At 46.2% G+C, this 231,356-nt stretch overlaps 1 protein-coding gene across 12 annotated transcripts; it reads left to right on the top strand.

Annotated features, from left to right (window-relative positions):
• The first annotated feature begins 59,182 nt into the window (after positions 1-59,182).
• MAPK4 (mitogen-activated protein kinase 4) lies at positions 59,183-205,808 on the top strand. 12 transcript variants are annotated; one of them, XM_059725284.1, is made up of 8 exons: positions 59,200-59,278; positions 87,660-87,735; positions 89,339-89,400; positions 128,403-129,881; positions 179,090-179,234; positions 194,890-195,051; positions 197,543-197,744; positions 201,930-205,808. In XM_059725284.1, exons 4-8 carry the CDS (start codon positions 129,336-129,338, stop codon positions 202,615-202,617), a joined length of 1,743 nt encoding a protein of 580 aa, XP_059581267.1. In that variant the 5' UTR covers positions 59,200-59,278; positions 87,660-87,735; positions 89,339-89,400; positions 128,403-129,335; the 3' UTR covers positions 202,618-205,808. The 12 variants fall into 12 exon arrangements, with proteins under 12 accessions (XP_019351589.2, XP_019351588.2, XP_059581267.1 ...); XM_059725282.1 differs by lacking the exon at positions 89,339-89,400; XM_059725285.1 differs by lacking the exon at positions 89,339-89,400 and having other exon boundaries at positions 87,660-87,768.
• Positions 205,809-231,356: the final 25,548 nt, after the last annotated feature.

Genomic DNA, 231,356 nt, shown 5'->3' with positions numbered 1-231,356 from the left:
TCATATTCCTTTTCTCCTCCCAGCTGCTTTGTAATCAAGACTGGACTGCAGCTTAGGATATAAATCCTCAGCCCCATTCTTTCTCATTTCAGTTGCTTTCCCCAAATATCCATCAAATCCAGCCCTGTGTGAGGTATTAACAATGGCAGGCCAGTGGCTAACTTATTTTGCTTGCTGTGATGTTGGACTGTCAATGGCTGATATTAGGACTCAGCTTAGTTTCTAGAGATCAGAAAGGCTGCCACAACCTTTTAAAATCAGAATCCTTAATAGCATTGTCAGTGTGGACACCACAGTCAGCACCTGGAGCAAGCCTTGAGTAGGTTGGATAGCTTCAGCAGTCATCTTCTTCCCACTCTGCTGGTGGTCACTCCAGGTCAGCGCTGAAGTACCTTGATGAGAAAAGTTTGCACTGCACTTACTGCACTGTATCACTTTCTGCATCATGCTAGTTTCTTGGAAAGGAAACCTTTCCTCCCTTTGTACCCTACTAAATAGAGCATCACTAGATAACGGCACAAGAGAGAGAATTACTGTTCGGGCAATAGATTTCCAAATCTCTTTGAAATTCATCCCCCAAATAACCTCAAAGTGAACTACAGACTTGCATCATTTGCAATTGCCACCTTCTGGAAAAGAGCAACAATAATTTGCACTCATGACATTTCAATTCCTGGATCTTAAAGAGCAAGCAAAGTTAATGAGCATTTGGACTATTATGCAGTGGGATTAACTGAGACACAGCGAGGCTAAATAGCTTTTCCAGGTCTCATAGTGAATCATTAGCAAAACTGAATATAAGCCAGATCTCCCGACTCTTAGCTGTTCTTCAGAAAATCTGTTCCAATTACAGGTGAATAAATTCCACCAGAGGCAGTGTATGTTCACCCAGGAATAGTTAAGCCTCAGATATATGCCATGCTATTGAGGCATTTCTTTGAGATAAGAAAGAAAGGTTGTGAAAGTACCAGGAGAGGAAAGTAATAGAATTTGTCTTTTTCCGCACAAACCGTGAGGTCCAACTTGAGAAGCTGCTGTGCTTGTCATAGCTTTTTGTAAACTTGTCCCATGCATTGTTGAGAAATAAAGTGAAGAAGCATTGGCATTCAATTTAACCATAGATACAAAACGGCATGTACATCTGTGTTTTAAATTCTAGCATTGCACAGCATCAGGCATGATTTAAATCAAATTGCTTTTGTAATTTGCCAGCTCAGGTTTCAGGATGTGCAGTGCTGCATTTTGCATTGTATTAGTTCAGTGAGAGGGTTTTTAAAGGAACAAGACAAAACCAGTAAATGCATTGTCTGGGCTAGTTGTTTACATGCTTCTGAATAAGTAATCAGTAAATTGTGACATTGTTGATCCTGCTAGGATAATTAAGCGATGTGAATGTGATTCAGGTTGTTTGGCGGATCTGTAATCTGGCTTCACGTGAGGAGTATCATAAAGAAATATTAATCCTACCATTACTCTCAATTGATCTCGGTGTCTGGGACAGTGCTGGCTTGTCGGAATATAATAGCTGCAGCAAGCATAAGCTGCTTAAGCAGTTTAAATATTTTTCCCTCTGGGAGACTTTAGTAATCTTAATAGCTTTTTAAATTAAATAATATGCCGACTATTACAAGTTGGAAGTTAATTTATTTTGGTATGTTTGTTCTCTTTCTCTCTTGCATAGTTCTCTTCCTTTTGTCCGTCTTGCTTTGGCCTACAATTGCTACAGGGGCACATAGGTTTAAGGAATAAACTTCCCACCACTTTCATGACTGTAATCGCATGATACTTGGGCGCAGTCAATAACCTTTAAAAAAGTGCTAAAACCCAAGAGGGTGATAATGGTTTTAATGGCTTTGCAGAATGTGTTAAGCCTTAGGAACCTGCTGCCTGTTGAACAGGGGCATCTGATTCCTTGGGTGAACTGTGGGTACAAACCATTGCTGTAACACCAGGAGTGTGGAAGCAGTAGCAACATTGTGTGTGGATGCACTGAGTCTCGTACCTGGTGGAATACTTATATAAAGCAGTTGTCGACCAAATGAGACACAACTTCCTTAAGGAAGTGACAATAATTGATCTGCATTTAACTGCATTTAAACTGTTCAAAATGGTATTTGTGTTCATGCCTGGTGTTCCTCTAGTCATGAAATGATCTTAGAGAGAGTGTGCCCCATACGTAGTGAGGAATGACCATGCAGGGGCACATGAGAACAACAGTCTCTCACAAAACCACAGGATGACCTCAACCATGGCCAGGGCAGGCGTCATGAAGTGTCACACCAGTGATGGATGTTCAAGGGCTGACATTTTGTGGCCCTTTGCTGTCAGATATAGAAGATTTATTCTCTTGTAAAGGGAAGATAAGGGGAGACTCCTAGCTGAATGGTGGGACAGTGCACTCTTGCTTCTAGCCCCGGACAGCCTTATTTCTATTTTAAACCTATTTTAATTATAGAATAATTAATGTTAAATATTTTATAGACAATCTTGCTTCTGATTTTTTTTCTGTCTTTCTGTACCAATGGACTCAAGTTAATTAGCAGCTTTGTGAGTTGAAAGATACAAAAAATAGTCCCATTTTAAATAGTTTTAGATTTCTAATCCTGACATGGTCATGGGGCAGTGTGGGATGACAATTTGATTGGTGCTCTGGCAGGCCAATATGAGTATCTCAGTATTTTATTGATCGGTAGGATTGGTATGGCTATCCATGGGCAGATCTAGGATTTTGAAAAGTGGGTGCAGATTTAGTGGGACATCAACACACATAAAATATAACACAACACATATTTTCCTGCAGTTAAAGGGAAACTAGAAGCCTTACTAAGATGGCAGGGAGGTAACACAGTATTATTCAGTTTAAAAACAAAGCAATAAACAAATGTAACTTTTGGAATGTGCATTCCTTTGTTAATTATACATTGTTGAAAAAAACACAATAAACTAGGCAAAAAATAGTCAAAATATATTGTTTTATTAGTCCTGTAGTCATTTATTTAATTGTGTATCTCTTATTCAGATTCATAAAACAAAATCTATCCTTCTTGGGCATTTTGACAGTGCCTCCAATACTTCACTGTCAGTCATTTCTGTCAAGTCCTGAGGCCACACCAACAGTTGGGGCACCTTTGATGTAGCAATAACTTTCCCCTATTCTTCCTGGTATTTTGCAATCCTTGTAACATCAGTCAGTTTTAATCCCATCCAGTCTTTGATGCTGGTGGTCCAGCTTGTCCTAGGTCTTCCTTTTCTTCGTCTGTCTACAGCACCCTGCAGTATGGTGTTGGTCAAGGTGCCGGGCCTTCTTGTTACATGTCCAAACCACTGCAACTTTTTTCTTTTTATGATTTTGAGTAGGGGTTCGTATTTGTCAACTTCTTGTCTGATTTGATCTTTCACAGCTTTATTTCTTCTGTGTGTAGTGTAGGTATACATTAAAATGCAGTGTTTTAGAAGGCTTCTAAGGTAATGATTTGCTTTTCCAGTGCCTTAGTGAATGTCCTGGTCTCGGAGCCATGAGGAGTTGTTGAAATGACAACAGCATATAATAAGTGGAGTTTCATATTCATTGTGATGTTGCTGCTAGTCCGGATTTTCTTCAGCTTTGCTAGTTATCTATTGGTGATGGCTATTCTTGTTTTTACTTTTTTTTTCTGATGTAGCATCTTCTGTGATTGTTGCTCCAAGGTATTTAAAGCATGTTACTTTTTCCAGCTTCTCATTACCAATTTTACTGTTGTATCATCATTATGTTGGCTGATGTTATCATTACTTTACCATTAATAGAGAATGTACTATAATAAAAATGCTAGTATGTTGCACAGAAGCATTATTGCAAGGGGCCAAATCTGCTAGCAATTTAAGGTCGTTTTATCACCCCACATGACCCCAAGCAAATCTGATTCAGCATAGTGCCATGTTCTTCCTCCAAAAGGAGAAAGTGTGAAGTACAGCATGTGTGTAACATGCATGCATTGCTCTCCTTGTCTTTCAGCTAATCAGTGCTCTGCAGAGGTTTCTTTTTGTGGTGATGGAAAATTCAGGAACCGCTGGAAATATTTTAGCATTCCTTCTCCTGAAGGCATAGGAAGGAATAGCATTCTTTCTCCTGCTAAGTTTGAAAAAGGGATGTGTGTTTCCATTCATTTTATTTTAATGAATCAGTGAAATTGTCACGGTTTCCCTTTGATGAATTGGGATTATTACCTGGTGGTTTTCTTCAGTTATGTCAAATGAGAATAATATGGTAGTTTAATGTGGGTGCTCTTAACCTGACATGTAAACAGACCTGTCAGCGGCAGCTGCATTGCTGATGGAACAATTACGTTTGGAGGGGAGTCCACCTTATTATGGAAAAGAAACCATGGCAACACCACAGACTGGAGCTCTGTGTGTCTAAATGTATATATACACTCCAATTAAAATTTAAACAGTCTCTTGTGCTAGGAGCAGCAGCAGTGAGCTGGGGCAGCCAAGCTGATGCTGAAGACCACAGAGAGACCTATAGCCTATTAGTAAAGGATAAGAAAGAGCTGTTCTTGACTTAGAGAACGCAAGGGCTCCGCTGACCTTGCAGGGCTTAGGGGGGGACAGTGGCAGCAATTCTTTGAACGAACAGGGGCAGCTCGTGGAAATTGGCTCAAACGCTTTGGAAGGCTGGATGAAATGCAAATCCATGTATTGGTTACAGAGCTGAATAGATCATGCTGAGAACTGAGAGAAGCAGAAATAAAGGCAGTTGCTGCTCATGCTGTTTAGCACATCAGCAAAACAGTGGGCAGGTTTGCATGCCTTTTGCTTGTAGCTCTACATATAACTCAGCAATTCTCAACCGGGCTTCCATGAGATCCTTTTAAGGGTGCTGTGGGGTGCCGTGCTAGCAACGTTCATGTTGTTAGGTGTGCAAACACCTATACATGATTCACAAGACTAGAGATTTTATCTAGGAATCCAGTGTCAGAAATGTTCTGCTTTGTTGCAGTCTTCCTGAGTTCTTTGTAACAGAAGAATTGCTCTATTTGTCTGTAGTCAAAAAATGAGTGAAAGCTCAGAGCTGGCACTTTCTGAGGTGGGCCTTGAGGCTAATGAGGTTGACAACCACTGCTATGCCTACATCATATGAAGTTTCTTGCACACGCACACATGCACACACCAGTTTGCATCATCCATCTTGTGGTATGGAAGTGACCCTTGTCTTGGCGCAGACTACTGAGAAGTTATTAATTCCCTAGCAGGAATCACAGCTTGCAAGCCTGGGGGCAGTAGTCACTGATCCAGTCCTGTCTGTTTACATGGAATGACAGATCCCTGCAGCCAGAGGCCCTTACATTACCGGTGCATGGGGTTTGTGGAAGAGAAGAAACACATAGGAAAGTTAATAGGGCTGGTATAAGGGGCTATAGAGATATACCACATCCCCATTTCCTGGTGACCTTGTCATGTATTGCAAACACTGGTTTTACACACTAACTCTGTCTGATGAACTTTTCATAAGCCTTACGAGCTCCACTTTAAGAGTGGTTAGGTTTTTTGTCCCCCTTGCTCTTACTGGGCAACTCTTCCAAACCTTGCTGCTCTAATGGTTAGGACTCTCCTGCTTTGCACTTTTCCAACATCTTCCATTCAGAGATCTCAAGGATCTTGTTAAACAATAACTAAGCCTTACAATATCCCGTGGGAGCCTGAATTTTGTTGTATGCTACAAGAAGGATGTTAGCCCTCTCTCCGGCCTAGCGGAAGAATGGTTAGGACACTAATTGTACTCTTGAGAGATGGGGGCACACCCTTGCTAAATGTGCTACAAACTTCCTGCGCGACCTTAGAAAAGTTACTTAGCCTCTGTGTCTTGGTGCCTCACTTTTAACCAGGCAGGTAACAGTACTTCCCTACTTCACAGGGTGTCATGAGGATGAATCACCAATAAAGTCTGGTAATGGGGCCAAATAAATACTGGAGATGGGCTGTAAAATAAGCTTCTCATGATAAGGATGAACTCTTCCTTTGTTTTATAGAGGGCTGAGCAGAGCTTGATTGAAACTTGCCAGTTGTAGCCCAGAAAAAATTACACGTGATCACAAACAACCCTGGCACATATTAAATAATGCTTCACACTTCTATAGAAACTATTGGTGCTAGCTGCGGCTATTTTCAGGGAGGCTAGGCCAAGCTGCGGACATGTGACTAATGCAGAAAGCCTCCCAAAGCTCCTTTTTGAGTGACCTGAGAGTGAGCCTTTACAGATGGTACAAATGGCACCTTCAGTGGAATGTGCAAAGTAATGAACACATCCAACTAAAGAAGTAGTGGAGTCTACAATTTAGATCAACCAACAGGCCTTGAGATAAATAACCCAAGCATTGTATATTATAGTTTTAGGATGAGAATGGGAGCCTAAGTAGTCACTGATGCAACCAAATGTATCCAAAGTAGTTTGAGGTATAATATGTATATTTTGTTATTAGGTGAGTTAGAAAAACAAAAAACCAACAAAAAAGCCCCCAGCCTTGAAGAAGACACTAAATCTGGAGAAGGAAAACAAGACGGTAATAAGAAATCCAACTACACTAAAATCCTGGCGAAGTGATAGCTGGAAGTACCATGGCAGAACTGGATCCTTCTGGGTCCCAGGGGCTTATCAAGAAAAATAATTTGAATTGGTCAATCAGAAGATTCTTGTTAGTAGTACATTTATATACATAGGCATGGGCAGTAAAAGACCGGAAGTTCCAGCAAGGATGTCCCATTTGCCCTCTTGCAGTGAGCAGGAAGATATAGGCTTGTGCTTTGCTATATAGGCAGCTAGGTAGACTGTGGTTTAAAAATGCATTGCGCTTTGGTTGTAAACAAGAAAAAATTGAGCTGTATTTCTGTCTCCTGTCAATCTCTCAGTATACCTGTAATTCAGGTAATGTTACCTAATCCAAGTTTTTATAAGTAATCCTGTACTGTGTAGACTGTCAGACTGTTATATAATCTATTTTACAGGTGGTACATTGAGTCCTAAGATGTTTAAAGGATTTGCCTAAGGCCCCAGGCTGGGTTAAAGACAGAGTGGTAGGTAGGCTGACTTGGAGTTGTGCTGGATCCATTGCCTCCAAACAACCTCCAGACCCATGTGTACTCATAAGCCGATTGCTTGTATGAGCTGTTGCCTTCTGAATAAGTTTTGGGGGAATAGCACTGGGAAGTACGTTGGGTCTACCTGAGGCACAACATCACATCAAGGTGATGTGATAAACTTTCCAGGTTCTATCTTACAGAATTAGGGTTGTGGTTCTTGTCTCTGCTATTCCTATTGCAAGTGTGTTGAGTACCTCTGCTCTAATGATTAGGAATCTTTAACTTCCATCAGATTTTCATGCACAGCTTTTATACCCGTTTGTTCTTGTGTCCAGTTTTGGCAGCTGCTTTGACATTTGGCTCTACATATCCCATCAGATTTCTTCTTTTCTTCTTGAGTTTGTTTTTAAAGTAATGTAAAGGGGGTCCTTTCTCTTTGCCTTCCAGTGCTGACATTACATGTTTTCAAGCGTTCCTTCGCCTGAAAATGTCTTTTAATTATCTTATTTGCATACTGTACGCAACTTCCTCCCCCCAATCTGCCTTCCAAAATTGGGGTGTGTGTCTAAGCAGGAAGGCTGATTTTTTTCTTTGCTGGAATAGAAGCATGTAGACACTGCTCTAATGGTTGCCAAGATGGCTACTGCTATTCTCTGGCCCCAGACTGGTGCAGCTGTCACAGCTGCAGTAGTTATTGGCTGAGCACCATAGCTTGTGCCTAAAGTAGCAATTGAGCTGGCTCAGAAAAAGAGCTGCTGCATGCAGTCTACAGTATCTTGTGGTGTAGAAACAACACTTTATTACATACAGGGACTTACATAAAGAATTACTTGCCAGGGCAATAGCAAGACTTACTTCTGTACTGTAAGGGTTGGAGGCTTGCTAATCTTCCATACCCAGACTGTCTCCCGGGATGGCACGCTTCCTGCACACTATGTTTCCAGGAGGGTTTACTCTGTGACAGTCAGCCATGGCTTTGGAAAAAATCTTTCTTTTTTCTAATTTCTGCCTTCTAAAAACAAGGTTTGCATCTTATTTGTGTGGTATGTGAGACTATACAGTAAAAGCTGGAGCTTTCAGAAACTTCCTAAATTAGGAGAGTTGCCAATGCTGCTCCAGGAAGGCTCAGCGGTTGATGGCATTGTAATAACCTATATTGAACAGGCTGCACTTACGGCATGAGGTAACTTGCCTTTAAAAACTGTGAATCGCAACTTTAGCTGGAAAAAATTGACTTTTCAGTCCTCACATCAGCTCCCCAGTGCCTTTGAGTCATTGGCATACTGCAAGAGCTGTCTCTTTTCTTTCCGCACTGCCACAAATGTGTCCTGCTGCACCTCTTAAATTTTCCCTGTCCCTTTTCTTTCATTTGTTCTTTATTTCAGCTCTCTGTGTTATTTATTAACTCTATAAATCACATTCTGGGAGACAAGATAGGAAAGATGCTGTGCCAAATGAAGCCATGTTTACTAGGGGAAGTATAAAAGCTTTTATGACTTACCAATGAGCAGAGCCAATAAAGCAAGGGAGGAGTGAACTAAATTCAACTCTGCCTTGTGCATCATCAACAGACCATGTCAACTGACATCGGGATTGTGGGATCTTTATGGAGCAAGAAGAACTCTGCTAGATTAATCCTAGGTGGTATTTTCAGACCTAGGATTTAGGAATAAATTCTCCTTCTGTCTTATGAGCAGACAAAATTGGATGTGGAACTGTTGTAAGATTCCAGATATATCGTCATGTCTAAAGAGCCACTTTTTGGAGCAGATCGGCATAAAATGTCACAGGTGACAGACGTGTTGGTGGGATGGCCAAGACTATTGACATCCAGTAGTCTTGTTCATGCTACAAACCCAGGCATGAAAGATTTCTTGGTCGGAGGCAGATTCTGTATGCTGGTCTCCACTCTGACTTGGGATCTTTGCTTGTAGTTGTGACAGTTTTGACTCATTTTGGTTAGTTTCCTTAGCTTCAATCAAAGCTGACTCCTTTTTGGCATACTGGTGCAGAAAGGAAAGGGAAACCCTCCTTCTCAAGGGGAAGGGTTTGGTTGAATGGGTCAAAAAGAGAAGTTGGAACAGGGAGAGAGGAAAATTCACTCATTATGTCTTTGGTTTGTGAGAATCTTTTTTCTCCCTTATTTTAAAAATATCACTGAAATGCATAAGCAGGGGGGGGAGAGGAAAGTGAGGTGAGAAACTGAGGGGCAGTAGCAAAATGCATCTCATTTGTATGCCTTTTCTTTTATCTTGGGAAACCGAGTGCTCAGATCATTCAAAACTATTACAAATTATACTAATTAGTCACCTTTTATCTCTACAGGCTCTGGGGCATAAGATGGGCCAAAATTACTCTGTTCCCTCTTTTAATTTGGATTCTTTGATCTTGGAAAGGTACCATGTGGTCAGCACTTCAGTGGACATTGTCTTAATGAAGGCCAACCATTTAATTTGAAAAAATAAAGGATAGAGCTACCGACCTGTGAGACTAGGTTGATAAAGCTGCAGCCTTTACACAGCCCAAAGAAGCTGCCATAATTTAGAAAATAGGCCCTTGGGTTGGGGGCTGTGTGCGTCTCACTAGTCCATGGAGCAATCCACATACAAGTAGATGCACAAGCCCCAGCAACTGTGGCTGGCGCATGAGTTCTGTGCTGCACAAAATACATGGTCTTACCCAAAGCGGTTTAATAAATATGTAATGTCACAGGAATGACACCGGTTTTTGCACCGCCTGAGGATCAGGCCTGCAGGTTTTCCACCAGTAAGAGCAATCCCAGAGTCAGGGCTTTACACTTTGGCTCAGGCCAGGGCTTTTCAGCCCAGACCTATCTGAATACTGAATTCATTTAATATGTGCAGGGAGAAAGAGAGAATGTCACCAACAAAAGCTGAACTAATTGCGGTCTCACTTCTCCCATGCTATCTATTTTTAAGCACTAATATCCACAGACTAACCTTTGAGTTAACCTGAAATAAAAGCAGTCTGTTTCTGAAAGAGAGGAGCTACCACATGCATTGACAAAGTGTTCATAGCTCTGGAGGGGAATTCGGTTTGTTGGTCTGATGCTACTGCTACAGTGACAATGCTGGCTGGGAGCGCGTAGCACAGAGGGGTTTCTTTCAAAGGAACCTCTTAGATGGTGAGTCATAACTTATTCATTTTTTTCTTCATGGAGAGACAGACAAGCGAGTCCCAAAAGGCCAGAGTGCAGGAGCTTAAAAGTCTGTCCTTCAATTAACAGGAAGGCACTTTCATTTGCAGCTTGATTCTGAAAACTGCTCTCGGCAGGGAAGCTCTTGGATTTTGGCATCTGTTCGGCATCGTGCCAGGGAGTTTGTTTAGAAATTCAGAAGCAAAACTCCTCGGTTGCAAGTTGATTTAATGCTGCAAACTTTTGGCACTGGAGTTGTGGTTGAAGTTGCAAGCGGAGGTGAGTTTGGTTCTAGCCCAGTGCACATTTATCTGTATCACCAAGCCATTGTGCCCAGCTGGCAGTGTGGCCCAGTAGAGAGGGCACTAGCCTAGGGTTTTGCTGGCCTGAGGTCTGGATAATACTGATATAAAAGGCAGGGTGACCAGGGCAGCTAGCTGCTCTGGTTGCCTACTTTGGAGGAAGGGGGAAAGGTGAGGAAAAAAAAATCATTAAGTCTCTGGTGGACAAGACTCTTTGCCTGTATTTCCCTTTTCTTCCTTGTGTCTCTCCTACTGTAGGTTTCTTGGGGCTTCAAGGCACGTGTGTAATATAAGTGCAATTTAGCACCAGGCAGTATCTGTTCAAGAGGTAATAAAGTACAATCAACTGAAAAGGCAAGAGCACAACCCATCTGCTTGTTCTGTGCCCTTTCGCTAAGGGCAGTGCTAAGCTACCGTGCTGATTGGTTTTCTCTACAGATAAGTCTATAAAAGCTGAAGGCTTCAGTGGTAGAAGCTTTGTCTACAAGACTGGATACAGGTCAGAGAGCCTTCAACATGCAGGGTGCCAACTAATCCAGTGCATTAGTTACATGAATTGTTGTTATCCGATGAGCTGGTGCCTCCAGTCTGTCTTCCTGCAGATAAGTGCTTGCATAAGGCCAAAAAGCACCATCCTGCTTGGCACCATCACTTCAGATAAAACACAGCCTTCATCCAAACTGTTCTTGGCTTCAAGTTTGCAAAGCCTTAACCCCAGCATTTTCTTCTCTCCTGACTAGCTGCGCTTGCTCCCTAGATTTACACCATAGAAGATAGATGGAGGGAAAATATCCATGGGTAAGATATGCAGAATGGCTTTAACTGAGATCACAGAATCATAGAAAATGAGGGTGGGAGGGGACCACAGGGGGTCATCTACTCCAACCCTCTGCTCAAAGCAGGACCATCCCCAACTAGATCATCCCAGCCAAGGCTTTGTCTAGCCGGTTCTTAAAAACCTCCAAGGATGGAGATTGCACCACCTCTCTGGGTAACCTGTTCCAGTGTTTTACTACCCTCCTAGTGAGAAAATTTTTCCTAATATCTAACCTAAACTTCCCTTGCTGCAACTTGAGCCCCTTGCTCCTTGTTCTGTCATCTGCCACCACTGAGAACAATCCAGCTCCATCCTCTTTTGAACCGCCCTTCAGGTAGTTGAAGACTGCTATTAAATCCCCTCTCAGTCTTCTCTTCGCCACACTAAATAAGCCCAGTTCCCTCAGCCTCTCCTCACAAGTCATTTGCCCCAGCCCCCTCATCATTTGTGTTGCCCTTCACTTGACTCTCTCCAGTCTTCTTGAAGAGATCTGGGACTCTTCAAGAAGCCCAGCTGAGCTGGTGACAGACTTGGAGATCTGGAAAGCCTGTCGGTCCTCAGCTTTTGGAGCAGGATTTTCTCATAGGTGCTGCTCATAGACCACAGATGTGTCATTTTAAAGTCTCGCCTTCTCCATCAGCACAGCCAAAACTTATATGATACTTGCTGCTGTGTGTTATTAATATCTTGGGGGAATAGAAATTGGCCTATAAGATTGTCTCTTTTATGATAAGCAATACTGCTGGTTTCTTTTGCCTGCACTAATAAACAAGGATGCTGGTTTCTCTCTGGCTGTGAGTCTGTTAGGGAATTGATCTTCAATGGAGCAAAATGATTTAGCTGAAGGGTTTTCCATCACCAACAGCAAGCACCGAGGACTGTAATGTAGTCAGCCCCTCTGTCTCCCTTTGAAGCTACGCTGCTGTTACGGGCTCAGCCCTCCGGTTGCAGGACAGAGTGTGGAATGAATGTTTTCCAGCTCCTCCAGCTAAGATTCGCTCTTTGGCTAGACCTGGCACAAGGTCAGTTGACTGAAATGTTTATGGGTCAGGAGTCACAAAGTCTGAACTCTCCAGCCAGGAGAGAAGAGCAGAAGTGGCTGCAATATTGGTCCCTTTTATTATAAATGGATATTTTTCTGTCACACTGTCCTCCCCTTGGCACTTCACTGATTTATCTTTGGGCCTGGCTGGGTCATGAAAGACTTCAGAAAGAGAGGTGAAGGTTTACTTGGGACTCTAGATGTGATGAGGTGCACAAAGCACTTGCTGTTCAGGAAGGTGATAAGGGTTTGCTCTGGGCCTGGTTAGCCTAACCCTGCCAATTGGGAGCAAGGGTTCAAAAGGGAACAAGCCCAGCTGAGCTGGTGATGGACCTGGAGTCTGCCCGGTGCAGCCTTGGAGCAAAAGCTTGGCTAAGAGCAGATGTTACTTGAAGGACCCTGCTTGTCATAGCCCTTTCCTAATGCAGATTATTTTGGGACTGTTCTCTCCTGCTTGCCTGTGGGTGCTTTGCATGGCTGAGGCTTGCTGGTGGCTCATGAAGGAAGTGAGACATTCATTTGTGTACGTTGGACGTTTGGTTTTTCTCTGTTGGATCTTTAATAGCCCTGGATGGTGTGGACCCTCTAAAACTCCCAATCAGACACTCCCCCATTTGGACAGGTACCATCCACTGGCTGGATACCAAGTATCAAGGGCTGGGTGGGCTCAGGGGCCTGCCAGACCCCATGCAGGCACCATAGCAGACCTATCCTGGGACTCCAAGGCTAAAAACATTGATGCATTACTTTCTGCTAACTCTACTGCCTCCTTATAGGCAGAGCCCAGCACTGAAACATCAAGGACTAAGTACTGGGAACAAGTCTGTGTGTCATGCCAGCCTACTCTTACGTGACTCCCAGCCAAGAAATTTAGTATTTCTACAAAGAAGTGAGTAAGAGTGTTGTGGTGTTGGTTAGACAGAGGTGTCCCTGTTGAGAGAAAGGGGCCCAGTACATGTTTGAGGTCCTGATCCCTTTCCATTGAGGGTTGGATTAGATGACCCTTAGTGTTGCTTGCAAACCCTCTGATTCTACTAATGGAGGGGCCCCTGTTCTCCATGGCAGACTTGTTTTAGTGTGTGTGAGATGAACATGCTGTTGTCTTTGAAAAGTCTTTACCCTGGCAGCTATAGTGAGTCCTTTCTGGCACTGATGGGACAGGCCTCTACTTCTGGAGTGAAAGAACCTGTTCTGCCTTGTAAGTGGGGTGTAGCTGGTGACCCTCTTGTTCAATATAATTGCTGCTACAGCTGGCAGATAGCAATGCAGCAGCCCAAGGTGCCCATGTGCCCTGTTACACCTCTATGGAGGAGGCAGATCCATGGTGAGTTCTAACCAGCTATTTCCCTTCTGCTCCCTGGCTGAAAACTTCATCCCCATTTTGCAGACTCAAGAGGGTCCGGTCCTTCAAGTCAGCTTCAGAGTCCTGGCTTGTGACTATTCATTTGAACGTGTTCAAGCTGGACCATTATTTTATTTTGATTCAAACAAAAATGCCTACTGAGTGCCCTGTGCTCTCTCAGCGATTAAACCCACATTATGCCAATTATAGATATCTGAACTGTAGCCTGATATCATGGATGCTCTCCAGTAAAAACGCCCACCAGCTAATCATCGTTACGATCAAATCTCACTGTTCTCAGTGGTTACAGTAAAGCAAAGTGTGTGTGATAGGGGTAAAAGCATAAGAGGTGTTACTTTGCTTCCCATCATTTAGGAAGTGCTTTCTGTATGTACAATTGGCTGCTGCTGGAAAGATGTCCGTTTCTAGCCTCTGGCAGAGTCATTGGCCATTGATGGAAAGGGCCCCACCAGCTGATCCTTCGCACATTAGCCAGGGAAACTGTAGACTATCCTCTGCAGTGGTGGGATGTCCCGTGGGGAGAAAGGCAGGTACCCATTGCTAGCCCCAAAGCAGTCATTCTGCTTGTTCTTGGGAACATTCATGCACCGTGTGGCTTGAAAAGGCAGATGTAGGAGTATGATGTGGCCAGTCAGTCACTAAACTTGCACCAAAGGCAAAGGTTGGTTTATTGAATAGGGAGACTTGAGCCTTTCAAGACTGCTCCCTTCTGTAGCTTCTGCATTTAATGGTCTGTGCAGGCTGGTGCTGTAAGAATACAGTAAATTACAGTAGCTGTGCTCTGAGGTTGCATTGCCATTTAGAGATCAGCAAGCAGCATATGCCCGCGATTCTCTAAGGCAGTTTAAACTTAAGGCACAGTGGATCTTATTTCTCTTGATTAAATTTATAGTCCATGCCCAAAGCAAGCGTCCGGTTCTTGTGAGTTATCCAGCTGCAATCCGAAAACTGTATGAGCAGAGCCAGGCTCTGCCAATTCATCTTCCTGATCCTGTGAGGTCCTGAGAGCCCACAACATTTGTTGGCTTTATTAGGAATGGAGGGTACCTCAGAGGAGAGTTTTGAACTTGAATTCCTTTATACAGTCCTTAGGAATCAGGACTCATGGTAGAGGTGAGATCTTTTATTAGACCAGAGATTTTTGCAAAAAAAAAATTCTTTAATTGCAAGTTGTCAGACACAAGCACCCTTCTTAGGCATAGGAGTGGGAATCTCATAACCAGGAGTGATTGATAGGCATTAATATATTATTTGTTGTTAGAAATGGTGAAAAGGATTGATTCAGGGTGTGATTAACTTGCCCCCCAAGCTTGCAAATGTAAATACTGGCTAATTTTATGCTTAAATAGCTTCATTAAAGACAATGGGGCAACTCACATTTCCAATGAAGCATAGGAGTGACTCTTCCCAGAATCACAATTCTGTTTGGTCTCCCTTAACCTCAGGATACAGAAAAATGGTTCAGCTCATAGTAGTTTGATTCTCTAGGATTTTTATCTCTTCTCTTGACCTTTCTTCTGCTGCCACTGGCCAGGTAAATTATTTTTGAAGCTTGTAGATAATTCATGTAATATGAACTGAAATTATTAATGTTATATTAATATCAATTAATTTTAATGGCAGCATTAATGATGTAATGCCTATATCCCAGCATACGTTATTATTCTCTATATTATAAATCATATCGAAAACATGCCAATGATATATTATTAACATTAATGGATATGAATATGTAATTAATAACCTTAGATAAACACACAAAATCCTGAATGTAGGGGCCGAGTTTGGTGGGAGACCTGTGTGCGTGATCGTAGGGCAAATCTGTGGTGAGATGTGCATTTCTGGGCGGTTTGGAGAATGGGCCTGTTGGTCTCTTGCACCAGGCTTACACTGCTGGCGCACAGGGGATGCGATGTCTGTCCCTGGCTCTGCCATTGACTTGCTGTGTGACCTTGGTCAAGTCACTCTTTCTCTTTCTTTCTGTCTGTCAGTATGGCAAGTTTTCCAGGGCAAGGGACTGTTTTCTGCATTTGTCAGGCATCTAGTACAGTAGGGTCCCAATCAACCATCAGCTTTAGCATGACGGGCAAAATTACTGTTGATTTACTGTAGATTGAGATGTGCACTCTGTCCATTGTTAGGAGTTTGGGCTTGAACTCTCAAAGATACTTTAGCGGGAGTTGTTTCCATTGAGGGTCTGGACCTTGGGCTATGGAAGGACAGGGAGGATGGCCTGGGGACTAGGCATCTAACTGGGAGCCCAAAGAGCTGGGTTCAACTCCAGCCTCTTCCATGAGTTCTGTGGCTTGGGCCCATCACTTCTCTTCACCATTATTTCCTGCTAGAGAGAAGGAAATAGTCCCATCATCTGATTCAAAGAGACACACACACAAGACTAAGCCCTGTTAGGTCACCCAAAAGCATCCTGAATTAAAGGAAACTGGTGCCTTTTATAGTTCCATTGAAGTGTTAAATTGAGGTTGGCCATATGGCTGAATTCAGATGGGGCAGCTCCTAACTGGCTCGGACCAGCCCATCTCCTTCACAGGTTCTGCAGAAACTGTCCTGACCCTTCTCAGGGTTTCCATTTTAAACATTTCCTCCAGACAGGAAAAAACCCACTCCACCAAGCATGCCTGTTGTTTCTCTGGACTGAATTAGGGGCATTGACTCTGAATGCCTCACAGATATTTGCTTTCCCAAGTCCTGGGATTGGAGATAGCTCCAGGACATTGCTCTGTCCCTTCCTGCTTTACTGAGGGAAGGAGGACTCTTGCTTTGTTGTCCACGCATCCTTTGGAAGATGCTAATGGCCAAGTGGGCAGTAACCCTGCCTACATGCAGTGCATGGATGGTAATAGCCCAATAGCAAGCTGATCAGTCCACCTGTTTTCACTGTCCTATGAAGGACCTGAGCCAGAGGGCTATAGGGGTGATGCTGGGAGGTACTGGGTGTGGTGAAGGCATGCTGCATGAGAGAAACCATGAAGGGACTAAGAGCCAGAGGGACTGATAGGGAAGTCTGTGTGCTGCATTGTATGCTTATCTGAGTGCTGGTCCAAAATATTATTTTGTGGGCTATATTTTGACAACAAAATGTCCTGGCTGGTGCCAAAGCCAGGACTTTTTTTGTTCTGTATCTCTGTAAAGAGCCGGGTGGGTAAAGCTCTGGACATGCAGCAAACACTGGTGCAATTAAACTAGGATCCAAAACAGAGAAGAATGCAGCTATCTTGGGCAGCTCTATGCATTCGGCAAGTACCGTATTTACTGAAATACAAGATGAGGATTTTTCCCCCTTGACTTACATTTTTATAGAAGGAAACTTCATTCAATATACTGTCTGTCACTAAACTGCTGCCAAAAGCAGCACATGCTCAGTAATGGAAACCACCCATGAAGCTGATTAAGTGCAGTCAACACCAAACATGACTATAAAATACACGGTCCCCATTAGGCAAATAGTTTTCCTTGTTCCTAGCCAAAAGGCTGAGGAGCCGCTAGGGGGAAAGCATGAAAGCAGTCCCCCATTTCTAGAAAATTGATGGGAACTTGTTTTTTTTTTTTGTGTGCCTGTGTAGCCCTTAAAAAAAGGGCAGATGATCCTTCTGTGGGGAACTGGCACTAGGCTTGGAGGTACTGCAATACCAAGCTGGCGCTGGAAGGGCCAGAGCTAGCTGCAACACCCTCCCCTTGATGCTACATTTGATCTTAGCCACAAGGATAGGTTAATGCCCCTCTTCTGAATAAGACATATGTAGTACCACTTATGCACAGTCCCCCTCAGTGCCAACTCTTTTATAAGTCATAGTGAGCCACTACACTGCATACATGATGACTTTCTCTTCACTCCCACAGCTGAGCTGTGCCTTTCTTTCCCATTTCCAATGATTCCTGTTTATTCACTAGCCTTAAATGCCTGGCAAACACCACCAAGTGGGCCGCAAACAGTTCACCCAGTGTCTCTCGGTCACCCTCTCTCTTAGCCTGTTGCATGTGATTTGTGTGGCCCTGTCCTTCATGAGGTGAAGCCAGACCAAGTTGCCCTGTACCTCATCTACATATATATTTTGGAGGATCCCAGGACTCAGAACAAGAACACCCAGTTCCAGTCATGAGTAGGGGGTCTAATTAGCACATGGATCCTTTGTAAGTTGGGGGAGGTGGTATCTGGAGTATACACACATACTGAGCTGTGCTGAGCTGTGGGGTCACCATGGCTTGCAATCCTGTTGACTCTGCTGGGGCCTAGCCCTGTGAACTATATGGTAAAACATGAGCCTTTCGGCTTTGGATTTATATCATGCACACTTGGTACTATATATAAGTAGGTACCAAAGTGCTGCTCAAAAGTGTGTTTATGGAGCATCCGTGCAACAACTTGCAGCAGTTTCTCAAAATGGTAACATGCATCAATTCTGGATGAACTAAGTCTATAAACACTACATAGAAATTATTATAGCTATGTTTAATTTGAACTTCAGTGTTTTCAAATTTGCTTCTCATTTCCATGTACTCATAGAGAGGTAGGGTCTGCCAGTAAGGAAAGGGGAGAGGAGCTGCATAGGGAGTAATTTGTTGGTGGGGGGGAAAGGGGGAAACAAGGAATGGAGGCTACCTGACCCCCAAGATTTATTTTCCCTACTGTAGCAGTGGGAAGGGGACAAATTCAAGGCAAGCCTCCAATAATCAGATTTTATACCTAGAAAATTATAAGAAATCTAGAAATTTTCCATATATAAAATCTAATTTTGGGAGGTTTTTATAATTAGAATAATCTTGTATTCAATTAAATACAGTACTACAGTTCCTAACAGCTAGCTGGAAGGGAAGCCAATAATAGCTTTCTTGCCTTGAAGAAATAGCTACCCTTGCATAAGCTATGGACAGATGATGCTTACCCCTGTTTAGCTTTACCCCTGATTTTTTTCCCATGGGAATTCTACCCTTGACTCAGTAAGTTGCACCAGTGCAGAACTGTGTGTTGTATCATCGCCATTTTTAACAGTGGTGCACAGGTCAGTTGTATGTGTGTCATGTACCCGGGCCCAAAGATGTGTCCCTTAGGATGGGGCTTATCATGTGCCATGTGCAAAGCAAACTTCACAGAAAGGGAGGGGACAGATACTGGTGCTGTATACCCTCATGGTTTGTGAGGAGAAGGGGTGTGCAAGGCAATGCTCTCCACTTGGGGCTCATAAGAAGCAGTCTCCTGTCCTGAGCTGTGTTTTCCTCTGGTTTATAGCCTGAGCCATTGAGCAACAAGGCTGCAATTCATTTTTGTGTCCTGCCATAAAAGCTCTTAATTTCTTGCAAGTCCAGTTGTTTGAGTCCCAGTCACCTCCCACCAATGTTGTTACTATCACGCCAGGCAGAAGCAGTGTACTCAGTCCCTCCCACACAGGGAGATGGTACAGGGCAATGCATAGCCTCCTGCCTGCAAAACTGAGCATCCTCATGTATTATTAACACCAGGAAGAGGGGAAACTGGGAATCAATCCAAGCCTTGCCTTGACTGTCTTCAGGGCTTTTTGCTAAATGAAGATAGACTGGCTTCCCCTTTTTTCATTCCTTAAATAAATAAAAAAGCCCTGCTCTGACTGAGGCCTGTGTATCGTTTCTGTCATGTATGATGCCTGAAAACCTGTAATTGCCACAAGGTTTCCAGGTACGAGCATGGCTTTTTATTTCCTTTCATCCATCAGCCCGTGCCCTGTGCATGAAGCTGAGATTTCTGAGAGACAGCAGCTGCCAGCAGCAGTGAGATGCCACGCAGGCATCCTGGAGGCACTTGTGTGGGATGAGAAAAAGTGATGGCCAGTTGGTGAAAGAAGACAGGGTGATGAAAGATGCATGAAGCGAACCCATTGCTGTCACCAGAGCCATGCAGGCCCCATCCTTTTGAGTAGGTTTTTGATCTCTCTATCCCAGAGACAGACTAAGCACAAATCCTCTGTAATCTACAGCATACACAGCCCCTCTTCTCTCAAGGGTTCCCTCCTTTCTTCTTGTAAATTTTAATAGCCACATTTCTTTTTCTTTCAGATGGATCATTTGCAGGCATCTAGTAGGAAAAGGATTCAGAGAGTAAGGCAGCTTAGAACTGAGCCTTAGTGGAGGAGAGTGCAGTGTTGTGGATCCTGGCTGAAGCAATAGCATTTTGCATGGATCTTGAACCACATGCTAGAGGTAGGTAGCTATCATTATGTTTAATGTGGCTCTCAAACTACCTCGTATGAATTCTTTGTTGTAGCCGAAGCAGGTTTCTGGGAGTCTTGCTGGTGACTTCAGTGGAAAGGGGTTTGGACACCCAAGGTTTGGAGTTCCAGGTAGGATTGGACCCTGGTGAGCTCAACCCGGCGAACCTCTCTAGCATTACAATGACTGTGGGAAGTTCCTCCCTTCTTCCACACCCCAATAGTCCATGAATGCACCCCCTCATATATATTTAGCTGTCTGTGGAATGGAGGGGGCAGTGATATTCCCTTCCAGAAAGCTTCAGGGGAAGTGAAGGTTCAGCTTCCTGGCTCTGCTGGAGGCTTGCTGAAATCTTTGCGGCTGGCTGGCCAGTCTGATTATGAACCTCTTATTGAGTTTTGTTACTATTGCTGTTTTGCTAGCTCTTGCTGTCTCTGGTGCTGGGAGGCTTCCAGGTCCATTATAGCATAACTCCCTGCTTTCTGGTCCTCACATTTCAGGAAGCATCTGGTAGGCTTGGAGCCTCCAGCATTTTCATAAAGGTCTTTGGAGGAACCTGCAAAACCCCTTTCTACACCAATGGGACTGAAAACCCTGGGGCTTTTGAATACTCAGGTATGGACTAGGGCATTGGGGCATCAGGGTGGGGCAGGGGAGCTTGGCTCTCCTCTTGTGCTGCAGCCCATGTAGAATTTGAGATGATGGTCATGGGGGCCAGTATTCCCTCAAGTGCCCTTTCATACAGCCTGAAAGCGTGCTGGGTCTGGAGAGCAAGGTAGGTCAAGAAGATTGTAGATGCTCTGAAGGCATCTTGTGTGCAGGGATGTGCAGCTTGGAGGCCAGCAGACCTTCAGAGAAGACAGCAGTTTTCACAAAAGAGTTCTTGGGGTGAGTGGTGTCTTCAACCTCGCATGTCATAGCCAAAGATCCATTCCAGGTTTGTTTTTTTGGGTAAAAGTCTCCTTTTCACTTCCCTAGTTACAGCCCCTGTCATAAATCGCATACATGTGTGCAATGCCGTATGGTCAGAGACAGCTTATCCAGCTGGTATTCCTTCATCATATTGTCAGCAGCAAAATGTTTAGAGCTGCCAGTGAACCAAAGCCCTCTCCTATGTGTATAACAGAGCACAGACTCCACTGCATTACAGGTGAGTGGAAATAAATACTGCTGAGAAAAGGAAGGTACAAACCAGCAGTGATCAAAGCACGTGGAACCTGGGAGCAGTTCAGTATATGTGGGGAGGAGGGACAGCCAGATAACCAGAAGAATAAGGTGGCAGCCTCAAGAAGAATGCTACCCTGCCTGACGCTGATGGTAGCTGAAGGCAGAACTGGCAACATGAGAATATTGACTTTCTGTGAAATTAAAATACCAAATAATGCCCAGAGCTTTGTTCCACCAGATCCCACAAACTACAGCTGTTATAGTGGAACTTAACAATCAATGGGTTGCTGTCTAGTTGGCAGGCAGTATCAAGTGGAGTGCCCCAGGGTTCGATCCTGGGGCTGGTTTTGTTCAATATCTTCATAAGTGACCTGGAAGACGGGATGGAGTGCACCCTCAGCAAGTTTGTAGATGACGCCAAGCTGTGGGGAGTAATAGGTATGCTGGAGAGAAAGGCTAGGATTCAGAGAGACCTTGATAAATTGGAGGATTGAACTAAAAGAAATCTCATAAGGTTCAATAAGGACAAGTGCAAAATCCTGCACTTAGGACAAAATAATTCAATGTACCAGTACAGGTTGGGGATCAACTGGCTAAGCAGCAGCTCTGCAGAAAAGGACGTAGGGGTTACAGTGGACAGTAAGCTGAATATGAGCCAACAGTGTGTCCTTGTTACCAAGAAGTCTAACGGTATACTGCATTAGTTGGAGCATTGCCAGCAGATCCAGGGAAGTGATTATTCCCCTTTTCAGCACTGGTGAGGCCACATCTGGAGTCCTGTGTCCAATTTTGAGCCCCCACTACAGAAAGGATGTGGATAAATTGGAGAGAATCCACCAAACATTGTTCAGGGACTGAGGGACATGACTTGTGAGGAGAGGCTGAGGGCACTGGGCTTATTTAGTCTGGAGAAGAGAAGACTGAGAGGGGATTTAATAGCAGCCTTCAACTACCTGAAGCGGGGTCCCAAAGAGGACGGAGCTGGGCTGTTCTCAGTGGTAGCAGATGACCGAACAAGGAGCAAGGGGCTCAAGTTGCAGCAAGGGAAGTTTAGGTCTGATATTAGGAAAAACCTTCTCACTAGGAGGGTGGTAAAGCAGTGGAACAGGCAGGGCTGGATTAACCCTTTAGTGGGCCCTAGGCAAACAAACTCATGGGCCCCAGGCCAGTCGAGATCCCGTCCTCACCCCAGCACTGCTGCCCACAGGGAGCTGGGCTCAGAGCAGTGTTGCCAAGTCTCGCAAGAAAACAAAAGCAGCACTGCCTTTAAAAACGAGCCCAACACATTTCAAAGAGAGGGGAGTAGGGGTGGGAGGGGGGAGTGGACTGTGTGTGTGTGGGGGAATAGGGTATGTCGAGGTATATATGTGGGAGGGGGGTTGTGGGGCCAGAGTGTGGGTGTGAGGGAGGGTGGGGGTGTGTGGAGCACCCTCCCCATGGCAGGCAGCCCCCGCCACCAGCAGCAACTGCCCTAGGGGCCCATGCAGGCACCAGTGCCCTGTGACACACAGCTCTGGCCAAAGCTGCACGGTGGTGGCAAACCACACAGCCCTGCTGGCTGGCTGTTTCGCACTGGGCTCCACGCAGCCCATGTGCAACTCTGCCGCTTCCAGGGGGAAGCGGTTTGGGCTGGAGCCGGCCCCACCCCCTGCTTCCTGCAACCTGCCCGGCACTGGGCAGGGAAGGCAGCCAGCTCCGGGCTTTCCCTGGTACTGCAGTGTTGGGTGCACAGGGCGTACAGTGTGAATTAAAAACAAGCTGGAATCTTATCAGGGGATAAGGCACAATGCTGCATTTATTGGAACATAAAACATAAAACATGCAACATGAAAAGAATAAAAACCAGTAAGGTTATTTGCTTTACTCATTCCCATGCATACTCATTCATCCATTCATTCACAAGAGACACACACACACACACAGAAGTTAGACAGTCCTGCAAAGGTTAAGGTGTTACCAAGTTCTAAAGTTGCTCAGGTCAGTCCGGTGGCCAGCCAGACTGACCATGAGAGTTGGAGTCAGGTCTTGTTGGACACGCCCAAAACTCCTTCTTGCAGGTGGAAAAGACCGAAAGCCTTGTCTTTGTGTTTATTCTTTATAGTGATAGCTGTCCATGCAAGCGGGTCTCCACACTCCTCACACCCACACTCTGCCCACCCGAGCTCCATGCTCCTGCCCAGTTGCAGGCCCTCTGCCTGGGGCAGCAGAAGCCTCACCTGGAAGCTGCATGCTGGCTGGGCTGGGCCCTTCCACAACCTATCTTGTTTCTCCAACCAGAACGTACAGTTTGGGAACCACTGTATTACAGAAAAGCCCCAAATAAGCAATTTCTAAATAAAAAAGGCCCAAAAAACTGCAACCTGTGACTCTCTATAAAATCAAAGCAACTTTTAAAAAAAACAAGCCCAATTCTGCTTATTAGAAGAGGACTTGGCAACACTAGCTCAGAGCCGCCACTAAGAAGCAGCCACTGCGGTGGTGAGGCCAGCAAAGAGGAAGGGAAGGGAAGGGAGGTGGATGAGGCCATTCACGCTGCCACTGTGGAGGGAAGGATGGGGCCACTCCACAGCTGAGGGCCCTAGGCATGTGCCTAGTTTGCCTATGTATTAATCTGGCCCTGGGAACAGGCTACCCAGAAAAGTTGTGGCCTCTTCATCCTTGGAGGTTTTTGAGACCCGGCTAGATGAAGCCATGACTGGGTTGAAGAAGTTGGGAGTGGTTCTGCTTTGAGCAGGGGGTTAGACTAGATGACCTCTTGAGGTCCCTTCCAACCCGAATTTTTTATGCTTCTATGACTTCACCAGCTTCAAGAAGCTACAGCTTTTATTCAGGACTCAGCTAAATGCCAGGTGGGCTCTGTGCCTCCACGTGGGGCTTCCAGCACTTCACCGGGAAGCTGCATGTGGCAGCATGGATCCTGCCCAGCCTGATAGTGTGTGACTCCCTCCTGCAGTGCCAGCAGCTCCATGTGCTGGCATGGAGTCAGGCTGGTCTGGCTTGAAGGCGTGTGCCAGCAGGCTGGGCCAGCTCCATGCTGCCATGTGCAGCCTCTGGGGACTCAGCTGGAGCCGTGCACTGCCGGGGGGCTCTGCCTGCCATGGGCCATGTGTGCGTGGGGGACATTTTCTTGTGCTCAGTGTACTTTCTGCGGTGTCTAAAACTCCTTTGAGATGCTGCAGTGCACATGTGCACGCTCGTGTGGATGAGGCCCTAGTGTTCAAAGCCACAAATCAGGCTTCAAGAAAGCTCATGTGTATGTGTATATATATGTACATGTGTATATGTATATATATATGTATATGTACATTATATAGATATATCTAGATCTAAATCTAGATATACATATAGATATATAATATATTTACTGTTAAGTTCTTTTCCTCTGCCTTCTGGTTTCTGAGCCTTTAAGGATGCTGTACTGCAGCCAAATTTCCCTACTTCTTCTGCTGGATGTTTGCAAACCTAACCACATACCTGCTAGGTCTTCTTCTGAACCAGAAGCATTGGCCTGGGGAGGCAACTCATTCTACTACCAGCAATGACTGAAAAAGCAAATATGCACCAGATCTTCTACCAGGATCATTGTAGAGTTCATGTAAGAACTCGTGCATCATATGCTATAGTGATTTCTAGAGAAGCTTGTGTGTAACACCTGTTGTGTGTCTGTCCTTTTCTCTCCAAATGTCTATGCCACTGCTTTAGAGGGTGTGAGCACAGGATCTCAAGAAAGCTGAGGAAAGAGAGAGGCATCTTCTCAGCTTGGAAAGAGCCCAGCAGAGAGCAACGGAAATGGTTTGGGGGCTGGAGGAAATGACTTATGAGGAGAGGCTGAAGGAATTGGGTTTATTTAATTTGGAGAAGAGAAAACTGAGAAGGGATTTAATAGCAGCCTTTAACTACCCAAAGGGGAGTTTGAAAGAGGATGGAACTGGACTGTTGTCAGTGATGACAGATGACAGAACAAGCATCAATGGTCTCAAATTGCAGCAAGGGAGGTTGAGATTGGATATTAGGAATATTTTTGTCACTAGGAGGGTGGTGAAGCACTGGAACAAGTTACCTAGAGAAGTAGAGGAATCTCTCTCCGTAGAGGTTTTTAAGGCCTGGCTTGACAAAGCCCTGGCTGGAGTTATCTAGTAGGGGATGGACCTGCTTTGAGCAGGGGGTTAGACTAGATGTGACCTCCTGAGGTCCCTCCCAACCCTCATTTTATATAATTCTGTGATTCTGTGAAACACATTGTTCATTTACCAAGAAAGGGAGACTTCACTGGCATTGCCCAATGCCCTGCTGAGCTCCAAAATAAGCAGTACCAGAAATACACAGCAGTGCCAGCAAAAGGCTTGTATAAAGGAAGAGAGATTACTCTGGATCAGGAACGCTATCTGAACTCTTGGAGCTCTGGATTTGCTGTCTGCCAGCATCAACACTCCACACTTCGGAGTGCGCAGGAGAAATTTGGCACCTTTAAATAGTTGTGGCACTGGCTGAATTTTCTTTTGGTAGCTAATGACTGCAAGGGATTATAAAGGTAGCAAACAAAATCTGTCGAGACTTTGAGTCTGCCAAGCCCTGCAGAAACCATGCTCCAGCCATTACAAGTAAGCCAGCTCCCAGACATCTCCTTGGTAGAAATATTTCCCAAACTGGAACTCAAATCAGAGGCTTGAGAGTACAAAACACTCTGTAGGTTGACACAAGTAGGTGGTGGAAGAGTACTATGAGCAGCAAGACTGGATTCCAAACGGGACTTCTAACAGGAGATCGCATTGCTGTGAATGTATGGTGACTTTATGGGAGTTGATGTAAAAAGCACTTTGTGGTCCAGATTTTGTACCAAGGACACCCCAGATCAGTCCTGGGAGCTGGCTGGCTTGGGGGCCTGGCAGCCATTGGGCTTCTGTTCTCAGGGAAGTCTGCATGGCAAGATGGCCACAGATCTTGAGAGCCCTAGTGACTGCCAGCGAAACAGACTCTTGTCAGCATCGCTGCTAACAGCTACAGTGATAGCATCATTGATTTTCTTCATCACTGCTATTAGCTGACAAGAATTTCAGAATCCCTGAGCAACTGCCAGTGGCACTGGGAAAAATATAGATGTCATTTTGTGAACCCCACATTGGTGTTTCCCAAGGAAATTTTTTGGGCAATTTCAGTTTTGAAGGAAATTTCAAATAATTTCATTCCCCCTCAATCAAAATGAAAGCAAATGACAAAATATTAAAATTTTCATCAACCCCAAATACTGAAGTTTGGCCATCTATAGCTTCCAAACAAATATTTTTTTCTCCGCTCTTTGATAACCTTATGTATCGTAAAGGGACTCGGAAGCTGTTTTATACTGTTCTGTATAAAAATACAAAAACGAAACCTCAGAATATTGGTTTTTGACAGAACCAGAAGCAACTGGGATCCCAAGTAACCCAGACTTCAGCAGCCCAGGATTCAGTTATCCAGTCTCTGCCTGCGATCAGCACCAATGTGCAGAAACTCTTCAGGCAAAGTTTCTTCCTAACCCCTGTTAGTCAGAAGTCATCTGTTGCCTGGAGCATGACAGTTTGCATCCCATACAAAGTTTTTGCCTCCTTAATCTTAAAATCAAAATTAAAAGATAAAGCATGTGAATATTCAGTCTTTTACAAAAAGAATCCAGCTAAGCATTTGGTTTCACTGCTACTGTGCAGCAACATGGTACATGCAGTGTGTACAGAAAGCGAAGGGCTGGTTAAGACTTCAGTTTTACATCTCCACTGAGAGTAACTATCTTCCAAATCCAGTATAACAGCATGTCAAAACCACAGTCCTGAGTGCTAAGTACTTTAGCTGCAGCGTGCCTCTCCTACAGTGTCAAGGCACTGGTTACAGTAAGAAGAAAGAGTCATCTATGGTGCAAGCATCATATCCTGCAAAACCTGCACATTCCTTAGTGGTCTCCCAGCCTCCCTGATGCTACCCTTACAGGTCTGAAAGCATCAGAGTTCAAAATGGCAAGGAAACATGATGTGAATTTGACTGTCCAAAGGGCTGCCTTATTATTCACAAGTGCCTTTGGTCTTCACAAGCTCTTTTCAAATGTGCATTAATCTGGGCACAAAAGCACTGAAAACTGGGTCTGGAAAGAATCTTCCAGGTCAAGTTGGAGCCTTTGGAAAACAACCAGTTCTGAAGCAGCTCAGGGTATGAAAAGCTTCAATTAACTGTCTATCAATTAAGTATGTCTTGACAATTTCTCTTTTTCATCCTCTGTCCCTTCCATGTTTCTCCTGTGCTATTTAAAGCAACTTTTTCTGCCTGACCAGAGATAAGTCAGCCCTTTGTTTCTAATTTCTGTCACTTTGATCCAGCAAATAACTAAGTATTTGTTTAAGCATGGGAGTAGTCCAGGTGGCTTCGCTGGGACAGCTTGCATGCTTAAAACTAAGCATGTGCTTCCGTGCTGTAGTGAATCAGATCCACAACACTCAACAGGGCAGGAGTAGGCCTTACATCATTTGCTCAGTTGTCTTTTTGATGCCAGATGTGTAAGGGACTGTTGCAAAAGAAAATTATTTTTTTTCCAACGTAACATCAGTTCAGACTGTGGAAAATCAGTTTTAGAAGAATCATATTGATTTGTCTTTTTATAACTGGAATTTGTATTATTGATGCAAATGTTTAGAATAATCCATAACATGTGACAGTGGGGACTGGCTTCAGAAATCCTCTTTTTTGAACTATGTTATCCCCTAAGCTTTTCTCACATTCGTTTTGTGCTCCTTTCTCTCAAGTTCCTTGCATGGTTAATGAAACAGGCCACTGTGACGGTGCTTGTACTGAAAGTTTGGCTTCGGGAATAGCAAACAAAGGATAATTTTAAAATAATATTATTGTGGGCTGAGGGGTGGTAGGCAGCAAAATATAAGAAATTGGTGCTTAGGCTTGGTTTTATTTAATACCTTGAGTGATCAGGAGAGAGGAATAAGTAACCCATCTGGTACAGTAGTAGCTAAGGGTAAATTGGAACATGCTGTGGGTAGCATACTAATCTCAAGGAAATTTGAAAGGGTCTGGATGCTTACAGGAAATCAAATAAGCTTTAGCTTAGCCAGTGATTTTCAACCAGGGTGTCACTCAGTTTAGCTCTGCAAACACCTACACATGATTCACAAAATAAACCCAGAGATGTCGAATAAGAATGCATAATGTCAAAAATATTCTGACCTGTTGTGATCTTTGTGGGTTCTTTGCAACACAAGAATTGCTATTTCCATAATCAAGAAAGAGCAATAGCTAAGCGCTGGGATTTTCTGTGCGGTGCCTTGAATCTAATGAGGTGTGCCTTGAGTTTTAAAAGATTGAGAACCATTGGCTTAGACAAATGAAGCCGGGTGGGAAGCGGAAGCCTGCAAACCAACAATGCAGAGAGGCCCTTAGATGAAAATAGACATCACATATGCAAAGTGCTATGAGAACATTACCGTCCTAATGCTTAGGCTACTACACAGAAGCTCTGTGATATGGGTCAAGCTGGGGATAGTCCAAAGTGAAGCCACACTTCGAATGCTCTGTTTTGTTCTGTGCCCCATGCCCGGGGTTGCCAGCCTGGATGACGTATGGCGTGACGCACCGTTATGTGCAGTGGATTCTGCTTTATAGAATCGCTGGTTAATAGAATCAGCCACTTATTTCAATCAATATGGGAAAACCAAAGCCACTTGTATATTATTACATGTAAAAATCACTCATATTGGAATCAGTTTTTGGAATTAAAATTCCAGAAAATATATACAGCAAATATTTATTAGCAGGGATCCAGGTTTTCTGTTTCCTAAGGAAAAACGGGGTAAACCGCAGATTTTACCTTTTACCAGAGAAAAATGGGCTCAAGTCACATTAAACGTGTTTTTCAAGAGGGATTAATCTCTTGTTTTTGTTTTCATTAATGATTGTATTTTCCTTGATTTTTATTTTCTATTCTGTTTTCCTTGTTTTTATTAATTTTACATAACTTGTGCCTATGTACCTTTTTATGTTCACTTAACATGTTGTGAATTTACACATTCATAAAATAAATTACATTTACCATAAGTATCTGTGCTCTTTGTTTAAAAAAGCGGGTCTCCCTTTAATGGGATCAACTGGTTAATAGAATCAAATCACCATTTCCCAAAGTGATTCCAATAAGAGGAATCCACTGTATATGTGTTACATACTACTGCCAGGAGGTGGGCTTATTTTATATTGTGTTAATCTTCTGTTGTTGCTTGCTTTATGCTTGAGAGTATTCAGTTTAGCCTTTAATATTTGTACAATAAAGATTGTTGCCCTGTTGCTCCCTGTCTGATCTCATTAGGAGGACAAACCTCGGCAATACACCAAACAGACAAGACTTCCCAAACCCTTGAGAAGCTGCGAGATTACTCTGTGAGGAAATGTTATTACAACAACACACACCTTCCCAAAACAACAAGTAAAGGAGTCCATGGCAATTGTGCACGAGTGCTTGAATGTGTCCGAATTCGTTGCAATGATCTTTTGTGTATTCGTGGAGTACTTTAGGCAAGAAAAACACAACTCCGCAAATCGGTCTGAACGCAGGCCGTCTGTGTACACTGTACGGGAGGTAAACTTTTATTATTGGATTAACTGACTTTTAAAAGTGCATATTTAATATTAGTTTCTCTAGCTGGTAGGACGTAGTAGGTGCAGAGTACCTCAGATTCTGCCCCTTCTAGATGGTGAAGCAATTGGCTTTTTGTTCGTGCAGTGACAATGAAGAGCCCTCTCAGGAATCAAGACCCTGCTGTGTTAGGGGTTATATAAACACGGACCAGAGTGGGTCCTGGCCCCAAGGAGCTTGCAGTTGAAGAAGCTGTTCTCTGAGCCTGCGGGCGATCTGCGGCGAGTCCTGTGTAGCTGTGCTCAATGTGCATCGGTGCAAGAAGCAAGCCGTGGTCTTGAATGTTCCTGTCGTGTTTTCCTTCTTGCCTTCCCTGCAGCCTCGGAGGTTGCAGCTGTTGTTTGTTTTGGTTTCTGCCGTTGATTTCTATCATTCCCCAAAGCAGTTCATTTAGCTTCATAAATACATTTAATGTGTAATGCCACCCATTCGCCTCCTTGCCGTCTCTCTCGAGGACTCTATACCTCAGCCCTCATGCAAGTGGTCCCATCAATGGCTGTGAGACCGTTCATGAGATGAGGGGCTGCAGAGAGACAGACTGTGTAATAATTTTAACAAAGGGGACACTTCAGTTGTGAGAATATCTGGTTCCCACCAAGATTCAGGCACGATCATCCTCCACCTGTTGGTACCACTTCTCACTCATGCTGATTACTCACGGTACAGCCCCTCTTCAGAAAAGGACTTAAGCATATGCATAATTATTAACATCCCATTGACTTCACTGGCACTTAAGCTCTGTACATACAAAGCACTGTACAAAGACATCACCTGTACAAACTGTACAGGTTATGCCTCTGCCCCCTAGCTGCCTGAGCTGGCTGTCCCAGCTGCCTGCCTTCTGCTCTTGTTAACTCGGGGGGCGGCATTCATTATGGGAGGGCCTAAAGCTCCCTCCTCTTTACTTCGGGGGTAGGGGAGAAGCGGACAGATACAATCATCACAGCCCTAGATCTCTGCCCATCTTCATCCCAGTGGTAGGGAGGACCTAAAGGCCTGCCTATCCATCCCATCTCTTGCTACAATGACTGTCCCTTGTCCAGCTACTTGATGGGCTCCTCGTCCTCAGTTCCTGTCCTCGGCACACCTTCCAGCCTTGTCTCCTGCTCCCATCCTGATTTCTGGTATCTGCTTCCTGGTTTCCTGGGCCATGGTTCTTGCCTCCTGGTCCCTTATTCCAGCTTCCTGTCTCCATGACTCTTCACACTGGACTGCTTTCTGGCTTTTGACCCTTGACTCCTGACCGCTTGGTTTGACATCTCAGGTGAAAAACTTCGGCACCTGCTCTCATCCCAGTAGACTGGATCTGCTTCTTGTTCTTGCCCCTGGATTTGGCTTGACCCATCAGGCATCTGACCAGCGCTCCAGCCACATCCAGCTGTGCCAGGATTTGTGTAACTGTACCCATGCCACATGACCACCAGCAAAAACGTAGGTGATAAAAAAATAAAAAGTTGGAAAAAACAAGTCAGGGTGATGCACAAAATGGTTCTGATGTGGAACAAAGCAATCTTTCTTTCAGGGTTTAAGCCTCTTTATTATTTGGTGGAAAACAAGGCAATTTAGTCATCGTACATTGTTTTGAACCAAAGAGCAGAAGAATGGTGAAAATATGAAAATGAGATATTTCACTGGGGAAGAGAGGGGGTGGAGGGAGGGGAGGTGGAACCAATAATTTTGATTCAGCGCAAACTGCATTTTTGAATTAACATATATTTATCCATCAAATTTTGCCCAGCTCTATCCAGGAGATCCAGGTCCACAGACTTCCTGGGTGACCTTGGAGAAGTCATTTAGGGCAAGAGCTGCAAAAGATACTTTGTTCCTTAGTTTAATATTTCCATGCCACATCAAACCCCTTTTCAGCTGCCACCTGACACCAGAGGTGATGAGACTTTTGGGGGCTGGCTGTGGGCATGTGGCCTGGTGAATGGGGTAGACTTCTTATCAAGTCCCCATTCTGAGTAGCTCGCTCTAGCCCGGTGATTCTGGAAGTTTTCCATTCAAGTACTCTGAATATTTCAGTCAAACACCTTGATCAGTTCAGAATGAGAGACCTACCCCCAAACACCCTGCAGCTCCACCCCTGGGAGGTGGGAGATGTGGGTACATATCAGGCAGAGAAAGGATTTGAATATGTGTGTCCCCTATCTCAGGTGTGTGCTCTGAGCAATGGAGTATTGTGGACTAGGAGTGACCATCATCTCCTCCTCCTTGTCTTCACTAGAAAGGAGTGACCAAGTGGAGGGAGAGGGTTCATAGCTGGGATCCTGAGTGGAACCTCATCCCTGAGCTGGGTGGGCTTGAAGCCCCTTTCCTGGCATTTTGTGCCGTCTCTGGCATTTTCTAGTAGTTAGTTGAGATGGTGGCCCACGAGCCTTTCCATTCTGAGGTGCCCAAATCTCTCCTCTCACTTTTTCCTTGCTTTATGTGGGTTCTGTATGTGTGAATTCGCTCTTATGTGATGAACCTTTTTATATCAAACATTTGTTATATGCCAGGTAAATTCACTCTTATGCGATCGGTGCGGTGGAAGCCCGCAGTCAGCTGCTTTGTGCAGTACATTGTGGGAGTGATGCCATAGGCAGAGGAAGAAAAAAATTATTGGTGGGGGGGCTGAGCCAGGCTGCAGCGCCGGCCCCTGCAGCCCAGCCCGGTCCGGCCCCGTCAGTGCAGCGCCCTGGCAGCCAGGAGCCATGAAACCTCCCAGCATCAGCGCCCATGACCACCGCTCAGGGCAGCTGGTGCCCGTGCTTCTGGAGCTGCAGCTGCCCCGGGAGCGGCACGATGCCACGTCATTACAGTCGAGGTCTTGGAACGTATCCCTATTTGTTACATTGTAAAGTGAGTTCCTTTTATGCGAATTCGAGTTACGCACCATTTTCCAGGAACGCATGTACAGCATAAAGCAGTGGAAACCTGTATAAAGGACTCAGACACCAAACTCAGGGCTGTGGAGTCCACTAGGAGGCAGCTGTCTGAGAGCTGGTGTTTCAACACTAAGCCTATACCTCCTTTGTGGATTTAGTTTGAAAATAATCTGGTGGAAAGAAAAAAAAAGCAAACCTTCTTCCACCCTGTCCCTCTGTGTTTCTACTTATTCAAAGTTGGGGGCTTGAAGGGATGCCAAAAGCCTGCTAGTACCTGACAATGGCCAAATAACCCTTTTTGTCATGATCTATGCTCGCTTAATGGAGCTGTTAATTTCTCATAATAACCAGATTCTGTAACTGTGGCTGAGAAAACTGTGAAGCATCACAGCAAAAACTCCTGCATAGTAAGATGCTCTCTTGCATTATCTGCAGGAGAGGTGGAAAGCAGAGATTGGAGTCAGCTGATTTAGTTTTTCCCCCTCACTCTCCCACAAAGACACATAAATCCATACTAATTATGTGTATGATTCAGGATCTTAAAAAGCTGGTTACAGTATCTTCAAATACATTACTGTTAGAGTCTAGAAAATTATGACTGTCTAATCATACAAACAGTGATTGCTTTAGAGTTGTCCAACTCCCTCTGGGCAATTTGTGATAAGTTGCTTCTCACGGATGTACAAAGATGGCTGAATAAGACACAAGGTTTTGAGATATCTCTGAAAATGGCATCTCCTAGACAGAATTACATAGAAGACTTCTCTTTGCGTTGGCAGTTTTAGGTCATTTTAATAAGGGGGGGGAAGTCTTACGAGGAGTTGATGTAAAACTGTTGGCAGGTTTGGAAATCAAAACCTCGTCAGAACGCTGTTCTTTCACATTCATTTTTACTTTGAATGGTGGGGAGGGGTGGGGAAGAGAGAGAGAATCTTTAACAGTCACCCCACTCTGCAAATGTCACAGAACTTGTGCTGTTTGCTTCCTTTTAGGTGTCTGCTGGTTATTTTAGCATCAGTGTTAAGTTAAATGCAAAATGAAATGGGAGGAAAGAAGAAAAGGACAAGAATTAGCAAAAAGCAACATCTGTGCCTGCATGCTGGTCTCCAGGATACTGGTAAGGATATTATTATTAATCCAATTTCTATTGGGGCAGCATTCAGGATCCTCAGTCACAGTCCTGGAACCCATTGTGTTAAGTGCTACTACATCACTTACCATCTGGGCATATGACAAGTGGTTGCAGAATATAGCTGGGCAAATTGATGCTTCAGTTCAGTGGCCAAACCAGAGAAGCGGGGAAAAATTGGGGTGACCTGAAACAAAGTTGTCGTGCTTTTCTGCACAATGAAAACAACAATTATATATATATATATAATTTAGCTAAAGTGCATAAAACATTGTGTCAAAATGTAAAGCCAACTTGTTTACTTAAAAAAAATCAAAATGAAAAAATTCAAATTTCTTATGTTTTTCAGGTATATTTTGGACAATCCAAATATGCATTTTTAGTGAATGATGAAATATTTATCTGAAAAAGGTTTGCTGAGCTCTAATGCAAGGAACAGAAGAGCAAGAGGGACTAATGAGGTAATATATTGGCTTTGAATGGGCTTCCAGGAGAGGTGGTGCTGTCGCCTAGCTTGGAGGTCTTCAAGAGGAGGCTTGATAGCCACCTGGCTGGGGTCATCTGACCTCGGTCCTCTTTCCTGCCGGGGCAGGGGGTCGGACACGATGATCCATTGTGGTCCCTTCTGACACTACAATCTATGAATCTATATTGGTTAGAACGAGTGCCAGTAATTTCAACATACCTGCTGTTTGACCATTGTCAAAATGATAGGCATCACAATAATATGCACTGGGCATTCTTAGTAGTAACATTGTCATATTTGTTGCTTTAGGTACAACAGTATTTTCATTAGATTGCATGGGAAGGTGAGAAAGCATAACTCAAATGCATCCTTCAGCTCTTCGTAGCAAAAGTAGGGCTTTGACTGAACAAGGAGTAATCTGCTTGTCTTGTGATGCCACTGTCTTTTTATTTAATTTATTTTTTCAGATCAATAGCTCAAGTTTTCTTCTTTTTTGATTGACCTAGTGGAGTCACTGGATTAAAATCCTCCCTCTCTTATTGTTGACTTCATGTGTAAAAATGAAGTGAGATAACTGAATATTTATGCCCGTTTCCAAGCTCATGAGCAGCTGAGTTGCTTTCCCCCAGCAAAATGTACCATCTTTGCACAGTTCCAGGTTTCCTGCTATTCCTGTAATTGTGGTCTCTTTTAGAGATTGTGGAGTGAGTGGTTTTATTATTTTTTTTTTTGCCATAACTTAAATGAGTCCCCAGGATACACTGAGGACTTCTTTAGCCCGCAGCAGCTCAATATCAGAGAGGCAGAAAGGTAGTTTAAAGCAGCCCTGCAGCACCTTTTCCCTCTAAGCTGCAAGTCATATCTTTCTCTTACGAGAACTATTCAGAATTACTGAAATTGCAGTTATTTGTGTGTCCATGTGTATGAAGAGTGGTTTCCTGGTGCCTCCTCCAAACCCTTTGCTCCTGCTGTCAGTGCTCTTCTTTCCAGGTTTCAAGGTTATTAGACTGCACTTCATGGCTTGGAAGCACGACACACATTTTCTCTTAGGTGTCTCCCTTTGTCCCTTGCAGAGGGTGTCACTGACTAATAGTAACTGTAGAGTAGAGTAGTAAGTCTTCATTGTCCAGTAGGGAAGGCGCATCCTTTGTGCAAATCCCACTTATTCAGGCTTTGTGTGGGGGATGAGCCTGTGCCCCTTTATTTGCAGCACGTGAAAAGCAGATAGATGGTGCTGCTGACACCAATTTCATTGAATTACTCATCCTCCTGAGCTTGATTTCCAGGCGTCACATCTGTTTAGATACTCAATTATTCTTTGAATCAATTGTCCTTATTGTCTTCTACTGCAATCTTGAGCACTTGATGCACTGCAACTCCTAAATACCTCAGACCCTTCTCTATCCATTTAATTTTCCATTCTTCACAAAGCACCGAGGGATATAGCATGGGTGGAGGTAATACTTCACTTGTGCCTAATAGATTTTATATCCTGACACTTTCCTTCTTGAAACCTTTCTATTTGGAAGAGACAGAATATGGGAGAGCAGGGCAGGATTTCCACACAATCAGTTTTGATGGGCTTTCTCACCCCTTTGTTCTTTCTCATGTCCTCTCTCCTATTATTATAGCTGGATGAGATACTGCAATTGTGATGGAAAATAAATGTTGACACTGGCAACTTCATACAGATCTCGTGACATAGATAGCTGCATATTAATGAAGATAATGCAAGATCCTCAAAATGATTGCACAAGGGGACTGCAGTCACCTAACACAAGGACACAGCTATCCTTGCTTATCCTTGTTTGCTGTCTTAGAGCACCCAACAGCACAGGAAAAACGGAACGGCATGGTCCTTACTCCAAAACGCTTTCACTGAAGTTTTATGTAACACCCATACACACACTCGGGGTTGTGGATGGTAAAGGGAGGCATGTCTCCCTTCCCCTCCACTCCTCATTGGAGAGGCAAGCAAAAGCTATGTGATGGGAAAGCCTCAGGTACAGGGAGAGAAAGTCTCTTGTTTGAGACTTGTATTTCCTCCCTCTTTCCCCATTTTTTCTTGAGTGGGATAATACCATGGGGTGTTAATCCCTGCAGTAGACTGATCAGAAATGGGTCCTGGCAGTTACTGGCCACGTGGGCCTGGCCCCCTCTGTTTTGTAATTGTAATGTCTCAGCATTATGGTATAGCTGAGACTGGATGTCCAAGCTGTAGCCAAAGGTCTGGGCCCCTTTTCCTGTTTCACAGCTATTGCATTTCAGCCTAGCTGTGTGGCTGAACCCCAGCCATATATTTAGCTGGCAGATTTGGGCCAGGGTTAAGCCTGGCACTATTTGCTGTTTATCCAGGCCTCAGTGCAGTATAGGTCTGGCCAACTTTTTGCTGCCCCATGCAGGCCCAGTGAGATAGGCCTGGGCCTCCTTTTGTCCCTTTTGTAGTTTCTGTCCCAACTAAGTGGTATGGTTGGGCATTAGTTATAATTCAGGCCCAAGCTGAGTTAGGCTTAACCTTTCCTTCAAGTTCTTTTGCAGTTTTCTGCCCATCAGAGCTGGGATTAGGACTAGGATTTTTGGGGTCTGGTATGCTGATGAAAACTGCAGTTAACCCCTCAAAGCCACCAGAAGTGGAGGTCAGCACTCTACCAGGAGCAATAAAGCTCCTTGCATTGCAAAAGGACCCACGCTCTCGAGCAATTCCCCGCAGCACCAAGGAGCAGCTCACAGGACTCTCTGCTGTAGTCCCCCGTCTCCAGCCTGTTGCTAAAGGGCAGGTATAGGGGTGCAGGGCCCCAGAACGAACCACTGGACCACCTGTAAGTGGGTATCTAATGAACTCAGACTGGGGAGTCCAAAGGCTGCCAGATGTGTGTTGTGTTCTGTGCTGTTGGCAGCAGAAATTGGTGTTCTCCAATTACACTAGCAACCTGCAGGCCAGATCTGGGCTGCTAAACAGTCTCATCCAGCCCATGAAGCCAGGACATTGCCAGCAAGTTGGGGGCAGGAAGAATTAGATGGCAGAAGCTGGGTCATAGGCAGCAGTCTGCCTTCAAACTGAGCTGAGTTACTCAGTCCACCGCTCTTAAAATGTTGCCAACCCCTGCACTAGTGCTAGAAGGTGCTAGGCTCTGAAGGGGCTTTGATCTTGACTTTCTGATGTTATCACGACTTAACAATTTTTGTCTGGATGAGGCAGACACACCACTTGAGCTGAATGGTGGCTGCTTGAGCACCATGACACTAAACAGCAGGTTAGGACAGAGCATGGACAAACAGTCCAAAAACTAGTGAAATGCCGGAGGGGTGCTAGGTGGACAGAACATAATTATCATACTGGAATTTGGCCAGGGCAGTGGGGCAGGGGCACAGCTGCACTTCCCCCCACGCCCCGCTTTTAGGAACCTTCAGGGACTTTTTCTTCTTCTCTCACTTGTCCCGTCTAAACAGGGTCGCTGTTGCAGATCCTGACTCTCCACTGGCTTTGGTCATATGTATCTTCTTCTTCCAATTCCTTCTCTCTCACATCCCTCTCCACTATATCTCTCTGTGACAGGGGGCCATCTCAAGGCCAGTCACGACATTGGCCTACCCACCTGTCTAAGGCAATACGCTCAGCTTCTTCTGCCATGCCTTAATGTATTAAAATATATGGAAAATGTGGGAGGCTGCCCATTTTATTGCCCCAATGCCAAAGGCCAAATACATGGCTCTGAACCTCTCCTTACATTGTGTCCCATGCCTTCCAGATGGCATCTAAAATCACTTCCAGCTCTCCTGGCCCTTTATCTGGGCCACACTTGGACTCTTGCCCAAACTTGGCCTCAGGTGTCCTCAGATGTACCTGGGCCTCTCTGCCTCCCTCACTGGGGCCACTGTTCCACCCCCTTCATTGGGGCCACTTGGGCCTCCAGCCCCACTCAGTGGGCCTAGGCCCTGTGCTTTTCGGTTGGGGTGTGCTCCCCTAGCCTTTCCCCTCCATGGGATAGCCCCTGCTGTCTTGTGGGTTTCTGGCACCCCATACTTGCCTTTCACTGGCGAGGCACAGGTGTGGCATTTCCTGGGACTGCCCCACCACACCGTCCTCCCCAGCACGATGTAGTTTCAAGTCTTACCCAGGACCAGGACCAGGACCAGGACCAGGACCAGGACCAGGAACCTCCCCCCCCCTCTTATTTCCTACCCTGACCTCCAGGTGCTCTGGGAGCTGCAGTCTGCAGGCTGAGTGGTGTTGTTCCTCTGGCTCCCTAGATGTAACTGCCAGCTCAGCTCCTAGGGTCTCGGTTTATACTGAAGCTGTCCAGCCCTCCTCCAATCCAGGGCCCTCTTGTGGTCATGTTACCGCCTAATTGGGCCTAATCACACCTGTTGGCTGCTCCACAGCCTGCTCAAGCCCCTTAAAGTGGCAGGCAACCTCACCACATTCTCCATCTCATCTTCGGTCTTCCTCTTCCCCTTCTCCCCGGTAACGCCATTCTGGTAACTTCTTTTCTCACGTATTCTTCTGGACTCCTTTGAACATGCCCATACCATGCCAGTCTTGTCCCTTGTACTTTCTTAGATGCCTTTGCTACCTTCACCACTTCTCTGATGCAAGTATTGCTCACTTTATCCATCTTCATCACTCCACACATCCATCAGAGCATTCTCATCTGTCATGTTTAGTCTCTTTTCTTGAGTTTTCTGCAGGGGCCATGTATCCACTCCAAGAGTGCTGGATGCACACATCTGGTAGACTTTCCCCATCAGATTCACTAATACTCTCCTCTCACGTAACAGTCTTGTCACCAATTTCCAGTTTGTCCACCCTCCTGTTATTTGATGGTTCAACTCTCCATCTCACTCTGCATTCTGCTGAACAGTTGACTCCAAATACTTGAACTTGTCAACTGTATGAACATGTTTCTCACCAGTCATCACATTTCCAACATCAGGTACCTCAGAGAAATCACAGTTCATATATTCTGTTTTGTATTGACTAATCTTCATTCCTCTTCATTGGTCCAATCCAGCTTGCACTACCTCTAGACTCTCAGTGTGAATGACCACATTGTCTGCAAGCATCACATTCCAGGGTGGTTTCCTTCTTACATTTTTAGTAATCACATTCATCATGACCACAAACAGAATTGGGTTCAAAGCTGACCCTTGATGTATGCTCCCTTTCACCTCAAAACTCTTTGTTTCTGCTGAACTGCTCCTCACTTTCCCTGAAGCAGGTGCAAATCTTCCCTTCACTGCTCATAGGCACGCCCACTCCCCTGCCTGCCTTTCCCCACTGTTGTGGGGTGGGGGCACAGAGAAGTACCAGAGCTGATCTTGTCGCTGTGCAGGGTCTGGGCTCAGCCAGGGATTGGGACAGCAGCAGATTGCCTGCTCCAGGACTGGGCAGGGTGGGGAGAACTACTCTCCAGCTGTCCTGTTGCTGCTATCCTCTCCCCACTCAGTCCCACTGGCTCTGGAGCTTCCCCATCCCTGAACAGTGGAGAAATCGGCAGGGACAAGCAGGGGAGTGGTGGTGGGGGAGCATGGGGGGCAGAGGAAGGAAGGGGACCTACCTCTGAGCAGGAAGGGGAAGGGAGGGGGAATTTTCATTTGCTTTAGGGACTTTAAGAAGTTCCCAGAGGCTCCCATCTGCCTGCACTGATGGGGGTGGAAGAGGCTGGGAGCGGGGAGAGCAGCCACCTGTGCAACAAGGGTTGTGGCTTCTGAACCACCCTTTGGAAAATCCTGGATCCACCTCTGCAATGGTATTGCCTTATGTGTAACCACAAATGATCAGGACCTGAGTGACACTTTTCATTCATCAGACACCTATGGAAAGAACATAGTAGCCCCTGTCACCATACTGGGGCCCTGGATATGCACTGTCTTGGAAAAAAGTTTGTCATCTACTGAATCACTGGAGATACTTTTTGAAGGACAGGGCACAAGTCCAGATCTGCTGTTCATAGCACAAGATGACAGGCATGTATAAACAGAAAAGGTTTTTGCAGTCATGTTAAAAATCTGTAAGGAGACACTATTTTACTCTCAACTCCTGGGAACCCAGGACCAAGACATGGCAATCAGTAGAAGGCAGATGATTTTGAAGGGCTTTCCTGATAAAAACCATTTCCTCATTTGAGAGTCTTCTCTCTGGTAGATGCCTTGATGCTCCACTAGATTTACAGCTGCTTTAGGCAGCAATTTATATACACTATATTCAGTATATTATTATTTATTGTTTCACATTGTGTGTAGCTCCACACCAGATTAGCTCACAAACTAAAAGACTGATAAATAGAACATCAGTTGCATTGGGAATTCAGGACTGGGAATAGTTTATAGGCAACAATTTTTCCTTCCCATCTAAATTTTAATCATCTCTCTGTAGGAGTTGGTGGAAGTAGTGAGTTTTGTGTGAAGAGAGGTTGGGGGTTTGAACAATGACTGAGAGATCATTTCACACATGGGGGCAATGTAGAAGCAGAAATGTGAGGGGGAATAAATAGTGTACTGAGACTAATGATAGCGGAGGTGATGCAAAAGGGGATTGGTAGGAGACAAGGTCCAAGAGGTAACTGAGGCAGGGTAGCTCTTGGAAGCCACGTGTACTTCTGTGAATTGTCTTTTCTATTTAAGGTGAGTTCTGGAAAGTCTCAATATGATACATATGCCTGTTGGTATATGTGCCTGTACAATTGCATGCTCTTTAACTGGTACTTTACATACTCTTGTTTTACTGAACATGTCTAAGAGTGGTGGTATATGAGTACCTTTGCTTCTAAATAGAAAATCCATGGTTTTGGTTTCCAGGGTCTTGTGTGGACCTTTTGTGAAGGGATGGAATCTATACCATTGGCAGTGGTGACAGTAATGTATTAATTCGCAGATGATCTCTACCGTGGCTCCTTGTTGGGTCTTCAGGTGACTTAAGAGTCCAATCCTTGAGCCACAGATCTATTCGCAGAAGTCTCTCCACAGGGGAGAGTAGGCTGGGAATCCTTTCCTTTTCCTTCTGTGCTCTGTCTCCTGCTTTGAGGGCCAGATGCTTTATCTTGAAACAGGCTGTCACTTGGTTGAGGTGGTAGTGACATTGGAGTCAGTTAGTAGCCAGCTCCTCCTGGCTCTTGATGCCAGCATCTATTTTCCTGAGGTATGCCTTCAACATGTCCTTGTAGCTTTTCCTCTGGCCACTCTGAGATCTCAGGCTGCAACTAAGCTGGAGGTAGAGCACTTGTTTTGGGTGTCAAAAGTTGGGCACCTGCACACAATGTCTGGTCCTGTGAAGTTGGTGCTTGAGGATCACTTGATGCTGGTAACACTGGCTTCAGCAATGGTGCTGGTGTGATCGTCCCATTTGATGTGGAGGATTTTCCAGAGGCATCATTGGTAATACCTTTCCAGGTCACTCATGTTTCACATGGAGGTGGGGGTGATAACTACATTGTAGAGCTAGGTCCTGGTGTCTTTCCAGAGACAATAAAAATATGCTGATGCAGTTTCCTGAAGGAGGCACGTGTGAACTGGATCCTGTGCTGGATCTCCTCACCAATGTTCACTCCCCCAGAGAGGTGGCTACTGAGGTAAGGGAAGCACTCAACTACCTACAGGGTCTTTCCCTCAATGGTAATTTGAAGACAGGAGTCACATTCATAGCCTGGAGCAGGCTGATAGAGCACTTTAGTCTTCTCAATGTTGAGAGAGTGGCCCAGAGTTTGGTAGGCTTTGGTAGGTGTGGTTTGGAGGTTTTCGTCAGTGTGTGCAAGGATGGCACAGTCAGTGCTTAGAGGATCAAGGATGGATATTTTGAATACTTTGGTCTTCAAGTGAAAATGTCTCAAGGCATCCAAATCTGGCCAGTACTTCGATGAGGTTCACAACTGATGGAGTCAAAGGCCCTAGTAAGGTCACCATAGGCCATATATAGGTCCTGATGCTGTTTTCCATACTTTTCTTAGGCTGGGAGGGCAACAAAAATCATGTCCATTGCCCCGCGGGATAGTCTGAAACCACACTGAGATTCTGGCAGAACTTTCTCAGCAAGACAGTTCAGGAAAATGTAGGCAAGGATTTCCCCTGGTGTAGAAAGGAAGGCAATACCTTGATTGTTCCCACGTACAGATTTATCTCCTTTCTTGAAGATAGGCACATGCTGGCATTTCGCAGATCCCCAGGGATCTCCTTGTTGTTCCATAGTCAAAGCAAATCCATGGCTTTGGTTTCCAGGGCCTTGTGAGAACCTTTTATGTAGAGATGGACTCACTGTAGCACAAAATTTATATCAGGAGCTTGAATGTCTCTTGGATCAAGGGAATGTGCAGTTTTGGTCAGGGTCCCATCTACTTTTCTTTATGTGCCCACCCTGAGTTTGGGGTTCAGATACCTAGTTCCTCATTGGACACCCAGTTGTGTCATCTTTTTGACTCATAACCATAAATAGACCTAGGTTCTCACAAAAGGTTTTCAGACCTTGGAAAATGTCTTGCTGGCCCTGGGCTGAGCATTGAGTTTGCAATAGAAGTCTGAAACCAGGGTCAAATACAGCCTGTTGTTAGCTGCAACAACTTCTATCAGAGGATTGAACCCCAATCAGAGTGGCATAAATGGTGGTGTAAGATATATATGTTTGATTTTAGGTCCATCACAAAGTGAGTGCCTGTGTCAACACCCATGTAGCTTTAATTACACCAGTTAATTACAGCTTGGTACTCAGTGGGGGTTGCTTTTCTTGTTACACCTCCTTCCCTTCTGTTAGGTAAGTAACCTACTCTATTTGTACACCTGCTTAATATCATGTTTGGGCAAGTTATTATTCTGCCACCTACCCTCTAGGCCTTAGTCATGACTGAGTGCTGCAAAATCAAGGGTAACTCCATTGAAGTCATGGAATGGCATTGGTTTAATAACAGCGTAAATGCAACCACACTGAGGGTTTTGGTGGTGAGATGCATCATGGTTTATGTCACCACTAGATTTGGTTCAGAGAACTGCATGGAAGTCAGGATCACTTAACTCTGGCCTGAATTTTGGTCTTATCCTCTACTCTGAGCCACAATTAGTCAGACTGGGGACTTTGCACCAGACCATTTGATGGAATGGAGGTCGTTCTTGTGATCAGTGTTTTGTGATCAAAATTGCTTCATACTAGGGGGCACCCTACCACTGAGTGATAAAAAATGTCCAGGATTCCTGCAGTTGTTCCACTGGACTTCCACTTATTGGAGAAACTAATCTTTTCTTTTAAAAAAATGACATTGTGGAAGCGTACAGTAACCTCACTAGGTAATGTTGGAGTGCACTTCTCAGTAAAAGGAGAATAAAAGAAAAAGCACATACATTATTAAACAGCATGTTTTTTTTCCCAGCTAAACTAATGTGTGCTCTACCAAGTCTAGAACTATAAATTGACCTTTACAAAGGCACATTTAGTTAGAATGGAAAACATGGACTTGTGGGAATAGTCCTGGATTATCAGTAATCAGTTTCTCTGGTTAAAAAGAGTAGTTCCTTTTCCTTTTAAGAAAGATTTAAAAGTCAAAGTGATCCTTTAAATATTTTATGTTGTTTATTTCTTTTTAAGCCTTGATTTAGACATCCATTCACTTGGCATATTAAAATCAAATGGATGATTGTTGTAATTTTAATAGAGTAATCAAAGCTGCTGTGGACCACTGTGCAGCTCTCTGCATGGGTTGTCATGGTGGTCAGTGCCTTCAATCACACTTGAGTTCAAGTAATATCTCATTTAGCTCGTGACAGTAGTAGGGTGTTATTTTATGACCATCCCTCATTAGTGGTTGCTGCCATATATGCTTTTATAGGGGTGATACACAGGCAGTTTGAGCCATGCTCCTTCTTAGACATTACTTCCGCTTAGCACAGATGACACTGCCAAGAACTCGTGCTCTCACTTTTTTGGCCAAATGCAATTCCTGCAGTTCCCTTTATCCCACTTCAGAGCAACAGCAGTTCATTGTCTCTTGCTCTTGTGTTGTGACTGTACAGTAACATGTCACTCAGACAGATTGCTTTTATCTGTGTTTAGCAATGGAGATTACAGCACAATCAGCTACCAAGAAAATACTGTATGCATTGTAACAGCTCAGTTCCTTACACCAGAGCTCTATGGTTCAGCTCTATGGTTCATAGAGTCAGGTGGGAGAGGTGGTTAAGGAGTGGATGGGAGTGATGGTTTAGGAGTGGTTACACAGAGGGACTTTGCTGAGCCTGTGAAGGATGGATCTTGGCTCTGCATGGAGCAGGGCTTTGGGGGTGACCTACAGGCAACAGGTAAATTTATACTGTGTCTATGATTAAACAGATCCTTGCAAAATGCAACCCTTGCAATAGGAACTGCAGAACTTAGAGGCTACAGTTGACCCTGTGGGGTGTCCCAAGCTCTATCTGCAGTCTTCAGGGCTTTACCCCTTTTCTCCACTCCTACAGGCTTCATTGCACTATGGCTGTTTATGCAGGTTTTGTTAACAGTTCATACATACAAATTTCACCCTTGCAAAATTGATAGCACCAATTAAAATACTGAATAAGTGATTCTGTGGTCCAGGCACTGGGGTTGTGAGTGCTCATGGTTGGGGCGGCAGAGCAGATCTCTCTGCAGCAAAGCTAAATTCTCTTTCCTAAACTCAGCAAGCAGCTTCACGCTGTTTACAAATGCACGCTCATAGATGGCACCCTTTTCTCTGCCACAGGTTACTTCTTATGAACATAATGACCAGGTAACTAAATCCTTCGATGATGGTGTCACCATGGATGTAGTCTTTCTAGACTTTAAGAAGGCCTTTGACACTGTCTTTCATCTCATTCTCATTAATAAATTAAGCGACTGTGGCACTGATGCCTACACAGTTGGATGGGTAAAAAACTGGCTGATGGAGTGCACCCAGAGAGTAGTGGTAGACGGGTGGTACTCAACCTGGCGAGATGTGAGCAGTGGGGTCCCCCAGGGCTCAGTCCTCGGGCCCGCACTGTTTAACATCTTCATCAGCGACTTGGATGAGGGGGTTGAAAGCACATTGTCCAAATTTGCTGATGACACAAGATGTGGGGCGAGGTGGGCACACTTGAAGGGAGAGAGAGGCTGCAACTAGATTTAGACAGACTACAAAAGTGGGCAGATGATAATACGATGGAGTTCAACGTAGACAAATGCAGGGTGCTGCACCTTGGGAGAAGGAATCCACAGCACACATACAGGCTGGGGAGTTTCCCTCTTGAAAGCGCAGAGGTAGAAAGGGATCTTGGAGTGATTATTGACTCCAAGATGAACATGAGCCGCCAATGCCAGAATGCAGCCAGCAAGGCCAGCCATACCTTGTCATGCATCCAAAGATGCATCTCAAGTCGGTCCAGAGAGGTGATCCTCCCCCTCTTTGCAACATTGGTCAGACCGCAGTTGCAGTACTGTGTCCAGTACTGGGCGCCGCACTTTAAAAAGGATGTGGCCAGCCTGGAGAGGGTTCAGAGGAGGGCCACCCGCTTGGTGAGGGGGCAGCAGGGCAGGCCCTACGAGGAGAGACTGAGAGACCTGAACCTGTTTAGCCTCAGCAAGAGGAGGCTGAGGGGGGACCTGGTGGCTGCCTACAAACTCATCGGGGAGACCAACAGCAATTAGGTAGAGCCCTTTTCTCCCCAGCACCACCTGGGGTGACAAGGAACAATGGTCATAAGCTGATGGAGAATAGGTTTAGGTTGGAGATCAGAAGGCAATATTTTACAGTTAGGGTGGCCAGAATCTGGAACCAACTTCTCAGGGAAGTGGTCCTCACCTCTACCTTGGGTAAATTCAAGAGGAGGTCGGATGATCACCTGTCTGTGGTCTTGTGAACCCAGCATTCATTCCTGCCTGTGGCAGGGGGTCAGGCTAGATGATCTGTTCAGGTCCCTCCTGACCCTAGCTACTATGAAACTATAACTTCCCTTAAATGCCAAAGAAGGAGAATGGACTATGGAGGGGAGCGAAAGGGACTATAACTAAGAGTGACAGGTGAAGTTAGGAGAGGGAAAACTGCAGGTGATTATCTAGGCAATCTTCCTAAGTGACGTCACTGGGCTGCCCGCAGGCAGCTCCAGATTTGGAACATCTAAACCTAGATTTTATGACACTCAGAAATGCTCGTTAGGAAGCAAACCTGCGTTGGTAGGAGAGCTGAACTGAGGCTCAAGGGTTCTTAGACTTTGGAGAGCCACTTCCGCGTCGGCTGGTGAACTCCTGGACCAATTTCCTGCCTCCCCTGTGGTTACCTAACATCCCTGTGGCAGCTGCAGCAGATACTTGACTAGGAAAGACATAGCAGGAAGGTGCATATACGTCCTTTCTGGGAAAAGTTAATCAGACAAAATCCTTTCATCCTCTGTCTTTCCTTTTTGTTTTTTTTAATATCCTCCTTTCATTTCTTTGTTCCTCTTTCCTAGTTTCTGTCACGTGGATGATTTCTCTACTCCCTCATGAGTTTCCACATGGCCTGATTCCCATCTCCCCTTGTACATGCTGCTTGCTATAAAGTTTCTTTCTTCCCTGATCATCTGGACATGCTATCTCACCAGCAGGTTGCCTTAGCTTTGCTCTGCCCAGGCAGAACATATTCTGGGCTAACTGCAAGATCAGAATCCAAGTGTGTATAAACTGGCCAAGTTTTTTGGAAGTGGTGACAATGAGACCTTTTAAAAGTTTTCAGAGGACACATGTTCAGCACTGCCTGAAAATTACAACTCTTCCGATGCCCCCCAAAAACCGGGCACCTCGGATCACTGATCACTCCTGAAAAACCTTGCATCTGTGTCTGCCGGTTTGCATGTTTTGACAGAAAACTAACATTAGATGTGAGTCATTCTCGTTCCACTTCTCCACTTCCCATATAAAGTCCTCAGGGGTCAAAAGATTACAGATTGATTGTGTATTTTTGATTGTTACTGATTCCCATATTTTTTTTCTCAGCAAAATGTGTTTAGTTGCATTTTATACAGGGATACTAACTTATTGATTTCCTGAGTCCCATAATTGGAGTCAGTGGCAAATCAATGCTCCAGGAGCCTGTGTGATTAAACATGGAAGGCAAATGTCACAAATCCAGACTCGGAAAGTCCATTATGAAGTTAAAGTTGGTAGAGATATGGGATTAACCTGTCACATTTTAGTTATGGTCTTGGAAACTCTTGAAAAGTCCCCTAGGGTCCACCTATACTAGTGGTTCTCAACCTTTTTAGACTCAGGGCACTGCTCCTTAGACTCAAGGCATGCTTTGGAAAATGCCAGCTCTTAGTTTTCACTGATTTTTGACTACAGAAAAATATCCATAATAGAGCAATTCTCCTGTTGCAAAGAACTAAGAAAGACCACAACAGGTGAGAATGGTTTTGACACTGTGGATTCCTATTTGCAATCTCTGGGTTTATCTTGTGAATCATGTTTGCACACCTAATAGTGCTACTATCAGGAGGCACCCTGAGAAACCCTGAAAGGATCTCAAGGCCTCCAGGGCACTGTGGCACCTTGGTTGAAAACCACTGGTCTACATGGTGGCATGGGTACATCCTGGGTGGGGCGGACCTAAGCATGCCTGGCCCACCAACACCCAGCTGCATGTCCCAAATGTAGGAATAGGCCAGTGAGGCTGTGGAGGGGTGTCTCTCTGTGGCTATTCTTGAGATCTCCGTCTCCATTGTGCTTGAGAGTTGGGGTAACCCGAGAGAGGCCTTTTGGGTGTATTTCTGGGTTTGAAGTGTGGGTGGCTGGTACGTGCTTGGGGCCGGGGTATAGGCATGCCCTTAGTAAGGTCCTGATTCAGCAAAGCACAAAAACAAAGGGATGTCATCTCCATTGCTAAGCCCAGTTGAAAACAACATTCTTGTCTGTAGCACGCTACTGTCCAGTCACAATATAAGAGCACGTGCTTATGTGCTTTACTGAATCCAGGCCTAAAATGTCAGGCCGAATTATCAGACCTGAAGGAAAAACTATATCAAACTCTTGTGAGAATCCCTGGGCTTATGAACTGCTATAGATGAGGAAGAAGAGGCCTTCTCCTTCTCTTCTTCTATGATTCGATGGCCCATGGAGAAGCCTTAATGGAAAAATGTACAATATGGTGTATTTACAATGTGAAAGAATAATTAATGAAAGCGGCTTCAGTCCAACAGCATAAGTGAAAGAAGCAGGATAGTTCAATAGTTATTGATCCCTCTCAGACAATTGTGCAGCTTTTTAGAGGCTAAATGGAGCCTGTCTAGCCTTCTAAAAGGAAAGCAGTGACAAAAATAAAAGGCAAAATGGTCCAATAAATTTAAACTCACAGGGAAATGCACCGAAGGAAATGAACAGTTTTTGAGATATAGTAACTCGCGATGTACTGCTCTCCTGGTTCACTCTTCTGAGGCTAAAATTATTGTCTCCATCCTGCTTTCTTGGTGCCTTTTCCCATGCACAAAATTGCTCTGCTTGCGGGGAGGAATTAGAAGTAATAATAGCATGTAACAAGGGTATTACAAACAATGAATAAAATGCCCCCAGACAATTCTGTTTTCATACACACCATATTATAACCAGCCAAGGCATGGCTTAATTACTGCTGTGGTCATGGAAGGCAAAATATGGTTTGGGACTCATTTTTTGATCCCATTCATGCTACTAAAAAGACTATAGTGGTAATAAGTTAACATGCAACTGAGTATTTGGTAAACGTCCAGCAGATCAAGGAGCATCCTGTGATGTAGTGTAACCAAGGAATGAAATGAACATCTTTGATCAAAACTGTTTTCTGGTCTGATTGGTTTCCCTTGATTAATGCCTCACTGAACATGAGGCCATTAGGCTCGTAAGTGAAGATATCACTGAGTTGTCACCACCTGGTGGGAAGAACTTTTAAAAATCTTTATTCATCTCTAGATACCCTGGACAAAATGCATCCTTGGTATAATTCTGCTGACACCAATGGGGTTATATTTGGGATAAACGTGATCTCACATTGCCAGCCCTGAGTGGGCTTCAGAGCAAAGGAATATGCAAGTGAGGGGATGGCTGGCTCACCAGGTCATTGTGGAATGGTCGATCCCCATCATTTCGGTTTTGACTCTGCCCCTCCCTGGTCACGACCAACATTTTTTTACCATGGGGTTTTGTGTTTCAATAGGGTGCAAATCTTAGATTGCATCAGTTTGAATTCCACTTGTCTAGGAAATTCACTTGATGAGTTTTGAAAGACACCATGACTGGCTAGGAAAAGATTAATACAAAAATGTAACCAGACAGGAGGAAAAGGATCCCACACTTTAATAAACAAAGTTAATTTTCTGATTTTTCCAGCAGTAGTGTGTAGCTTTACTTAAAGCACTATTTTTGCCTTTTTTCGCCTATACCTATGGAGTCTCATATGCATGATGGAAAGTGCAGTGACTTGATGGTCTCAGGCCAACATCTGGTGGACAGGTATCCACCAACAAAATGGACATAAATTGTGCTCTCAGCTGAAATGTCAAGGATGGATGGTCCCTTCTTTGCCAAAGAGGTGGTAACTATGGACAAGAAGGAAGTCTGCTTTGTTCTTGGCGATGTTTTCTTTGTGGGTGTTTAGAGAGTTTCAGGTGTTTACGACGTGTCACAGATCTTTGAGATCATATCAATTCCTTAGGCACAGCAGTTAATTAAAGATGTAGTATGATTAATTTTCTTTCAGTTATCCTTGATTTGGTTTCATAATTCAGGGTTTTTTTTAGCTTTTATGCTAAACTATTTGACAGGAGAAGACTCTGTGGGGCATTATGGCTTGTTTTTGGGGTCCGGAGTCTGATTATTTTTAAATCTTCCGTGGTGTTGTTTGAATAAAAATTAATCAAAAGATGATCGTAAACATACAAGCCACTCAGACAGGACAGTGTGTGTGAGGAGGTTGAGTGGTATAAAACATGGCTTTGTTATCCTGTGGGAATCATAGCTCAGCTCCAACCCAAAGCATCAACTATTAGGGGGTTTATTTATCTTGATTTTTGGTTATCCTGGCAAAGCACTTTTTAAAATTATAAAAACTATTGTAGGGAGACAAAACACTAACTCAGCTCCTGTGTGATGCAGAATGTCCTTAATACACCTTAGCATCTGGCAGGATCCAGCCCATTATCAGCAGATCCCTGCAGACACTTATCATCATGTGTAGTGCTTACAAGCCAGTCCTGTTGGTCCCAGCACATGATGTTTGCAGGATTGGGCCTAATGTTATCAAGATGATCAGATGTCCTTTAAACGCTGTTGTTAAATGGTAGAAGCTTAAAACCACGGTAATCAGCAAGCTGTAGTCATTAAACCGCCAGGTGTAATAAATGAATGTACAGTATTTACAGTGCAGTCTGCTGATGGGTCTCAAATGATGAACCAGAGATTGCTGCATATCTTGGCTTTAGTACCTGCAACAAGCAGTGGTGCCATTAGAGAGACGCACATTGCTCATATGTACTTCAGCTGGCAATCTGAGAGCCTTAGTGGGACCTACAACAAATACTGCAGGGAACAGGGACGTCACCAGGGATCTTCAGCTCATAGAATAATACTGAGGGAGCATGTTACAAAACAAGAGGAGGAGAGGAGGGGTGATGGCATCATTAGTGACTTAATTAAATACTATCTAGTCTGAATAGATAATCACTGGTCTGTGCTGCATATTAATGGCAGAGGAATTGTGCCTCTGTTAAACCAGAGAGAAACACAGCTCTTGAAACAGGCCTAAGTGTTTACGTAGAATTTGTGGTGATTGTCAAGGAGGGACCCAGAGCACTTGATCAAAGCACCTACATTAAAGCATCACGGCCTGGAGCAGATGCCAATAACAGCGGCTGTAAAGATCCATTTTTTTAATTCTGCTATAAATGTGTCTCTTCCTTCAATCTCCCTTCATTTTGCAAGGGAGCTGGAAGCTACAGAAATACAGGGAAGGCAGAGACAAAAGGGCTTCCACAGCTTTGCTTTATACACAGTATGTGAGCATTTTTTTGGCCAGTGATGTAGGTTATTACTGAATTTTGGAAAGAGAAGCTGCCTGCTTGGGGGCTTCCCTTTGTTGGTGGAGGTTTTATTTTTTGACTCTCCTACAGACTGTTCCAAGGTGTGTTGTTTTCAGTGAGGCTCTGACATTTTTCACTGTCCAACAGCCGTGCTTTTATTTAGAAGATGAAAAAATCACCCATCTGCAGAGGGTCAAGTCCTATGCATCACTTCAGCTCTGTTCACACATTATCTGCAGGACTTAAGTCTTGAGCTGGCCCCTTTGCACTAGATCAGACTTCACCCCAGTTGCCTTGTACTACAAAACACGTATTGGCCCACAAAACCCCGAGACTGCGGTGAATCGGCACAGGCTGATCCAATGTGGCACTAAGCTGTCAGAGCCGGACACAGGCATGGGCAAACCAGGCCACCCAGGGCTTGGACAAAAAGAGGGCCTGAAAATGGTAATTTTTTCCCTGTTGTCTGATTATTATTATCATTATGTCTGGCGAAGGGGGGCCTGATACTAAAAGTTTGTTCGGGGCCACCAGGAGTCTAGGTACGGTACCGTACGCAGTCTTATTTCCCATTGACCACAACAGGCAGTACTTAGCCCACGGTGTTTTGATATGAATGATTAAAGTACTTTCTCCATTCAGACAAAGCCCAGTCATTGTAACAAGCTACAGCAAATAAGAAATACTACCCTGCATGACTGAATTGGTTTTCCCTGTGGTGAATCATCAGCTCTTTTACAGACCCCATCAACAGGATGCGGCAGACAAGGAATGAAGACTGTTAACCTACTTCACACATTAGAGACAATTGACAATTTTCATGCCACATTATCTAAGGTTAAGCACCTAAAAAGTAAGAGTCTGATTTCAGAGGTGCTAAATACACACAGTGGATTCAACTGGGGCTCAGCTCCTGTGAAAGTCTAACATTTGTTCAGGTGCCTAATTTAAGACACAGAGCTTGAAAATCTGTGCTGCCATTTCACTTAGAGCTTGCTTCTGTGATGCAGCAACTTCTTTCTCTCTTCTATACCAATCTAAAATATGGATCACTCTGGAAAAGGTTCCCAATGTTGTAATTAGATGAACATGGGTCTTTCTTTAAGCTTCTGTGCGCTCCTGGGATTGGCGAAGTAGTCTGGCAAAATGGATTTAATTGCAAGGTTGCGACATAAGTTTAAGGGGGGAAATGGACTCTTGTCTAGTCCCAGACCAGCTTGCCTTGAATAGACTCCTTACTCCACACATATACCAAAAACTAAAAATAAAAGTAAATGGGCGAGTCTACACATTCATTAATGTGCTTTTGCTACTGTACATTAAGTTAGTACCTCTAATACAGGGGTGGGCAATTATTTTGGGCGGAGGGCCGCTTACTGAGTTTTGGCAAGCCATTGAGGGCTACATGACAGGCAGTCAGGGGCAAATACATATTAATTTTCTAAATTCTTAGGGGCCCCACGGGCGAGATAGAATGGCCTGGTGGGCCACATCTGGTCCGCGGGCCGCATTTTGCCCACCCCTGCTCTAATATGAGGTACTAGATAAAGGTGCAGTAGCTGTGCTGATGCGCAGTAGCAAAGGCAAATTTTGTTGTAATGCTTAATGCACAGTAGACTAATTCTATTGTGCATTAGCACATTAGCATGGGTTTTGCTACGATGCGCTAATACACAGTAGAACAGTCCACTGCACAGTAAGGCGTCTTGTGTAGACATGTCCACCGGATCACATTAAAAAGCTTCTGAGAACAAATCATGGCCCCTGCTCTAGCCAAATCCTCTGAGCTCTCTGTGGATGGGATTGTCACTGAGAGGAGTAGTGACATGATCTGCATGCTCAGCGCTTCTGTTGTCCAGTGACTTCCATAGGGCAGCCTTGTCTGGCTGGAGGCAATACGTGTGGAATTTACAGGTGAAATTCCTAAGGGAAGACGAGGTAGTAATCAAAATTATCTAAGCAAAAGCAGCACTTGTGTGTGTATGTGTAGCAAATAGACCCCAGATATATAGAATCTGTATTTAGAAACTGACTTGCAAATGCTTACCCACGTATGAAACTTGATGGACCACAGGTCCCACTGAGCTCAACGTGATCATCTGAGGGTAAAGTTACTCCTCTGCATAAAGTGTTTGCAGAATTGAGGTGAAAGTAACTGCATCTTGTTTGTACACCACAGGTGAAATGCTGTGCTGCACCCCTTAGATGTTTTCAGCACTCTTTAACTATATTTGTTGTTGTTCTTTAAGCAGCTGGCTGCTGGAATTTAGAGATTGTGTGAGGCTTTCAGCTTTTATTTAAAAAGCAGTTTTTAGCCCCCAGCATTGCAGAGAAAAGCTTAAAACACGATCAGAATGTACCCCCTCCAGGAACAGAGAGCACGGCACAAAAATCCCCAATTTATTACCTTTTTTATTAAAAAAAACAACTCATGATTTTTGAGCCGGTCTTATGATGCTGGGTCCTGACACCTGGTGTTTGAACACCTGGCATTGGCAATGCTGAGTCAGAAAAGGTCACAACCTCATGACCAGATGCAGCAGGTACTTGATCATCTAAAGATATATGGTTTTCTAACTATCCAGTCTGTGAAGTCAAGGGCATGTTTCTTTGGCTGAAGGAGCTGATATATCCTGTACCACGTCCTTTGTTTTTCCATACCTTGAATATCATCAGCACCCTGGTCGGGATCCTCTGTGACTGGAGAAGATGGGGTTAGAAAGCTGGGTGCTATCGACACAGTGGAATTGTTCGATCTGTATCTCCTTGCCTTTCCTTTCAGCCTCATACACACTCCACACCATTGCCCAACCCCACCATTCGAAAAAGCAAGGTTGCCATAAAAATCATGAAATTAAAAAATAATATAGGGCCTTATCTTGTTTGCTCTTGATTGGGGGGCCCTATGGCTTCATGTCTTCAAGCTATACCCCCTAATGGCATGGCTTAGAAGCTTATCTGTAAAACAAATGTCAAGCTTCTGACGTAAATCACATGATTCCAGGAGCTGGGGCTTATAAAAAATACCAAATCTTGCAAAAATTGTTATTAGAAGCATTGGCAACACTGGGTTGGTTGAATGCAGAATGGACAGCAGAGCAAAACGCTGCTCTGCCTATGAGGGAGCTTCCTTGGGTTGCTTCTTACTGCTCTCCCAGAAGGAGGAACAAGCCAGAGAGCACCTGCTTTGCTGCTTCCACCATCTGCTGCTGACTCAGCAACGCCTCATGATGCCCAGTATCAAACATAAATCTAATCATATGAGCCTGGGTCTTTATTTCTTGCCTGGAGCAGTTCCTGGACCAGTATGGCCAGAGTGGTCTCTGTGATGCAACCTAAACAGAATCCAGATTGATGGGTTATGGAAAGTGATTGTGAGAGCTGTCTCCCCATAACGTCTTTTAAAATTGCAACCACTGCAGTGGCCTCATCTTGCCCTGGACAAGCTCATCTCTGTGCTTTATAACTATATTAGGACTGGCTGCTGCGCAGTGCACTATCACTGTTTCCCCAGTGGATGTATAATGAAGTGTGGGCAGCTTCTGAGATGGGGGAGAAGGAAGTCACCAGCAGGGTCTGACCCAATGACTGAACTTCTACAGCACCTGATGAAGTGAGCTTCAGGCCATGAAATCTTGTGCTTTCTATATATCTTATTTAGTTATATACAGAGAGAATCATGTTCCCTGCTCTAGCCTGATCCTCTTTAAGCATGTTGTGCATGGGATTCCCTCTGAGACGAGTAGTGACATCACATGCATACCGACCCTGCCTTCTGCCTGAACACCTACAGCCGCGCAGCAGAGACTGGAGGGGCTCGAACCTCCCTGGTTCCCTGCCCCTCGCCGAACAGAAACAGGACCGGGAGTCAGGAGAGCAGAGGTCTCTTCCTCACTGTGCCAGACTTCCTGAGAAACAAGGTTCTTTGGGTAAATCTGATACCTTTTATTAGACCTACTCAAATAGTTGGAAAAATTCTTCTTAGCAAGTTTTCAGGTTTAAATACTTCCATCAGGTTGAAGAAGGGTATTTAAACCCAAAAGATTGCTAAGAAGACTTTTTCCAGCTATTTGAGATGGTCTAATAAAAGAGATCAGATTTACCCAAAGAACCTGACATAAATCACATGATTCCAGGAGCTGGGGCCTTATAAAAAATACCAAATCTTGCAACAACTGTTATTAGAAGCATTGGCAACACTGTGTTGGTCGAATGCAGAATGGACAGCAGAGCAAAACGCTGCTCTGCCTATGAGGTAGCTTCCTTGGGTTGCTTCTCACTGCCCTCTCAGAAGGAGGAACAAGCCAGAGAGCACCTGCACAAGATTTCATGGGCTGAAGCTCGTTTCATCAGGTGCTGTAGGTGTTCAGTCACTGGGTCAGACCCTGCTAGTGACCTCCTTCTCCCCCATCTCAGAAGCTGCCCACGCTTTATTATACATCCACTGGGGAAACAGTGATAGTGTACTGTGCAGCAGCTAGTCCTAATATAAAGCACAGAGATGAGCTTGTCCAGGGCAAGGTGAGGCCACTGCAGTGGTTGCAGCATGGAAGTGGAAAGGGATCTTGGAGTCCTAGTGGACTCCAAGATGAACATGAGTCGTCAATGTGATAAAGTCATCTGCAAAGCTAACTGCACTGACAAACAGAACCAAGGAGGTGATACTTCCCCTCTATCGGGCACTGGTCAGACCGCAGTTGGAGTACTGCGTGCAGTTTTGGGCGCCACACTTCAAGAGGGATGCGGATAACCTGGAGAGGGTCCAGAGAAGGGCCACTCGTATGGTTAAGGGCTTGCAGGCCAAGCCCTACAAGGAGAGACTAGGGTACATGGACCTCTTCAGCCTCCGCAAGAGAAGGTTGAGAGGAGACCTTGTGGCTGCCTATAAATTTATCATGGGGGCGCAGAAGGGAATTGTTGAGGCTTTACTCGCCAAGGCACTCCTGGGGGTTACAAGAAATAATGGCCATAAGCTACCAGAGAGCAGATTTAGACTGGACATTAGGAAGAACTTCTTCACAGTTCGAGTGGCCAAGGTCTGGAACGGGCTCCCAAGGGAGGTGGTGTTCTCCTCTACCCTAGGGGTTTTCAAGAGGAGGGTAGATACGCATCTGGCTGGGGTCATCTGAACCCAGCACACTTTCCTGCCTATGCAGGGGGTTGGACTCAATGACCTATTGAGGTCCCTTCCGACCCTAACATCTATGAACCTTGTCTGCCTATGTCCTTTGATCAACATGGCTACGACCTATACTTGCTGAGAGACCTCTGGCATGATACCTAGACCCTCAGCTCCATTTCCTCTGCATTCACCATTGTGCCTAGGTTGGCCTCTCTTTGCACCCATCTGCTGGGCTCATCCCTAGACTGTCAGGGTGTGTCCTGCATGCTTCAAATGGGACTAATATTGCTTCCCTCTCTGGACAGACACTTTATCTGCTGTTTGCCTAGAACACTGGTTCTCAATCTTTTGAGCACAAGGGACCCCTTGATTGACTTACAGCGCCCCTAATAGCCTTGCAGCACCCCTGTGTAGTCTTATGGTACCCGATAGCCTTGTTGTACTCCTGAATAGTCCTGTGATACCCCAAGTAGCCTAGGGCACCCCCAATAGCCTCACAGCACCCCTGAATAGTCCTGCAGTATCCCCAGTAGCCCTGTAGCACCTTGAAATACACTTGCAGCACCCCAATAGCCTTGTGGGCTCTCTGAATAGACTCATGGCCCCCCCGGATAGCTTCATGACCCCCAGTAGATTCATGGCACCCACCAATAGATTCATGATACCCCCAGGAGCCTCGTGGCTCCCCCTGAATAGTTCATGACTCCCTACAAATATATGGTTGTCCCTCAATATGAGGAAAATGTCTGCTAGGGGGAATTACTGGTCAGTTTTAAGGTGTCTGAGGAGTCCAATCTGTGCTCTGCAAGTTTTTCCATGGATATGACAGGTGGTGCCTTGAGGGGGCACAGCTGTTGGCCAGGAAGTTGGGCACTTTCCATCATACTTCTGCTGTTTCTTGGTTTCCTGAGCAAGAGGGCTCTCTTTAAAATAGGCTGTAGTTTGATGTACGATGCAGAGCCATTGATACCTGTTAGCAGCAAGCACTTCCCAATTTGTAGGGTTGATGCCACCCTTCTTAAGGTGTGCTTTCAGAGTGTCCTTGTGGAACTTCCTCTGTCCTCCATGTCCCCTTACCATGACTAAGGTGCGAGAAGAGGACTTGCTTCAGGAGATGAGTGTGAGCCCTCCACACACAGTGAGCATCCCAGCAGAGCTGATGTTTCATGATCTCTGCCTCCCTGCTGGTTATGTTAGCTGCAGAGATCAGGATGCTGGTCTTGGGCATTGGTCTTTCCATCTACTGTGCAGGCTCTACCTGAGGCATCACTGATGGGACCATTCCAGGCTTTGATATGTCACCTACATCTCCCACCTGTAGAAGAGGGGAGGATAATCATGTGACCTCCCCTTGGACTGTAATAAACCTCCAAAGTGACTCATGACACCCCTGACAGACTCATGCCCAGCCCTGTATAGTCTTGCAGCCCCCCTCCCACAGACTCATGGGACCCTTGGATAGACTCGTAACCCTCCTGAATGCATTAGTGGCCCCTCAGGTAGCCTTGCTCCCCCCAGACAGACTCATGACACCTCCAGACAAACTCGTCCCCCTGAACACATTGGTAGCCCCTGGGTAGCCTGTGGCACCCCCAGATAGACTTGCAACAGCCCCGGATAGGCTTGTGACATCCCCGGATAGACTTGCGGTACCCTGGGATAGTCTCATGACACCCTGGATAGACTTGTGGCACCCTCAGATAGACTCATAACACCCCAGGATAGACTTACAGCACCCTGGGATAGATTCATGACACCCCGGATAGACTTGTGACACCCCTAGATAGACTCACATCATCCCTGGATGGACTTGCGATACCCTTGGATAGACTTGTGACACCCTGGGATAGACTCATGACACTCCTGGATAGACTCATGACACCCCAGATAGACTCGCAACACCCTGGATACACATGTGGCACCCTGGGATAGAATTGCAACACCCCCTGATAGACTTGTGACACCCCAGATAGACTCGCGACACCCTGGGTAGACTCGTGACACCCCAGGATAGACTTGCGACCCCCCTGATAGACTTGTGACACCCTGGATAGACTTGCGACCCCCCCCCCCCCCCAGATAGACTTGTAACACCCTGGATAGACTCGTGACCTCCCCAGATAGACTCATGGCACCCTTTAGACTCACAACACCCCCAGATAGATTTGTGACACCCCAGGATAGACTTGCCACCCCCCCCCCCCGATAGACTTGTGACCCCCTGGATAGACTTGTGACCCCCTGGATAGACTCGTGACCCCCCAGATAGACTCATTGCACCCTTTAGACTCACAACACCCCCAGATAGACTCGTGACACCCCAGGATAGACTTGCGACTCCCCCAGATAGACTTGTGACCCCCTGGATAGACTTGTGACCCCCCCCAGATAGACTCGTGACCTCCCCAGATAGACTCATTGCACCCTTTAGACTCACAACACCCCAGATAGACTTGTGACACCCCAGGATAGACTTGTGACCCCCCCAGATAGACTTGTGACACCCTGGATAGACTCGTGACCCCCCCAGATAGACTCATTGCACCCTTTAGACTCACAACACCCCCAGATAGACTCGTGACACCCCAGGATAGACTTGCGACTCCCCCAGATAGACTTGTGACCCCCCCAGATAGACTTGTGACCCCCCAGATAGACTTATGGCACCCTTTAGACTCACAACACCCCCAGATAGACCCGTGACACCCCGGGATAGAGTCCCGACACGCCCACACAGCCTGGCCCCCCGGCTGGGCGCGCCGCCCCCGGCACCCCGCGCCCCCCCGCACCTGGACCCGCCCGCGGCGGTGACAGGCAGCGGCCGCGTGACGTCAGGGGCGGCGCGGGGAGGATGCTCGGGCTCGGGCTCGGGCTCCGCTGCGCTGCGGCCGCTGCCCCGCGCTCCCGCCGGGCGGTAAGTGCCTCCCGCCGGGCGGTAAGTGCCTCCCGCCGCTTCTTTGTCCGCGCGGCCGCTGCTGCCCGGGCATCCCCGGCCCCGGGGCGGGCTGCGCTGCGCTGCGCTGCGCGCGGGGAGCGGGACGGAGGCCCCCGCCCAGATGTTGCCCAGCTGTGGGGCGGGCGCGGGCAGGGACCTGCTGGGGCTCGCCCCGCTCTGGTGCTCTCGGGGGCGGCGGATCCGGACCCCGGGGGGCTCCAGCGGTGCCTCCGGGCCAGCGGCGGGCACCTCTGGGCATCGGCAGTCCGGACACGCGCCCCGATCCGAGGGTCCCCAGTCCTGCCTTCGCCTTTCTTCCCATTCCTGCGCTAAGGGGCAGCTCCTCTGAAACCAATCCCCCCTGCCCCTGGTTTTGCGGGTGTCGGGGAAGGGGCCAGGCGGCTTGTTCGTGTTTGGCAGCACTTCTTTTTTCCCAAGCGGGGGACAGCGGTCGGTCACCGAGACGGGGTCGAGCTGCGCCTTACGGAGCCGTCTTAACCCAGGGGGAAGCTGTGGCTTTGGGGGGGACGGAAAACGGTTAGTTTGGGGCTATGCACCTGGTCCCTTAAGGATTAGCCCCACCTAGGACTCCTGATGTCCAGTCCTACACTTCTTCCTCTAGACAAGACATTTCCTCTGGTGTCGTTGAACCAAGTTTGGGAGTCTCCGCGCTATACGCATGCCTTGTGCAGTGAGAAGCGTTTCATTAGATGGGTGTGAAATGCCTGTTCTGAGTAAAGCGGGGAGATTTCAGATAGCAGGGATTTCAGCAAACCTCCCCTTGGTTTCCGTGCGGTGGTATTTGTTGTGTCTGAATTCACTTCAGTTTTCTGCGTGTTGAAACTCTGAGGAGAGCTTGATTCTGAATGCCTAGTTTTCAGTGAGTTTTGCATGGTTTCTAGCTGAAAAGCACACGCCAACGCTGACATCCAGGTTTGCTTCCAACGCAGATGAAGATTGTTTGACAAGTCTGAGTGTGCTTGATAAGCCTGGGCTCAGTGCTGAGTTTGCAGGAAACCCAGCTGAATTTGGTCTTTTTCAGGTTTTGGACAGTTCTCATTTTGAAATATCCGCTGTACCCAAACACCCACAAGCACAGTTCCCTGCAATAATATTGCATTGATAACAGCCGGTACTGTGCAAGTTTTGCCGAAGGGAAATAAAGAGGCAGGGCCCTCGGATATATCAGGAATAGGCACAGGACTTCCCATGGGGCCTGAGGCTGTGTTACCTGTGTCAGTTTGTCACAGTCCAACCCTGACGAGCTGGCAGATTGCTCCATAGCCTGACACTTTTCTTGTCCTATTTCCCTGTTCCCAGGGCTGTACACGCAGCATCACTCAGCTCCTTTATGAGCTCTAAGCATTTTGAGAGGATGACGTCGGTCTTGCATGTTCTTGCAAGGGGATAGCTAACTTCTCTCGAACAGAAAACTCTTCAGTGTTGCAGGCTTACACTTGCTTCTTGTCTTTCCGACCATGTAGCAACAGATAAAATATTTGTGCTGAGCCAGGCCATGGTTTCTATCATTTATTTCTGATTTTTATATGCCACCCTCCCCAAAAGAGACTCAGGGTGATTTCCAGTAAAAAAAACAGATAAATTTTAAAGACCAGATAAATATAGTAAATAAAATAATATAGATCAGAAAAACATTTCCCAGAAAATGCCCCCAAACAACCCCATCTGCTAAAAGCCTGTCCAGATAAAAAAAGATGTTGCAGTGCTTCTGGAGGATGGCCAGACTCAGCTCTAATGGATCACAAAGGGGAAGGAGATCCAGAGCTGAGGAGTGGCTACAGAAAATAGGCTTCCAAATGTTTTTGCCAAACAAACTTGGCACATAGGTGGTACTTGCAGGAGGGTGGCTTTGGCTGACCTTAGAGAGCATGATGGAGATGCAGTCCCTATTACTTGAGCATCCAAGTGCTTCAGTCATTAAAGGATTTAGCTTTAAAACACCCAATGAGGAAACATCCTGAGCATGGTTTTACAGATGGGGAACTCGAGTATAGTGTGGGTCACCTGAGGTCAGGCAGGAGCTGCTGTGCGTGAGCTGTGAATTCAGCCCAGATCTGCAGAGTCCCTTTTTAGTGCATTCACAACATGATTTTTTCTCTGGGAAGCCAGTCAATTGGCAGAGTAGCCCATTATTCCTATAGATGCTGTGTTTTAATCATAACTCTGCTGTTTTTTTTTTTTTAAATTGCATGAATGTGTTCCCTAAAAGTTGCAGGTGGAAATTATGCTGTGAAAATCTAATTGCTCCCCCCTGCTGCCAATTGTGATGCACCTGGCTGCATAAGATACCGGTAGAGGCTGAGCTCAGCAGAAGTGCACAAAAGCTACAGATGGGAACGAAATGAGCTTTGCTACATGCAGGATGACAATGCTCATGGTGGGATATTGTTTAGAGCTCGGTGTCATGAAGGCAGCCGCTGCCTCATCGTGTTGACATATGAAGCGGCAGCATATGGGACAATGCTACGTCAGTCAGAACTCCCTTGCTGTTCCTCGGCTTCCTAGCTATTCTTTGCATCTCATCCGCTGCCAACTTCTCATTAGTTTTAAAGATTTGCCTGGGGGAAATGGTGCCATTCCAAAGATGCCACGAGACCGTACATGTAACAGTTTGAAGGAAAGACATCTTGGTCAGGTTGATGGGTTTTAGGGTGGCTGGGGATTTCCACCATCCAGCCACCATTCATACCTGCCCCATTCATTTCCAGTAAGGACTTGGGAGATCCCTATTAAATCATGAGTAACAACAACAATCCCCTCTAGCTTTTCCTGTGCACCTGCTGAAGAAATCGGCTGTTCCAGAAAAGGCTCCTAATATTCCTTGGCTCCTGGTAGAGGATGACGTGATGTATTTCCATTTCCCATAAATCTTTTCAATGTAAGTGCTGTTTAGGTCATCTCTCAGGTTTTTACAGTACATTCTACCAGGCTTTTCTAGTCTAGCCTTAAGGGTCCCAGTGTAGGGGCTTTTCCACTGTTTTCCCAGCAAGATCGTTGCATGGAGTAATAGGCTGTGTTCACCCTACAGTCTTACCTCTTCAAATTGTCCCTACTGGCGTTCTCTGGGACTCAGTGAAATGATTCCTCTCCCACCATCATCCTCTTGGTGGTTATGCTGTTTAGAAATGCATGCGGAGATAGCAGCTTTCATTAGTCTCTTATGTCTGTATCGCATGAACGGCCGTGTTAATATTCAGGAAGGTTGGTATCCTCTGAGGTGGTGGTAGACCGACGTCGGCTGGATTCAGCTCAGGTTTGTGGCAGCTGCTGCTATTGTTTTAAGCCCACGTGCAAGGCTTTTCACGGAGAAAGGCCACTGTGCAGGGGCTGTGGAGGGGTCAGCACAGCCTTAAAATCTGTGGGAAAGTAGAATGGGCAGTGGTTAGGAAGTGAGCTGCTCCAGTGTGTTTGCTCACCTGACGGGGGTCTTGTGACGTTTTGGAAGCAAATACAATGTTCTGTCTAGAAAATCTTGACCGAGGCTAGAGGTATCAGCACTACCTGCTGCTCCTCATGGCCAGCCTGCACTCCTCAGGCACCAGCAGCGTGCATGGCATTGCACAGACCTGCCCCTTTCCTGGGGGTTGCGTTTGGGTCCACTGCGAGTGTCAAGAATGACAAACTTGGATTTCATGACAGCTGCCTCTGGAAAGGAGAGGCAGTGTTCCTTCTCTCTCCTTCATTGCTGAGGGTTTGTAGTAGATTGCCGGGTTGGTTTCTCTGTTGTAATGCATGGTGTTTTATCTAATAATGTCATTATTTTCATTCCTCTATAATGCTGCTAAATTCATTTGTTTCTTCTGGGGGCTTCTGGGAAAAGGGTGCCTTGACAGCTGGCTGGTAGGCCCTCTGACGGCATAGCTGGAAGCCTGGTAAATTAGCTTTGATTTTCTTGTGGGCAGTTCAATAACTGGAGAATGGTGTGGGTGGGTATCTGGAGGCCTGAATTGCTTTACTAGAGAGTTTAATTTTTGTAATTACGTTTTCAAAAGATATGAGATACCCAGAGAAGCCACAGTAAACAGACTTGCACTGTCACATTGCATCTCTCCCATGTCTTAAGTACTTTTGACATAAAAGGCTAGGTCTATGTAGACCTCAATTGACTTTAGTTTGTCTCACTCTGTCAACACAATCTTGTTCTTGTTGTTGATCTATCCATGTCTCTGACACATGCACACACCTCAGTTTATACCTAGATCTATACTGGCATTGGGATTTTGGTTATTCAGGTTATTTCACCATGTTTCCCTCATACTTCGTTCTTTGGGATCGCTGACCATTTGGGTTCCATTTTCCCTTAAGCTACTAATGCACTTCTGAGTGCTACAGCATAATAGTTACCTTACTTCTTTCCCATAAACCTGACTTAGATGCATAGACACAGAAGTATTTTAATTCTTTTGTATTATTACGCCTCTCCTGGGAGGTGTAATAATACTGTCTTTGCTGAGTGCCTGTAATTTGAGCCTTGACCTCTGTTTTTAATGTAAAACACCTGTAGGGTCGGGAGCCTGTGAAGTTGTTGGTTTTGTGGTACTTCCTCGAAAGTTCTTGGTACTAAATATATTGTCCAAAAACATTGATTTTTTTAAAAATGGGACATAGGCTTAATACAGTAAAATAGTGTCATTCAGTGTGCTATGTTCCAGTAAATGGCACTTAACATAAATTGTTATTTATTCCACTGTGTGTGTAGGTTTTTTTTTCCTTTTGCTGTAGTATCTCTCATAGTTAGAATGAAATATTGCAAACTGCCCTGTAGACTGAGTTACTATGGGATGCATTTGCAGCTAGGTGTATGCATGGCTCGTTCTTCGATTCTGTCTTTTCTGTACTGCACAAGAAGTCACCTGCTCTGTCCATCTGCTGTGGGGCAGTGCAGGGAGTGAGTCCAGAGGGCTGTTCACAGGGGACTTGTCTCTTCTTGAGACATCTGTATTTGTTCTTGGTTTATTTATTTATTTGTTTTTCAGTCTGAAATAAATCATCCATCCTTTTGAAAGTATGTTTTACTCTGCGGTAACGCGGCAGGTGGCAAACGTCCAGCTTGTAATGGCATTGACTATACTTAATGTGATGTAAACACATGATGTAGGTTAAGTCAGCTCTTAGCACACCAGTAGGCACCTCAGAAAGATTTAAGCTAGACAGATGTAGCTTAGATAAATAGAAATCATCGAAAGCACACGTTTCGCTGTCTGCTTGCCAGATTGTATATGGGTGATTAACCCTTCAGCTTGTTGGATCTTCTAGTTCAAAGAACACACTATATTCTGTCCTTCCACCTACCTTTTGTTCCTGCTTATCAGTCTCTCTGCATGCACTCTCAAAGCCTTCATGCTATGTGGTTGTGCTAACATTGCCAGTCGCACTGGACCTCACTAGGAACAGCATCCTTACTCAATACCTGGGCAGCGGGGATGGTAAATACAGCCTTCTGTCAACTTGAAACAAGGTCCATTTTCAGGAACAAACTTCCTCTGAGACTCTGAAAGTCTTGGGTACCTCTGTCACCTATCCTTCTAGTCTGTCTTGTGACTGGGTTCTCCTGGGACAAGACACCAGAAATACTAAGAACCTCATTAAAAAGCCTGTCTCATGGAGCATTTGTTTAGGTTTTGGAGGCAGGAGATTTGGACACTTCTGAGAAGACTCCAAACCCAAACTCTCAATGATGTGGTTTCCTCATCACTACTAATGTTGGCCGAGTCCTGCCTGATAGCGAGAGAGACTTCATTTCAACATTTTATTTCTCACTTCCATGTTCTTCTTGAACTCTGGGCACCAAAACTGAGTGTGGTAGGCTAGCACCAGTGCGGTGTACAGAGGCAAGATCATTTCCCTGCTTCTGTGTAGCATTCCCTTTTTTATTCATCCAACAGTCATATTAACTCTTTTTACCCCAGGAGTGCCCTGAGGTTCATTATCTAAGGTGGGGAGGCAAAATATGACCTGCAGTGCAGGCAGATCCGGCCCACCAAGTGATTTCATCTGGCCCATGGCCGAGTGCCTAAAAATTCACTGTATCCAGCCTGGCCCCGGGCTGCCCGTGCTATGCTTGCATGGGGCTGAACGCCGCTCACTCTGCGGAGGCAGTGAGTGCTGCACTCCCACCCCTGCCCGTAGGACAGCCCTGACCCCGGCCCTGCAGGTAGGGAAGTGGCGGTGGGGAACGGAAGGGAGGTGGGCAGGAGCGAAGCAGGGGTGCAGGGCCCATGCTGGTGCCTTGGGGCTGGGGCTGGTGGGGGCCCAGGGTGAGGCAACAGAAGCGTGGAGCCTGAGCCAGCAGGGTCCACCTGGCTCCCTTGTGCAGGGCTCCCTGGGGCTTGCATGCAGTTTCCAGGTTCTATGCCTGAGCTGTGCACCTCTGGGGGGAGCCCTGTGCAATAGAGCTGGTGGCCTGGCCCCGCTCACTGCCATATGCAGATCATGGGGAAAGGTGGGGAGCTCTGTGCTGCCCTTTCCCTGCTGCCCTGGCCGAGCCCCACGGCCTGCACTGCCAGCTTCATCGCATGGGGCTTGGGCTCGGGTGGAGAACCCGGGAACTGCATGTGAGCTCCACACGATGGAGTTGGTGGCCCAGCCACGTGCAGTCCCACACGCACAGCCCCTCAGCCACACCTCACACACACCCTCCCTCTCCATGCACCTCACAACCCCCCCACACCCCCACAAACCCCATACCTACCCACACACATGCCCACACATCCCTAAAACGCATTGCCCACACTTCTCCCACACACCCACAGGCCCCCACAAACCCCACACACCCTCCCCCACACCTTACATACACACACATACACACACACACACACACACAGACCCCCCACAAACCCCATACCTACTCCCACCCACACCCGGCCACAAACCCCACACATCCACACCCCCCTGCTCCCTCCCCCGCACCCCACATATACACACACAACCCCCTACAAACCCCATACGCACCCATATGCACACCCAAACATCCCCTCAAACATACTCCCCATAAACCCCATACCCAACCCCCCACAAACCCCACATATCCACATACCCCTCCCCTGGACTCTCCCCACACAGCCTGCCCACAAACCCCATACCCACCCACCCACACACCCATGTCCCCACCCCCCCACAAATACATCCACATCCCCAACAACCCCCACACATCCACACACACACCCACTCCCTCCCCCCCACACACAGTCCCCCACAACCCCCCCAATATACAAAAGGAAAACTTCATTTGAAGCTGTATGCAATCACCATTATGTACATTATGCAAACACACACAAATCAGAATATCTCCTGACCCACTGTACCCTGCTCCCCAGATCCTGCTGGTGCACCTCACTCCTGACCTGCAGCCCCCTGCCCCCCATGCAGGTCACCCTCCACTCTTATTTGCCTGCATCTGTGCTCCTGCACGCTGAGCATGTGATCCCCTTGCATCCAATCACCTTCCCCCACTGCCTCCAGCCCCAAGCAGCCATGCCAGAAGTGCTGGGGAAAAAGCAGAGGCAGAGCAAAGACCTGGACATTTGCTTGTATTTCAAAAACTCGCCCAGATGAAGGACAGAGGACCAAAAAACAGGACGTGTCCAGGAAAACCCAGATATCTGGTAACACTTAGTAGTAGCCTGCTCTGGCCAGGTCATCCTTGAGCAGGCCCCACTTACCTCTGCCTGTAGACATACTTCAAACTTGGAAGTGTACCAGTGGAGATGCTCTAGGGCAGTGGTTCCCAAACTGTTGGTTGTGACCCCAAATGGGGTCACAACATCAGTGGATGGGGTTGTGGGGGTGGGGGGCTGTGGGTTGGGAGTGAGGGGCCATGCCGAGGAAATGGGACCATAAATGGGGTCATGCTGAGGAAGAGTTTGGGAAGCACAGCTCTAGGGCATTCCCCCCTGGCTTCTCTGAGACCTCAGTCTCTAGTGACTCTGAGAGATGAACCTGGGCTGGCCTCACTGCCGTGTTTCTGGGCTTGGGGCAGGTGGCAGGGCACTGTCCTAGCTGGGGCAGACTATTGCTTCTGTGCAGACACATGTCCATCCTGCAGGTAAAACTTGTGTTCTTGGTTCACAGACGTTTTCCCTTGCTGTATTGAGACACACTTTTCTTTTAATGATGACCGTTTTAAGCCGGTGATTCAGACCGCTTTGTAACAAAAACCTGTCCTACTCACTATTTTCCACCCCCTCAGCTGATGAGTGATTTGCAGACTTTTCCAGCAAAGGTTTTATGTCATCACTTAGATCATTGATAATGCTGCTGACTATTATACCCAGAGCCAGTCCTTGAGAGAAACCCTGTTGGAAATGGCCTTGCTCATTGATATTTCCCCATTAACAACTGCACTTTGAGATCTGTCAGGAAGCCGATTCTAATCCATCTGTGTGGTCTGATAATTCCACTGAAGGGAAGATTTCAGGTCAACGTGTCAAGTTCTGTATCAGCATAGCTGCATTTCTAAACCAGAACTTTTTTTTATGATAAGTTTTATTTGACAAGACCTACATCTCAGGGAACCAGCCTGACTGGCGTTGGTGATATTTTTTTTTGGATGATAGTCTGACATCAGTCCCAGATCAGTTAATGGACTGGTTAATTTGAGAATACTTGGCCTACAGCTCCATGGACCATGCCTTTTATCCTTCCCCCTCCTACACTGGACTTTCATTGGCAGTCCCCTCAGCTTATGGAAAACTGTGGAAATGCCTAAATTGTTAAATGTTGAGATTGGTGGTTCAGAGAGTTTATCAGCTTGTTTTTTAAAACTCTTAGATATAAGTTGTCCAAGCCTATTAATTTGAAAATGTTTAACTAAAAGCTGTTGCCTCATAGCCTACCTGCTACAGATAATAAACTCCTTATTCCATTCATATTGTCTATAAATGGATATACCATTGTGATTTCTTCCAAAGGCAAAGCAAAAATATATTTTTTATGTCCCCACTTACAATTTTATCCTTTTCAGGCAACAATGGAACAATGCTTGACCTAGGCTTTTATTTTTGTCCATATTATGTTTTAAAAATACCTTCTTCCTATCTTTAATTTTGTTGGCCATTGATACTTCATTTATTCTTTTATAGTCCCTTTACTAGTCGCTTATATTTTTAAACATTTTTTGTCATATATTTCCCTTTCCCCTATCCTTTATATATAGACTTGTTTTCTGTTTTGTTGCTACTTGCACATCTTCTAATCAGGATGGCTTCTTGCCCAGTTTAGCTTCTTTCATATGGAAATGTAGCTTTTGAGGCATCCAGTGGGACACCCTTAAGTAACTCCCAATATTTGTTAACACTTCCCACTTTAATTTTATGTTCTCAGTTAGTTGTGCCAACAATTACTTTAAGCTTTGAAAAATTGGATCTTTTTAAACCTATAAAATATACATATCACTGGATGATAATATCATTTTGGATGCGTTAGTTCTATAGCATACGAAGGAGATAAATTCTATATTTTTTCCTATCATTACTATAGGACTGTTCTTATAAAGAAAGAAAACCTTCCAGGGACTGTTCAAAATGGAAGCCCATTCTCCATGCCACCATAACTATATCCCAGCCATGTGAACTTGCTGATACTGTTGCATCCTCCTGACACTACTGAAACATGAGGTTCTGTGTGAAGTCTTGGAAATGGCATTGGCTCTTCTGTTGAAAGATGTATCTGATTGTCGGTTTTGTTACAGATTATTTGTTGTTTGTTACCACTGGGGTATTTGCCTCTCCTGTTGTGTGTGTGATGAATGAAGGTAAATAGCTCTACTTTGGCTACTACTATAAGAAGGGGATAAATTCTGTATTTTTGCTATCATTATTATGAAACAGTTCTTAAAAAGAAAGAAAACCTTCCAGGGACTGTTCAAAATGGAAGTCTATTCTGTGTAATTTAATGTCATAAAGTAAAATTGAAACCCCACAGTTACGGCTTAGGACTACACAGCAAATTGTGCTTTGATTTAAGTAAATCTTCATGCCACTGCTGACAAAATTAAATAATTTTGTTTTATCCATATTTCTTCACTTACATGAGGTCATTTTCCTTCTGCCATGTTACATCTTCCTCCTAGCCCATCACGTTGTCTTTCAGGACCCGGAGAATTCCCTAAGCAGGTGGAATTCGAACCAACTCAGCCCAGAGTCGGACACTGTGAGTTTCCTTTGATCAGTAGGAAAGCAAGGTTAAACAGCATTGTGTCGTCCTGAGACCTCCATTCACAGAATTTTATGCAACTATTTATATTAATGGATTTAATTCTGGCAAAATGTTCCACAGTGACCTTATTAGGAGCTGAAGTTCTCTATGCACAGAACAAATTAGGAAACTTGCAAGCTTCCCTTCATTTGTTTCCCAACAGCCTTCCCCAATCCGTACCTGCAAGTTCTAAGGGAATAAAGTCTTCATGCTCATGCACTCTTTTAAATTGCAACTGAGAAAGTCTCTAAATGGCAACCAGGTATAATTGTGATTTGCGTGATGAGGAAATGGGATGAGACGCCTAGTCTGCATAAGCCATCAAGGAATTATTGGCCAGTTTCTATTCCACCTACTGGGCATCTAAGTGGATTTAGGTGCCTAAGTGTGATTTTGTTTTACCCTGTTCAAGTCCTTGAAAATCCATTAATTGATCTACTTTTGTTGCACATCACCATCTGACCCTTAAACTGAGTCATGGAGCAAGGAAGAAGAGGACACCCACTCAGCTTTGGTATTAATATTAACCATTTTTAGGGACTTAAGAAGAGTGTAATAATAAAACCACACTTCAGGGCTTAAGTCTGCTTGCCTCTCAAATAGGTGGAGTAGACTTTAGCCCTATGTAGCTAGCTACTTAGGTAGCTCCCATCATTACAGTATCTGAGTACCACATGGTGACTCCCTTCCTGTGAGGAATGAAAGCTCATCCTCATTTTACAGAACATAAACTGAGGTATTGAGGGGCCAAAAGGTAATGTTTTCAAAGGCACCTAAGTGACTTGGGAGCCTCAGTTTCATTTTCAAAAGGGACCCAAGTACTTAGGAACCTGGGTTTCTCTGAAAGGCAATGAGACTCTGACTCCCAAGTGTTTTGAAAATGACAGGCTCACATGATGAACTTTTGAAAATTTTATCTCAAGTGAAATGTCCCAGGCCCCTAGGCATTCCTTCTGTGACAGATGTGGAGCTCAGCCCAGATGTCCAAATCCTGATTCAGTGCCTTAATCATAAACTCATCTGTACCATCAGATTATATCATTTCAGTCACTTCCCTCCTGTGTCCCACTGAAAGTGGCAACCTAAATATTAAAGGATTCTATCTTCTAAGTCATGGATGCTCAATGCTCAGCCGTTGGGCCAGATCTGGCCTGTGGACCTGTGTCACCTGGCCTGTGGGGACCTCCCCCCCTCCCAAGGGTCCAGAAAATTGGTGGTGGGGGAACAGTGGCAGTGATCATTGCTGCTCCCTCACTGCTAAATTTCTGGACCTGTGTTGAGCCCTGTTTGCTGGATAATGTGGCCCTGCATCACTGGAATGGAGAAACATGCAGGTGGGTCTGTGAACCAACCCCATGTGTTGATCCCACACTGGATCTGACCTGGGGGCTGACCCTGTATCACTCATCCAGCCCACGGGGCCAGAAGGTTGGGTACCAGTGCCCTGAGCTCTCCACCCTAACATTTATTTAATAGATTTTATAGATTTCATAGACATTAGGGCCAGAAGGGACCTGGGAAGATCATCAAGTCCAGCCAGGGGCAGGAATTCAGCTGGGGTCACAGGATCCCAGCAAGATAAATGTCCAATTGACTCTTAAAGGAGTCCAGAGTGGGTGCTTGCACCACCTCTGGTGGCGATCTGTTCCAGGTCTTGGGGGCTTGGGCTGTAAAGATGTTCTTCCTTATGTCCAGCCTGAAACGGTCTTGGAGAAGTTTGTGACCGTTTGACCTTGTCATCCCATGGGGCGCTCTGGTGAACAGCTGTTCCCTCAGATCCTGATGTACACCCCTTATGTACTTGTAGGCAGCCACCAGGTCCCCCTGAGCCTGCGCTTTTCCAGACCGAAGAGTCCCATAGCTCTCAGCCTCTCATCATAAGGCCTGTTTTCCTCCCCTCTGATCATGTCTGTGGCTCTCCTCTGGACTCTCTCAAGTTTCTCCACATCCTTTTAAAATTGTGGAGCCCAGAATTGGATGTGGTACTCCAGCTGTGGCCTCACTAAGGCCGAGTACAGCAGGAGGAGGATGTCCTGGGATTTGCTAAAGAAGCATCTGTGGATGCAAGCCAGAGTTTTGCTCACTTTGCCGGCTGCAACATCACATTGGTGGCTCATATTCATCTTGTGGTCAATCATGACCTCAAGTCCCTTTTGGCCATGGTGCTAGCAAACGTAGCACTGCCGAGCCTATAAGCATGCTGCAAGTTTTTTTTCCCAAGGTGGAGAACCTTGCATTTTTCAGAGTTGAAGGCCATCAGGTTTTCGTCCGCCTGTTTTCCGAGCCTGTCAAGGTCGGCCTGGATCACCATCCTGTCCTCGGGTGTGGACGCTTTACCTCAAAGTTTGGTGTCATCAGTGAAGTTAGCTAGTCTACTCCTGACACCAATGTCCACATCATTAATGAAGATGTTGAAAAGGATAGGCCCGAGGAAAGAGCCTTGAGAGACCCCACTGGTCACGGTGTACCACGATGATTGACTTCCATCAACTACCACTCTCTGGGTCCGACCTCGAAGCCAATTCCCCAGCCAGCGGACCGTGATGTAGCCAAAGCCGCAATTGACCAGTTTTTCTATAAGACAATCATGGGATACCAGATCGAAAGCTTTTTTAAAATCAAGATATATGGCGTCAATCTCTTCTCTCTTGTCCAGGTGATATGTCACCTGCTCGTAGAAGGAGATGAGATTGGTCAGGCAAGACCTACCTGCAACAGACCCGATCTGGCTATCCCTCAAGAAGTTGCCTTCAGCCAGTTTGTCAAGAATGGTCTCTTTGATGATTTTCTCCAAGATCTTCCCAGGGATGGGGGTCAGGCTGATGGACCTGTAGTTTCCTGGATCTACTTTCCTCCCTTTCTTGAAGATAGGCACCACACAGGCCTTCTTCCAATCTTCAGGCACTTTGCCTGAGCACCAGTTCTCGAAGATCCATGTCAGGGTCTGGGCTATGATGCCTGCTAACACCTTAAGTACCCTGGGGTGTAAGCTGTCTGGGCCAGCTGACTTGAAGGTGTCCAGCCTCTGAAGGTGTTCCTTCACATGGTCAACTCTGATAAAGGGTAACAGTTCTCCCTCGCCGTGGCTGTCCCATACTGTATTAAGCAGGGCCATCCCTTGGGGCTGGTGAAAAACCGATGAAAAATACCCATTGAGCAGGCTGGCTTTTTCCTGAGGGTCAGTTGTCAGTTGACCCATATGGTTTAGCAGGGGTTCAATGTTACCCTTGCTTTTCCTCTGGCTCCCCACATATTTAAAAAAGGACTTTTTATTGTCCTTGATACGTGTAGTTCAGTTGCAGCCTTGGCTTTCCTGATTTGCTCCCTACAGGTCCAGACCAGTGCAGAATACTCCTCCTTTGAGGTGGATAAAGTGCTCCATACTTTATAGGTCTTTCTTTTTAGACGCAGAAGGTCCACTAGTTCCCTGCAGGGCCAAGGGGGTTGCTGTGCCCTTTTGCTGCCTTTCCTCTGAGATGGGATAGACTTTGCTTGTGCTTTCAGGATTGCTCCCTTGAGGAGCAACCACCCATCCTGAGCTCCCCTCCCCTTTGGTTTGTGGTCCCTAAAGGCCTTGCAAACAAGCCTCTTGAGCTTGTCAAAGTCACCTTTCCTGAAGTCGAGGACTTTTGCTTTGCTGGCTGATTTGCCTGCTTTATGGCAGATGGTGGAGGTGATCAGCTCATTGTCGCTGTGTTCCAGCTTCCCTTCAATCGTTAGGTCACTGATTAAGTCATCCCCCGTTGCCCGTACCAGGTCGAGCAGCGCTTTGCCTCTCGTCGGTCCATAGACTTCTTGAGTCAGATAGAGCTCATCCACACACACGAGGAAGCTTTGCAACCGTTCAGATGTGGCCGAGCGCTCTTCCCATTAGATGTCAGGGTGGTTGAAATCTCCCATGACAACCGTGCACCAGGAGCATGCAGCCTCAGCCAGTTCCCTGGCAAATTTCTGGTCAAGATTTTGAACCTGGCTAGGAGGTCTGTAGTAGACTCCCACCATTGTGTCCCCTGTGCCATGTTTGCCACGGATTTTGACCCAAAGAGTCTCCAATCGTCCACCTTGGGTGCCAGTGTCAGCTTGCAGGGACGTGTAGCTTTCCTTGACATAGAGAGCTACACCCTCATCTCTTTTGTCCACCCAATCTCTCCTGTACAAGGTATAGCCGTGTATACCTGTGGCCCGGTCATCGGTGGAGTCCCACCAGGTCTGAATGACGTGAAACCTCCATCATTTTCCCCAACCCTCGAAACTGGCTTGTTCATTTTGGAGCCTCCATCATTATGCATATCAAGTCTGCTTGGTGCTTGTGTGCATTTATACAAACACAAAACAAACCCCAGAGTCAGTAATGACTGGTTGCCATCTGGTACCATCGCTGTGATTCTGTTTGCACAATCCAATTTTTATTTACACCTGACATGACAATGGTATTAATTACGTGAAAACTGATATATCTGCAACAATTAGCTATGTAAACTCAGATAATAATGCTAATCAAATCTCAGGTTTCAGAGCCCCAGTTGATGCCCTGCAGGGGTCAAGAAGGTTTGTCCTCCTTACATACATTATTGTAGAATTGAGCAGGTGAATTACTGAGGGCTTTTTATCTCCTCTTTCCCAAAGCACAGTATTGGCTACAGGGGGAGGGAGGATGTTGAATTAAGTGGATCAGTATTAGTCTCATTTGCTGTGGAAATCCAATTTTAATTATACTGGCAGCTTGTTTTAGTTTTCAGTTTTTGTAGTAAACATGAATGCTTCCTTGAGTGACAGGATTAAATAGTGTGTCCTATTTACAGAGAACCATCTGTGTGCATTGAAGTGGTAGTTGCTTGCAGGCAAGTAGAGTACAGGTGTGTAACGGCCTCCCTTGGCTATGGAGAGAGAGTCGCATCCTGCATTTGGGGTGGGAACTGCGGCGGTGGATACCCTGTGCCAGGCTGCACATGACACTTCCTCACTGGGGACGTGCCCTGAGTTACCTGGCCTCCACTCCCTCCATCTGGTATTTCTCCATGCTGTTTTCTTTTAGACTGGACTTCTGGTTTGTGGGTATGTGGACACTTGTCTCACCCCAGTCATTACCATACACAGCTTTCTGAGATCCTGAGGCAGGCATTTGCAGGCTTAAAGAAAGCTTTCCCCCCTACTTCTGTTGTTGGCCTGTGAAAACCTGCCAGCTAGCCCTGAAACGTGCTATCCCTTGGCTTTGAGAGCCAAGATTTGGCTTTTGAGGGGCTGTGTGTTTCTCTCCGAGCCATGAGACAGAGCTGTGTTTTTCCCAGGTGGTGGTGTTACAATTCCTCATTGATCTTATAGAGCGGAGCGCTTCCCCAAGCAGGAGCTCTGTGCGTCATCTGCCTCTCATGGGACCTTGCATAAGTCCCAGTCCTGTAAGCATGTACTGTAACATGAACAGCCCGTTGAACTTGATAGGACTGACCGTGGCAGTAAGCAATGTACTAGGCAGAAGAACCAGGATTTGAACAGCTTGTTCTGGCTTTCTAGAAGAGTCCCCTAATATCCTGATTTCTACGATGCTTTACATCTGTTCACTCCTTCCTCATGCTCCAACCTGCAGGAGACCCAGGCCTCTTTGAGAGCTGTTTCAGCTTGCTCCTTTCAAGCACTGGTGTTTGGCAGTGAGGGAAAGCCTGGTAGTCTCCTACATTTATTTTCCATTTGTTTAGGGATCAGTTTTGAGTGAGAGCGCGAGCTGGATGTGATGGGATGAGAAACCGATATTCCATGCCCAATGCATATTCAGTTGCAAGCATGCCATGCTTCTGAAAGGGATCGTTTGGTCACCTTAAATTCATAGATTCATAGATGTTAGGGTCGGAAGGGACCTCAATAGATCATCGAGTCCGAACCCCTGCATAGGCAGGAAAGAGTGCTGGGTCTAGATGATAGATTAGATGTGGAAGTAGATGATAGATTAGACCTTGTAGATGTGGAAGTAGCCACGCAATCTGGTTGCCTACAATGGCTAAAATTATGCACTGGATCTATAAAGAAGACTCTGTGGGGAGTGAATGGGGCACGGTTTCTAAGGGATGATGCCATTTGGACAGAGGTTTAGGTTGGCCAGCAGGAAGAACTCCTTCCAGGGGACTTTTTATCAGGTGGTGGAACTGCGTCTTACAAGAAGCATTCAAAGCCCATCACTTAGCAGGTTTAGAACCAGATGGGAGACTCTTGCATTATGATGTCATAATCGATTGTATGTTACCAACAATGCCTCAAGTGATTTACACAGGGGGAAGGAGTCCTGGAAAAGCTTCTTTCAAATTTCCATAGGGGGCTGAGTTTCAGTTATGGCCTGGTCCCCCAAAAAACCTCAAGTTAGGTTCTGTAGAAAACAATGTTGGACTGGTTCTCTAGGGCAGTGCTTCTCAAAGTGGTGGTCCGTGGACCGGTGCTGGTCCGCGAACCACTGGTCGCCGGTCTGCAGTGAGTTGCTAGGAAAGAAAGAAATATATTCGCCGGTCTACAGCAAGTTGCCAGGAAAGAAAGACCTATATTTTCAGAAGCATAACAGTGATATGTCATAGTGCCACAATCGTACGTTCCAACACTCCAGATGATGTCACGTCGTGCGAGGTGAGGCAAGAGAAAGAAACAGCCGGTCACGCATTTGTGTAGCGCTGTTACACGCAGTTGTTGCCACCAGCTGAACCGGGCACCGGTCCCTGGCCCACTGGAAAAAAAATTGCCGGTCGGCCAAATCAGATAGTTTGAGAAGCACTGCTCTAGGGGAAGCAATGAAATGGCTTAATTCCACCTTCCCCTTCCTCCTCCCCTCCCCACCTCTGCACTTGAACTCTGAATTTAAAAACATTCTTCTGTTAGGAAGGCAGTAGGGAGTGTCACCCTGAATTGCCTATGAGTCTCCAGCTGTCCTGGTGGTTTGGGTGGGCCACATGCTCCCTCTCTAGCATTTCAAACAGCGATGAATACAAAACAAAACAAAGATCAAGCCACGCTCGCCGGCCAAGTACAAATTCAGCTCATTGCAGTGGCATAAGCTCTACTGATTCAAGGAGGAATCTATTAGTTCTGCTCACTGATGCTGCCTTGGGAAAATTGCACACAGTGTAGGAAAGGCAGGTTCATTGTGAGGTGAGACAACGGAAGCTGAATGTGGCCAGGAGAACATTCCTGTCTTAGTCTTTACCAATTAATCTCAGCTTTGGTAGACTTTCCGGCGTTGGCGGGTGCAAAAATGTGAGCCTTAGAACAGCCTGCATCCCAGAAGGAGCCGGGAATACTAATGTGCCAGATTTATAGATGGCTCTCTCATTCAGTTACTTGCCCTGGTTTGTTGCTCCCAAGACGCTGGGGAGAAACGTTTTGCTGTCCCCATTCAGACTTGTGATTGAGCAGCAGATGTTGGAAGTCCGGTTATGGGATGCAGCACTAAGTCTGCTCCATCTGTGTCTAAGGGATGGAGGTGCCATGCTCCAGGGTCTGAGGCTCTGGTCCCAGCTGATAATGCTCTTCCTCCTGTGTTATATGTGAATTTAGTGTTGGCAAGAGGCACTGCCTCAGCAGTCTCAGAGAACGAGTTCCTCTGTTCACAAAGGTGTGTGGTGTGGCTGGCAGCAGTATAGGTTATCTGCAGCCCAGACAAGTGCCAGGCTTGCAGTGACTGTGGCTTCGTGGGAGTCTGTAATTCAGTTCCTAATGTTCAGTCCCAGGAAGTTTCTTTAAGGAAACTGCCAAGAAAAGGACAAAGTAATGACAACTATGGTGGTGGCTTTGGGTGATGTCTACGTGGAGAGATTAGGTTGATAACCTCAAACCCACCTCATGCAGACCAGCCTTTGGTAATGAGCTGGATGGAAGCCCACACCCTGGAGGGGAAAACCCATTCAATCATTTAACTCCATGGGAGATGGGAATTTTGAATGATCGGATGATACTTAACTGGGTACATCCAAGTTAACATCCTTACATGCTGTGAAGAGCTAGAGCTAAATGTAAATGCAAAACTAGGTCCAGGCTAAATGAAAGGAAGACTTCAAGGGCAGAGGCTGGGATTTTCTTGCCCTGCCTCAAGTGAGACTGATTCCAATTTAAAAATGAGAGAGAAGGGCAGAGAAGAGAATTGGTTGAATTCACAGTGAAAGGCTTCTCTCTTTTCTTTTCCTTGAGCACTGTCAGTATGCCTGTTATGTTTCCCTGCAGGATTAAACTGCAGCCCTGCCACAGATGTCTCCAGCAAGCACCAAACCAGGCCCAAACCATTCTCCAGATTCTTCTGCTATTGTCTTTTTAGGGAGGAGGGAAGCCCCTTGTCCTCGCTCTCACTTTTGTTTTACAATTCCAGATTGCAATAGTGTAATGAACAGGCCAGTGCATGCATGCATGGTTACATACTGCTTCTTTGTACCTGTATATCACCATTACTCATTATCAGAGATTTTCCTTTTAGTGACTTTTACTTACAGAGCAGAAGGCTCTCAGTTCTCTTGCTGATGCTTCCATAAAGCTCTGGGCAGCCGTGTACGACCACAAAGCCCAGATTGGCTGTGAATTAATTACAGCAGGAAACACTACAACAGAGATGTATGACGGAAAAAATGGCTTTATTTGTACACAACAGCAACGGCAGGAAAAATTCCAAGAACATAAAGAAATGATGATCTCTACCCCAGGGTGCTGAGGGAATTAGCAGAGGTCATTGCGGGACCCCTGGCATGGCTTTACAGCACTCATAGTGCTCTGGCGAGGTGCCAGAGGACTGGAAAAGGGCCAATGTGGTTCCCATTTTCAAAAAAGGGAGGAAGGAGGACCCAGGAAACTATCGGCCAGTTAGTCTTACCTCCTGGGTAAGCTTTTTGAGAGAATTATCCTGGCGCATGTCTGCGAGGGGCCAGCAGGGGAGGTTATGCTCAGGGGCAACCAACATGAGTTCATTAGGGGCAGGTCCTGTCAGACCAACCTGGTGGCCTTCTATGACCAGGTCACAAAATCCTTGGATGCAGATGTTGCGGTGGATGTAGTCTTCCTGGACTTCAGGAAGGCCTTTGACACTGTCTCTCACCCCATTCTCATTAAAAAACTAGGAGACTGTGGCGTTGTTACCTACACAGTCAAATGGGTCACTAGTTGGCTGGAGGGCCACACCCAGAGTGGTGGTGGATGGGTGTTATTCAACCTGGAGGGATGTGGGCAGTGGGGTCCCACAGGACTCAGTCCTTGGACCTGCACTATTCAACATCTTCATCAGCAACTTGGACGGGGGTGTAAAAAGCACCCTGTTCAAATTTGCAGATGACACTAAGATGTGGAGAGACGTGGGCACACTGGAGGAGAGGGACAGGCTGGGTGTCAGATCTAGACAGGTTACAGGGGTGAGCGGATGAGAACAGGATGGGGTTCAATACTGACAAGTGCAAGGTGCTGCACCTGGGGAGGAAAAACCAGTGGCATACCTACAGGCTGGGGAACTCCCTTCTCGTCAGTGCAGAGGCAGAAAAGGATCTTGGAGTCATTATTGATGCCAAAATGGACATGGGCCGACAATGTGGGGACGCGGTCAGGAAGGCCAGCCGTACCTTGTCATGCATCCACAGGTGCATCTCAGGCAGGTCCAAGGAGGTGATCCTCCCCCTCTACATGACACTGCTCAGGCCGCAGTTGGAGTATTGCATCCAGTTCTGGGTGCCGCACTTCAGGAGGGATGTGGACAGCATGGAGAGGGTCCAGAGGAGGGCCACTCACATGATCGGGGGTCAGCAGGGCAGGCCCTACGAGGGGAGGCTACGGGACCTGAACTTGTTCAGCCTCCACAAGAGAAGGCTGAGAAGGGATCTAGTGGCCGTTTACAAACTAGTCAGAGGGGACCAGCAGGCATTGGGGGGTCCCTGTTCCCCCAAGCACTACCAGGACTGACAAGAAATAACGGTCGCAAGCTGGCAGAGGGTAGGTTCAGACTAGACATCAGGAGGCGCTACTTCACTGTCAGGGCAGCTAGGATCTGGAACCAACTTCCAAGAGAAGTGGTGCTGGCTCCCACCCTGGGGGACTTTAAGAGGAGGCTGGATGAACACCTGGCCGGGGTCGTTTGACCCCAGTGCTCTCTCCTGTCATGGCAGGCGGTCGGACTTGATGATCTGCTCAGGTCCCTTCTGACCCTACCTACTATGAAACTATGAAGCTGTGAGCCAAGAACAATAGATATAGGTATCATAGAGCAAATATCATATAAAGGCTGTAATTCCATTTATCTAAATGCCAGCTAATTGCAGGGGCGAATAAATTATTTCCCCCAAAGCTTCCCTGCTTATCGAGAACAATGTTCATGTCAAAGCAATTTGATCCCACCAGCTGTTTGCTGATTCACAGATTTTTCCCCTGACTCTGTTTTAAGGTGAATGTCACCTCATTGTGACTCGGCAAGATTTATAGCTTAGAAAATCTCTGCCTTGCCTGGGAGTGCTGCTGTTTCATTGCTCCCCTGATTTCAAGAGATTAGTTTCACATAGTTGGAAAGCGACCTTTAATTAATGACAGCTTTAGGTTCTCTAGCTGTGTCCCGCCCCCACCCAATTTCCCTGGCTGGGTTTAGTCTGCACAGCTATGTGCTAAATATACCTGTGTTATGCAGGTGAGGAAAGGCTCTGGGAATAGGGAAGGAGCAGTGGCAGAGGGAGGAGTGAACAGATGGGAGTGGGAGAGCAGGAGCAGACAGCGTGATCAACCTTTGAGCACAGTAAAGATGAATAAAAATCGGTCATCAGAATGACAACATGGAGGCTGCCTAATTGCATTTATTTCTCCCAATATTTGCTCCTGCTGGGAGTTAATTGCACAAACCTTTTCAGCTCTTTCAGCATTTTTCCATTACTGTGCCTTCCTCTCCTGACACAACCACAGATGCCAGCTGAATCCCGTGCTGCCGTTAATACTCAGAAGAGGCATTCCTGGGTCCCCTGTGGCTGCCCAGAGAAGCTGAGTGAAAAGAAAGTTACGTGCTGAATGCAAAGAGGTAAATGGTCTTAGATGTTTCCTTCTCTTTGCTAACTTTTTCCATGGAGCTCCTACTGATCATGTACATTCACATTACTCGAACCATTGCATAGAAGAGGCCTGAGCCTGAAGTACCCAAAGAAATGTGAGAGATATGTATGACATGTATTCCTTTAATTTACCCGCTTGGTACTGTGCTGCTTGTTACCTGGCTTCAAGAGGTTAATTAATTTCCAAAGATGCTGGCTGGGAGAAGAGAAGAGGTGAAATGGGTGCATGTGTGCCTGCCTGCCTGCCTGTCACAGCCATGTCTGGGTTGGCTGAGTGGGCTATTAAGGTTCATTGGCATTTAAATAGGTCTATCTGAGCATTACAATAGCTATGCTAAAGAGATTGCCTGACCGGATAATCAGTTTGCTTCAAACAGTTCTGCATGGGCTGAAGTTTGGAGTAGTGGAAAATTACCACAGACTGAACAAAGCAGCCAGGTGACAAAGGAGAGTGCAAAGAGGGGAAGTCTTGCAGAGATACAGGGCTCCCTTGGGCCTGAAATGGGACAGGCTACTGCCCTTCCCCGGTGGGGGGAAGACAGGTTTAGCAGCAGTGACCCAGGGCAGGTGAATAGTTCATCTTGGTGGGCTGGAAAGAAGGGAGCTCTGGGTTCTGGCTCCTGCCCCTAATGGCTTTTCTGCACCTTGCATTTAATACTCATATGACACATTGGATGAATATTAGGGAGAGAGCTTCCACCCCGCTGAGGGCAAGGGCCAGGACTAGGACCCAGGCCCCCTTCCTCCTGGGGTCTGTATCTTGTTCACTGGGCCACTCTGCCCCTAGCTCTATATTTCTTCCACCTGCCTGCCCAGTGGGTGAGCTGCAAGAGTTGGGCTGGTGAGTCTTCTGGACTAGTGGGTCCACATGTTATCCCCACACCCTCCCCAGGCATCACTCGGACCCCCTTCCCCTGCTGGATCTGTGCTCTGCTTCTTGCCCTGTGCTCCCTGTCTGATCTTATGCTCTGCTTCTGTGCTGCCTGTCCCCTCCCTGATCACCTAATCTGCTATGTGCCACACTCAGAGGCTGGGTGCCAAGGTTGACCACCCCTGTTCTAGACTATGCCTAGCTCTTGGTTTGGTGGTTAGAGCACTTTGCTGGGCAGCAGCCGGAGATGCAAATTAAAATCCTCTTTGGGTGAGGGGGTGAGGCCTAAAACCCCCGTCTGCCATTCCCTGGGCCAGTACCATTGCTGTTAAGCTGTTGGGCTAAAAGAGTAGGAGAGCTGCCCTGTTCCTTCTTTGCTTTACTTCTGGCATGCATGCAGGTATCTGGGCAATCTTATTCTATTACAGGTGGAAACCAAATCAAACTGTACCCTAAGGCCACAGATTGCAGGTGTGTGGCTATGTAAGTACCACTTAAGCATATATGAGAAAAATCTTGTTTCATTCTTGCACTCCTCAGAACAAAGCAATGCCTAGACTCTGCTCAGATGTGATAGTCTGAAAGTGCAGAGAAGAATCAGGGGCTGCATGCCCTGCCAGGTATATGGTGACAGTCTGTGAAAGGGAGCTCAGCTGCACTGTTACACAGACAAGTATTCACAGTTTGGTTAATCATACATATTTCAACTGTTTTCATGCAAGAACAGTGATATGGAGGTTGAGGGGAGCAATTCACTAATGACAAAGACGACACCTATGCTTAGAGTTCAATGTCCCATGAAATGCCTTGTTGTCCAGTATAAATTCATCAAGCTCACCAAACTCCAAGTATGGTTGCTCCTGAGCAAACAATTGGAGAGAGAAGCTGGGGTCCAGGAACCATGTTGAAATTCACCCACCATACAGCGCATGGAGTACAACAGATTGATGGTAAAGCCAGTGTGTTATAATAAAGTTATCAAGGTGGTTTTATTTACATAAAGGTTATTTCAATGTTTCCCAATCAGCTTTTCTGAATTTCTGTTCTGTGAAGCACTCTGAAATTTCAGCTCGTCATCAAAAGTAAGGACAAAAGGAGATTTCAAAATGTGGTGATGTATCACTGGGACACTATATGCCACTTTACTGCCGAGATGAAATTGCTACATGTCAGTTTAGGACTTGTGATGTGGTCTTTTTCTGGTGGGTGACTATTGCAGCCTGCTACTTCTCTTGGGTCAGGTTCGCTGTGACCTGTGTGTCTAATGCTGAAGATCCCCGGTTCTTTTATCTGTAGGGATGGATATGGCATATGGCACCCTGCATGTGTGGGTTTGGTTCAACACAATTCCTTGTGACTCACCCGTTCTGCTCCAAATACATGGACACAGTTTGATTCTAAAGTGTGTGTTCATTCACTTTGTACAAAGGCACAAAGCTGAACTACATCTATACAATGCCACTGTTTTGGTAGCTGTCAGACCCCTGTTAAGGTATGTGGAGATCCAGTTGTTTGAAGAGACATGGTATCATTTCTGCATGCTACACCAGCACTTCCCAAACTTTGTTGAAAAAACAAAACATTTGACTCGCCACCTGCAAACTTCTTTTTTTACACATTTATTCTAGGCCCTTACCAGCTTTAAATGATCTCCAGGAAAAGTAATCCTTACAGAAGTATGAACTACTAGATTGTAACCACTTTTAAACATCTCAATATTTAGATAGTGCATGAGGGAGGACCACAATGAAGAAGCCATTACTATGTTCATTCTTCATGTTACTCGGATCACAAGAAGCAGACGTGCCAGATAATGTCTTGATGTATGTCGAAATGCAGCTGAAATGCATCTATCGCTGGACTTCTTAGCTGATTTGATTTAAACATGAAGTTCTGCCTAAGTCTTACTTGGGTTAATGTTGATTGTGAGCCAACACTCACTTTACTCACCTTACAAAATGTAAATGAAACAGGGAGTTGAACAGTTTCTGAGGATGTTTTAAGTGCCATTAATGAGAAGGGTGTGCTTGCTGGAGCGAAGATACTGATGAGCTTCAACTGAAGGTCCAGACCTACGTTGATGTTTGTCCAGTAGTACTTTTTCATTGCGATGAGAGCAGAAAGAACAGTTTTGAAGTGATGCACAATGCTGAAGGCACTCCATGTGACCTAATTTCCTCTCTCCTTCTCCACCAAGCCTTGGCAAGTCGTGCTTGGTTGAATTCAAGTTGAGTCCAAGAACGTGTGACCATTCAGACAACTCTTCCTTTTCCTCTGCTGAGAAGCCATCTTGCAGGGTGTCTTTTGTTATAAATTCTCATTTATTGTACTTATTTAAACTTGGTGACCACATTCAGGTGAATTCCCCTTTTGTCAGCAATGTGCTTACCGTGACTTTTCAATTAATTTTCGAGCAAGGAATTTTTCTACAGTTGGGAGTGATGGGGAATTTTGTTTTCTACTTCTCATGCTGTACACTGTGATTTCATTGCAAAACAAGGATAGTAATTAATAATTTTAAGAGGTCCCCATAAACAAGCACTGACTTAATAGCAATGGAAGAGTAAATCAGCCCAGAAACCTAGGTCACGGCTTGCTTACAAAGCCCCACGCTGAAAACTAAGTCATTGAAGAAAGCTTCAAATTGGACTTCAATGAGTCAAGTTTCCCATCTAAAACCCATCTAATTTCTGAATGGAGAACTGGCTTTTGATGATTACTTTCCATTACATTGTACAAAACTGAAAACAAGCAAGAGTTCAACTGCTGCTTTAATAAAATTGGGTCTTCAGCCTGATCCAGATGATTTCCAGGTTGACAAGTTTTGCTTGGGGAACTAGTACTTTGCAATAAAACACCACAGTAGGTGAACTTAACACTAGACTGAGTTAATTTTTGCTGAATGCCACCAAATGTCTTCGTCCTTTTTTTTGTGCTTCAGTGCAGACTGACACAGTTCTGCCTGTCCACACCATTTGCTGTGGAAAACTTGGTTGGTTTCTTAATAAATTCTTTGCCATAGTACATCTTGATCGAAATTCAAGAAACAAGAACTTTTCTTTAACTGTCCTTGAGTCAAACCTTACATACGAAGTAAATAGAGCAAAATTAGTAGCATTCATGCTTTAAAGTATGAAAAGAACTTTTTTTTACACGTTCTGAGTCTTTCCTCTACTTGAAGAACTGTGTCTTGAATTCTTCCTGATGCGGTGCTAGAAAAGGAAATATTCATTAGTTGGGGTGGTGTTGTGGGAATGAATAAAACCACGGTAGCTTCACCCAGTTTAAAGGAGGCTTAAATGAGTGTGATTCAGTTTCCACTTTTGCAGGTACGCGAATAGTTACAATGGAGTATCCGACACTCCCTGCTCCCTTTTAACTTGCTGTAGTTTATTCATTTGTTCATATTCATATTATCCTTTGTCACTGGTATTTTTGCATTCAGATCTCAGTTCACATTGTCACCTGTTTAACGAACGGGTCTTTGGTGTGTTCCTGCTAATTTTTGTTTGAAGCTACTACTGCTAATGAGCCACTCACACCCAGGTGAGGATTTCAGTTATGTTAGCAAGTACAACACAACTTCCACGGGCACGTGCAGTGATGCCCCAGCATCCAGGCATAGCGGCTCCAGGGTAGAAAAGGGTGAGGATTTCTGAGGAGAGAACGCCGAGCTGTGGGATGGGCCGTGTCCCTAGATTGCATGGGGTGGTCTTGTTAGTTGAGATCTGGGGGAAGATGAGAAGAGAGGTGCATTTGTTTGGATGGGACAGATGGGCAGCCTTAAATCAGATCGAGCATGGGGGCTTTGGCTGGAGTACAGTGGAGCACCAGTTTGGCCCACCATGTATATACAAGGGTAGACTAGAGGGGTAGAGATGTGGGCGTCTCAGCTAGTCCAACTCACTCTTATTCCAAGGTATCAAATTCCCAGTTCCCTTTGAGCCAGGATGCTCTGCCAGTCTGCACCCCTGACCTCTCTGGAGAGGCTTGTTCACTTGGTCCCTGGGACTCACACTTTTTCTCCTTAATTGCAATACCGTCTTTCACAAGGCTGTGAAGTGTGGTGGTCAGCTGGGTTTCTCAACCAACTCCACAGTGCCTCCCTTGGTCCAATATGCTTCTTCTCCTTGATCCATGCTTCTTCTCATTTTTTTTTCTTAGAGCTTGTCCCTAGTTCAGACAGGCTTCCCTAGCCTATCAGTCTCCCTTTCAGGTCGTCTTTCCTCACTTGATGCTTTCCTGCAATTCTCCTCTTGGAAGTCACCTTAGAGCTGGGTTCTGTCTTGTTCAGGAAGTAACTACCAGTTAACACCTGGCCCCAACTCCACTGCCCAATACTGGAGAGAAGCACAGTGTGCTACTTGGGTACCACAGGGCTACCCCACACATTTCTGATATAGTGGGCGGTATCACTCTGTCGCCCAGGCTGGAATACGGAGGAGCAGACAGATGGTAACTCGGAATAAGTGATTTTAGTCTCCGGTAAATGCTAACGGATTAGCAAAATGTAAATGCCACAAAGACCTCTTTGCTGAACTTTGTGATGACAGCTCCAGCTCACAGAACTACCAGAACACAGACAGGGTTGTCAGCCGGGCTAATCAAACTGGTAGCAAAGAGGCTGATTACAAGGCTTGAGAGACCTCATTATTTTGTATATTTATAAAGTGCAGAGACAATTCTGTGCCTTAAGAAAGGCTTTTAAAGTCTCTGCCTCTTTGTAAAGCATTAGAAATGTCATGCTCCTTCATGTTAAAAAAGATGGTTCCAATAATAACCCCCCCCACCAAACTTGGTAGTTAATTGACTGTCTGTTCTTCAAATGAAGCACAGTAGGCAGAGTGTAATTTAAAAAAAAAGGAGAGAAAAAGAGTTAAAAAGAAATGGTGCCTGTAATGCCTGCAACTTCAGAAATGGTACAGGGAACAATTCAGTAAAATAACAGCCAAGAAGAAAAGATCTGAACTCGGAGTTTGGAAAAATTGTCTTCTCTCTCTCTCTCTCTCTGTTTTCCTTTTTGGAAAAATAAGGGATAGTTTAGCTTATTTTTATTGATCCATTCTCTGTATCGGAGTACTTAATAGACTGACTCCATAAATCAGAGACAAAGAGATGTGTACTGTTGCATAGTACACTGTAAACCTCTCTCTGACAGGTTAGGGACAAGTCTGTTGGAGGATTTAGTGTTTGAGGCTTGGGAGTCCGGACTTGTGGATCTTACTCCTGGCACTGCCAATGACTCAGTGGTATATTGAATTTTTAACATCTCTCTACTCAATGGGGCTCTTATCAAATCCCTTAATTCAGGAGTATGTTTTGTAATGGGCATAGATTACATGACAAAATGCATTCTCTATCCATACCTTTTGCATCTGATTTCATTCCATACATCTGTTATTGCCCAGAAGAAATGGGTTTCCATTGCCATAACACTACTGTACTACTTCCCTTAGTTTTAGTAACAGATCGTGAGATCTGCAGGGGAAAGCTGCTGTAGAAATCCAACACAAGGAAAAATAAGTGGTCAACTTTGATTTTTATGATACAAATAACTTACACTGGCTTTTTTGGCATGTTTCCCTCTGCTGGTAATAGATTACCACTTCCCACTGGAACCAGAAGTGAAGAAAAAGGTGAACTAATCTCTTTTAGCCATTGTGCTATGCATAGTTGTGCTGTACACAGTGGCAGCAGGGCTATTTCTGAGTTGTTCTCAGCTAAGTTCAAAAGTTGATAGAGCTACTTCTTTTAAAACTGCCCGCATGCCTGGTCCCATTTCCAGAGCACTTAGGTGGCAGTGAGAAAGACCCACCAAAACTTTGAAACAATACCAGACTTCAGACGTAGGCCTGCTGTCCTGTCTCACTCCCTGTCTCAGAAGAAGGAAGAGGGAAGTATAATGTTCAGATGACTTCACCTTGCAAGGGGCTGTAGCGAGGCAGTGGTCAAGTGACTCCGCAGTTTCTCCTTGTGCGGTCAGCAGCCACTGCGCTTTGCTGCACGTTCTCTTGCCCTGTAATGAGATGTAACCATGGTGGGGAATGTTTCTACTCTTTATTACCTGCGAATTTTGATATAGGAATATGACAACTGTGCAACCTGCCAAGGGCTGAAATAGTGTCTTTGAAGCAGAACAGTCCCATGGTAGTATAAAGGTGATGGGGAGGTGTACTATCTCAGGGGGAGCTCCCAAACCTCAGGCTTCTGGAAACAAACCATTAACCTAGGGCTCTATGAAAGCATGGACTTTTTCTTTTTTTAGGTTGCTTGGCCTGTTGGTACCACCCGATGGCTGACCTGGAGGATTGGACTGTATCAAATGTCTGAACTGCATCTAGGTAACCTGGAAGATAAACCTCCACACTTTCTAGGTACCATGGTTGGGCATGGCTTAACAAACTAAACGGGACAGACAGTAGCATCACTGTGTAGAGCAAGCAATTATACAGGCGGAAAGGCTCCTGTACCAAAAGAAGCCCAGCTCAAATCCCTTGCTATGGACTTCCTCCCATCTTCCACTGAAACACAGTGGGCTCCACACTATATCAGTAGTGTCTGACTTGAAACACCTGGTAGTGCTGGGTTTTTATCTTTCCATTAGTCGATGCTGACAATATGTGATCATGTACTCATGATGAGGTACCCCTGAGAGACAGAGGAATTTCTTTCTGGAATCTTTTTCAGCAGTATTTCAGATATCTTTCCCCCCTGCTCTTTCTTTCTCTCTGCCAATAAAATGTAAGGCTAAAAATAGAAGAAACAGAAGGGAATTCACCATTTAAGGCTCAATTCATTTTAATTTCTCAAGCGTTAATCAGAGCATGTGCAAGCCACCAGCAAGGCAATTAAGTCTCATTGTAATGGGCTATGTTTTGTCGCTGCACTAGCTGGACAGCTGTTGAACCTCAAGTGTGAGCAGTCTGGGGTAGGGACCAGTTTTTGCTGCATCTCTGATTAGTGCCTATGCTGGTTGCTGATTCCTAATTGGGGTTCGCTTGTACTGTAATACGTGTGAAGACAGAAGTGACAATTGTCACTTGATCTGGCCACAGAAAGCGGTCTATAGCCGTGACCAAATACAAGTGCATGGCTGCAGACCACTTCAAACATGACTGATCAGGTGAAAATCTGAACCCTCGTTGCATGAAGAGTCAGAGGAAGACGTTTCAAAACATAGCGTCTTCTGTAACTTGTGTCTGGGCTTCCTCCCAGCTTGTTGGGTGTTTTCAGAATGGGAAGGGGAAAGGGAGTGGATTTGGTCTGGGATTTTTTAATCTCCTGATGGAGGATGGGGAGGGTACATTGGAGCCCTTCTGAGGTGGGGAGCTCCAATACACCCATCTCGCCCTCCAGTGCGAGCTGGGGAACCCCGAGAATGAGCTCCTTCTGCTCCCTTTCCCCGTCCCCGTCCCATGGTGGGCAGGGAGCAGGAGCCTTTGCTAGGGAAACCTGGCTGCAAGCTCCCAGCAGCTAGATCCCTTTCCCCCCTGGAACCAATAGCAAACTTCTGTTTGGTCCAAGGGATCCTCCTAATTCAGAAGGCCTCCTGCAAAGTGTTCCTGGTTACAGCAGGGAGCTGCACTTCTGTCTGTGCCCTAAAGATCTAAAATACACAGGGCTGGTCTTGAACAAACGATTTGAAATCCAGATCGAGAATTTGCAGTGTGAGCCTGCCTTTCATTTCAAGAAAGGCAAAGGCAGACAACTGCCGGTGTCAAAAGCATTTAAGTGCCAGGGGCCCGATGCAGTTTACATCAAAGTCAGTGGGAGTTTTGCAGGATTAAGCTCCAGGGAGGTAGTAAATGGGCAATGAAAGAACTGTTGTTTTGGCAGGTCTTGTTAGACCCTAAAGCCTGTTAAGATTAAAAAAAAAAAAAGGAATAGAGCTGTGTTTGCTGTTGCCAACATGTTTAGATGTAAAAATATCCCTTTCCTTTTTAGCACTGAATAAACGGAGCCTTCTGGCATGTTATAGTAGTTTGCAAGGATGCTACATTAAAAAGGTAAGAGCCTAGGCTGAGAGTGAGAGTTAGCTTTAACTCAGCTAGTTGGGGTATAGGCAGCAGCAAAGGTATATTGGCATGGGCTGTACAAACCCATGTTACCACAACCTCACATCCATGGGGTCCTGGGCTAATTCACCTCAATCTAGCTCATATGAGCTGCCATCCTCTGTCCCCCCATTACAGTGCAGACTTAGCTTTTGTCTCTGCTTTACAAGTAGCTGGTATGTCTCAGGGCACCTATACTAAATAATGGAGCTCTGCTCTGACACATGCTGCTAATTAGCAATCGTCAGAGCAGACTCGATTAATTGAGTCTGCTGCCAGTCTGCTGGAGCCTGCTAATTAGTGTGCTCCAGCTGCCTCTGTAGTCACGTGTATTCAGCGTCCCAGCATTTCAAAATGGCAGCAGGGGAGCTTTAGTTCACGCTCGTTGAACAAGCAGTGAGATCTAATTCTGGCTCTACTGATTTGTGATCTGGTTGTCCCTAAATTCTCTGATGAACAGAAACAAACAACAAGGAGGTGTGCAGGGAGGGGAAGAAGGGCAGGAGACCAGAATTCTGCCCTTTATGGTTTAACCCAGTACGTTGATGTAGGAAGATACAAGGTGAATTGAGGCCCAGAATTTCAGTGACACCTGCTAGTCTTCTTGGTGTATTCATCATGCATGTTGCCTGATGAAATGAAGGTATGGGACCCCAAGCTCATCTGTGTATGGTGGTGCAGTGGGAGGGTGCCGATGTTTTCTCAGTGCCTGGGTTGGCTGAACCTAGTTTTGGAGCATCATCTATTATAGGGCAAGGTCAGTAATTGGTGAGAACTCTAGTAGAAATCGGTCCAAATCTAGATTCTGTATCTGTATTGCAGTGCTGGTCACTTCTTTTTCTTTTTCAGCTAGCTCCATGAAACAGCCTGTACTTGCAGCATCTGAACTCAGGTGGACATTTGCAAATGCCTCGTATCTTTATAATGGGACCCTGTGCTGCAGTCTACCCCTCTCTCCCATAAATTATCTCCTTCTTCTGGGTCTCCCAGTATATTTAGATGTGACCTGTCTCCTAGGGTAGGACTCCTGGGCATTGATTTTGCGATGGGGAAGAGACATGCCTTTGGGGAATTCCATGGATTGCTTGTGCAGACCTCATTGCAGGATCGGGACCTATGACTGTAAGCTCCTCAGATCAGAACCTCTATCTTCCTTTGCACTGTGCAATAATGCCATGCTCTGCTTCTCAGGTATAGGTAACTATGTTCCCAGGAGCAAACATCCCTGACCTTGCAAGTATTCATCATGCAGCTCCAATGGGGTAGCTTTATCGCTTATTAGGATGTTGCTTAGGCTTTTTCATTTTCTCCTGTGCAGCTTTTTGAGGGTTTTACAATGAAAAGCACTGAAGAAATGAAGTCTCCATGGGTTACATTTGTCCTTAGCATGACTTTGTCAGCATCAGTCAAGATAAACCTGGGATGACTTTGGCCCAGTGTTCCTGTGCAGTACTCGTTCATTCAGCTACTGCCTGTGCTCCAATTTATGTGCGTCTGTCTCCTTACGGTGTCTTTGCATATAGGTTATTTTAGAAAAGGGTTTTCTAAAAATAGTCAGCTGGGATGAGCTGTCCCATATCTCCATAGAGCACCAAACCTCTGTACAGGTAGGCTGCCCAGCTCACTGGTGCTCTTTTATATAAAAGAAATCCACCCAATCTCATTTTTGTTGTAGCTGGTTGTGGTGGATTGCTACTAACGTGTGTTCCCAGTGTCACCTTTTTTTGCCCATGTCATACAGATGGCTCAGAGTCACTGAGTATGTGTTGCCCGTTTTCTTTTTTCCTTTGATTTGTGCTATTTTGAGGAGCTGAACTTGTAATATTTTTGGTTTAGGTCTTTTAAGACATTTCTTCTGTGCTATTTCTGATAGTCAGCATGGCCAAGCCAAAGCTTGCATCAGGCTCTCCCCCAAATATGGGAGTTTTTGAAAGAGAACCAGGGGCTCTTTTTGATGTCTTGGTTTGAGGCTGTAGTTTCGGTTTCTGATTTCCCATCATCCTCCTGCAGCAGCATGAGCTACAGATCTACTTTTCTTTCTTCCCTTTGTGCTAAACCTCCAAAATTCAAGATTCTTACAGATTTAAGACAAGCACCAAACAGGACAATATCGATGTAGGATAAAATCATTCAGGTTGGCAGCATTTGGTTGCTAGACTGCGCCACCTTTATTCAGAGAGAGTACTTCTTGACACCTCACAGTCCTGTTAAAATGCCAGCAAATACTTGTGGAGTTAAGGTACTTGTGTATCATGATTCAGGATGGCACAGGATGGCTCATAGTATCTTTGCAAACTTTAAGACCAATGGCAACCTAAGGGGTGCCAGTGGACGCTGCCAACAATTACGGTATGTGTCCTATGTAGACCAAGCCTTCCTACCAATTATGGGGAGACTTGATCTTTACCCAGTCTGCTCATCTTATTCTACAGTCTCCCTAGTGAATGTATCACTCCCAAAAGTGGCTGGAGGGTAAGCCCTGGGAGCCTTATGCCCTGTTAATTCAGCCCATGGGAAGTGTCAGCAGGGGAGGTGTTGCTGACCAGCTTGTGTGTTCCAACTGTGTCAGGCCCCGAATGTGAGCAAATTATTCTTGGATCATTTTTCAGGTAGAAGGCATGGTAGGCTTGCCCCTTAGTGAATAACTGAACCAGAGATGCATAAGGCTCTGCCTTCTGCCTACCCTGCCTACTGCAAGACTTCGGACTGCCATGGCTAACTACCTCCCCTCTGACCATTCCTTAGCCTCTCTCCTGAGACTAATAGCTGCCTTCAACTCCCTGAAGGGGGTTTCCAAAGAGGATGGAGCTGGACTGTTCTCAGTGGTGGCAGATGACAGAACAAGGAGCAATGGCCTCAAGTTGCAGCAAGGGAAGTTTAGGTTAGATATTAAGAAAAACTCTCATGCAAGGAGGGTGGTAAAGCACTGGAACAGGTTACCCAGAGAGCTTGTGGAATCTCTGTCCTTGGTGAGTTTTAAGACCCGGCTGGACAAAGCCTTGTTCGGGGCGATCTAGTTGTGCATGTTCCTGCTTTGAGCAGGGGGTTGGACTAGCTGACCTCCTGAGGTCCCTTCCAACCCTCATTTTCTATGATTCAGACAAGGGCTTAAAGTCAATGTTATCTATTAGCCTACCACATAAATCTAGTTATTTCTGTAACCTGCAGGTTCTCAACCTTTTCTAGACTCATGGCATCCCTTGTGAGACTTACGGCACCCCTTAGAAAATGCCAGCTTAAGTTTTCATTCATTTTCTGAGTAAAGAAAATTAATAGATTAATTATTCTGTTGCAAAGAACTCAGAAAGACTACAAGTTGGATGTTTTTAACACGATGGATGCCTGTTTGAAATCTCTGGGTTTATCTTGTGAATACGTTTTTGTATCTAATAGTACTAACATTGTGTGGCTCCCTGCAGCACCCTTGTAAAGATGTCAAGACATCCTTGGTTGAGAATCACTGCTATAACCTCTAGCACACAGAAGAGCTACTGTACATGCATACAGTGAGCATTAGCTTGATCTAAAAGGTAGGGCACTGGATTAGATGACAGGTGATTTATATTCCAAGGTGTGTTTGTACAATCTAATCATTGCTATGTGGTTTTGGAAAAAAGAAGAAATGAAGAAAAAAAGATCTCCCCTTGTAGCAAGTAACTGTGTAGCAGTAGCCAGAGAGCTGAGCCAGCTCACTGCTCTTCTCCCTGTGGATTGCTGCAGATTTTATTTTCAGTTTCATCCAGGAAGCGGCAGAAACTGTTCTTACCATATTTCTTGCATATAGTGTGTGCCAATTTCCAGCAGCTAGGTTTTGGGGAAAAGGTGGATGTTGTACACAATAAAATACAGTATTTCTTGCTCTGTCACTGGACATGCTAAATGACCCTGGAAAATCTCTTCCTCTGTCTCTCTTCTGATGTCTTGTCTCTTTAAAATGTAAAGTCTTGGAACAGCAGATGTCTCTTAGCCAGTGTTTATACAGTGCCTGGCACAAAGAGGCCAGGGCAGGGAGGAGAAATGGGGGTATTGGAAAGTTGTGAAGTGGATTGTGCAGACAAATGCAGTTTTCCTGCTATTCTTTTCTTAAAGCCTACCTTTATTATGTTTCCAAGCTGAGCACACAGATCTGCCAGTGATAAAGCACAGTACCCCAAAATAAAATGCAATGCAGTAAGTGACTTGGCAGTGAATAGAAGGATTAAGGTTGTGATTACAGATTTGCTTTGGGAAACACAAATGCAAGCACTTTTGTAAAATGCCAGCTTAGTGTTTCAAATGATATCAAGCTCCCTTGTTGCAGAGATAGCTTTCAGTTTTCGGTAACTTCCTGCCTGTTGGAAGGTAGGAATGAGTTGATGGGATTGCTATTCCAGAGGAAGACAGCAGTGGATTATGCAGAGCCCCTGATTGCTTTGAAGAGCCCTGAGACTGTTTTTACATTAAGGTTTCCCCTTAATTTACTCACTGTTGCTAACACTGACTTGATCCTGCCAGTAATCGTGTCTAGCGCAGGCAGATGCCGGTAGAACCACTGGATGTTTTAGGCCAGGGATCGGCAATGTTTTTCAGCAGAGTGCCAAGAACACCTGCAACCTTGACTTTTAAGATATGCTAGGGGCGGATGGTGGGGGAACTATGAGGGGCCTGATCCTTGTTATGGCAGTGCAGCCCCTTCCCTGAGGTGCACATGCCAAGCAAAAAGCCTTTGCATGTCATGCTCTGGCCAGGGGTTTCTTACCTGGTTTAAGCAGTCCTCTTGTCATACCTGATCAGAGCAAGTCTTTAAACAAACAACATTGAAAGAAAAAAGCTTATGACCACCAGCATATTGCCTGCTAAACTGTATGTTCTTTGGAGCAGGGACCATCATCGGCTTCATTTTATTACAGCACCTAGTGACATGGGGCTCTATCCAGGTTGGCCCTAATGTAAAAATACGTCTCTGGTATTTGGTACCATGAGGAGTGGTTTGGTGGTATGGTTGCATGGGTGTCAATAAAGAAACATAGGGGAAAGGCTGCCTGCAAGGCTGTAGCTCTGTGGGATGGGTTTTAGAGCTGAATGCAGATTTTATGTGACCTTGGCCAGGTGATTTGACTGGTCTGTCCCTGAGTTTCTCCATCTGTACTGTAGTCATAAGAGTACCTGCCACTGTGGGTGGTTATGATGCTTAGTTCTCCTATGTGGGAGCTGCCACGGAAGTATAAGGCATGATACAGATGGGCTCCTGGGGAATGGGAGACTAGGATCATTTGAAAGAGGTCACTGGAAATGTGCAGAGTGGTTGGCTATCAAATCTGAGATTAAGAAATTGTCCCCGCAGTATACCAGGATACACAGGATAAGCATGTTCATTAGTGGTATCTTCATTTAGACAGCAATTTTTCACATCCCCTAAAGTATCTAGTGGCAAGTCTTTTCCACTGGAGTATCCAAATAATGCATTCATCTGGAATAAGCTAAGTAAATAGAGCTTGACTGGCACAATATTTTACACAGATTCTTCTCTGAAGATGCATGTGGTGCTTGTTCAGTGTACTATATACTGGTTATCATCAGCATCAGTTTCATAGCCTCCATTCTAGTATGGCTTGAGTCTAACCTACGTTATGTCCTGATACAGAATAAAGTATTAATCAGTGTAAGGAAGTGTATGGAACCGCACTGAAATCAGGGTCTGTGAAATAAGTTGCCACTCAGAGTGACTGTGTATTTGGATGGGAAAATCTGGCCCATGTAGTAGTAGCTTCTGCTTTGGAGTGCTCTCGTGCTGTTGCAGAAGTGGTTGATTGGAGGAGCAGATTACACAGGGGGTCTGTCTAGTCCTTGGCTCCCAGTCTCCCTTATCACTTGTCCTCGGTTTTACAGCCTAGTGTACCGAGAAAAAAATGATAGGAATTTCATCCTTATTTCTGTGTTTTTAAAGAAAAAAATCTTGCTCCGAAAGAGAAACCAGGTCTCTCGTTAGTATATCTGAGCACATTTGGGCTGTTTGTAGGTTGGCGGTATGTATATAGAATGGGATAAAGCCAAGTAATAAATAAAACAAAACAAACAAACTAACCAGCCCCATTTAAGCATATCTCAATCTCTTCTTCTCCCCCCCACCAACTAAGTATTTCAGGTAGTGATGGATGAACCAGTTTGAGACAGAGTAAGGAAGCAATTTGAACCAGTGGCTCTACAACTAAAATTCTGGGTCTGATCAGCTTAAACTCTAGGTCCAGTTTGAATGTAATATTTTTTTTAAAGTGTTGATAGGATGCCCAAGTGGAACTCCCTGGAATTCTGCCCATGGCCATTTGCAACCAGTACATGGTATCCCTTCATCGGAAAGGGCCTTTTGTGTTCATGCCAGGTGCAGCAAAGGTGGTAAAGGGGCTGGGAAGCTCTCTTGGCTTACCAGAGAAGTCAACGAGTGCTTAAAAAAGAAAAAGAAGGCTTGCAGACAGTGGAAACAAGGGGTAGTCACCAAGGAGGAATACACAAGTATAGCCCATGTTTGTAGAGAGAGGAAAGGAAGGCAAGGGCAGTGACCAATATGGGGTTGGTGACCAAAATCAAGGATAATAAGAGGTCCTTTAGGTATATAGAGAGCAGGAGGAAGACCAAGGAAAATGTGGACCCTTGCAAAATGGGATGGGACAGCTGATCACAGACAGTCAGGAGAAAGCCGAACTCTTTAGTGAATACTTTGCGTTGGTGTTCCTGCCTACAAATGTTGGTCACCTGCCTGATCAGATACTGGATGGATGCAGGGGAGGCCATTGCCAACCAATGGTCAGTCTTGAACTGGTAAGGGAGCTTAAAGCAGCTGAATGTCTTCAATTCAGCAGGACTGTATGGACTGCACCCGAGAGTGCTGATGGAATTGGCTGGAGTCATTGTGGGACTGTTGGCAAAGGTATTTGAAGACTCGTGGTGCTCGGGAGAGGTCCCGGAAGATGGCAAAAGGGCCAGTGTGGTGCCAGTCTTTAAGAAGGAGAGGAGGGAAGATCCAGGAAACTATAGGTTGGTCAGTTTGACCTTGATACTGGATGAAATTTTGAAAAAAATTATCAAGAAGTCCATTTGTGAGAGACTGGCAAAAGACATGATGTTGAAGGATAACCAACATGGTTTTGTTGCAGGCAGGTCATGTCTGACCAGCCTCATTGCCTTCTGTGATCAAGTAATGAACCACTTGGATGTGGGAGACATGGTTGATGTCATATACTTGGATTTTAAAAAGGCCTCCCATGACACTCTTATAAAAGAACTGGGGGATTGTCCACAGTCAGGTGAGTTGGGAACTGGCTAAAGGGTCGGACCCAGAGAGTGTTGGTGGACGGGGTCTGTATCTTCTTGGCAGGAGGTGGCCAGTGGTGTCCCACAGGGTTTTGTTCTTGGCCCCATACTGTTCAATATCTTTATCAACGATTAGATGAGGATGTGGAAAGCACACTGGCCAAGTTTGCAGACGATACTAAGTTATGGGGAAAAATGGTCACGGTAGGGGATAGGATGCGGATCCAAGCAGACCTGGACAAACTGGAAAGGTGGACGGAGCAGAACCAGCTGCAGTTCAATAAGGACAAATACAGAGCACTTCCCCTGGGGAGAAGTAACCAGCAACTTGAATATAGATTAGCAGGAGATGTCCTGGCCTGCACGATGGCTGGAAGGGGCCTTGGGGTTATGGTTGATCACAGGATGAACATGAGCCACCAGTGCAACGCTGCAGTCAACAGAGCTGTTCACATACTGGGATACATTAGCTGATGCGTTGCGAGCAGGGCTAAGGAAATGATACTTCCTCTCTACGCAGAGCTGGTGAGACCTCAGCTGGAGTACTGCATCCAGTTCTGGGTGCCGCACTTCAAAAAAGATGTGGAGAATCCTGAAAGGGTCCAGAGAAGGGCCACAAGACTGATTAAGGGCCAGGAGGACAAACCTTATGAGGAAAGACTAAGGGATCTGGGACTGGGGAAGAGAAGACTGAGAAGGGACTTGGTGGCCATCTATAAGTATATAAGGGGTGAATATTGGGAGCTGGGAGAAAAACTGTTCACTAGGGTGCCCCAGGGGAGGACAAGGAGCAATGGCTATAAAGAGGATGATTACAGGTTAGATGTTAGGAAGAGCTTCTTTACAGTAAGGGTGACCAGAACCTGGAAAAGACGTCCCAAGGAAGTGGTGCAGTCCCCAACCTTGGAAGTCTTAAAGAGGAGACTGGATAGACACCTTGCTGGGATTATTTGATCTCAGCAGTATTCCTGCCCAGAGCAGGTGGTTGGATTCAATGATCTTTTGAGGTCCCTTCCAGCCCTTAATTTCTATGATTTTCTATGATTTTTCTATGCCTGTCATACCTTGTTTGATATAGCACCTCCTCTGGAGCTGCACCAGCATTACCTGGGAATACCTTCACTGACGTCAGCTGAGTGGTGCTGGTGCAATGACAGAATCCAGCCCAGAGTGCCTCTTATGTTGATGTCTGTGTTGCTCCCTCTTGGGTGTGTGTGGTACCCAGGTGAATATGCAGACGCACGTTCTTTAGGCAGCCAAGATGGTCTGCTATTAAATGAATTCCTGAATCTCTCTGACAAAGCGTTTTGGACCTCCCAAACACCACTGGCTCTGGCTACAAAGGTGCACCTCATTTCCCTTTTCTAATAAAAGCTTGGAGATGCCAAGTCAAGATGGCAAAATGATTTGCCATGCTTAGCTGTTATGTTTCCTCCTGCACTAATTCATAGTTAGGGATTAGATTCCCAAGTCATCCATCCTAAGAATTACCATCTTTTTAGCTGATAAAAACTGTTTTTAGCTATTAAAAACAGTTGTGGTAAGTAAACTTTATGACTGGTGGAATCAAACCAACCTGCCAATGGGGAAATACTGTAACACAAGTTTACAGAAGGTGCATCTACACTAAATGCTAACTACACAGTAGCATAATAACACTGCAGTAGCGTGCCGGGCAGAAATTGTGCTAATATGCTACTGCACAGTACAGTTAGGACACTGAGCAGCAAGAGTCACTAAAAACCTGTGTGCTGGCACTAGTGCACAGTAGCGCGAGTTACTGCGCATTGATTTAGTACTTGGTTAACCAAGTACTAAACTTAATGTGCTGTAACTATGGCACATTAATGAACATGTAGATGCACCCAGATACAACCAAAGGTGGGTATAAAATCTATCTGCTTCGGGAGACAGAACTTTTGTCAAGTATTTGGCATATCTGGCAATACTAAATTATCATAGAAGCAGGGTTTGAAATATGGGGGAGTTTAGGGGGGCTCAGCCCCCCTGCAAGACATGAGAGCCCCTGGCCCGCCTTGAGCCTTTTTAAGCAGCTCAGGCAGTGGCTCCTGGATGCCACTGCCGCAGACCCCCCAAGAGTCCGAGTGTAATTCAAACCTTGCATAGAAGTGAAGAGCATGAGTGAGATGCAGCTTGCTGAAATGGCATGATGAACTCAGATACATTTATGAACCTCAACAGAGGATTGTTAATACATAAGTTCAGGACTGGAGTTTCCCAGTTTAAAAGTGCTGTGCTATCTAAACATTTCATTGGTTTAGACTGACTGCAGAGGTCACACTGGCTAGCCAAGTCATATGCTGAAGAGCTGTTTATTCAAAGCATTATCTGGTTATCCTTAGGATTAACGTCCTGGATTCCAGCATTTCATCTTTTCATATCTTCCAGTGGGAAAACTATTCTTCCCCATTTCCCTTACATATTCAGGTGAGCTGAAGCTTTCGACGTGGTTCTGCTACCAAGACTGTCTGTTGGACTAAGGGTCAGCTGAGTGAATATCACTTCTTCACTGTTTAAAATGTATTTAGGTCTTGGCGTGCTCTTCTTTGCTGTCCATTCTTTTCATGATTGAATTAAAGTGTTTTCATTTCCTCAGCATAATTTAGCCTGCTCGTAAGCATAGGAATAATGAAAAAGAGAGGCTGTGATTTCATGTAACCAGGTTTGTGAAGAATATTGGATTGGGTCATACTGAATGATGATGCTGATGTGCATTAGCTGCGTATGTGCAAATAAGTGTTGTGTCCTTGGCCCTTATTTAGGCCAAGATGCTAGAGTGGCATGAGTGCGACTCCCTCTGTACCGGACTGTTTCTTGTCTTGCACAGTCATACGTGGAACCATTTTTACTATAGAACCGCAGGGGAGACCCCCTGTTAGCAGTTATTTCATGGCATCGTATAGCTTCCATGCACAGTCAGTGGGATTGTTTGCGTTGTAATGTCCCCCTTAGAAGATGTACAAACTATAAACTTATCTGAATTCAGTTTTCCTGTCATAGGAGGGTGAACATCTGAATTAAACTTGTAGATAATTACTATTATAAGTATACTTTTCAGGCCACTAGTCCTCTTCCCACAGATCGTGTGTGATCCTGATCCTTTAGGGACTGTTCATCACAAAAAATCTTATATGTAAGATCTTGTTGCTCCCTATTGGTGGCTGTGACCACCACAATGGCTATTGTGTCACAAAAATCCTGTTCAGGGGTATCTGGGCAAAACCTCCATTATGGGATAATTGGCATGACAGGATCCTGGGCAGATGACATGTTGTATGATAGGGCTCTTATTTAAACTGCATCCTACAAAGCAAAATCATTAGGATGTGAAACATCCCAAGGGAACAGATTTTTGTCTCAACTCGAGGTCCCTTGTAATGCCCGATGTTTGCTTTGCTGGGTCAAACAGTGCTATGTGCAGAATGAAGCATTTCCTGTGCTGCTTCCTCTTTGCCTATTGGGGAAGATGAAAAGGCGAAGTTTTAAAACCCCCACTTAAAAATCCAACGTATGCTCACTGATTTGACAGCTCTCATGAAAATCCTTTGATCCTGCCTGGCTGCTGTTTAGTAACAGAGCTGTATTCTTCCTGGTAATTTCCCCAGGGTCCCTTACCCATGCTGTAAGGAGGATCCACTTTAGAACAGGTGGTGCAAAAGCAGCTGGAGCTTTACGCAGGCTCCACTGTCTTTAGCCTCTGATTGTTTTGCATAAAGAGCCCCTGCATAATAGGATGTGATTCTGAATGGAGGGAGGGCTTTGATTGTCATTGCAAGAAAGCACTTCACTCAGTGAGGCCCTCAGAACAATAGCCCTCTAATTATGTGACTTCCTTTTATATGGATTCAAGTGCTACCCATTGCCAGTGCCCTGGGATACCAGCTTGTGATGCTTTCAAGGCTGTGCGGACAGGACATTTCTGGGAACGCTGGTGTAGGGGTAGCTGAGGACATGGCTGCATAAAAGGGTGGTTCAGTCTGTGCAGCACAACACCGATTGCATTTGTGATATGACTTGGGGCAGGGGTGTCTGAAATCAGGACCCCTTCTGTGGGATTCTGGTTTGCCTAGGGTTCAGTTTTTCCTTCCCCCAGATATCTAATCCCCCTGCAGGTACCCAGTGAGCCCTCCTTTTTAGCTCAGCTACGCATGCTTTGGGCATTGTGTAAGGACGAGTTCATGCTGGGCTATCACATCTCTTCCTTGTAACCTGCAGATAGTTCAACTGCCTTAGCACGATGTGGAGGCCCAGAGAGGTGCTAAAGGATTGCCAGCATAAGTTCAGGCAGGCCATTTTGGAGAGATGGGACAGCAGAAGGGAGTGGTGGGGTTAGTGCAGGGTTTGCAGAGGGTTAAATCTAGGCCCATCTCCTTGAGTCATGCTTGCCATTGTCTCGGTGTTTGCTCAATTTAAAAGTAACTTATGGACCTTGTGGCTGTGGAGGAAAGATGTGAAATGTGAAATGAGTGCAGAGCAAAGCACTGATGTTTGCCTGAGTCAGCTGAGAGCCTGCAATGATCGCTGTGGGAGAGAGGACCTACCACGTTCATCCTAGTGGGGCATTAGCCTCAAGAGCACCAGGTGGCACAGCTGTGTTTGTGCTACCACAGCAAAAAAGTGTGGCAGAGGAGAAAAATATGGTATTTGACCCATATCCTCCACATACACTCTTGTTTCTGGTTAAATTGGGGCCAGTGGAGGACACTCCAGCCTCTCGGGTACCAGAAACACCCGTGTTGTTGCCCCTGTAGGAGAGAAAAGAGACCCAAGCCAGGTCCCCCTCCAGGAGAAGAAGGGGATGGGTACCTTGGCACGAGCCCTCAGGATGTTTTGATCAAGCCTTGGGTTTGAAAGAAATAAGAAAATCAAGTGAAGGGCAAAGGAGAGATTGAGAGACTATGTGTTTTGGTGGAGCAGGGGTGGGCAAAATATGGCCTGCAGGCCAAATCCTTCCCACGGAGTGATTCTGTCTAGCCCACAGTGGGTCCCTCCACCCCTGGTATGGGGGGCAGCCTGGGCTGTGGCAGGCGTGCTTGGTCCCACCACCCCTAGATGTGGAGGTGCCTTCTGGTGCAGCCTGCCCTATCCTGATGCTCAGCTCTTGGGCACACTGGGAGTTGTAGTCTGTGGGACCAGGCAGCAGCTGGGGACAGAGCTGTGGCCGAACTCAGCTTCTTAGCAGCCCCTGTCGCTGCCACCCAGGAGCAGGTGCATGCCCTGCTGGCTCCCTGCCCTGCTGAGTGGGCACTCTGGTGTGTCCACCCCTCACCTATCACTGGGGGCACAGGACAGAGCAGGCAGGCAGGCAGGGTCTCCATGAAGACCAGCTTGGGAACCCTATGGGCAGGGCACACCCAGCTGGGCAGATGGGATGGGGCTGCAGGTGGGTGGGGAGTGGTGTCTGGGAGCTGGGGAAGTGGGGCTAGGGCCGGGATTGTGGGATAGCAATAGCACAGGGTCTGGGGATGTGCAGGGACCAGGTCACAGTGATGTGCAGGGAGTGGGTCGTGGCTCTACCCTGGGCCCCTGCCCCACGTTGTCACTGCCCCATGATCCCAGCCCCGGTCCCACCTGCTTGTCCAGCTCCTGAACGCCACTCTCTGCCCGCCCATGGTCCCGTCCCATCTGCTCGACCGAGTGCTCCTGGGCTGGTTTCCATGGAGAACCCACTCGCCTGCTCTGTCCAGCACCCCCGGCGGTGGGAGTGGGGCGGACAAGATAAGTTGGCATTTCCCTGGGTCACCTGCTCTCCCTTCCCACTGTGCCGGGTGGTGTAAACAGCTGTGATGGGGCCGAGGCCAGCTCAGCACCATGCTGTGGGAGCAGCAGCTGGGGATATATTTATAAGTCCCTGAAGCAGGTAAGAATCCTACCTGTGCACAGCACCCCCACCCTTCCCCTCCATGCTCAGCACCCCCTCCCATTCCCCTCCACCCCTGCCTGTTGCTGTGACTGTCTCCATTGTCCCCAGCTGCTCTGGCCCCTGTTCTGCTCCAGCCAGGCTGCATGGGGGCTGGGCTCAGCCAGGAGCAGCAGCAGAGAGGTTCCTCCTCCCTGCCCAGTCCCCTAGATGTTCCTTGCTAGTCTAGGAGCAGGCTCAGGGAGGGGGAACCTGCCCATTGCTGCTGTCCTCAGCTGAGCCCTGCTTCCTGTGCAGACCAGAGCAGGGCAGGACTGGCTCTGGAGCTCCCTCCCAGTCAGCTAGGGGCAGCAGTTGTGGGGGAGGTTGGGGGGAGATGCCGCTGAGCATGGAGGGGAAAAAAGAGGGTGCCGAGAGCAGAGGGGGAGGTAGAATTGTTACCTGCTTTGGGGACCTAAAAATGGGCTATGGCTGCTGCTACTGGGGCATAGTCTGTCTGCCCCGTGCGGGGAGGAGCCTGGGAGCAGGGTTTGCAGCCACCACTGCAGCACTGGTCACTGCTCCTGCATCCCTTTTACAAAATCCTGGGTCTGCCTATGCATGTTGGAATATGTTGACTTGGGCCCTATGATTTATTCTTGGTTTTGGAACAAAGAACCAGGTTCTTTGGGGTCCCAGTTACTAGGATTATTGGAGTTGGTGTTTATTCCCTCTGAATCATCCTGCAGGAAACAGGGGTAATAGAGACGCTATGCAGTCTGTACAGGGGAGTGCCAGAGTTGTGGTTACCTGGGTCCTGTCACAAAGGGGAGCAGCAGTCGTGTTTCACGTCATCCAAAAAGCCTTGGCGGCATTGGGCTTGGTGGCAACTGTGTATGTGGGTTTTTTTTTAATTAATACTAAATGTTATTAAACTCCAGTTTGATTACTGGCTGTGGTCTGGGAGTGTCACTGCTTTAAGAAACGTATCTGTATGTCTGTCTGCCACCAAAACCTGCCCTGCTGTGACCAGACAGAGAACTGTCATCATGTATGACTCGCGCACACATCTTGTCTGTGCTAAAACATCCCCAGGTTCTTGCCTGATTCACCCCCACTCCTCCTCCAGCTCTTGTTAGGCTGCAAACTGGGGCAGAGGATATCCTGAACTGTGTTTGCCAGCACCTAGGAACAATGCAGTAGCCTTGCAGTACGGTGGTGAGCAAATCCAGGAAAAGGGGCTGATCTAAAGGCTGTAGCTTAGGAGATGACAAGCAGTGCAAGCTGGAGAATACAAGTGTGTTAGATTTCTGTCCACTTCACCCTAATTTAGGACTTTATAAAGGTATAAATAATCAGAGTGCATGCACTCAGTGCAGTTCAGGGTCTTTTCCTGGCAAGTGCTGTCCTTGCCATTTTGCTGCACAATGTTTGCCTTAGGGCCCAATTGCCTTCTCCTCAAGAAGCACGGGATGCAGGATCAGGCTCACTGAATAAGAAGCTCCCTGGGCAAGGGTCCTGTGTTTTTTTTCCCTGAACTTTCCAAATGGTACCTCCGGTGCTATGTTTATAATGACCATCGTGTTACAGTACTTGAACTTTAATCCATGTGACTAGAGAGAACTTGAGCACTGCTACGAGATCCAGTAAAAACAACAAGCGTGTTGAGTAAGTAATGTTTATCGGAGCATTGGTGACTCTCCTTGGATCCTGCACATTCTGTGCTGGGAAACCCTAGAAATTCATCAAGAAGTGAACCAGCTGGATGCATCAGCTGAGACAGCCTAAAAGCTTCAGAAGCATTCCCAAAAGTGATCACTTGAACAAGGGAAGCATAGAGGATAGAAAGGGCTGTTTGAATGCTGTAGACTGGTAAGTGACTCTAAGATGTTGTTTTAAAGGGACTAACATGTCACTAAAGAAAAAACCAGGGTGTATCTGAAGCAACTGTGTAGTTGAGTCTGAAGAGCAACACTGGAGCAAATCCTGCCTGCTTTACTCATGCATTGGCTTCAGTGGGCATGTGCATGTCAATCAGGCTAACAGGATTAGGGCTATTCCCATAGATCCCTTTGTTTTAAAACAAAAACTAAGCATCACTTCCATGCCGTGCTGAAACTTGACAGCATGTTGCCAGTGCATGACACTTTCCCACCTCCCCCAAGCAAAACCAACCAGGATCTTTTTATTGTCCAGACTGAGTGAAGTGCAAAAACTAAACTGATAGAATAATCAGCAGCCATTATTCTCTTTTGTGTTATAGTAGCACAGTGGCCCTAAATGTGCCATGCTAAACAGTGTGCCAGCGCTGAGTTAAACCACAGCCCCTGTCCTGAGCAGCTGAAAGTGAGGGTTTTTATTCCTTTTAGTTTGGATGATAACAGACCCTATAGACATTTCTCAGTTTATATTTTGATAATGTTCCCTGAGGTTTTCATGGAGACATCAGTTGTATAGTTCAGTGTAATGCTTTTCTTCCATTATTTTTGTTTTGTGGTGGCCTTTCCATCTACACATTCTTAGAGTGAAGGACAGCTGGAAAACTGTGGTGGCAGTCAGGAGTTCCTGGTTTCCAGTTGGCGCTGCCACAGACTTGATGCACAAATTTGATTAGATAGAAGACCAAGGCTTGCACATTGGATGATGAATTCCAGACACCTAAATTGTCAGGTGAGCATGCAAAAAAGGGACCTAGTGTTTGGGAGTGTTTTCTTTTCAGTCCAGCAGTGAGTGCTGTGGATACACGGCAGCTCTATGTTGAAAGTTAACTAACCATCCTGTTTCAGACTGGTAGGGCTAACCAGGCATGCCACAAAGTAAGCCCCACACCTTCCCTAAGTGGCACTCCAATCCCCTTTTCCTGCCTGACATGTTGCTCTGATTTCTGGTCCTGCCTTATAGTCCCTGCCTCATCTTTTGTTCTGCTTTTTGCTCCCTGCCCTATCTGCCACTGTTGCTTCACAATAGTGAGATAGCTTGCAGTACCAATGGGAAGGAATGAGCAGTAACTTATCTTGGATGCTGCACATAGTCATTTTAAATCCACCCATCCAATAGAACACAAGACATTTGGGGGAGTTGAAGATGGGTCTAGTAGAGACTTGAATTCCTCAGAGTTGTAACAAATATGCAAACTTGTAGCTCAATTTCTTGCAACTCCACAAATGCAGGAGTTAAAATATAACCAGTTTTGTAGGTTCTTGGGTGACAAAGTACACTGGGACTCCAGAGATGTTTGTAAGAGCACTGAAGAATATGTTGCAGGGAGCAAAGGTGCAGAAGCAGGGAGCCTAAGGAACCCTTAGCCCTCTTTTGTCTCTGAGTCTGATTCTATGAAGATCCTGCAAGAACAAAACTGTGCTAGGAGATGTACTATTACCATGGACATCATGGAAATATATATAACTTGTACAGTAGGTAAGATTTATAGTTGGTAGAAATCAAAGTATTTTTATTCCTGTTTTATGAACACAGAAACTGAGGCATCAGAAGACAAAGTGTCTTGCCTAAGGCTTACATTTCAAGTCAACAGCAGTTTTAGGAATAGTACTCGCCCGTTCGGCCTCTTAGTCCTTTGTCCTGTCCTCCGGACCCTGTTGTCTACCATATTTCTACTCTCCCTTTCTTGTGCATGTTCAGAGTTGCTGGAAAGTCTTTGTAAAGAACTGCCTGTTTAAATAACATGCTGTCTAATGTTAACCAAGCGGTACTACCTCCTGGCTGTGAGATAACATTTGTCACAGGAGCTTTCCCTAGGCTTGTAGCAGAACAAAATCAACTTTGCTCTGAGCATTGATCCTTTTAATCTGGAGGGTTCGTGGAGGTTCTTGTCTTGACTTGTCCTCAATCGGGGGGAGGCAGACTTGTTCTCCTGAGTGAGATTGTTTTCCTTTGGCTCTGGTTCATATCCTCTCCACTTCCACCTTGATGGTGGTGGAATACAGCCCAGTTGTTAATTATTGTAAAGATTTGATCATAGTCTTCTAGGATTTGAACCTCAGTTCTTTGTCTAGCTTTTCGTGTCATCCCACAGCTGAATGGTGTCACTGGTGTCTCTGGGCCTGTTACGTGGTAATTTTGGGTAGCTCCTGGAGCTCTTGATGCCTGGACTGTCCACACGTTATTACATTAAAGTGGTTTTAAGCACTCACTATACAGCTCAAAAGTTAGGCCACTTGAGAATTATCTCTGATCCCCACTACCCAGCTTCTGTTTCATTAAGGTGTGGCCACTTTTCACAGCTGTGCTACCCAAGTTATGAAGTCCCAGCATCTCTCACACCACCTGTAGAGCAGGGATCGAAGCCTGTCCTGGCTCACCAGCCCTCCAGCAGCAACTCACAGCTCCAGCTCCTGGTCCTGCCCCGGCTCACCAGGCCAGTAGTGGCAAGTCACAGCTGTGCCAGTGTGGGACAGTCATTGAAGGTTTCCAGACTAAGGGTGCAACTGCTCCAAACTCCAAGCTAGAACTAACACACATCAACATTTTGTGTGGCTCATAGGGTAAGGTATAACAAGGCCCTCTGTGACCATTGTCAGTCTGCTATAGCCATTTTTATTGTACCACTGGAGTGGTGATTTTTTTTCCCCAATTGCAGTAGGTTTTGGGAATCAAGAAGAGAAGAGGCACATGCACCATTATCATTGCTCCCATAGGGGTTGGCATCTCATGGTCCTTGCTGTATTTGGCTCAATACCTGCCAGGACCAGGCCCTTCATTAGTTACTGAATGTTGCAGGCAATTTGATACTCGCCTGCTGTAGTGTCAGTCAGCTACTCGGATAATTTAACGAGTGGTGTCTGAACTGCATGCAAAATTCAGTTAATTTCTTTAGTGCTTCTAATGACTTAGCTAATAAGTAGTAACATGAGCTGTGGAGGATGGGAAGCATCCTAGGAATCTCGGCCCTAGCTGCTCACAGAGATCCTGTTGCCTGGTCCTGGTTATCCTTGCTGCTGGGTTTCCTCCTGTTTTAAAGGGAGATTGCAGATTGGCACAGTGACCAGGCCTCCTATCCTGATGTATGCTGCTAGCCATCTTGCAGTAGGTGAAGCATCTGTCATCTGTGGAAAGTGTGTGCCACGGGTCCAGTCGTGACCCTAGCCAGGTCAAGGAGAGGTGCCACACTGTGGCAGTGAAGATGGTTTGGAGTCCCCAGACTCCCAAAGCTACTCTGCAGACTTCACGGCTGCCTCAGTGCTGCTGTTGTCTCTGTACCACCATGCAAAGAACTGAAACATGGAGCCAGTGGAGCAGGGAGACCCAGTCGTGCCTTTCTCCATAGCTGTCCCCTGCCACGACATGATGATTCTCCGGCTACTCCCCATTCTGATCCGCTGTACAATGGAGCTGCATTATTAGAACTGTGTAGGTAAGGCGGGGTTTACCCAAGAGTCAACAATGCTTTGTCCAATAAATTCTCTGCTCCTGATCTGTAGATAAGAAGTACTATGTGCCTGCTAGGTCATTGTATTATTGCTACTGTTATTGTCCTGCTCCAGAAGCCCATATCCCACCTGAGAGGAGAATAGCATACCTCTTATGATCCAAACCCCTGACTGGCTGCTCATTGTTTCTTTCTCGTCAAACCCAATGATACTGGGTTTCACATTTGGGCTTGTCTTTATGTAAACTTCCACAAAATGAACACACACAGACTTTGTTTTTTGGTCTCATAGCGGTTATCACTTTGAATCCCAATAAGCTGTATCTAGGCCAGGTGTACAACTTCTACAATGTATTTGTGTTAATAATAAGAAAATAAGAAATAAGATTGTTTTTTCTCTTACTAGTACACTTTAAATTTTTCCCTTCTACTACTCCCAGGGCTATACTAATTATTAATTAACTGGTAAAGAAAATCTTGGTCTTTCTTTAATTCACAGATTCACAGAAAATTAGGGTTGGAAGGAGCTCATCAGGAGCTCATCTAGCCCAGGGGTTGTCAGCTGGGGGTATGTGGGAAGGGCCTAGGGGGTACACGCGGGCGAGCGTGGATGGAGTGCTGTCATCCACCACCCTGAGGTACCAACCCCCCTACTCAAAGCTGGGCCATCCCCAACTATATCATCCCAGCCAAGGTTTTGTCTAGCTGAGTCTGAAAAACCTCCAAGGAGGGAGATTGCACCACTTCTCTGGGTGACCTCTTCCAGTGCTTTACTACCCTCCTCATGACAGAGTTTTTCCTAATGTGTAATCTAAACTTCCCGTGCTGCATTTTGAGGCCATTGCTCTTTTTTCTGTCATCTGCCACCACTGAGAACAGTCTAGCTCAGGGGTGGGCAAAATATGGCTTGTGGAGTAGATCCAGCTTGCCAACTGATTGTATCTAGCCCCTGGGTGGGTAGTCATCAACTCATGGTATCTGGCCCTTGGGTGGCCAGTGGCTCTGGCTGCCATGTGCTACCAGGCAGGCAGGTGGGATGGCTTCTGCTGCGCAGGGTGGGCGAGCAAGACTGCTTCTGCCCAGTGCTGATGCAGCGGTGTCAGTTGTGGACCCAGGCAGATGCTCCAGTCCCCACCCAGAACCTGCCGGGCACACGCACAGCCAATGTTGATGCCTGCTTGGGGCTGTTTCCACTGTGCTGGGTGGGTGGTGGCGTAAGCTGCAGATGGGCCAGCAGGTTCTGGGTTGGGGATGTGGATTGGGGCATGTTACAGCCCCAGGTGTTGTGGGAGGGAGAGAGAGGATTGGGGCATGCTACAACTCCAGGGAAAGAGGGAGAGGAAAGAGAGAGCTGCTGGACATTACTATAATGTTACAATTAGTTATCAAAGAAGCTGGAGTTACAGTAAACTCTGGTTAATTCATCACCCCAAGGGGGTGGGTAATGATAGCAAATGAACCACACGTGTCCAATTATATATAATTAGCCATTTTCAATTTTTCTTGAGAGGTATTTTGAATCTCTTGATGTGACACAGTAAAGGAATTTTTTTGACACTTATAATGAAGAAAAGTGTACTACAGAAATGTTGGGTGCAAACTGTATGCACTGTGGCTTTCCATATATGAATTGTATGATTATATAGAAAAATATGTACAGTTTCTTACTAAAAGTCAGAGTGCTCACGATCTAAGAATTAATGATTAATGTGGAAGAGAAAAATCCAATTAAAGATTTTTGCTCTGCATTGTTACATGCACTCCATGCCAAAGAAGTATATTCTTTGAGATGAAATAGTTAATCATAAGTCTTACTGAGCCAAGAAAAACTGAAGCATATCCAATGCTTTGCAAGAACCAGTGTCTTGAGAAGTGCTATACATATAGACATTTCTGAGCTAATTAGTAGGAATAAATTCCATTGTGATAGAATGTGTGTGTGTGCTTTGTGTGGCTAATTAGCCAATGTTCTGTGTATAAATCAGTGGAACTGGTGGGAATTCAGTGCAGTAATAAAAAATAAACTATAGTGACTAGTTATCCCAATGACTAACTAGATTTCACTGTATATTGGGTTCTAACCAAAATACAGTGGCAGTTTGATAATCACCTAGGCTAAGTACAGACAGTCAGAAAGCCTGAGGCTAAATTAGTTCAGTCATTGTAGGTTAGTCTAACCTGCATAGATTGTACCAATAAGCAAGAGAATAGACATTCACTTTTGATTCTGGAAATGCAGCCACATGCCTGAAGTGGCCCAGGCCAGAAGCCAGGGGATATTAGAACACGCCTCCTTGCTTGGTTGGAGTAGACGGCTTGGGCCATGACTGTTCCACCCACCCTGCTAAGTGGGGTTTGCAAGGAGGTGCAAAGCATCCTGGGATGTTGGGGGACTGTGAGTTAACTTGAATTTGGAGAAGATCTGGGACGGAATTTCAATAAACTGATTTAACATAAATTGGTTAAGTCTGATACTTTATCCATCCAGGTTTGTCTTAAACTGATTTTGGCCATTTTGAAAGCAGTTCATGTGGACTGAACATCTGTTGTGTTACAGATTTGAACCAGTTTCAGATCACTTATACTAGTTTATGCATAATTTCTGTCCCTAATATTAGATTGGTACCTGTTGGCAAATCCTTTTTAAGGAGTACTTGTCTGCAACTTACATTCAAACTTGCGTTTGTTTTTAGCACCATGCATCACAAACACTAAGCATTGACTCCATATTGCTCCTGACTTGATACAAGTCTCATCCTCCATGAGGTTTGTGTTAATGATCTGTTGATTTTTGCAAAACAACAAAGCTTCACATATTGTATTTTTCTTATTGCTCTTTGTAATATCTGCTAGAGGACAGAAATCAAACAGCTTGTCATGCATGGTGTTCTGGTGTTTGCAGAGTACTCTGTTCAGTCTACAATAATGTGAAAAGCTCTGACCCTGCTGCTGAGCTAATGGGGCAACTCCTGTGATTAAGGGCTATAAGATTCGGCTTGAAGTTGGCATGAAGAATACAACAGGAATGTATCCCATGCGGCTAAGCCTCTTCTAAACCCCACTCAGTTGAATTTTCTCCTTCTTTTCAGTGTCATTTAAAAAGCTGGAAGAACCCAAATCTTCTTGCTCTGCTTTCTTGTCTACATATTTTCTTGAAAATTAAACTACTAAAATCTTTGAAGGGCCCATAACATTATGGCTAGGGACAGACATTCAAAAAGCTGGAGCCTGAATGGATTCAATTTTTGCAGGTTAGTTTAACCTGCAAAGATTGAACTGATTTGCAAACTCACAGACATTCACGTTTAATTCTGGAAATGCAGGAACATGCCTGTAGTGGCTTAGGCTAGAAGCCTGGTGGTGCTAGAGCAGCCCTCCCTTCCTTTTGCAGCAGCTGCAAGGCTGGAGGGAAGCTGACCTGGATGGCGTGGTGAGGCCCCTGCAGGGGCTCAGTATGATTGTGGAAGGGTTTAAACCCCCACCCTGGCCTGTAGGGACACCAGCCAGGCTGTGCCTGGAGGGGTAGAGGGGAAGCAGCCCTTGTCAGGCTTGTCCCTGAGGCCAGACACCAGCTGGTGCAGTGCCTTGGGCAAATGGGGCAGGGGTTGGGGATTACATTCCCTGTCTCTGGGCAGGCATGGCACCCCAGTCAGGGTCTGCCCAGCTTTCCCTCCTACTCTTGCTTGGGTGGTGGAGGGCCTGGCCAGAGCCAGCCAGCATGGCCCTGCTATCCACCCAGGGCTGGGGCTGAGCCCAGCTGGCCTTCAGGTGTTGCTGAGGGCAGAGGCAAAGGGGCAGCCAGGGCTGAGGCTGCGGGGCTTCATGGCCAGATTGCACCTGGCTCCCTGTGCCCAAGCCAGGCAGGGATGTCATGGAGCCCCAGCCAGCTGGGAAGGGCCCTGCAGGGCCAGCCTATGGGGGCAGGGCCCTTCCCAGCCTGCTGTGGCTATGTGGCAGCCTGGCCCAGCAGCATGAGCAGGGGCTGACTGGGGAGCGGGCTTCCCGAGCCAGCCCAGAGGTGCCGGTGGGCCCCGAGGCCACTGCTGCACCCACTGTCCTGTGCAGCACCCAGGGCTGCAGGCGCACAACCGGCTGCGGGCTGGCCAGGGCTGGGGGGGCTGTTCTGCCCTCCTCACCTCCAGCTGCTGCTGCTGCGGCCACACCACACTGCTCTGAGGGGCAGGAGGCTTCAGCCCTGTGGCTTCTGCCCAGCACATCGAGCTCAGACTCCAGCCCCTGGAAACCTTGCAAGGTGGAAGGTGTCTGGGGGTGGAAGGCGTCCGGGAGCTGCAGCCAGAGCTCCACACACTGGACAGGAGCACTGCAGGGCCTGGCAGCGCTGTTTTTCTCCCCTCACCTCCAGGTGTGGCTCCTGCTCTTGTCACACCACACAACACTGCTTGGGCCAGGGGGAGCTGCCTTCAGCCCAGCGGCTTCAACTGGAGCTGGGCTGAAGCCACCAGGCTGGAGGAAGATCCCCCTGCCCTGAGCGGTGCTGCGTGGTGTGACAGGAGCAGGAGCCACAGCTCGAGGTGAGGGGAGAAAAACAGCTCTGCCTGCCCTGTGGCGCTCCTGTCCAGCACGTGCAGCTCCAGCTGCAGCCCCCGGACGCCTTTCACCTTCCAAGGTGTCCGGGGGCTGCAGCCCGAGCTCCAAGTGCTGGGCAGAAACTGCAGGGCTGAAGCTTCCTGCTGTCCCCCCCATTTCCCCGAGCATCACGGTGCAGCACGACCATAGCTACTGGAGGCACGGGCGGCAGAACAGCCCCCCTGGCTCTGGCCAGCCTGCACCTGGTTGTGCACATGCAGCTCAGGCTGCTGCGCAGGACAGAGGGTGCACCGACGGCTGTTTTGGGCTCCCCTCCCTCATACCCCCCTTTTTTAATGGGGAGAATGATCAAACAGCTGTCTTTTTCCCTGCGAACACTTGTATTTGAATCAGAAAATTCTTGATAGACACATTGCAATTTTCATCTATCTCAAAGCTCTTTACAGATGCTGATTAGCCCCCCTCCACCAAATTACCATATGCAGGAATAAATAATTCTAAGCTGTGGCTGGCTCAGGAAAACATTCATGTGATGGAGACCTGTAACCAACCACGTTGTTGGAAATCTGGCTTCAGCACTGTTGATCTGACATGCAGAAGGGATCTACACTAGGGGCAGGACTGTAGCATTGTTTGGGAAGCTGGCTATTTCATGTCTAGGACTGATGGCCTGGGAGATAACTGGGTTTCATTTGCAGCTCTGCTACTGACTTGCTGTGCACCTCAGTTTTCATGCTTGTAAAATGTGCATGGTGACACATAGCATTCATTTCACTTGGAATAACGCATGCTAGAGTGTAAGCAGTGCATGCTGAGCGAGTGCTCTGGGACTGTGCCATCTCTGAATTAGATCCTTTGGACATACTCTGCCTGTGCTGCATTCTTGCCTGCAGGACTGGTGGAGGGAATAAGTGTGCCCCCATTACTCTGGTACATGGATTCCCTTGGCTTTATAAAGAATCCTCCACAGTGTCTGGAAGAAGGTGAAGTATTGTTGCTGAGCCAGGCAGTGTTTCTTTCCATGCCAGAGGACTTTGACAGCCTGTATTTAGCCCATTTGGACTTTGAGATGGATCTGTGTCTTAATTACATTAGGGGCAACTATTGCAATGGAGCCCTCCAAAGTACAGGTTGCTGTGGTAGAGACAAGCTTTTCCTTCTTGTTGTGTGCTTGCTCAGTCTGGGGTGTGGAAGGATGCTGACTAACCTGATTACACCTGTAAGTAAGGGCATTCACTGGCTGCAGCTGTGATCAGTTAAAATGTTCACCATAGGTGGGCAACGCTGCTCCCCTCCCCTTCCCCCAGTTTCACTTCCTGCTTGAGAGTATTAATTTGAAAGCCCTAAAGGTAGACCAGGCAATTAAATGGGACCGTGGCCTCGCTATCTAAATGACTGCTGCACTTATTCATTGTTCCAGGAATAGGGTATATTAACTTGTTTCAGGGGATATCAAGGTTTATTGCGCCTCGAGGTAAATCTGGATCTTTGCCTTCAACAGACATCAATATTCACTATACCATGAATAATGGTGTAATGGTTGGGGGCCTGCAGTCATTAAGTGACCTCTGTAAATTAGTGCCACAGCTCAGTTGTGTATTGGTAATAAAACGACCCAAGATACCTTACTCCCAACTCAAATGATTAAGATTATCCTGCTTCTCTGGAGTGTAGGCTGGGGTGGAAGGAACTACTGCATTGAAGTGTAATTCCTGAGAGAGAACTACTGCTTGCAACCCTCTCTCCTCACCCCCTAACTCAACCCAGTCAAAAAGTTGTTTATTGTATCAGCTGATGTTTCTCTCTCTCTCTTTCTTTCTTTCTCTTAACTTGTAAAAACCAGCAAAAGTTATTAAGAGATTTTTCTCTACCTTCTCTACCTCTTCTGGGAGCATATGCTAGCACAGCTGAAATGCAAAAACTCAAGTAGGCTTTGAAATACAATTTTATGCTCAGGAGACTACTCATCGTGCTGCTTTTCCTCACCTTATTTGCACTGGATTTTGGCAGTGAAACAGGAACTCTCCATGGAGCGAGACAAAGGAGCGAGTGAGGTGGTTTGAGGGTCTTCACCTAATGAGAGCAGTAATGTATTCTGCTCCTGTCGGGAGTATAAGCAGAACTGGAGGGCCTCCAGGTGACCTTTGTGATGTGTTAGTGAGGTTTGAATGCAAAGCTTGTGCCCTTATCCATTTGTTTGGCTAGTTAATGCCAAGGCAGTGTTAACATTCCCCCAATGCTACATTAAGCAGAGATTTTCAGAATGGGGGTGCACCTCTGAAGAGGACTGTGACAACATCTGCAAGACACTAAGTAGCATCTGGATTTATCCTGTGTAATACATTTTATTTGATAGAGTAAGACTTTGAACTTCTATGACACCCTTGTGACAATGAAATGTGGGTCAGGGAACAGCAAGAAGTCATAAGTCATATAATGCCACTTTCAGTGGACTAGTGGGGGCTGGGGTGGTGTGGGTGACAACTCAGAGGTCCCAAGTTTGAGGCCACAGCAGAAGCACTCACAGCTCAGCCTGTCGGATTCCAGGGAATCTACAAATTTTACTAAATACCTTGTCACAAGGACACAAAGAAGGAAAGAAACTGAACAAGTTTAACAGTAAAAGTCATCATTCAAAGGTTGGGTTGACCTGCTTTTATAGTCCTTCTTTGGCCAAGTCCAAGGTTTGGATTCCAGGTCAAATCCTGACTCCCTAGCTGTTTGGCGTTGAGACGGGAGCCCTCCATTGAGCAAAGCAAAAGAACAGCTAGGTGGCTCATGCGGGTCTCTAGACCAGTGGCTCTCAAATGGGGTTGCAATATCAGCAGATGGGGTCATGATAAACAGGGATCCAGGGGGCACAGGTGATGTGTTGGAGGCGTGAGCGGGACACACAAGTGACATGGTGCGGGAGCAGAGGTGATGCGGCAGAGGGGGCATGTGTCTCCCTGAGATCTGCGCCCACAGCAGGGCATGTTGCTGCAGCTGGGCTGGACCAGCTCTGGGCAGGCCCAGTGGGTGGCACCCAGCACGGGAGGGAGTGCCACGCCGCCATGGCTCCCAAGATGAGACACGGCAGTGGCAGCACAGAGTTGTGCCCCTGCTGCTGCTGGGCAAGCAAGGGGCATTTCAGTTTAGTGGCTCTGGCAGTGCAGTGCTCCCTCCTGCTGAGCCCCCGGGGAGTGGGCAGCAGGGCAGAGAGCCCCAAGCCTGCAGCGAGCAGCCTGCATCCTCCCCTCCTCCTCCTTCCACTCTGGCCATGCTGCTGCGGGGAGGGGATGGGGGAGCCGGGCTCCACACTCCATTCCAGGGGCAGCAGCCGGGACTCAGGCGCTGCTGGGGTGGGGCAGGGGGCTGTGGACCCAGGCCGTGGGGCACTTGGGGGTGGGAGGCTGCGGGTTGGGAGTGAGGGGCACTGGCAGGATCAGGGGGCTGTGGGTGGGGAGTGAGGGGCACTTGGAGGATGTGGAGGCTTGTAAGGTGGGAGTGAGGAGCCGTGGGGTCATAAATGGGGTCATGCTGAGGAAAACCTTGGGAAGCACTGCTCTAGACAGATGATTTAGGATGCAAAGGGATTGGGGAGAGGGGAATGTTTGATACTTTCCCCAAGTCTTGAGAAGAGCTAAAGCAGTTCACTTTGGGAAAGGAATGAACCAGATGCCAGCAATGCAAGAAACTAATAGGTCTTGCTACAGGGAAAGGGCATACCAGACAGCCTTGCTGAAATGACATCTGGTTTATCACCCTTGCTGGCCGGTATGTCAGAGGCTTTGCATGCCTTGTTTTCTGCACTGTGGCATTCATGCTAAACGTACAAGAAAATGCCACAAGCATCTTGCAAATCAACCAGAGACTGCAGGGGCACTGGGTGACAAAATAACAAGAGGTGGTATGGGGAAAATGTGTCTATATTCCATGTGCTAGTACTGTTACCTAGTTCTCCAAGCAGCTTCTGGTGTATTTGACTCAAATCCTGTGTTTTGTATGAGGTTTTACCAAGGACCAGATCCAACTTTCACTGAAATTAATGAGCCTTTCTGTTAATTTTAATAGGAGTTGGCTTGTGCCTATGAGCAAAACAGCTCTTAATGCTCAGAAAGATGCAGAGTGGGGGAATTATCGTCATGTAATAAGGGAAGAGCTGCATTTTATTGCTCAATGTCAATTATACGCTAGACAGGCTACTCTTAATGTGGGTGTTAGTGGGCAGGGATGCCTGACAGCTAGTGGTTATGGACAGCCCACTTTATTATTCTGTTGTAATTGATACCTACACTCCAGTTGGTTGGTACCATGGTTGCAGATGTTGGTGGGTACATGGGTTTTGGGGCAGGGCAGATGCTTTGGTTTGATATTTCAAAAAACCCACACAACATTGCGGTTACCCACTCCTCTTTCCTTCCTCTCTGACAGCTCCCTCTCATTTTCTCCAGACATGAAATGTAATTTGTGTCACAGATGCACCCTTTGGGTTGTGTCTGTCACTTCTATGATGTGAAATCACGTTCCAGCAGTACCAGTGATGGGATCTAGGGGAGCATTTTGAGACCAAGGGTAGCCATATGGTTTAGAATTGATACCTTCCCTTGGACATCGTGTCAAAAAGGGTACTTTAAAGAGCTGGCAGGCTGGAAATCTCCCTAAATGATTTACTTCTTAGCTGTCCATTTCCTAAGGTCATGCTATAACTAAGCTTGCATTGTATCAGTGCAAAACCCAGACAACTGCCTTATGGAATTTACTTTCCTGCCACTTTTACACTCATTTGTGACAATACTACTGCTAATATATTTGAGTGCTAAAATGCTTTACAAGGGTCAGGCCTGCTCTTTCTGGCTAAGTACAGAGGTTCAACAAGCCTGAGGTGGAATTGTTTCAGTCGTTACTGGTTAGTCTAAGCTGCGTTGCTTGAATTGCGAACAAACTGAACTGATGGTTTTTGCCTCCCAGCTGATCAGCAGCGAGCGGTGGGGCCCGTAGTGCCCCTCGCCAACCAGGGGTGGGGGCCGCGCATGGCGAAACAAGCAGGATGAAAGGAGCCACTGCACAGTGCTCTTCTGCTGTGATTTTGGTTGGTCCCTACTTATAATTCTTAGATTTTGGGACCCAAGCTGAAGTCCTTAATGAATATGTTTTAGTTGTTTTTTTTATTATCGGAACAACAACATGAGTTCATACTTACTTGTCATCGATATGGTACCTATGCAAGTAATATTATCCCCATTACAGAAGCACGGAGAGCTGAAGCAATTTGTCTTCCCAACTCTATTGTCTTCCCAACTTGAGTTCTTGGTTCATGCTGAGAGCAGTAAACAAGACTTTTCTTTCTAATATCTGCCTGCCTTATCTTCATGGATATTGTGGGCATTTTGTAAGACACCAGCTGAGAATTAAAAGAAATGGATACTGATACTTCTCCTAGGGGACTAATGCTATCATTTTATTCATGAGATGTCAACCAAAATACATATATTATGTTTTTTTTGATCCTATAACTAAACATGTGCACAGGAATATTTAGCTCCATGTTTCAGAAATATATTCAGGATAGATTTCTCCCTGGGAAAATATGCTGCAGCTCTTTTCTGGTTTGCAGTGGATTTCAGGCATATTTCATTTTATTTTCAGGGACTCGTAAGAGGACTGGATGATTGCGTGTGTGCATATGGAGGATAGGAAGGGGGAAGTTCTGACCAGAGAAATGTCCTTGCTCTCTCAGAGTGTTGAACAGTTACAAATGTCCAACTCGGGATCCTTAAAATTCTAGTTTATTAGGCGGATTGAAACACTGTAATCATAAACCTTGGGGCTGGTCCACACACACACATGCACACATGCACACGCATACACACACACACACAGTAGCAGGCTACAGAGTCAGGTATCCCTATCCTACAAGCGCTGGAGTCTGTCGTTGAGGCTTCTTTCAGCGTGGTGTTATCTTCCAGAAGGGGGTCGCTGGCTGGTCCTTCTGGCTGGACAGGTCTGGTCGAGTTGGAGATCAAGAGGGCGCCACTGAAGGTCACTTTTCACTGCCTTTTATCTGTCCTTGGCAGACTTTGGTGACTCCCCAGTTTTCTGGTTTGCCCAATCCAGGGGTCATTGACCCTCGTGGGACTTCCCCCCCCTTGGTGGCTACTGGACAGCATCTGTCAGCCCCAGGGGTCGTCTGCATGTACGTGCAGGTTTGGGAGTCCGTTGATGAATTTAGAATAGGGCTCTGGGAGTGGTCGATCTGGAGATATTCAGCCCAAAAGTTGGTCTCTGGTGTTGATTAAGTCAGGCCAGGGCTTCTAGCCCTTGATCAGTGAGGTATAGAGATTTCCCGGTTGTTACACTGTCTTCTATTGAGTTCAGCTTCCAGGTGATAATTGCTGCCTGCTTCCATGTTACACATTCAATCACTGATTCACTCACTCTTTCAGAGGCCAGCCTGATACAGGGAAGATCAGTTTGATTCCTGCCTTTGTTAACAATGTTACAATGTATAACTTACTAAAACACATTTAGTTGAAAGTTGAAAGGTGAGGAGTATAAAATATAAGCTACAAATGCCATGGCACACAAATAGATAAAAATACCAAACTACAAGGGGAGATAGAAAAAGGAAACATATACAAATTTTAAAATACAATTCCTTATCTTAAAGTGAAAGAGAGAGGAAGGAAGAAAAGGTAGAAAAAGAGAAACATATCCAAAGAGGGGAGAGCAAATGCAGGCAAGAGGAAAAGGGGGCTTTCTGCTACATTAGAGGAAAAGGGGGCTTTCTGCTACAAGAGAAGCCCCTGAAGGCTCACTAAGAGAGGCCTTGCAAGTGGCAGCATGAGTATTAGCTCAGTGATTTTCTTTTTTTTTTAAATTGGCATTAGATAGCAATAGTGTTCATTCAGCTCTGTCTGTCAGTCAGCTACTGTTTTGTACTGCTTATTGTGTAGTTTTATGCCTGTGAAAGGATTAACTACAAAGCTAGTACAGCTTGCCGGGTTTTCCCTGGCCACTGTGGTGTGGGTCTGGTGGGCTGATTCTCTTCACACTAATCTTTCATCAGTGGAGTTTTTCTGACATGCATTGGGGTAAGAGAAGCATCGGGCAGCGTCTCTGTGTGCTTAAAGGACACCACTGTGTAACTTGAAAGGTAGGAATTAAGAGAGCTGCTCTCTTCCACTTTGTGGTCTAATCACTGATCTGGCAGCAGAGTCTCCTCCTGTGATCGCTGTGTCACCCACTGTGTTAATGGGCAAACTTGAATGCAGGTTGTTTAAGCCAACTTGAGACATCCAGGGCCTGGTTCTCACAGATGCTGAGCACTTACAGCTCCCACTGACTTCACTCACCTTTGAAATTGGAGGTTGTGGGCCTCAGTGTCAGATGGGAAGGCCAAAACCTGGAGCAGCTGAACATAGCCAGAGCACTATGACGTTCCCCATATATGACATATGGATTATTCTGTTTAAGTCATGAGAAAATGCAGACTACTGAAGACTATATCAATGAGACAGGGAGACTTAACTTGTATTATGTTGGTTCAGACAACACAAGTACTTAGTTGCCACAGAAACATATCCCTGAGCTGTAATAGGGTCTAGTTGTGTGGCACAAGGTGGACATGGACTGGAGCTGTGGAGGACTTCAGTCTGTGAAGATATATGCATCCCTCAGCTGTAATAAAGACTAGTTGTGTAGCAAAACATGGACGTGAACTGGAGCTGTGAAGGACTTCAATGTGTGAAGGTATTGCCTATTTGGAACTGTGCCAGTGCAAGGATGGATGGACAAAAAAGGGAAGGAGGAGCTTCATGCCCTGCCCTGTGATGCCTGTGCTTGGTGGCAGTGGTACATTTGTCTTTGGTATTGGAGAGACAGCTGCCGGACTGTGAAGCTAGCTAGGAAGAGAGGATGGAGGCAGGTGGTAGCAGGACCAGGTGAAGCTATGGTGGTTGTGGAGCTCCTGCTAAACAGCTAAGAGCGTGGGAGCTGAAGTGGTGAAGCAACTCCCTGAGTGTAGTCTGTAATTGCCAATTACCCTATGTAACGAGGAACCCCAATCCTGTTAATTGCAGTCAGAGGGGGAGCAGGACTTGTGTAGCCCACAGGGGCCAATGCTTACAACATCCAGCCCCAACAAGAACACAGACCCAGAGGCTGATGCCTATTAAGGACCTTGGGAGGATGCAGGGCAAAAACAGCCAAATTTTGCTAGACCAAGTAGAAGCACCTGAGCTAAGCTGCAGTGGGGGAGGCTGATTATCAAGCAAAGCAAAAACCTCTGTATGGGGCTGAAGAGCCAGCTGACAGGAAGGGGTGAAACTTTGGGGCGTGTGTAGAAACCCAAGATCATATGTCTGGAGAGCGCAGTGTGCTTACCAACAGGGTCACTTGGCTGGATGGTGGTTGGAGAGAGAAGAGGATTTGACTTCCTCCAGTCAGCCAGGAAAAGCCAGAAGGGTTGTAAGGAGGTGCTGAGGTGTATTGCTCATACCAATTATGATCTTCCAGAATGCCAACAATTTTCAAGGGTGCCCAGTCTCTGACAAAAGAGCCTTGGTAGGACTGGGGAGAAGACCTCTTGGCCAAATTGTTTTGAAAAAATCAATGCTTTTGGAAAGTGGGTGATGAGTTAATGATGGTGCTTAGTGGTGGCATTCATCCAAGGCTCTCAAAATGCTGGGAGGTCGGCTGCCTGGCTTAGTCTGGATCCGCTTGTGTGCAAAGCAGCCTCCTAGTCAGAGCTGTGACTGGTGTCTGAGGTCATAATAAGTTGTGAGCTTGGTATTTTGAGTGGGAAAACGTGAGCTGGACTCTTTCATACTGAATCAAATGTCTGTCCCTTTGAGCTGTCCCTACGACGTATTATTAGTTTGTATTTGTTAAATCTTGATGGTCTTCTTCGTCTTCTTAACCCCAGTTAAGAACCCCAGTGACCATATTGTGCATGACCCTAAGGCCGTGCCTAACTTTGTGTATGTATGCATGCACGCATTATAAGTCACCAGTGTACACATGTAACCACAACAATTTAATTTTCTTAATGGAAGAACAGGACTTTTGTTGCTGATCAATAACAGGCCATGATCACTGGTGAAGTCTGATCAGTTAGGTTCCCATCAAGCATATCCAGCATGAGATCCTGAATAGAGACGTGCTCCAGCTGAGTTAATGGAGATCCCGGGAGATTAACTCAGGGAAGGGACTGCATTGTAAGTCTTGTGTAACAAGGCTTCATTATTATTTTGGGGAGCCCATTTCTAATTAGAGCTAAACTACAATTGTGAAGTAGGTTGGGAGGGAACTTGTTGTCATGGGTGGACCTTGCTTTGTTAATATTTAGGCACCCACATACTCCTCATAGGTTGATCTGAGTCTGTGCAGGGTTAACAAAGTTTTTCTGCATCCCTGCTATATAGATAGTAATTCAGAGGTGACTTTTCCAAGTCCATACAGCAAAGCCGTGATTTTTGAAGGAGAAATAGGGAGAAGTTTTAAGTATGTAGGTGAGGGAAGGGTGGAGCAGCTACATTAAAATATCCCTTTTTTTATTTTTGCTTTGTCTCCTTGGCATGCAAATTGCATTGAGTTAGACTGATGTGCATCTGAGCAGGTGCTGGGGAATCAGTGTAATGGAAGACCTAAATTGGCTGTGACACCATTTCATCGGGCATTTTGGCTGGATACCTGCCTGATTTGCTTTTTTCGGTTGTGCCCTGGTCGCTTCCATATTATTACAATTGGAAAAAGTCCAGGATACATTCATTTTGCAAGGCTGACCTGAGTTCTGGGGTATTATCCAAACTAAAAATTGAAGTCTTACAAAAATTGTGTTGCACTTCCCGCACTGTTCTCTATCTGGTGTTTAATGCTTTTCTCAAACTAAAAACCACATAGATGTAGCTATAAGCAAACCCAGTTTGTGAATCAGCTCGGCACTTCCAAGGCCCATATTGAGACAAATGAAATCTGTTCCTGCTGCTGTACGTGCTGTACCTGCATCATGCTCTGAGGTCCCAGATGCTTGTAGAATTACACTTTATTAGACTTACAAATGTCTTATTTTTGCCAACTGCTGCTGTTGCCGCCAAACACAGCACTCTTTCAAACTGGCTTATACCATATACCCTGTGAATATATGTATTGCACAGCTCTCGGTGTGTTTCATCTCAATGCGGTTTCTTAAGTAGAAACAAACCAATACATTTCCCGAAGCTCAAGGCAAATTTTTTTCTGTTTCTCTTGGGATATGAGCCAGAATAGATATTGCTTATTGTACATCCCCTGCAGATGACTTGGCAGAGAATGACAATATTTCCTTGTTTTAGGGTTTATTCCTTCTCTTAGCTATGCATGGACTAGGACTAGACCCCCTCTGCAGTGCTTAGCTACTACACATTTGAAAGACGAGGCTTATAATATGCAACTGCCTTGAGTTCATAGGAAGGAGATACTGCCATGAGGTGGTTTTTGGTCTACGTGATTTTACTTACTTAGCAGGGGAGATATCTTGCTTGGCCTCTAAAGACTTGAGGTGATTAGAAGGTGAAGACCTGTCCCTTGTGCTGTGGGCAGGCTGACCCCTTTGAGAGTATAAATGCCTCCAGATGCGAGGATCTTTGCAACACAATTTATGATGATGGGGAATTGCTCTTGGGCTTTACTTCTAGGTTGCTCCTTTGGCCTTTCGGCTAGGGGCAAGTGAGACTAGGGGGCAGCTGAACTCCAAGGCCTCTGGGCTTGGGGCTTGTGCATAGGATGTCTGCCATGGATTTGGGAGTACAGGTACTCCTCACTTAACATCATCCTGGTTAACACTGTTTTGTTATTAGGTCACTGATCTATGAGAGAACATACTTATTTAAAGTTGTGCAATGTTTGGTTATAACGTTGTTTGGCCACTGCCTGCTAGTAGGTAATTACTGTGATGTAATTAGATTTGCTTAACATCGTTTCGCTTAAAGTCACATTTTTCAAGAATGTCACTACGACATTAAGCGAGGAGTACCTGTATTTGAAGCCCCGAGCTGAACAGCCTGGGAAGTAGGATACTTGCCAGTGGTAGCGCCACTGACTTGAATGATGGAGCTGTGCTCAGTCAATAGGATTCAGAACTGACTTGGCCCAGGACATGACATTTTAAAAAAAGAAGAAGAAAAAAACACATTATCTGTGTCAAAACCCAGGTTGCGGAGCCAAATGACAGCTGTAGCAAACACATAGCCAACATCTCAGCCCTTTGCTTGCCCTTAACTCCATTTAGGCGGGTACAACAAATAATACATATGGAACAGTGACAAAGCTTTGGCCAAGGAGGATGCTGTGCATTTTAAGCCTGGGCAGGCAATGCTGTTTACTTTTGGGGGGAATTGCTGGCATATAGAAGAGAAACCCCTCAATGTCGTCAAAGCCCACACTGGCTAGACGATGGAAAGGTGAAGAGAAACAGCGCACTGATTCCTCATGGCCTCTGTGAATATACAGGTGGCATTAAGTGTAATGTGCCAGTCGGCAGCACAGGGTCTGAATAATAAGCCATTTTAGGTGTTTATTTCATAACAGAAGGGAAGGAATCACACATGCCAATTTTGAGCCTTCCCTTTGTGTCTTTCAGGGCAGTGTCTCTAGTGGGTTATGGAATAGAGAAAATCGCACACAATTTACTGATTCGTTTTGATGCACTGGCTGGGGGAGTAGTTAACTGATTGCACGATTTCACAATGATTACACACTTAATTCATACAACACAATTTTATTTTAAAACTCTTTGCTACGCATATAACACTGCTTAGCTTTAAGAAACACCACAAACATTAAGAACACAATAATTACATATATCAGAAACAATGCTCTGAATGCACTTCCTTCCCAAACAATACTATAAGAATTAGTGTTACAAAAACAACTACAATTACAACTAAAAGTTAAATTTGAATCAATACTATTATTTTTCATATTATACTTACAATCCTAGAATTCCGAGAAGCCAAATACCAAAAAATGGTTTCATTCCTCAGTAGTACAAATTAATGGGTTGGCCTCAGTAGTACGGTTCAATGGGCTCGCCTCAGCAATACAATTCAATAGGCTGGCCTCAATACTATTCAATGAGCTGGGCTCAGCAGTGATAGGACTAAGTCCCCTTCCTTCAGTCCCTTTCGGGCGCTCTGCAGCTTCAGTGTGAACTAAGAGATTCGTGTTCACGGAGAGGGTGGTTCAGGTGATCGGTCTGATCCGGGCTACACTTGCGATTCTTCCTTTGTTGTTCTGCAAGTGAAGTCACCTCCAAATTGGGACAGTAAGTTACAGTTTTTATTGAGTGAGCTGCCGTCAGTGGGCTCCTCCTACTCAACCTGTCATTACCCCCAAATTTGGGCTCGGATTTTACTCAACAGATTCTTTTGCCTTGTTGAGCATTTTAAATTACCTTTGGGAAACTTCCATATCACTGCAAATGCCCTTTTCTTACTAATCTGGTCAAAAGGCCTTAGGGTTTGATCTCTCGGAACTCAGGATATTTGCTCTCTTTGTAAAAGGCTTCTAAAGATAAAATTTAAATTAAGACTTTAAACAAAGTCAGGACCTTTTGCACGTAGTCCCAAAACAATGAGCTAGATAAGGAGATAAATCTTATCTTCTTCCTGAAACTGGCTAATGGGCAACCTTTACAAACATTCAAACTATTTCATCCAATATGACAGGCAGCTTCGTCTAGACAGAGGTGTCAGATTATTTCTTCACTGCTGCCTGGTGCTACCCACAGGAGATGGAAAGTCTGGGTAGGGAGGCAATGTGATATAACGGTGGAAATAAGAAATGGGGAGTTGGGGCTGCTGGGTTTTGTCCCTACCTGGTCTGTGACCTGGGTGAGTCAAGTACTTGGTTTTGTGTTGCCCATTTGAGAAGTGGAGATAAGGTACCTACCACGTGGAAGTACTTGAGGTCTATTATTGCTAGCCCCTAACAACAGCGCCACTAACCAAAGAGTCTCAGCAAGCGCGTGGTATTACTTTGCATACTCAAAATAATTCCCCTTCCCTCCACCTGCTCCTGCTACCTGAGAGTTGCTACTGGCGCTCTGAAAAGCTACAGGGCCCAAACAGTAGAAGCCAGGAGTATGCATGGGATCAGGGTGGACTGGGATAGGTTAGGTTTAATTTCAGCTCCTGGCCCTAGGATCAAAAGTGGTCCCTTAATTCTCCATGTTCAAAGATCTCCAGAGAAGCCCCCCGGACTCTGATTTCTGGATCCGGGCCCCACCTCAGTTTGGGGCTGTCAGGCTGCCAAGTGCTGGTGCTGAACAAATTCTTATGAGACGCTGAATGAGAAATGAAGCCAACTTCAGGTTTTTTTTCATCTGGCTTTTTTCCCTCCTCTGTGTTTATTTCTGGCAAGGTGTCAGTGAAGCAAAGGGATTCCTGCCCCTCTCCCCCGCCCTCCATACAGAAGACACCTGAGCAGGGCTCGCCGTGTGTGCCTTCATTGTGGGCTCTGCTAGTGCACGACAGATCCCCCCGTTCACAATGACGCACGTCATCCGTCTTAATGAAGATTCACTCCTTTCTCTGGAACGTCTCGTACCATTAGGATTTATGGAGGAGAAATGTGCTGCATTGTGAGCTCACTGTCATGCTCCACTCAAGACAATGCTTCTGTTCTCCACGGTAAATGGACGAGATTTAGTCCATCTTTAGAAATGTGCTAAATCACGTGGCTCCTCTCTATGATGTAAGATTTTTGGCAGCTGCCAGAGTTTGCAGAAACGGAGCCAACAACATCCAATATCTCAAGTTTAGGAGATTTACCACTGGACCTTGAATTTGGTGGGAGTAATGATTGTTTATCCCAGGTTTGAATTCAGCTTGATGTCTTTACAAGCTGCTGGAAAGCAGCCCCAGCTTGGGGAATCTATGCTCTGAAATCTTTTTTTTTTTTTTAAATGGCAGCCCTTAGGGACCAATTTATTCAGTTGACAGAGCTTCTAGGCTCTGTGGCTGTTTTGCAACAGTAGCAGGGGTGAGGACTAGAGTCCAGTATAATCTGAGCCATTCTTTGTCTGATCTTTGTCAGTCTTCTTTGAATTCACAAACCTTTGGAGGTCTCTGGTAATCCCTCCTGCTCCTATAAGAAATGGTACTGATGGCTTGGTAGTTGTCATGCTCTTCCCTAGCCTAGGGTTAATGGGGGCTCTACTGCCATCTACAACACTTTTAGGGTCCTTGTTACCAGGGAGGGATCCAGAGAGGGTTGCACACACACTTCACCCCCTTGGCTCTGGAGCTGTGTGAAAACAGAGGCTCTGGCCAGACCCCACCCTGAACAGGTGGTGAGCGCAGAGCTCACTGCTCACATACAGCTCCAGCAGGAGCCTGCACTGACCAAGCAGCAGGCTTAGAGCTCGGTGGGCATGTGTGGCACAGCCAAAATTGGGGCATTGCACCTTCCCTCCCCCACACCCCCATCTTGCTCCTAGATCCACTGCTGCCTTTTACAGTTCATAGATTCATAGATGTTAGGGTCGGAAGGGACCTCAATAGATCATCGAGTCCGACCCCCTGCATAGGCAGGAAAGAGTGCTGGTTCTAGATGACCCCAGCTAGATACTCATCTAACCTCCTCTTGAAGACCCCCAGGGTAGGGGAGAGCACCACCTCCCTTGGGAGCCCGTTCCAGACCTTGGCCACTCGAACTGTGAAGAAGTTCTTCCTAATGTCCAGTCTAAATCTGCTCTCTGCTAAGTTCTCCATCTTCATCTTATTTTCTTTCCTCCTGGCACCTGTTGAGGACGTTCCTAATATACATTTTTCACATAAGGAACCAAGGTGCTAAGACCAAGTGCATTGTGCACAGGGAGTCTGTGACAAATGAGACTTTAATCCAGGTTCCTCAAGCCTAAGCGGGTCCTTCTGACCACTAAACCAGTCTTCCTCTTTGCTTCTGTTATAGGCTCTACCTTTTATTTCACACATCTGGTACAGTAAACCTTGCATGCCCAATCTGGACCCCAGATGGTTTTTTTGGGTGCTAGATCCTGTTCCAACACATATGAAAGCAAAGTCCTTGTGCCAAAGGATGCACAGTTTAAAAGCTGCTACAGGTATCGCACACTGCCTTTTACGTGGTGCTGCTCTGGGAAGCTAAACCAGTTGCCAGATTTTGTCTCAGAGGTGGCTTCACCTCACTAGCAGGTAAAGCGGCCCATTTATGTCATCTGTACATCTTGTTGGTGGAGTGTATAGAGCATGCTGGGATCTCTCCAGATGAACGGCATCATGATTTTAGCTCAGGCTGATGTGATTTTTTTCAATAACCTTTGCTGGTGCCAGGCACAAATACCAGCCAGGTATTTGTTTGTGTATCGGTGGGAGTCTCTCTCCCTTGCACTGCATTATTTGCATACGAAGAGCAAAACACCAAACTGACAAGCTTCTGGGCACAAGTTAATTGAGAACATGACAAATTCCTTCCTTTGTAGCTGCTTAGGAGAAAATGCCTCAGTTACGTCATGTGCAGCTAATGCATCTTCTTGCAATTCGGTGAAGCATGTTTGTGCTGTCTAAGTGGACAGTTGGGGATGTAGGTGTTATCACATCTCAAACATTGGCAAGTTACCTTGTAAAATATTCAACCCATGTTAAAAACAGCAAAAGGAAAAACTAGAGTTCTCAGCTCCTTTGTTCTCAGTCTGGAAAGCAAAGGCTATCCATCGGAAAGCAGGCTTGTAATGTGTGCGATTGGTGAGCATAACTAATGAATTTCCAAAAGGTCACCGCTGATAATTCCCACCTACAGTTTTGCTCATGTTTAACCTTCAAGGGGAGAGAATTTACATAGAAAGTGCATATTTGATGTTGTTATCAAATCAATCAATCTCTTCTTTTCTTCCAGGAGGAGGGCTGAGAACTACTGAGGGATAGCCAGACTGTATGATGCAGGAAACTCCACCAGCAATAAACGTTCCAGCTGGCTATAAAGATCAAATGGCACTTGGGCTGGTTCACAACAGACATTCAAGGGGAAGGTTTTGGAGTGTCGAGCGCAGAATTCTCCTAGACTGAGCTCAGCAGATGGAAAGTGCTTTACCTCTGTCAATCCAAAAAGTGCTTTACCTCTGTCAAGCCTTATACCTATGGGATGAAAAATGGGAGCCACGTATAGAGAGAGGACAAGAAGGAGAATAGCATTACCTTGCTGAATTACAGGCTTTGGAGGAAGAAAACTGGGATCTGAATCCAGCTCTCAAGTTTGAATATTGTCACCAGAATTCGGGGGATGATGGCCATGTTTGGCCAGCTAGCAGGCTGTGGGACATATCTGGGCTCTGCCTTTAAATACTGCAGTCAGTTCACTTGACTCCACTGAGTAACTACACCTGAAGTGAGAGCAATTAAAGGCCAGGAAGAGATACTACAATACCAGCTAGACTATTAGTTCACTATTGTACTGCAGACTTGAGAGAGAAACGCCAGAGTAGCTGAAACATTTAGCAGGCTGATCTTTTAATAGCAAGAAAAATAAACTTGTTGTGTTTTGATAGGAAGACCTGTTTCTTTTTTAACGATTCTGTGTTCCCAATTTCCAAGCTGTTTGGAGACTTCTCCCCCACCATCTATTTTGAAAAAAACCTTTTTGGGCTGCTGTTTGTTTTCACTGCATCTGCACATCAAGAAGCCTCTTCTCTTGAAACCGTGGGCTCAGAGCAAGAAAACCCCCAAGCTTCTGCAGATCATGACAGGTTTTATTTGAAAACATGCTTGTGACCTGGAAGCTGTTCGCTTATCCCAGTTTTTTCAAGTAACAAAGGAAAGGACTGTGCCCGTGATGGCAGAGAAGTGCGACTGCATTGCCAGCATGTATGGCTACGATCTGGGCTCCCGCTTCATCAACTTCAGTCCCCTGGGCTTTGGTGTGAATGGACTGGTTCTGTCCGCGGTGGACAGCAAGAGCTGTCGCAAAGTGGCGGTGAAGAAGATCGCCATCAGCGATGCACGGAGCATGAAACATGCCTTCCGAGAGATCAAAATCATCCGTAGGCTTGACCATGACAACATCGTGAAGGTGCATGAGGTGCTGGGGCCAAAGGGGGCTGACCTGCAAGGGGATTTCTTCAAGTTTAACATGGTGTACATAGTCCAGGAGTACATGGAGACTGATCTGGCTCGGTTACTAGAGCAGGGGAAGCTGACAGAGGAACATGCCAAACTCTTCATGTACCAGCTCCTCAGAGGGCTGAAGTATATTCACTCAGCCAACGTACTACACAGAGACCTCAAACCTGCCAATATCTTCATTAGTACGGAGGACCTGGTGTTGAAGATTGGTGACTTTGGGCTGGCGAGGATTGTGGATCAGCACTACTCACATAAGGTATGTGGAATGACAACCACTGCTGCTAGTTCTTTTAATGAGATTTTCTTCAGACTATTTCCTTAGCCCTGAACCTCCCTTCTCCACTCAGCCCTCTAACCCTTGGGATCATTCATCATTGAATTCACGTTCAGTTCGGGCTGGTAGTCTAGCTTCTGAGTGCAGTGAACCAGACCCATGTCCTTAGGATCCCATACACTAGATATACTTTATTCCTGATTTATTTTTGTTATCCTCATGTGAGAGCAGTACTTGTGCCATTCCTATCTCTTCAGCCTCTTGCTATCTTCCTGTTTGTACTAGAATGCTTTTTCTGATGGGCAACCGTTCATTATTATTTTCTGGGCACTTGCTGCAACTGCTTGAAACATCTTCTGTTGGTATCCCGTTTCCATGCGCCCTCCCTCCTGTCCCCTCCCTCCCCAAAGATACATTTCTGGGTATCAGTGCACAGAATTGCCGCCTCTCTCTCTGAGCCGATTGTAGCACCGTGATTCTAGTACCGAGGTCTGAGTAATCTTTGTCCTCACTTCTGTGCTATATGCCCTTGGTTTTTCATTTGCAGGACGTTTCTATTTGCAGCTTGTCACTTCATGATCTACCTGATATTAGTAATCAATCTGCTGCAACAGGCAGTCAAATTCCATAGTCCAGAGAATAGCCAGAAGAGTTTTTTACTGTCTTTCTCCCATATATGTTCCCCTGTAGAGAGATCACTAAAATGAGTTTTGCCCCCGTTTACTGCCTGGGCTCACATGGGATTTTGGTTGCAATGGAGCAAGGCTCATTAGTGCTGTGTATACATCACTGATGAGCTCTTGGATAGCTTTGCTGAAGTTTCCTTAGTTTCCCTTCAAGCCTATGGGGCTCGGAGACAGTTGAAAGCAGTTCAGTAAATGAGGAAAGATTTCCTTGGTTTAAATAGGTAGTAACCACTAGTTGTTGAGTTCCTGCTCTTTACTGACTTAGGGGAGGGAAAGAGGTGGTGTTTGGAGACCATTTCATACAACTCATGCAAAAGGCACTACAGTAATTTCAGTCTCAGAGGCAATGGAGTAAATAGCTTAGAAGCTGAACACCGTTCAACCCCTCATAGCGGGCCACTCTAGTCTGAATGCATTATAGGCATTAGAGTCATTGAATGCCCAGCACACTGTATTTTAGGACCTTTACAGCTGATAATAACTTTGACACCCTAGAGGGTTGGGGATTACATTTTGCATGCCAGGTGTCTTTCTCAGGTTGCAATTCTCCTGGAAAACTTCAGTTGAAATGGCTGAGTCATTTCTCAGAACCAGGCTGATCAAGAATATTTTGCCCATGTTAAATCCTGACTGTTTTTACTTTGTGAAGCCTGCGCGCGCTGGAATGTGGACTTGAAATGTGGTGAAAGGGGCGCCTTTATTTTAGGGCTGTGTCTTTTTGCCCACTCCAGGAAAATCTGGCCAAATCACAGTTTGTACCTGCTTGTTAGAGACTTGCTAAACTTCACAGCTAAGCTCTCTGTCCTGGCAGAGCATGCCTGAACCACTCACTGCAGCCAGTGCAGACTGCAAGATGCAGTGTCCCTGCAGGGTGACTGAGCCTGCTCCGACTCAGGGCTACAGGTGTCTGAAGCTCTCTCCAACCTCTTGGCTGCTGTCAGTCAGGCTGGAGTTGGGCCCAAGAAATGAGGGCATGAAGCCTGTCTGCCCTGTTCTGGCCCTCAGGCAGCATTGGAGAGGAAACAATCCAATTTGAATGCAGGATGGATAAGAGCAGGAATGGGTTGTGGAGTGGAAGTCTGAGACTGAAGTGGGAAGGAAACTATATAGGTGAGAGGTGCCAAGGGAATCTGCCAAGGGAAATAAGATAATGGTACTGGGAGCCAGTTGGCCATAAAGAGGACACTAAGATTGGATGAGGAGCAGGGAAATGAGGAAAACCAAGACTGGCTAGACAAGAAGACATGGACTACAAGCCTGTTGGGGCTGATGGGGATAGAGAGGCTGGTCAGACAAAAAAATGCATGTGTTGGGGGCTGGCTTGGAAAGGAGAATGGGACTGGGTATGGGGAACTGAGACACTCTCAGTCTTGGAAAGACAGGCACTTGGGCAGCAAGTCTGGATGAGGGGATAAGGACAGGCTGGGCAAGAAAACAAGGACTGGCATGAAAAGCCTGAAGAGTGGAGATTAGGACTATTCAACCAAGGAGAATGGGAATGGGACAAGGAGCCAGGGTGGAAAAGAGACAGCACTGGAGCAGAAAGGGTGAGGTTTTGGGTTGGGGGAGGAAGTGCCCAAACCCACTAAGTTACTGCCTGTACAGAACCAGGAATGAAACTTAGGTTCCTGATTCTCACATCCCTGTGCTATTAGGAAATATTTGGAAGGTGTGTAGTGAATAAGACAGGGGACTACAGGAAGAGAAAGGCTCTTCTCATAGTCGGGGCAGGTGAAGGCTGCCCTGGAGAACAGGAGTCTGTCTCCACTTTCAGCACAGGTACCACAGCATTGGGAGTACAGCACTGTTGGCAATATCATGAAAGGAAGGGGGTTGGGAGGAAAGACACTTGTTCTAATTAAAGGACCAGGCTGAGGGTCAGGAGCTGAGATTCCTGATCCTGGCTCTGAGGTGGTCAAATCCGAGTCTTTCTGCACCTCGCTTTCCTGGCAGAATGAAGTTCATGGTGTGTACATGGGCCCAAGGAATGCAGTGCTCTCTGGTAACTCTCCACCACCCCATCTGTGGTCCTACCCTTGTCTCTTGGACCCTGGGCTTCTGACGGTGTGTGCATATCTGCTGCCCCAGATTCCAGCAGGATCTCACAGTGTCCTTGTCTGCCATGCCAGGTCATGAGTTTGACTTCACACAAGCTCAGTGAGGCAGTGCTCATCTGCCTCTGCCTCCTAATCTCCTTTGACAGCTACAGCTCTACGGGAAGCCCTCACTCTCTAGTGCAATAAGGCTACACGCTGAATCCAGCACTCTAAATTGTAGCACCTCAAACTTTTTGAGGATTATTTTATGTCAAGTGCTAACTTTGTCATACTGTTCCAATCGAAAGGCTTCTGTAGCTATGCCTCCTTTTTCCTTGCTGTAGATCAGTGATTCTCAACCTCTTTACACTCAGGGCATCCCTCGCTGGACTCGAGGAACCTCTCCATAATGTTTGTGAATTGAATGGCACCTAGTTAAAAAAACCCACTATGTATTACATTATGTGCCTTCACGTAGAGGGGCTCGGTGGTAGGAGTGGGGAATCATCCAGGCAGTGGCAACCCTAAACCTGAGTGTGTCTGCTTAATTTATCTGTTTATCTCCTCCTACTTCACAGCCACCTTCAAAGGATGTGGCACCCCAGAGTGCCCTGGCACACTGGTTGAGAATCACCGCTGTAGTTCCTGTCTCTCATGCAGTATTTTTGTGATGCTGGAACAGAAAGTAAAAAATTGATCAACATGAGCCCAAACTGGTCCCCAGATCTGAGCAGCCTTGGGGTGCTTGAAATGAGGATTTGGATCTGATAGTTGAGGATTGCGCAGCAACCTGATTCTCCACTGTCAGCCAGCGCAGGTTATCAGTAAGGTTGGACCTGCACCAGTGAAGCGTGCTCAAGCTGGAGGACTAACTCCATTAGCGGGTAGTTGTAGAAGACTACTAACCTCTGCATGGGTCAGTGAGAGTTTAAATTCACCGCCTGGAGCCATTTACACTTGTACAAGTCGTTGTAAAATATGACCATGTTTCTCAATCCACACTCAGAGGGGGAGCATTTTGAACCCATTTAGCGTAATGTAAATGGCTACACGAGGGGCGGAGCAGCAGAGAACCAAGGCTCTGCATTTCTAGTTAGCAGAGAGCATTTACATTAATGTTCCTTAAGGTCAAATCTTGGAGGCCTGACTCATGTTGTTCTCCCACTAGCTTTCTCTGTGTTACTCTTGTCTGCTGCAGCACTGCTTGTCTCATCTTTGCTGTTTTCCTAGAAAAGGCTATGTATGAGCATCTTCTAGGAGTAGATTGAAACCATCAGCTGCACTTTGCCTGTGTAGTCAGCCTCATTCAGCAAGGGCAGATCCAAAGGTGCAGTCATAACCTCCTTTTAAGACCACACCACAGGAGCAGCCGCCAGGGACTTTTTAAGCCCCCAAAGCAGGTAAGAATTACCTGCCCTGGCTCTCAGCACCCCCTTCCTTCTCCTCTGCGCTCAGCGGCACATCCCCTGCGCTCCCAGTCCCACCATCCCCAGCCCACTGATTCCACTGTCTCTGGCTGATCCAGGGGCAGGAAGAGTGCCAGACCTGCTCCTGCCCTGCTCTGGCTGGGCTGTGTGGAGAGCCAGTCTCAGCTAGGGACAGCAGCAGTGGCTGGTACAAGGGCAGGGGGAGCTGGGGGATGCCATCATCTCTGCAGTATTGGCCAGTGCTTCTCTGCCTCTCTTTACAAAATCCTAGACCCGCCCATGTCATTTGTTTTTTCTCAAAGTAGAGGATGCATCCCCCTAGGGGTAAGTGAAGAGCTCCTAGGGGTATCTGAGAGGAAAGAGTGGGAAAACAGAAGACGGGCACAGGGAAATGTAAATAGAGGGAAAGGGGGAAAGGAAGAAAATGGAGAACCTCCTGGCAAGGTTACAGTGAGAGCAGTGACCTAAGATGTTACTTTGAATTATCCATGTGGCAGCATCAGCATCCTGTAAGTACACAAAGCAAACTTAAAAGTGGGGAAAATGACTCAAAGAAGTCTGAGAACCCCTGGCCAAGCTGAACATGGTTCTTTAGAGATGGAGTAGTGGTAGGAGGTCCCGGCACGCTTCCTCGGTAGGCCGTGCTCCAACTGACCTCCTCTGAGATTATTAATATGTGTGGACCAAGAGGAAAACGTATCCAACGTGCATCAGAAACGGGGGCATCTTGGTGCTGCTCCAGGCAGTCCCTGTCTGCCTGTTTTGAATTGGTCCCAGGAAGAAGTACCAGGTATGCAGTACTCTGGTGCCGTCCTATTTCTTGTTAGTAAATTGTGTCTGTTCCCTCAGTTTTTCTTGCATCAGATCCATTTTTCATTTACTGTGTATTGTAAGCAGCTAAAGAGACATGTTTCCAGCCTGCTACCGGAAAGACAGGGGGATTTTCAGTTCCTGTTAAGTGTCCATACTGCTACCAATCAGCTTGGCAGCCCCACTAATTAGTTCTCTTCTGTCTCAGGGCAGGCATCTGAATAAGACTATATTCCCTTTAGACCCCAGCCTATTAGGAAACAGAAAATGTGTCATTTTAAGGCTTCACAAAGCACTATGTAAACTCCAGAAAACATTGTAAATCCAGCCGAGTCAGCCGTAGTTCATGAGTTGCATTTTAAGTGCTTGATTAATGCCATGTAACAGCTCCCTAAGCAGAAGAAGCTGCAAGTGCGTAAACGGCAGCCCCACAAAGCGGGTGGTCCCGGCCAGCAAGTTCTAGCCCGTTGTCAGTTTGCAGCATAAACAGAACTCAAAATAGCAGACGCACACCATTGCTCTGTCCTGGAAAGAGTGAGGCTGATTCAGCTGTGTGTCATGTGCCTTACACCGCCAGTAGTTGATGGAGATTCTCCTTTCACTTGTTCAGAGCCAGGAGCTCCAAGTTCCCTCCCTGTCCTGAAGTGTAGTTAAAGGTGTGAAGCTCTAGCTGGCCAGGGATTCATGGTATCTTATGCTGACTAGTAAACTTTTTTGAATGGAGCTTTGGCTGAAGTTTAATATGGATTAAAGTAGGGTTAGAAAGGATGCTGCTTCCCTTTATTTTTTCACGGTTCCCTCACATTTGTTTGCTGAAGGGGGGGGGGTTGTGTGCCAGACCAGACCAGTTCAAACTGTTCAGCAGGGCAGGATAAATGATCAACTTGGTCTTTGCCCAGAAAATTGCAAGGTAAAGCTTGTGTAAGTGAAATATCCTGTTATGGAGAGTTGTGCCCATGGTTTGCTGAATATCAGTGTGCCCTAACTAAAGTTTTACAGCACAGTGGCAGAGTGTCGACACCACTTGATTCATCCCAATGTGGGAGAGATGTGTGGAGCTGGGCATGTGAAATATTTTGTGCGATTCTTCTAGGAGGCTGGGGGAGGCAGGCATTGGCTTCCACAGGATTTCGTCAAACATACGTTGCCTTCAGCAAAGGATAACAAAGCCAAATCCCTCTTGGCCTTTGCATGAGGAAATGCCCTGCAATCTAAAATGTGGAAAGGCCAGAGGTTCACTTAACAGGGTTGAGCTTCAGACCTGACCTCCATATGGCAGAGGGGGAGATGAATGTATCAAGAAGCTGGTACTTCGAGGACTTCTGGGCTGAGGAGGAGTGGGACTTGCCCCCAAATGAAAATAGGAACAACCTGCAGGTCCCGCACAGCACTTTAGGCTAAAGAGAGCTTTACAGTCTGAACCAGTGTCCTTATTCCTGTATTACAGATGGGGAAGCTGGGACACGGAGGAGAGAATGGCCTTGATATAGATCGCTAAGCGGGTTGGTGGCAGTGCTGGCAACAGAGGCTAGATCTTCTGAGCTCTCGTCCAGTGTTTTCTTCATTAGGCCTCACAGCCTCCTGCCTCCCTGAAGGCATTATGCTGTGGTTGGGTTCCACGGACGTGGCACACAACAATGACTGCTTCTGTTTCCTCCCCCAGTGAGGCCAGAATTGCTCTCACTTATTCACACTTGCACCTTGCAATCTAGGAAGTCATCCAGTTGAGTAAGGGGCAGTGAAGAGAGGAGCTGTGGTGCTGAACAGGTGTGGGACATTCTTATTTGTAATGTATTGTTCTGTTTCTATAACTTTTCATCTTTTATTATAAGCCACCCTGAGCCTTTTAGGGAGAAGTTTAAATAAATAAATAGCTGGGATTCCTGATGGAAGCTACTGAGCAGACCTTCACTCTGCAATCAGTGAAGATCCTCATGAAGTGCAATACTGCTGAACTGTATGACAGTAGGACCAGGTTATTATCAGGTAGTGGAGAGTGTCCTGTAGCTCAGCAGTTCTCAACTGAGGGGCTGCAGCCCCCTCGGGAGCTGTGAGCAGGTTTGCCCCCCACCCCACTTTGCTCCAGGGTAGAGTCGTAGCCTGAGGGAAGTGGTGGCATCAGTGGCAGCTGGGCCACAGTGGCAGGGCAGCTCAGCAGCAGGAGGAGGTGAGGCCAGTGCATCCTCTTCCCCAGTCCGTTATTCCTCATGCTCCTGGTGTTGCAGCTGATGCAGGGGTCCCGGCAGCAGTGACAATGAGTCTTGCTACCCCACTCTGCCCTCCTACGCCAGACCCTGCCCTTCTGTGCTGGGTAACACCTCTTGAGTCACAGAGGTGGCTTCTATCCATGTTGGTCTAGCTAGGCTGCAGCCCCGTGCCCCCTGTGGGTGCAAAAATGGGGGGGGCACATAGCCCCCCATGTCCCTCTGATGTGTTGCCTATACCCGCCCCTCCCACCCCACACACTGGATATGCAGAAAAACAGTTGTTGTGGCACAGGTGGGCTATGGAGTTTTTATAGCATGCTAGGGGTGCCTTGGGAAGGAAAAGGTTGAGAAAAAGGTTGAAAACTCCTACTCTAGCTTCTGAATATGCCATCACTGAGAAGGAAAAAATACTGCCCAACCATTTAGGGTTTATCTACATGCAGTGGGTGAAATTCTGGCCCTGGGGAGGTCAAAAGGAGTTTTGCCATTTCCATTTGCCGTTTGTCATTGTTTCCATTTGCTGTTGGGAACAGTAGAGGCTAGTTCAAGATGTGAACCCTGGGTTGGATATCAAACACCATCCAGGGGTTGGGAGTTCTTGGATCTCATGCTTCAGTTTGGATTCTTATTTCAAAGCTGTGGTAATTTCATCCTCTGTTAGAATCCCATAGTAAGAAAAACACAGCACCTGCTCTGGAAGGGGTGAAATGGGCCAAATATGTTGTTGTCCAGCTTCTTAGTGTGCCAAAGAATATATCCATGCCTGATACTGCACCTTATAAGGGAGAGAGACCACAGGGTAAGCTATGAGTGAAGCTCACCAAACATTATCTCTGACCTGCCACCTTTCCCTGGATTGTCTGCATTCACTCTTAGGTAACCAAGATGCAATTATGATCTTTCACGAAGGTCAAGGACCAGTTCACGTATAAAGCTTCCCACTCCTTTGTATTTTCCATGCTGTGTTATATATAATGTAAATACTGTGCATTCCATACAGGGAGACTTGGATAATAGCACAAAGGTGAGCCAAACAAATCCAGCTTTAAAAAGGTTTCCTGAGACAGCCTGTACTGTAGGTGCATTGGTGAGGGAGAAGGGGACTGACTGCTGTTCACTGAAATTACCCTGGGGATGCTGATTGCCATTGTGCTGTGCTGTGCAAATCCAGCATATCACTGTCTAATATTCAGGGTGGTTGAAGCCAGGAGAACCTAGTTCAAACCTGTCTGGTCTGTGCTGTGATCAAGGCTCAAAGGGGCAAGGTCAAGTGCCCCTTCATTCCTGCCCTTGGGTACCGCTTAATGCACCGTGATAGAACTGTGCACCCAGTAAATGTTTCTCAGGAGGTCAAAGAGCAGGCAGTGTAAGCCTGAACAAAGGGACAACCAGCTTGAGCCACTTCCTGGAGGCTCATGCAGGATGACTTCTGATTTAAGATGTTGGGGATTTAGCAGGACAGAGTAAAGGCAGAGGTCCCAAACTGTGATAGATAAGCAGCAGTCTGGAGTGGAGGATGATGCTGTCTGGGGAGAGGGGACCCAGAAGTCCAGGTGCGGACAGACATTCACTTTCACAGCCGTTAAAAAAGCATGTGCTGGGGTTTTTTTGCTGCATATATGGTTAATTTAGTTTGGCAGTATCTTGGCAGTTAAATCATCCTAATGAGCAGGGACCCTCCATATTGTGTTATTGTGTGCTCTTCAGCTCGTGATACTACATGTTCTCTTTGTTTCTGATTGCTTGCCTGTCAAAGCACTTTTATTTTGTGGCACGTGCTCTCTGAGCCTTCTGTGAGAGGCTGTGACTGGAGGAGCCACAATGCCTTATTCTTTAACAGACTAAGAAGATTTCCAGTGACTCTTACAATCCAATCAGCAGTCCCTTCCCCAGACTATTCAATCCAGGCTAGGATATAAGAGAGACTATGTGTGGCAGCAGTAGGCAGTGTAGGTTGTTTTACTATGTCTAGTAGGAAATGAGCCAGAGAGAAGTACAGGATGTTGCCTGTGTCCAGGAGCCTCAAGGGCTAGGGGCAGACATTCAAAAAGCTGGAGCCTGAATTGATTCAATCTTTGCAGGTTAGTCCCTGGGCTGGGCTGTGCTGTCTGCTCTATCACAGAAGGATTGGGGGTGGAGGGGGAGAGCAGGGACTGCCCCCACCTCCAGGCAAACCCCAGCTGGGGTCTGGGGTCAGGGAGGGGGTTAAGCTTCCCTTCCCCCAAGTACAGAGCTGCCCTGTCTTCCTAAAAACTTACTGCTGGCTGTGACTGTGAACTATAAATCCCAGAGGCACCTGGAATCAGGAAAAGGAAGTGATGAACAACTCTGCAGAGTCCTGCTGCTATAATTCTGGACTGCAAATCCCAGAGACCTTGTGGGCAGCAGGAAGAGGAAACAAATACACAGCCCACGCTGGCTACATGCTAGATAGCCATGCTGTAGCACCTCCTAGCTTCTAACCTGAGCCACTGCAGGCATGTGGCTGCATTTCCTGAATCAAAAGTGAATGTCTGTCCAGTTGTTTCCTAGTTTAATCTCTGCCGTTTAGGCTAACCTGCAAAGACTGGATTGATTCAGCCTTGGGCTTTTTGACTGTCTGTACTTAGCCTCGGCGTCCATGCTATAGGAAGCTGGCTGGAGGCAGAACAGAAGAGCCCCAGAACCAGAGCTGACCTGAGCAGGGTGCAGGGCCCGGGGCAAATCAGCCCATGCGGGGTCCTGCCCTCACTCTGACCCCACAGGCCCTGAACCCCACTGGCGGTGGCAGCAGCAGCAGGAGCGGTGGCGGGGGGTGGTAGCGAGTGGCTGGATATGGAGCTGCTGCTCCACCAAGCTCCACACTGCTGCTGCTTCGCCCTGCTCTGCGGGGCCCCCCACAGCACAGGGCCTGGGACAGTCGCCCCAATTCCCTCCCCGCTAGGGGCAGCCCTGCCCAGAACAATTCCACGGTGCTGGAACCTGGTCCTGCTGCAGGGCATATAGTTGCCTCAGGGGGTGAAGGCCAGGGACCGCCATTGGGGTTAAAGGACATAAGAGCCTATAAGTAGGTGGATGGGGCCTGTATAGTCTGGTGCCTGTGATCAATGTCAAGTGGCCTAGCTCCTTACCTTTAAACTGATTCCAGAGGATCATAAGAGTGTTGTTGGTGGAGAAGTGCAAAAATTGAGGGGCTGACCTATAGCAGAGGCAACTTGACCTAAGGAAAATTTTGGGGAACTTGAAATAGGCTGTAGGAAATGGTTGGATAGAAACAGTTTTCTGATCTGTACCTCTGTGACCTTAACATTTTGGGTTAGGGAAGATCAGGCAAAAGACATGCATGTTCCAGGCCATTGAGCTGATGAATTTGTGGGTGAAGGGGAAGTCCAAAAGGGACTGCTGAAGTATGGGACCCAAGAGAGGGAACATACCAGTGCCCACCATCATTAAGAAGTGAGTATTCCCTAACCCGAGTGGTTGGTTGGCTCAATGGTGATGCTCAGTGAGAGCACAGGTATGAGCTGCCTGTCTGTGCAAGGAACAGGGTATAAATGGTCACACCTCCCACAGATCATGTGCCAACAGGCTGGGAAAGCAAAGCGCTGTGGGAAGCCGGCATGCTGACTGACTTGCCAGAGTGACTGCAGAGCAAGCTGTGCCCCTCGCACAAGGGAAGGAGTTACCCAGTCAGGTCATCTGAGGTGTACAGGGGGCTGCGATCGCACCTTAGGCATCTGTACGTACAGCCTGCCCTGCTATAATGGGAAAAGAAACTGCAATGTGAAGGAACGGGGGGATGTTCCAAGGATGCAGGGATGGGTCCCAAGGCTTAGGGTCCTGGTGATGTTGCCTAGTTACTGCCTGGCTTGGAGCTTCCAATGTCCACTCAAATTGTTCCTTTGCTGCTGCCTGTCTTGCCTTGCATGAATGTAATGACAACATAAGACCGGTAAGGACTTTCTACGGTACAAGTGCCAGAGGCTGAGTGATTTGAATGGGAGTTAGAGGTGCCTCGGGTCTCTTGCCATGCAGCTGGAGCTCTGCAGCATTGCTGAAGCTGGGTTGAGATGTAATGAACATTCTTCATCTGCGATAGTTGCTGCTATTCTGCAAAATTTGATCATTGCTGCTGGGGTGTTGCAAAATGTATGGTACGTGCTACTCATTTTAGCTACCCGTCTGCTAGATCCTGCTGCTTTCTCCCCTCTATCCTTCCACACTCTGACCTGCCAAGACACGCAGCCCTTCTCCACCTGATCACAGCTTCCTGTGCTCAGAGTGAAATATCACACCGTCAGTAAGCAAAATATCACACTGTCAGCACTGCTAGGGAAGATAATATCCTCAACCCGCTTCTGGAAAAATTACTAGTTACTCGTACCCAGATCGATAAAGTAAGGTGGTGTTTTTCTTAATAGCTGGACCCTTCTGTGCGTGAATGTAGGTCTTCTGTAATGGAAAAGCTGATTTCTATCACTGTGACAATGTGTAAATGCACTCTGGCAGTAAGGGATCACTGGGTTCCTGCTTATCATGTGGTTTGGATCTGGGGGGAATTATTAAAAAAAAAGGGGGGGGGAAGTAGAGGGAGGAAGAGAGAGAGAGATGGTGTAAAGGACAATGCTATAGGGAAATGATGAGGCCTTCGATACGGTATCCCACCCCATACTGGTGAACAAGCTAAGAGGCTGTGATGTGGATGACTACACAGTCCGGTGGGTGGCGAATTGGCTAGAGGGACGCACCCAGGGAGTCGTGGTGGATGGGTTGGTCTCGACCTGGAAGGGTGTGGGCAGTGGGGTCCCGCAGGGCTCGGTCCTTGGACCGATACTCTTTAATGTCTTCATCAGTGACTTGGACGAGGGAGTCAAATGTACTCTGTCCAAGTTTGCAGATGACACAAAGCTATGGGGAGAAGTGGACACGCCGGAGGGCAGGGAACAGCTGCAGGCAGACCTGGATAGGTTGGACAAGTGGGCAGAAAACAACAGGATGCAGTTCAACAAGGAGAAATGCAAAGTGCTGCACCTAGGGAGGAAAAATGTCCAGCACACCTACAGCCTAGGGAATGACCTGCTGGGTGGCACAGAGGTGGAAAGGGATCTTGGAGTCCTAGTGGACTCCAAGATGAACATGAGCCGGCAGTGTGACGAAGCCATCAGAAAAGCCAATGGCACTTCATCGTGCATCAGCAGATGCGTGACGAATAGGTCCAAGGAGGTGATACTTCCCCTCTATCGGGCGCTGGTCAGACCGCAGTTGGAGTACTGCGTGCAATTCTGGGCACCGCACTTCAAGAAGGATGCGGATAACCTGGAGAGGGTCCAGAGAAGGGCAACTCGTATGGTCAAGGGCCTGCAGACCAAGCCCTACGAGGAGAGACTAGAGAAACTGGATCTTTTCAGCCTCTGCAAGAGAAGGTTGAGAGGCGACCTTGTGGCTGCCTTTAAGTTCATCACAGGGGCACAGAAGGGAATTGGTGAGTATTTATTCACCAAGGCGCCCCCGGGGGTTACAAGAAATAATGGCCACAAGCTAGCAGAGAGCAGATTTAGATTGGATATTAGGAAGAACTTCTTCACAGTTCGAGTGGCCAAGGTCTGGAACGGGCTCCCAAGGGAGGTGGTGCTCTCCCCTACCCTGGGGGCCTTCAAGAGGAGGTTAGACGAGTATCTAGCTGGGGTCATCTAGACCCAGCACTCTTTCCTGCTTATGCAGGGGGTCGGACTTGATGATCTATTGAGGTCCCTTCCGACCCTAACATCTATGAATCTATGAATCCTGTTGTCTGTGGTGAGTTAGGGATGGTTGTCTACCCTATAGCTTGACTGGATTTCTTTTAATTTTGAGTTTGGTTCTGGAAATAAAAAAGCCCTGTAAAAAGGCTGTGAAGTGACTTGTTATTGAGTCTTTTCTGTCTTCTGCTATCGCTAAGTCTGCATGCAGACCTGTGGCTCTCTCCTCTCCTTGATTAGCAGAAGAATCTAATAGTTACCTATTCTAAGCACCCAGCTCGACAGATGGCTTCTTCCTTTCTGAATAGGCTTTTAGGGCACACGTGTCCAAAGGTATTTCCCAAGGATGGGTACATTCTAAAGAAGCTCATTCTAAATCAGCCCATGCTGTGTGAACACCGAACATAACCAATTTAGAGAATATTATCTTCGTGGTGTAGACTACAGATAATGACAGGAATTGTTTGCCTGCTTTTCCTGCAGAATTACTATTATTTCCAAGCAATTCTCTGTTGCATTAATAGTAATCAGCCCTGTGAGGGGTGGGGGGAAGATATCTAGTCTGCTGCCAAGGGTCAGAGCTTACTCACAGGATGCACCTTTGCAGAATGCAATTGGATTAATACTTTCTGATTTCCCAGGTGCAAAGAGTTTGCTGTTTGACAAGCTCCTGCTGTGCAACAGGAAAACAAAGCACATAAAAAAATCAAGGAATAGGATTCTTTTTGTAGGGAAAAACATGCACGGAGCATACCAGGGTAAAAAGAAAGGAGTAAAGATTTTGTCCACAATACGGGGTTGTGGAACAGAGTTGACCGAAGAACATAGGCCAGTGTATTATAGATTGACCATTGTGAGATCCAGCACAGATGTGCTGTGGGAAATGTTGGCTATTTGTAAATTCAGTTGATGGGGGAGGATTGTATTTGCCAACCATGGCAGAGGCCCATATGCTTAACTCTAGTCATAGCTATGGAAAGACGGTGCCACTTAAACTGTGTAACATTCTCCATGTGTTAGAGGGAGTTCCCATCTGGACCCCCTACCTCCGCCCCTCCTACAGCCAGCTGCACAGTGACAGTAGGTGCGTGTCACTGTGGTTGTATGTAATCTGAGGAGGAGAATTGTGTCATCCCAAGGGGGACAAAATTCAGTGCCTGTTCCTTGAGTGCTGTGTCACATTTTTTTGAAGTGTAACTTCCTGTGAAATGTTGAATAAGTCAGTGATGTTTCCTGTGTTTCAAACTGTGTAAAGAATGGGACCCCAATGACTAGCAGAGGAGCATTTGAAATGCAGAAGCAGAGTGGTACAGTAGGTAGGGGACCTGGGTCCTCTTTCTACCCATACCTCTGACTTCCTGGGTGAGCTTGAAGGACTCACTTACCTTCTCAGTGTTTCTGTTTCACCTTTTGCCCTCTGTTGCTCCTGTCCATTTGATTATAAGATGACTGAGGAAAGGACTTTCCTGTACTATGTGCTTAACACAGTGAGGCCCTGATCATAGCTGAGATTTGCATAGTGCTATGGTAATATGGCATGGTAATGAATGAAAGCCTAGTCTTAGATCTGAGGAAATGAATTGCTGAAAAGATCCGTTAAATCCTAATCCCTACGGGCTAGTGAAGAATTTCATTTCAGCTTCCTTTACAGAAGATTTTGCTTGGAAAAATGTCATCCTGAGTGCCTGTCTCTTTGAATGATTTGTCATTTTTGGAATATGCTTAGACTGATGTCTTAGATATGCCTACTTGAGAACCTGCAGGTTACATATCAATCACTTAGTCTAAAAGACTGAAGCTATTCTTGCCAAATCTGTCTCAAATTTAAAACCCCTGGTAACCATCCAGCTGAGTAACAAGATGGCAAATAATAACTACTGTAGATGGAGACTGATGCAGTAAATACAGTTTAAAAAAATGAGGCTTAATAACAGTCTTTTCCTGGCAGTGTATCTTGTTTATATGAATTAAGCAAGAAACCATTTAATTAGGGTAATTACATATGGAAAGGGAGCATTCTCCCATACTGGAAGATGCCAGGGAAAAAAACAGTCCGTGCCCATCATTGATCAGCTTCAGTGAAAACAAAACTTGTGCTCAGTCCTGGACTATTATTAAACTACTAGCGAATTGCTCATCATGAATGATGAAGTGTTTCAGGAAGTCTTTACATCACCCCCCCTCCTCCCCCACTCACCCTTCAGGGCTGGCCATGTAAACAGTCCCTCCACTGCCACTGCCTCCTCCAGCCTCTGGCGAGGCAGGTCCCTCCTCCCTGCCCGCCTCCTCCTCCCGTGGAGCAGCAGGCTTCTCCCTGCCAAAAGAGGAGGTGGCAGTGGCCGCAGCAAAACATTGGTAAGTTCTTGTGCTAGGAACAGATATTCAAAAAAACTGAGCCTGAATTGATTAAATCTTTGCAGGTTAGTCTAACCTGCCTAGGTTGAACCGGTTTGGAACTGTACAGACATTCCCTCTGGACTGAGGAAATGCAGGCACATGCCTGCAGTGGCTCAGGCTAGAAGCTGAGGGGTGCTAGAGCAGCCCTCCCTTCCCTTCCATAGTGCAAAGCTGGGGGGGTGGGGGTTGTGGCCAGGCCCCAGCAGGATGCTTTGATTAGGGAGTGCACCCTGCTTTCACTGTCCCAGCCTTTTTCCCACTCGCTGCTCAAGGGGTGGAAGTGTTGCCAGACCCCAGCCCTGGGCCAGCACTCAGACAAAGGGGGTGCATGCAGTGCATGCATCTGTTGATGATATGGAGCTTTTCAATCTTCCTCTCCCTGTTTTTTTTATATTGTCTGCTCACCTAACAGGTGAGGGAGCCAGCAGGGAGCTAATAACAATGCTTATCAGCCTATCAACAAAACAAAAGCCTGTCTCATTAGTTCCAGCTCTTCTTAAACAGGCTTTCCAAGGAAGAAATGGAGAGGCATTACCAGGTAACCTGTTGATTAGCTCCAAAAAACCCTAAGTGGACTGTTCTGTCTGTCTGTCCCAAAACACACAGACACACACACACACATACCTCTCAGCATTAGCTAGCATGCCATATGCCTAGGGTTTGTGGGACTGGGGTCTATGCTTTGGGAGATGGGAGGGAGGGAAGGGGGAATCCCTGCTTGAGCAGCAAGGGTGGGGGGCAGGAGGAAGCAGTCTCTGCTGGAGCTCTGGCTAGGGAGCAGAGGGGTGGGGCCAGCCCTGTTCTCTGGAGTAGACAGCATAGCCCAAGGCTGGATGCTGGGGGACTCTGCTCAACTTAAACCAGGAAGGAGTCTGGGACAGACATTGCATAACCCAGTTTGACTCAGATCACTTAAGTCTGATACTACATTCAACCAGGTTTATCTTAAACTAGTTTCAGCCATTTTCAGACTCGATGTCTGTTCTGTTACAGGTTTAAACCTGTTTCTGATCACTTAAACCAGTTTATGTATAATGTCTGTCCCTAGCCCTAATGCTTAGCTTCTGTTTAAGCTGCTCTACTTTAAGCTGCAGTAAGTGGTTCTTACGTCCTAAGTCTCTATCTCTTTCAAAACATTTGACCAATGCTCAGCAACGAAGTGTTTTTCTGAGCTTTTTTTAAAGCTGTTCATGGGACTGGCTAATTTGAAGTGTCAGTTTACAATAGAGATGGGTTTAAACTGTAGCATTCCTATTCGGAGTCCAGACCCCATTGTTTTAAAGTTGTTTACTCTGATGGCTTAAAATTCAGACCTATCTCAGATAAACAGGTCCCTAAGGTCCCTCTAGATGCTCAGATATTTACAAATGCCTCTGAACAGATACAGAACCTTGAATCTAGTGATAGTGAGCAGCAGTTAATCCAGAGTTCATCATCTGAATCCCAGATTTTCTTTCCTTTCCTTATCCTCCCACAACAGATGGCATTACCTCCTTCTGGTCACCCAGGCCCTTTCTGTTGCATTCCTTCTCCTGATCCCAGGAGCCATTAAACTTTGCTGTTTTTCCTCCTGGAATATTTTCTAAACTTTTTAGATTTCATAGATGTCTAGGGTTGGAAGGGACCTATTAGATCATTGAGTCCGACCCCCTGCTCAGGGCAACAAAGAGCACTGGGGTCAAGTGACCCCATCCAGGTGCTTGTCTAATCTCCATTTAAACACCTCCAAGGTAAGGGAAAGCACCACCTCACTTGGAAGCCCATTCCATATTTTTGCAGCCCTCACCATAAAGAATTTCTTTCTGATGTCCAATCTAAATCTGCTCTCCTTCATTTTATGGCTGTTGTTTCTAGTAACCCCAAGGGGCACCCTGGTAAACAGAGTATCCCCTATTCCCTGCTGACCCCCCTGATGAGTTTGTAGACAGCCACAAGATCACCTCTCAGCCTTCTCTTGCAGAGGTTGTAGAGATCCACGTCCCTTAATCTGTCTTCATAGGGTCTTACCTGCAGCCCCTCAACCATAGAAGTAGCCCTCCTCTGAACCCTTTCCAGGTTATCCACATCCTTCTTGAAGTGTGGCATCCAAAACTGGACGCAGTACTCCAGCTGGGATCTTACCAATGCCGCATAGAGGGGAAGTATAACTTCCCTGGACCCGCTTGTGATGCACCTACTAATGCAAGAAAGAGTGCAGTTAGCCTTACTTATTACCTTGTCACATTGGTGACTTATGTTAATTTTTGTGTAGACTATGACTCCGAGATCCTTTTCCACTGCTATGCTACTTAGAATGGTATTTCCCAATCTATAGGTGTACTGGTGATTCTTTCTTCCCAGGTGCAGCACTTTGCACTTCTCTTTGTTAAATTGCATCCTATTCTGATCCACCCACTTCCTCAGTCTATCCAAATCTGCCTTTATCCGCTCCCTACCCTCTAGTGTGTTTACTATACCCCACAGTCTGGTGTTGTCTGCGAATTTGGACAGACTGATTTCTATACCCTCATCCAAATCACTGATAAAGATATTGAACAGGACTGGTCCAAGGACAGAGTCTTGGGGAACACCATTGCCCATATCTCTTCAGGTAGAAACCAACCCATCCACCATCACTCTCTGGGTGCATCCCATAAGCCAGTTTTCTACCCACCTGACTGAAAAAAATCCACATCACAGCTACATAGTTTATTTTTAAGAATTGGATGGGACACTGTATCAAAGGCCTTTTTAAAATCCAATTAAATAACATCTACCTCTACTCCTGTATCTAAGCACTTTGTGACCTGGTCATAAAAAGAGACCAGGTTAGTCAGGCAGGATCTGCCTGCTATTTTACCCATGCAGGTTGCCCCTTAGCATTGTATTACCCACTCACCCCCCATAAATGTGATCCTTTATGATTTTTTCTAAGGTTTTTCCCAAGAATAGAGGTGAGGTTAACTGGCCTATAATTACCCAGGTCCTCCTTCCTCCCCTTCTTGAAAATAGGGACCGCATTGGCCCTTTTCCAGTCCTCTGGGACCTGTCCTGAGCACCACAAGCACTTCAACAGTTGCCCCAGTGGTTTTGCTATGACACAGGCCAATTCCTTTAGTACCTTTGGGTGAAAATCATTAGGGCCTGCCGACTTAAATATGTCCAACCCCTCCAAGTGCCCCTTCACTAGGTCAGTGCTAACTGGTGATGGATTGGTATCTCTCACATCAGACTAAAGTCTCACTGGGAGGTGTGTTTGTATCCGTGTCCAGGAACACTGATGCAAAGAAATTGTTTAAGAGCTCAGCTTTGCCCATCCTATCTGTTATGAGTTGCCCTAGTCCATTCTGTAGCGGCCCTGTGTTACCCTGCGCCTTCTTCTTGCTCCCTATGTACTTAAAGAAGGACTTTTTGTTACCCTTAATCTTTATTGCCAGCCTGAGTTTCATTTCTGCTTTGGCCTTTCTAACTGACTCCCTGCAAGTGCGAGCCAAGCGGGAATATTCCTTCTTGGTGGCTGCCCCCTGTTTCCACAGCCTGTAAGCCTCTCTTTTCCCCTCTAGGCTCTCCTGGATTTCCCTTCTCAGCCAAGAGGGTTTCTTGGCTTTTTTGACTCCCTTTATGTGTATTGGGATGGTACCCCTCCGTGCCTGCAGGATCAGTCCCTTGAGGAACTCCCATGCTTCCTGGACTCCCATCTCACCAATGTCATTACCCCCCAGTCCCACTCTAACTAATCTCCTGAGCTCGTTTGATGAGATGATAACTTCATCTGTTCCTCCTATCATCATTGGATAGTATTTGTAGTCTTTATACCCCAATCCTTCTCTGTCTGAACAGATCCAGGATTTTGGAAATGGGGGTGTAAGAGCAGTGACTGGTACTACAGAGACCAAATGCCCTTTCCCACTCCAGGTGGGCTGTGCAGGCACTGGGCTTAGTCTGGGACAGTGGCAGTAGGCTGTTCCCTCCTCCCTGGCCAGTCCTCCTATATGTTTCCTGCCAGCACACAAGCTGCTGTAGGGATGGGGAACGCACCCTTCACCACTGCTGCTGTTGTCCCCAGCTAAATCCATGTCCATGTGCAACCAAGCTGGAGCAGGGCAGGGGCAGCTCTGGATCTCCCCCTGCCACTGGGACAGCCAGAGACAACCAGAGCAGTGGCAGCAGTAAGTGGGGAAGGAGAGATGCTGCTGAGCATAAAGAGGAAGGGAGGGGTGCTGAGAACAGGCAGGGAAGGGAGGCAGAGATTCTTACCTGATGTGGGAACTTTTTAAAAGTCTCTGGCTGCTGTTTCCAGAGCATGGTCTGCCCATCCTGGTTGGGGTGGGGAGAGGCTGGGAGTGGGAGATGGTGGTTGGTGGGAGGGTGGGAATGGTGGGGAGGGTACAGTACCGTAGCAAGGGGGAGGGGGGGGGAGCGAGCAGGGCGACTGCCCTGGGCGCTGAAGTGAAGGGGTGCCAACAGGCTCTGCCCAGCTAGGGTGGGGTGCAGGATGGAGCTGTGAGCGGCTTGTTTGGGGGGGCGCAGGGACAGGGGGAGGGTGGCTCCCATTCTTGTATGCACTCCCGGGCAAGCATGGGGGGGGTGCTCCCCAGATTAGTGCGTGGGGCGAGGACAGGCTGCTGCTGCAGGCTTGCCCCGGGCACCAAACTTTCTTGCTACAGTACTGGGAGGGTATGTGCCATTGGGCGTCAGGGGGAGATTCTTACCTGATTTGGGGACTTGAAAAAAGTCCCTAGCTGCTGCTCCCATTATGCAGTCTGGAAGAGGGGTGGGGGTGGTGACTGTATCACTGCACCTTCTCTGGATCCGCCCCTGCTTCTCTGTATCCAAAACAAAGCCAAGCCTCCTTTTGCCCCCCACTCTCCCCTCTTCCTTGGATCACTGGTTCCCTACTTTCTACAGTCAGTTCAAATTCTCATAATCATCTTTATGATACTGCTCTCTCCTACCTCTCTGCTTCCTAGATCCCTCCTACTTCAACACTTTGCTCAAGCCTTTCCAACCTTTCTCTGTTTCCTCTGTTCATCCTTGATTCTCTAATTCTTTGCAGGCTGCCACTGTGCTTGGAGCTGCCTCTCAGCATTTACCAACCACCTTCCCTCACCATCTAATCACTCCTATGTGCTATCAGTCAATCAGACTCAAAACAGAATCCCAGGGCCTCCAACTCGGGTAAAAGAAAAGGTTTGAAATCCAAATTGGGATCTGGATTTCAATAACTGACGTCTTTTTCTACAATGTGGTGGAGCAAACAGCAGACATTAGCTGTATCATCCTATTCTCTTTCATAGGTTCCAGCTTCAATTCTGAATTTCATGGTTTGGGCTACCACTTTCTACTCAAAAATGCAGGACCGAGTAGCAGTAAAGCTGGGAAAAGAATCCAAGGCTTCTCATTTCTTTCTGCAAACACCAACCTTCCTTCCTGGTTTGCTGTATCAGTTGTTTAAACTTAAATGCTGACTTAGCCCATCACATAAATATTTGATGGTCAGAAAATCCAAAGAGTAAAGACCTTTTAAGGGCCTGGTTTTTCAGTATAAAAGCCCTCAGATATTTGGATCCTGAGCTCTTTTTTAAGGTCTGGCCACAAGTGTCCAAATGGGAGCTGTGGTTTAAAGAACACTTTGGAAGCTCTGGCCGTCATTATGAGAACTAAATACTTATGCATCTACATCTTTGAAACTCTTCAGCGCTTTTTAACATGTGGCCTCGTGGGCTTGACTCTTGGAAGTACTGAGCGCTTGCAATCCCACAGGAGTGTGCATGGGCTGGAGAGGCAGAACCACCACGACCTGAGTCCCAGTGGCTTTTCATTAGTGGGGTGTTTACACACGTCCATAGGTGAATTTTAGCCAAACAAGGAGTAGTCCAATGAGAAGAAAATGAAATATATGCAGCCGCTCAGCAGTTGACAAGTTGCTTTTCTCAATGTTTTATGATTGAATGAATACTTTAAACCTAGTGGCAATGAGTTGGTGTGCCCAGGTTCTTTCCTGACCATTTACTACCGTTGAAAGTTGATGAGCTTGGTGATCTTGTTCTCTTTACCAGGGTGATTTTGCTCTCCTCACTTTGGTTGATAGACTGGGCCAGGAAAGCAAGTGTGGGGAACTCCTTTGAACTGACTTAGGTTTCACCAGATTCCAGTGAACTAAAGCATGGGAGGTGCTTTCAGGGAAGGTATTATATAAAGCATAGGCACCGACTTATTTTTACCGGCAGGGTGGGGGAGGGCTAAGATGATGGCCATGTGGAAAGTGTTATGCATTTCAGTTGACAGCCCTCTTCCTGAGTGGGGCCAGGGCCCTCAGGCCCCCATGTACTCGGCACCTCTGATATAAAGACAAGCCATTACTGGAGCTGGTGGTTTTCAACAGGGCCTTCTAGGTATGTGGAGGGTGCGTTCTTGCCCCATTGCTCTCCTGTTTCAAGCACTCCACTGTTTTGCACCTGGTGCAGCCACCTATGAAAACCTCCTACACCCAGTAGTGCTTTGTGTCTGTCTTTTACAAGTATGAATGACTGCCCACATCGCTGAGCTTCCCTCTGCCTTATTTCACTGCCTTTGCCAACGAGAGAGTAGTTGGACCAATTACTTGCTGTCATTGGCTTTGCCTGCTAAAGAGGGCAGCATTACTGAGCAGCGCAGGAGCCATCATTATCCTACAAGGAATAGCTCAAGGTATCTCTATCAGCCACGGTTGTCCTGCGATAAAGGTGTAAGGATGCTGCAGGGAGTTTTTGCCGTTGGTTAGGGGTGGGTTGCAGTCTCAAATAAGCTAGAGGAGAGGGTCTTCTTTCGGGGCAGAGTGCATCAGTCCAGCTTCTTTCATGAACCCGCTCACCATGAGACGAGCTTGTGCTGAATGCAGTTCCCTGAGTGGTGGGCTGTTTTGTTTCTGCCTTGTTCTCACGGGCTGGGCTGTTCCAGTTCCCTGCCCTCCTTTCACAGCCTGTGCTGTCCCAGCTGAGGGCTCTTGGGGTTGTGGCTTTGTCCAGCTACCCTGAACTCCTGCCAAACTTTTAAAGTCAGCCAACTGCTCCTAACAATGAGGGCACAGCACTCAGGGCTTATAATGCTTGTTTGTGCCCACTTCAGGGAAGGGAGGGGGAAGTATTTCTGGTGTGTTTTCTGACCAACTTGCAAGCTGGAGCCGGTTTTGTTGCTTGTGCTTTGAGCAATGGGACTTCTGAGAGCACTTCTACCCCTTCTCAACAACAGGCAAATTGTATTTGGAACTGTCACAGGGGAGGATTTATACTGCTATTATACCAGGAGACCATGTGCCAGAGCAGAGTATTTCCCATATCTCAGAAGCCATCTCTTTGCAGAAGGCTGACATCGATGAAGAAATCCAACATGGCCTCAACTGTGCAAGTGCAGCTTTTGGACACCTGAAGAAATGAATGCTCGAAGATCATGACATCGGATCCAAATCCAAGCTTGTGGTTTGTCAAGTAGACACGATCCCCACTTTGCTGTAGAGAGATGATACATGGACAACGTCCAGGAGACATCTAAAGCTGTTGGAGAAGTACCATCAACCCTGCCTGCAGAAGATCCTCTGAATGCAATGGGAAGACAGACACACCAACGTTAGTATCCTCCTGCAAGCAAACACTATGAATATTGAGGTGCTGATCATCCGTCAACAACTTTGTTGAGCTGGCTGTGTTATCTGGATGTCTCCAGACTCCCAAAGCAAGTTTTATTTTCCCAGCTCAGCCAAGGTATATGTTTAAGAGAAGGGCAGAGAAAGCACTTCAGGGATGTCCTCATGCCCAACTTAAAAAAATGCAAATTGATGTCAACTCGTGGGAGACTATTGCCCAGGACCGCCCCAAATGGAGGAGGAGTCTGCTGTAGGGATCTTGGTACTTTGAAACTTCACAACAACAGGAGGTGGAAAAGTGGGAGTGGCAAAAACAGTGTGTTGTGGGTCAAATCAAAAATCCAGGGCAACCCTTCCTACACGGAAACACATCTGAGCTGCAGTAGAGTCCGTCAATCTCCAGTAGGCCTCATCAGCCATCTTCGGACACACAGATAAGACAATAATGGAAGACAAATGTCCTCAACTGCAAAGATTGCTGAAGAAATTCACAGCCTCCTCCTAGGTATCTTCTGCCTATTAACGTGAGGAACTTGGTTTACTTACAGAAATCCCCTGCATCAAGGCCATTGTTGTGACTATCACATCTGGAAGTGATCAGTTTTTGTGTTTATGGGCTGTCCTTTCTGTGTTTCACATTCATTGGTGGAGATTGGCCATCTCTAGCATATTCCATACATTAAGGAGCACCAGTCAGAATAGCTGTGTTAAAATGTCATTCAGAACAGCAGCGTATGTTGCCTCTTATATGCATAGAAAGTGTAATGTGGTCTCTGCTGTCTGTCTGTGTGCAACCATCATCCTGTTACTAAAGGGCAGTCCAAGTGGGTCTTCAGCTGTCTTGAGCTTGGAGAATTTGAAACTAGTTTACTTAACTGGAAGAGTCCTTCCTAAGGCCTATCATGCTACTTAATAGGATGATAAAAGAAGGCATGATCTTGGTGTTGATTCCAGTTGCTGAACTCTGCTGCCTACTTGTGTTAAGATCCAAAGACATTCCACAGAAGTGTTGACAAAATCAGATCTGGACCCCGTAAATTCCCCAAGTTTTGGCTACATTGGTAGAGTTTACCTGTGACCTACTCTAGCCCAAGTTAGTGATATGACAGGATGCTGTTTTTAACTTCTTTGTAGTACCTTCTCTTAAATCCTTCCAAGTTTTAATTATGACTTTCATTTGCATGAATTCCACATTTAGTGGAGACATAACTGCCCTTTTAGAGAGAGATCTCTCTGTAAATAGTTTCCAAAATGTCTTTACAGGCTTAAAGTTGAAGCGTCTCATCTGTTATGTACTTGCTAATGGGTCCGGTATAATTATTCTTAGCTCAGTCAGTAAAAAGTGTTTCCCAGGTGGATCATCAAGGGGAAATCTTTGAAACAGAAGAAAGAAACGGAGTGTCTCATGGCAACAGGGCTGGAAGCCTGTGTCCCCTCTGTTTGATTAACTGGGGCAGATAACTGTGTTAAGATGAAAGGGGATAGAGGAAGCTACAGGATGGGAAATTTATTTTCCCTGCCCTTTTTTTTGGTATTTGTAATTATTTTATATTTCTGTGTTGTTTACTGAGATCGTGCAGCTTTGGAGTAGCCAGTGCTACCGAACAGTCACAGCAGAGCAAAATGTCCACTAATCAGCTAGCATTTGGTATTCTGGTAGTGCTGTTGGTGCAGTCTTCAAGTACTGTGTATGTCCCGTATTCAGACAGCACCAAAGCCTGTACTGCACATTTTCACTTGATGGACATGCTAGCCCCCTGCTAGCTCCTGCCCCTTCAAAATATGGTGCTTCCAGGAACACGGGTTATGCTTAGTTTACTTTATTTTTTAATTCCCCCTGCTGGTTCCTTTGGCTGATGAAGTTTATAATAGGCAGAGATAATTAGATGCACAGATTCCGTAATCTCGGGGGAATGAGACTACATGTCACACTTCTTTGAGTCCTGCAGGATGAAGTTTTTATTGTCTGAGCCAGGGACAGTGTTCCTGTCAATCAGGCAAATTCTATTTTGCACCCCCTCCTAAACCTCATCTTTTTTTAAAATGCATTTGCAAATAAATAGCTGAAGAGGAGTCAACCTGCTGCTGCTGCTGTGTTGTGAGGATTCCTACCGTCTTTATTTATTTCTGTTACAGATTCCCGTCCCCTCTCCCCTTCGCACTGCAGTTCTTAAGACCAGGAATCTTTCCACCTAGAGTCAATGGCAGAAGTCCAGTTCACTACAGTAGATGCAGGACCTGATCTACAAGATGTCATAGGGTTCTCAAACACTTCCACTTTATAGGCACTTTGTACTCCTCTGTCTAAACTCAGAAGGCCAGATTCTGTGTGAGATAAACGGGGAGAGGGCTGGAATAATTCCAGTGAGGGGCTGGGGAGGATGCCTGATTCACAATAACTAGAAAAGAACAATATATTCTTTGTATTCCTGAAGCGCTTAGTTGCTTAAGACATACAAAAAAACTAGAACTCTTGGTTCCAAAATGATACCTTTTATTAGACCAACTGGAAAATGGCAAGAAAATTGTCCTTTTCTGCAAGCTTTCGGGATCAAAGTCCCTTTGTCAGGCTCTGGGAAAAGTGTAGATGGTAAAAAGTCCCCATAGGTAGGAAATAAACTTCATTTTTGCACAGAGGGAGTTGAAGATGGAAAGCTGTCCCTCTGGGTCCATGAGAGTGTCTTTGTGAGCTGTGTTGAGTAGCTCTTTGATGTGTTGATCAGGTAGAATTCCTTCCCTGGAGGTGTCAGATGGCAGGCAGGGAGGTAAAAAAAACTCCCTTGTTGTTCTGAAATGAAGTTTAAAATCCAAAATTGGCTAAAATTCAGCATCTTCCATGTTTCAGGGGTATACTTGGTAGCCATGTTGGTCTGAGACAAAAAGACATACAAAAAACTAGAGTATTCTTGCTGCTTATGGGCCAGGACCCTTTGGTGTTGGGCAGTGTAACAGCACTGAAAAGAAGGTGGCCCTTGCCCTGGAGAGTTCACAGTCTAAATACCATTCATGAGTGACTCAGAGTGCCGATGGGTAAGGTGGACAGCCATCTGCCAAATCCCAGTGGTTTCAGTGTAAAGGCACAGCTTAATTGGATTTAAACCTGCCTGCTCATTCCTTTGGGACCAGCCTGTTCCCAGCTGTTCACAGATCATTAATGCTTGGTTCCTTGTAACTCAGAGTTTGTGCTCAACCTCTTCTCAGCTGTTGGCACCTCACTAAGGCTGGTGACTTGGTTCCTTGGGGAGTCTTGTCTCTATCTGCAGTCTGGAATTGATGGGAGCTAGTCGGTTCCAGGGCTGCTTATAGCCTGGCCTGGACAATGGTTGAGATGGGCTAGAAAGATGAACCACCTGCCCTGCAAGTTGGACAATTTCCTGATTTGCCAAAAGAACCCACTTAGCGCACTTTAGCCTGGGTAGGACAGGATACAGACGGGGAGTACAAAAAAATAATGCAGTGGTATTGGTCAGCTTGGCAGGCAGTGTTCTCAGATTAACTTCTTCTGCACAGATAAAGTTTCTAGCCTTGTTCACTAGCAAGGGGAAGCCTTGGAGGTGCTAAAAACTGTTAGCCAATAACTGGGACTGGACTTGGGAGTTTTTTTAATATACCTAACAGAGTTCAGCACCAAATATGTTATGAAATGATCAGGACAAAACTGTGCCTGTGGGAATTGGGAGAGAAGGACAAAGGTAAATGTGTAACATATCATCCTTGATTGTGTATCTATTCACTTACCACTCCGCAAAATATCGTTCTCTGCAATGTGCCTCCCTGTCAGTGTGTGAATTAAAGACATGAAGTCAATCTAAATATCACGCTGTTCTCTCAGAACATGTTTTACCTTCTGTTGTTATAAGCAATACCTAAAGTAGCAGAAGGATTTGTTTTTCTGAACTTTCTGGTTTCTTTCTTAGGTTGTTTGAAAGAACTCCGTGTTTAGTTAGTCACGCTATTTCCTTTGCCTAGAGCATGATCTGATGAAATGTTTACTGTCTCTTCCTGATTTGATGTAAACCACGCTGGGATATATCTTTATTATGCCCATAGTTAATCACCGTCCCATGTTGTATGTATGGATCTTACATTGAACAATGGACCACGGGGGAAAACAACACTGTAAGATTACCAAACTTGATAGGGTGGAAGGAGAAGGGCTTTTGGGATGGATCTGGGACTAAAACTACTTTTAAATAATTAATTAGATTTCAAGCTGAGGCTTTAACTTAAAAAGGCTCCAGAGTATCATTCATCCCAAAATGTGAACATTTCAGTACATTTTAAGTCAACTAATCTTGCTTCTCCTGGACCAATATTCCAGGCCCAAGAATAGCATTGGATACCTGTCATTACTAATAAAAATAAAAGCTGCTGAAAGGCTGTGCCCAGTGGGCAGGGAGCAGGGAAGGCAGAGGGTTAAGCAATCAGCCGTTTGGTCATACGAAATGGTAGAAGCCACTACAGTTTGAGATGGGAGGACAGATGATGACCTGTAATTTTTATTGCTGCATTGACTTTCTGTGCAGCACTCTTCCTTTCTTTAGATGTAGTTAATATAATTCAGCAGCTTTATACTCCATCCCAAGCCCATGTGTTTCAGAGACTGTCCAAATGTGCTGCATGTTAACTAGTTCTCTTTCCTCTGAGTCAAGGCTGTGCCTCTTACTGTGCGATGAGAGGCATTTCAGTAATGAGGGGGTGAGTTCATGGGCATAAGGTGCAAACTCCTCCAACCGTCGGAATCAAAATTGGTTTTGTCACTGACTTCAGTGGGGCAGGACTTCACCTATGTTTCCTGACATACGTTCAACTCTTCCTACTTAAAAGCAAGGCCCAGGAGTCCATGTTGTTCTGTCCTGTGGGAAAAGCTGTGGGCTAGTCTGAGGGAAGGGAGGATTTTCCCTGCAGAGCTTTGGTAGAATTGTTTTGAGCAGTGAGATTTGTGGGGATACTAAAAACATGATATTCAGCACCCAAACACCCACAGACAAGGTGCCTTGCTGAAATCTGGAGACCACTGCCCCAGAGCCTTATGCTGCCCTCCCTCCCACCCATGTCTACTTCCCCCTTCTCGGTACTCAGATGTATTAATTCTAGCAAACATCTCTCAGGATAGGTGAGGGTGGGAAATAAATGTAGATCCTCCCAAACATGCCCCCAGCTCTTAGTCTCCCCTTATGTAGATCCTGAATTTCATACACAGCAAATGCTGGGGTCAGGGCTGGTGTCCTTCTCTGCGCCATGTCCCATTTTGCACACACAAGGACTTATCCACATGCAGGAGGTCCGAGGGGCTGTTCAGTTGGGTCCAGTGTCATTACATTATGTATTACATTTATGGTTCCCTCTTCTGGCTAATACATTCTCTAACCATCCCCTTCCAGGCCATTAGCTCTGTGCCCTGTCTTGCCAGCACTCCCATCCGCTGAGGCCAGGGGAACAGTTCTAAGATGACACCTGGGGCACCGACACAAGTGATATTTGTCATGCAATTGGCCCCTTGCAGGTGCTCCACAGCGGCATGGCTGCAGAACACTTTAAAAGTGCCTGACCATATGGCAAATTAGCCCTCATTTAATGAGGGCTCAGATGAAGGCTCTCCAAGGCAGAGCGTCTTCATTAATTTCTGTTTGTCTGTGCATGAGCAGGGTTGGGCTGATATAGTACAGGCTGTCCAAACCCAGCCTGCAGCTCCCTCTCCTACCTTCTCCTCCTCCCATCCTGCAGACAGCACTGGAGCTGGGAGCTCGGGGGGGGGGGGAGAGGATGGAAAGCTGGAGAGAGGCTGCAGATACACAGCCTTTCTCCACTGGATCTGCTCCAAACAATGTCGTCTGTTCCCCCCCTGCCTTCCCCAACCAAACAGTAAATGTCTGTTGGGTCTGGGTGGGGGAGGTGCTGAAATTCATGGTGCTTTCTGTGAAGTGCCATGAGTTACAGCTGGGAGCTGCATGTCTGTCAGCATCCTTGATGCTAGGTGAAGAGGTTAGGTGAGGGGTGGGCAATTATTTTGGCTGGAGGGCTGCATAATGAGTTTTGGTTACCTGTCGAGGGCTGCAAGGGTAGTCCCACCCCTCGACAGGTGCCCTGCCCCTTGGTTGCCATCATGGAACCAGAAGTCCCATCCCAACCCTTGACCTTTGCCACTGGAAGTCCCTCCCCTAGTCCTGGAATTACTCCTTTTGGAAGAGGGGGTTGTCACCTTGAAACTGGAAAAAAACAAATCATATACTAAAAAAATCAAACATCTACTATAACTTATTTTAATCTTATTTAAACAAAATATTTCTGTCCTGATTTATGTGTGTTTGCATAGTGTATCTAGAGATGATTGTATAAGAGCTCAAAATATATTCTTACTCTTGTATATTGTGTGTAAGGGGTAAGGGGCTATATGTAGGGGGGTGGTTGGGGAGGGGTGTGTGGGGTGTGGGTATTGCGGGTGGGGTGCCTTGGGGATGGTGGGGGTGTGGGATATGTGGTTGGAGCGGCGGGGGTGGGAAGGTGTGGGGGTGTGGTGCAAGGGCGGGGGGTGTAGGAGTATGTGTGGGGGCTGTGAGAGGGTGTGGGTGTGTGTGGGGGGGAGTGGGTTCTTGGAGTGTGCGACTTCCTGGAGCTGCATGTGAGGGGCTGCTCATGGCCCGGGCTTAAAGAAGGTTTACAGAGGGGCCCTGTGGGTCAAATGTAATTGCCTGGTGGGCCGGGTCCAGCCCATGGGCAGTATTTTGCCTGCCCATGCATTAGGTTGTTAAATCCAAAGGGCAAGTCGGGCATACTACAGAGAGGTGAGCATGAGTAGTGAATAATCCAGTCTGATTCTCTAAACCTTTATGAAGCAGGGAAAACCTTGTTCACTGAGGTAGCTGCAGTAAAATTAATGAGACTATTTGCATATGGTAAAAAAAAGATTTGGTGGAGTTGGATGCCCCTTTTCATTATTCATGTCCATGAGAACCAAAGAGAATGTTACCCAGCTGATCACCTGCACAGATTTAAATTTTTTTCTACCTTGTCAGTTTTGCTGTAATTATCTAAGTCTTGACATAATACATCAAAAAAATCTGACATCATTATCTAAACCCAGACTATTGCAACTTCTGCATAAGCTTCCCCTAACTGTAAATGCATTGCATAACCTCTGCTTGCAAAGCTGTGATAATATTTCTGCATCTCCAGGGTTGAACATTGTTCTGGAAAAATACAGGGAGAAAAAAGTTCATAGCGTTTTTCAAGGGGATTGACTATATCATATAGCAGCTGTCACACTGAATTACCAAGGGACGGCCACTGAGACGCATACCATCTCAACTGCAGCACTGTCCGTGAGCATAGGCCAGTCAGTACATATTTCTTTGCTAGGTGATATTCTGTGGGAGGGAGAATGCCTGCTCCTCTGTGCACAGAACAGGAGGCTTGTTGTGCAGAGCAAGATTCTAGGTAATGATTTTAATCACCCAGGGTAGTGGAGCATGTATAGGTGTTAAGGCCAGAAGAGATCACTGTGACAGTCTTCTGCAAGGTGTAAGGTATAGGATTTCCCTGTATTGATTCTTTATTTGAGTCCAGAAGCTGCAGCTGAACTGGAATGCCTCCAGAAAAAAATCCACCCTTGAATTAAAAAATGGAAGCTCCACCACAGCCCTTAGTAGGCTTTTTCCAGTGATTAATTATACTCGTTGCTAAAGATGTGCACTTTATTTCTAGTCTTAATTTGCCTGGCTCCAATTTTCAGCAGCTGGCTCTTGTTACACTTTGCCTTCTGGACTGAAAAGTCCCCTTTTAGCAAATTTCAGTTCCTTATGTTCCTACTTCTTCATCAAGGGTGGGTAAAATATGGCCCATGTGCCGGATCCGGCCTGCCAGACCATCCTATCTGGCCTGCAGGGCCCCTGAAAAAGACAGTTATTACTGGCCTATGGCTGCCTCTCTGAAAGCTGGCTTTGTGCCTTCACCTCTGGGGCTCCCAGTACTCCAGCTGCGAGCTCCACATGGAGGCATGGAGCCAGCCTTGCCCAATAGTGTGGGCTCCCTGTGGCTTCTCACACTCCAGCCGGGAGTCAGGAGGAGCTATGCACGATTGGGCTGGGCAGGCTCCATGCTGCTATGTGCAGCTCTTGGCACTCCATGTGGGAGCACTGCATCATTAGGTCGGGCCGGGCTGGCTCCATGCCAGCATGTGGGGCTTCTGGCATCCCAGGGGAGCCACATGCCATTGGGCCTGGCCGAGCTGGCTCTGTGCCGCCACATGCAGCTCTCCACTGGAGGGCTGGGAGCCCCACATAGAGGCACGGAGCTGGCCCGGCCTGCCTGATGGCGCGTGACTCCCTGCAACTCCTGGCACTCCAGCCAGGAGCCAAGTGCCATCAGATCAGGCTGGGCCAACTCTGTGCCACCACATACAGCTCCCAGGACTCAACCAGAGCCACATGCTGCTGGGGGCTCTGCCTGCTGTGGGCCATGAGTGCTCCACGAGCCTGTAGCCTGCTGCTGCTGGTGGCGGGGGGCTGTGTGTCACAGGGGTGCATGTGGTGGGGGGCCCACGTGCACACCACCATGCCCACACCCACACCCTTCCACCCACAAACCCCACACCCACCAACACCTCCCAAGAATATGAAGTCAAGAATAAGACTTTATTTTGAGCTACTATGGAATTGCCTCTATATATGCTATGCAAACGCACATAAATCGGGACAAAAATATTTTTTGAAATAAAATTAAGATATGTTATAGTAGATGTTTGATTTTTAGTGTATGATTTGTTTTTTTCCAGCTCCAAGATTGCAAATCCCACCTCTCAAAAGGAGTATTTCTGGTTAGGGGTGGGACTTTGGGTCCCAAAACCCAGGGGTCGGGGCACCTGTCAAGGGGCAGGGCTACCTGTGTGGCCCTTGACAGCTCATCAAAACTCATTACAGCTGAAATAATTGCCCACCCCTTTTCTAGACTGATTCAATCAGTAATATAACTAAGGAGGGGAAACTGAAGTTGCAGCTCCAGGTGCTGCCTTTACAGGAAAGCCCCAAAATAGCTGTGAGCACAGCAGCCAGCAGTTCCCCAGGCATTGCATAGCTACCCTGGGCATGGAGCTGCTCAGCTATGCCTCTGGATTCAGTTACTCTTCATTTTTTTGCTGGCAAGGTCCATTTTGTTTAGAAACAGTGACAAAAATGTGGAAACTTAGGGCCTGGGCACAGGACGTGTATATACTGGTGTAACCCATCCTGAAGTTGGTATAAACAAGGAGCAGACACATGATATAACTCACACCCATGCAGCTTATTAGAATCCAGTATAACGTTACTATGGAAGCAGTAGGCTATAATGGTGCCTATTGCAGTATCTCTCCTGGGAAAGCCAGTTTATTCTGGACAATGGTATAACTTACTTGTGCAAGATCTAATATGAGTGAGTTGTGCCAGTTCTAATGTGTTTGAGTTGGACTGGCTTGGTATGTTAACGGTATGTGCTTTAGAAAAAAGATGGTAAGGAGCAACTTGGAAGAAAGGTGTATGTTGTATAAGCACTAACAGAGCAGGGTTGTGTTTTCTTTTCTTGCGTGGAATCCCAAAATACAGCTGTTCAAATGAGTGATGAACCAAAACCTCAGATGGAGCTCTCCTGCCAAAGCAGAACTGTTCTGCATCTGTTCTTGACACTCTGGGAAAACACCATGTGAACAGACAAAAAGTGAGAAACTCAATGGAGGTGGTGAAAGGAGCAGAAACTCCAATGTGTGACAGCAAAGCAGTGAAAGCAGAAAGGACAGGAGAAGATCCCAGAACGTACATGAAAAAGGGAGGGCAGGGGAAGAAGATACCACATAGAACTGAACTGTCTATTGTTTTCATCAGCACCGTGAAGACCAAGGCATGAACCAAGACCCAACTGTGCCAGACACTACAAGCGTATAACAGAAGGGCTGCCTCTTCCCTAGAGGGAGGACAATAGAAGTACCAGACAAGGGGTGGCGATGAATGAGTGGCACAAGAAAAAGACTAACCACACTAAAGCTTAACCCAAGCAATCCTTAGAAGTGTTGAGCAACCCATTCAGGAGTTGTAGGTGCTGCTCAGCACCTTTTATGTTTGTTATTCCTCTTTATTTGTATTGGGTCTCCAGGGTCTCCCACAGTCAGAATGGGTCCCCACTGCTATTCACTAGACCAGTGTTTCCTAACCTTTTCCAGCCCAAGGCATACTTACACTAATAAGCATTTTCCATGGCACACCTGTTAAGGCATTCTCCATCCCCATACTTCTGAGCTCATTGTAGCTCCTTGCTGCAGCAAAATGAATGGCATAAACTGAAAGCCAAGAGGCTCACGAACTGCACATCCCCCACAGCCAACGTGTGCAGTAGATGAATGTCCTTCTGCTCAGCTGGTTCTCTCTCTTCCCCGACAGCCAACACATGCGCCAGTCTTCTGTGACTATCTCATCAATGTGGCTTATTCATTAGCGCTAAGAGGCTGGAGAACTTTCTTCTCATTATTCCAAAATTCTTGCAGCACACCGAGGAGCTCTCGTGGCACACCGGTTGAAAAGCGCTGGACTAGACATATGTTAAAATGGTTTTGCTTCACCATCCAGCCAAACTTCAACTTGAAAACGAGGCACAAACTTTTCAGTGGTGAAGGCAATTAACCACGGGAGCAAATTGCCAATGGAAATGGTGGATTCTTCATCTCTAGAGCTCTTCAAATCAAGGGCAGCTGCCCTTCTGGAAGATGTACTTTATCTGGACACAGGCATAACTGGTGAAACGTAATGGCCTGTAACATGCATGTGCTCAGACTAGATAATGTAATGGCCTTTTGGCCCTTAAACTCTCCGAATATAAAGAGGGCTCCATTGTGTTAGTTGCTGTTTCAAAACATAGTAAGGGACCAGCTTAGATTCTCAAAGGCATTAGTCACCTAACTCCCATTGAAATTGGAGTTGGTGGCTAAATACCTTCGAGAATCTGGGTCACAGCCCTTGGCTCACTGTCTAAATAGATGCTGTTAGCAACAGATGGTGGAAGCACAATGAGCAAGATGGTAAGTTAGGATAATGCACAGTGGTCACAGCCTCAATTGAGTGCTTTGGAGACCACTAGGGTAGAAGAGAGTTTTAAGGAGAGAAAGGAAGGAAAGCAAAATAATGGCTTTTGGTGATTTTTTTTATTTTTAGGAAGACTTTCCAATGCATAAGTTCATAGGAGAAGAGGCCTGATCCTTTGCACTCTAGTAGACATTGGCAATACATTGTAATGTCAAGTACGGATGCCTTTTTGCACTGGCACACATATAGAGGGATGGAGCTACCATCTGATAACATTTTTAGTAAGTAGCCTAGGGATCCTGTTATTTCTAGAGTATGCCATAGGGCAACAAGAAAAAGCATTTCTACTTCTCTCTGCATCAGCTTGGATAAGCAGTGTCTTTACCACTAACCAACCTCTGCAGAGGAAGACCCCCATTTGCATAGGACTCTCCTTGGAAAAGTCTTCTTGGGAGCGAACCTTTTGGCAGATTAACGCAAGGGACAGAGGCTGTTGCAGCTGCAATGGCACCTTTGAAATTTTCTGTCTCGGATGTTAGGGAGTAAAATTGTAGTGAGACCACTTTACGTGACACGGGTGCTTGCAGTAGCAGGGACTAGATCTGTTGATTCAGGAGATCTTTCCCCTTCTGAGTTTCTAACTTGGAAGATTCCTCCGTTGCTTCTCACCTGAGCCATTATCACTCATAAAACACTGAAACTAAAGATGGGTAAGAATCAACCTGTCTCCCAGGCTGCCAGGGCAAGCTCGTGCCTCACTGTACCTTTCTTGGCCCCTTGGACAATGTTGATTCTAATTCCTCTGCCTCCTTGATGTTTGCAACCCATACATATTTTTAGATTATCATGCCTGCCTTAGTCATTGCTTCATTCAGCTCGTTCCAAGCTTGGTTTTAGAGCTTGGCTCATTACCTTAACTCAGGGGCGGGCAATTACTTTGGGCGGAGGGCCACTTACTGAGTTTTGACAAGCCATCGGGGGCCGCATGACAGGCAGCCAGGGGCAGATAAAGATTAATTTTCTAAATTCTTTAGGGGCCTTGTGGGCTGGATAGAATGGCTCGGTGAGCTGCATCCGGCCCGTGGCCCGCATCTTGCCCACCCCTGCCTTAACTGCCTTGTTTCTTCAGAATAGATTATACTTATTTGTGGTGATCCAGTTCTTACCATGTTCACCAGGCATCATTTATGGAGTCATATCTTCAGTGTTTAAAACTCAGAGCCATCCTTACTTGATAGTTTAATAGCAGATCTTCACAAGTGAGAAGCGCCAGGGTGAACTTCATATTTGGTAACTGCTTTGCTGTGGATATCAGACTGTATGCATGCCTGCTGATTTTTTTTCCCCCCCTCAATGTATTTCCCCTTATTGCTGTGGGTTACAAAGATGTCCTTGCCCTGCATAGCTTCCAGTCTAAAAATAAGGCAGTGGGTGGCTGAGAGAGATGAGAGAAGCACAAATTGAATCAGTATGGCTTTTGGTAATAAACAGCCTGTTTTGTCTATATGTAGTGGGATCAATATCAGTCAGATTAATACTGGATTTTTTATTCTTATTTCTTGGTTTGTTTATGATACTTATTGCTTCTGAGAATTTTGAGAAAATAAAAACAGATTGTCCCAAATTGGCCATTTCCATAGTTTACTCAATAAGTGCATGTTCCAATAAAGGAAAGCGCCTCAAATGAAATGAATAACTGGAGTGTCTGAAAACCAATACTCTGATCTGATAATATGTTGGGGCTTTTGTGCTATATCTGATTCAGCAAAATTGCCAATAATACAAGAGCATTAAATGAGCTAGTAGCACAAATTCTCTGCTTATCAGTCTCAATTACTTTGTATCTCAGGGAGAGAGAGAAATTAAAATATCCTTTTAAAAGCAAATTCTCTTGATTAAAGTAATGACAACTCACGCATTTAGAAGTCAGAACAAAAATCTGGGAAAACATAAAAAACCCACCGGCATCTTTCATCATCTGTTATATTTAGACCTCTCTGCTTTTATGAAGAAAAATGGATCAAGTGTGCCCTTGATCAGTGGCAGTATTATCCAGTACTTCCAGGAATAATGACAAGACCACATAGGGCTTTCTAGTAGTTGACCCATTTTTCAGAATCATCCATTACACTAATGTGCAGTAACTCTCTTCTGGATTTTAACTTATTGCAAATGTAATTCTTCACCTAGAAATCCTTTCAGTTGAGGGCTTAAATATTAACACATCATACTTCATCCTCATAATTTTTAATGAAGGTTCTAGTATTTTTCCTGATGTACCAGCGTGGAGCCTAGTGATTAATGACAAGCACGCACATGCTCAAGTAACAAGCCTGCTCAAAAAAAACACGTCCCAGGGAACTGTTTTTTGATAGAAAACTGCAAATTTTTGACCGAATAACACTTTTAGCTGAAAAATGTAGATGTTTTCCTTGAAAAAAAAATTGCACACCTGAAAACTGAAGTTTCCAGCAAAATAATTAAAACAAAAATACTCCGATTCAAAATGATGCCATGCTTTGTTCAGGTGCCTCGTGCTTTCATTTTCTTTTCTGGGCTATGCTCACCAGCCAGACTGCATCTCCCAAAATGCATTATGTCTAAGAATACTTAGCTCTGGCTCTTCTCCCTACCTGAGGAAGGATGTAGTCTGGGTAGAGAGGCAAAAGGAAAATGGAAGCTTAAGCTCCAAAGTACAACTCACATAAGGGATGTATTCTTATTTTTTTGGGCTGATATATTTCAGTTTTCAATATTTGACAAAAGACTCAAAGTTTGTCATGGAAACCTTCAGTGCAGACATACAAACAAAAATTATTTGAGCAATATCTTCCGCAGATAAAATCCTATTAAGTCAACTCCCCTGCCTGCTGGATAAGTGCATAATTCACTTGACTGCACAATAGAGTGTCACTCCCAAGTTATTTCCTATTGCTTAGGCTGTAAAAAAAATTCCAGTTGTCTGCAGTCAGGTACATTGACTGTTTAAGTGCATAGTAGTTTTCAGTCCCATTGTTTGCTGTGCTGCTTAATTTTACTTTTTATAAGTTTATCAGAAAGACTGAAGGAGCAGCAGATGTCTAAAGGATGCTGTTAGAAATCTTCAGAGCCTGACCCCAGGCCAGCTCTTGGACCACAGTGTAATGCTGGTGGTTCTCTCCTTTCCAGCATTCAGTTGCTGTGCTTGTGTTTGTGGAGGAAGCTGTGGGCACTGAAATGACATTCATGACATATGTGGCTATCAGAGAACTGAAACAGTTGTGATGTGTAGGCCTCTATCTGGCTCCAAGCAAACAGCCAGGCCACTGTGTTTACATCTCAAGGGGAGCCAATATCTTAGTGCTGAAATCTTCTGGAACCAGATACAGCAAGCTGCAATGGCAAATGCATGAAGTATTGAATGGCTTGTTGGTAGACGGTTTAGATATATTGAGAGAGACACAGGAGTGTAAAAGAAAGACAATAAGGAAGTGTCCTGCTGCTGAAGGTATGCATCCCCAGTTAAGTGACACCTTTCATAATCACAAAGAAGAAGCTGGTCTGATCCAGCTTGGAAGGTAGGGTGAAACAAAGAAGTTTAAATAAAGCCAATCTGGGATCTTTGATTAGAATATTAAAATCTGTTTATCAGCCACCCATAAATAGGAAATGTAACTGGAAGGAATTGGCAAGGGTAACTCTTCACACCTGTGGGACTGCTGTGCAGAGCAGACGCTTTCCTGCCCGAGTGCTAAAGAAGGATTTCCACCAAGACCGCTCCTTGGCAGAGAGACCCCCCCCAGTAGGATTATGTTTATCTTCAACAATTAATCTTGTTTTTGTCAATTAATCAATACATTTCTCACATTGGTTGGAATGACCCAAGGGTGCATTTAAATTCTTTTTCACCCTCCCCACCTTGCTTAAATTTTGTTAACAGTTTATTGGCATCCATGGGACAGGCGTGGTGAAGAAAACCTTGTTGCATTGATTGATACTTCCCTCAGATAAGGTCGCAAACTAATTGGGAAGTTTTGGGGGGCTTTTGGAGCTGATTTAGGTAGCCAGGGTTCTGCTTTCATCCTGGGGTTGGAAGCTGTGAGTCTGACAGATATGGAGGAATTTGGCAAGTGGATAGCAGAAATGTCTGGACCTATGTGTTTCTTGCTTGTGGTGGTAAAATGGTTAATGCAACAGGTGATGAAATCGCAAGATGAAAACAGAAACAAAATCAGATGAAGCTCCAAAATAAGTCCCCAAAGACTGGGAGAGGGCCAATGTTGTGTCCATCTTCAAGAAGAGGAGGAGAGATGACCTGAGCAACCATAGGCCATTTAGTCTAACTTCTATCCCAGGGAAAATCCTGGGAAAATCCATCAAGGAGTCTATGTGCGATAGGCTTGCAGAAGGTAGGATTCTGAACGACGGTCAGCATGGCTTCAACATGGGCAGGTCTTGTCTTACCAGTCTCATCTCCTTCTACGACCAGGCAACTCGCCACCTGGATAAGATGGAGAAGGTCAACATCATATACCTGGACTTTCAAAAAGACTTTGATCTGGTATCCCATGATGTTCTCACGGGAAAATGGAGGATTATGGGCTTAACTGCTCAACAGGAAGCTGGCTGCAGGGTAGGACCCAGAAACTTCTAATGAACGGATCTGTGTCGTCCTGGTGAGAAGTGGGCAGTGGTGTCCCTTGGGGGTCCGTGTCTGGTCCGGTGCTTGTCAATGGTTTGGAACTGGATGAAGTTCAACATTGAGAAGTGTAAAGTTCTCCCTCTGGGGACAAACAACCCTCACCATACTTACACGTTCGGTGGTGCCAATCTGACTAGCACCACAACTGAAAGGGAGCTGGGGGTAATAATAGACCACAGTATGAACATAAGTTGCCAGTACGATGCTGTAGCCAGTAGGGCAAACAATACTCTGGCATGCATCAATCGATGCATCTCCAGCAAAGCCAAGGAGGTGATTCTCCTGCTCTACTCAGCGCTGGTGAGGCCGCAGGTGGAGTATTGCGTCCAGTTCTGGGCGCCGCACTTCAACAAGGACGTGTAAAAGCTTGAGAGAGTCCAGAGAAGAGCCACCCATATGATCAGAGGCTTGCACAGCAGGCCATACAGGGAAAGGCTAAGGGACTTGGGCCTCAGTCTTCTTCAGCCTAAAAAAGAGAAGGCAGAGAGGGGACCTGGTAGCAGCTTACCGCTATATCAGGGGAGTACATGAAGGGCTTGGCAAACAACCATTCACCAGGGCACCCTTGGGGAAAACCAGGAGTAATGGCCACAAACTCCTGGAAGATTGATTCAGGCTCAACATTAGGAAAAACTTCTTCCTAGTCAGAGCGTACAGACTGTGGAATAAGCTGCCTCCAGAGGTGGTGCAATCACCTACCCTGGAAATCTTCAAGAGGAGACTGGACGGTCACCTCGCTGGGCTCACTTGACCCCAGCAGTCTTTCCTGCCTCGTGCTGGGGGGGGCTGGACCCGATGATCTTGTGAGGTCCCTTCCAGCCCTTAACAATCAATGAAATTAATGAAAAAGGAGATTGAAGTTTTAACGGTTCAATTAGCAATGCTCCAGGGTCTGTCTCTGAAAGATACGTACTGATTGGCTGAGGTAACAAAGCAAAGACAGGATCTGGGTGCTAAGCAGTAGCTTAAACAACAAATGCCATTTGCTGCCTTGATTTTCCTTTTCTGCTGTAGATCCCTTTATGCAAAGTTGGCGGGGAGGTGTAATTATCATCATGTTATAGGTGATGGCATACAGTTGAAAAGTTGCTTCCCCAGGATGACAACGTGGATTGGCAACAGGGCCAGGAAAAGAGCCTGAGATCTGAGGCACAGAGTGGCCAAAGCCCAAATCCAAAAGCACTTGGGTACCTGAGTCCAAGTAAGCAGTCCACAAAACCCCCATCTACAGCTTACACCTGAAAGGCTGTTGGTGCCTACATTTTTGCCAACAAACTTACTTAGGCACCTAAAGTTCTGCTGCTGCGCATGCCTAGAGTTACTGCCACCTTGGCTGAGCTGGGTGTGTTGATCTATTTAAGGGATGTATGTGGTAGCCGTGTTGGTCTGAGACAAAAAGAAAAGCAAAAGTCTAGAACTCTTGGTGGCGAGGGGCACTCTTCTAGGAGGCAGGAGACGGATGTTGGGACTTTCTCAGGCTGAGAAGGGGCTAAACCCAGATCTTCTACTGCCTGGGTTAATGTGCTAATGATTAAGCTGTCATATGAAAGGTGGCACCACCTTTTCTTCCTCTGGTTGTGCTTTAAAAGCAGAGTGAGCAGGCTAGCTAGACCCAAATGACTGTCTTAGCTGCATAAATGCAGAAGGGGTTTTGAGATGTGGGTCCCAGCCAGCTAACTTAAGGTGGCAAGCAGGTCCCAAAGTCCAGGATAAGGGTGGGATGCCACACCTACCCCCCTCATAGTGCATCACACTGGCTAGCAGAGGTGGCCCTGTGCTCAGCATGTTGGCTGTTGTGGATGCTGTTCTTACACACTTACCTCTCCCCAGTGTAGAGGGCATATAGGCTTGTAACCAGGGTCTGTAAATCCCGTTTCTGGAGTGTGAGGCCTAAAAGTTAGACTTAGGATCACTGCATGCCACCACATGCTGGTTCCTCTGGGGATCTGTCCCTAAGTGACTTAGCCAAGGTCACACAGGAAATCTATAACAACAAACTGGACCCAGGTCTCTTGTGTCTCGGGCTCATGTCCTAACCTTCTCCTTTCAGCTGTCCATGGCAGGGATGTGCAAGGATAATTCAGAGAAGACCTCCAGCACTTGATTCCCTTGAATGCACCGAGGCAGGAACAGGCTTAAACGCTGCCCTTAACCTGTACAAGAGCAGTCAGAATAGCCAAAAGGTCACTCCTGCATCAGTTAAGTAGCATTGGCTTGAGCTGCCAGCTCCTTGCTTAGGTGCCTTACGGGAGCTGAAGGAGGAGCCAAGCAGTCATGCTTTGCTCAGCCATTTAGGCAGCTCTGCCGTTCTTCTCCTGGCTCCATGGGACGTGCTGTGTGTTTGTACAGCTGACCTTTTCTGTTCTCAAATTGGCTGATCACATGATAAACATTTTTAAACCAGCTCTAATAAACAGGAGTGTTCTGAAGTGCTGACCCCGGCCGGCCTCGCTGCTAACCTCAGCCCAGCGAGCGAATGTTATCTTCTCCCCTTTTCGAGATCCTTTTGTTGAAGGGATAAACACACATCAAGCAACCATTTTCCACAGCTTAGGATGGCCTCGCTGATTCTGAGTACAGCTTGCTTCCTAGCATGGTGTAAGCACATCCACGCGACGCACTTTCTACCAGGATTGTGGATGGCTTTAGACTTACGTAGAGAAATGCACCCCAAGTTCTCAAAGGTCTTTACGAACAAGCGTCGCAATGCTCTTTTGGGGCTCGGGCAGTAGCAGTGCCTCCCGGTGACGGGGGGTGTTTCTGGGAGGCAGAGAAGTCGATTGATTTGCTTCATAACGGCTCAGGAGCAGAGCTGGGAAGAGCACGCTGGGATTCAATTTGCAGTTTCCTTCTCTTAATCTCTGGACACCACATCTGCCTTTTGTAGGTCAATGGATTTCTTCCCTAGGCCAGGTTGCAGTGGTGCACACAGCTCCAAAGCAAATGCCCCAATGAAGAATTTAATCTTTATCTTGATTATCAAGGGGGCAACTCTTTCACACAGCAATCAGTTTTACTCCCACTGCCCATAACGAGACAGTATCGGGCTATAGAACATCCCCGGCTGGCATGCAGTAGGGATTCACAATTAATGCCATTACCCACCGTGGTGCTTTTGGGGTCACACGCGGTCAGCATAACCCGCCCTGGGAGTGAAACTTTATTCTTTGTCCTTGACACTCATTGCATCTGGATCAGAGGATGGGGTGCATGCAAGCAAGGGTTCTGGCTTGGCACCCCTCTCTGCAAGAGCCTTTTCTTAAACAGCCATATTTTGCTGGACTGGAGAAGATGCCATAGCCTGTCCTTTAGATCCTTAATGGTTGATATTCCCCGAGCGTGTCTGCAGCCTGCCTTCATTTGAGCCTGGCTCTCCACGCTGGCCTGCTTCCATCTTCTTCCTGGGTTAATGGAGTTGTTTGTTTTTGCTGCAGGCCTTTTTGCTTCTTGCCAGACTCCAGTCTCACAATTATCTGCTTAAGCAGGGCAGTTTCTAGTCTCTCCCTCACCTCAGCTTCCCTCAGAGCAGACATTAGTGCTGCTTCATTGATAGCAAGGGTCTCTCCTACTTCCCGGGCAATCCTAGGCACACCGAATGGCCTGAAGCCTGCTCTATTCATTCCCCAGTTGACAGCTCCCAGGTTGCTTTCTTTCCAGGGTCTTCTTACTGGCTAAGCCCTGGCACAGACCACAGGTGTCCAAAGTTTGACCTGTGGGATAATTTCAGTCTTCAAGGACATTGAAAGCAGCCTGTAGTTACCACCATATCTGCTGGGGAGCTGTACCCTAAGGCCTACAGGTCTCCACAAGTGATGCTCAATCCTAATACCATATTTTCCTATCTACAACAGTGCCTGGAATATGATATGCACCTAGTTTTTGAAAAGCAAATTAAAGATCTTTCTTTGTAGTAAATCACTTTGTAGTAACAGGAGCCAGGGAGCTGAGTCTGCTCGTTATTTTGCTCTCTGCAGATCGCAGGCAGGGTTACTTGCAATTTCATCCGGCAGAAGCTTAAATGGCAGAAACTGCTGTTACCATATTTCCTTGCTTATAATGCACACCCCCAGTTTCCAGCAGCTGGTTTGGGGAGGGAGGGAGTGAAAGCTGTGCTTTATGCAAGAAAATATGGTATTCTGGTAGGAGAGTGGACTGCTGCATTTCAGGCCTGGCAGAATTTCCATAGTAAGGATGAGGGCAACAAGGAGAAGGAGGGAGGAAACTCAGTGGAGAGGCTGCAGCTCTGCCCTGACAGTCAAAAGGTGTAATCTGGTTCACTGTATGCGTATTAGTCCTTGAACCCCTGTCAAATTGCTCGTAGGCCCTGCAAGCTGGGAGAACCTGAGGCACCTTAGGGTAGTGTCATTCCAGCACTCACGAATGTGAACTGGTACCGTGCCCGGCACTGGTAATCCTGTAATGCATCCTCTGGGGTGGCCTATTGCTAGAAGAGTCTGGCTTGCTAACTCAGTGCTCTTTTAAAAATGAAAACAAGAATGGAATTGTTGGCATGTCTGCTGTATATCCTCCACTGTGCAAAACAGCTCGTGGTAAGAGAAGACGAGAAGGCAGAAGTTGAAAGGATATAAACACATTGTGTTGGAAAAGATAGTTTTGTTGGAGCAGAAAGCCTTTATGGGACTGTTAACCACGATCAGAATTTTTCCAGAAAAGTATGAAACTGAATCATTCTTATTTCAAACAATTTAATTCTATGAAAACAAAAAAGTCTTGCTTCAACTTGATCCCTTTGTTCTGTTTCGACTCCTGCTCTGTATTTTTATTTATATTTGCTGTTTTGTATTGTTTCAGCATGAGCTAAATGCCTTTTGACCTCATCAAAATGTTTTCCTATTAAGTGATATAAGCAAACAAAGTGATTGGATAGTTCGAGATGGACATTTTTGAATGTTTCTGTTCTGTTAAAAATGTTGGAATTTCAACTTTTCATTCTGATGCAGAACAAAAAACAAGCTTTGTTATGTTGGGCCCCTTTCTGCTCTCTCCCCCTGCCTTGCCTTCCTCATAGGCCTTCCTATCTATCTTTTCAGCAGCAGTGCTTGTCCAGCAGTCAGTCTCAACTCCCTATTTACAGAAATATCATGTGGAATACTGACTGGCTCCAAATTCAGCTCTCCCATTGGGACGAAGGTTCAGAAAGATAGAAATCTAATGGGAATCCAGTCATTTCAGGCCAGGGAACAGGTGAATTCGGCCACTTTTATTCCTTCAGTCATTCATTGTGTTATCCCCTATACTACCATTCCCCATCTTCAGCGTTGCAGAGTGATTTGTTATTGGAGTTGTGCAAAAATTAGAATTTCCCTTCTGCAGAAAATACCAATATTTTAAAATCTTCTTTGCTCCAAAATCAGAAGGAAACATCAAACTTTGGCAGGCAAGGTTCTTCAGGTCTACCCAAAGAACCGATGTCCTTTGACCAACGTGGCTACAACCAAAAACCCAACATCAAAACTTTTGACATTTTCATGGAATGGAAATATTCACAAAATTTTCTAATCAGAATAATTAATCAATTAATTTCAATAATTTTGAATCATTTCATTTTGAATAATATCAAGGCTTAGTGTAACGTAAAACAATCTAATGTAAGAAGCACTGAAATAAAATGATTTATAATGTTAGAAGAAAATAAGCGTTTCATTGATTTGTTTCAGTACTTCCCCATCAAAAAACTTTGTTGCCATTGACATGTTCTCATAAAATGTCTCAATTTTTGACAAACTGCATTTCCTACCAGCAAAGCGTTCCGCTAAAGCACTCCTGACTTGGTTTCTCCTTATCCTCAATCAACATTTTGCAGGAGCACTTTCCTAGCCATCCTTATACATTAGGGCTAAGGGTACAGACAGTCAAAAAGCCTGAGAAAGAATCGATTCAATCTCTGCAGCTTCCTCTAAGCTGTGTAGGTTGAACCGACAACCGACTGAAATGACCTTTTGTTTTCAATTAGGAAAGGCAGAGGGAGGCCTACGCTGACCCAGGCCAATAGGCAGGGAGCTAGGAGCTAGAGCACATCTTCCATCCTGCTGGCCATTGCCAGCCCAGCCAAGTGGCCCCAACCCTCTGCTGTCTTCTCGCAGGGGGTTGAGGAGCCCTCTGTCTGGGTGCTGGATCACCTTGGGGGAGCCTCCTCTCAGGAGGTTTCCCCCTGCCCACGGTCCCCCAGCCTGGGCAGCCGGGGAATTCTTCCCCACCCCAACCCCACAGCTGCTTGCCTTAGCCCCTAGGAGTCTCAGGGGTAGCCCAGGGCAGCCTTAAGGACCAGAGGGAAAATCTCCCATTCCCCAGCAACTAGCTTTGCCTCAGACTTGCAGCAGCAGAGGCAAAACTAGCTGCAGAGGAGCAGGAGAATTTCTCTCTACTTCTTGAGACTCGCAGCAGCTCAGGCAAGCAGCTCTGGGGTTGGGGTTGGGGTAGGAAAGAACTCCCCCAGCTCCCTGGGGCTGCCCTGGGCTGGGGGACCCTGGTGTTCAATGGGGGGAAGCCCTCCAAGGAGGGGGATCCCTGGTGCCCCCATGCTGGGCTGCATGGGCAGGCACCGGCCAGGAGGACTTCTCCCTCCCTCCTGGGGCAGCCGCTGAAGCAATCAGCAGCTGGGAAGGGAGGATGGCTACAAGGGTTGAAAAGCCGCTACCACAGTGGCTTTCCCTCCCCCCACATGCTGTGTAGACCCCGGTGAGCAGAGTCTGGGGGTCTGTTCCCTGCCCTCCTGTCCTTATGGACTGACAGATGCAAGCAGGAAGCAGGCTAAGGAGCAGAGGGGTGAGGCAGTCCCTGCTCCACTGCAGCAGACAGTATAGTCCAGGGCTGCAAAGCATCCTGGGGTGCTGGGGGACTGTGAGTTAACTTGAACCAGGAAGGAATCTGGGACAGAAGTTCCATAAACCAGTCTGACCTAAAACCCAAATCCTGGATATGTGCACGCGCACAGTCTCGTTTGGGGAGGGAGTAATAAGGGCCACAGTCAGATTGACTCCCTTCCAAGACTGACTCAGTCTCATTTTGATGGCTGTTGCATACAGCCTCTGAAAATTTTGTTTGAAGTGTTGCTGTTTTGAGTTCAGTCAGCAGTGACAGCATTATTTGTTGGAATAATGATTTTTACTGATCGTGAAAATGAGCATGCACGCCTGAATAAACCTCGGGGGGTGGGGGAGGGTGCTATGGTGCCCACAGGCACTGAATTGGAAACCACTGCTGTAGCCTATATGTCTACCCATTTTACCTTGCAGAGCTACCACTCTCTTCCCTTTTGAATCCGTTGAAGCTTTGGGTACTTCTTATTGCAATTTCTCTATTTTTTGTACAAGTCATTAATTGGCATTGCTTAGTCTGCCAACATATACAAATCCATCTCTGCTGTGAACTTGTCTTCCTTTTATCTGTTTACTCCCTTCTTCCATGTGGGAATCTTAGATCACAAGCTTCTTGATGTAGGGACAGTCTGTTGTCATTCAGTATCTCATACAATGGATGCTGACTCGTGTTAAAAACTCCATGTAAAAAGATGTACCCTTTGCTGTATGGAAGATTGAGATTCTGGGCTTTGTATTCCTGAGTGCCATCTAGTGGCACATACCTCCTACCTAACATCATAATGTACAGACATCACTCACCGATACAGAATTGGGCTCTCTAGGCACTACCACAGTAATTTGTTGTCCTTTCCAGCTGGGCACTGTTATCCTTGTCCTAGGTCTACGTTGTTTATAATGAAAACTGTGTCTTATCTCTGAATTAAAACACAACAGTCCTGCTAATCATGGTTTCCAGCTGTATTAAGTAATTATGAAATTATCATCAGTGTTGCAATTCCAAAATGAAGCCTCAGCTTGTAATTTATTATAGAGGGGATGCACCCAAAATAGGAATAAATGGAGGAAACTGGAAGATACTACTGGGTTACAAGAGAGGCAGTCTTGAATGCAGTGATTATTATGTAATATAAGCAGAAGTTAGGGCTGGATTATTGTCATCATCAGTCCCTCAATACATGGATGACAGTCTTCCAGTAAATAGGGAAGTCATCAGTGAATCTGTAGATGACTGAGGCAGCAAATATGAGATTCACATGTTCAGTTGCAGTTGTGGCAAATAGTTCTGGGAGGAAGGAGTAGATCCTGGTGATGTGGGGTCACAACTCTTTTCCTTTGTTTCTTGCGCTCATCTATCTGCTTCCATAGTGAGGTGAGTTTGTTTGAAAAGATCAATGCCTTGTCATACATCACGGCACCATTGAGGCGAATGCTGGCATTCATTCTTCTGTCCTTCCAATTAATATGGAGGATTTTCTGAAGACATTGCTAACAGTAACATTTCAAAGATTTCAGGTATTTCCAATATGTTGTCCAAGTTTTACACCTGTACAACAGGGTAGGAATGACAACAGGCTAGTAGACAAGAAGTTTGTTTTGGATCTGGCTGCCTTGATGACATGATTTTGGAGACATCCAAAGTCAGCATTGGCAGATTTTATCCAGTGTTGTCTATGTTTGGGAAAGCTGCTTACCCAGGTAGGGGAAATGCTTAACATTCTTCAAGGATTCCCCTCTAATTGTAATATGTAAAGAAGCTGCTAGTTGGTTTGGGGTGGGTTGGTAAAAGATCTTGGTTTCTGTGAAGTTGATAGTGAGTCCAGGCATTTCATTCAGTTCACAGAAGCAATCAAGTGCCTTGGAGCTCTTAAATTGAGTGAGCACACACAACACACTCACCTGTGTATTGAAGATCAGTAATGGAGGTGTTAGTTACCTTGGATTTGGACCATAACCGGTTGATGTTAAAAAGATTTCTGTCCATGTGATACTGGATACTGACTTCAGATGGAAGTCTATCAGCAGTGAGGTGCAGAATAGTTGTGATGTAGAGAGAAAAGTGTGTTGGTGCAATCACATATCCTTGCTTGATTTAAGTTGTAATAGTGAAGGGGTCCATTTCTGAGCCATTGCTTAGGGCGTTTGTTGTCATGTCATTGTGAAGAGGTTTAATAATGGTAACGCATTTTGGGTATCTAGATATCATCGGGATCTTCCATAGTGTCCCTCTGTTGATTGAATCAGAGGCTGAGGTCCTTATGTGGCCTTCAGTGACCTAGAGCAGGTAATACCTTTGAGACTAATTGGTCCAGAGGGGTATGAGCTTTCATAGAAAACAGCCTATTTCATCAGATTTCATATGTACTCATATTGATATGTACTCTGTCCAGGTGGTGACTGAGTGTGACTGAGAAGTCAAGGGGACCTGTTGAGTGTTAGACTTTTCTAAAACCAAGCCACTTCTTTGGCTGCCTGAATAAAGATCCGGGAGCCAAAGTATTGTCACCCACGCCTTCGTATCCCAATGCCAGTCGAACCCAGGACTTCAAGCACTGGGCGCTGACAGAAGAAAGTAGTTCATTAGCCAGAACTCAGAAATGATAAAAATGGGGCCAGAATGACCAGAGGTCCATGCATCTGGGCAGGGGCTAGATATTCAGAGCTTCTCAGGAGTTTGAGTTTGGTGTTCCTCTGAGAGTCTGGCACTGTGTCACAAGAGGAGCTGCAGGCTGCTGAGCATTATTGGAGGGAAATATGGTCTTGAGTATCTAAATAAGAGCTTTAGCTCTTTTGAAAACATGGTCCTTAGCCAGTATTCCCCAAGGGTCAAGAATCAAATGTGGCTCTCCTACTCTACTTGCAATCAATGTGGCCCTAATGCATAGTCATTCAGCTAGTGGCATTTACGGTGAATTTCCACCCTTGATAGGAAGTGTCTAGAAGAAGACCTATTCATATCTTAATGTTTTTACATTGCAACAGCACTGAAAGGTCTGAGTCAGGCTGGAACTCCATTGCGTTGGGTGCCACATCAATACACAACTCTAGATTTTCAAGAGCTTGACATGCACTGTACTGGGTGTCTTCACCCAGCTCCAGTTGTGGGTATGGAGTTCTTCTGAATGTCTGGCTCATATTGAATGCCAGTCCACATCCCAAAAAGCTTGTGGTCTACCAGTGAAGGACACAATGAACACAGGTAGGGACTGAGAGGGAGAACTGGCAACAAGAATAAGAGAATGATTTGATTTTTGTTTGGCCAGACGGCCAGAGAAAATGCAGTTGTTCACCTGTCTAGCTATCATTAAAGCTACCTGTCAGGGCATGTGCAATGTTAGTGATGGTTTCAGTGGCAAAGGCTTAGTTTTCAGAGGGAAGGTGAAGGTGTCAAAGGTATATGATGAATGCAATCACATGCACTCTGCAATTTAGTGTGTGTATGTGTGCAGGTGTGTGCACACATGCTTGTGCTTTAGGTACTTCAGCTTCACTGAATTCACTATTTCCAATCAGGCACAGTAAGGACAGAACAGTTTGATGCTACCTACAGTCTCAGTCATCTTTCTTGGCATTCCTGCTTTTCACAGTATTTTTAGAAAAAAAAAAAAAGAAGATATGTTGGGGGGAAATTACCAGGACAAGATAACTGAAACACTTTCCAAGCTGTGCATTTTGAGTGCTAAGGGGCAGGTTGAATGAACTGCCTTTCAAGGTGATTTATATGTGGATGTTTTTAATCTTCCAGGGTTATCTTTCCGAAGGCTTAGTAACAAAATGGTACCGGTCTCCACGCCTGCTTCTCTCCCCGAACAACTACACCAAAGCAATTGATATGTGGGCTGCAGGCTGCATCCTGGCGGAAATGCTAACGGGAAGGATGCTGTTTGCAGGTAGGTTTCTAACTCCTCTTTGCTACTTCCCTCCTTGCTCCCTAAGGGTATTTTAAGACTTATGCAGGATACATGATTGATCTCATGGGAAAGTACATTCTTCTCAAACAGAACAAATAAGGTAATAGGAGTGCAAGTGTCCTGTATCTTGTGATAGAAGTAGCACATCCTGCCAGAGCAAGTTGCACTTGCAGGACTACCGTTTTGCAACAGTACAGCAAACAGTTTGCAGAGTTCACCAACACTTTTGACTTTGTGGGTTTTCAAGAAAACCTGCTAGTTTGCTCCAAAAAATTCTATTTTATTGGAAGGGAAATGTGTAAGACAACAAGTCGCTGTCTCCAAAGGTTTCCATTATGTACAGTGGATTTGATTATGGGCAGTAACTTAAAGAACTTTCCCTGCTGTAGGTAAAAAAGTTTTTCCTGACAGAATTTCACCCAAAACATTTCACGTGGGAAATGATGTATACCTCCCATCATGCTGACTGGTTTAGGTAGTCCAGCTGCCAAAATAAATTTTAGTTTCAATGTCCTTTCTCTAATTTCTTGAATGATATGAAGACCTAGAATCCCCAAACCCTGTCTCCTGTATAGGAGGTCTGCAGAGACCTATATGTGTGCATAACTGTGTGCAGGGTTAGACTAGATGACTCTTGATGTCCCTTTCAGCCCTAAGACTCAATGCACATGGCTGCAGTGAACAGGGTATAGAGCTAAGCATGTGCCTAAGACTTCACAGCATTGGAGCATCCAACACCAAGTCCTTTTGCTAACTGGACAAGTTTACTGTAGTGTCTAGAAGAGAGCAAGCTCTGTTTTCCATTTCCATTGTGTAGTAATGAAACTAACGTCTAGGATGTTGCAACCTGATGAACAGAAATGCAAGTAGGATGAGAACCAGGCCAAGCTTTTTACTGTAGCAGAAGAAAAAAACTGAAAAAACCCCCACATCGGTTTTCTGTTCTTTCAGCACATTGTAAAAGTGCCTGCTGCTAATCAGGAGTCCTGCTTCTGAGGATGCAACTCTGTATGTGTTCTTATGGCCTGCATGGCTGGAGGCTCTTGCCAATGCAGTGAAGATGTCCCCAGGCCTTGCAGACATGATTTGAATTTCCTTTTGCAGCTGTTGGTTAATTTGAAGTTACATATGCAAAAGTAACTACACATTTACAGGTGCAGTGCAAAGAGAGCACAAAAGCATCATCATGCTATAGAAAAATACATCATTTTCAAAGAAAAGCATACAACGTAACAGTCAGAAATGTAAAAAAAATCTTGGCCTTTTTGAGAACAATTTTATCCAGTTGAATTGTGAAAATGGTCTTGTAGGAAGCTGCATTATATCACCTGCTAGAGGCTGTGTCCTTAGGTATTAGATAAAGTTGGGATAATGAATGATTTATTGAAGAATGAGGTGGATACTCTGAAAGTATGAGGCAGCTAACTTCCTTCCATATTGCCTTTATCGTTGCCTCTTATTATTTTGAAAGATGGGTGTTTAACATATTTCATAAGCAGTCAAGCACAGTTTTCTAAATAAATCATCAGACCCATTAATAATGTAGAACAATCCTTTCTTCAGAAGTATTTTAGCATGTGGCGCTGGATTGCAGCTGCCTGAATCTTTACTCTGCAACTGCCCCTTCATCTTTTGATGCCTTTTATTTCACAGAGGACCCAAGCTTCCACTTCTGTATTCCTCTTGCAAAACTCAAATGCCATACTCAGTATTGCTGACAAGAGATCATTAAAATTGCCCTTCTCTTGCTGTCTCTCTCTCTCTCACACGCACACACACAGAGGCCAGTTCCTGCTCTGCAAATTGTGCCTCCGAACCTCAGTACTTTTGTCCCACCTCAGAACTATCTTTCAGCAGCTTCCTTTTTAATGTCATGTCAGGGTATAGTAGATTTGGGGGACTGCAGCTCCAGCAGCATTACCTTTCTCCTTGATGATTACATTGTGAAGAGGAAACTCTGGAAATGGGACACCTCTGATGCCATTCACAGGGTCACAGTGATGATCACAGATCTTTGCAGGGGTGGGGAAACAATGAGGTGTAGAACAGGCTACAGTAAAGCTAAGCTGTCTGTTTTGGGTGTGCCTAATGGTGTGTCCTCGGAGTTACTCGAAGGCGGTGATTCTGATCTCCGGGTCCCCTCCAGAACTGTAATGAATCTGGTGGCACCCCATCTCAGAAGCTTGTCACTTGTTTTCTTTGACGACAGAACAATAATAGAGCAATTCTTCTGTTGCAAAGACCTCAGATAGCCCGCAAGAGGTCAGAATGATTTTGACATTATGGATTTCTATTTGAACTCTTTGGGCACATCCAGACAAGTACGCACATGTGTCTTGCAGCATCTCAAAGCCCTTTGAGATGCTGCAAGAGGCACGTGCAGGAACAAGAAAACGTTCCCCACGCTGCAAATTTGCCCGCCGCAGTCCCCCCGAGCCCCACCTCATCATTGCCCTGTCCGGCCCCAGCCCCCCAAGCCCCTCCCATCAGTGCTCTGTCCAGCCCCATCCCCTGCCTGCCCCCTGAGCCCTGCCCAATCACTGCCCCACCTGGCCCCATCCCCCAAGCCCCCCCACCACTGCCCCTCCAGGCCCCAGCATCCTGGCAAGTAAACCCCACCCCTCCACTCACCGGCAGTAGCAGCTGCTGTCGGGGTCGCTGCCCCCCCCACACAGCGTGGGGCAGGTGACAGCCCCAGAGGCCCCAGCCTGGGCCCTGCTGCCCCTCGCTGCCCCGTGCTGTGTGGGGGGGCTCTGCCAGGAGGCTCTGGAGCCCCCACAGCCCCGCTCCTGGGGTGAGTAGAGGCTTTTCTTTTCTTTTCTTTTCTTTTCTTTTCTTATTTTTTTCTTTTTTTTTTTTAAAGTGTTGGAGGGTGGGGGTGGGGGGACAGCCATCGGGGGCTGGGGGTGTAAGCGGGGGATGGGGCCGGGTGGGGCAGCCATTGAGGAGTCTGGGGGAGTGGGCAGGGCAGCCATTGGGGGGGCTGCAGGAGCTGGCGGGGAACGGGGCCAGGTGGGGCAGCAATCTGGGGGGCTGGGGATTGGTAGCCTCTGTGGGGGCCGTTTGGGGGGCAGCAAAAAACATACAGGTATTTAGAATTCACTTTATTATGATGATAGAGACACTGGTAGGCTTTCAAATTGCTTTAATACTGTAGATATATCAATAAGACATTGCCCAACTGATTGCACTCTCTCTCTCTCTCTCTGTAGTGGTCTTTTGTTTTAATTGTGGAGGAACGTGGATTTTGGGGTATTTTACAGGGTGTCATAGGGATTTTTTTATCAGGGATTTTTCAGGTTTCCAATAGGGAACACCAGAATGCCTGCAGGGAGGCCAGTGGCAGGACCCTGCCTGCTCAGAGCTGGCACTTTGGACCCAGGTGGCTGTGGCTGACCTCCTGGCCAAATGGGGCCAGGAGGACATGCTTTGACAGTTCAAAGCAGGCCACCACACTGGGAACATCTTCCAGGCGATAGCTGCCCAGATGGCCAGCCAGGGGCACACATGGCAGTAGTGCTGCACAAAAGCCAACTGTGTAGCCACAGCCCACCGGCAGCTGGCCCAGAGGGGCAGATGTCTCTACTGGCTGTGCAGTCCCCATCCGGGTCTGGCCGGTGCACAGCAGGTCACAGCCAGGCAGCAGCCCCCACAGCCAGACTGCTGCAGTGGGTAGAGGGTGCAGGGAACTCTCAGGGCTGCTTCAGCAGTCCAGCTGGCACAAGGGGTAGTGTCCCCAGGTACCAATTGGCTGGACCCCAGAAGCTCCTGAGAGCGAGTAGCCCTGAGCTACTTGCCAGGGCAGCTTTTTATACTGCTGGGGACAGCACAGGTGCTGGCCCTGGGCTCTAGCTCCCCCTGGCTGCAGATCCAGGAAGAGCCGGGCAGGGTTATTTTGCCCCAAGTGGCACAGTTTGCCCCACACCAAAGTGCATGTTCAGGCACCTGCGCTGAGGCAAAAAGCCCTGGCTCAAATTTGCACTGCTTCTATTTGAGCTGCTGCAAGTGCACGTGCTTGCATATGTGGATGCCCTTTGGATTTATCTTGTGAATCATACATGAGTTTGCATACTTAGCAGTGCTAATATTGCATGGTACCCCATGGCACCTAAAAAAGATCTCATGGCATCCTGGGGTGCCCTAGCACTTTGGTTGAGAATCACTGTTCTAAGGCAGCTCCATTGCCTGATTTCTAAGAGTTGGTGCACGTGAAACTGGTGTGGGTAGGTGGGCTTGGTTCTTGGCTGTGCTCCTGAGCGCAATATGGAGACAGTCTAGAATGGTCCCTAACTACAGCACCCATCAGGCTATGAGTTCCTGTGCAAAGAGCCTGTGCAATCAGGCAGCCTTTTTTCCCTCTCAAAATATAGTTGTTAAGAACTACAATTCTCTTGTAGCCCCATGATGTAAAAACCAATCAGCCAGTCTTCTACAGCAAGGACCAGAACAGGCTGCCTGTACCTTCAGTGAGAGGTCAGCATCTTCCATAGGTCTTGAAACAGGAAAGGAGAAAATCCTGAAGCCATATCCTGCAATCTGGGCTCAATAGTTTTACCTAAATACGTAGCTTATTTTCTAATGCATGTTGTCCACATAATTTTAGGTGCTCAAACGTTCACTAGTACACCATACCTGTAGTGGAAATGAGCCAGTCACTGTGTATAGCCAAGCCCTTGGAGAAATCCTCACCTCCACAAGGAGAGTTGAATTTTGAGTCATTCCCTCTCTGTCTTGAGATTCTGGATGGTGTTGGATAGAAAGAACAATCTTTTCAGCTCTCCCTCGCTATCCTATCAAGTTGCCAGCTATTGGTAAGGATGACTGGCTTCTCCCAATATTTTGCTTAACTCGTACCTGAGTCCTTGCCTGTCTTTCAGGCAATGGTTGTCCAACCAAGGTTCAGTTCATTCTGAAATGCTGAGCCACAACACAAAAAGTACGGGTATTTGAAACCTACTTTATTTATGTATTTATTTATTAGAAACCAGACCCACTATAGCCCAGGAGAGCAGGATTTGGTACAACTCAAATAAGACTGAACTTTAACATGTGGTATTGTTACTGGTCATAGTATTTTTCTGATTTCTGCAATTGTGCAACTCCTTAGCAAACCTCATCATTCTAACAGGATGCTTTGTTAACACATGAAGTTAAGATTTAGATCAGCAAAAAAGGATATCCCTTTGTTTTCTTTTGCCTAAGTATAGTACTGAATATTTCTGTAGTGCCTTCCAGATGGGGAATCACTGAGTATTTAAAAACATGAATGAGTCATGCCTCATGTTACCCAGTGGGATACCTGTTACTATCCCTGTTTTACAGATACTGAATGTGGAGCGCAGAGAGGTGTGTCTTGATTCACACCATATTAGTGATGGGCATGGACACAATGTAGTTGTCAGCTCTGTATTAGAACTGGATGACATTTTTTTTGGAGAATGCCTTTTTCAACAAATGTAACAATTTGGGAAAGACCACATTTCAACTATTTGGAAATTTGGGCAAAACGTAGTGAATGGTTTCAGTCAAAAATATTGGTGGAAGCATTTTGAGAAGGGTTGAAAGGTGTCATTTTGATTTTTCCAGAATGACATGGTTTCTTTCTGCAATGTTGAAATGCAAAATGTTGACACTTTCCAAATGAAATATTTTGATGTATGGTTTGAAATGTCACTTTTTAAAAATTTCAAACTGGATGCAAATTAAAAAGAAACAAAAACCTAAATTTGTGAGTATATTAACCTGAAAACTCAATGAAACCTTTTTGTGTTTACAAAATGGGATCAACCCAGAATATTTTTCCCTGGGGGATATAGGGATGAAGCAAACAAGGATCCATTTTTTTGCTTGATTAAAACCATTTTCCCTCAGTTTTTTTTTGCTTTGGCAACCAAATGGAAAAATCTATTATTCATTCATAACTGATCATTAACTTAACCACCAGGTTAAGTTTAATCTTCTTTACAGTGTTGGATAACTAGTAGCAATGAAAAGACACTTTAAAAAGTTAAAATATAGGTTAAATAAAAAGAAATATTTCTGGAAGTAGAGTTTTTATGTTAACTCAAAAACTATAATGTGTTTGCTAGTTAAAGCATGAAACCCCCAACGTGTGTAGTTACATTGATTTAATTTATCTTCTACCCATATGGAAAGGGGAATGAACTATACCAATGAAAAAGTGTACCAATTCAAAATTACACCTGTAACCAAAAGAGTTATGTACAAAAACTGTATGCAACCCAGGTCTGAGATGCATCGTGCTGTAAAATGGGATGAGGATGAGATGTATCATGCTACAGTGGAGGATGAAAACCCAATCATCAGAATCACTTAAAACTGACCAGGCCTCTGTATACACATATCTTCATATCTTGACAGGAGTGTGGACCAGATGACTCAACACTACTGTAGGTAGGACCTAATTGTCTGTGATAGCAAGGGACTAGATTCAAGGAGCCAGGAGACCCCTTCTAGTCTCCTGTTCCTATAGACAAAACACTATTAGCAATTTGGTGATCTTTAAGATCTGCCATTCCAGAGACCGTTTATGTGTCTGACCTCTTGGACTTCCCTCCCTGCTCACATGGTTACAGATGAGATCCCACCAGGCCTTTTCTCCCTAGCCCCTAAGGACCACTCTATGAGAGAGATGCCCTTGACAGAGCTCTCCATTGGATGAGAAAGGCAAGTGTCTCTCTGCAGCAGAGGCTCTACCCCTTCTTCACTCTCTAACCTTCTGGTTTAAAAGGGATTTTGATTGGTATTGAGCAGCCTGACTACAGGTGTTAGGAGCTGAGGCTCCCGGGCTGTGCTTTAAGCTTCTGTGTTTGCTCACACAGATCAATGGCACCACAACCTAGCTGTTCCATCCCTGCTAAAAAGCCTGGGGCTATTTGTATTGTCTATGACCACTATCACTTTTGGTTTACATAACCTGTTCTGAATGGTGCTGAGTAACCAACCCATGAAAGACAGGGGCTGGATTGTTCACAGAGACAGCGGTAAACCTCTAGTAATTGCATTAGGCAAGGTGATTCTTGTTTGTACATGCTTCAGTGTTATGGCTTAAATTGAGAGCTTAGAACAAATCAATATGATTAAATTAGAGGTCTATCTAGTGTACTTAAACAAATCTGATGAGTAATGGTAATCAATTATTGGAAATAACAGCTCTTAAGCTAGCTTCTTTCTGTTCATAATCAGTGCCTAAGAGAGTAAATTTAATAAGAAGGTTAGAAATGGGTCCAAAGACTGTGATGGTACCAGAATAGTGTAGAAGATGAAAGTTTGGGCAATTTATGACATCATTAAGACCAGAGACATCCATTTGTTGCTTTTATGTCAAGAACAGAATTCACAGCCAGCCAACCAACATGAAACACTTATTACACTTTTTAGTGTCCCTGACTAGGGACAGACATTACACATAAAGTGGTTGAAGTGATCAGAAACTGGTTTAAACCTGTAATAGAATAGAATAAGATCAGTACACATAAACCAGTTTCAAAATGGCTGAAACTGGTTTAAGATCAATCTGGTTGAATGTAGTATCAGAGTTAATTGATTTGGGTCAAACTGGTTTATGCAATATCTGTCCCAGACCCCTTCCTGGTTTAAGTTAAACCAGAGTCCTCCAGCATCTCAGATGCTTGGCAGCCCTCGGCTGTTATGTGCTGTCTGCTCCAGAGAGCAGGGCTATCCCTGCCCCTCTGCTCCCTAGCCAGAGCTCTGGGAGAGACTGCAGGCACTGGGTCCCTGAAGGCCAAATTGCATTGTGGTGGGAGTGGCTAGTTGTTTCAGAACGTGACATTTGGCTTTTCCCAAGCCCAAGAAATTGAGGAATAGACCAGTCAATTCCAGAGGCCAGCCAGAACTTTAAAAGAAATTTCTGTTATGGCATGTGAGACCCTGACCCCAGTGAATACAAAGTGACCTCTGGAGGATGGCACAGCAGTGGAGGGAAGGCTGTGCTCTGATGCTAGTTGGCTCTGCTAGCAGCTGCAGCAGCTTGGCTTCCCCCTGCCCCCTCCCCTCCCTTGCTGCTCGCTGCTCAAGCAGGGATCCCCCCTTCCTCCCTCCCAACTCCCACAGCCTAGACCCCAGCCCCATGGACCCTAGGCATGTGGTATGCTAGCTAATGCTGAGAGGTGTCTGTGTGTGTCTGTCTCCAATTCCACTGTGACAGGCAGACAGAACAGTGTCCAGTTAGGGCTTTTTGGAGTTAATCAGCAGGTCAGCTGGTAATGTCCCTCCGTTCTTTCCTTGAAAAAAGCTGTTTAAGAAGAGCTTCAACTAATGAGAGAGGCTTTTGTTTTGTTGATGGGCTGATAAACACTGTTATCAGTTCCCTGCTGGCTCCCTCACTTGTCAGGTTTGCTACAGACAGCATGAAGAAACAGGGAGAGGGAGATTGAAAAGATCCATATCATTAACAGATGCATGCACTGCACACACACCCTTTGCCTCAGAGTGCTGGCCCGGGGCTGGGGTCAACACTTCCACCCCTTGAGCAGCATGTGGGGAAAAGCCTGGGACAGTGCAGGCAGGGTGGGGGTTTACATCCCTCTGTAATCAAAGCATCCTGCCGGGGTCTGGCCATGCCTCACTTTAGTTCAGCATTGTGGAAGGGAAGGGAGGGCTGCTCTAGTACCCCGTGGCTTCTAGCCTGAGCTATTGCAGACATGTGCCTGCATTTCTTCTGTCCAGAGGGAATGTCTGTACAGTAGCAAACCAGATCAAGCTCGGCAGGTTAGATTAACATGCAAAGATTAAATCAATTCAGGCTCAGGCTTTTTGAATGTCTGTCCCTAGCACCTGTCATTACATTTCTGTAGCTTGTTTGTAGACTTCCATCTCTGTGCATACTGCTTGGACATTGTCCTCCTTTCAGCTTCCATCCCAGGCTTTGCCCTCCTCATTACATCTTTGCAGAGGACTCTTATTTGCTCATTTCTTTCCCCTTACACTCATTTATCGAATTCATGATCTTCAGTTAAAATAAGTGCATGGCCACTGAAGTCAATGGGGATCTCTCCGTGGATGTTAGTGTGCGTGTGTTCAGGCCTGTAGTCAATATGTTGATCATGAAAGGTGCCAGGCTTATCATGAAAGGTTCCCCTGGAGATTCAAATCCCGGTTCCTTACAGAGCAGGAAAAGCATAAGAAGAAGCACTGCAAGAACCCTCTCCATGTTGCCATGCAAGAAGCCCCCCGCCATGTTGCCAATGTGCTTTCCTCAGCACATTCCCCCTCTTTGAGGACTGCTAATAAATGTGGCACTTGTGACCTGGGCGTTCTGTGCCTGTTGAGTGGCATGGGGTGCCAACAGCGCCTGTTTCACCTCGGCTACCTAACCATTGTCAGATGGAGGTAACTACAGACCTTGTTTGAATTGAAACTGGCAGCCCTGAGCCATCGGCTGTCTCATGTTCACTATTTAAAGTAACAGCTTGATTCTTGGCGGGGGCAGTTTGGGGTCTGAGGAGCAAACAAGTTAACATGTTTTCAGTGAAGGCAGATGAGCAAACAACACAGTACATCTGATATTTAAAGAAACATCGGCACGTCTCGGGTCGCAGAGAGGCAGTGCTGCTCCACCCGGCAAGCCTGTGGGGAGCTCCAGGGGGAATGTAGAGTGCATTTTATTGCTTTGCTGACACAAACATACTTTTGATCATGCGATGAGCTCCCTCCTGTGTACAAAAGTAGGGACCCTGCAACTCAATACAGAACTGAACAAGACAATATGCTTGTGGGCAAAAGCTCCAGGGAGAAGTTCAGATGTGGTGGAATTGAGTGCAAGTCCCTGTAATGACCCTGCATCTGAGCATCCGGGCTGTTGGACCTGCCCCGCCTGTGTGTGAAACTTGCACGCTAAGGCTAAAGGCACTGGGAGTGAAAAATAAAAGGAATTAATACTGCAGTACTTTAAAGTCAGAAGGGAAAAATGCAGTCCCACTCTATTGCCATTTCTCTGCTTCATTCTTTCTTCTCTATTACCAGCTAGTATTATCTTATTACATTTTAATTTTTCTGAGTGTTCTGCTCCATGGATTCATCCTATGAGAATGGGCCCTTTTGTTATTAATAGGTAGCAGATACAATTGGGTATCTGCTTACGTTCGTTTTCTCTTTCAGTCATTGAGGACTACGGTTCTTTAGGGATTGGCAGCCCTTTTCGTACCTGTTTGTGGCAGAGGCCTTCAAGTTCATCCTTTGGGTTTGTTGCTTCAAAGTTTTTAAGGCTGGAAAGAATGGTTATGATAATCTAATATGAACTTCCATGTGACTCAGGCCACAGAACTTCATCCCAAGGATCCCTAATTGTTTCTTAACATAAAGGACAAGACATTCTTGCCTGGTGCCTGTCAGTCATTCCCTCTTCCATCAGTCTCACCAGACCCGTCAATGTCTCTAGCTCAGACTTATTTCTTCTTATGTCTCCGTGAGCGCGTCTACATGTGCATTTACTCACGCTTAAATTTAATGTGCATTAGTTTAATGCGCGTTAAGTGGGTTTAGGCAGAAGTTTACACATGCAGGTGTTAAAATGCATTAACACTGTATGTGGACTGACTTGGGACTAAAGTTAATCCCAAGTCAGTCCACACACACAGCGTTAATGTGCTTAAATGTATCTACACATTCGTTAATGCGCTTTAACCTGCAATGCTGGTATCAAATTTAGGTGCGAATAGTTAAAGAGCATTAACCAGTATCAACAGGTGCATTGCAGGTACCAAATTTAGGCGCAAATAACCTAAGTTTGCCATTTTAAAGTGCATTAAGGGTGTGCACGTGTAGGCACACACCCTAATGCACCTTAAATTTAACACCACCTGGGATGTCTGCTATAATTTACTGTAAAACTGAACCCAATTTATTAATGTCAGCATATCAAAACCCAATCCCTGTACCTATAGAAAAACGAGCAAGCTGTGCAACATTTGGATCCTAAACTTAAGTGTTGCTCTTCTCTTCTTCACTTCATCTCCTTCTCTGAACTCCCTCTAGTGTTGTCAGATATATGCTGCACTTATTGTCCTGTGGTGCATTTTGTTTTAACTAAGCTCAACAGGAAGGTGTAAAATCTATCAAACCAGTTAGCTTCTAAGGTGCAACCCTGCTCGTCCTTCTGCCTGACTTCAGATGAGGACAGCTAGCTACCTTCCTCTGTTGCAGTTGATGGGAATTTTGCCATTGGCTTCCATGGCAATAGAGTAGTACATATGGACACTGATGGTTTATAATGCTGACCTGGGCAGCTGAGGATGCTTGCCCTAATGCAATTAATAATCACTGATATTGTGCTATCACACTGTAAACTCCAGGGGCTCCTCCAGATGAGCGAGCATGTGCCTGTTGTGGTGCCTCAAAGCAGTTTGAGATGCCGCGAGAGGCACACTAAGAACAGAAAAATGTTCCCTGTGCTGCATACTTGCAGCACAGGCTCTCAATTTGATACTGGAAATCCTGGTATAAAAAAAAACATGCTGGAAAAACTGGTGCAAAACCTGAAGGATCTAGAGGCTGGGGTAGCACTAGGTAAAGAACAGGATTAATAGTCATTCAGTAAATCACTGACTTTGTCCTCGTTTTTCTCTCCTAAGAGCTGACAGTAAAATGCACTCCTCCGCGTTCTGCCACGTTCTACCCGGCACCGAGTACTCACCCGTTCCCGTCAGGTGACTCCACTCATGGGCACCAAACCTGGGAATGCAGCAGCAAGGCGGCTCCAGAAGTATCCCCTGTAGTGGCTTAAAGGCTGCATAAGGCAGTTTGGAGAGTGCCCAGAGGAAGTGCCCCTGCAGGAGCTCTGCCACGTTTCTGGGTTTGGTGCAGGCAACCTGGAGTGGATAGGCATGGCGTACTTGAGAGCACCTGTTCTTGGGAATGCTGGAGCAGAGTGTAGACATAGCCAGGTAACCCTGCTCCCACGGCAGCTGGTGCAGGCCAGGTCAATTATTTCAGATCACAAGGGCAACAGTGCGATTTCTCAGAGAAACCCGTGAAGTGTTTATCCTGCAAACGGAAGAGCATGTAGTAATGCTCCACCTGGTAGTAATGCAGACCTCTGTCCTGCTTCATAGCCTGACTGGAGATGTAGAAGTGTCATCCTTCATAGGAGGTATCTGTGATCTTTATAAAGCCCGCTTTCTGTGGGGACCGTTCTAGCCAGGGGCCTACCCAGTTCCCACAGACTGGTAGTAATGTAGCCCCCTGTGATTCCAGCTGGGTAGAGATCATTCTTCCCAGACTCATCTAACCTCCCAGATAAAGGAGTTTAGAGATGCCTATACACTTCTGTAGGGGCTAGCTGCACAGTGCTGGGCAGCAGTGACCTGACTTCATTGCTAGGAGGAGTGATTATTGCTGTGTGCCTTTTAAGTAGGCGGCCTGAGCTTCTGGGTTGCTGAACATCCCCAACTCCTATTGAGATGAACTCAGTGCCTTTTAAAATCAGGCCACTTTATTTAGGTCCCAAATGTGGACTTTGGAGTCCAATCCGAGGCAGGGTCTAATATGCAGGGGCCCTGACATGGAGTGTGTGGGTGGTGCTGCTTTAGAAAAAGTGATGGTAATCACAGGATGTCATATTTAAGCATCCCCACTAAAGTACCATGGTGCCACTGCCTTGACACAGGTCATGTAAGGCCACAACATTGGCTGCGAGCCCAGTCAGAGAAGGCTAAGTCCCTTTATAACTTGCTTTCTGAGTGGTATCAGGAAAAGAGTGTCGTGGAGGGCAGGCAGGGCATCCAGCTTGCTGCCAGGTCTTGCTGGCTCTGGGACCTGGCAGCCCAGGTGATGCTGAGAGTTGAGTTCATCCCATCATGGAGTGTGCCAGGCCATGAAGGAGGCAGGGGAGGTAACCTTGCTTATATGTATGTGAGTTTAAAGGCAGCGCAAGGGAGACATTGAATTCACAAAGATTCTGCGAGCCTATCAGCTCAAAGACTTATTGTGGCAACCAGCTAGGGTCCGAAGAGATGGGACATGCCACTTGTCCTTTGCTGCTGTGGATTGTCTTCCCTGTACTCCTTGCTACCCCCCAAAGTTTAGCTGTGGCATGGGAGGGTTTGGCACCTCTGCACAGAGTTCAGGGCAGGGACAAACAGGATTACATCAAGGTATAAAGGAAGCCCAGCTGGATTTCCTTTACTACCTCATCTTACAGCAAAGTCACAGAGGGCTTTGGGGTGAAACAGTCCCCAGAGCCCCTGCAGTGCCTCTAGGTCCTGCACTTGGGGAAGCATGGAGGGTGTATTTATGGGAGCCCTAGGAAAGAAGCTTCTTACCCTTTACCCTGCTTGTGCAGTGAACAGGTGGCCCTACATTTGAAATCTGTGAGAGATTTAACACCTCTATAAATATTTATGAATGGGTTAAAGTGTATTTATCAAGTTCCCACTTGCCTAGCTCCAAAAATACAGCTGTAAATCACTTTATTTTCAGCAGCTCTTCCAAAGTCCTTAGTCCTACTTCCTAGCTCCAGAACTGCCTGTAGAACTAGGCAAGCCTGAAAAATGGAGGAGCAAGAGGTCCTCTGTGGGATGGTACTTGCTGCCTGCTATACAGATTAGGTAAATGTTGGTCTACACTAATCATTCCTGATGGTACTGTAATATTAATTAGGGGTAGGATTTTGGTGGCATTTCTCTGCAGGCCAAAACTCTAGTGTGGACACAGCTATACTGGGACAACTTATTTTGTTTGGGGAGCTGGTTTGAGCTATACAAGGAGGTATAGCTATAAGTAATGGTAAGGTTATACCACTACTGTTTTCTGTGCCTTCAAACCTTTTCTGGTACACTGGAACCCAGATCCTGTACAGGACTAGGTTCTCTAGCCCTCAGAAGGATGATAGTTTGGAAACCAACTGGGTGCTATCCATAGCCATGTCAGACAGTGTATGGGACTGCTGAGTAGGACAGCTGCTTCTCCAGTCAGCTGAGTGGGACACTGGTGAGCTGCAGCTGAGTGAAGAAGCAGTGCCCTTGGAAGTAAGAGCTGCAGCAAACAAGTCTTGTTCTTTGTGGCTAAGTAGAGACAGTTAAAAAGCCCGAAGTTGAATTGACTGAGTCTTTACAGGTTAGTCTAAACTGTAGAGCTTAAACTGAGAAACAATTGGACAGACATTCACTTTTGATTCAGGAAATGCAGCCACATGCCTGCAGTGGCTCAGGCCAGAAACCAGGAGGTGCTACAGCATGGCTCTCTGGCACGTAGCCAGCATGAGCTGTGAGTTCACTTCCTCTTCCTGCTGGCCCCAAGGTCTCTGGGATTTGCAGTCCAGAATTACAGCAGCTGGACTCTGCAGGGTTGCTCATCACCTCCTCTTCCTGCTTCTAGGTGTCTCTGGGATTTGTAGTCCACAGTTGCAGCCAGCAGTAAGTTTTTAGCAGGGCAGGGCAGGGCAGGGCAGGGCAGGGCAGGTAACTGGTATTCTACTGTATAGATCTGCTCCGAATCATTGGCCCCTCCCCTTCAAGAATGAGAAATAGGAGCTGGTGTCCAGCCTGGACATTAAATGCCCTGTTTGGGCATGGTTGAGTGTGGAGGGTCAGCTCCTCTATTTCACAACCCAACAGAGAGCACAGGCTGGAGCAGCATCAGTGTCTCCTGCAGTCCTGCTTCCCTTCGGCTCTGATCCAAACAGCTTGCTTCTCTAGCGGGGCTATTGCATCTCTCTGCCCCTTCAGCCCTTTGTCACTGGCCTGAAACTCCCAGTGAGGCGGCTGGTAATATCAGTGAAAAAGTGAACCCTGAGTTGTAAAGAGACGTGTTATCTAGTTGACCAGAGCTCCTGGTGAGAGGGCTGAGCAAGCTGTTGGGAGAAAAATTCATAGTTTAAAGATCTAACACCCCAGTGCCTCTCACCATGGCCTGGGGAAGCTCCTCTCCCACTTTCAGGCCCCACAGCGGGAAACCTAGGATTTCAGGCTGTTATATCCTGGCTTTCCTAAGGTAAAAAAAAAAAAGAGCCATAAAATCCTCCTTTAGAACAAAACCAAAAAGCCTTTTCAGCTTCTTCCTTTGTACATTATAAAAGAGCAGAGGGAGGCACAAATCCTATTCTCTCGTCCTTCCCCTCTCTTTGTTCATCAGAAGAAGACTCGCTTGTGAAATAAAAATAAAAAGTGAAAGAATGAGCCCAGGGCAGGGACATGCATATGTTGTCACAAGGCTATTTGGGATGAGTTAAAACTCCTCCATCTTTGTATTACAGAGGTGCAGAGAGGCTGTGTTGTACAAATGCATGGGCAGGGGCAGTCCCTGCCCTGAGGAGTTTGCAGTCTGAGGCAGATGGATGGTGGGAGGACAAGCGGAGGTGAACTGCCTTGTCCAGGGCCACGCAGCAGATCCGTAGCCTTGATCCTACCAGCAGTGGTAGGGGGAAGTAATTGCATTTGGAATAACAAGCAGCGGTTGGCACAGGGAAGCACTGCTAGGGAGTCTCCCGGCTCCCCTGGTATTTACTAAACCTGCGGGGCTGCTGAGAGAAAGTGGGGACCTAGTGATGTGCAAATCACTTGAGTAAGATGGCCAAGCAGGAACGTCACCTGGTCCCTGTATTAAGCACCTGGTGATCTACAGCCACCAACAAACAGCCTGTTCTCTGCTTGCTTAGGGGGCCATGAGCTGGAACAGATGCAGCTTATTCTGGAGACGATCCCCGTCATCCGTGAGGAGGACAAAGAGGAGCTGCTCAAGGTGATGCCCAATTTCATCAACAGCACCTGGGAGGTGAAGAACCCTTTGCGTAAGCTGCTCCCTGAAGTGAACAGCGAAGGTACCGTGGCTTTAAGTTCTACTTTGGGACCATGCTTGTGAGGAGGGTTTGCTTATCTGAGGAGCAAAAGGGATCCACCTCCAATTGCAAAGGGACTTCCAGAGGGTCTGGAGGGAAGAAGCTTGCGTCTCATAGCTCACGTCCGCACATCTTCTATTATTGTCCCATTCCTGATCATTTCCTTTACTCCCTCTCAGCTGGTGGGAGTGACAGGGTGTGTTTGACCCTGGCGTAGTGCTGTACTACTGCTGCATAATGCCCCTGGAATGATCAAGTGCCTTATGATTTTTAGTGCTTTGCATACGTATATCACGCTGACAAGGCACCTCACACTCCCTCCAGTGACAGGTCAGCAGCAGGTATACCTGCCTGGTCTGGAGCAGCGATCCAGGAATTAACTGAGCAATTGTCTCCACGCTGCATTAATTGCCTTGCTTCTTTCCTACTTGGAACAATGTATTCATGCAGAATTAGGGAATAAGTCATTTCTCCCCATAACTATCTTAGGTATCTCCCTGTATGGGCTAGAATCCTGCAACGCTCTGTCTTTTTAGTGGGAGGCAGAGCATGCCTTCAGGGCCTCGTGGCCTGGCATGACTCCTGGGAGCGCTTCAGCCCCTTCCAGCACAATCATTTCCTTCCTGAGTGAAGGCTACAAAATATTTCTGTCTTGGAGCCTGAGGCCTGCAAATAATGGGCTTCAGGACCCGTGGCTTCAGCTTCTGCATTGGCCCTGGGAGCAGCAGCAAAACTGGTCAGAGACGGCAGGATAGCTTCAGGAGCATCGGCATAGCACAGCATGCCACGGCGGCCTCTGTGCCTCTGAATACTAAGTAACATGCTCTTTGTGTTTCTGCTTTTCCCTGGGTTGGCCCCAAACCCCTGCTTGGCCAAGCCTGCTTTGTGGAGCGTCCTTTGCATGTTTGCTTTGCTCTGACTGCTGTATTGTCAGTGTGGCTGATGCTGTGTGCACCGGCTCTGCAAGGAAGAATATGCTTTGATAGGGGTAAAGTGGCAAAACTGAATGTGTAAACCAGCATGACTCTACAAAGTACTCCATTATCTGTCGGTATCAGCAGTGGTAGCCATCAGCCTTCATTATCCAGAGTCCAGGTCAGTCATGAAATACTGAGCAGATCATTATTATGGGAAGGAAGGTCATCTGCAATGCTTACATAGTTCATTGACAGTTTCCTGTTTAAACGACCTGAACGATGGATGTACTATTGTGCAGTGGTCCTTGTTGGAAGCCAATGACCTTCTGAAACTATTGATTCCTTCATAATTAATTAACCCAAACAATGAAATAATCCAATGAGAGACAAACATGCCTTGGTTAATATTTAAGCACTGATGCCACAGGTATCAGCGTTCCCTTCCACTGACTTCCTCTGAAGTGTTAAACCTTCTTGTTAGAGCACAAAGAAGTAGCTGGATCAATTTCCATATGAATTGGAGTACTGTATTATTAAAGGTCCAGTAAATGAATACTTCCTGGTTTTTAGTATAAAGAAGATCTGACCAGAAAAATAAGGTATGTCCCTATTTTGATTGCCTGGCATTTACAGGACTGTTCTGTAGACATGAGAATGCTCAGAATAAACCAGATATCCCTAATAGGGATCAATGTTTTCACCTTTCCCATGTGAAAGGAAGTGTTGAGTTGGAAAAATCACAAAGAATCCTAGACATTGCCATTTTTATTTTATAGACATTTTAATTGCACCATAGCTGCTCTTTAATCATAGGTATTTATGTGGGTTTAAGGAGCTCGTGCTTGTAGTTTCCAGAACAACTTTAGGAATACAGAGGTTTTGAAATGTTAACCTGTGGAATAACTTCATGGTACTAATCAGCCCAGGCACTTTAAAGACTTTACTGTTAATGTAATTCCATCCCAAGTGCACATGAAAGTTTTAAATCAGTTTCTGGATGTCCCTGTGGTACCTGTAAGAAGCTGTGCCTGCAAAATGGGTTTGAAAGCATGGAACTGAACCCTGTAACACATTCAAATTCAGCAAGTCCTGCTGTTATCCCTGCTTCAAGGCACCGAATTACAGAACATGGTGACAAGCTACTCCAATCACCCATAAATCAAATGGAAAGAAGCCCATTGTCTTGTCTGAGCAGTGAACCAACACCCCAGTGTTGTGCGTTCTGGTTGTGGATCAGAGTCTTGACTATTTATAACATTTGCTCTCAGGGGTATAGCACCGTCTCTGTCACTTCTGCAGTTTTTGTTAACTGATACAGGAATGCTCCAATGCATGAGCATAACTCCCAGGAGGGGTAAGATTGATGAGTGGGCATCAAGGACAAGTGAGTCTCTGCATTTGATGTACATGGGTCATAAGCTTTGATTCCTTTCATATTTTGATGATGATTAATATCAAGCAGATGTGTTGTTGTGGACTCATGGGACCATTCCTCTGCTAGTAACACCTACTTTGCTTTTGGGTAATTAATGAACCTGTTTCCCTGCAATCCACAGCTATTGACTTTCTGGAGAAGATACTGACATTTAACCCCATGGATCGATTAACAGCAGAAATGGGTCTACAGCATCCTTACATGAGCCCCTATTCCTGCCCAGAGGATGAACCAATTTCACAGCATCCATTCCGGATTGAGGATGAGATCGATGATATCTTACTGATGGAAGCCAACCAGAGCCAGATGTCAAACTGGGACAGGTGCAGTATTTGTGGCTTACAAGGCTAGACACAATCATGCACTCTTCTAGGGCAAAACTGTTGACTTGAACTGTATTGCTGTGACCTCTTGTTATGATGCAGTAATACATTCTGCAAAACAAATGAGATGATTATTTATTTAACCTGATCATCTAACTCAACTACCAAAGATTTCCAATGAGATCCAGTTTTGACTTAACCTATGTTATTAATTGCACTCTTTTCTGCACTTATTATACTGTCAATGTCATTGACTTCAGCTGATTTGTCTCTCTTTAAGTGACTTCTTTTCTACTTTCTATCATTGACCCCAGTGCTACTTATTCTAGCACACTTTGGGGCCAGGTCTAATGTCATCTTTCAAGGGGCATAAACCTCATATAGGGCTACAGATAGTGGGTCTGTTGATGCCTTCTTTGCTGAGGGGAAAGGTTGAAAGGCTGATCTGCTACAGAACAACATACCCCAGTTTTGTGGGTATAAAATGTGGAACCCCTCCCTACCTCTTGGTGTATTCACCTAGCTGGGAGCCCATCAGTGGATCCAGGCTCCCAGCTGCAAGGGCACATGGTGATTAACTGGTTAATCACATCTTAAGTGTAATGTATGGCAGGGACCTTGGAAACACTCATGTATGGATCCTGCCACTGCTCAGCAGACTTGCATTGTGGTCAGTTTTACTGCTGCTGCTACAAGTGATGAACCTGGTGATACCAAGTGTACAGAACAGTTGCTTGTAATCTCCCGGGGTTTGTGATTTTAATTTTAGGTAGGGCTTCCCTGGTTTTCAGGTTCAAGGTCTAGGCCAGGGCTCCTAAACTCTCTGCCATAGTGGCTGTTCTGGAGCCATGGACTCTCAAAGTGCTGGGAGTCAATCCCATGGACACTCCAGTGTGTCTCAGAGCTGGAGACCGCTGCACTGAGGCTGTCTGTAGACATTTATGAGGAGATATTTCAGGCTTTGGGCTGAGTGAATGAGCATTTCCACTTGCCAGAAATGAGGTGAAGGAATCTGGGCCTTTCTAAAGGGACATGGTTTCTAAGAAACTAAAAGTTCCCAATTCGCTCATCAGGCAGAACCACATATATTAAGGGTGTGTGAATCATAGAGTTATTTTCTATTCAGTGTCCAGCAAGAAGCTACTTATACTCATAAAGCACTGTGTGAAGTTTCTAGGCAAAGGATGGCTTTAATTTAGCTGTTGTATTATTCAGGAAATATTGAGCTAGAGTAGGGTGGTTGTTACTTCTGAAATCAGCCCTGGTCTGACACGTGCTAGAATACTGTGTCCATTAGGGGTGTCCACAATACGAAAAGGTTGTTAACGAAGTGGAGAAGAGGGTTTAGAGAGGAGCCACGAGAAGAGCTCAAAAACACGACTCTTAGTGATAGAGCCAAGGGCCATGTCCAGATGAGCGTAGCCATGTAGGATGTGGGGCCGCAAACACATCTGTGGCACCACATACCGCGCATTCAGATGTTCTCTGCACTACAAAGGAGTGCTGCCTGTGTGTGTACTGCTCCGCTTTTTTTTTCCTGTGGGTTTTTTTGACCCCAGTGATCAAAAAATTCTGCAGAAAAATAAATGTAGAAGTACGCTCACGGGCAGTGCATGCCACTCAAAAATGGAGCTGGGCTGCCCGGAGCCATGCTGTGGCTGCCAGCCAGGCTGTGCACAGCAGAATCACCACTGCTGCAGCCCTGGAGGGCCCCCAGGACCCCAGGTAAGGCTGCTGGGGCTGGCACAGTGCTGGCCCCAGCCTCCCCTGCCACCCCCAGGGTAACTTGCCGTGCGCCAAAGCATTCATGGCACAGGCATTCCCTGGGGGCACGTAGTGGCAGTGCAAGGTGCGTTGTTGCTATTTGTCCCTGGGGAACCAAATGCCCATGCTCATGTGGACACAGCCAAGGAGCTCAATCTGTTTAGCTTAACAAAGAGTGCATTAGTATCACAATGACTGAAGCTCATGTGAGATAGGTACTGTTTTGTATTGGTAGCTGCATGGCTGGCACTGTGTGTAGGCTAGCCATCTAGTATTTACCTCAATGCTGTCATGATTGTGCTGCTCCTCAGTACCACATTTAGCTAGGTTAAAGCTAGCTTTGGTTGGTCTGTATGAACTACAGAGAGTGCAGCGAAGATGTATTCAAGGAGAAGGTTAAAAGTGGTGAGTTCTTTGCAGTCTATTAAGTATCTACATGGGAATAGAAGTTTGAAAGTGACCTCTTCGGTCTATAACAAGATCTGATGGCTGGAAATGGAAGCTAGACAAATTCAGGTGCAAACCAAAGTGCAATTTAACAGCAAGTGTAATCCACCTTTGAAGCAGCCTCTCAAGGGCTGCAGCGGACTCCAGTGGTAAAAACTTTTTAATCAAAATTGGATGCTGTATCATTCAAATGGGAATTAATTCAGAGAAGTCTATGTCCTGGGTTAAACAGGATCCCACACTGGGTGATCCCAGTGGTCCTACAGTCGTTTCATAGGACGCATCTACACATCGCCATATGTTGACATTGCTATGGCACCGTGCTTTAATACTTCCTTTTGCAAGTCCTAAAGCACAGTGCAGTAACCGCCTGTGCTGCGCCATGCGTGCGGTGCATGGTTGGATTTCACTACTATGTTGCTGTAGCAGCACGCTAAAACGGGGGGGGGGCCACTATGGTGACCTAGCTGCCAATCCCATGTAGACCCATGTGATTCCTACATGACTGTAGTGCACCATATGGTGATGTAGGGCAATGTGTAGATACACCCATCATGTATGAATGTCAGCCAGCAACAAAATTGTCTCTAAAGTTGTTTTCTTCCAGAAGGCACAGACTTGAGATAGCTGCTGCCAGTCCATTTTAAGACAGACTAGCCATAGTTTGGGAATACTTTATAAAAATATTAAGACTTATAAGAGTAATGATAGGTAATTTGGTTTAGGTCTTCTGATTCGCTTAGAGAAAGGGCTTACTCTGTTTTGTAGTTATGATGTAATCTTCTCAGTTTCTGGATGATAGTTCCATTCAGTATTGTCATGCATTATTTAGCTCTTGATATTTTACTATAATTACAGTTAGCAGGGGTTAAACACGGTCTCTTTTAATCTTGAAGATGGGCCTGTCCAGAAGACAAGGGTAGAGTTCAAGTAAGCCATAGGCCCCTAATTCTACTTCCCTTCAGTGCCCCTACCATATCAGAGGTGAGGCCCATTGGCAGAAGGCAGCTTTGGAAAGCCTGCAGTACTGTTGCCTGTCACATAACTGTACAGGAGCTAAATCTCTAGACCTGTCGATTCACTACACTGCACCAGCACTCAGAACTAATAATTTAAGAAATCCCTTGTTCAAAGTTATTGCTCTCTCTCTCTCTCTCTCTCTCTCCTTGTCTGCATGAACAAGTATCTGGGGTGAAGCTGGCTAAATTAAGTAAATTTGAAAGCCCCACTAATCATGCTTTCAGGGTAAACCTGCCTGTCATAGGTCCTTTCCCCTTATGGTCACTGAAGCAGCAAATCAGTATCTCAAGGTCACTTTGTCACTCCTTTATCCCTTGGCTTTTATGCTTCCTGATATGACACACACTGAACAGTAGCCATGACTTAGTTCTTTCACCTAAGTGATATAAAACCAGTATATATTATAGCACAAGGCCAAGGTTTTCTCAAGTGACTGGTGATTTTTGGTTGTCCAAATGTGGATCATCTTAAAGGAATCTGACTGCCAGAAAGTGCAAAGCACCCAACCCCTACAAAATGAGTATTTTAAAGGTGTTTCAAACTAGGCACCTGACCACTAGTTGCTTTTGAAAATGTTTGTCCAAGAATCTGATGTTTCAAGTGAAGGCAGTTTGATCAATAGCTACATGAAGGGACTGAAAATTGGTTTCTATTTGGTTTCTCTTTCTAGCTTTGCCTCTAGTTTCTGGGAAATTATTTAAACAGTCTACCTTTGTATTTCATGGGAATTTATCAAGCTCTGATTAATTGTTACTTGTAAAGCACTTTGAGATCTTTAGATAAAAGGAAATGTAGCAACATAAAGATGAAAATAGCAGCAGTAATAGCACTAATATCTGTCTTAGCCTCTGCTCCTACTGAGGATGGGAGCCATCAGTTAGTTGTCTGTCTACCAACAGAATGCAGTGGGGTGGGAATGGTAGTGTTGGTTACTAACAAGAGTGTCTTTTATAGGTACCAAGTAAGTCTCTCTTCTGATCTGGAATGGCGACATGATAAATACCATGACATGGATGAGGTACAACGAGACCCAAGAGCAGGATCTGACTCGCTTGCCGAAGAAGCACAAGTTGATCCACGCAAATATTCTCAAAGCAGCTCAGAGAGGTTCTTAGAACTATCACATTCGTCGATGGACCGGGTGTTTGATGTAGATTATGGAAGATCATGTGATTACAAAGTAGGGTCACCTTCCTACTTGGACAAACTGCTGTGGAGGGACAATAAGCCCCATCACTACTCAGAGCCCAAACTGATCTTAGATTTATCCCACTGGAAAAAAGCAACTATAACACCCGCAACAGAGTTAGCACTGGAAGAAGAACCATCCAACCTCTTTCTAGAGATAGCTCAGTGGGTGAAGAGCACTCAAGCAGGGCTCGAGTGCCCCAGTCCTCTTCCAGAGATGCAAGAACGCAGTCTGCCACCTTCTCCTCACCATCACCATAAAGAACCTAAGGAGGTAAAGAGTGAAACAGACCCTCAGTTTGATTTGGATGTCTTTATCTCTAGGGCACTGAAACTTTGCACCAAGCCTGAGGACCTCCCAGACAACAAGCTCAATGACATCAATGGAGCTTGTATTTCAGAACATCCTAATGAGATTGTGCAAACAGAGGTGTTTCAAAAGGAAAGGTGGTAAAAAATCAATCTCAAATTCACTGCTAAACTATTTTGTAAGGCTTTGATAACATATCTGCTACCCAGTGCTGAACAGTAAATACAGTTTGATTGGTCACTGAACATCAGTTTCTTACAGTACACTGAATGCCTTTTTTATGAAAAGGCGAGCACAAAACACAACCGCCTTTTGATGCCTTAGAAATACACTAAAAGGAATCAAGAGGTGTGAATGAAATACTGAGTTTCTTATGCTGCCTTAACAATCTTGCCTTGTAATCTCTGGGACCAGTTTGGAACTTAAATGTACAAAACAGAGATGACTGTACATCATTATAAATTTACAAACAGAGATCAACTCAACTTCCTTTTTTTATATAGTATCCTAAAATAATAAGGATGAAAGGAGACTTTATTATTGCTGGATATGCCCCTTTTTTGGCAAATTCAAAATAGGCTGAACCAGGGGATTTCTTTAATGAAATCATCTGAATATTGTCTGTATATAGAGGAGTAAGGTCAAGGGGTACCTTTTAACTGATTATTCCTCTGACCAAATTCTGCCCTAAATTGTTTAAAGAAAAAGAACTGTTACATCCTTGTAATCCATTGGCAGATTTTGTCCATCAGTCTTGAAAATACGTCTGCATGAATGTTTGTACGGAGAAAAATATTGGTTAACAACATGTGGGCAATCTTTTTTTCTCTGTTGGAAACCAGAATTTTAACTAACAAGCACGTTTCTTGAATCTGGTTCCTCTATTTACAAGTCTTTCCTTCTGTGATTCACATGTGGATCAGAAATCCTACAAGACTGATGCCTTATCTGTGGTAGGTGGATTAAAAAAAGATAATACAGTGAAACCTGTCTTAAGCAACTGTCCCCAGGACCAGCAAGTATCAGCAGTGTTGTTTTGGCAGGAGAAGAGTACAAGGAGGTGGGGAATTCACAGTTATAATCTTAATTATAGCATCTGCTGGCTATGTAACCGTAGGCAGTTCACTTCTCCACTATAGGTTCTCCATCTGCAACACAGATATAATAATACTTACCTTACTTGCACAAATACTGTGAGACTGAATGACTTAAAGCTTGAGCAGTGCTTTCAGCAGCCAAAGCACTGGTTCAATGCAAAATTTTGATACCCGTTCACCTAACAGAAATGGCTGGTCTTGGGCTAAAACAAAGCCACATTAGAACAATTTTAGATACATTCAAGTACTGGCTTAAACTAATGGGTTGGCTATTGAAAATGGTCCTTTGTGCATACTGTACAGCAGGAACATGCTTGAGAAACTTGTCTCCTAACTTTTGGTCTGGTAGCATTAGATTCTTACACTAGCAAAATTCCCAATTGGCCATAATCACATTTGAAGAAACAATCAGATGTCTCCAAAGTTCTTTGCTTTCAGCTTCCCTGGCAGGTCATTTTATCAAGATGGTAACTTTGTAAATAAATATAAACATGGCTGATCTACTGCAAGTTCTATTTTCATCCACACTTCCTAGCACCTTAATAATTAATCTGCTAACTAGAGTTTGTATATCAAAGAGATGTTATATTTAATCAACCTGATCAATTTTTTAAAAAAAATTGAAAACATGTAAATAGTTAAGTGTCTGCAAAAGAAACATGCATTTATTGTCATTGTGCCATTTTGTTCTTTAGCATGGTGACATTACTTTTATTTGTAAAAGGTACACGACTGTATTTACTAACTCAAAGTTTCCTATTTCACTGCTATCACGTGCAAATTATTTCTACCTTTAAAAAAAAGAAAAAAGATAGTCTATTAATTATTAAGAGATGCAAAAGAAAATCTTTTGAGAGTTAGGTGAAAAACTAACAGCAGCATTTAATACTACTAACCAAGCTTTTTATTATGGTGGTATTAGGATTGCGATACAGGTTTAGCTTTAGAAGAACCTTTGCTACATGTTCAAGACCTGCTCAGCTTGCTTGTTCTTATTGTTGAGAACTTACTGAACATAAGCTGCTTTAAATACCGTTACTCCAGTTGCTTAGTAGAGTAGGTGTTGAGGCTGCCGGCTGACTGGGTTGAGATGCAGGTGGAAGTCTCTGTTCAGTCAAGGTAAAAAAGGCATCTGGAAGGCAAGGAGAGCGATTCACTGAGACGTGTAAAATCCTTCCTGACAAAGAGCAGGGTGATGCACTGGTTCTGAGAGCTGAGTGTTTGGATTTTCTACTTTTACACTAGATGCAATACCCTAAAAGGAGAAGGGAAGAAGAGCCAGGAAGAGCTCAGTTAAGGTGTGTTATAAATTAAATTAGCTATATACCTCAACAAAAGCTCAGCACTTTTACTCATGAGGTGCAAAATGCACTTGGAATAAGTGGATGCTTCTGCAGTGTGGCTGCACCAATGTATGTCAGATGAATTTGGCCCATTTGGTCCGGATGAATAAGCAAACTAATGATTCACTGCCCTTGTTCCTACCCACAGCTTATCTGTGTGCCCACCAGCAGTCCAGGAGATTCTGAGATAGGCCTGGCACGCGTCCCCTCCAGTCCTGTGGGGTGCAAAGTGTCCTCCGGTGCTAGTGAAGTCAGGAGTTGAGTGTGCAGGGCCTAGGAGGAAACATGCAAAGCTTGCAGCAGAAGGCCCCAAGTAAGACGAGAACATTTGGGGAGCGGAGGAGTATAACTAGACTGTAGGATAATGCAAGCTGCGTGAGAACTAACCTTAAAAGATAGAGGCTGTCAGCAATTATTTACTACTGTTGGGCTAAGCAACAAGATTTACTGGCCTGAGAAGTTAATATTGATGAAAACCTGTCAGTATTTTTCTCAAGGGACAATAAATCTTCATGTTCACTGAAACAAAAACCTACTTCATATGTGAAGAAAAATGGGAGAATCTCTTTGCTTTGGCCATGAAAATGGCATTTGTCCTTTGAAACTCCCCTTCCAGTGGGGAGATGGAGTTGAGGGCCAGAAATAAAAGCTGAATATTTGTGTCACAAGAAGTAAATAACTATTTTAATGGAGTTCTTTGCAGCTACTCAGGATTTACATTTCAATTTGTGATCTGATCAATTAACAGCTTTCCAAATGTCAGTATTAATGACCTGTAAGTGGATAAACAATAAAAAACTCTAATTTGTCACACGATTGTTTTCAGCCAGTCACAAGCCAGGGTTTTTTCCCTGTATGTAACAATAATAAAATTTAAGGTCTGGGTCTTCCCTGATTTGACAACGTTTAGTTATTATTATTATTATTTATTGTGGTATGGTTTGAAACACATTACAGAACTTGGTTCTAAATTTATTCTGTAAATGTCATGAATACTACTGGAGGCTTTGTAAGAAGCTTTTCATCCATAGCTCTGACTTAATATTTCTGTAGCTTTCTTGGTTCAATGTGGTACACAGTCTGTTACAAGAAGTAAGAATCCCCTGATGCACAGAGATTTGCCTTTGGGTTATTTTGTGTTCTACAAAGGAGATATTGAAGCAGAACGATGTGCAGGTTCACAACCAGGTGTATTATTTGTACAAATAGTTTATTTGAGTAATTGCACATATGTGATTTCTATAGATCTGTTCTTCCTCTTCTTTTGAGTGAAACCCCCCCTCCCAGGTTATGGATTATTTGTGAAACGAGCCCTAACTTTATTAAACATGCATGCCATGTTATTGACCCCTGAGTCACAAGACACCCTCTTGGCAACCCAAATGGAAGAAGGTCCCATACAGGTTGCATACCATACAAAGCCTTTGGTGCCACCCATTAATGACCAAGGTGAGGACAGGAGCTAAGTACAGACATTTGCAGGGGTTAGGGGGTGGTTAGATCAGGTTAAAAATGGCCACCTGATCTAACTTAGTTTGCCCAGGGTCAGACCTTACACTTAGACCCCAGTTAGCACGTCTACACATGCCTCTTTTAAGTGGGTTTAGCCTAAAATTGCCATTTTTAAGGCACATTAAGGGCACGTGTCTATACGTGCATGCCCTCATTGCACCTTAAAAATGGCAGTTTAAGGCTATGTGAACCTAAATTTGACACCTGCATGAAGCAGGTATCATATTTAAGCACGAATTGCCAAGTTGCATTAGCACACATGTAGATGTGCTAATGCCCATTAATGTGGTGTGCGTCAATGGATAGACACCACTTTAAAACACATTATCACGTCTGTATGTGCAATAATGCAACTTAGCTATTTGCACCTAAATTTAATGCGCCTTAATGTGCATTAGCATGTCCACGTGTAGATGTGCGCCTAAATTGCCTTAATGCAGCTTAAGCTAAGGTGCATTAAGTTTAGGCACGCGTAAGTATACGTGTAGACATGCCCTGTGATGGAAAATCAGTCTAAATCCATAACTGTAAAGAAATTCTGTGCACACAGACCATTCTACAAATGGTGGAACCCGGTCTAAGATTGACCTTGCTCAATATACCCTCAAACTTAATCGATCTATGTTAGTCGAGTGCACGGAACTTCAGTACAGCGACCTGTGCAGCCCCAGGGCTGGGAAAGCCCAGCAGCTTGCCCTATCCCCAGGCCTACACTTTTCCTACTTGCCCCCCTGGCACTGGGCTATTTTTAATCCCTGCCCCTCATTCCCCGCTCCGCAGACCAGCCAGCCAGCCCCCCCGGCCACCCTGAGCTCCCTATCCTGCAGGGGCTGCTCCGGGTGTTGGTTTTATCATCATTTGCCACTGCTGGGAGCTGAGGAAGTAAGTAACGGTGGTGGGAAGGGCAGGAGGGTTGAGGGGATAGGTTCTCTGTGAAGGTCAGAGGTGCTAAAAATAGCCCTTGGTCCCACCCCCGCTTCCCAAGCTCCCCCACAGATCCTATGAGTCCTCCTAATCCTGCCAAACCCTCCTGGACCCCAGTAACCCCTTGCAGACCCAGCTTGCCACCTAATTGTTCCTGCAGATCCTGCAAACCCCTGATTTACCTCCTCCAGCCTGCTTGGCCCCTCATCCCCTAAATACCCTCCCTGCTAGGCCTACCTTAGTTTGAGCTGCCATTTTTTAACATGATCTAACCTCCCCCTAAATCCCCCTGGATGTTTGCACTTAACCAGGGAGTCTTTCTTGCTTTAATTTTTTTGTTAAGGTTCTTTTGAATTGAATATCGTGTGTAGGTGTGCTTTTATGTGTGGGTGTGCGTGGGGGGGGGGATTGAGTAGAGGGATCTCCCCTGGGGTGAGAAGGGGTGTGGGGGTGAGTGGGCAGGAAGGGTGGGAAATAGAAAGTGCTTTCTTATTCCTGGATGTAAATGGCAGTTAGGAATCCTGGTTGGGATTGTCTGGAGGGTTTTTAGACCGGAAAATGGTAGTTGAGGGGGCGGGGGAGTTGGAGTTCCTGGGTTTTGGGGTGGTGTTTGGGGACGTTCTCTCTTTGGGCTGTTTGTTTGTTGCAGGTTGCTCTGAGCCTTTTGGATAGGGCAGGATATAAATCTAATAAAGAAATACATTGTATTGGTTCAGGTCCCTGATTGGATGGAATAGTCTTCATAAATTATAAATTACTTCTGCTTCCCTCTTAAATGATATTTGTGTTACAGCAAATATTGTTTGGTCTAAATCCACAACAGAAAATTAGCTCCAGCCTTGCAGTGCTTAACTCTTCGGTGTCCTGTTGCCTTGGGGAATCCACAGCCCAAAGCCTGGAGTCTGTAGTCCAAAATCAGGGTGAAAACAAAGGGCACAGACAGAAGTTACATTTGTTGTGCAATCAGCCCCTTGAAAGTGCTTTATAGCCATGCCCTGACAGCCCTGACTGCAGAGTCCTTTAGAAGTGCTTGATCCTGCGACAGCCTGAACCCTCATTAGATGAGGGTTCAGATAAAGGCACTCTAAAGTAGAGCACTTTCGTTAACATCTGTAAGCGTGTGCTGGGATTGGAGCTGGACTGCATCAGTGCTATCCTCAGAATGGGAGAGGGAGTTTCATTTGGGGTTTGCCCACCTGTGCTGGAGGGTAGGGGCATGGATTAGAGCTCCCTCAAGGTAGAGGGGTCCCATTCTCCAGCACAGGCTGGGCATATCCCACACCAAACTCCCTCCTATTCTGAAGACAGCACCAGAGCTAGGAGGGGTTGGGGCAGACACGCAGCCACTCCAAACTGGAGCTTGATTCTCCAAGCCCCCCACACCCAACACTGAACATCTCTTAGGTCAGGGAGGATGCTGTAACTCGTTCTGCGAAATGATAGGAGTTACAGTGGGGAGCTGCATGTCTGTCAACACCCTAAAAGTTGAAGTTTTCCAAGGGGTGCCTTGACTCTATGAAAGGGTGCCTAGAGTCTAAAAAGCTTTAGAACCACTGCTGTAGGGATTAAAGTTGATGGATTAGACCGCTGATGATGATTTGTATCTTTTTATTTTAAGACAAAGCTCATTTGAGCAACTTCAAAGCACCAAAACCTTTTGCAATTTGGAGGCAGAGCTGCTAAAATCCGAGGTATGTGGGAGGAAGATAAGCAGAAAGATGCCCAGCCCTTCTTCTTCCATTTAAGTGACAAGCTCATAGAAATCAGAAAAAAAATGGAGGTGGAAGGGACCTCAGGATGTCATCAAATGCAAGCTCCTGCTTCAGGCAGGATCATACCTGTCTAAACCATCCCAGACGTTCCTCTAACCTGCACTTAAAAACTTCCAAGGCCAGAGACTCCATGACTTCTCTAGGTAGTCTCTTCCAGTACTTAACTGTTCCCACAGTTAGAAAAGTCTTCCCAATATTTGTTGTAAATCCCTACCCTTGGGTATGAACAAACATACCTTTGTAGTCACTTTAAAAGTGAACGGGGAACTGCTCCTTTGGAGTGCACAGCAGCTGTAACATGTGAACAATGCTGTAGTGGTACATGTGAACTAAATCACTTGATCTTTGACCCTCCATGAAGCAGAATTGAAGCTGAAGCATTTTTGCTACACTTATATCTCTTCAGAATCACATATACCACCTCACAGTTGCATCATAATAGGTTACATCAGTATCCTTTGATAGTGATACGATTGTTACATCTGTCTGTACCCCTTGTTGCTGATTCTTCTTGACTTGTCTCCTGTGGTTGTGGTGAAGAATTGATCACCACCCTCTTCATAACATCTTTTTGTATTTGAAGACTCTTATTGAATTCCCTGCTCAGTCTTCTCTTCTCCAGGATAAATAATCCCAGTTCTTCCAAAATGTCCTCACAAAAGAAAGTCCCAAGGCAGGGCTCATGTCAGAACCCTGCAGGTTCACAAAAGAGATGTTCCTGTACCTCTTTCACGGGTGGGGGTCTGATCCAGCAGATATAGAACATACCAACCCCCTCAAAAAGCACAGCCAACCTACTTCTGTAGGTGGGGACAGTGATCTTCTTATACCCACTAGCCTAGTGTTCAGCCTGTGGCGGGTCAGTAGGGAGTGCTCCTGCATTGAGCCACCCACCTCACTGTGCCCGACCACCTTCCAGGCTCTGAGTGCCTCCTTGGGGGCACCCCACGTCTGGCCGACCCCCTTCCTGGAGCACATCTGCTAGCCTGGGGGTAGAACTGCCACCACCCAGGGATGGGCTTGATTCTGGCTCTGCACCCCCTGTGAAACACAGGCCTAGTAGACCTCAAGGGTACTTGACTCACTTCAAGAACTTGGGGTGCTTCCCTTAGTTAGAAGCACAAGTAGTGGTCTCCCTTAGTCAGTCAAACTAAGGGGACCCCAAGGCATAATCTAGACCCACTCCCAGTAAGTCTCCCACACTAGGTACAAAGGAGAACTTTACTGGTTACAAGGAGTAGGGTTGGAATTGGGTATGGAGTTGTGTAGTATCAGAGAAATCCCATAGAGCAAACAGGGTGGCTGGGTAGCCTTTGATCACACATCTGAGTTACTGCAAGCTATGTATCTAGCTAGATCTCAGGTAACTCACTCACAAGTATCATCCAGAGGCAGGTGGTGATTCCCTCTGGAGGTAGGCAGTTTCTTGATCATGAGGTTTTATAGAGATCAAGTTTCAGATGGTCCAGCCCTTCTCTCTCTCTCTGAGTCATCCTCATGGCTGCTGCCCCCTCCTTCTGGGCAGTCCTTAACTTATATAGCCCTTATGACCTCATTTACCTGGTCCAATGGAGGCCAGCACCTGTTGGCTGTCAGCCAGCCAATTTGAAATGCATCACTAGTTGCTGGGCAGACTGGCAATTCCTAGTTCCCCAGGGAGCCCAAGCCCCTCACCCAGGTATGTGATGCCAGTCACGTAGGCAGAGGGAGCAGGTTTCCCACCTCCCTCAGGAACGTATCCAGCTCAGGTTACCCAAAGAGATAGGGTAAGGTGTGTGTCCTCTGCTGGGCCCATCCTAACCAAATTGTCACAGAGCAGAGTTTTTGGGGAGAAACAGGGGTGACCTTCTGCCACACAGCCCACTTATCAAGGATGTGGGAGTCTTGAATTATAGGACAGGGGGGATTCAAATCACAGTGCTTGATCAGAAAAAGAATATGGAAATCAGGTAATTTCCATCCCAGGACAGTGTCCTTGCCACTGGACTCAGTTTCAGTAGCAGTAGTTTCAGTTGTGTCACTCTCCACAAACCACCGGGGCATTGGGTATCCCACCTCCGTTTTTTAAATACAAGAAGTAAATCCCTCTCCTGACTTAATACCCAACTCCCATGTACTACAGACAGAATCCCATTCTTAGGCTCCTAACTCCTTTCGAGTCCAGCCCTGACTGCTCTGCTCTGCTCTGCTGACCATCATTACACTCATGACTGCAATGATTTGTGGAGCATTGGCAGTGAGTCTGGTGGTGCATAACATACAGAGGAAAAGTTGATTCAGGCCCCAGAAAGCTCAGATACAGATGTCACTAGCTTCCTTTTTCTTTTCCTATACAGAGAAACATGTATGGTGAATTTCTAAGTCTTGGCTGTTCATTTTGTTCAGAATAAGCATCCAAAAATGGACACAGGAGACAGAGCTGTCTTGACAATTGGCCCTCCATGGTGCAGCAGACTCCCACAGGAAAAGAGCATGAGCAAGTGCATCTGGCAGAGGTGTCACTGGGCAGCTCTGTGCCTGGGGCAACAGCAATGCATAGAGCAGCGCCTCTTTCTGTGGTCCTGATTGTGATGGCACAGTCAGCTACTGCTGCCGTGGTGGTGATTTTTCCACTTCACTCCAACAGATGATGCCAAGGGCTGCTGCCCTGGTCTTCGCACCTCAGTTATGCTACTGACTTCAGAGTGAAATGTAAAACCTGCCTTTTGACTTAGCCTTACTAACTAGGCCATAGTGGGGGGCCTTAGATGCCATGTGAATGTTACCCAAACTGCCCCAGTTTCAGAATGAAAATTACACAAACACGTTTTCTTGGGAGATTTCTTTTGGTCCTTCCTGGAGCTGTGATGTTTTCATCATACGGTTTATAATATCTCTGCTTGAAATGGAATCGAATGAGAAGGCATTTGCTTCATGAAAGAGGATTGTAACAGTATGAGCTGCATCTAATGAAAATAGCTTAAGATTCATAGAGAGATAGTCTAAGCTTTACAGCTGTGCTAAAAACTCATTTTACGAAGCTATTCCTGAAAGCATAAAACCTTTGAAAACCCAAAGATCCTTTGCTCTCATCTTAGGCATATTTTGGCACAGAAGGGTACAACAGCTGGCGCCGCCTCCAACTTGTCTGTAAAGCTATAAACAGCCAATTATTAACACCTCCCGGCTTGCTGCCTGGAGGACAGGATGCAGGTGAGAAGGCCTGGAGTTGCAATGATGGAAATAAGCTGGGGGCTCTCCATGCTCCTTACAGATCAGCTGTTGCCATTTCATGCTGAACACAGATCATAAAATAAGCACAACTGGCCAATTACCCAAGAGAGCTGGAGGGCTTTTTCTCCCCTGCACCCTCTGATCACTTCTTTGCCCATTTCTCATCTTAGCAGAAATGCCCAGGTATATTTACTAACCCACTCCCTTCTTTTTTCACCCTCACTCCTCCTTTAGCTTGATATTTCATTGCAACGCAGTGATAGAGTAGGCAGCTCACTGGGCACACTGCGAGTCTATCAGTGTTGATGTCAGGTGCATCCCTGAGTTGAAACAACCAGCTCAATTCTATACGTCTTTTCTTTACAGTTATTACCATTGCTTTTCTAACTGTCTCTCTAAGGCTGTTCTATAGTGTCTAATATTGGATGAGCAATTATTTGGGCCTAAGAGCCACACCCCATGGCGAGTTTTGATGAACTGTCATGAACTGAGTCAGCAGCCGCCCCCTTGAAACAACTCACCAAAATGCCCTATGGGTCTGTAGGCAGGTGGGCGAGTGGGGAGCAGTGTTCAGGAGCAGGAGGGACAGGCAAAGCTGGCATCACAGGGCCGGTTCCCTGGATGGTGAAAGCTCCTTTGGGGAGTGGGGACAGGTGTGGGGAGGGGTGCAGCAGGTGGGGATGGGACTGCCTTGGCACTAGGTCCTGGGAGCTGGCTGGGGTGAGGGGAGGGAGGGGTGGGTGGCACGTGCATCAGAGCTCGCCCAGGTGGTACAGCCCACGGCTGCCCCCGTGGTGCTCTGCATGGGGCTGAGTCCTACCCGCTTGTGTTGGGGCAGCCCACACTGGGCTCCCACCAGTGCCCACGGCCCGGCCCAGCCGAGTGCTGTTCTGCTCCCCCGGTCTCCAGCTGCAGCTCCTGCTCTTGATCTTGCCCCTGCCATGCCACTCTGGGCTAGTGGGTGGGCAGCTTCAGGCAAGCAGCTCCTGCCCCGGCATGCAGGGCTCTGGCTTCAGCTACTGGCTGCCTTCCAGTGGAAGGTGGCTGGGATATGGAGCCCCATGCATTGGGGCAGGAGCTGCCCGAAGCGGCACAGCGTGGCAGGGGCAAGATCAGCAGCAGAAACCACTACTGGAGGTGGGGGAGCAGAGCAGCACCTGGCCGGCTGCAGTCACACCAGGGACAACCCTGGCAGAAGCTGCATGAGCTGTCTGGGGCTAGGTTGCAGGTGCTGGTGGGAGCTCGGCGCAGGCTGCCTGGCTAAGCAGCTGGGGCTTGGCCCCATGTGGAGTACCACAGGGGCAGCCACAGGCCGGACCGAATCGCTTGGAGGGCTGGATCTGGCCCACGGGCCGTATTTTGTCTGCTCCTGATGTAATGCCACAATAACTCAGTGTTCAACATGGATTGAAAAGAAATAGAAGAATTTTCATTTTGTTAATCTCTTCATCTGTCAGCCTCCTGTCCAATTACATGTGGAGCCCGGTGGGAATTGAAATCAGTTAGGAGTAATCAGCTGACTGCAGAAGAGGCAGAGGTGATGGGGAGACGGTTAATATTTCGTTCCATCAGCTTGAGCCAGTCACTCCAGCTGCCATCAGTGATAACAGGACAACAGGTGGGGGGTGCATGATGTGAAGTGGGCTTCACAGTGACAATGTGAGAAAATGAGACTCCCTTAGAAATGTACAATCAACAAAATATCTGACAGCCACTGTTAACTGCTTTGGCCCAGCTTGACTTAACTGGGCTGAGGAAAATACAGCTCCACTTCTTCTCCTACATGGTGGTTATACCAGACTGAAGAGCCACTGTCCCAACAGAGGGTTACTTATGAGTTCAGGGGTGTCAAACATATTATTTGCTCAGTACCTGGCCCCTACTCTGGGGTTGGTCCTCAGGGCTTTTGGCTGTGGTTAATACCAGCCCCTGCCGGCAAACCCAAATGCATTGACAGGCCAGATCCAGACCACGGGGCTTCTTTGCAGACCGGAAGATGCATGTCCTGCTGCTGGAGGGGGTGAAGGCTGCTGCTGGATTTAGCATTTTGGGTTGTCACTGGTGACTAAAATCTGCTGCAGTAGTTGGTAGGGGGGTTGAGCAGCAGTGCTGTGAGCTCCTTGGCTCCTGGCTGTGATGACAACAAGCTCCAGCAGCCGTGGCAATGGGGCTTGAGTAGTAGTGGTATTAACTCCTGAGCCGCTGAGGCCAACACAGCAGCTGTGACAGCCACGGTCCCACAGCCACAGTGGCACTTCTTGTGGGCTGCATCTGGAGGTGGATTGTCCAGCCATTGAAGTACCCCAAGGTATAAATGAACGGTGTGTCCAAGCCCTAGCCTAATATTGTGTTAACCCCATATAAAAACAGTCTATTTAACCATCCTGTGCAGAGCTGGTTGGGATAAGGAGTGCTACCTCCTGGCTCACAGCAATGTCCACTACGTTGCATGCTTTGGGAGTTAAATAAAGGGACAGTTGATGCCAGATGTACTTCCTGAGCACAACTCTAGCCGCTGGTATGCTGTCCAGTATTGGGGGTGGTGTTTGTGGGGGGTGGAATTGAATGCTAGCAAGCATAATCTAGCAGTCAGTATGTGAAGGGGAATCTGGGCTACTATATCCCTGACAATGGTGCTACACACTCCTCAGTTCAAGCCAGGTGTCTTGGCTGGTAGTGGGGACCAATGCCCTTGCCCCCATCTCTTTTCCTTCCTTACTGCTGAGTGATCTTTGCCTTCTTAAAAGAAAGCGCTCCCTAGATGTCCTCTAAGCTTCCCTGACCAAGTGTCCATCCACACCTGAAGCATTCAATGGCTTATCATCAAGATAGCTCACACCCTGGGGCCCCTAATTTCAAGGATGCCTTTGTGCCTTGCAGGTGGCTGGGAAAGGCTTCTTGTGCCCTCCGAAAAGGAGCAGACGTGATATGCAGCCCACAGCACATGCCTCAAGATGGAGGCACAAAAGAGTGGGCTGAAAATGAAGCTTCCTGTTGGGTTTTCCTGTGCCTAGTCGATGTAAAGAGGAAAGCTATTCTTTAAAGTTCCTTAGTGATTAAAATCAGATTTGGTATAAATGTTTAAGTAGGTGAGGGAGGGAGAAGGAGAGCAAGCAGTGCCTTTTGCCTTTGCCTCTGAAGAAAGGGTACCTCTTTGGACTTGCCAACTGGAGTATGCGTCCTTGTAAAAGAGCAGCCAGCCCTGTTGGTTATCAGACCTAGCTGGGAAGGCAGATAATGATTTAAAAAAAAAAAGCCAGTAAGTGGTTTACATGCTGTAGAGACATAGGTGAGACATGGGCTCTATGGTAAGTCCTGAAAGTGGGGGGTTGATGGAAAGATTGTGTCCTTCTTGGACTTTAGAACAGAGGCAATGGGAAAATTCTCTGGGAGCTTTGGTTTGAGGGGTGGAGGGTGTAAAAAGCATTGTTTTGTTGGTACATTTTACTTCTGCTTTAAATTTGGAGAGTAAAACCATGCCCGTGAGTGAATCTTGGGCCGGGTGGCAAGTTTTCCAACACCTGGGGGAAAAAGCTAGCAATGCTTGTGGTCCCCCACAAAAGTTTCTAGCGCTCCTCTTTCTGTGCATGCAGCTACTTCAGCACCCAGAGCGGAGCACTCGCTCCATAATCTGAGGCCTAGTCCAGTTTGGGGGTGAGTCCAGGTTTGCTTTAGGAATTGAGGGGCGCTTGGTCAGGGAACCAGTCTGAGAAATGTGACCTTGCGTGACAGCCTTATACTCATACATTATGCTGCCCACGCTCAGCAGTCACAGGAGGAGACAATTAGAAGTGGTAATTTGGTAAGACTACAGGCCCTTCAATTTGTAGTGTTCAGTAATGGAGTTGCTTGCAAGAGATCTGCTTAATTCTGGGTCTCCTGCCAACTAACTGTGGACAAGAAAAAACGCTTCCTGGTGCTCTTCTCAGACTGTCTGGGCAGCTCAGCCCACAGATCTCCATCCCATATGCTCTAAAATTATTTCCCCTTGACCTTAAGGACATGGATATATCAACAGGTGCTCGTGCTACAACCTGAGCTCATTCTAGTTGCTAATCCAATAATGTATTGTTATTTACTGTGAGTGTAGGTTTGCAGCCAGAAATCAGTCATATGGGTGAAAGTCTAGGCTTTGCCAGAAAACAACTGAGGTTTAATGATGAGCCTTGCAGATGGCACTGACAAGGGGGTGCCAGTGCTATCTTCAAGAAAGGGAGAAGGGAAGATCCAGAGAACTACAGGCCAGTTAGCTTGACCTCAATCCCTGGAAAGATCCTGGAAAAAATCATCAAGGAAACCATTACCAACATCCTAACAGAAGGTAATATTCTGAGAGACAGCCAACACGGCTTTGTGGCAGGTAGATCTTGTCTGACCAACCTGATTTTTTTTCTAAGACCAGGTGACACATCACCTGGACAAAGGAGAAGAGGTGGATATCATATTCTTGGACTTTGAGAAAGCCTTTGAGCTGGTGTCCCAGGATGTCCTGATGGAAAAATAGGGGAATTGCATCCTAGGCAATTTCACAGTCCAATGGCTGGGGAACTGGCTCCATGGTCGGACCCAGAGAGTGATAGCTGATGAAACCAAATCAACTTGGCGCACTGTAACCAGTGGCATCCCCCAGGGCTCTGCTCTCGAACCTGTACTCTTCAATGTGTTTATAAATGATCTGGACTCAGGTGTTACAAGCAGACTGGCTGAGTTTGCTGATGACACTAAACTATGGGGAAGTGCAGCCACCCTAGAGGATAGGCTGGCAATGCAGGCTGACCTCAGCAGGCTTACAAGGTAGGTGGATCAAAACCTGATGGCTTTCAACACCAAGAAATGCAAAGTGTTCCACCTTGGGAGAAAGAACCCACATCACACTTATAGACTCGGCAATGCTACGCTAGCTAGCACTGTGTCTGAAAGAGACTTGGGGGTCATGACTGACTGCAAGATGAACATAAGCGACCCATGCGATGCTGCAGCCAGCAAAGCAAACAAAACTCTGGCCTGCATCTTCCAATGCATCTCAAACAAGACCTGGGAAGTCATCCTCCCACTTTACTTGGCCTTGGTGAGACCGCAGCTGGAATACTGTGTCCCATTCTGGGCTCTGCAATTCAGAAAGGATGTGGATAAGCTTGAGAGAGTCCAGAGGAGAGCCACACGAATGATTAGAGGACAAGAGAGCAGGCCTTATGAGGAGGGGCTGAGAGACATGGGACTTTTCAGCTTGGAAAACCATAGGCTCAGGGGTGACTTGGTGACAGCCTGTAAGTACATCATGGGTGCGCACCAGGAACTGGGAGAACGTCTGTTCACCAGTACACCCCATGGGAAGACTAGATTCAATGGTCACAAACTCTTGGAAGACCATTTTAGGCTGGACATAAGGAAACACTTCTTTACTGTCCGAGTACCCAGGGCCTGGAATAGACTCCCCCCAGAGGTGGTGCAAGCACCTACTCTGGATTCCTTTAAGAAACACTTGAATGCCTATCTTGCTGGGGTCATTTGACCCCTGCTGACTGTCAACCCTCTGAGGAGGGGGCTGAACCTGATGATCTTGTGAGGTTCCTTCCAGCCCTAATGTCTATGAAATCTATGAGGGATAATAAATCAAAACCCTTTCATTGTGCATTTTCATTGCACCATCAGGATGTTTTGGGGTGCCAGTGTCTCTGCATACTTCTCTTGACCTTGTGCTCTCCTCCCACTGTTTTACATGAATTGCAGGACTGTTTGTGACTAGGTCCACCTCCCAAGAGTAGGTGATTTTAGGGAACTGGGGAAGTCTGACCAAAAGAGAGGTCTTGGCATTAGGACTCCTTGTTGGAATTGCCTGAGGGTTTCTTTTCCTATAGAAAGAGGTGTGGTGCAATGTGATGTCCTTCCTTGGGGAATGTATCTTCCCTCTTCAAAAAAAAAAAAGGGTCGGCATTTAGTCAGAAGCACATAACTTGCACCTTTGGGATCCCATTTGTCAGCTCCACATATCTGCAACCAATATATTCTTGTCATCTACCTTGGCTCTTGCTCACCCATGGCTCTTGCTACACATGTCCCCCATATTCTGGCATCCTAGGTCTTCCTTCCTCTATTTTTCCCTGGCAGTGGCTCCATCTCTCTTGTTCAGTGCACTTACACAAGCAGTGAGAGACAAGGGTGGTAGGCCTCCTTCAACATCAAGGAGTCTAAACCCACATATATCTAGGGATAGTGACTTAACTGCTCACCTATGGAACGGGCTGGGTGTGAGCTCCTTCTACCCCTCTCACTAAAGCTGGGTCACTCTACAAAGAAAAAAAATGCAAGATCTCTGGGGCCAGGAATATGCATGACTCTGTAGCCTAGTGGTTGGGGAAGTCAGCTGCAGGGGTGGGGTGGGGTCTTGGCTTACAATTTATACATACTCCATTCGTATACTTGTTCCATGACATTCTCTATTGTAATAGTGCGGGAACAGGACTCAGAAGCCAGGACTCCTCTCCGCAGTGCCAGGCAATTGGCCTAACCACTAGGCTACAGAGGCAGACCCCATCTTGCTTGTTCTGTCTCTGGTGCATCACTTCTCACGCAGTAGCACAGTCTCAGCAGAGGGGAGCACTTACCCAGCCTAGCTGAGAGCCTGGTGGTTTGTGCACCCCCCGGGAGGTAGGAGAAGTGGGTTTAAATCCCCTCAAGTTGGGATGGACCTAGAACCCATGCCTGAGCCAGTGCTCTCACCTGTGGGCTCTTGTCTAACAAGTGGGCACCGCTGTGTCTTCTGACCCCATTTTCAAACATAAAATAACTGCATTTTGTGAGTGGCCTGGCCCTGGCAGTGCCTGGTGCGTTCTGCACCTCCCTACTGCATTGGACCCCTCAGGAAGAGTAAGGCAGCACTGCCCCTTATGTCTGGATGCTGACCCAGGATAGGCAGGAGCCTACACTGGATGGTGCCTGCAAATGTGTGGGGAGGCTGCTCCGACATGCTAGTCTGCTGGAGCAGCCTCTCACCCCTAAATGTGCCCATGTGCTAAGCAGGGCTGGGGCAGTGTGCAGACACTTGTACCATATGTGCCATGTACAAAAATAAGTCTCCAGCCAGCCCTAGAAAGTTGGAATAATGCCCAAAGACAATGAAAAGCAATTCAGCAGAGCTATAAAGTTTACTTATTTAATCTCCTGGAACTGTCAGTCCTGGAAGGCAAGGAAAAGAACAGACTAGGTCATATTTACCTGGGGAAAATATTGCTGCCTGGGCTATTCCACCTAACTGATCTGGAAAGGCTGTAGCAAAATAAGGCAGCTACTGCACTAGTTTGGGTACTTCTGCCTTTAATAGAGTCATGCCCAGCTGGGAACCTCGGCGATTTACACAAGCCAAGGGAGCATTGCTGTCCCCTATCCACAAGGGAAGATGCTGTGGGGCAGAAGGGGCTATCTCTGTTGCCCAAGTCTGAGGCTGAATCCAGTGGTCTGTGGTTCCATTCCTAGTTCCTGGCCCCTGCTTGTAGGCTGTACCACCTCCAGCTGCCCCACCGGGACTGACTGTGTCTCTTCTTCCGAGTCTGTGCTTTCCAAGTGTACAAGTACACTCTATTTCTGTAGGCCTGGCTTCATGGGGTGTCAAAGGAGGTCTTGCCTGAGGAAGGAGGGCAGATGAGCTGCCCCCACTCCCCTCCTCTCTCTCTCTCTCTCTACTAGAAAAGAGTGTCAGCCTTGTCTGAAGGCAGACAAGAAGCTGGTACATGGTGATTTAGTGTGTCTGCAGTGCCGGTGACGATGTGTCCTTGCCTGACATCATTCCTTAATCCCTTTGTCATGTGTGGAAGAGACAGAAGCAAATGGGGGCAAAAATGTCTTTCTAGCAACTCCTGAGCAGTGAAGCTGTTTGCTCACAAGCCATCATTCATTCACCGCGAGGCAGGGGCAGCACAGGTCATAATTTCTTCTCGGACTGCGACTTTTCTGTATTCAGAAACATTGAAATGATCTTCATTGCTCTCTAAATTGAATGGCTCTTATACTGTAGTCCCTAAAGGCAGCTGAAAGCAGTCTCCTGCATGTTGCACCTGTGCACCAAGGTCATTTGATGGAAATACAGAGGTCATTTTTTGTTGTTGCTGCTCAGCTCTGGAACTCCCTCCCCCTTGAGGCCTGCTGGAGCCCAAGTATCTTCTGGAAACAGTGCAAGATATTTGGCAGGTCTGTTCAGCAAGCGGGTTTAGGTCCTCAGGCATAATGGGCATCGTGTGGCATTCTGTGGGCATTGCACTGCTCGGCCCCTCTTGCATAGCAATATCTACCCACTGCTAAGCTTTCCCATGCAGATGTACAGCCTTTCACGTTGAATTCAGCCTCCAGGGATAACATTAAGTTCTCATTTCTCTGAAAGAAGTGAAATTATCACTGTGCCCCTCCCTTATACATAGTGGATGCATCTACACATGCAATTAATATGGAGCATATTGTACCGCAGTTTATTGTTCATGGGCGCCATGTTTACATGTGCACCTTGGACCACAGCACATTGAGCCACGTCAGAGCAGCCCCAGCTGACCAAGGGCCCTGAGGGTCAGCCTGCTCCAACTTGACTCAATATGCTGCGGAGAGGCTGGCTGGGGCACGAGGGTGCTCCAGTATGGGGCTAACTAGCAGGCAGGCCCTGCATTGGAGCACCCTCATGCCCCAGCCACCCCCCTCAGCATCTACACATGCTGTGCTATGGAGTAAAAAACTCCACAGCGAGATGGTACTTATATTTACAAGTACTATCCTGCTGCAGAGTTTATTAGTTTCCTGAGGCCTAACAGGGCCGCACGTGTACATGCTGAGATGTTCACTGTAGAGCTAATTAGGCAACTCCACATTAAACATCTCTTGTAGACATGCCTAGTGATACACACCTCAACCCAGGGATTTCAAACTTACAGCCCACAGGCTGGATCTAGCCCATAGGGCTAGTGAAGGGGTCAGGAATTTAGAGCTTGGCCAAACAGAAGCATTGCCTACTACCAACATCTGAGCCTCAGGCAAGATTGATTCATCTCCCTGTGCATCATTTTTCCCATCTGTAAAATGGGGATAATGACCCTGATTCCATTACGTTTTTTTGTTTTGTTTTGGGGGGGAGAGGGGGGGTGAGATCCACTGATGAAACATGCTTGGCAAGAGCCCTGTATTATCTTTGTGGGGCTTTTTTGCTCTCCACTGTCAATACTTTTAGAGCAATGAGGTACACAGGCCTAAACACAATATTCCAGGAGAGTGCAGAACCACCACCTAAAATGCCAGCGTGCAAAATGCTTTGTGTCAGTAAGAGTAAATGAGGACAGCTCTGTCAGTCAGTTCAATATTATCATACCTCACCAGGACTCTAAAATGTAATACCTTTAATAGTCACATCTTAGCAAAAGCATTTCAAAGAGCACTTTGGAAGCCTGATCCTATTCCTTCCACATGGAAGTAACTCCCATTGATCTTCAAAGGAGATTTGCACGTGGACAGACTGACCAAGACTCAAAAGCATTGCCAGTCAACTTAAATGGCTCCTATAAACTTACAACCCTATTTCTGAAAATCTTGGCTAATCATGCAGTGTTCTCGCTGCTTCAGCATTATCAACTTGAAACTCTGACCCAACTCACTGGGGGCTGAGTAACAACAATTTATGATGCCTCCAACAATTTATGATGAAGTATTGATCCTAAAATGGGGTGAAAATATGGTGCTTTCTGTTCTCTTTTGCTTTGAGTTTTGCGGTATGTTTGAACCTGAGATTCAGGGAAATGCATCCCATATAAACTGGAAGTAACATGCACAAGAATTCAGACCAAATTTTTGAACACCTCAGATTGCAGGAGTATTTGGATCCAGGATTTTGGCTGAATTAAGAATGACAGGAGCTTCTTGAAAAATTTCCATCTGGATTTAGATATTTATTTCAAACACCCTCCAACTTGACATATGCTCAGGTTGTGTGTGTGTATGCGTGCTTAGGTTAATGCCTTACTAAGACCCGAAAAAAAAGAGTCTCTGATAAATGCAATAGTATTCATTGACATTCTGGGTTAGGGGCTTTTTATATTCCTCACGGAAACAAAGTCCTTGTCCCAAAGACACCCCCATCTAAGCAGGAGTCTCCAGTCTAGGGACCCAAAGAAGAGTCTTTTATTAAGCTCTCTTAAACACATTCACACTTCTCAAATAAACCGCTGTATACACAACAGCTTTCTTGTTTGCACTGGCTCCAAGTAGGGAAGGGCAGGTCAACTTTGCACAGGGTGTTTATTTGCTTGTTCCACTACAAACAGCTTAGCTAGCTGACTGGCAGAGGTGCCCATTTAAAAATTTGGTGAGAAGGTACTTTCATGCTGTATGTAGTGTGTGTTGCTGTAAGAAACTCAAAAAATGACTTTTGCTTTTGGAGCAATTGATTATTTGATCTGGGTCTCTGAGGCCCCCTCTACGCGTGCAGGTAAAGGCGTGATAGGTTCTAATGCAGGGGTGTGCAATTATTTTGGGTAGAGAGCCACTTACTGAGTTTTGGCAAGCCATCGAGGGCTGCATGACAGGCAGCTAGGGGAAGATAAATATTAATTTTCTAAATTTTTTAGGGGCCCCATGGGCTAGATAGAATAGCCTGGTGGGCCGCATCCAGCCTCTGGGCCGCATTTTGCTCGCCCCTGATCTAATGTGTGATCCTCACAATGTCACACATGCATGGCAGGAGGTGTGATTGTGGGATCCAGCATAAGATCCTATTGTGCCTTATTGCAGGTACAGGGGGAGCCCGGGATTGCCAAGCCAAGTGCCCCCTGCACCAGCAAATAGGGCACTCACAGCCCTGACTGCGCCTCACGCAGCCAGGACTGCAAGTCCTGCCGGCTGCCAGACTGCAGTCTCCCAGCTGCAGGAAGCGTGGTAGGCATCCTGCAGCTGGGAGATGGCAGCTACTGCTGTCTTCCAGCCGTGGGGATATATGAAGCACCCCACGACTGGGAGATCGTACCCAGGCCCTACAGCTGCCAGGACCCAGATTCCCATGGCTGCTGTGCACTGTGGGAGTGAGAGTCCCCATAGCTGTGGGACTCCCAGCCCTGGCTGGGCATGGTGCACCCCCCTGGCTGTGAGCCTGGTCAGCTAACGGGGCTCCCAGATGCAAGGGAGACCCTGCTTGCTACACGTGCAAATTCAAACTGGATACCAACAAGCTATTACATTTAGTAGACATTTTTGAGGGCTAACTTTATAGCTGGTTGGACCCTTTAATGGCATGATAGGTACTTTGTACTGTATCTGGTCTCAGTTTAATTGCACAATTAACTAGTTAACTGCACAATAGCTGTAACACATAGAGGGTGGCTGAAGCAGGAGCTAATGGTGTTAGGAGGAGAATGGCTACCCTCTGCTGGTGAGCTGATGTAAAAGGAGTCAATATTTTTACTCCAATTCCTTGACTAACACTTGGGGGACTTAGATTGATGCCTCAACATGACATTGTTCAAGGCAAAGGCCCAGAAATTAAATGACACGTTTCCCCCTCTTATTAGTTGTAATGTGCAGGCAAACTGCAGGGTGAGACTATACCTATGGCTGGTGCTGTGACATCAAGGCTTGTGGGGAAATGACAGTAGTGCTAAACAATATAACTGAGACATATCTGAGCAGAGATCATGGGGCTGGCATGTGGGTTGCTGAATATTCCCCTCTTGTGTGAAGGACCTAGAGGGCTCTTGGCGTCTTGCTGAACCAGATCTGCAATGGCAGATCCAGCCAATGTCACTAGTGAATGGGCTTACTTCTGTGCTTGGTGCTGCTCTTGGAAGTGCTTTGCTGGGCTGGGGAACATTGGATCAGTATCTAAATACTGTGGAGCTGGACTGAGAAGAGAAATGGACCCTGTACAATGCAGGCTCAGAACACTGCACATCCTAACCCTATTTTATCAGTGCACTTAACAAAAACCAAATGGCTAGTCCTAGCAAGCTGACGGCACCTAAATAAAGCTTGCTGAGAATCCTAAGCAGCAAAACAGCCCTAATGTGAAATTTGGATGTTAGACTCTGCTGGATGAATTCATTGGCTCATCATAGTCCTAGGATAGCTGTCTGATCACACCTACACATGCATAGTAACCCTGTTTTAAGACACTTGTGCTGTCAAGGGCCTTTGCATGGCTGGAAAGAAGCATGTGGTTTAGTGATGCAAGGTCAGGACCTCCTGAACTGTAACCCAGCTCTGCCACTTAGTTCCTCTGTAGCTCCTAATGAGCTACTTCCCCCCCTGCTTCAGTATCCCTGGGGTTGAAGCAGGGATAATCTGTGGCTCCCCCACCAGCGTGTTGTGCGAGTTAGTCGGTGCTGGAAGAGTGCTGAGCGTGGACCTTCTTTGGGCCTTTTGCAGTCGTTAGCAAACAAGGGAGTGTTCAAATAGGACTGCTGACAGCTGCTCTCCCTGTCAGCCTGGAAGCCATGGAGCTGTCTAGGATGACTGAGAAAGTGACTGTCATGAACTAAGGTGGACTTTTCTCCCAGCCTGTTCAGTTGACTGGAGGCCTGCTTCCCACGCACCACTTCATTTTGCACAGTACTGCATGTCCTTCAGGGCATGAGCCAACTCCTAACTAATGAGAGGTAGGGAGGGATTTTCTCTAGAGGGGCCGATTATCTCAGAACTGCCTACTACACGGCTTCTGGCACCTTTTCTTTGGTGCAGGTGGAATCAGCTACATCCTTATGGGAAAAGATTGTTCAGCTGGGGTCTTTTTTCCTAAACCTCAGCTCAGGTTGAGCTGTGCACAAAGGAGAGAATCTCCCAGCAACAAAAGCCAGAAACCTGCCTACTGCTTAAAGTTACCACCATTCAAACGACACAGGAAATCTTGCATTTCATGTACATCTAGGTGTCATCCTGGAACAGAAACAGCTGGCACAGGGTGTTTTGGGACTGAGTAGCAGGCTCAGCAGCTCTTAAGTCATAACTGTAAATTCAATCCTGGTTACAAAGAGGACTTCAGCTCTCTCACATTTCTTTGGAAAGAGTCTCTCATTGTAATGGTATCTGCCATGTACCAACCTGATGTACAGCATATCCAGCTATACCTGGGAAGGAATACTTTCACCCTGGTAGGGGAAGGCAGCTTCAGTTTCCTCAAAGCCTTGCTGGTGGTGGTTATTGCTGGGATAAATTGTGTCAGGAGCTATTTAGCATGGCTAATCAGTGCCAGCTGGTACCACCCACTTCCTCTTCATGGCTTCTTGTGGACTACCCAGAGGAAAAAAGTGTTGTGACTTCTACTGCCCAATGCTTCACTCTCTCATGCAGACTTTCTCTCCCCAGTTGCCTTCTAGGGAGCATCCGCATGAGCACGCATGTGTGCTTTGCAGTGCCTCAAAAGATTTTGCAGAACGCACCCCATGCACATAATGTGGGTCTCCATGCTGTGTGTGTGCAGCACAGAGCCAAATTCAGATACCAGGAATCCCAGTATAAAAAAACCCAAAAACACAGAGAAAAAAAGCAGGGTGGTGCATATGATAGCAGCATGTGCAGCCTCAAACCAGAGCCTGGCTGGCCAGAGCCATGCACCAGCTGCTGGCCAGGCTCCATGCTCCTGTATCATCATCACTGCTGCAGGCCCAGGAGCCCCCCAGGACCCTGGGTAAGGCTGCTGGGGCCAGTCCAGGTGCTGGCCCCAGCCTCCCCTATCCCACCCAGAGCATTTTTCCCTGTGCTAATGCAGCGTGCAGGGGCGTGCACTGACAGGAGCAAAAAACAGTGGCATGAATTTGTGCTGCTGCTTTTTTCCCTGTGGCAACTGCATGCCCCCGCTCATGGGAACATGGCCCTAGAGTCTATTACATGCAGGAACCATCAGAGATCTTGGCTTTATTCAACCCCAGAGTGTGTGAGCTCAGGTCTCTTCACTCCTTAGATGGATAAAAAGGAGATTTTAATTAGAAAATGGCTGCTAGTGGAACACATCTAGTGTTCCACATTTTCAGTTTTTATTTAAAAAAAAGAGTTCTGGGAACTTTTCAGGGTTTATCTTCCAAACATAAAAACCAGGTTGAAATTGGGATAAAAGGAAGAAAAGAAAAAAAATTGGTTTAAATCAGGGAAAACAATAATATGTTCCCGCAGCGGTGAGGGAGGGAGGGACTGGAGTAAGGCTGGGACTAGTTAAGCGGTGGGGGGAGAGGCACGGCGCAGCCCGTTGGCCCCTCCCAGGGCTGCAGCAGGGAGCAAAGTGGGGGGAGTGGTGCAGGGTACGGTGTGTGTGCACGGCTCTTACTGGTATGTGCCCCCCAGAAGGCTGCAGACTGGGGAGCTGCACTGGGCTCTTCCTGGGGGGCGGGGGGTGCCCCTGGATCTGCATGTGGGACAAGATCAGGCTGCTGGGAACTGTCCCAAGCTGCTGCCTGTCCCAAGTGCGGTGGCCCCACCACCGGCCCCAGCCATCAACAGCAGCCTGCTCTCATCCTGCGTGCAGATGTGGAGGCACGTGACCCCCGGGAAGAGCCCGGTGCAGCCCCCCCAGCCTGCAGCCCTCCCAGGGGGCATGTAGCAGCAAGAGCTGTGCCCTCTCCTCCTCCACCCCGTACCCACTGACAGCTCCCCCCACTTTGCTCCCTGCTGCAGCCCTAGGAGCAGCCGACGGGCTATGCTGCGCCTCTGTCCGCTGCTGCAGCAGCCTGCTGCTGGGCTGCCCTGGTGCTTGGGGAAAGGGGAGACTGGTGCATGGCCAGATGCAGGGTGGGGGACCCGATCTCAACCCCAGCACTAGCACTGGCCCCTCCTGCCCCACCCGGGGTCAGAGCTGGGAGCCCCACACACCTGGGCAGTAGCTGCAGCCCTGTAGGCCTGTGCAGAGTGGCTGGGTGCAGTGCCCACTGCAGGGGGTGGGGCGGGCTCTCCTGCCTGCCCCCTGGCAGGGCTTGCAGCTCCCAGTGCTGGGGGCAGGGCTGCAGCCGCAGCTGCCGGGTGCAGCTAGGACCCACCCGCCCCTGGAGCAATTTCTGGGGTCAGAGCGGGGAGCCCTGTGCCCTCAGGCAGCAGCTCCAGCCACCCTCTCCCAGCCTCTGTGTGGCCACCGTTACTCCCCTCGCTCCCCACTGTGTGTGCAAGTGCTGCCACCGCCCCCCTATCATTTATTTTTTTACCGATTTACACTGAAAAAGGGGTGTAAATCAGTAAAAACTGAATAAATTCAATAAAAAATATCTGGTAATTTACCGGTGAAATTCAGTAAAAACTGAAAATGCAGAACACTAAATGTACCTGAATTTCTAGGGAACCAAAGGGCTGTGAACCCCAAGCCAATGGAAATAAGTTGGTGAAAGCTGCTGGGAAGGTGACTGTAATCACAGAAGAGCTAATGCATTCCTGATAGCAAATGAACCCTGCCATCTGGAGTCCCAGAGAGCCATAATGGAGACCCCTTTGTATTATAGGGCTTCTTGTGGTCTACCCACTTTGGTTTCTAGCTTTCTAGCCAAAAGCTCAGCACTCAAAGGCTGAAAGAGTTCCTTTGTGTCTCTAAAGTCCCAGCACATCAGACCATAGGGGTACCTGAGCTTTAAAGGATCATTTGCTTAAAATATAATGAGGTGAATAAACCAGAGAGGGGCTCCCTTCCCATTTCATGTTTACTTGCTCTCTACTCCCAATCAAAAGTTTCTTTTTGTCAATGGTGTCCTGCAATGGAGTTGTGATGTTGGGCCACATATACAGCCACATTCTTATTCTACCATTCAGATGCCATCACATTATATTTATATATAGATTGAATGTGGAATTGGGCAACTGGAGAGGCATATGTCAGCTTCTGGACTGCTTAATGCTGCTTCAGTAAACCACGTGCAGAGTCGCATTCTGTCCTGTGCTACCCATCATGCAACCTCACTGCAGTCAATGGGCCCCAAATTCCTTGCAGGTATAATCTCTGCTTTAGTCAAGTAGAGTAAAAGAATGTAAAAAATCAGTTTTCCTTGTAGCAAACAACCAGAAGAGGGCAGCCACTCCCCTCTGTACCAGCTGCTTTTCATAACAGTGAAGAAAAGAACCGTGTAAAGGCTGCATCTACTCTACAGGCTTCTACTGCCTTTGTCCTGTCGGCCAGTGGTGTGACGAGGTGTGATCCCAGCCCAACATTGCTGTGCCCTTACTGCAGATACAAGTCTACCAGCCAAGCTGTGCTTTTACCAGTTTTTGCTATGTGGTGGAAGCGTAACCCTGCTGGTACAAAGTTCAGCTTGGGGTAAAGCTACCTCCACAGTAGGAGCGCCTTGCTGTTCTAGTAGCTTGGTTTTCCAGGACTAGGGATGCACTCCTGGTATAAGAACTGCACAGACATTGCTCTGATGCATCTTTTCTCTTTCTACCTTTTCAGTGAATAGAAAAAATGCTCTGCTGAGATGTTACTTGTTACGGATTTCCAGGTTATTAGACACATTCACGCTGCCTATAATCAAATTAGCTCAGACAATAATAGCAGAACAGATGTGGCGGCATGGACTTTAGCACAGACTCACCCCAATGTGTTTACCCAAGGTCCCCATCGCACTTGTATAGTCTGTGCCACAACATCGGCAATGCTGTTGTTATCCAAGCTAGATTAATGCTAGCCTTAATCTATGTAGGCAGGCTGCCATCACCCTCCTAGTGGCAGTGCAGACATGTCCTAAACACAAGGTGGATGTGCAGGATATCAATGCTGGTAGCAAAAATTATAGGAGAGTGTAGTGATAATAGGCCAAGGCAAATAAGTATGAAGACATGCAATATAAGGTCTTTGAAAGGGGCCAGGAGAAAGGTTGGGTTTCAAGCACAGGGAAAGAGAAGAAACCAATATAGGGCTTATGAGAAGATGTCGTGTGACTCTGGTTAAAGAGTTTCTTTCTAGGTCCAAACGTGTTCAGGATCTTCGTAGAGCAGAAGAACTTTATGTTGCTACCACTTTTGTCCCGTCCTGACATAGGGGCCATGTGTCAAGGAAAAGGGCCTTAAACTGAATAGCACCAAATGCCAGATTCAACTGAATAAGACTAACTATGTTACAATTATAATTATATTAAAAATTGACAAAGGAACTCAGCAGACCCAAGAGGAGGCCGTTGTAACCATGGAAAGTCATCAAATCAAGGAGCCCTTTTAAAGATGCATGGCTATTTCCAAGCCAGTTTGTCTCTAAGGTCACAACCCGAATGCTTATTGAGTCCAGTTTGGAAAGGTGCTGGGACAACTGACTGAAGAAGAAAAGCTGCTACAAAAGTATTGGCACCAAAACGTTAAATTAACAAAAAGCCTAAGCCCTCAGTCAGTGAAAGTGTTCACAGTGTGGGATGAACTGTCCTTTTGCAAGCTGATTATGCACTGACAGGTGGTTCCCCAGCACTGACTAAAACCCAAAAGACTTAAGCTAGATTTAAAAACAGTTTGGGGGGCAATTTTGAGTGGTTGTCTGAATATGATGGAGGGCAAAAGTGTTCAAGGGGGAAAACAGAGCCTATGCTGTTGTAAGCTCAGGGCAGGCCCCAAGAAGGACTATTCCACAATGGCCCGCATTTGCAGGGAACAGATAAGAAAGGCTAAAGCAGCAACTGAACTTAGATTAGCAACAGGACTCAAGGACTACAAGAAGTCCTTCTTTAGGTACACAGGGAACAGGAGGAAAACAAATGGGTGTGGGGCCATTGCTCAACAACTCAGGATAGCTGGTTACTGGTACCCAGGAAAAAGCTGAACTGCTGAATGACTACTTTGCCTCAGAATTTCACCAGACCAAGGGGAAAACAATGCCAAATAGAGTACAGGATGAGCACAGTAGGAATAATTGTCTTCCTACTATTGCTGTAGAATTGTTGTATGACCAATTAAAAAAATTAAACATATACAAGTCAGCGGGACCGGATGATCTTCATCCGAGAGTGCTGAAGGAGCTGGCCGAAGTCATTATGAACTCCTGGCAAAACTCTTCCAAACTCGTGGTACTCTGGAGAAGTCCCTGAAGACTGAAAGAGGGCCAATGTTGGCCTTCATCTACAAGAAGGGCAGGAAGGAGGATCTGGGTAACTATAGGCCAATCAGCCTAACTTCCATCCTAGGGAAAATCCTAGAAAAGTTCATCAAGGAGTTTATCTGTGATAGGCTTGCAGAAGGTGAGATTCTGAATGACGGTCAGCATGGCTTCGTTGCAGGCTTCGTTCACCAACCTCATCTCCTTCTACGACCAGGTAACTCGCCACCTGGACACGAGGGAACAGGTTGACATTGTATATCTTGACTTCCAAAAGGCCTTTGATCTAGTATCCCATGATGTCCTCACGAGAAAACTGACCCCAAGACAGTCAGGAGGGTGAAAGATTGGCTGCAGGATAGGACCCAGAGAGTTGTAGTGAGCGGATCTGTGTCATTCTGGCGAGAAGTGGGCAGTGGTGTCCCACAGGGGTCGGTGCTCAGTCCAGTAATTTTTTTCATCTTTTTCAACATCTTTATTAATGATTTGGATGTGGGGGTGAAGAGCTCGCTGGTCAAGTTCGCAGACGACACCAAGTTGCGGGGAAGCGTGGTCATTCTTGAAGATAGTCTACAGATACAGGTGGACCTGGACAGGCTGCAAGTTGGGCAGATCGGAACCAGATGGAGTTCAACATTAAGAAATGTGAAGTGCTCCACCTCGGGAAGAGCAACCTGCAACACACCCAGAGGCTTGGCGGCACCAAACTGACTAGCACCATGAATGAAACACACCTGGGGATAATAATAGACCACAGTATGAACATGAGCCGTCAGCGTAATGCTGTAGCCAGTAGGGCATATAATACTCTGGCATGCATCAGTCAGTGCATCTCCAGCAAAGCCAAAGAGGTGATTCTTCCTTTCTACTCAGCACTGGTGAGACCGCAGCTGGAGTACTGTGTCCAGTTCTGGGCTCTGCACTTTAACAAGACATAGACAAGCTTGAGAGAGTCCAAAGAAAAGCCACCCATATGATCAGAGTGCAGCAAGCCATCCGAGGAAAGGCTGAGGGATCTGGGACT

The sequence above is a fragment of the Alligator mississippiensis genome, chromosome 3, assembly GCF_030867095.1.
Source record: "Alligator mississippiensis isolate rAllMis1 chromosome 3, rAllMis1, whole genome shotgun sequence".
Lineage (NCBI taxonomy): Eukaryota > Metazoa > Chordata > Crocodylia > Alligatoridae > Alligator > Alligator mississippiensis.
Note: the sequence above shows the minus strand (reverse complement) of the source record. Positions and strands in the feature narration are given on the sequence as shown.

What these genes read in the sequence shown, in the direction of transcription:
- MAPK4 (XM_019496044.2), top strand. Translation starts at nt 129,336, where the DNA reads ATGGCAGAGAAGTGCGACTGCATTGCCAGCATGTATGGCTACGATCTG. An exon ending in GGGAAGGATGCTGTTTGCAG is followed by an intron (nt 179,235 to 194,889) that starts GTAGGTTTCTAA and finishes CTGCTTGCTTAG; the next exon opens with GGGGCCATGAGCTGGAACAG. An exon ending in CCCTGAAGTGAACAGCGAAG is followed by an intron (nt 195,052 to 197,542) that starts GTACCGTGGCTT and finishes TGCAATCCACAG; the next exon opens with CTATTGACTTTCTGGAGAAG.